This window comes from Urocampus carinirostris, chromosome 14 (assembly GCF_059441175.1).
Source record: "Urocampus carinirostris isolate Australia breed hairy pipefish chromosome 14, RoL_Ucar_1.0, whole genome shotgun sequence".
In the NCBI taxonomy this organism is placed as follows: domain Eukaryota; kingdom Metazoa; phylum Chordata; class Actinopteri; order Syngnathiformes; family Syngnathidae; genus Urocampus; species Urocampus carinirostris.
In genome coordinates, this window is record NC_142362.1 from 25,888,557 (window position 1) to 26,176,914 (window position 288,358).

The 288,358-nt window shown below is 38.4% G+C and overlaps 3 protein-coding genes and 1 pseudogene across 15 annotated transcripts; 3 read left to right on the plus strand and 1 right to left on the minus strand.

Moving 5' to 3' along the window:
• The first annotated feature begins 20,603 nt into the window (after nucleotides 1-20,603).
• Nucleotides 20,604-137,607, plus strand: clybl (citrate lyase beta like). 13 transcript variants are annotated; one of them, XM_088353389.1, is made up of 9 exons: nucleotides 20,604-20,695; nucleotides 63,434-63,632; nucleotides 80,719-80,907; nucleotides 86,623-86,724; nucleotides 87,432-87,525; nucleotides 90,513-90,680; nucleotides 102,700-102,824; nucleotides 105,054-105,187; nucleotides 137,276-137,607. In XM_088353389.1, the coding sequence occupies exons 1-8, from the start codon at nucleotides 20,652-20,654 to the stop codon at nucleotides 105,147-105,149; spliced, it is 1,017 nt and encodes a 338-aa protein (XP_088209515.1). In that variant the 5' UTR covers nucleotides 20,604-20,651; the 3' UTR covers nucleotides 105,150-105,187; nucleotides 137,276-137,607. The 13 variants fall into 13 exon arrangements, with proteins under 13 accessions (XP_088209515.1, XP_088209516.1, XP_088209519.1 ...); XM_088353390.1 differs by having other exon boundaries at nucleotides 137,279-137,607; XM_088353393.1 differs by having other exon boundaries at nucleotides 105,054-105,177; nucleotides 137,279-137,607.
• LOC148353052 (U2 spliceosomal RNA) lies at nucleotides 67,911-68,000 on the plus strand (annotated as a pseudogene).
• Nucleotides 127,121-132,924, minus strand: zic5 (Zic family zinc finger 5). The gene is made up of 2 exons (XM_088353385.1): nucleotides 131,861-132,924; nucleotides 127,121-130,241 (listed from the first exon to the last, which is right to left on the minus strand). Exons 1-2 carry the CDS (start codon nucleotides 132,861-132,863, stop codon nucleotides 129,775-129,777), a joined length of 1,470 nt encoding a protein of 489 aa, XP_088209511.1. The 5' UTR covers nucleotides 132,864-132,924; the 3' UTR covers nucleotides 127,121-129,774.
• A 2,981-nt stretch (nucleotides 137,608-140,588) lies between the features above and the next one.
• Nucleotides 140,589-145,458, plus strand: zic2a (zic family member 2 (odd-paired homolog, Drosophila), a). The gene is made up of 3 exons (XM_088353386.1): nucleotides 140,589-141,944; nucleotides 142,648-142,811; nucleotides 144,448-145,458. The coding sequence occupies exons 1-3, from the start codon at nucleotides 140,960-140,962 to the stop codon at nucleotides 144,643-144,645; spliced, it is 1,347 nt and encodes a 448-aa protein (XP_088209512.1). The 5' UTR covers nucleotides 140,589-140,959; the 3' UTR covers nucleotides 144,646-145,458.
• Nucleotides 145,459-288,358: the final 142,900 nt, after the last annotated feature.

The following is a 288,358-nucleotide window of genomic DNA, read 5'->3' on the forward strand; positions in this document are numbered from 1 at the left end:
ATCTGTGTACATTGTTACAAAGAATGACAATACAAAGGAAATTATTATTATTATTATTAATTATGGCTGTATTGTGATATTTTTCTACTTTTTACTTTTTACTATGCATCTAGCCAGAACATGTAAAACGACAATGGTCAATATCATATATTATATATAGTTTTTTTATTTTCTCTGACTCATTTTTGTATTGGATTTATGATTGTCAGACATAATTTAAGATTTGTAAATTAAATTATTTATAAATTTATTGTCCTTGTCATGATTTGTCAATTGCCCTCACCTGCGTCCCCCTTTCAGCCCCAGCTGCAACTCATTCCCGGATTTGTCCTCCTATTAAAGCACATCATTCTTGTTCACTGGTCAGTCCGTTAGTGAACCTCAGTGCATGCAAGGCAAGCACTTTTGAATCTGGCTTCGGTTTTGCACCTCGACCTGTTTCCTATATTAATCCCGATCCAAGCTCAGTTCTCCTGTCCCAGCTACCCGTATCCTGCCTGATTCAGTTTCCTGTGTCGGTCCCGATCCAAGCTCAGTTCTCCTGTCCCAGCTACCCGTATCCTGCCTGATTCAGTTTCCTGTGTCGGTCCCGATCCAAGCTCAGTTCTCCTGTCCCAGCTACCCGTATCCTGCCTGATTCAGTTTCCTGTGTCGGTCCCGATCCAAGCTCCGTTTTCCTGTCCCAGCTACCCGTATCCTGCCTGAATTCGTTTCCTGTCTCGATCACCAATCCCTGGCTTCCCGTTCGTCCTGGCTACCCTAGTTGTTCCGATCTCCAACTACGCTCCGTCTCCTGTCTCGGCTGCCCGTCTTGTTCCGATCTCCGACCACGCTTCATTCGCGAGAGCTGCCCGCTCCTTCTGCCCAGCGAGCACCAGATCCCTGTCATTTCCCCTGTCCTTGACTTCCCCGATCCATTAATAAAGCATTGTGTAAAACATTATGCATTTGGGTTCACTGCTTGATTCAGTCCTGTATGCCGTTGTTGTCATCTAAAAAAGGTTTTTTACTACTGAATGGGTGTAAAGATATGATTATAGTTTGGAACAATAACATTCTAGTTTCTATGGTTTTCCAAAACATAATCAAATGCTACCAAAAAAACAAAAATACAGGCAACCAAAAAAGAAACCCTAGCCATGTTTGTGAAATGGACTGGAATTTAGAAAAGGAGATGCAAATGAAATATGTTATGGAGGGGGAAATTGGGACCATCATTATAACCACTGTGGAAAAGATTGAAAATGGCTAGTGTACAATGACCACTGGTGCCTAGCCATAATTGTGTTGCTGTGATTACTGAACATTAGATGAGTAAGTTAAGTTTTCCCATCTGAGATTTGAAAAAAATATTTTTAACACATTTGGCAGCAGGAGTGTTTTTTTCTGCTGAGCTGACCCTCATAATCAATCTGGTCAATACAACATTTCAGTGGGTGAGAGAAATTTACAGTGTAGCCACTAATGTGATGGATTTAATCCGAAGTTTACAGGAGTTACAGAAAGTGTGAGCGAATAACTTAAACAACACTAGGCAGGTGTAAAAATTTGGGAAACACAAACATGCATCCATTTTTAATGTATACCCTTTATGAAAATATAACAGCCTCTTAACGCTTCCAATAGCTTACAAAGAGGGTCTGTTTTCTGGTTGATGTTATTTTTTTCTAAACGAAACATCATTGAGTAGTGTTTAGGGTTTTTGTCTTATTGAGGCATCCAGCCGCACTGCAACTTCAACTTTGTCATAGTTTCTGTAACATTGTTCGTAAGTATCTGCTGTTACTGAATGGAAACCATGCGACCTTCAAATTGAACATGATTCCCAGAGATTTCACTGGCCACACAACCTCACATCATAATGGAACCAAAACCCAATTTTACTGTGGGAAACAAGTTTTTGTCTTGGAATGTTGTGCTCTTTTACCACCCATGTTTATGCCCCAAAAACTTGATTTTACTTTCATCAGTACACAGCACCTTAATCCATTGGAGCTAGCTTGTACAGGTGCACTTTAGCATACCTCAAGCAGAATCGTGAGAATGTTTTGACCTAAGACAATGGTTACATGCAATTACCCAATTATGGGTCAGTTTCAACAACAAAAAAATATTTTAATATAAAATAACTCAGAATTTTGACCCAACAAATACAACCCAGATATCAGCAAAATAAATATGTTTTTATAATGTGTATTCATAATCACTAAATTATCAACTCTCATGGATGAATTAGGGTGTTACACAACTGACTTTGATCCGTATCGTTAGCATTCAGAATCCTAACCTAGACGGAACACACATATGTGGCCAGTTCAAAGCAATAATAAGATTGAGGCAATAAACTCTTATGCCCTGCCAGTGATCCAATATATAGGATAGTGGTATAATATAGTCTCAAAGCCATAAACAAAGCATAAGGAAGGGGTGTGGTGGTGGTTGTTTGAGGACAGATGCTAACACGGGATGTAGTACCGGCAAATTGAGGAAGTGGCTGATCGATAGAACACATCAGTATCTGGAAAAAAATGGACATAAAAACAGCACAGAGCTCATGGCAGCATGGGAACAGGCAAGAGGCAAGCAGGCAGGTATACATTTAAGGACATAAACAGATAGCGGGTTCGGTGTACAGGAACATCTGCACTAAGTAGGGACTGGAGGCCCTAGGGTCTAGATGGGAGGGAGACAACCCCCTATGTTAAAAAAGAACAAACATACTAAGATTGTGTGGCACTTACAAATCCAGACTGATAAATTGTGATGCCAACAAAGTTGATAAACAGTGCTATGAATAAGTATTTGCCCTGTGCCTGAGTTCTGCTTTTGCGTATTTATCAATCACAAATGTTTCAGATAATCACAACAATTTTTATATCACACAGACAACCCAAGAAAATGTAGAATGTTGGTTTGAAATGTTTATTCCATTTATTAGGACACAAACAAAAAATCAAAATAAATCTGGCCCCATGTGAAAAAGTAATTCCATACTGAACCTAATCGTGAGTTGGGCCACCTTTGGCAACAATAACAAAGATCAAATGTTTACATTTGTGCTAATGAGTCTTTTACAATGCTCATCTTCACAAAATTGTTTCAAATCTGCCATATTGAAGTATCTTCTAGCACTGACTGCCTGTTTAGGTCACACCAGAGAATCTCAATTGGATTTAAATCCAGACTTTGACTTGGCCACTTCAGAATCCTCTGTCACACACCAGAATTCAATACTCAACCACAGCATGTTGTCCTGGTCCTGAGGCAACAAAGCAGCCCCAGACCATCAGATTGCCACTGTCATGCTTCACTCGTGTTCTTTTTCTCAAATGCTGTGCCATTTTTACACCATATGTAACAGGACGCACGCCTTCCAAAAAGTTCAACTTTTAACTCATCACTCCACAAAAAATTCTACAAAAGTCTTGATGATAAACAAAATTCTTTTTAGCAAATGTGAGACAATTTTTTGGCTAGTGTCTGGTCAACCTTGTGGATGAGCCACTATTGCACTCTTGGAGTAATCTCAATCAGTCAACCACTTCCAGAAATGTTTGCCACTGTTCCCAGTTGTCTCAATTTGTGGATAATGGCTCTGATAGTTGTTTGCTACAGCCCAACAGCTATGGAAATAGCTTTTTTGACCTTTTCTGGACTGATAGATTTCAATCACTTTTCTTATAATTTCTTCTTTGGATCGTGGCTTGTCAAATGTATTCCTAAAATATAGTAGCCTAATTTTCTTTGTCTAACAGGTTCAATTTAAGTGATTTCTTAATCCAATACAGTTGGTGGCAATCAATTTGGGGTGTGGCCTGTGGAATTGAACCAGCTTTCCCAAAACTATGGTTAGTCACAGTTATTTTGTAATAGGGGGCAATTACTTTTTCACAGACGGAGAGAGAGGTTTTGCTTTTTTGTGTGTCTTAGGAAACGTAATCAACATTTCCAAACTTTCTTTTTTTTTCTTTGGGTTGTCCCTGTGTGATATCAATTAAAATTGGTTTGATAATCTGAAATTTTTGTGAGTGATACATGTGCAAAAAAGCTCAGAAATCAGGGAGGGGCTAAGTGCTTGTTCACAGCACTGCAGGGTTGGTGGACAAACATCAGAAAACAGCAGTTGTGATACATGTCTAAATTCCTAGTAATAGCAGCATCTTTAAGAAAGAACACAAAAAATTAGACAAATACACAGGTCTAAAGGAGTTAAAGAGAATGCGATCGGGGACCTAAAGGCAGTGACCCCCAAGCTGGGAGGATGGCTCTAGTAGATACCTGGAATAAGATCAGAAATAACTAACCAGAAGATTTTTTTTTGTCTACTTTTTGTCACCACCCCTATTATTATGTCACTCTGTATGGTGTATTTCTGTTGTTGCAGCTGTCTTTCTTTATGCAATAAACATAATTATGAAAACAAATTTACCTGGTTGGTGTGAAAGCGCTAGTAGTTTGATGCATTTGATTTGATTCAAAATTGTTTCCCTCATATATGTCTGTGCGTCACAGGTCTATTGTACTTTTTAGGGCTGAGGGAAAAATGTGCCTTCAACCATGATAATCGTTGTTGACAAATATTACCGTATAAATGAACAAATACTGTTTCGTCATTGGTAATGCGGTTTAATCTTTACAGTGTGATACACTAATCAGGTGTCAAGAGCTTTTATTTAACATATAATTTCCTCAGTCTTTTCTTATCTATTGCTTTTAACTGCATTAAAAATTCACAGGTCACTTGACTGGCATTTAGCACTCGTGTACAGGGTGCTGCAACACCGCGCTAACTAGTCACTTGTGACCACTTTTCACAGCGTTGGGAATGTGTTAAGCAAACTGGGATTTCATTGTGTCGTTTATGGTGTCGGTGGAATGCCTCAAGGGAGAAAGGCTAATAACTCTTCTGCCATTATGAATTATGAATGAACTTGCATCGTTTTGTGAAACAGTTGGATTGAACAATATCCAGCAGCAGGCTCGCATTTAATTATTAAATAACAGCACCACATTTTAAAGTCCATTTAACACAGTAATGCTGCATCCGTTATGATTTAGCCTAGAACATTCATAAAACTACTTAGGGGGTCTGGCTGTGGCACTGTGAGCACATGTGTCCTGAAGTGAACCTTGTGCGCACAGCTCAAAGGTCCAGAAGTTGTGATCCTGCTCCTAAAAAAAAATGGCATATTAGATACCTGCTTTCCCCCCCCAAACAAATAAATAAATTATATATATATATATATATATATATATATATATATATATATATATATATATATATATATATATATATATATATATATATATATATATATATAGATATATAGATATATATAGATATAGATATATATATATATATACATTAAAAGAAAAATGTACCATCAATACTTAATTCATTTTATGTCTGTAAAATTAAGTGAGAGATTAAATTGAACAGGGAAACAAAATCAACATAAAAAGTGTTTCCGGGTGCATTGAATATTCTCCCTGCTCAATTCCTCATAGGGTTACATTCACATACGTGAATTGTTTTTCCACCTAAATCTGTCACTCTCCTATTCATCTGTCTCTGTTTTGGTCATGATTGCTGGGTCAGTAGCTTTTGGCGGACCGGGTCATAGGGTGCAGACTGGTTCTGTCCACCAGCTTGGTGCCATGGGGGTTAATGCCTCCTGACACTCTTACCCCCATCAGTCCTGGCTGCATCATTCCAATAATGTATAAGTCATCCGGGGCCAGGGTTTTTCATCTGGAAATTTGCCTTTGAAAATTTGTTTCGAGTTTGAAAGAAATAAAAGACTGGGAAGCCGATGATGGTTGCACTTTTTCACTATTATTGTTGCAATTAACTTGTGAATTATTTTCCTAAATACTCATCCAATTGATTGATGAATAGTAATGAAAGTATATATGAGTCATTGAATCCCAACTTTTTGACACAGTTATTCGAATTGGAAATCCTAACAACTGCACTAATTTTACGACTTATTTCAACAAAACTCAAAAACCCCTTCAGACATCAAACAATGAAATACAAACATTACGTTTAAGTATTTTCAATTATGTTTCTTCAGATTACTTTATACTTCTCCTTACATTTTTAAAATAAATGCAGTGCCCCGACAAAGTATTACCCCCCTTCCAGATATCTGTGTTTTTTCCACATTTATCCCTTACAAACGTTTCAGAACATCAGACCAATTACAATCTTACACAGCGACAATCAAGAAAATACAAAATAATGTTTCGAAATCCCCGCGACCCTACTGAGGATAAGCGGTGCAGCTAATGAGATGAGATGAGACGTTTCGAAATGTGGATTCCATGTATTAAGGCACAAAGAAAAAAACATATCTGGGCCTCTGTGAAAAAGTAATTGTTCCCTGGCGTGTGGGGCCACCTCTGGCAGTGGTAACGGGAATCAAATGTTTACGATAGTTGGTAAGGAGTCTTTCACAACTCTTTGGGGGAGTTTTGGCAAAATTGTTTCAAATCTGCCATATTGGAGTGTTTTCTTTCATGAACTGCCCGTGTAAGGTCTCAACAGAGCATCTCAATCGAATTTAACCCTAGACTTTGACCTGGCCACTACAATTACTTTTTCACATAGGGCCACATAAGCCTAGGTTTTTATTTTACCTTGTAAAATGTAATCAACATTTCAAAACCAATTTTGTATTGTGTTTGTATTTCCCCCATAGCATTGTGAAAGACTCTTTACCAAGTAAGTAAACATTTGATTTCTGTCATTGATGCCAAAGGTGGCCCAACTAACTAGTATGTTCAGGGGGTAATTACTTTTCACATAAGGCCAGTTATATTAAGATTTTTTTTGTATCTTAATAAATAAAATAAACATTTCAAAACAGCATTTTACATTTGCTTGGGTTGTTTCTGTGTGGGGCAGCGCGGCAGATGAGTGGTTAGCATGTCCGCAGGACAGTTCAGAGGCCATCAATTAGAATCCAGCTACTAGCCTTCCTGTGCATGTTCTCCCTGTGATTGCGTGGGTTACTCCAGGCACTCCAGTTTCCACCTACATTAAAAAAAAAACGCATGTCTGGTTAATTGGCCGGTCCCAAGCAGTGAATCAAGTGAATTGTCCGTCTCAGTGTGCCCTGGGACTGGCTGGCAACCAGTTAAGGGTGTCCCCTGCCCACTGTCCCAAGAGACAGTAGCTGGGATGGGCTCCAGCATCCCCGCAAATCAAACGAGAATAAGCGTTGCAGATAATGGATGGATGGACGGATGGATGTCTTTGTGTGTTATTAAAATTGGTCTGATGATCTCAAAACTTTATGAGCAATAAATATGCACAAAAAACATGAATTAGAAAGGGGCAAGTAATTTTTTCACGGCACTGTAGTTACTTTCTAAACCCATTGCTTAAAACAAAAACATTTAGCATAGGATTGTATTTTTTCAACTTTGAAATTAAAAATAAAACAACTAATGATACCAATCACAATAGTGATTGTTTTAAATTGGTTGAATAATGGGTAGAAACATTGTAAATCCTTTATTTATTTTTTCCAGGATAGATTTGGAAAAACAGTACCAGAACCTGGGGAAAGAACCTCTTTTTATCATCCATAGGGCCCAAGGACCTAGTAATAAAAAAACACATTTGTTTTGATATACAATGCAATTACCTGGTATAAGTAATAACTACTAAAAATCTGGTAATAACCAGTATTTATTTTATAGTAAACAGTAAAAGAAGAACCAAGATTTATTTGGAAGTACACTGCAAAAAACAGGTGGGAATAACTTGTTTTTTCAACTGTACACAACTAGAATCATTTGGGAAAATATTACAAAAACCTGGTTGAAAAACTAGAATTCATTTGCAAGAGGAGTACAATAAAATGTTGGCGGAAGGAGAATTATTTTTCATACAATCTATAAGAACCAGGTAGATGTAACAATTTACCTGGTAGAAAAAACTGATTGATTTGCAAGTAGACCCTTGGAAGAACTGGTATTTGTTTAGACAAAGACTATAAGAACCTCGTAGATCAACCAGGATTCGTGTAAAGTATTCTACGAGAACATCGTGGAAGAATAATTGTTCTATTAGTCGTAGACCACAAGAACCTGGTAGAACAAAAATCTTTGTTTTTTTAGAGTGAACTGTACGAACCTGGAAGAACAAGATTTGTTAGGTTGTTGATTGACGTAATTCTTAAAGCATGACTTGTTTGGATGTATACAATGAAAAATTGTAAGAGAACCAATATTACTGAAAAGGTGGTTACTAGAACCTGGTAGAATAACCTGAACTTGTTAAGATGCAAACTAAAATAGTTGACATGGATGGGTATATCTAGACTGGCACACGTAAACCATCCCAAATGCTATATTGCTTGTGTTTACATTCTTCTATTCAGCATATAAATAGCATGCGCTGTGAAGATGGCTGCCAAAATTTAATCGATATTGTGTGTTCTCTTGCTGGTGCGCTGGTCTTTTTTGAGCGCACTGCACTTACTTTACACTCAACTGAATCGTTGCTTAACCTGCGCAGTGACCCTGCCACTTGTCATCTGTATCCTTGTACCCTAGATCTTCCACCACGCTACTCACTCCCCCTCCGGGGCAGGCGATTTTGCCTGGCATCAAACACCATCGTCGACTCAGGAAAGGAATCAGTAATCCTTATGTAGGAAAGTGTAAATCAAGAGGGCTGCTTACTCATCTGTTAAAAGCAGAGTGATCTCCAAAGTTGGTACGATAGGCTTTTTGACGGTGCCCTGCTGCTTTGTCAGTGCAGCACATGCTGGAGGCGCTGGCATTCCCTATTGCCTTCCAGGTCATTGGCCAGGCCCAGCAGGACATGAGTTTCTAGCCCATGACACGTCACTGATTCACAGCTGGATCCGTAACAAGGTATCATAGCAAATGAGTCGGTAAAACATCACTAGTCCGAAGAGCGTGAAAGTGTCATGATATCATTTCGAGTTTCTTGTATGAGGAGGCGAACAAGATCTCTAGATAGTGCCTTGTTATACCTCTTCCAAACATTCTGGAGCCCATTCACTTGGCCGCTGCCCCCCAACGGACCCCAGCCCCAAACTGGCGCCTGGGGGGGCGGTCAAGATAAGTCAAGCTAATGTAAGGAGGCAATAATTAAACATCTCGTGACGCTGGGCCAAGTGGCTCATAGGTGTTGCATTAGTTACATGAGGCCGCTGTGACATACTGTCCCATCCTTAAATGTACACGACCTCATCGTACGAGACTGGGGAGCGGTCGGGTCGCGTCACGTCTATGTTGTTTCGCTACATTGCGCTAATAGCCATGATCACACAGGATGTAATACAGCTGCTGTGCATGTGTGTAAACAGTATGTGTGTGAGTGTGTCTGCATGAGTGTGTCTTGCTTGGTGACTGTAAGGCAAGGGTTGGCTACCCAAAGTTTTGAAAGAGACATATCGGACCCAAAAAAAAAATTTTGTGCGGAGCCACAAAAAATTAAAAGCCTTATATCAGCCTTAGAATTAATGCAACACACGCTGTATGTATCTGGTATATTAGCCTACAATCAAAATGACTACGTTAGATGCAACAAATCCTGTGGAAAATGATGCACTGTGTGAATCGTCTGTTTTGGGATACCAACTTTATTACAATATTGATGAATTATAGTATGTTTGATAAAATTAAAGTAATGCCGTAAAGACACCCAGTTTTTGATGTAATTTTTATTATGGGGATTAAAAACAAACACTTATGATTATAAGGTGTCATTTGAAATATATACTGACAAATATCAGAAATGAAAAATAAAAACAGCTACTTAGTCACTAAAAAAGTGTCTATGTTCTCCCCAGTTTAAAGGATCTCCTCTCTTGAAATTAAAAGTGTAGTGTTGCATTGAGATGCTGCCTATTTAAAAGGGGCGGAACTAGCGCCATTCAGAAAGGGACTTGCCTGTGCTTCTTGGATAGTTGTCCTGCTGCATTATCCAAAACTGCTTGAATTTGAGGGCACAGACTAATGGCTGGACATTCTCCTTTCAGAAAATTCTGGTTGATACAGGATTTTTTTATTTTTTTCAACCACCGCGAGTTGTCCTAGTCCTGAGGCAGCAAAGCAGCCCCAGAACGTTACACGACCACCTCCACGCTTTACTGTTGACATCATGTTCTTTTTGTCAAATGCTATGCGATTCATACACCAGATGTAACGGGCTGCACATGTTCTGAAAAGTTCAATTTTTGACAGTCCTCAGAATGTTTGTCTAAAAGTCTTGAGGATAATGATGTTTTTGTCCTTTTGGGACTGACAGATTTGGATTACTTTTTCTCTAATTTCTTCTGGAATATCTTTGGATCTTGTCATGTTAATTGTGTTCTTGATATTTTGTAGCCTAGTCAAGTCACATGTCAAGTCACATTTATTTGTATAGCCCTTAATCACAAGATGTCTCAAAGGAATGAACAGGATTATTGGCTTGAAAAAAGCCCTATATAAATGCAGACCGATTACAATTACACCATCACCTGATCTTAAACCAACATGCAGGCAAGGAAAAACTCAAAACCTCAGCATAAGGAACAAGGAACCTTGAGAACCTTGTGACTAAGTTAAAAGTACTTTTATTTGCCAAAACTCCCCCAAAGAGTTGTGAAAGACTCATTACCAACTATGGTAAACATTTGATTCCCGTTACCACTGCCAGAGGTGGCCCCACACGCCAGGGAACAATTACTTTTTCACAGAGGCCCATAAGTGGTAATCCCCCTTCCAAGATGACCAGGGTGCAATAGATTTAGCAATGGGTTACAGTACACAAAACATAGTAGACATCAATAAAAGAAAACAATAGGAGAAAACAATTCACAGATTTGATTTAAATGGTTTCAACACAGGTGGTTGCAGTCAATTTTGGGTATGGCCTGTGGAATTGTACTTGGCTTTTCCAATCAAGATGGATGAAGATGAATGTAGATTAATTAATCAAATCAAATCAAATGTATTTGTAAAGCACTTTTCAGGCAAAAAAATTGCCACTCAAAGTGCTATATAAAAACATTTAGCATACAAGACAGTAAAATCACGGCTAAGTGTTGCAATAGCTGCAAGCTAGCAATACTCTTTTTGGGAAGACCGGTGAGCAGGGCTTTACAATAATGGGAACTAGATTATAAAAAACATGCATCAGTACCTCTGTGTTTGCCTTAGAGGGAAATGGGCAAACAATGGCTATATTCTGGAGATGATAAAAAACAATTTTAGTTATGTTTTTGATAGGTGGAATAAAATTGAGTTCAGAGTCGAACATAACGCACAAGTAAAATCTTTTAGTTTTCATAAAAGTTTCTCTCTCTGACCTTCAGGACCAAGAGTAATCCCTCTGTTTTATCCTGGTTAAACTGTAGGTAGTTTTGTGTCAGACAAAACCTAATATCTGCAATGCAATTGAAAAGGGTATCTATGGGACTTGTGCCATCCCTGGACACAGCACTGTAGAGCTGCGTGTCATCAGCGTAACTTTGGAAGTTGACTCCGTGTCACTTGATGACATCCGCAAGGGTAAGCATATACAGATTAAAAAGTACTGGGCCTAGAATTGAACATTCGGGAACCCCACATGTAATTGCATGGGTTCTGGAGGAACATGCATCCATACCTACAAAGAAATGTCGGTATGTGAGATAAGAACAAAGGCAGTTTAAAACAGTACCAGAGATGCCGACCACGTTTCTAAACCTGTATAATAAAATGTGGTAATCTACTGTGTCAAAGACCTAGCAGCACCAGAAGTATGTGTTTATTGAAATCCAAATTATGCCTGATATAATCTGAAATGGCAAGCTATCAACTATCTGTCTGTCTGTGAACGATTTTCAGGTTTTCATTCTTTAATACTTGGGGTGTGAAACCATTGAAGGATGATTAAAGTGAAAATATGTATGTTTTGAGTCAGTTCGAGTCAGTAGGATGTAGGATTATGATTTTACTTACAGTATATGCAAAGTAACTTGCTAGTACCCTAAATTTGCCATTTGCTAATGTATTTTTTGCTTGGGTAAAACATGAATCGATAGATTTTTGGATATCTATAGGTTTTGGTCATATTTGATCAAGTGGTTGTTCCGATTTAACAAAACAATTTTCTGTTTTAAATGTTTTTGTATGAAATATGCTTATGGCAAAAGCACACACTGAATTTCAGATTTTATTCATATGTTTTATCCAAATTTTGTTTGTGTCTTACAAATTTAAACTCATTGTTTTTAGGGGATGTGGAAACTGTCCTTAATTTAAGTGATATAACAATAAGATACTTCAATTGCTATACAGTAAAACATATGAAATTGTGGTGTCAGGTGCAAGTTGTATGACAGATGCCTTGCAGAATTGACGGACACCGTTTAAAAAGAATCACAATGGAGACCTTGGATCTAAATGTCACGGTTTCATAACGGATACACTGACATTTGTGTGAAGGGATTTAGCCATGAGTTAATACAGCCATCATTGATGTCCATCTTGCACTCTCGGCCTGTGAAGTCTATCATGCTATTTTTTCCCTTTTCTTTTTTTTCAGGTGCACTCACAGAAGTTTCTTTCAAAGACAAGAATTGAAAGCCAATTATTTTATCAGTGGAGAAGGCAAAAAAAAAAAACAGTTTGATATGTTGCTTTGTTTTATACGATGCTAATAACATGCCTCAGGAAAAAAACTAACTGGCTAAAAACCTCATTCAAATCAAAAGCATGTAAATCTAATCAATTATACTGTTTCTTTTATTATTTTTTCAATGAAAACGCATTTGGCAAAAGTCACAGTATAATGAGGAATTTAAATTGGAAACTAAAAAGCTTTTGTTTATGATTATAAATGTCAGGGTGAAGCGGCGTCTCGCCATCCGTGAATTTTTTTGATTTTTTATCCACTCGGCAACTGCAGCGTTGGAAAGTATTTTAATGAAGTCAAACCTCTAAATTTTGTCCAGAAAAAAAGGATTTCCCTTTGACATGATTATTTTATATTTTACTGCCTTTACAGGGGGTCATTAGGTGAATGCAACATATTAGAAACACGTCTTCAATGAGCTTTCATACTGCTTTGCTTTGTGCGTGCGTGGGTGGATGTGTGTACAGGTGGCAAAGGCTATTACTTGAGTCCAAAAAAGATGATTTTCTTCTCTCTTTTTATGAGGACAACACAAGACGAAAAACCTCCACCCCCGCCCTCCAAGTTGCCGTGGCGCAACCCAGTGTCGGCTGCTTTCTTGGGCTCAGGAGGTTGCTTGGGCGAGAGCAGAATGGAATCGAGTATCTTGCTGTGATCCAAAGAAAGTGTGCCAAATTCTATCAACACTGGATTAGCACACAACATTTGTGTCCGATCAGCGGAAGCAGAAGAAGAAGAAGAAGACGGTGAGGGGTGGGGCTAATAAAAAAGCTGTTTCCACAGAGAGCAAAAATGGAATTTTAGAAAAGGATGGCTCCTTTCATGTGAATGAATCCACGGATGTTGTCTGTTTGGTTTTGTTTAGCAGGATTGCAACACTTGTAAATACACCACATTTTTATAGGATAGAACCCGTGTTTTTGTTCCTTGTTTTAACAAAATTAAGGTTCAAATGTCACTTCAAAGCCTTTGCTACCACCATCCCTTGTCTGATATCATATTTTGATTGCGATTGGAAGAGGGGAAAAATATTTTTGTATATCTCGAGAATGTCTTGAATCTGATAACTTGGCAATACATTAGGAACAAATATAGTTTAGGCCTGTCTTTTTCAAATGATCAATGTCATTTAAAAAAAATATTTTTTGCTATTGCGTCCTCGTGTATTCCACTCAGTGAAAAAATTTAAAAAAGGACAAATTATATTTCTTTTTTTTGTCTATGAATAAACCTTCATCAAACTGGTTTTGCAATGCTCAGAAATCCAGCTAAGTTTTAAATTATGTCCCTTTTTCAAGCTCTTCAGTTCATTATATGCATTAAAAAACTCCAAATGCAGTACCGCCAATTAAGAATTTTTTTTTCCATTAAAATCTGATAAATATATCTTAATACATACAATAAATACATAATAAAAATAGCAATTTAAATAAAATGTAGCCAGCTATTTGAATGTTTGGGACACTGGGAACAAGAGTGGACCCAAATCAGACTATTTTCATCAGCAGTGCCTTTTTTAACCTCATATTTTCAACATTTTTGTCTTGCAGGCCGGGTGAAAAAGCCTGACGTGCCGCATATGGCTCACAGGCAGTAGTTTGCCAACCTGTGCTTCATATCCATTTCTAGAAGCTACCTGTTCGTCACTTGCTTGCAGTTAAAAATGGCATCACAGGGTTTCACTTCCAAACGTCTCCTTGACCAAAAAAGAAAACAAGTGGACTGTGATGGCATTGAAAGAGAACAATTTCTGCTGAATCAATTTCACTTTAGGTGTTGCCATTCAAAGTGCCAATTCCTCACTAAATATATGGTCACAATGGTGTTTTTCTCTACTCACCAATTTTTGAGAATATCACCAAATGCGAGTGCTCTAACCAGCACTCTCTAACATCTCTTGAAAAAGGCTGGTGCATTATACAACCTTAGGAATCTTTCACTGTGAGTTTTTTCTCAGCCATGTTTGCACAGGAGATGTGTGTTTTTTATGAAAAAAGTGTCCTACTTTGTGATAGAATTGTTTCCACCAAACTGACTTTTATTTCATGAGAATCAACATCGCACCAAAGGTAAAATATAGCAATTTGATCACGATAGTTTATTGGGGAATGGCTTAAATTCACTGGATATGTTGGCCATAAATATTGTGATTCCCTCCTTTTTTGAGAACAACATTAACTGAAAGGCCAAAAAACTGTATCATGAACGGAACTGCTTAGACTAAAAATGTCGAAAGAATAATTTAAAAGCATCCGTGTTAATATGTTTTTTCAATTCTGCCTAATTCGTAGCTTTAGTATCTCTATATTTAAGTCCCCTATACTTGTAAAAGTACAGTAATGTGACGGCACGCTCACTTTCAGCATCACTCCGATAGCTGTTTGGCCAATGTTGACATTTGGAGCAAACTCCCTGCTGACTTAATCTCGGCAGATATTGCGTGTCATTTTGTGCGGCACGCTCAAACCGAGGCTGATGGCAGAGCTGGTAATTCGCCACCGCTGCGAGGTGGGACTCCTGGGGGGTCCGGCGTCTCCTCTCTCTCTCTCCAGGTCACGCGCTTCATTCTGTCTATGTGCCTTCCCACCCCGCTGAGCCAGCCAGCGTAAACACAAACAGCAGTGACGCAAAGAAGTCTCCAACGTCAGACACGGAGCAGAGTGCCAAATAAGGCTGCTCATCATTGTGTCGATCATTGGCATTCTTACAAAATGGGTCAAATTACCTTTCAAAATCAGGTAAAGTCAAGTCACATTTATTGGCATAGTCCTTAATCATAAAATGTCTCAAATGACTCCACAGTCCACAATTAAAACCTCCCCTGATCTGAAACTGGCATGTGGGCAAGGGAAAACTCAAAAACGTCAGCGTGAGGAAAAAAGAAACCTTGAGAGAGGGCCACACAAGAGATAATCCCCCCTTCCAGAATGACCAGCCTGTCATAGATGTTGCATTGGGAAACAATACCAAAAATAAACATAGAGAAGTATGTACATTGTTGAAAAAGTACAAGACCGATGATAACATGCATCCGGGATAGCTACTGGTCCCAATTGGGCCTTCTCCCGTATTCTGCTACCAGGCAGCTGGAAAGGACAGGGAGAGAAAAGTATATGGTCAGCATCAATCATAAAATACAAACTTATTTTTTAGCTTAAGTCTATATTTAAACACTTTGATTGAGGTTTCAAAACTTATCTCACGGGAATAGCATTCCACAGCACCAGGGCCCGGATGAAGAATGCTCTCGAACCTGCAGATTTCCTCTTGGCTCTTGGGGTCACAAGTATTATTTGATGAACCTTTTTGTCTTTTTTGATCATTTGAAGAAACTTCTTGTCATTTATTTGAACTGTTATTGAAATTTGAAATGTATTATTGCTTGACTTCAAATTCTGACATGAAAACAGATTTAGATTGAGTCTAAAACCCAATCAGTGCGTATTAATTCAAATATTATGAATACGTATATGTTATCAACCAAAAATTAGAGTAGATGACTGGTCAAAAGACTGAAAAAAAAGAACAATGTTAGTAAATCAATATTAACCAAAATAAAGATTTTACATTCAACACTATAAACCAGAAAGGGTTATCTTACTGTATTTCACTGTAGTTTATGTTACAACGGTCTATTGTCTGGTCCAGTGTTTATCAAAATGCCGGTTTTTGTTTTGACTCTTGTGTTTCCTCTATTATTATTACCACTCACCAAAACTAGAACTAGAACAATATTTTTTCTTCCCACTATCTAACAGCATAGGTGCTAAGCCAAGAACATCATATTCATTTAGACAATATAATAAAATATGAAATGCAATATTTCAAATTTCAAGTCAAGTCATGTTTTTTGTATAGACTACGGGCTATTGTACAGGGAGTGCAGAATTATTAGGCAAATGAGTATTTTGACCACATCATCCTCTTTATGCATGTTGTCTTACTCCAAGCTGTATAGGCTCGAAAGCCTACTACCAATTAAGCATATCAGGTGATGTGCATCTCTGTAATGAGAAGGGGTGTGGTCTAATTACATCAACACCCTATATCAGGTGTGCATAATTATTAGGCAACTTCCTTTCCTTTGGCAAAATGGGTCAGAAGAGGGACTTGACAGGCTCTGAAAAGTCAAAAATAGTGAGATATCTTGCAGAGGGATGCAGCACTCTTAAAATTGCCAAGCTTCTGAAGCGTGATCATCGAACAATCAAGCGTTACATTCAAAATAGTCAACAGGGTCGCAAGAAGCTTGTAGAAAAACCAAGGCGCAAAATAACTGCCCGTGAACTGAGAAAAGTCAAGCGTACAGCTGCCAAGATGCCACTTGCCACCAGTTTTGCCATATTTCAGAGCTGCAACATCACTGGAGTGCCCAAAAGCACAAGGTGTGCAACACTCAGAGACATGGCCAAGGTAAGAAAGGCTGAAAAACGACCACCACTGAACAAGACACACAAGCTGAAACGTCAAGACTGGGCCAAGAAAAATCTCAAGACGGATTTTTCTAAAGTTTTATGGACTGATGAAATGAGAGTGAGTCTTGATGGGCCAGATGGATGGGCCCGTGGCTGGATCGGTAAAGGGCAGAGAGCTCCAGTCCGCCTCAGACGCCAGCAAGGTGGAGGTGGGGTACTGGTATGGGCTGGTATCATCAAAGATGAGCTTGTGGGGCCTTTTCGGGTTGAGGATGGACTCAAGCTCAACTCCCAGTCCTACTGCCAGTTTCTGGAAGACATCTTCTTCAAGCAGTGGTACAGGAAGAAGTCCGCATCCTTCAAGAAAAACATGATTTTCATGCAGGACAACGCTCCATCACACGCATCCAAGTACTCCACAGCGTGGCTGGCAAGAAAGGGTCTAAAAGAAGAAAAACTAATGACATGGCCTCCTTGTTCACCTGATCTGAACCCCATAGAGAACCTGTGGTCCCTCATCAAATGTGAGATTTACAAGGAGGGAAAACAGTACACCTCTCTGAACAGTGTCTGGTAGGCGGTTCTCTTCTTGGCTCCAGGGATCACAAGTAGATTTTTTTTTTTTACAAGCGAATGCTACGAGCAGAAACATAGGGGGGGACTTAAATCTGAAAGATATGAGGGAGCAAGTCCACACATAATTTTGTAAAATACCAACAGAACCTTAAAATCCCATTCTAAGCTGACACAGAGCCAATGCAGGTTAGCTAAAATCAGGGTATTATGACTCTCTTGTCTTAGTTAAAAGCTTTGCTGCAGCATTTTCTACCAGCTGCAGACGCTTGATGCTAGATATTTCCTAAGAGACCAATCCGTTTTTCCAGCCAATCTAGTAAGATATTATGGTGCACAGTGTCAGAGGGAGCACTAAGGTCCAGCAACAGCAACAGTGATGAAGCGTCAGAATCCATTGTCAAGAGAAGATCGTTGCTTACCTTAACCAGGGCTTTCTCAGTAGAATGATAAGCCCTGACTCCAGACTTCAAAAATTCAAAAACAGCATTCATTATTATTCATTCATTCATTAATTGAAGGATTCAGTCATTCATTGAATGATTCATTCATTCACTCACTCATTTAGTTAGTTATTGAATGATTCATTCATTCCTTCATTTATTCATTCATTCATTCATTCATTCAATGATTAATTTATTCATTCATTAAGCCAGTCATTCATTGAATTATTCATTCATTCATTCATTCAATAAGTGATTCATTCAATCATTCATTAAATGATTCATTGAATGATTAATAAATACATAAATAAATTGATTATTTCAGCCATTTATTGAACGATACATTAATTCATTCAGCCATTTATTGAATGATTCATTCATTCATTCATTCATTTGTTCATTTGTTTATTCTACAAAGCCACAGTGCAGAGCATTCTGGCATACAGGGTCATGGTGTGGTATGTTCGGAGGATGGCAATCAGACAGAAAAAACAAAGCGTAATCAACACAACACAAAAATGCATTGCCATTTTCCTTTCCAGTCTGGAGGACATTACCGGATTGTGATACCGCAAAAGAGCCAACAACAGAATATAAGGCTCTTGTCGCCGCGGCCACCACCTCCTTAGCCTGCTGCTCACTGCTAGGCGCTAAAGGTCATAAAGACTAACTGTCTCAAAAAGGATTTTTTTTTCCCCACAGGGCCATCACCACTCTAGACAGCTGGCAAAACTAATATACCCAGCACTGTATCTCGTCTGTTGCATTTAGAAATTGGTACTCATATCTTATCTATCAACTTATTTAGTATTTTTTTGTGCTAAACTTTATTGCACCACATTGAATTGCACTGTTGCGGGGGTGCTCAAACTCCAATTTTCACTTGACCTGGAAGCGGCGGCCCTAACAGTCAACTTTCCTTTTTTTATTTACAGTCACCATGTCGGATATGGGTTGGGGTAAAATTCTCACAGAAGGCCAAGGTCAAGCTGGCTACTGCCATCTTCTGGTAAAATGGTGATTTTTGTTGTTGTTGTACAAATGTATTATATATTTACCAGCTCAGTAGCCTAGATGGTAGGGCGCCCGCTTTGAGACTGGGAGGTCGCTGGTTCGCGCCTCTGCCGAGTCATACCTAAGACTTACTGTGTACATTGTTACAAAGAATGACAATACAAAGGAAATTATTATTATTATTATTATTATTATTATATTATACTGTAAACAATACTGGCGAGCCAAATTTTATTGAATTTATGACAGGCAGTAACATTTTGATCACTGGCCGTAACTGTCCCCTAGGCCGGACTTTAGATATGCCTGCTCTAGTGTTACAATGCACTATTTTTAACTGCATTATTATTACGACTTAGGCGGAGGAAACCCACGCAAGCACGGGGAGAACATACAAACTCCGCACAGGAAGTCCGGTAACTGGATTTGAACCCACACAGGAGGTTCCCAAGACCATAGAACTGTGCCGCACACGCGCTAACCACTGCGCCGCTGTGCTGCTCCCTACATTGTTATCAATGACCATAAAGAGTTCTAAATTCTAAATTGTTTTGTCACCATTTTTTTCATGGCAGAACCCTCATCTTAACCTGGACCAAACAGAGGTCTTCGCCATCAGTTCTGAAAGTCAGAGAGAGAAACTCTTACCAAACTACAGGACCTTCAGATAGTGTTAAAAATGTGTGCATCATTTTTACTCTTAGCCCAATTTTATTCCAACCATCAAATATCCAACTACACCTTGTTTTTTTTTCATTTTAAGAGTATAGGCAGAGTGCTCTCATTTCGCTCTCATTCAAACAGGGAGGTGATCTTGCATGCTTTCATAACTGTTTGTTTAGATGACTATAATGCCCTGCTCTCCGGTCTGCTCCCCTAGGGGAAAAAAATAAAAAAATAAAAAAATAAAAAAAACCTTGCGAAGACTTTACAACTTTGCACTGGTAGGATGTGTATCAACGGCTGACAATTCTGAGGCCGTCTTCTTGATATCAGTGTGGATAAGCCTTCCTCAGGTCCCTTTCCCAATATGGTTAGGGTGGCACAACACAACTAAAAGGCATAGTTTTAGGTATTTAAGTTAGAAGGTCTGGGAAAAAAACTACCAGAGAGACTCAAAGACACGGCTACCGATATACTGGCTAGCGTGGTGGCCAGTGGGGTGGCCAAAAAATGATAGAGGGCGCATGCCCTCTGGCCATTACCTTGTGGCGCCACTCTTTATTGTATTTTACCCAATGCGCATGTCTGTGTATGAGGTGTTTCAGGTTGTTGGAGGAAATAAAGGGTAACATGTTATAATTTTACTGTACACTGAATGTTTTATATAAAACTTTAAGTGTCAATACACATAACTAATATTCGATTTGATCTATTTAATGACGGACCTCCAGCACACAACGAACTTTCACTTCGCATGCCAGGTTTCCAAACACGTCACGGATAACAAGGCGATACCTCGTAAGTACCCGCCCCCTCTTCCCTTATGGCAAATCACACAGAACAAGACCTAACCAGCCAATTGGCGCCTTAAATCTGTATGACGCATGACTAAAGATGGCGGCGCCCGTCAAAAATACTGTCAAACGATTTTTGCAACAGTAAGTTCAATTTTATGCTCTTTGAGACATATTTTCGTTTGTTAACGTTATCAAATTGGGTCCTGTGTAGAGCTACTTAAACTGAAAGTGGTGAAGGTACTCATGTCTCTTAACACGAACTAGAGTTTTGCTCATAGGAATGAATTTACTCATTCGAAGGCTGTATTTGTCTGCTACTCTACTGTGTTCAAAGAGCAAGGTGAATTTCCTCCCAATTGAAGGTTGATAGAATTCCTAGGCCTCATTGTTCGATTTTCCTATGACTTTTATTTTTCCAGTACTCGGCTTATGCTAAAATTGAACTTGTCATATTGCCCTACATAGTGTTTCAGGGTTGTGAAGCTATTGTTATCACTTTGTTCGTGAATGTCATCACACAAGATGTCACTTCCTTTATTGGACAATATCATGTCACTTTTAGCTTCTCGGCAATGTGTGCATTGATCCTGAAAATCTGTCCCCCTATTTTACTAAGATTACTGGTGTTCAAACCAAAAAAAGTTGGGAAAGAGAAACGGATCTATTGACACTAACAAATATGTTATATAATGAAATTGTGAATATGTTTGATTGCTATTAAGATTTTCGAGAAGGGTTGTTCAAACCTCACATTGTGTTTGCTGTTAAACGTCATATTGAAATATAATATTGTGAATGTGCTTAATTGCTGTTGAGAATGTCATGATTGTTTTCTGTTATTAGTGTCAATAAATTTGTTCAAACCACATCATATTTTCTATTAAATATATGGCTGGAAAAATATATAAAGAACATGCCTATATATTAATACATATATTTAAAGCATTATTTATTTGTTTAGATTTTTTTGAATCAATGATGGGGGAAAATATATTTCACCATTCCAGTGTGTTCTATCTGTCCAGACTCGTCTGGAATAAGGTGTATGGTAAATATAGCTAGGATTACAGGTTTGAATAGTTGTGATTTTAAACATTCCACCCTCAAAACACAGGTAAAGGGCAGCATGCAACGGTGGAAGACTTTCTCAGTCTCTGACAGCGACAGGGCTGTGATAGAAAGCTTGCGTTCCAAATGATTGTTCATGCTGAACTCTGTGTTAAGTTTGTCTTTTTATGTCGAAAATGTACTGCTTTCCAATTTATCCAGGCAATAATAATATGCTGAGGGAGATCAAATGGATTTCTAAATGCGTTCTGTCAATCTGCATCCAGTTAAACCTTTTTATGATTGGTCGGACTTTTGCAATCTAATGATAATTCTCTTTGGTTCTTTATGCAGCACTCCAGATGACTTTGGGATTAATAACATGTACCTTGTTATACAAATATAATGCTTTGGTAAAAGTATTTTGTAAAACAATACACACACGGTAAAACGCTGCCCTACTTACGAACGATCATTTGTAAGTTTGATTTGTTTGTAAGTTGCTATAGTGCTATATTTTGTATGGAATGTATGTTTAAGGTTTGTATAAGTAACCTGTATTTTTGTACTAAACAATAAACATTTCAAGAAATAATATGCTCTATAAAGATAATTAAAGTTAAGTTTAACTTACTTTTGGAAGATGAGAGTTCCTCCTCTGTGGTAGAAAGTGGCCGATTAAATTATACAACCATTTTCTCAACAAAATCAAACTTACAGCAATGTCCAGATATTTTTCGACATCTCGAAAACATTTTATGTATTTACCGTTTTTCATCAGTTGAATGGTCGTAAGTAGGGAAGCGTCTGTACTTGTTGCAAAAAATATACAAAAGGCATTTAACTTTGAGTAAGTAGCTTAAATATGTCACCAAAAGAACAAGTACTCTTATTGAAAAAAAAAAAAAAAATCACATTGGAATTTTTTACACAGCAGTCTGTCCAAAGACTTGTGCAAGCAACATCTTGTAGTCAAATAAGTCCAAACTTCAGGAGTCCTGTTTGTATTTTCTCTTGCTGGGCACAACAGACACATTACTTTTACACCAAACATTTTGCTTTAAAGCAAAACATTTGTTGAGAGAGTCAATTTGTACTTGTAATGACGTGGATGCTATGCCATTGATTTTGACCGATCCTCTAGGTCAGGGGTAGGTAACCTACGGCTTGAAGGTCATAATGGGTATTTTCATGATTACATATGGCTTGGAGATAAATGAATACTCATGTAAACCTCATATATAGCATTCCAAATCAGATAAGCACAGGGTCGAGTCTAAAGCTTACATTGTTTTAGCACTGCACTTATATGTGAATGGTTTGGTCCGTTATATAAAAAGCATACTCTAGACTGCACTTACAGTCAAGGTGTCACACCAACATACCCTGTTTTGGCTGTATGTCGCTAAGGAATCCTTTTATATGGAAGCTCAGTAAACAACGTAGCTTCACTATTGATACACTTTATGATGAAAACCCACAGAAAAGCTGTAAACAGACTGAAATGCCAGTTAAGCACAAAGAGCAATTTGATTGGGCGACGGGTTAGGGGTGGGCAGAGCTATGCACCCAACAAACTTTTCTCTGCCCAGCGTTGTCCGCACCAAAGTTGCATATGTCAGAATTCTTGTATGCTTTGTTTTGTGACATTTTAAAAAAATGACTTTGCTTGACCCATGTTTTGAAACCATTGTTTATGAAAACAAACAAGGTCAATATGAGCCTTTACGATTTTATTTAATTGCAGGTGGGAGACGAGTTTAAAGAGGTATAATTGTTCGTATGGGACACAGGCCCTGGCACTATTCTGGCGAGTCTTTGTATGCATACTAGAAGTTAACAACTGCCATTTGTGTATGTTTATTTTACAGCTCCAGACGCTATGTGCATATTATGTGCAACTCGGAGCAGAGATTATATTATTTTACAGATGCCCCAATCTGATAGAAAAACATGTCCAGCGCCAATGGTCGAGAATTAATTCTATTGTCGACTAAATCTATGATTGAATTTTGTCGACAACTTCGACTTAACATTGCAGGCGTATGGGTAACAATTTTGGTGGGTTTTCAATCTCGATGTCCTTGCTTCAATGCAGCCACTTTCATTTAGTTCGTCTTTATACATAAAGAAAATCCTGCAGCTAAACTGTATTAACAAACACCATTCATTGGTTTGCTGGATGGATTTACTTTAGCGGCTGACAACACTAACAAATATTGAATTCTTAATAATTTAGCAGATAATGGTGACAGAGATCCTTATTGCTATCAATGTGGAAACAGTTAACTCTCGTGTTTTTGCATCAATGCCTAATGTTAAATCATGCACAATTTGCACCATTTAAATTTAACCCTATCCAGAAAGTTGAAGTATTTCCTAAAGTTTTAAATTTTTTTTCTTTTAGTAAAATCATGAAAATATTTAAATATTCTTAACACAATCCAAACGCTAGAAAATGATAGAATTGATGATCATCTGTCCCACCACTAAATTTGCACCAATATTTGTCGTCATCAATCACAGCAACAAACAAATTACACTTGGAGTGAGGAAAAAAAAATCAAGTTACTAATCCATTGTATTTCTGAAATGGTTGATTCTTAATTAATTCACGGTGTCTTGCGAAAGTATCATGCACATTTCTGCTATAACATTCCAATAAGTGCAGAGTCAAGTTTGGTGCGTGCAAAGCCAGGCGTAACGCTAGTAATAAGTGTATAAAGAGCACAGGCCCAACTATAGCTTGCAGTCAAGGTGTCATCTCAACAGACACAATTTTGGCTGTACACCGCTAAGGAATCCTTTTTATGGGAGTTCATTAAACATTCTATGTTCACTTTTGAGACATTTCATAATAAAAACCCACAGAAAAAACAATAAACACCCAATAAAACCAGCCAATCACACAGATCAATTTGATTGGATGAGTGGTAGGGGTAGGCAGAGCTATGCTCACAGCGTTGCACTCAGTTCTTTATGCCCAACACCGTCTGCACCAAAGGTAAATACGTCAGTATCCTCGTTTGCAGTATTTTGTGAAATACGTACAAAAACCAATCTGCTTGCAATCCGGTCTTTGTAAGCTTGTAGTGTTTTTTTCTCCCTTATTTAGATATTATTGCTTGCACAGTCCTCCAAGAGATGTGTACATGATGCGAAATCTTCTTGTGTACCATTCCTGCTTTGAACTTTTCTAAAACTTTATTCTGGATCTGCCTGATGTGTTCTTTTGTCTTCATTCACAGACCTGTGAGTCCATCACACAGCGTGTGCACTCTGTTTACCATTGTTAGTAATTTAGGTCAACATTGGATCATTCAGAAGTCATCAGATAACTTCTGAAGTCAGTTGGCTGAGCTGAGAGAACAGGGGCTAATATTTTTGCAAAACCCACTTTTCAGTTTTTTCTTATAAATATAAAATGTTGAAATAATTCGGGTTCCACTTTAAAATTGTGTTTCATAATGTTAATTCTTAGAAAATATTTTCATTTTTTTCCTTTTAAGTTTGAAGCCAGAAATGTGGCAATATCACAACATTCTTAGGGGAGGGTGGGTGCAATACTTTCGCTAGGCACTTTCTTAGATGTCAAAATGTATTCAATCTTCCCACTCCAAGTCACTGACATGACTTGTTTTGACCAGCTGAGATAGTGACATTGAGCAATAGTTGTTGGCGTTATCTCATGGTGTTGTTCTGTTAAAAAGCAAACCGTGAGTCGTACTTTAACGATTTAATAATTTGCAGCGTGAACGTAATGTCCACCCCTGTCCCCGTGTAATTTCGTTCCCGTTGTGCTCGGCTCTGCTTAGTTTTTTTTCCTAAAACCAAATTATAAACCCAAACATTTTTTTATCTGTCCAATTCATCATGGTTTGGAGCCAGGCAAAAATAAAAGTGCCTAACGCAAGATTTATATGTGATAATTTACAAACACAACTAGTATTGATATTTTAGTGCAGGTTTACATTTTAGTATATGTACAATTTTGAGGGCAGGGGGATTACATCTACATTTTTACTATTATTATTATTTTTACAGTATAGCTACAAGTCTTTGGGCTGCCCAGACAAGTCATGCCGTAGTTTGCATGCGTTCTGCTTTAGACTGCAAATTATTATGTGAATCAAGAGTCTTTGCTGGTTGTGCTGTCATGTAAATTGGAATCAATGCTGAAGTTACTAATCGGGAATAATGGGAGATTTCACCAGGGGCTGGATCACGTCAAGGTCGAGTTTTGGCTTGATGGATGAGAAAAATAATTTGAACATATGTCCGTCACTTGCACTATCTAACCATACTTGTGCATATACAGTGCATCCGGAAAGTATTCACAGCGCTTCACTTTTTCCACATTTTGTTATGTTACAGCCTCATTCCAAATTGTATTAATTGAATCTCTTATCTTAAAATTCTACACAAAATACTCCGTTATGACAATGTGAAAAAGTTTTTATTTTTTTTACTTTTTTGAATTTATTAAAAATACAAAACTAAGAAATCACCTTTACATAAGTATTCACAGCCTTTGCCATGAAGCTCAAAATTGAGCTCAGGTGCATCTTTTTTCCACTGATCATCCTTGAGATCTTTCTACAGCTTAATTCAAGTCCACCTGCAGTAAATTCAGTTGATTGGACATGATTTGGAAAGGCACACACCTGTCTATATAAGGTCCGACAGTTGAGTGTGCATGTCAGAGCACAAACACCAAGCATGAAGTCAAAAGAACTGTCTGTAGACCTATGAGACAGGATTGTCTTGAGACACAAATCTGGGGAAGGATACAGAAAAAATTCTGCTGCTTTGAAGGTCCCAATGAGTACAGTAGCCTCCATTATTTGTAAATGGAAGACATTTGGAACCACCAGGACTCTTCCTAGAGCTGGCCGGCCTTCTAAACTGAGCGATCGGGGAAGAAGGGCCTTAGTCAGGGAGGTGACCAAGAACCCGATGATCACCCTGTAAGAGCTCCAGCGTTCCTCTGTGGAGAGAGGAGAGCCTTCCAGAAGGACAACCATCTCTGCAGCAATCCACCAATCAGGCCTGTATGGTAGAGTGGCCAGAAGAAAGCCACTCCTTAGTAAAAGGAACATGGAAGCCCGTCTGGAATTTGCCAAAAAGCACCTGAATGACTCGCAGACCATGAAAAACAAAATTCTCTGGTCTGATGAGTCAAAGATTGAACTCTTTGGTGTGAATGCCAGGCGCCATGTTTGGAAGAAACCAGGCACCGCTCATCACCAGGCCAATACCGTCCCTACAGTGAAGCATGGTGGTGGCAACATCATGCTGTGGGGATGTTTTTCAGCAGCAGGAACTGGCAGACTAGTCAAGATATTATCCTGGATGAAAAACTGCTCCAGAGCGCTCTTGACCTCAGGCTGGGGCGAAGGTTCATTTTTCAGCAGGACAACGATTGGCTTCAGAACCACTCCGTGAATGTGCTGGAGTGGCCCAGCCAGAGTCCAGACTTGAATCTGATCGAACATCTCTGGAGAGATCTGAAAATGGCTGTGCACAAACGTCTCCCATCCAACCTGATTGAGCTTGAGACTTATTGCAAAGAAGAATGGGCAAAACTGCCTAAAGATAGGTGTGCTAAACTTGTGGGATCATATTCAAAAAGACTTGAGGCTGTATTTGCTGCCAAAGGTGGATCAACAAAGTATTAAGCAAAGGCTGTGAATACTTATGTAAAATTGATTTCTTAGTTTTCTATTTTTAATAAATTCAAAAAAAGTTAAAAAAAAAAACAAATTTTCACATTGTCATAATGGAGTATTTTGTGTAGAATTTTGATATAAGAGATTAAGTTAATACAATTTGGAATGAGGCTGTAACATAACAAAATGTGGAAAAAGTGAAGCGCTGTGAATACTTTCCGGATGCACTGTATTAGTCAGCTATTTGACCACATTCAGCACAAAAGAAAAGGTGAGTTTTTAACATCTGGGTCAATCCCCCTCTCCCTAATTTTAACTTGGACTGGCCTACCACCACTCTTATTTTCTGAAGCGGTAAAATGAACACAGAACAGCACAAATTGTATGAGTCAGGTTCGATGTAGGGCAGAAAGGTGCTAGGTGGAAGAAAATGAAACGCGTTAAAAGAAGATGTAGCCTAATGTGCGAAATTAACAGACATGTTAGAGCAGGGAATTGCGCCTCCAAGTATGATAGTTCGAGGTCCTAGTCTTAATATTAAAGTTAAAGGGACGGTGTATATTATTTTCCCACCAAAGGTCACTGTTCTGCCGTGCCACCGAAAACCATTTTTTAAAGCAGAAGAAGACGAAATATGGAAACTCAAAGTGACCAAATTGCACCTAAAGTGTCAACAGTCATCTGGAAGTCATCTGGAATCACTTAGTTTAAAAGCTAAAAATTAGGTTAGAAATCTCGGGGTAATAATGCACTCAGACCTAAACTTTAACAGCCACTTTAAATCCATAGCATCATCAACCTTTTACCATCTCAAAAACATTGCCAGAATCAAAGGTTTACTGTCTAAACCAGACTTAGAGAAACGTTTTCATGCATTTATCTCTAGCAGGTCAGACTACTGTAACGGCCTTCTGACAGGACTTTCTAAACGAGCTGTAGGACAGCTGCAGAACATCCAGAACGCTGCTGCTCGGGTCCTGACTAGAACCAGGAAGTACGACCATATTAGTCCTGTGCTCAGGTCTCTGCACTGGCTTCCTGTCGCTCAGAGAATAAACTTTAAAACAGCTCTGCTGGTGTATAAGTCTCTTTATGGTCTAGCACCAAAGTACATCTGTGACATGTTGGTCCCATATGAACCATCTCGGACCCTGAGAACCTCAGGGACAGGTCTTTTGCTGGTGCCCAGAGCCAGGACTAAACAGGGTGAAGCTGCGTTTCAGTTCCATGCAGCTAAACTCTGGAATAGTCTTCCTGATGACAGTCTTTAAGTCCAAGCTGAAAACAGCTCTGTTCAACTGTGCATACAACTGAAAGGGTTCTAGTCAAGTCAAATCACATTTATTTATATAGCCCCTAATCACAAAAATGTCTCAAAGGACTGCACAGGATTACAATTACAAAATTACACAGTTCTATCTGCACTCTTAACTTTTACTTTATTTTAATTCATGGATTTTATTATGTTTTATCTGTGGTTTTAATGCATTTTAAAAACCACATTTAAAATTTTCAATGTCTTCTATGCTTTAACTGTAATTGTGTTTTTTTTAACCTGTCTCTTTGCCATTTCTGTAAAGCACTTTGAATTGCCTTGTGTATGAATTGTGCTATACAAACAAACTTGCCTTGCCTAACTACTTTTGAAGGAAAATAAATAAGATATTAAGAAACAGAAAAAATAGGAAGAGAAAAATGAAAAAAAGAAAAAAGAAAAAAAAATGAAAATACAAGAGAAATTTGAATTATTTTCATTTTTGTCTTTGTCTCTTTTTATAATTTCCTTTTTTGTTTGCTTTTCCCCTCTTTTCTATTCTCATTTTAATTTTTGCATTTTTTTATCACGTCTTCTCTATTTTTTATTCATATTTCTTATTTCTGGGTAAAAATTTTAAGAAAAAGGGTGCGTTTTGCTCACTTTCAATCTCCATGGTTTGTACTCTTCCTTGGACTCATTTTTGGTTGCAGTACAAATTACTGCGACATCTAGTGGACAAAAAAAAACAGTCCCTTTAAGAACTGTGAAATATTTCGATCAGCGCTGTTCGAGGAAAACCCCATTTGGCCCAACCTCACTCGGATCCTAGCTTCAGCGGCACCAAACTCAAGTGAGTTTGAAACATTCGTGTTCGAGAGGCTAGAGACCAGGGAGACAGCGGCAGTGCGGCAGGATATTCCCCCTGACACAGGCAGCTGATTGTGTATATAAGAAGACTGATTTTGATTATTTTGCTCATCCTCAAAGACAATATCTGCAATTACTTTATCAATTACTATGCACGCCAGCCCACAATAGCTAAGGTGTTCTACAACAAGCAAGGCACCAATCACAAGTGGCAGACATACACAGTTAAAAAAAGTCCCTATATTGTTTCTTTCTGTTAATTATTTGCACCCGCTACAACCCCTGCAGAAAACTGTCTCATCTGTGTTTACCTGGTCTTCTCACAACATAAACTCACAGATGCCTGCCATGTCATTGCGCTGGCATATACACTTCTGTTGACCCTTTCCTGTACTCAGATTGCATGTTCGCAGAGCTACTCTGCTTCAAAATGTGTAAAACTGGGCGAAGAGGCTTTCATGCTTATGCATACTGGAAAGGAAATTCTTATGTCTACATACAATGAAATTGTCGTCAACAAAGTTGCAGAGACCAGTGCTTTGCTTAGGAGGATTTTGATGTTTTAAATAGCCTATTTAAAATGTGCGTAGTGAAGCGACGTCATTAGAGTTTATAAGAGTTTAATGTTAAGCATAACAATCCGTTGAGAACACATCCACATTAATTGTTGTTAATTGTTTTTATCCATACCAGAATCTCTACGTATTTTTTCATTGAATTATAATGGTAAAGTGTTTTCTGTTAACTTATAAACATGTACCTGAATTTCTTCCCCCAAAAATGCATCATAAGAGCTTGCTGCTGTTCCACTCATTCATATCCTTCCTCCACAGCTAAGTGGGCCAGCTTTGGGTATAAAACTCCCGGGCTGAAACGGGCCCACTCATTGGAATTACCACATTTCTGTACATTATTATGGTTATGTCTAAAATCTGTTTTTGAAGCTTGAATTGACCCTGCTTAATAATAACCTAACAAAATGCATCTTTCCCCTTGCGTTTAACACTTGGCGGAGGTTATTAAAATAATAGGTAGAGTTTACAGCCTCAACAAAGGGTCATGTCTTCCTAATTTGATTCGTTGTTACTCCAAGGGAAGTAGCGTCTACTAGGTTCAATGCTCAGATGGCAGCGACTGTAAAGAGGAATGTGGGCGCTTTTTTTTTTTTTTTTTTTTATGGACAGCCTAGAGCCGCCCTCGCTTTGCCTCAACATTGGCAGCTGACTGGTCTTTGTCACCGACACCCTCACGTCAAAGATGCAGTGGCATCCTGGGAGGAAGCATTGACTGCCACTATGAAGTCGACAAGTGATGAAAGTAGCCTGCAGCTTGTCAATTAAGAGAGCCAAGGCCTGGACCTTATAAGCTAATAGGCAGTTTCCCCTCTGGGGGCCTGCTAGGCTTTATTACAACACTTATAAAATGTTCAAGTGAAGTGCATCCCTATAATGTTCTTAGTTAAGTGACTCAAAGCAGTGGCTGCGCATGCTTGAATTCTTTAGATAGTGGCGTCTATCATAGAATAGAATGTGATTTTTTTTCTTTTTTTTTTTTTTTTAGTACTGTAATACTTTCAATACGATTGTAATCCAATCCTGTTTTTGAGGTAAACTTCAAGTATATTTTATAAGTGGTTATATCAATTTTCAATAAAATGGGAAAAATACAGAGATGCATCTAATTGCAAAATGTAATTTGTTCCAGGATTGTACAGATAAATGGATCAGAAATAATAAAATTAATAAAGCAAAATAAAAAAAATTAATAATAGCATGTTGAACTCTACACAAGGGGAGTATTCTTGAGCATAGTATATATCCTTTTCATTTTGGGAATGTTTATCATAGTCAAATATTCAACCAAAAAAAACAAATTTGTTGACAGTTTAAAAAGTGGGTTTACATTATTGATATATATATTTTTCTCTGATAAAAAAATATTTGCTACACATACAATGAAATGTATTGCTCTTTTTTGTATTATTGGTCCAAATGCAATATGATCTTTGGATAAGGTGATAGGAAAAGAGTATCTTACATATCTGCCGGTGTATAGCATATATTTATATGCATGTTTGTTTATTGTTAAGTTAATAGACAAACACCTGGATTTTTTTTTATAGTTTTATACTGCAGAATATTTTGTTCTGCATTTTTTTTTATTCGTCCAACACTTCAACATTTGAAAAAAAAGGTAATGTAATTTAAAATGTATTAAAAAAATCAATTTCATTGATTTATTGAAAAAATAATCAACCAATTCATCTACTTTGAAAATAATTCTTAGTTGCAGCCATAAATAAGATGATTTTAAGAATTTAATTGCAAGTTTATTATAAGCACTTACAATGAAGGAATTTGGCAGTTGCTAACATAACGGAGTTGATTGCATGGTGCAGGAGAAGTGACTGAGCACGAGAGACTGTTGATGAAATATAAGCTTTGCTGTAAACTTAAAATGAAAGTTACTGTAACTTTAAATGAACAGACACATAAACATTTTTCTCCAGCATATTTTTTTTCATTTTCTTTCTTTTGTTTTAATTAAGCGAAGCGCTGAATTCATGATCTGCACAGAGTGTATGCCAGTACTCTTCTTGATTTTCTCAAAGCCGTCATGGCTGGCCTTGAAGTCCATTCCGGCTGACCCAACATTTACTCCCCCTCTGCCGCTGCCTAAAACTGTAGGTCCTTGTAGATAAACGGCTACTTCTTAGAGTTAATTATCTCCATGACGGTATCTCTTACAAGCTCCATGTCGCGCATTATCAAGAACAGAGGTCTTTCCATCCCGTCATGAATATTTGTTCTCAATTTGGAAAGAATAATCATGTCCCTGGGTAGTTTTATATCTTTGGCATCCGTTTCAATATTGTACAAATCGTAGATTACCCTTTGTACTGCTTAGCTAGCTTACCCACACAAACACCACGCTCACGTTTGTCTACCATTTGCTGCTTTGTGTGAATACACATCATTCTCTTTTTTCCGCCTTACCGTAAGGAGATGTAATGCAATAAAATAAAAACACTACAGCGCAGGATCAGTTGTCTTATGACGGGGAATGCTCCCGCTGACTAGGACGAGCTGAATGTAGTTGTGAAGTGTGTTTAATCATAACCATCCGCTTTACTCAAAATCCTAAAACCTGGGGCACACTGCGTAGGGATTTTGGCATTGAAGCCTTTGGCTGCTCACCACCAACAGCGCCGTTCCCTTACACACCTGATGCTGTTTTCAGCTGCATGGTTTTTCTTTCTGCTCCGAATTGTTTACGTCACTTGTTTTTGGATCTTGGAACCATTGCAGATGATGATGATTACGAAGACTAGCAAATACTTACAACTTGCATAGAAAGAAAACGTGAATGAGACCTTAGTCCAGGGTTGTCAAACATGCGGCCCGGGGGCCGGATCAGGCCCGCTAAGGGATTGAATCCGGCCCGCGAGACGACGCTCAGAGAAGCGCAAGAGAAAAACGAGCTGCAGGTGGAAATAGGTCCACTTGATGTTGCCAAAGTCAGGTGCCTCTCACAAAGACACTTGTATTTCTTTCTCTCTCTCTCTCTCTCTCTCTCTCTCTCTGCCTCTCTCTCTTTCACGTTCTGCCTCTCTCTCTCTCTCTCTCTCTCTCTCTCTCTCTCTGCCTCTCTCTCTCTCTCTCTCTCTCTCTGCCTCTCTCTCTCTCTCTCTCTCTCTCTGCCTCTCTCTCTCTCTCTCTGCCTCTCTGCCTCTCTGTCTCTCTCTCTCTCTGTCTCTGTCTCTCTCTCTTTCACTTTCACTTTCTGTGTCTGTCTCTCTTTTTCTCTTTCCTTGTTTCTCTTTGTCTCTTTCTCTCTCTTTGTCTTTTTACTTTCTTTTGCTCTGTCTTCCTTTTCTCTCCTTCTCCCATTCTCCCTTTCTCTCTTTTGTTTTCTCTCCTTCTCTCTGGATATCTTTCTTTCTCCCTTTCTTTCCCTGTCTCATTAATTGTCTTTAGCTCTTGTTTCTCACGTTTCACATTCTCCCTCCTCTCTCTCTCTCGCTCTCTCTCTCTCTCTCTCTCTTTGTCCCACCCTCTCTCTCTTTCTCTCTCTTTGTCCCACCCTCTCTCTTTTTCTCTCCTTCGCCTTGTATTATTTTTTTTTCCCTTTTTCTTTCTCTCTGATATACTAGTCAGGCCCCCGAGAGAATGTTTGTTCTATCATGTGGCCCCCGGGTTGAAATGAGTTTGACACCCCTGCCTTAGTCGCATTATATCTGAGCCCTATAATTCTAGACCGTAGCGCCAGGTGAACTAAACTGGGGAGAGTAGAGCCGGATTGCAACACAGGTAGTCTTTCTGTCTTTGGAGGTTTTCTCTCTTACTGACCACATTATTTTTGCATTTTTTTTTTGTACCACCAGTATTAGAGGAAACTTCAATTTAGATGTATAAATTGACGACTTGATTTATGGGTGAAAAGTTAAACTATGGGCACCACGACGGCGCAATGGTTAGCGCGTGTGCGGCACAGTTCTGAGGTCATAAGATCAAACCTTCTGTGTGGAGTTTGCATGTTCTCCCCGTGCTTGTGTGGGATTCCTCCGGGCACCACAGTTTCCTCCCACATTCCAAAACGTGCATGTCAGGCTAATTGGCCGGTCCGAATTGTCCCTAGGAGTGAATGAGCGAGGGAGTTGTCTGTCTCTGTGTGCCCTGCGGTTGACTGGCAACCAGTTCGGGGTGTCCCCTGCCCACTGCCCGAAGATAGCTGGTATGGGCTCCAGCACCCCCGCGACCCTACCGAGGATAAGCGGTGAAGATCATGGATGGATGGATGAAAGTTAAACTTACGACGACTGTCAAACCTCCTATTTTGCCCCTTTTATGCATTGTATATGACAAAAACCTGGACTAATTTATTTATAGTGCATGTGTTGTGGCAAAGATGATCAAATGTTTTTAATCCTAGAGGCCACTTGACGCCAAAAGCAAAATTTCGATATAAATACTGTGGCATTGCACGGGTTTCGCCACCAGGTGTGCACAGGGCCTTAAGTAGAATGAACTTGGTTTTATTTTTGTTGTTGTATGATAATTTAATAAAAACAAATCAGCAGCTGATAACATGCCAGTCAATTATTCATAATTCCATTATGCCTTTTAAGTAAGTCGGTACAAAATAAATGATTTCATTTTGGTGGGAGGTTTATGTTGGTGTTGCTGTTTGTCTTTTAATCAAGACCTGTTTATGGCCATACCACCCTGAGAATCTCCAATCTCGAGAAGCTAAACAGCCTCGGGCCTGGTTATTGCTTGGATGGGAGACTGCCTGGGAATACCAGGTGCTGTAAATGGATCATTTGGAGAACTCTGTGCTGCAACAGCACTGACTGTACCTCCCAAAATTTCTTTCGGGAAACCAAATACATTGAATTACTAATATACATTATTAAGAGTTACACATTTTCAGTTTTTGGTTTCAGTATCAAGTTTTCATTTCGGTGCATCCATAATTACAACAAATTGTCCAAAATGTTCACTTAATATCCAGGTTTTTCAAAATATTAATATACTTTAACACAAGGGTGTCCAATCTTTTAGAAAGCAGGCCATATTTTGTAAGCTGAAAATGTGTGTGGGATGACTATTCAGCCTGACATTCTTTGTAAAATCAGTAACTGATCAGTGTTGGATGCATCCGTGCTTTCATTGCAGGCTAACAAAAAAGGTCAAACTTCTTTTGCTTGTAATTGTCTAATGATATCCAATGAAATGTTCAATTCACCGTACCAGTGTTACTAGCCAGGCAAATATTGGTAAACTCCCGCTTGAATCCAGGGCAAATTTTATCGACCATTTCAATGACATAGTCTATTATAAATTCCCCCTGTAAAAGGTTTGCACTGCTTTGCTATCAGCATCGCGACTTCAAAGCTGGCCTTTTTAGCATTTTCATTTGACCCGCAGGGTCTTGGGAAAAAGCTTCCAGTTGCTTTACCTTTTCAAGGCATTCATTTCCAGTTTGCTTTTTGTAATCTGCATGTTTTGTCTGGCAGTACCTCCTTATATTATTATATTCTTTGAAAATGGCCACGGTCTCATGGTAAATTAGTGAGACACAGTTTCAGATTTTGGTGTAAAAATGCTCCAATTTCCACTTGTTCTGGATAGGGTGGCCCTCACAGTCAACTTTCCTTTTTTTATTTACAGTCGCCATGACGGAAACAGGGCGGGCTAAAATTCTTACAGAAAGACAAGGGCAAAGTGGCCACCAAAGTGCTACTGCCAACGTCTTGTGATTTAATCATTTATTTTTTTAAAATGTTTATTTATATTTTCTTTTTTTTTTTTTTTTTTTCAATTTTTTGGGAAGAGATTTATTTTGAACTGCAATAAACGACTGGTGGGCCACATGTTCATTTTATGACAAAGGGCGCGGGCGAGTTAAAATTTGATCTTGGGCCCAAACGACCCCCCGGGCTGGATGTTGGACATGCCTGCTTAAATGGTCCCATTTGCATGGTAAAATGACAGTCAATTGTCATCATTACTAAGGTGGCAATGTGTGTCATTTTATCAATATTTTTCTTCTCAATAATGCCTTAGAATAATCCCAATACTCAAATCACATTTTTTACATTGAATTTATTTATGTAGAACAGGGGGAAATCCTCAATGAAAATCCCCACACTCATGTGGTGTCGGCTTTGCTCGGGCTGGCTTTGGCTTCCGGTAGAAAAATAAATGAGTGTTTGAATAAACACCCGCGTGTTGACACCTCATTTCCTCATTGATTGGCACTGGAAGCCGAGAGCTCGAAGTGTGTTTGTGGGCGTGTGGCCATAATCCAATCAGACAGGAAAACAACCAGTAAATCTGTATAACCAACGTCTTTTAGCTCTTTCTTCCTTTGCTTTATCTTTAAAAGTAAATGATCTTGTTGGTGTATTTATTTATAGTTTTATTCTAAATAATCTGTTTTTCAATCCGTTGATGTAATTTACTGAATAGGGTTACCTAGATTGTTTGTCCACCCGCTTTACCTATTTTGGGGGTAAGTTGTGTTCAGAGGCGCATGAGGTCATTATAATCCTCTTTAGTTTGAATTTGGAGTCTTAAGAAATGTATCACTGCCATCAACCCAAATATTCTTTTAACAAAAACAACTAGTCAAAACTCAGAAATCTGATAAACATAGCTTTTCTGAAAGAAGATCAAGAGAGCACTTAACTCAATTCCTGTGGGTGGCCATTTTACTATTTGTTGTTCCATCAGATTTGCTCAGTACTCCTCTAATCACCAATCACAGCTCACCTGTTCTCTTAAGCAAGCCATGATTGGTTGTTAGCTGAGCACAGTGATGTCAGTGAGATTGGCTTTTGTTGCTGAATTTATGTTCCACTTTCGATTGATATATTTTCTTATTTGAATTAATCGATACCTATGAACAGGGTTGGGCATAATTAACGTTTACACAGTTTTACCTGCTGCACATTACCCTGTACTGTCACCAGTTTCCACTAGTGCACAAAAATGACAGTTATTGTATATCCAACAACCCATGTCTGACTGCTCATTACTAAAATGGAATGATTTTATTGTGTGTGAGTGAAGACTGTATAAGCTTTTGTTTGGTAGTTTTAGTGTTTACAATGTCAGAAAATCAAATATTCTGCAAGCCCTGTAGCGCAATCACAATAGTCGAAACTAGCTGGATCTCTAGAGAGTTAACATGGTTGTAATTGATGTGTAGTCATTATTGTAACTTCTAGTGTTTAACGGTTTTGCAAATAACTCCAACAAGTAGAGTGCACTGAGCCTCATCTTTGCACCAAACACCAGTTGATGTTCTCTAAATGTGGGCTTAGACAAATGAATGAAACTAAACCAAAAAAGTTACTTTTTGAAAAAAATAACAAAACATCTTTATAATGCAGATTTTTATTCATGGTAATCTCTCTGGAATGTATTCCCCACTCTATTTTAGGCATGATCGAAAATAATTACTTTTACTAAAGACATTAAGGCACTTTTTTACGCGACGATTTTCAGGACTATGTATCAATAAATGACTGTATTACCTGTTGTTGACACAGCAAAGCTTGCCTTTGAAATGTGTAACACAGTGCATTAACTTAACACATGTTGCTATGCAAAAACAAACTCTGGCGACTGGTCTGGGGGGCCAGCTGTGTAAACGTGCAGGACGGAGGGGTGAGGCGGGTGAGCATTGAAGGAAAGAGGCCCCACACTGCACTTGTCCGGCGAAAGGTGGATCCATGCGGCCAACAGATGTATCTGTTAGCCTGTATACCCTAGCGGCAAAGAAAATAACCAAAGCAAGTGTCTCAGCTCCAGCACAGAAGCCTTTGATCAACAGAACATTTTCAACCGCCCAGGGGTAGAAAAGAAGACTTCTCGAGACCTCTGAGTGCACATCTGTATAAACAAATTCAGGGAGGAATGTGTGAACAATGCAACACATAAACTTTCTTCTTGGCTAATATGTGCTTTTCATTTTGGGCTCAGTATTGTACTAAGAGACATTCCGTTTTATTTTGTTTTGAAGATAATAAGTTGAGAATGTAATTTCTCTTTAGAGGTGTGGGGTGAAAAAGTCTGTTAGAAGTTTGAACTCGATATTAGGTGTCTAACAATCCAATATTGATATTGTCCTGTATTGATATTCATACAAATGGCAGTCCTGCTCTTTATTCAGCAGCTCCTGGATGATGCATGTTGAGCCATTATCTGCACCGCTTATCCTCAGTAGGGTCGCGGACACCCTGAACTGGTTGCCACCCAGTTGCAGGGCACACTGTGACAACTAACTTGCTCTATCAAACCTAGGTACAAGCCAACTAACCTGACATGCATGTTCTTGGGATGTAGGAGGGAACCGAAGTGCCCAGAGGAAACCCATGCAAGCATGGGGAGAACATGCAAACTCCCTCACAGGAAGGTTTGATCCCATGACCTCAGAACTGTGACGCGGACGCGTTATCCACTCATCCGCCGTACCGTCAGCGTCTCAGTGATCTTTAAAACTTGGTTATGTTTTGACCAAAATCGAGAAGTGTGGGACTTAACAGTCATGTTTTCTCTTGTAGGGTGTAACATCTCCCCAAAACAGTAAAGTGTGTGCAAGAATCAATTAGTGGAAGAAATGAGTGAAATACCTTTTTTGCCAGAAAGTTAAATGAACGAAAACAGATGACCAGCTATACTTATATTTAGCTGTTTTTAAGTATCCGGCAAGCATTAACATGATTTACATTTGTAGGCTTGTGCCCCACGTTAAATATATTTTCAGTGTTTTGGGGACAAATAAAAATGATCATTAGTAATTTTGTCGACACTAAGAATAATTTCGCTTTATATTTTTGGCACCTTTTTTGACATTAAACATCATACATTATGTTGTCACAGTAGGAACAAGTCTCATCTGCTCTTGTTTTCTTTCCTGAAACAAAATAGTTTATTTTATTTAGATATGTGTTACAAAATTAAACCCATAGGGAATTCGTAAAAAGTAAATGTATTAAAATGCCAAACAAAGAAGCAGGTGCATAAAATAACTGCTTTAAACAAACATTTTGGTCTACTGTGGCAACCTGGGGAATCAGGTAGGTTTTGCACTCAGAAAAAACATAGAGACAATTTGTAGGAACAAACAAAGAAAAGGCTGTAGAGGGAAAGTATACAGTTGGTGAGAGTTCAAATAAGTCTCCGAGCGCTCCGGGAATCCAAGGTTCTGCCTTGTCTTCATCCCAAACAAATGTCAGGTCCTTTTCTAACTTCCTAACAAAGTTTCGGCCAATGGCCGCTTATTCCAGGGGCTTGGAGGGACTGGCATTCTCCTTCACCAGCCTGGTGATCTTTACTTTTTGGGCAGCTGCTCTTAAACACAGCTCCCTGGGCATTTAGTGGACTGGCCTCAGGAGGGACCACTCCCAAGAGCTGATTGATTGCAGGGCATTTATTGGGAAGTAATGGTGGTTGACAACCTCGCCCAATAGAGAAGGATGTCTTGGCGCACTCAGTACAGCCTGCCTTGTAGGGTGGTGTTGCCACACTACAATGACATTCTATAAACTTGCTTAATGTAACAACTTGTTTGAGCTTTATTAAGGGACAGTGTCATGATATGATTGCTTCAAAATCCAAATGAACGGAACAGCTGACATCTATAACTTGCGTCTGGCAAATAAATTAATCCAGCTTTTGGTTGGACTGCACCTTGATTACTTGAAAGGGGGAAAACATGATAAGGAAATACACTGTATTGGATTTGACATACCGCATTTTCATGGCCATAGGGCGCACTATGCTACAAGGCATATTTTCCGTAGCTAGTGCTAGTTCTGTATTTAACACATTCACAGGGTGCATTGCACAATAGGGCGCTGATGCCTTCTGTTGCGGCCGCTGCACCATTAGACACATCTCCTACGACTGTTTAGTTTCCATGATCTTTCGCGAAGTGTAGAAATCAATACACCATATTGGACAAAAACACAGAAAGGATTCGATGATGGGAAAGTGAGGTTTTGGGATTAAATTTCTATTTGGGGGGAAAAATCTGTTTAGCCTCCAGTAGCGTAATAACTTTCGAATTTACAGATGCGCTACGCCGTAAACATAAGTACTTCTGCTAACGATGCATTGCCTGTGACGTCACTTGTCCTCTTCTGTGCAAGCGGGAAGCTTATGGTGTTTTATGCTTGGCTAAAACACCGTAAGGGAAAAATCGAAATAAAGTTCATTCTACTTGAAGTAGCGTCTATAAAGTGGCTGCATATGATGAAAACATAGCTTGTAGCTGCTGCACTTAATGTGTGATTCTCCCTTTTTATATTAGAACATATTTTAGGGGCATTTAGCTTTCAAGAAATAGGAATTTAAATAGTGACAATAATGGGATGGGGAAACTGATGACGATGACGGCGCAGCCTAATGCAACGCGTCACACCCTAATATTCTCCATAGTTAAGTAACGCTAAAATTAAATTCTACTGGCAAGTAGATTATTGTCGACCATTTATATTTGGGGCCAACCGAATTAATTTTACAAACATAGCACGTGTTTACAATTGAAAATGGCTAAACTCTTAGTTTGTTCTTTGTAGGAGTATTAATCTATGCACTCTTCATATTCACATCACTTGCTGTTTTCCATGTTTGTCTGGTTGTTGTTGTTTTTTGTTTATTGTTTCCAGATGGCAGACACAGACTTAATTTGTGGGGCTTTCAAGTTTCCCAGTGAGATTTTTACTGCTTTGGCTCAAGCGCTTATCCTGTTTCCTCTAGTTAGGCTTTATGATGGGCCTTTTTGTACTGGAAACAATTGTCAGTCCACACACCAGTACTGTGCGTCAATAACTATCATCTTGTACATCTATTTTTCAATTCAGTTTATCCTCCAAAGAGGGCTAACCGTTTCTTTACCGGAGGCAGCCAATGAGAAAATTCATTTTCGTCATCCCGTACTTTGAGGATTATCTGAAGAACCAGTCTTGGTGATGACTGTTTCGCTTTACTCTCTAGATCCTGCTGAGTCTCGTCTGGGCATCATTAAGCACTGTGACGTCATTGAGGCAGACTCTCACAGTAAACACGGGGGAGGACCAAGTGCATGTCTTCTCATAGGATGCGGTTTTTAACACGATGCTGTAATCAAAGTGTTGAGCTATATCCTACCCACCCCTTCTTAGTCTTAAATGGGTTTACTCTCCTGGCCAATGCTGATGGAGTGATAACAACCAGCCTTTTGAGTTGCCTAATCCCAACTTTTAAATCATTAAACTGATGTTTTTTCTGACCCTGGTTTACCTTATGATTTGTCTTTTTAACTGCAAACCGTACTATTATTGTATTCTGACCTCACTTTCCTTATTGTATATGCAGAATTGCCTTAACGAAATATTCCAAGACTTTGATCAACCTAACACATATACCGAGCTGAAATGCAAGGTATCCAACTGCTGTGTTCGTGTTATCAATGTGTTTTTTTTGTTGTCTTTTTTGTTTGCCTTGCAACTGTTGAGCCCCTGGCTGGTCAAGCTAATCTCATCAGAGTTTGGGCTCTACTACCGGGGTGAGTGAGAGGACAGCCTAGCATGACCCATATCTCTGTGCCAGGATGGCTACACAACTCTGTCGCGACTGTGCAGTCACATTAGTTTACTACGAGGACGGGGCCCTCTGCCAGGGTGTTTACTACAGAACTGTCTGGCACAACACGATAATGCCCGTGTTAATGCCCTCTAAGGGACACAGGCACTGGAATTAATAAGGGCCTGAACTTTCTCATCATAGGCACCTTCCATTAGCACAAATACAGAATTGCCATTTGTACAGTAATGATTCCCCTGTCCAGGTGTGTATTTATTTAAATTTTTTTGAGGGAACATCAGCCTCATCCAAAAAGACATTTGCTAGCAAAATAAACTGAAGTCAAACTACTTTGCTGCCATCAATAAGGGTTGGAGTATTATAACTGATCACTGTTCTTTCATTTATTGCATTGGTTACAAGGATAATAAAACGGTCACTTGTAATACTCCTCCATTGATAACACGACTTTTGAGTGTGCACACTTCTGTTTGAAAACTACGCCAATTGCAAACTGCATATATACTTTAACTGCTTTGAAGCAGGCTAAGTTAGCAAGGGGGGCTTTAGTTCCCTCAAGACAAGTTCAACTATACACAGTGATTTGAGTGAAAATTCATGCTCCTCTTCATAGTGTAGAAATCAACAGATCATGGTGGATATAAACAAGAAAAACATTCAATGGAGGAAAAGTGAGGTTTTGGATAAAATTAATATTTAGGGAGACAACTCTAATCAGCCTCCGGTAGCACAAACATTTAGAAATACCTAGATACGCTACAGCGTTAGCATCCGTGAGTACTTCCGTTAACGATGCATTGCTTGTGACATTAGGCGTCCTCATCCGTGTAAGCGTGACATGATGGCGTTCAAGGGAGATGCTTAAAAGTCACTTGAGATTGCATACAATTTGCATTTAATTGGAAATGTGAACAATCAAGAACATTGGATTTGACCCAAAAATCGGAATTGAGCATTAACCTCGACAGTAAGAACAACAGCCACGCCCAACACTTAACATCACACACAGGGTGCGTTGCACGATAGGGCGCGCCGGACAATTTGAAGAAAATCTGAGACTTTTATGTGCGCCTTATGGTCTTGAAAATACGGTACGTAAAAGCATCAATGTGAGGCGTATAGTATAATTTGCTGTATTGTTTTATTGTCTATTTATTTACATATGAACTTATTTTGAGTAGAAAACGAATATTTCAGACAATATTTGACTTCTTTTTTTTTATCACACCTTTCGTTGTGACAAAACTGGTGTGACCTAACCTCAACCATACCCAAGCTGCACTGGCCCTACCAATTGAATAGGTTTACCAATACTCAAATATTTGAGTTAGTTGAGTTTAGGACTTCAAAATAAAGGCACATTTTTAGAGATGTCCAAAATGCTATAACGTAATTCTGTGAAATAAGTATGTGTTGATGTTGTAACACATTTTTATTCCTCTAGAGTTGTTGGTAAGTCATATGTAGTTCCAAAGAGCTTTATTTCTAGCGATGGTGTTACCCAGGTCTTGTCTTGCATCTGTGAACAAAATGGAACATTAAACAAGTGAAGCTGTACAAATATACATGTATGTATGATGCTCTTATTTAGAACAATTTGATATTTTTAAAAAACATTTCTAGTCAATCTACTACCAATGCGTAGATATGGGACGATTTGGCAACTTTGGAAGATAATGCCTCGAGTTCTGAGGTTAGTCTTATTTGAAAATAATAAAATCAAATAAATGATGATGTAGAGAAAATGTATGTTATTTTAAAACCTATCAATTATTTTTTTATGAGAAATATTACTGTTATCAGATTGAATACAGGACTGGCTTGGATAATTTGAATATTGTGATAAAGTTCTTTATTTTCTGTAATGTAATAAAAAAGTCATAAACGCTGGATTCTTTGTCATCCAAATTGCACATTACACATCTTTTAATGTTTTAATATTGTTGATTATGGCATACACTCAAGTATCATGTTTCAGAATATTTGAATATCATGAAAAAGTATACTTTTTGGCTATTGAACTAATGAGCTATACTGAAATGATACAAGTTTTGCAATCTTTTTATTGACTTGTAATGAATCCGTAAGGTTTGATATTTTTGTTTAGTTTTTCAATTGCATTGCTGAAAAAGGGTTTTATCACAATATCCTTGTTTTCACAACATATTAATTCTTCTCTCCACATGCAACCTTGCATGGATATGAATTGGATTTTTGGTTTCACAATTACAATATAAATTTGGATCTATAGGAATTGGGTTTTCGGTTTCAAAATTACAGCTCTTAAAGGGACATCATGTAATATTTAGTGCCTCCTACTAGTTTATTCGTGAATAAAAAAGATATTGATTTGAATACTAAGCAAACATATATACACTATCATATCAATGTTTATTAAAAATCATTGGTCGAGAAATGTATTTTAGTTCTTGGCATCCCTGTCTCGAAGTCACCGCTATGTTTGTCTGCGGTCTCGCTTTATCCAAACGGAAAGAAAACTCACTATGTGTTTGGCAAACCTCCCGATTCGTCTGCAACATGGAAATACTTCCACCAAGAAATATTTTGGACCCTACCTCAAAGCATTGAGTCGGGGACCGGTAAGAGTATTTTGTGTTTGTGTTTTGAAGAAATATTATGCCACGTTTGTTTTTTCAACTCCTGTTTTTAGCATTGTTTTCTGACTGCTTCTCTAGCCATGTTATTAGCTTCTTGCTTCCCGAGAAATGGGACTCAGAGCCTTTATTGACTTATTTATACTCTGCTGGTAGAAATTGTTTGCGCTTTAGAAGAAAATATTATTCAAATTTATTCTGAATTGATTTTTCTTTGAAGTAGTTGTTCACGAAGCTAAACTATTTGAGCTAGTTGTTAGCTTTAGCCGAGGCATATGATCTGAATATTGCTTTTGTGTTACATGAGCACATTACCTTGGACAATATAATCTACTGTAAAATTCGGAGTCCAATCGAGACTTTTTCCCAAACCTTTCAACCCTGCGGCTTATTTAATAATGCGGCTAATTCATGCATTTTTTCTAACTGCTGCCAGGGGTGCCTGAGCAGTAAAGGTAGAAGTGAAACACACAGAATATATGTGTCGAGGAAGACTCAAGTTTTATGTTCGTGCATGCTTTGTGAATGAAAAAAAACTAGCATAAACGGACCTTCATCATGGAAAAGGTGTGAATCGAAAAGGGAGCGCTAACTACCATTTTGGGAATAATTTGTAATCTGTTTATTTGTAAACTACAATAATGTGGCAAAACAAATGGATTTCAGGAAGCAATGTCCAATGAAGCTGACATGTTTAAGGCGGACTCCTATTTGTCTCTTGACATTATCCTGTTTTAGAGTAAATATTTTACACAGTTGGATTCTATGGATTGTCATTGAAGTAACAAAGCCATTTTCGCGGACATTCAAAAACGTAGAAGAGGGCCTGGGACATACTGTTGAGTTACGCCGGCTATATAGTTTTCGGGTATCTTGTTTCAGACTAATCATGATGTTTATCTGATAAGTATATTCTTAAATGGTCATCGTCTCTTGAATCCCAAGAGTTTAAGCTTTCCAATGATGTGTGGCATGGCATGAGGCATTTCAATGACTGGTGACATCGTACAGTCGTCACATATTTGTTTATTAAAATTCCACCGGGCAACCGACTAGGCCAGGGGTGTCAAAGTCAAATGGACGGAGGGCCAAATAAAACATTTGGCTACAAGCCGAGGGCCGGACTGTCCAATCTTTACTGAAACCAAGATTTAACCTACTGAAAAGACAACAAATATATTACAATATGATTGGATAAATAAAGCAATATTTTCTTATGACTCTGTCAGTCATTTTTAATTTCAGCAGGCACAAAATACAAATGTCCTTTATATAAAAAACTCATAACATATCTCATAACAACAACTCATAACCATTTTCTATCATTCAATCATCTGAAATTATTAAAAAGAAATATTGCCTCGAAATACAATAAAATAAAGTGCAAAAATCTCTTGTTACTTAAAACCAATAGCAATCAACACACTGGACCTCATCTGTCCTGCTCAAATGTACATTGGCTTTCCTTTCTGTGCTTTCTCTGGGTTAGTGTGAAAAAAAGGAATTACTGATTAACAAATAATAACAATCAAAAGTCATTTTCTCTGCTAAATAGGAGACAATTTTATCAAAAGACTGTTGTCCACATCAAGATCTATTTTCCATGAAAAGCCGAAAAACAAGAAACACTCCCAGGACAGAGTCGGCAAACAAAAACAACATAGTCAACATAGACAATAAAGCTTTAAAATTCCCGAGGGGAACAACAAAAAACAAGACCTTCTTTATGTGCATATTTAACTTTTAAACTTGAACGGAGTAAACACTTCAAATGTGTAATTGCACAGGAAACATTACTGTATTATTACTGTATTTGCATACATTTATATACAGTACTGTATTACTACAACTCTACATTACTTGTTTGAGGCATGTGTTTTGTTTCATGATGCCGTCTAATATTATACTCTTTCATCACCGCCACACTTTCTCCACATAGCAGACACACAGGTTTTCCAGCTACCTCCGTGAACATGTACTCCAACTCCCACCTTGTTTGAAAGCCCCGGTTTTCAGTGTCCACCTTCCGTTTAGCCATTGTTGATGGGTATCTGTGGGCTAATTTTTGCTGTTATGCTAATCACTGCTGCTGATCGACTGCTGAATAAATCAAACCGCCTCCCGCTTTGCTCCCGCTCGGCGTGTCCCCGTTGCATTGTGGGAAATGTAGTATTCATGCGTACTGCGGGCTGCTGGCTTGCAGCGGCCTGCGGGCCGGATCTAATAATATATTGATATCGTCACGCGGACCAGGTAAAACCCTCTCGCGGGCCTAATGTGGCCCGCGGGCCTTGACTCTGACATATGTGGACTAGGCGTTAACACGTTAAATGGTTAAGGTACCGTATATAATTAGAACTCTTTCTGTGTACACATGCTGTGGGCACATGCGGTTTATTGTCAGTTGTGGCTTACGAATGTACAAACATGTTATTTCATTTAAAAATGTACCGCGTGCGGCTTATAATCAGGTGCACCTTATAGTCGAATTTTACAGTAGTCATTTATTTTTAACTTTGCATGACAATCGATCTCGTGTGTGGGAGAGTGGTGTATGTGGTGACATGGGCCGCGTTTTTTTTTTTTTTAAGATATGATAAAGATACATTTAAAAAAAAAAAGGACATCACATTATTGCAAGGAAAAAAAAAACCTTATGAGACTGCAGCTTTTTTCTATAACTTTTTGTACACAATCAGTTTATTTTTTTTATATTGATCAAAATTACCTGTAAAACCAGTCAATGCAGAATGTTTTTCATGAAATCATACTACTTGTCATTCACAGGATCGCCCGGAATCATGGAGTCATCACAATCCTTCCCAAGCCTTTGGTGCACAATATTAAACGCTTAAACAAATCTAATTTTTGTGGTTTGAAAACAAAATCATACTATACGAAATGTTTAGTCAAGAACAATTGATTTTAACTACGTCTTAATTCATATCTCGTGCCAAAAAATGCTACTCTTTGCGTGGGACTGATTAGCCTAAAGAACAATAAACTAGTAAGTAAAAACGTTTTAATTATCTAACACCTTTTTCTATGTAATTTAAATGTAATTGGTTGTTACCATTGATGTCACCATGTTGCTAAATGCAAATCTCTTTAAATTGACAAATTAATCACATTAATGTGATTTATTGCCTAGCCTTATTATCATGGTTCCACTGTTTTATGCTGCCTCGAGCCCTACATCATGAATTAAGAGTGTCCAAGTTGAATAATTACAAAATGTTCCACACAGTACTTTTTTTTTTTTTTTTTTTTTTTTTTTTTTTTTTTTTTTTTAACAAACCGTGCTTGCCTGCCAAACTCACCTTTTGAAGGTGAACTATTCAAAAACAACAACAAAAAAAAAGATTTGACATAGAATCTGTCTCTAACAAGTACATTTGACCACAAACACGTCTCTGTAGCTTTTTACTTCAATATTTGATGATGCAGTATTTCCTTTTGGATTTTGTGTTTGAGCCACAGCTGTCAAGGCTCCCAGTGCACCCCTGGCACAAAAAGAAAGAAAAGAACCTAAGGACACGCGCCACTGAACCCTCAAACATTAAATAGGAGCATTAGACACAGCTTGTTAAGGGCTGCTGGTGTTTGAGCTGTGGTTGTGGGTGCGTGTCTCATCCCATGATTAGACCAGATACACACTGCACACAACTGCATGAGTCCTCTTTATACCTTCGAAGGCATCAGATCTATTCTCCTTTTGTACTCCACTGACACTGCACTCTGATTTCAGTGTCTGGATGAAAATACCAGAAAATCTAAAGTTTACTTTTTTCTCATGTTGCATTTCTGTAATTATGCACTTTTGGCATTGCACCTCAGCAGGGTTGTTCCAAACATGAAATTAATTCACAGCTAAATTATGCGCTGCACGGCCTGAAAAGGGAAAGGAAAATCAAATATTTGCTTTAAAGCGCCAGAGCCTAAAGGCAAGCAGTGTTCATTAATGCAGTGGTCATTTCAATAAAGGCAAGAGACCTCATTTCATTGAGAGGAATATCAATGGGCATAAGAAATGGTCTAAAATTAAGCAGATGTAAAATAGTCATAGCTTAAAAATCATTTTATTGGTCGTGGTAGAATATTTTAAAATCATTTCACGCTGGGTGACATTTTTTGCCACAACACCGGAAATTTATAAAAACAACTGAGGAAACTGAGCAGAATAACACCAAAATAAAATTCATATTATGTATATTAAATGACGCAAATAGTGAAATATGCAGCCGATAAGAAGAACGTTTGGAGATAGCAAAAGACTTATACGAGACTGGTGAAAAGCGAAAGTGACGATGAGTCTGACTTCGGTTACGCAGAATCAAAAAAGGAAAACAAACTGTGGATCGTCTACCCTGACACCAAGGATGCAAATTTCATTGGATTAGTGATTTGGAGTGAAAATGATAGTTTGGCAAGCATGTTCTTTATGTTAGAGTTATCTGAATGACACTTAAAATCTTACGCCGTTACTAAAATTAACAGGCATGCCACTCATGTTACATTTGTATACCTTACAAACATATCTAGCCTGTTATCCTTTTATTCTAAATTGCCTTTCAAAAGGAAATGTATGTTTTTGGTGTTGGATTATATCAAATGCAAAATATAAAGGTGGAAAGAGAAGTTATGTCTTTGAATTTTGGACATTTGGATCAATGTGGTGTTTTGGAATCAAGATATAATCATTTTATTAATTGTGATTTCAAGATGAATACAAATCGCCTAACTAATGCTTCTTTTTTGTCTGTAGTTTCAAAGATACTCTTGTCCATCTCTTATTCCAACATCATCCTCCCCCTGCCACAGTTAAGGATTGTGGGACAAAAGGACTGTAGCACTTTTAGATTTATATAGCCCAAAATAGCAAAACAAATAGGAGTGTATTTTGAGAAATTTCCATGGCCAATGCAGTTTTTTCAATCATTTCTAAAAAAAAAACATTGTGTGTTCCAATCCAAACAGTAGGTATCATGTCCACGTCAATTGTGGCCCGTGTCAATCAGCAGACATTTCCAGAGGCACTATGCTAACACCCATAATACCGACATGGTCTGGAAATCTATTACTGAACCTAAATAGAATCGTCTTGATGATTTCCTGAACCTCATTTCTGCTTTGTACTATTTTGCTCTCATGACCCTTTCTGCCATGCCTTCAAGTTTTTGCGTCAGCTTTGCTTTCCTGATTTTTATTCTGAACAATGCCAACTTTGCAGACTTTAACATTTTTATTCATTTTCATACCATCAAGCTAGTGCTTGAACAAAAAAAAAAGTTTTTGTTATTCAAATCAGATCTTCAGTGTAGTTTTAGTTGGTCTTTTTGTGTCCTGTATTCCGTCAGTGTGACTGTTTAGTAATATGATTTCAGATGTCTATCAACCGCACATTTTAGTTTACTAGGATATGTTAGCTATTTTCAGTCTAAACTTGGGATTTGTTGGTGTCAATTCAAAAATGAGATCATGTGTTTCCATAGTCCACCCAGTAAAGGAAGGAAGAGGGACACTTGTGCTTTCCTACTGCTGCCCAATCCACACCCTTAACAGGGAGGGATAGGCCAAGGTAGGGCCCTGCTTGCTGGCGCTTTCTAGATTGTTTTTTTTTTTTTTTGGGCCATGTGTTTGAAGGTTGTAATACCAAAATAGGGAACAACAGCTTCCTTTCATACTACGTTTTGTTTTAGCTGTCAATGTCGTAACTTGTAAAGGTGTCACATTTGCCCTGTGTGACCAAAACCTTTTGACAATTTAGAATCTTGTTTGTTTCAATTCTAGTATATTTATTACCAAACACGTTTCAATTTTGCAAAATTATGTTTGTGTAGGGTTGGAAGTGGAATTTTAGTCCTGCAGGACCACACGGAACTTAAATGTTGGGGCCCCCACATTTAACAAATGCAGTTCATGTTTTGACTCAGTCTGTCTCTTTGGTAAAATAATAATATATATATTTTTTAATTTTTATTTACACATCCATTCTGTTGTACTCTGAGCAACACATTTTGATTTTTTTTTAATTTGTATGGATTTCAAACAGCAGCTACTGCATATTGAAATATCGGCACTATTTTCTTATTTTTTAATTTTTGTTATTTAGGTTAGTCTTTTTATTTTTCAAAAACATAATGGCACCAATTGAATTGAGTAAGATTTTTAGATATGATAACAATTTCAATGGAATTGGGCTTTTGTCTAGCTGCCTACGTCTTATGTGACTTTATTGTGGTGTGAAAACAGGTTGACCGGTTTTCCCCCATGTGGTTCCAATAGACGTGCACAACAGGAGCGCTGGACAGAGCTTGGACTGATCTGACAAATCTTCTGATTTGGTTTACTTTTTTTGTGAGCAACATGTTGTCTAATAGGCCTGTGTAGCCTTAATTTTGTTTAGGTCCAGGGCCAATGTAGGACATTCTGAAATTTTGGAACTGTCCTATAATATTGAGGGCAAGTGATGGAAGGTAGCAAAGGGTTAATTCTAACAGCATACCACAAAAATGTCGAGGCTTTCAGGCGCTTAGAATCTTTTTATGCGGGGTGCCAGGAGGGGCTATGAGGGGGGCTTTTGGCCTATATAATACTTTCATGGTTTTGGCAGTCAGATTTTCAAGAAACTTCCTGGTGTGTCGGGATCAATCAGGCCTAAGCCAGTCTTAATTAAAGACTCGGGCCGGGCAGAAGTCGAGTGCATGCGGCATCCCCGTTGGTCAAAAGAATGAAGTGTCTGTCATTACAACACTATAGGAAGCATCAACTCCATGAGTTAAATTCCTTTTAAAAATCTTCCTGGGAAGTAGTGACATTCCCCAAATTGACCATATCTTTAGGGGGTAGTCCAACGTTTTAGAATTAATTAAAAACATACAAATACCTCTTTTCCCATTCACAGCCTCTATTTGAATTGTAGGTGTTATTTTCATATGTGACCACTTGAGGGCACAGGCAACTTACAAGGAAGGGTGAGTATCCAGCAATGAGTTTGGGGGTGTCCATGTTTATATGATGGTGGTACATTTAATTAAGCAGACCATGATCCAAAAAACACCTCCCTGGTGACATATCATGGCCTGTAAGAGATAAAATAAGAGCAAACGAAAACAGAAAAATGACACAGATGTCCCTTTTTGTCCCTGCCCTGCTTTTCTCTAGTTATAGTTCCAAATCTGAACATCAGATGCTCTTGCCGAGCCTTTAGTAAGTTTCACTCGCCCAAAAGGATTGTTATGAACACCCATCTGCTTGATTTTTTTTTTCCCCCTCCGGGTCGAAGTATGGTGTATCCGGCATGTTTTTGTTAGGGGAGAAAGGAAAGATATCTGCTGGACTTATCACATCAGAGGCCAAATCTGCCAACAGTCTGATCTACCATCTGACCTACAGTTTCTGTCGTAGCCAATGAAGTCCGGGCAGGCCATGTTCCTTTTTTTGCATTGTTCCTCAAATGATTTTGATACTCGGTCTTTCGATCCAATCAACAAGGCCTCACATTTAGCTATTTGGATAAAGTCTAGTGTTGCTGACATTTTCAAACAAGTTCATTTATTCCTACCAAAACACAAATGCTTTGAATCTGACGTTGCAAAATCAAGGCCTCATTCACTCATTTAATACTATCCTGAAACATATTGTTCAAGATCCTACATATGTGTAAAATCATTATTACTACTTTACAAAAAAGGGTCACCTTAACATGCGGAATTGAGTACAATTGTATTTTTTTGAATACCTTTCGTTTGTGGTTATGCATTTTCTAAATACATAAAACAAGGGATTGCAAATTTTACTACTGGCCATACATTTCATAAACGGCCACCTAAATATTCTTTCTGAGGGTGTCTTATGTTCTAGTGCACAATTTTTTATACATAACAATTCTTTGATCTCAGTTACTATTTTATGTGTAAAGGACTTTACAATGTAGAGTGTGAGAATATTTAAATACGAATTCATTCAAGTATTAATGAATAAATGGCTGTTATTGTCACTATATACTAGTACAACAAGATTGGAGGGCTTATTTCAGTGCAAAGTAAGACAAATTAAAAAGGTGTAAAAATATGACGTAAAAAATTAAACCTTATATTATAAATCTGTGCATATTCTCAGTTCCAATAGTACAGAACAATAGCAAATATGCATTAAATTTATATGAAAGAAAAGACTGGACTTGCAGTGTAATTTTTATACATTAAGTTTGGATATTTTTATACTTAATTTCACCTTTTTTTCTCAAGGTCCAAACTCAACTGGAATTGGGATTTGAGTCTCCTGACTCATGGAATAACTTGCAGTGTTGAATTGAGCTGCGCTACATTGTTTGTCCTGCTTAAAATTTAAGGTTTTTCGAGGATAAAGGGAGGGTCAGATAGTCTTCTAGAGCAAACACCAACATGGTTTGGGATGACAAGTGTCGCACGAAAACCACACAGTCCTTCCTGCCGACCGGCTACCCCGCCTTTGCACACCACAGCAAACCCCCTCACCCTTCCAGCCCAGGGGCTGTGAACCTGCAAAGGCAGCGTAATGAAGCCATATAAGCCTGTTATTTGATGCTTTACGGCTTGTTTTATGAAGGTGAGTGGACATGCATCTCTCAGAACGGTTCCTGTCACTTTACAGACAGCATTAACAAGAGAAAAGGAGAGTCGGGGAGGAAGGATTGGCCTGCCTTCAGAATGGGCTGCGCCCTTTATGTCAGTTTTGCTTCGGCTTTGATGGGTAGCGGACTGGCTGCAGGCTATCAGCGCTACGTTTTATTTTATGTCTTTTCCCTTTTGTTAGTGGTTGGGGGTAGGGGAGTTTGACCTATGTACTTATTCCCACCTCCTCTTCACTAATCAATTACCACATTGATCCATTAATCAGACAGTGGGTTGGCCAGTGAAAGGCCCCATGGTATGTCTGAAGAACTGTGGGATAGGCCTTGGGCTACTATGGAAGTGTTTTTTTCACCTGTTGTTGCACTGTTCAGATTTTGGTTAAGTCTTCCCATTAAGACCTTACTGCATTTTTCAGTGTTTATCATCATAATTGTTCCCTTTAATTTTGTGGGGGAAAAGGAAAGCAACATTTGAATCCATATAACCTTTTTAAATAAATATTTTAAAGATTATCAGGGACAATGTGTCATATGTCACTTTTGGATGTCGCTGTATGGCGTAGTGCTACTGAAAACGAGCGCTGCAGAGCTCAAGGAAGAATCCAAACAACTGAGAATCAAAGTTACCAAATTGAACTATTTTCATAGTTTGGCCGGGGGTGCGACTTGTAATCTGTGACTTATCTGTGAAATTATTGACACATTATTATGCATACATATCATTTCGAATCTTATTTTCGCACTAAATCGCAGGAGGGCGCTCTAGGCCTGTGTTGATAATTTCAACCTTGCTGAAAAATGCCCCCTCACTTGATTAATTCAATCGTGCATATGTCACTAAAATGACTTTGTATCTCAATTTTTGTAAAATGTAATAGAACAGTAAAAAAACTAATAATTTGCACCTTGTATGGATCTGGCTTTTAGAGCAAGTTAAAAATGTTTACGTTGGCGAAATTACACCACCATTTCTTACTAATCTGTACACGGGCATTCAGAAGATAAGGCGTCATTTCGCCAAAGTAAATATTTTCAACTGTAAAAACAACCAAACAAAAATGGCTCCGAAAAAAATACGATTTTCTGCAGTGTACAAGCTGAAAACAGTGACAGATGCAGCTAAAAAGTAGAAAGCAGAGTTGTCGATGAGCTTGACGTAAGCGGCGTTGAATAAGAAGGCGGACGTGGTCTGCTTGTTTACTTTGACAGCAATACGGAGGTTGAAAATGTCATTGGATTTTGTGTTTTGGAGTGAAAATGATTGTTTGGGAAGAATGCTATTTATGCTATTTTTCTGAATTACTTAATATGTTACATCGTTACTGAAATTTACAGGCTTGCAATCATATAATTGTTTGTACACTGCACAAACTTATTCAGGCCGTTGTTCTTTTTTTATTTGAAATTGTCTTTTAGGATTACATATATGTTTTTGGTCCTGGGTTTTATCAAACACATATCCCCCTCAATGTGACTTGCACTCTGGTTATAGTTATGTATTTTCTGTCTTTCTCATTTTGCATTATTTGGCTGGTGCGACTAATACTATGGAGTGACTAATAGTCTGGAAAATACGTTAATTATGTTTCAAAATTAAGAGCAAATGTATTGTCAATGGCAAAGAAGAATCACAATTTAATGTTCCTAGGTTTTAGCCAGAAACTGTTGTCGTTTTACATTTTGAGCTGACCATGTAAAACCATATTATAATAAAAATGAAATGACATAAAATCAATAAATACTAATGCATTCAAACTTATCACCAATATTAACTCAAACAGAATATGAAAAAATAATGCAAGCCATGTTTGAATGAAATAATTAGTGCTCTTTTTTATAGTTTGATTCAAAGATTTTATGAATAAATTAGCATGTTTTGAAATAAAGACCTTTTTAAAACAGGACCAAACAATTCTCCACTCCTCAATTCTACGATCGTTGGTTCACTGACGTAGGAGTAATAAAACGGGATGATAATGAATATTTGGCTCCAAGGACGTTGTTTTGGGGTTGGCATTAGAACCAAAACATAACAAAATATAAGTCTCACATGTAATGGGGAAAGGCATCACCAATACATTTGTCCTAGGCGTCAGTGCTTTTGGAGTAAACGTGATTTAACCTATTCTGCGCTTCTTTGATCGATCGATCAATCTTTTATTTAAGTGATCAGATCATGTTTGGTGGGGACAAAACAATGAGTGCTCAATATTGGTGGTAACACATCAAATCCGTTCATACCAACTCTCCGAGCGTCTTATCAGCATTATGGGGGCGGAATTGTCTTGAAGTGACAGCTCAATTTATTTGGCCTCATGCTGCCAGCAGGTTTAACATAGCAAGCAATCCGGTCCTTCGTCTCCACCTCCATGGTCGCAATGAACGGCCACGGTATGCTACGTCAAACTACCCTTTCTCGGGAGGAGACTTGTTTCCCTTTTCCCCGTCTCTCTTTACCTGTCCCCTTTATATTTTCATGGGATTACTTGAGAGTGTGCTCCACTTCCTGCCTACACTATTCAATGATCGTACTCTGTGCTACATGCTATATGGAGGCACAATATAAACTCTGTAATTTTCTGTTATTGTATAAACTAGCCGTTTGTTTTTATATGAATCTTGGGTTGAAAGCCTTTTGGATATCAAGGCCATGGGAAAATGAAATGGTACACATTTTCTTTTCCAAAAACCAACACTGTCATTGAATTGTATTCTGTTTGTCCGACAGTCACCATGGCTTTTGGGGCCTAGCATAATTATTTGTGGGGCGCAAAAAGGATCTGACGGTCAACTGATTTTAAAGAATGAAACTCTGCAGGGCCGGAAGTCACGACACACTTAATTTAATTTTGGTGTATCTATAGCAAAGCCATTCCCGTGGTGTGCTTCTGCAATTGCCAAGTGATTTGACGGAACTGGGAATATTTTGAGAAAGAAGCTGAAAAGAGTCAAAGCTGTTGTGGATGTCCAATTGAACACCCCCCCTCCCCTTTTTTTTTTTGTATGACCAGGGTCCAGCCGCCACTCTGACAGTACTTGTGGGTTTAGTGAATTGAAAAGACACTTCTTGTGTGGATTTTTCAATTCTTCAATGTGTCATCAACCAGAGTGCTATTGTCCTAGCGCCCTTTCTTCGGACTCCTTCTGCTGAGACAAGTCGTGTCATCCCCTTGTGATCAGCACTTTTGTTGCTTTTGTTTTTGCTGCTACCTCAGAAGTCCATCTTGTCTTTTATACGGCTGCCTTTCATGCATAAGGGAACAGTTGTGGCCTGTTGTGGGGCTGTTCCACTGCATTTCCAACAGTGGGGTTTCCTTTCAATGTCTTCAAAGTAGCACAATGGGCCTCAGAGGGCCTGAATGGCCAATGCAGAGGGCACAATCCTACAGAGGCCGCTCATTTTGTTTGGCCAGAGTCAATAAAAATGCTAAGTTAAATTTAACCCCTTATGTCCTCATAAAATGGAATGACTTATTTGACCTCTTTCAAACCTCCTTCTCAATTGACTTTTAATGATAAATTCATTTAAAGGGTCAAAAAGTGTTTTACTCCCTCCCCTCTTTGCAAATTATTGTGTCTTTTTTGCTGCCCAATGTGAAATAATTGTGAACTGTGAAGTGTGTGGCTTTCTATTGCTGAAGCTGTGTATTGGTAACCGTTACTTTTTTCGATTTGGATTTTTCTTACCAACCAAGTTTTTGCCAACTTTTTTTGTTGAGATAATTTTTTTTTTTTTTTTGAAGATCATCTGTTTCCGTCCCATAGGTTTTTGTTTTGCTTATGTAAACCACTTTTAATTTGTGTAAAATAAAACACAAGATTTTCATGAATAAGTGACACCGTTTCCATTGGCCAGTCAGATCCCTCTACTTGTTTTGGTGCTTTTTACTTTTAAGTAAACCTTGATAATGATGCCCCCTCCCGTTTAAGGAGGAGCGGGATTAAACGTGTTTATAGGATAGGGATGAGAAAAGTCAACAGCAGTAGAGACATTTTCAAAAAAGCATTGTGTTGTGATTTGTGAGTTTTAAATAAAGATAGGGGTTTTGAAGACAGATTAAAGGTAGGGAAGTCATTAAATGCCGAAGATGACTACCATGACTTTGTCATTGCGTAGATTAGTCTTTTAAACCCAAGCTAATGAGACCCAAAGTAGGAAGAAGACATGGTGCAGGGGATAAGTTGTTGGAAATGGTTCAATACTTTGGATGATCAAAATTACATTTATTGCTGCTAAGATAAATAAAACCTGAAGGGAACACTCCATTCGTAGGGTTCGCCATGCGTTGATGGATCAAATTTGATATTCAGTATCTATATTGGGTCCCTGTGTTCAGTTGATAAAAATAAAAGAGGCATAGTGTTGGCTGATAAAAGTAGGCTTGCTGGTTTTTTAACGGCCTCTTTGGAACTGCTGCACCATGTTTCAGTTCCCTTCCGGACATGCAGGCTTGAAAATAAAGGTTTGTTTTGGTGTGTAAACAGCCATATATTAACAATCATTGCAATTTTGAACAGGTATTGTTTAAGTGAACAGAGTGATCAGGTAGATAAAACTGCAACGTTCTTATTTTCGAAATTACTTTTGACTACAACAAAATGACAGTTGAGAAGCATGCTGCAATAGCTGCAAACATATTGTTTCAAATTAATTTTACACTGACAAAAGTAGCTGATTTGTCAAAGAAAATACCCAGAGTGTAAAATTAAGTGCTTTAGATCAATGCCAAATCAAGAAAAAAAACAATCCACTTCTCAAATGTATTCAAAAGAAGGATTGTGCAGTTCAAACGAAAGGTTGCTGAATGTATGCACATAAAAAAACATCAGCAAAACCAAATTTTAATATTCCCTTTAATGCACAATTAGCTGCATTCTTAACGAAATCCAAAACGCTTCACTTCAGCATCTTTGTCTTCAAGATGATAAAATCCATATCCCATACACTCTCCACTGTATCTAAGTGTACACAAACTATATCGGTCTTTTTCTGTGGTGTGAAATTGTTGGTGTCAACTCGCATTTGCAGGGCATTATCACCTACAGTTATTATCTACTGTTAAGAAGTTTAAATTACCAGCATTTTTTTTTTTTCATGGCATTAAGGCAAAGGTCCGCAACCCACTTTTGGGTCCTGACCCACCGATTGAGAAACAATGCTTTAGATCAGGGGTGGCGAACACGTGGCTCTAGAAGAATGCGACTCTTTGCCTCATCATATATTCTATATACTGTGGCTCTTTGCCTTGTTTCATGTTTAGTTTTTTGTGTGTATTAAGGGTGGACACTTTCCTTGAAATCAACACAAGAACAATACTTGTATTGTAAGGAGAGGAGTGTGTTATGGGAATTAATATGTTTTTTATTGTGTGTGTTTGTGTGTGTCTGTCTGTCATGGCAGGTCAGTGCGTGGTGTGGCTCTTTGACTCTCACAGTTAAACATTTCGCCTCTTTGTGTCAAACTTGTTCGCCACCCGTGATTTAGATGAAAAAACAAAACTATAATGGTGGAGAAAATGCTCTCTTTTTGATAGATCGACATTTATTTACTTAATGAAACAATACTGTTAAAAGAAAATAACTCTGAAATTGTTTAATTGATGTTGAAAATGTCAGGAAAAAATGTTAAAACGTCATATCGTCACGTCATATTGTCAAATATAAAAAAAATGTGAATATGCTTGATGGCTGTGTTTTGCTGCTGTTGGTGTCGGTGGATTTGTTCAGACCGAGGACAATCGACTTTGGCCTGGACGGATCTATTGACACTAACAAAGATGTTATATAATAAAATTGTGAATATGTTTGATTTTCGAGAAGGTTTGTTCAAACCTCACTTTGTGTTTGCTGTTAAAAACGTAATATTGGAATATAATATTGTGAATGTGCTTAATTGCTGTTGAGATTGTCATGATTGTTTTCTGTTTTTAGTGTCAATAAATTTGTTCAAACCAAAAAAACTTGTTATTGACAAAATATTTTATATTTAAATGTAAACTGAGGCCCACCTTCAGAAAACTTCTGACATGGTTTAAAAATTGTATTCTTTTTTTTTAAACACACTATGTCCGCTGCATTGTGTGTCCTACTGAGAAGAATGCTGCTCTCATTCGTTCGAGTGTCAACATTTCGTACTTGTTGACATAAAACAAAGAATAAATTGATTACTTATTCCAGATCTTTTTTTCTATCTTTTCCACCACCTGTGGAAAATTTTCTACATCTGAAGGCTATTTCTACCCTTTAAATACAATGATTTCCTCTAGCCAAAATTACATGCAACATCCTCAGAACCAGTGACATTTATTTAGCATATACATTACTCAATGCTTATTGAGGGGGTCGGTGGGGGGATAGGGAACCCACATTTTTAAATTTGTACATTTACATTAAAACCCTGGCCTGCACATCCATGCGGGAAGTAATTGTGCAAATCTCAGATTGAGTGCAGGGCTGTTGTCATTCTCCAATTTTGAGTGCGGCCTCTTGTTATCTGAAATCATTCATGTGTTACAATGAATATTACCACCTGAATTAGGCCATTATACTGCCAGTTGGAGGCTTGTAGAGTTGCAGGAAGTGCTTATCATTGTGATAATGAAACAACTGCTACAGGATAGTTAATTCAACATTAGGGTAATACATAAAAAGTAAAAGCAATATAAAATCCCAAATTTGTTGGTGCATATTCAACACACCTTAGGATATCAAATCTCTCTTAATGTCATTATTCTGCTTCTGCCTCTGGAATACTGCTCTACTGCTTTGTTTGCCTACCACAATACTCCAAAATATACACGCCAATTTTTACCCTTGTAACAAAAAAAGAACCCCACATTTTTTCCCTTCTTGTCTTGCCTTGTTTTCAGTAACATTTGGTCCATGTCTGCCACTATGGTTGCTACCGCCGTTATTGCTAATAAGAACCAGAACCATATAAACCCACAATGGCACACTCATTTCTGAACTTAGACCAGTAAACACGGTGGCTGTGGTCATGTACAATACTTTACAGATGCTTGTATAACCACACAGCTTTATGTTAGCTTAACGTTTTGTGTAAATAAAATGACGGGAAGCACAATGCATTAATAATACAATCCCAAATGGAATACAGTGGGACCTCGTTACTTCACGGTTCCATGTTCGCGGGTTCAGAGCTTCGCGGGTCTAAAAAAAAAAAAAAAAAAAAATATTTATTTATTTATTTATGTTTTTTTAAGCATTTTTGAAGGGGCGTCGCTACATCACAGATTTGCACTTTTCGCGGGTGGTTTTGGTCCCCATAACCGTGTCTAAAAATAATAATAATAATAAAATAAAATAATTTAAAATATATATATCTATATATATATATATATATATATATATATATATATATATATATATATAATGTGTATTATTATATTTTTTTTCTAAGCATTTTTGAAGGGGCGTCACTACTTGCAGATTTTTACTTTTCGCAGGTGGTTTTGGTCCCCATTAACCGCAATAACCGAGGGGGTTAATGTAGTTGTACTGTCAGCCAGCTACTTTACATTGTATTCACAATGTATTCATATTGTGTTAGATTTTTTTAAAGGAAGACAATTATGCATTGTATAGGGCGGCATTAGCTCAGAAGGTAGCGCGCTCGTCTTGGGATCAAGAGATCGCAGGTTCTATTCACTAGTCCTCTGTGTTATATGTGTAAGTATCCTTGAGCAAGACACTGAATTCATAATGCCCCCAATAAGCAGGTAGGCACCTTGCATGGCTGACTCCCTATTGGTGTGTGAGTGTGTGTGTGAATGGGTAAGTGAAGCACATTGTAAAGTACTTTGGGAGGTCTTCATTGACTTGAAAAGCACTATTTAAATGCAGATCATTTACCATTTATGTTAAATTAACGTATGTATTCAAATTGTATTTATGTATGTTCACTATTGTATGTAATTCTTTCATTCATTAACAGTCATGTTCATTGATTCACTTACTTTAACGGTATGTGCAATTATCAGTATAACTTATTTAGCACTAGTTGGAAGACGTATAGATAAGCCTCTAAGTCAATGTTGTTTACTTACTGCAGAATACCGAAATTGATACCCCTTTTCATTTAAGTACGATTCTTTGTGCGCTTTATACAGCAGGCTTCTGTAGTATAGATTGTGTAATCGTAATTGGTCATTTTGCGGACTTTTTTATCCCATTTATAATACCCTACCATGCACGTCATTGTGAATTCTAACCAAAAACATGGATTGTTGTAAGCTATCCCATCAAGCTACAAGTAGCGAGGGTTCCGCGCGTCCTTAAATTCTTAAAAAGCATTGATTCCATTATTCTAAACATATGGCCTTAATTAGCATTATTATGTCTTAAATCCTATTTTTGAAAGTTGAAAATGTGAACACATCTATAAGATTTACATTTGTTTCAACCAAAAAAATTTAGTAACATTTATCATTTTTCTTTTTTGATAATTCACCGATATGCATTCTTGACAACATTATGTGACCACAATAACAGAACAATCAAAACGGTGATGTGATTTCAGTCAGGCTTTTCGGAGCAGACGTATGTTTAGGTCTACCCACAATACCCATAGCAACTTCGGAAAGAGACGTTTTTTTGACCATGGGAAAGTGTAAATTAAATGATAAGTGGCTCTACAACAAACGTTTTTTCGCCATGGTTAAAAGCTGTGTCAGGTAATGTTTTTGAGGCAAAATTCATTGTGTGCAAGAAATATTTGTGTTTTTGTTTTGTTTCACTTGTTTATATTGTGTATTTTTTTGTCCAATTGGTCCTGATTTTCATTCCAAAATGCATTCAAATGTCTTGAATATAACTTATAGCTGTAGGAACACTGTCGGGATTTGGCGTATGTTTTTCATCGTCTGCTGAAGTTCCTCGGTAAACGTTATGGTATTTTATCCTATCCAACATGATTGTATACTGTAATTCCACTCTTTGAAAAATACTATTCACAGTCTCGAAACGAACATCATATGAGCCAAAAATCATCCTAATTCTGTCAGGCTGCTATTACACAAGTCACAAGCAGATTAGAGCCTCTAGTGACTGCAGGGCACGTGGAAGCGTTGTTGATAGGATTAAGTTGCTGCTGAAGTGATTTTTATCTCCTTTTTATACAGCAGAAGCCAAATGAAGAAGAGAATAAGTCTTCCCTTTTTGTAAAGCCAGATAAAAGCTCTCCATCCTCCTTTTGTTGCCACTTCACAAAAGGACACTGACACAATCCACCAACAATATGATCCTTCTTAGTGAGATTTAGCCATTAGAGACACAGATTGCCGCTGTAAAGAAATATATATTTTGCCAAACATTACTGGTTTGGATAGATGAAAAACACACAGATTTAAATAAGTGGGAGTGTAATGGTGAACTTATTCGAAATGACGGATACCAATCCATTTACCGTATTTTCCGGACTCTAAGGTGCACCTAAAATTCGACATTGGCGACATCTGCTTGTCGGTCATGTCAAGTATTAGCAGTCAGCAATGATTTACCCTTAAATCAGGGTTCATACAGGTGCTTGAAATTTTAGAAAATGCTTGAATTTAATGTTGTGCTTTCAAAGATTAAAAGGTGCATACATTTCGGGTGAAAATTTTGAAAATAATAGAAATTGTTGCCATGTTTCTTAACAAGTCTGCTTAAAAATGACACACACTAATTTCTGGTGGCTTCACTTTGCGGTTGCATTTCTTCTTCCCTCGTGATTGACATCGGCAGATGACATTAAGTGCATTCTACATCTAAACAGGGCACTACGAAATGTGTGTTACCAAGGATTATTTATCAATAATGGACATTTTTTGGGGGTAATGCAAAAATCAAGGTAGTGTTTCCCAGTGGTAAAGTGTAATTAGAAGAACTTCCTGCGACTGAAAATGTAAGTGACATATTACCGTTGTATTTTAAGCAACACCTTTATAGGGATAAATGTGTCTCCAAAATCATTCACACAAGATCCACAAATATATTTGCGATTTGCTCAATATCTATATATATTAGTGGCTCCGCAAAATACACAATTATTACCAGATTCCTTTTTTTAAATACTTGAAACATTAGTAATTTATCCTTGAAAATCCCCAAAAGTACTTGAATTTTGGCCATGAAAAATGTGTAAAAACCCATTGAATTAACACTCAGATTTTGCTTGACAGACTAAATTTATATTCAAAATTAATTAAAGGTTCTTGTTGGTGGGCATAACATCATTCAATCTTTTTAATCACAGGGTATCATGTATTTTGGTCAAAACTGGCCTCCATTTCTGGACTCTGTTTCAACCAACACAACCTCCTTGCCTCCCCCCGACACTGAGCAGTGGGGCCACATTCGCATATGAGGGGATGAGTTTGTTCTGAACACAAGAAAAGTAAAGCCTAGGTCATTACATACATCCCCACCACTTCAATGACCAGCTGAAGGGCAAATAAGACTTGGCGAAAAAAACAAAACAAAACAAAAAAGGAAAAACTAACCGAAAACTTCTTCAGACTTTTACCACGGTCACCATGTTTACTGTTGAATTTATTTTGATTATGACAATGAATGCAAAAACAACCTTTAATTATTATTCAATGTCCTCAACCCTGCATTTCTGACGTATAAGGTCTTCTGCTTTATTCAACGATAATGAAAGCATACACAATGTGTGCTTATGTTATGCGTATACATTTCTTTTTAACAGGGAAGGTGTATGGCTCAGGTTGTGCACGTATGGATGGCGTCACCTCCACAACACTACAGGTGCTTCGCTGTCTTATGTACCCCGCCGAGCTGTCCTCTACTGCCCTGGCAATGATGAGCGAAAACTTAGAAAACTGGCCTCACTGAATTTAGACTGTGCCGTTCTGGACTGTGAGGATGGGGTGGCCCTCACTAAAAAGGTAGCGATCCAATCTTGCATGCAGGGGTTTGTACGGGTGCTTGAAATCCTTGAATATGCTTAAATTTGGATGTAGTGTTTTGAATGATTGGAAAGTGCTTGAATTTTGGGTGAATTGCTTGTAAATGTTGAAATTGTTGCCATTTTTCTCAACATGTCTACTTAAAATAAGACACCGGCTCTACCTGCTGGTGGCTTTATTTTGCCTCTGCATTTATTCTTCCCTCTTAACAGACATTAGTCTGTGTGCTATTATTCTATGAAGCGTCATCATCCCCTAAGGGTGGCGTCCAATAGGACAAGTGCCTGCTACACCTAAGCAGGGCATTATTAAATGTGTATTAGTGCAAGGATTATGTAGCAGTTATGGGCCATGCAAAAAATGAAGGCAGTGTTTCCCAATAGTAAATTGTAATTGGAAGAACTTCCTGCAACTGAAAATATAAGCTACATATTAACATCATTTTACCTAACGCCTATATGGGGAGAGATTTGTCTCAAATAAATAAATGAGCATCCATGATTAAAAATTGTATATGTAAATTGCTCATCTATTTCTAGATCTGCAAAATACATGATTTGCGGATTTAATTTCTTTATTGGTACTGGAGAAAATTAAAAAATGCCTTTGAGAGTCTTTAAAAAGTGCTTCAATTTGGCCATGACAATGTTTATGAACGCTGGACATAAGCATCCAAAACGCTACTTTATTTTCAGGACCATTAGGCTTAAACAGATTATTTCGTACACCCTATAAAACAAGTATTTTGTCATGTATTTTTTTGTATATAAGGCGCACTGGAATATAAGGCACATGAAATTAAAACTTCAATACGAGCAACCACATCTATTCGTGGAAAATTGGTAGAAATTAGTGCAAAAATGTCACTGATCAAAATTATGGTATGCGACAGGAATGTAACCTGGATGACGGCTGTAAAAGACATAATTACTAGGCCTGCAACTAACGATTATTTTAATAATCGATTAATCAATGAATAACATTAAAAACAAACCACATTATTAACTACCTCCTCTTAAATCAAATATTGAAATTTGGCTGACAAATGGGATCAGAGTGCACAAAATGTAATATTCTATAATATTAAACAATGAAAAAATCAAGTAACAAACAAAATGCTTACAAATGTACGCTATACACCTGCAGATATAACCTTTTTTTAAGTAATCATTAATGTTTAAGGGGCTGGGTAGGGTTACTTTAACTTGATTACTTTCAATTACTTTTGGATTACTCCAATACTAAATATGCTAATAAAAGACAGAAGAAACTAAATACGAATAAAATTACTAAATTTTGTGCAGGCTTGGGGAGTAACGGAATACAGGGAACGGCAAAAATGATGTTGGCAAGCTGTTTTGATTTATTTTCATTTTGTTTCTGTCGCATTTTATGTTAGTTTTGCCGGAGATCAAAGAGATCAAAGCCAGGAGAGAAAGCTTACCACGTGTTGAGTCATCATTTTATTGATATTTAGTTTCTTTTGTCTTTTATTAGCATATTTGGTATTGGAGTAATCCAAAAGTAATTGAAAATAATCCAGTTAAAGTAACCCTACCCAACCCTGGGGACATGAGCTTTTAGAACAATAAATCATTGCAAATCTAAAAACCCAATGACACGTATCAACATTAACGTTCCATGTGTTTGTCAAATAGAATAAAAACAAATTAGTGTAACTCTTTTAAAAAGGTCCAAATATAGGTATTTTGTTGTTTTAAGGGACATAAGCTTTTGGACAAAGAAATAGATGTACATGTAAAAACCCAGTAACATGATTTGCAACAATAACAAGTAAAACATAACCACTGTCACACTTGTTTACTCACTCTTCCTTTTTTAAGAACATTGCATTACAATGCAAAATTGAGAGCATGTCTTTGAGAATCATGTTGAGGATGCTCTCAGTGATGACAGCTGCTTGCTGTGGTGTGCATGATGTATCTTTCTCATCATGAAGCTTGTCATTGTTTGCTGTTTTGTGATGCAATGAGAACGTATAGTGTCAGTATTATTATAGCTCAATTTAGAAGGACACAATAGTCACTGAGACTTTGCCAGAAAAGTGAAACTTGATGCTTAAATTTAATAACACCATTGTGTGCAAGTTGAGCTTTTTCATAAAGCACAGTTAAACACTGTTTAAGATTATAAGTGTTATAATGGTGGGCACTTAAAAGCCTCGGTTTTACCCTAGTCTCTTTGGGCACATGTTTATGATAATATTGAACATTGAGCTGATTTGTGTGTGTGTGTGTGGTGCAAATAATTTGTTGTTCCCTTTTGTTAATTAGGGGGTAGTACTGTTTTTGTGCTGTGCCCAACTAAACTGCATTTATTTAACTGAAATAAAAAGTATCTCACTCACACACACACACACACACACAGTCATGAATAAGCTAACAAGTAAATGCTAGTATTACGCCAGCGACCAAAGACTAACGTTATGTTTTCTCACTTAATCATTCAGACTTTGTCAGAAAATTAAACATCCTGCTTAATCTTACCACCATTGTGTAAAGGAGAAGTTATTTTTATTTTTTTCGAAGTTCAATTAACCCCTTAACGTGCGGCGGGCTGTCGGCACGCTGTTAAACAGTTGTGTCTTTGAAATGTAAACAGTCACTGAAATAAGTTATGCCACATATCATTGAAAAGCGTAAATTCTTTAAAGTCAAAATATGATAACCATTTCAAGGTATACCCATCAGGGAAACATTACGATCAATACCCAAAGACTATGAAGCCGGGGTAACTCACCACTATGTCCCCCGGCCATCTTCAACGTCTCTGAATGTCCGCAAAAAATGGCTTCATTACGAGGACAATCCATAGAATCCTACCGTGTATTTTATTTTTATTCTAATGCTGACAGATGAATAGAATTCCGCCTTAAACATCCCTGCTTTATTTGACATTGCTTCTTGTAATCTGTTTGTTATCTCCGTTTGCAAATATCCCAATAAAATTTAATCACAATTATTCCCAATATGGTAGTTATCACTCCCCTTTTGATTGACACCTTATCCATGATGAGAGTCTGTTCATGCTAGTTGTATTCATGAACAAGCACAAAGTTACACTAAACTTGTCTCACTTTTACCTTTACTGCTCAGGCGCCCAAGGCGGTCATTAGAAAAATGCATGAATTAGCTGCGTCATTGCATAAGCTGCAGGGTTAAAATCTTGGGGAAAAAAGTTGCTGGTTATAGTCCGAAGTTTTACGTTATATATATATATATATATATATATATATGTATATATACATACATACACAGACGCGCCCTGCAACCAGCTGGCTACCGGTTCAGGGTGCCCCCTGCCCACTGCCCGAAGATGGCTGGGATGGGCTCCAGCGCCCCCCCGACCCTACTGAGGATAAGCGGTCCATATAACGGATGGATGGATGGATATACAGACGCTCGCCTACTTACAAACATTCGTTAGTTACGGACAAAGGTACATACGGACATTTTTTTGGGCATGTTGAAAAATATCCTGACATTGCTGTAAGTTAGATTTTGTATTATGTGCACCTTGTTTCAAATACAGGACATTACTGTAGTGCTTCTTTCCGTCACATGGCGCTGTGAGAGGTCACCCAGCATCCACTCCGAAGAAGAAATCTGGCTTCTACCTCCTGGTTTTTGTGTATACACACTGAACGCTAAGAACTTTGACGTTTTTATTGTTTAATATGTCGTGTATCCATTCAATATGGTTCGTGTAAAGCTTAAAGAAGAGGCATGTTGTTTCATTTGAAATGAAAGTAGAATATGTAAGGTTGATTCAGTTGAGAAAATGGTTGGATCTCTTTTTTTTTCGTCCACTTTTTACCCCGGAGGATGAAGTTGCCTAACTGTTCCAAAAGTAAGTTCAACTTAAATTTATTTTATAGTCAAGTCAAGTAATGTTTATTTGTTTATTTGTAGCTTTGTTTTTCAGTACTATGCTTTTTCATTCAGCCTGCTTTGTAATGTTATGGAGCATATTATTTTATAAAAAGTTCATTTTTCAGTTTCAAAACAATACAGGTTGCTTAATCCTTAAACATACTTATGTAAACCTTAAACATACAAAATATAGCACTCAAGCAACTTACAAACAAATTCAATTTACGAACGATTGTTCGTAAGTAGGGCAGCGTCTGTATATATAAAGTGCATCCGGAAAGTATTCACACCGCTTCACTTTTTCCACATTTTGTTATGTTACATCCTCATTGTAGAGATCTGCTTCCAATTTTTCAGCCTGATCTTTGATTTTTGCAATCCGGAGATGGAATAAGAGCTTGTTCTGTCCACTCCACGCATCGGCCCGGTATTGCAGTACCTCCGGAAACGGTGCATTTGCAATGATCGCAGCAAGGCTTTAGGGCTAGGACCTTAGCTTGGCCTTTTGGCTGAGAGTAAGTGTCCCGGCTCCTAGGCTTTGTAGCGTATTGTGAACTGACCGATAACGGATAATGGATAATGATTAACGAAGATAGATCAATGACCCTTAAAAACCCCAAAACCCCCTCATTCCAAATTGTATTAATTTAATCTCTTATCTCAAAATTCTACACAAAATACTCCATTATGACAATGTGAAAAAGTTTTTTGCAACTTTTTTTGAATTTATTAAAAATAGAAAACTAAGAAATTACATTTACATAAGTATTCTCAGCTTTTGCTTAATACTTTGTTGATCCCCCTTTGGCAGCAAATAAAGCCTCAAGTCTTTTTGAATATGATCCCACAAGTTTAGCACACCTATCTTTAGGCAGTTTGGCCCATTCTTCTTTGCAATAAGTCTCAAGCTCAATCAGGTTGGATGGGAGAGGTTTGTGCACAGCCATTTTCAGATCTCTCCAGAGATGTTCAATCGGATTCAAGTCTGGACTCTGGCTGGGCCACTCGAGGACATTCACGGAGTGGTTCTGAAGCCGATCTTTTGAGATCTTGGCCGTGTGCTTTGGGTCGTTGTCCTGCTGAAAAATGAACCTTTGCCCCAGCCTGAGGTCAAGAGCGCTCTGGAGCAGGTTTTCATCCAGGATATCTCTATATATTGCTGCATTCATTTTTCCTTCTATCCTGACTAGTCTGCCAGTTCCTGCTGCTGAAAAACATCCCCACAGCATGATGCTGCCACCACCATGCTTCACTGTAGGGATGGTATTGGCCTGGTAATGAGCGGTGCCTGGTTTCCTCCAAACGTGGCGCCTGGCATTCACACCAAAGAGTTCAATCTTTGTCTCATCAGACCAGATAATTTTGTTTTTCATGGTCTGAGAGTCATTCAGGTGCTTTTTGGCAAATTCCAGACGGGCTTCCATGTTCCTTTTACTAAGAAGTGGCTTTCGTCTGGCCTCTCTACCATACAGGCCTGATTGGTGGATTGCTGCAGAGATGGTTGTCCTTCTGGAAGGCTCTCCTCTCTCCACAGAGGAACGCTGGAGCTCTGACAGAGTGACCATCGGGTTCTTGGTCAGCTCCCTGACTAAGGCCCTTCTTCCCCGATCGCTCAATTTAGAAGGCCGGCCAGCTCTAGGAAGAGTCCTGGTGGTTCCAAATGTCTTCCATTTACAAATAATGGAGGCTACTGTACTCATTGGGACCTTCAAAGCAGCAGACATTTTTCTGTATCCTTCCCCAGATTTGTGTCTCAAGACAATCCTGTCTCACAGGTCTACAGACAGTTCTTTTGACTTCATGCTTGGTGTTTGTGCTCTGACATGCACACTCAACTGTGGGACCTTATATAGACAGATTTGTGCCTTTCCAAATCATGTCCAATCAACTGAATTTACTGCAGGTGGACTCCAATTAAGCTGTAGAAAGATCTCAAGGATGATCAGTTGAAAAAAGATGCACCTGAGCTCAATTTTGAGCTTCATGGCAAAGGCTGTGAATACTTATGTAAATGTGATTTCTTAGTTTTCTATTTTTAATAAATCCCAGCTATCTTCGGGCAGTGGGCAGGGGACACCCTGAACTGGTCGCCAGCTCATCGCAGGGCACACAGGGACAGAAAATTTGCTCGCTCATTCACACCCAGGGACAATTTGGACTGGTCAATTAACCTGAAATGCATGTTTTTGGAATGTGGGAGGAGTGCCCAGAGGAAACCCACACAAGCACGGGGAGAACATGCAAATTCCACACAGGAGGTTCGATATCACGACCTCAGAACTGTGCCGCACACGCGCTAACCACTGCGCCGCTGTGCTGCCCATATATATATATATATATATTAGTATAATATTACAGTATATGCACAATTCAAGGTTTGGCAATCAGTTTTCTTTTGACCTAGATCAGAGTTCTTCGGTCAACAGGTGCTTTCACATTGAGCCCCTCAAGGTAAACTACCTAAGTAAAATGTTTAAAACAAGCACATTTCTCCCTATTGTTGTGGCCTAAAGGCATAAGTGCCCCTCTCCCAAGCTTCTTTTAAAACAAGGTGACCACATCCCACTGGGCAAGCAGCGGGGAAGCAGCAGATGCAGCAGGTTAAAAGCATTCTCCTCCCGCCCACGCCACCTCCCCATTGGCCCCTCTGAACTGTCCATGAAATTGTGATTGGAGAGCGTAATAAAGTGTTGTCCAGAATACAAAAAGAAAAAAAAGTAAGCTTACAAAGGTTTTTAAGTCATGATAATAAAGATGATCTATTTGGCTCCAGGCAGTTCCTGTAGTTAGACAAAGACAATAAGATGACGGTCCACGTGACAGACAACTTAGAGCTGTGACCCTATGATGATGTCACAGCTTTGGTCCAATGGAATGCAGCCATTCGACTCTGGGAGGAAGATCCAGGTTCTGATTAACCAGATCCATCAAACGGTTGTCTTTACACATAATTGGCTACATTATTAGTTTAAGCTGAGAATTAAGAAAAACCAATATGAAATCAGTCTTATCACACAATAACTGTATTTTTAGCCACTAGTTTCATTCATTCATTCATTCAGACTTTATTATTCGGCCGGGCCAGGAGAATATTGTCAGCCATAACACCGGTCCGTGGTCGCAAACTTAGGGGAAAGTATGAGATTCTGAACTGAATGACAAGAAAGGCGTTGTGGGAATTATTTGCTTGTTTTCAACTGAGTGCAAATAACAGCATTGTGGAAAACAATTCAGTCTTTCTAAACAATATGGACACATGACCACACTTGTTTTAAATGTTTTTCACTTAGAATGCTTAGTTCGACCCGAGAAAAAGTGAAACAACGTTCTCTCTACTCTTACACTTTTCGTTCACGGATCCCTTAACGGCCTGGGTTGTGAGTGCAACAATGAAAACGCAACTCTGGACAGCTTACTCTACTGTTGATAGTTTCTGGCTGTTTTTGGGTTGTGGCAAAGTTGGCACCAGTCCATTTCTTAAAGGTACAGTGTGTAATATTTAGTGCCTCCTAGTGGTGCAAGAAACTTTAATTAAAAAACAAACAAACATTTGAATACTAGGCAAAAACACCTGAACTATTTGACTATTTTTTTTGCAAGGGTAGAGGAAGATTGATGTAGCCAGCACTTACAGGAGTCTGATTTCACTGATACAATGCAACGAAAAAATATTTGCCCTCATAATGATTTCTGTGTTTTTTGCACATTTATCATTCGTTTATTTTTCAGATTTTCAAATCAATTTTAAAATCACACAAAGACAACCCAAGGATGTACAAAATACAGTTTTGAAATATTGATTCCATTTTTTTAAGGCACAAAAAAAAACACTCTGGTCATTCAGAGGTGGACTGTGTTTCAGAACAGAGGGCACACTTTGATGGCCAGACATTCTCCTTCAGGATCTTGTGGTAAATGGTAAACACCAGAATTAATTATTTCATCTACCACAGCAAGTTGCCCTGGTCCTGAGGCAGTAAAGCAGCACACCATTACACATCCACTAGCATGCTTAACTGTTGACATCATGTTCTTTTTGTCAAATGCAGGGGCATTTTTATGCCAGATGTAACAGGCTGCACACATTCCACAAAGGTCAATGTTTGATTCATCTGTCCACAGAATGTTTCTTCAAAATTCTTAAGAATAATCAAGATTGTTTTTGGCTAATGTGAGACAACTCTCTTTGTTGTTTTATGACAGCAGTGTTTTTTTTTTTTTGCCTGGGAACTCTCCTATGAATGCCAGTGTCTTTGTTATAGTGCAGTCATGACCCCTAACCTTAACTGGGCTGCTTTGACACTTCAGGTCATTACATATGTTATGTTTGTGCTGATTTCCATCCCATACTGGGTTGATGCTTTGTTCAGATGATTGACCAGATCTGGGTTCATGTTGATCTCCTGGAAATCTGACACTTTCATCAGTAAAACTGAGGTTAGTTACCTTGTGTCCCCCAATGCTGACTGTACGTTCATGTTGGTTCAGAGCTTCAGTCATGATCTTCCCTAGGAATATGTTACAATTGGAGATTGGTTTGAAAACCATGCTCCAATGGTACCATTGATCTGTACTGCACTGTTGGCATTGGCATACTGCTGCTCAATAGTCTGAACTAGTTCTATGCCCTCGTTGTACTTCCACATGGAGGCCCATAAAGTGGCCTGCCATACTCTGTCAAATGCTTTCTTTAAATCCACATAGACATGATAGAGGTGTTTCTGGTGTTGTAACGTCTTGCATAGGATGTGCAGATTAAACATATGCTCCGTGGTGCTCTTCCCTTTCCTGAAACATGCCTGTTCTTTGGCTTGGATATTTTCAGTCTGTGGTTTTAGTCTGTTCAGTAGGACCTTTAGCATAATTTTACTTGCATGGAGGTGAGACTGATGGTTTTTTAGTTCTGCATAATTGGATATTTCCTTTCTTTAGTTGCATTATTTTTACTGAATTTCTCCATGCCGATGGCCACAGTACTTTTTTGCCAGATCTTGTTGCAAATCTTTGTCAATATGTTTATCGTTGGATGCATGTGTTGGCATAGACAATCCATGTCACTCCGCATGTTCGATTCCGACCAAGTATTTAGACGAGAAACAAGATGAAAAGAGCAGTTTTTTTTAGTTTTATTACAATGAAACAAAATAAGAAATAAACTGTATATTCTGGGCTTAAGATCAGGAAAAAGTCCTTTCTGAAACGAGCATCGAGAAAAATGGGTCACTGTGGTCTTGATAAAAATTAAGCTTAGCTGGAAAATTAAACTTAACCTAGCAAAGTAGGAAAGTCAAATTTTCATAAGAGACCTTGTGTTAATACCTGACCAAGCTTGATTTTGAAGGTTGAATGATAGGATTAGGACAGACCTAAGTGAAACACCATTTTTGACCCGAAATATTTAAATAACCTACAAAACAACCCAGAATTTGGGGTCTCGGTGTTACACTACAACTACAGTTTGTGATACTTTTTACAATGAATATTTACACTTTTTCTGTTTGACGATTGAATATTCATCTATGTGCAGAAACCAACAACATCTCAAATTGAACGCTACTACGTTTGTATAAGACTTTCACCTTAGAAACATGCTGAGTTCCTGTAATTGCTTGCCACTTTGCCTCATAAAATGTTCACCCCTGCCATCCTGGCAGACGCTGTATAGGATACGGGGATAAGAGACTGACCAAAGGGTCAAAGCCACAGAGCACTTGCTAACTGTCAGCAAGGACCCTGTAGGGGAGAGAAGGGAAGGAAGATAAGGCTGACTGCACCAACACTCTTACACATTTCATCATATCTGTTTGATCAGTGGGGTAGAGGGAGAGGGGGAAATGAACCCTGGAGCGGAACTGACGGCTACACCTGTCCCTTGCCCTCATCTTTTCCTCGCCATTTTTGCCCCCCTCCTGCAGCAGTCCCTATGCTGCAGTTTCCTTGGGTTAAGATGCTTCCCTCCTGGTCTCTCGGTTGCCCTGTGGTCCACAATTTCCTCCCTGGCGTGTGTGCCTCTGTCTCCTTTCCCCACATGGGTCCCCCTATCCTATGTCCCCTGCCCCCACCTCAGCCATCCATGCCTTCGAGATTCTCTCCTAATCCTCGGAAATTTGGAACTAATGAACTAACTGCTGAGCCACTGCTACGGAGCTTGCTCCCAAACTATACTGTACTTCACACTCGATTTCCCCTCCAGATGGCTTGGTGGCTTGACGGACGCAGTGGGAGAAGAGGGGCCAGCACTTCACTCATACTCTGGAGCCTACAGAAGCACATTTACCAGACAAGTACATTAGCCCTGCTTACCGAGACAGTTATCCAAAAGGATACTTTTATCATATATTTTCAGTTGCATGTTTTTGCGTAGACAATGCGTCACACTGCATGTTTAATATTCCAGCTGAGTATTTGGATGAAGAAACAAGCTGAAGATAGCTATTTTGAGTTTCATACATCAGGACAAACTTCTCTCTAAAACGAGCATTGAGAAAATGTCTCACCACTCTCTTATAGGGAATGGCCGTGGATGGGCAAAAAATTATCTTAGATAAAAAGTTAAACTTAACTAGACAAGGTAAGGAAGTAAAATTTTCACAATAGGCCTTTTGTTAAGACTGGCGCAGCTGGATATTGAAGGTTGCATGATAAGATTGGGGCTGACTTATCAGAACACCAATTTCGACCCAAAATGTTTCAAATAACCCACAAAACAACCCAGAATTTGAGTGTTCAGTGTTACACTAAAACTACAGTTTGTGAGTCATACTTTTTACACTGAATATTTATACTTTGGGGTGGCAGTAACTCAGGAGGTAAAGCGCTCTTCTTGTGATCAAGAGGTCACAGGTTTGATTCCCGGCTATATGTTAAAGTTTCCTTGGCCAAGACACTGAATGTTGAATGCCGCTGATAAGCAAGTAGTTGCCTTGCAGTGTGTGTGAATGGGTAATTGTCGAGCACATTGTAATGCAAAATGGAAGGTCTTGAGTGACTTGAAAAGCGCTGTATAAATGCAGACCATTTACACTTTTGTCCTTATAGGATTAAATAATAATGTATGTGCAGAAACCAACAAAATCTCATAATGTTTTAGTAAGTATTGGTTTGATATACTTGCAGTCTGGCTGATGTGTCCACCAATTCACTGAACTGTCTTTATGGAATTAACTCACTGTAATCTCCCCAACGCCTATTTGAATGCTAGACTTCTCTTATTGTCTTGGTTCATAGTCAACAGCGGTGACAACTCGCATACACAATGTGCCTCTCGACTTCTTATCATTTTCAAATATGCTCCTTGTGGTTTTTGGAAGCTGATGTAATTTTATTGGTGCGGCTTTTACAGGTTGCGATGAGTTTTGAATAGTATATGGTACCTTAACCCCTTAACGTCCCAACAGCTCGCCAGTGTGCCGCCAGACTTTTCACAAACAAATACTGTACGTGTTTGTACAATGTCACCAGTCACTGAAATTTGTAATGCCACGTTTCATTGGAAGAGATGACCATTTGAAAATATATCCTTTAGAAGAACATCGCGATCCGTCTGATACAAAATACCCGGAAACTATAAGGCCGGCGTAATGCACCAGTATGTCCCATGGGCCGTTATCAATTTTTTGGATTGTCCGCAAAATTGGCTTTGTTACATCAAGGACAATCCCTGGACTCCAACCATGTAAAATATTTACTCCAAAACACACGATAATGTTGACATGAATTGGAATTCTCCGTAAACATTTCTGCTTTATTGGACGTTGCTTCTTCTCATACGTTCCTTTTGCCACATTATTTCCTTTTACAAATAAACACTCGTAAATATAATCCCAATATCGTAGTTAAGCGGGATGGTTGAAAGCTTGGGGAAAAAAGTTATGGCTTGGAGTCCGTATTTTACAGTACTCACTTAGTGAGATTAGGCCAACTCAGGTTGGATTTACATGCAATGCCACTGCAATGTTTACTGGTAAGTGAGTTCTATCTCAGCGTACTTTGGGTAAAAACTGGGGTACATGCAAATAAAAACAGTGTCTCAAAACGATGTCAAATTTAGAGTGAGCTTAGGGAGAACGTATTTACCACACACAATGCAAAGGGTGTTTGAATCAGAATCCTCAAAGTGATGTAAAAGTGCTAACCTTGCTTCAAAACAAATCACTACAATTTATTCGGAACTTTAAACCTATAAAGAAAATATCACATTTTTGCTGCCTCTTGGTCATGGGGCTTAAAAATGACACTGATGCATAAGAATCAGCAAACTGATGGTTTTCTTTCCGCGGGTCTTCTTACAACCCAGTGAAGCAGAGAAAGACCTTGTCTCTTAGCAGCTGAGCGAAGATTAGATGGTGAGTGCATGACATTATTACGCGCTATTACCTTTTTGATGTTGGTAGTGCAGTCATGATATGAGCTATGGCCTATGCATGAACTGGTGTTCAACACCAGAGATTTTCAATTTTACATAAATTATGTGGCCAACTGTCAACTGCTCCGTGACCTCCGAGGTGTGCTTGGTGTGTTTATTCTTAAGATACTGAAAGATCTGCTCTGCCTTGAAGTGGTTTCCAATGACTAAACTCCTGAAAAGCTCATGGGACATCTTGATCTTAGCCAGTTTAAACATGAATACTGAATATTTTGTATTAAAGTAAGAATATCCCTCCATCTTTAAATGTGTACTTGACACAAAGGAGGCCCACGAGACTTAAGGTAAATTCTTAAATGGGTTTCTAAAATTTAGAAATGGGGAATTTGGCTTTTTTCAAGTAAATACATTATTGGCTTGATCATATTGTAAATATCCTTTCTTCAAAGTGTAATGTTTTCCATAATTTTGGTTAGTAGTTTTCTCATGTGTTATCACCTGCATTGTTTTTTTGGAGGGGGGGATAATATTCACTGATAGCAGAAATGAGCCACGACTCAAATTACTGCAAATTCCTATTTTCCAACTACTACACTGCTTACTGCATTTGTTTAACCGAGCAATTGTTTGATGCTGAGTAAACAATGTGAATCAGGGATGTCTTGTTGATGAGACGTAGACACTTCTCCAAGTGATCACGTTAATGGCTCGTGTGCCAAATATAAAAGGAATGAAATGAATCACTTTGATTGACCATGATTGAAGTGAGATGTGACTACTACCATGGGGGGTTTTTAATTAGTTCAAAATCCAGTTTCGGATATCCAACAATGTCATTTTATCAGATAAGGTAAACTGAAAATTATTTTTGAATGTACTGAAAGCAAATACTTGAATGACTGCCCTCCTAGTACTGTAACTTTTCTAGGGAGAATTGGAATGCAGTGTTTAAAACAAAAACTGAAACTTTAAGCCCTATGTCAGCAGAAGTATCAGCGAAGTATCTTGTCTGTATGACTTTGTGCCTGTAGATTGAAAAGGTATGAATGTCCATTTTAATAAAATGTTGACAATGTTTGAGCAAATACTGAAGACAGAACCTACATAGTTGTTTTGTCTAGAAGTGGATGCGTTTTTTAAATGTGATACTCATTCTAAACCACTCCATGTGGGAAGATGATCTATGATGAAGCTGTGATCTAGATGACCAGGTAATTGCTTGTTTGGAAATTAGTGCACCTGCCTTGCAACAAAAACAGCTTGCATGGGTGGACATGCAGGTGCAAAGCTAAGTCGTTCAGGTCAAGAATACAAATTGCCAGTCTAGAACAGTTACAAACTAAAGTGATTTATACATTTTCAATGGCCATAGACTGAGTGATTAATGGTTGAAATTGCAGTAGAGCATTGATTGTAATTAAAATTAAAGGTAGTATTCATAAGACAAGAAAATCACTCACCTTTAAAACTCTTGAGAAGCTGTAACGGGGGCTCACTGTTTCCATTAGCCATTGTAGGAGTTAATAGTTTGGTGTATTTGGGCACCAGTTATTTTTTTCTAACCTGACATGAAACAGACCACATTCTAATTTACTAAAGGGAATGTCTACACAACAGTATCTGGGATTGGACAATTAAAATGTTCAAAGCTGGGGCATACTTTGAGCTGATTGGACGGTACTCAAACATGTATATTATACGTAACTTTTTTTACGGCCCACAAAAGCAACATTGCCGATGTTTGACTTGCTAAGGCCAGCTGACATCATGGGTCCAGTTGTCGGTTTTACCTCGCTTTGTGGTTATTTCAAAAAGCAACTGCTAAGTCATTCTGCCACAACAGAATTAATCTGAGCGTTTAACATACAATATTTTCCATTCCTGTTCCTTTGCCTTGTTTTGTCCCCACCGGTACATGGGGCTGCATGGTTTGCCCGAATATCAAATCCAGCCCCTGAAAATGATCTGGTTTTATTGTCAGAAGAGCCTGACAGGAATCTGTGGGGTCGAATCAAGATCTAGACGTATACTTTGTGTTTTGTGAATTCATACATGCCGCAGAAATACATTTTGTTTTGCAAAGTTTTGTTGCCACAAGCCTGTTGTAAAATAGCCTCCAGGTAATGTAACCTTTTTATAAGGGACGTATCTAGTATGATAATGCAGTCCCTGATTTCCTGTATTTTTCCCTCACCGTACCCTAAAAAACTGGCTCACAAATAACTTTTGTTTGCTGTTATTTAGAAGAGCAAACTCCTGAGTTTTATGAAGAACAAACAATACAATTTTCAAATTAACATCAGCATCTTCACAAAAAGTGTTTTTCACCAATTGTACATTTTTAAGGTAATGTAAACACATTGATTTCAGAAATGCGAATAAAACTTGAATGAATTAACAGATAATGGGAAAAATATTAGTAACATATGATTGAAGATTTGGTGTACTCGTCAGTTGGCTAGACTATTGGTTACTTGGTATGCACAATGTTGTTCTGTTATATTTACTAGTTCCTACTTTTATGTAGGTCTGGAAAAACGAGACAATGTTTTGGTGATAACCTAAATAAATATACTAACACTTTCCTATATCATTTAATGATTATTCAACGAATCTTTATGACACTGGCATTTGCAAGAGTCAAAGGAACTTTGTGATGGTTGTTGATTTAACTTGTAATTGATAATTTTGATCTAAGGTTGTATCATGTGAATTGAAGGAAGATATAAGCTGAAAAGTGGAGTTCAATTTAAAAGTTTTTTAAGTTTGAGGCCTCCATTACTTTGCTGAACCTGTGGGAGAAGATTTTGCCAAGGGTTTATTAGTTGCAATCTGTTTAAGGATTCTTTAGGTATTAAAGAAATGAGCAGGTTGCAGGATTGTGTATTGTTCAACATAAATACAAGGCTTTGAATACTGGCTTCTTCTGTCAATGTCTGCTGAAAGCAGGAATTTCTGTTAAAGTGCAGAAAAAAATAAAATATCTTCCTTGCCAAACCTTACTTCCATGTTCATTTTCCGGTCGAATGTGATATCAACAACTCTGTGGCCATGCTGTGTCAAGTGTACACTGGACTCGGCAGGATTCCGAGTTTCAGGATGCACGTTAAGGAGCGGCTTGTTCTCTTCACGTTCAGAGGCCCTGCCTCCGCTGGCTGACTAGTTGCCTACCTGTCTTCCCTGCATGGCAGCTTCTAATGATGAAGATGATGGAGGGAATCAAAGAGGAGAGGGAGCTGATGTTGGGGAGAGCACTCCGTGGGGCACCAGGTGATATGGGGAGGGTGCTTTGAAGCAACTTGCCGGACGGCTGTCCATTAATGTAAAAATCCTTCTTTTCAAAGGGCTTTATTCAAGGCTTGAGTAGTTTCAACCTGTAGGGGTCAATGTGTCTTGTGGAATAATATTTCTTACTTTACAGACCAAAAAACGGTCTCTGAGCTGACCATATTATCTTACATTTTTATCTTCAGGAGCATGGTTTCCAAATATTACAAGAGGAATGCAGCCATGATCAGTTTCCAGTTCTTGAAAAAGAGATAAAAGATTATCTGTCTATTGACCTTTAATATTTTGGGCAGTTTGATTTGTAGATGGCGTGTGATTTGGTCCGGTGATCATTGGCTGACAGTAGCTCCCATGAATCAGTTGTTCACGGTTGCCACAAACAGCAGATTTCCTGGCAGGTTTATGGAATGTGAATTATGGACTTGTAAATAACCTTTTAGGTATTACATTACAAAGATGAAGCTGCGGCCATTGCTAGCTCATGTGTGTGACGGCAACAAAGAGCAGAGGTTCCGAGATCACTCTTTTATGGAGCAAATTGTACCACGATAATTTTTTTCCAAACATGTGTACTTTGATACAATGGTGTTCATATTTACTTCAATTCTACTTCATAATATACCATAAAAACAGATTTTCTCTGTCAGTTTCCCTTGCTGAATAAAAAGAGGCTCATAAGCACTCACATTTATTCTCATGCCCTTTAACCTAACTCTACAGAGATTCGTTTAGATGGCTCACCATATTTATTTTGTGTAGTTTCTCAATGATATAAGTGTCTGGCTTTTCTGAAGTGTCATTATTTCTAAAGTAGATTCCATGTTTCTAAAATACATTTCCGCAGACTGATAGTGAAAATGAAAAAAATATGAAGGACACGTTCCAAGAACAAGGAATCAATTGCAAGAGATTGACATTGTTGTAAGTAGCTGGAGGAAGTTATTTCTGACCAAAATGATTATGCTAACTTCTCTTTAATTACCAAAACTCTGTTGCCTATCAGGACTTTGATTTAGTGTTGAAGAGTGCTCTGAGGTACTCACTTAATTCATTTTTTCTTCTTAAAACCATACAATGAGCACCATTATTGAATGCTCAAAATGGCCCATCAATAGTTCCATTCTCTGATCAAACCTGACAACTTATAAGCTTCCGTTTCCGCAAGTTATTTAACCAGGACCATATTTCACCAAGGGAATGAACGTTCACTCACAGGATGCCATTTCCTCTATTCTGACACTCCTCTTTTTATTTTCAGGCATCTGTTTTGAATATAGTGGCATGTGTTTTGTTACTGGTTGAATTCGGAACTGCAGCCTCTCACTTTGATTTTGTTTTCCCTAAGTCTCTCATCCTCACCTCTCTTCCTTCACTGTTTTTGTACAGTGTTGGCTTTCAAAGAACAAAGCATTAAGTGTTTGATTGTTTAATGCTTGAGTGTGCAGTTGTTCATACTCAACATATGTTAACTGTCACAACACTACATTTCTAATGTGTTGTTCTCCCTCCCTTTTCATAGAGCGAGGCAAGAGAAAACATTCCCAAGATGTTGGCTGAACTGGACCTTGGCAGGACGGAAAAGTGTGTGAGGATAAATTCGGTGTCCAGTGGTTTAGCTGAGGCTGACCTTCAAGTTGTCCTCCAGGGTGAGGTTCTCCCACGTGCTCTTATGTTACCTAAAGTTGAGGACACTCAAGAAATTCATTGGGTAAGTTCTTAATTTGTTTCTTCATGGAGGTTTTATAGCTATACCCAAAGTACTCATATTTTTTAAGGTTCATCGTGCTGTTCGGTAAAATAATTTAAAACTACATCACTTTAAAACACTGCTTCAGATAAGTTGTGTACAGTGGCTGTAGTGGAAATTTACTCCCTGATATAATGAAAAAATAAAGTTAGATTGAAGTTTTTCTGCTTAATTTCTCTTTTGTAAAATAAATGTATTTTGTGTGTTTCACACCCCACCAAAAATATACTGTGTACTCTTTCCATGTATTTTTTTCTCTTTACATTTAAATAAATAGATCTTTTTTAAATGGATGTTTTTAAATGGGTGTTCTTAAAAGGATGTTTGTTGCAGCAACCAGAGGAAAAAAAGGTAAATATTGAAGATTATTAAAATACAAAACATAATTCTTTATATGAGCAAAATTATCTGCCAACAGAAGAAAAAAAAAAACACTTGGAAATATTATTTTTCTTGTTCACAGTTTTTTTTCTCTATTTTAAAACTTTTCACAACATACACAAACAATTATAATCTTTCCGGTCATATTCGTTCACATTTGATTTAATCTGTCTATATTTTTTTATGTATTACAAGGTTTGTAGCTTTCATAGTTCTAATCAACACAGACAATATATTATCGGCTGCTCTATCCCCAGTCTAGTCGACATTGCCTGGTTGCAATTTCGACTCCACTAACACTAACATTATAAAAGACCATTCCCATCCCGGCCACCACCTTTTTGAATGGTTGCCCTCTGGTAGGCGCTTCAGGTGCTTCCAAACAATGACACAGGCTCTGAGTCAGCGTTCCTCCCCAGGGCCATCACCACCCTAAACAAGCGCTCAAAACTGTGATAAACTATCTTGCAACTTATTAGTGTTGTTTTTTTTCTGTTTTGTTGTCATTGCCAAATAAAACTGCGCTGAAACCTATGGGATTCGAACCTGCAACCTCTTGATCCCAAGACGAGCACTCTACCTCCTGAGATTATCCCGCCGTTTACCATCAAACACAATTCAATTTAATTCAATACTAAACCATTAAGGTCACTGAGCTTCTTTACCTTTTTGTTAAACTTGATTTCTTGATTGTGTTTTGTATGTGCATAATAAATGTTGCTCAAATCCATTGGTCACTGTGGGTGGTTGGTGTGGAATCGGCAATATGATGAGCAATAATTTTAATGACCGATCGCAAGAAAAAAAACAATTACTGTGTGGTGTGTATGTGTGCCTTTAACTCCACATGTCAGACACACCTAACACTCATGCCACCTGAGGGATCTCCTATTTGCCTCCCCTAAAGATAATTAATTCATAATTAGGAATTAGGTCAGTTGTTTTTAAATTATTATTGCTAAACCAACAATTCTCGGAGTGATTATCATATTAATACTCACATAACCACATTCTGCAATATTACCTTGATGATGAGATGGGTTCATTTGACACGATCATATGTGACATATATCAACAAAACTCTCCAACTCAAAACTAAAGAAAGCAACTTCAAAAACAATTTCTCCCAAGGTCGTCTGGGACCATGAAACATAGTCGTATCCTTTTTACACAAACTCTTGCAGTAAGATAAAACCACGGGAATCTTCAAAGCAATGATAACATGCTTTTCCATTTCACAGTAAAAGTGGGAATAGATCCCTGTAGCAGAACCCTCCGATGGACTGTAGTGTTTTTATTGGCTGTCACTGAGAGGTGTGCAGATTTGCTTCATAAGCATTCATCTCAAAAGTGTGCCTTCACTCGCTCAAAACTAGTTTGTTACTGAAACATGTCACATATAAAAATCTAGACTTAAATTAAGTTTTTCTTTTCCCTCCCTAACAATGTCCTTTTGTTGTCACAGATTAAACATCTTTTTTTTCAAACCTGAATTATACCCTACCATAAATGTGCAACAGTGAAAAGTTAAAAATGTATATAATTTATAGTTGGAGGATCTTAAAGGATTTTTTTTTTCTCCCTAACAATGTCCTTTTGTTGTCACCGATAAAAATGTAATTCATCAAACTTAAAGTATACTCACTCAAAGTGCAACAACGAAACATTTAGGGTAAAACATATATGTAGGTTCCTCTCATTAGTCAAAGTGGAAAAAAATGATCTTGCAGGAATTTGATTGACTAAAATCCTGATTTTCAACAATAGAAATAATTAAAGCATAAAACAAAAAAAGGTTTGGATTATTCCATTGTATGCATCAAAGATCTTGCATTGGAAAGTTCACAGCTTAATGTTAATACAAACGTGTGGTTTTATTTAATAATTTTATTCAGGAGAATAGGGACGTTCAATACCAAAGAAATTTCAGCCTGATGGACACATTTTGTTTAGTCATTGATACCAATTCCGCATACTGACACTGATACCTTCCCCATGCAATGAACTTTAAAACACAATATATTTTCCTCAATATGAAATTTTCAATGGCAGTTTACCACCTCTTCAATGTTTATGCTCCTGATCGCTAAATTGACATTGGAAGGCAGCCAGCAATGGTATCAGTTTTCAATAACTTACAAAAGACAAGTATATCACCTAAACCAATACCTGGTATCTGTACTCACCCATCCATACAGGAGAGTAATAATACATTAAAGGAAATCATATTATTCATCACAGAAGAAAAAAATCATACCTTAGGCCCCATATGTATAAAAAACACACACACATTCATCTTAATATTGAATCAATTTAGCCAATCCAAGTGTTGATTTTTTTTAGAAACATTGGCCCACCTTCTATGTTTGTAAACAACTGCACTGAATTGTGGTGATGTTTACCAATAACCACTCAATAATATTGAATAATACATATATGAAATAAAACACGTCATATTTACTAGAGGCTAATAAGCATGTTGATGACATTCATGAGCAAATCTAGGACACACGTGGCAAATAAAAGACAATCTGGGACCATGATACATTTGATCCATTTTTTTTCCTCACAATTTTTTGTCGTATTTTCTTTATTATCCTTCCTGTGTTATTCCCTATTAATTTATTTCATAAAACAAATATTCATTTTTTTGTTGATACTTAAATTCTTGCCCCTGGCATCATCGATTCATTTGTTGTGTTTTGCCAACAACTTTAGAGTGAACAACAATTGATTGTTCGTGCATGTAAGGGGGAAAACAAGTGACTTGTTTATTGACATGCCTTTGTAATGAATGTGTTAATCCACAATCTGATGCACATGCACACACACACGCGCGCCTATGGACACTTCCTATCCTATCACCACAACTTTTCTTTCTTCTATTGTGGCCTTTTCAACTGTTTGAATGCGCATTGAGGCGTCTTGTGTTGCAAGCATGTGTCTGATTCTCTCCACTCTTGTAAGGCAGGCGCAGTAAATCCCCTCCTTCCCCATGTCTATCCCTCCTCCCCCTCCCTCACTTGTTTATTTTTCTCCTCTTTTTATTGATATTAGCCCAGGAGCCTCCAGACTGATTTGTCGCTAAAAGATGGACTCGCTTGTTTCCTTTTGTGTGGAAAATCTTTAGCAGGGGCCTACCTCCTCTCGGCCGCACACCCACATCCCCCTTTGTGACTGACGGGCCTTATTGGGCTGTAACAGGCGTAACCCCCACCTCCTCTCAAAGCAACCCTCTTTTTTTTTTGTCTGCAGGACAATTCTCACACAGATTCGGAGCCGTGCGGCATTCTTTGCCCCGCCACACTATTCGGTGTAGCCAAAAGAATGGCGCCCCCGTCCCGCTCCTCCGCCTCCCGTCACCTCCCCTTATCCCTTTTCTCCGCTTCCCCTCTGTGAAATGAACACTTCAGCAGGCAGGAAACATTTAATCTGGCCTCCTTTTGAAGCAAAATTAATTGAAACTTGTCCCACTATCGCTTCCTTTCTCTTGCTCTCTGCCGAATTATCAGAGAGCTTGCTTAGAACAGGAGCTATTCACCCCTTTTTTGGAAAAAAAAATCAGTTATTCTTGTTTTTTTCTCTCTACCCCAATTGAGTCCCAATTAACGGCCTTAGCTGCGAAAGCAATTGACATCTAATGGCTGCTGTATATAAGAGAAGAACAATGAAAGCACCTCTTATGGCATTTAAATCAGCCACTCCAAGTGCATAATAGCTCAAGACAAGAATACAGGGACGGAAACATGTAATCAAAGCTGCTTAGAGGCTCTTAAAATATGTTATTCCTCCCTGACAATGTCCGTTTGTTGTGTGCTATATCAGCATCATCACCCCTTCAATGGCCTGCCATCTATCTATCTTGTTTCTTGTGTCACAAAAATAGATTTATCTTGCACCCTCTTTTCCCACTCTGAGATGCCCCCTTACCCACATCTCCACCATCCGCCCCATGCTCGAGTAAGCCCCTAGCGTTCACGTTTCCAAGGCAACCAGGCTCCCACCGGGTTGTGACCTCAGATGATTACAGTACAAAGCCTGTTGGGGTCTTGGAAAGGGAAAAAAGACCCTTTTGAAGATGAAAAGTCTTTGATGGGTTTGTATTTATGCAAATCTCTTCAGATATGATTTATCCCGGCTGTGATTGAATGGAGACATGATTAAAATTGGCCCTATTTTGGAAATCCTTCAATGGAGCCTTCACTCTTTCAGACAAGCAAGTACGGATGTACGGTTTGGGTCACCTACCTGAGATTATCTCTGAAAAGGGCCAGGTGACAAAGTTTACTCCTCTGGTTTGTCGAGAAAGGGGCGGGGGACTGGCTTTGAATAGAAATATCTGATGAAGGAGGGGGGCTTTGTGTTTTTCCAGATGATAGATTTTGGAATTTGGGCTATCCCACCAGCAGCCCAAGGCTCGCCGTGAACTGGTCCGTTGGGGAGAAAATAGAACCCTTTGTTGTTCAAAAGAATTAAACTCCAGTTTTAAGATCTGCCTAGGTGAGCTCTATATAGGCAAGGGGAAAAAACGAGGCGCATTGTTGCTCCAGTGGCTCCTGCTATCAGTGTGTGTCTGTGTGTTTGCCTGTGTGTTTTTTAAATCTGGTTTCTTCTCACCTTGATGTGTATGCAAACAACCTGTGTATTTACATGAGCATGCAAAGTATCTGTCGCTGCTCAGAGCTTCAGAAGACTTCACACAAAAGGAAAGAAATATTCCCCGGTGATCATGTAAAATATTTTCATTTGGCTCGCTCCTTTGGCGTTTGAACCTTGGGCCGTGTTTCTTCGCATAATGGCTGCTGACTGAGGGGCGCAAGTTGCTATGTACCCACACGCAGATCAAAATGCTGCAACTTCCTTTGCATTTTTTTTATTCCATGACAGATGTTGAAGGCTGTCATATCGCTTACAAGTATCCAAACATTTCTTTTCAATTTTTTTTCAACTCTTGAATTAATTCTAACACAATAGCGCAGTGTGAGCTCTTTAGAGTGGGCTAATAATGCAATGCTAAGTGCACCTAGGGTGGCAGCTGCATGGTAAGGAGCAGCGACTTTACAGTCCCTAACAGCACAGCACATCTTTTAATTTATTCATTTAAACATATATTGCAAATAAATCATCAAACCGCAGGAAGGGGCTGTTCTTATCATTACTGCTAAATTTGTCATTGGAAGCCAAATAACTTATGTCTGCTGTACTAAACAAATTAATTTATTGTAATTGCAAAGTGCCGTGGTTTTTTTTTCTCTGTTCATGCAAACGGTGAGCTAATGAGTCTGGGTTCTTCAGTTGGTTGACAGGTTTCAGCGCAACTTGAAAGGGCGGCCGCTGACGGGACCCGTTCGTCTGGTGACCTTTGTGGAAACGGCTGTGGGCCTGCTCAACTGTAAGGTAAATTAAAAATGACTAATAGCCTATCCCCCAAGCCCCTCTCAAATCTCAATACACTGTCAGTAAAAAGATGTTTCTTTTTGTAGTATTTTTGTATTATTGTCTATTTTCTTTTATTCTAAAGGCAAAAATGTTCAAATCATTACAAATTGCTTATTTTATGATTGTCCATTGCTCCGGGCATATTTTTCTGTTTGAATATGATGTGCGATGAACGAATAGCATTTAATAACATTGATTAGAATGATTTTGCTTCTGGTTATGTCTTGAAAAGGTTTGTAGCTATCTGGATTCCACGTAACCACTGTACGAATTTAAGCTCTTCGTAGTTTTGTAAACAGAATTACATTTTAAATTGTAGATCTTTCACATAGTTTTCATGCTTCCCTTAAAATGTCTTCATTATGTGAAATGTTTTTTTCAAATTGGAAAAAAGGAGACGCCCTGCCATTTTTCTTTCATGTTTGTGCCCGCTGGCAACTTACTGAGTTGTCTAGTATTCAAATTTGCACCTATTAGCATATTTGATAAGAAGGAATGCACTTTTGTATGAGCATGTTTTTGTCTTGTTCCGTGTGAAGGCAATTCCCAAAACTAGACTGTTTGAAGTTGGAAGAGACAAGGGGTATAATTAGATTTTAAATTTCCGCCGCCGTTTTCGCACCCCCACTGTAGGCCTGTGACGCACCTGCTTTGCTTCCCTCCAGGCGGTATGCGAAGAAATCCATGTACTCGCGCCCAAGGCGGGCCTCCATCACGATGGCGTGGTGTTTGGTTCCGATGACTTCTGCGCCAGCATAGGTACCTATTACACCACTTCCCTGTGTTAATCACGGTTCCACGATTGAGCTTGTGTTGCAGTGGACACCTGGGGGAGTGATGATGGGATGTTACGCATGTAAATAAATGCCTGGTTTTCTAGGCGTGATGATGAAATGAAGAATTGTCTTTCTCTTCCGTTACTCATGAAGGTGTGATCTACTGATTATAGTTTCACTTTGAAAGCTGAAGTACTACCTCCCACTGGTGTAAAGAAATGTAATTTATATTTTAAAAGAATATTAACTGGAAACTCTTATAGAATGGATGTTAGATCAGTGGTCCCCAACATTTTCTGTACCACGAACCAGTTTAATGTCTGATAATATTCTCGCAGCTTGGCCCTTTACAAGATAGTAATAATAATAATAATAATTATGATCCTAAATCCATGGTGTAATGACTAGACCACTAGGGAAGTTATTTTATTCTATCTCATTATAACACTTGTTTTACTCTCGGTAGCACATTGTCGAATGCGTGTAGCCATGATCAAAAACATTTATTGACAACGTACTTCATAAACATGATACCAAAATAAAATATACGTAAACATAAAATAATCAAATGCCTTTTCCTTTGTCATATACATCCTTAATGGTCTAGGGGTTAAGATTCGGCACTCTCACTGCTCCCATATGGGTTCAATTCCCTTTGCATTCAATGTTGTGCAAAGGTGGTCAGCGATATTTTTCGACTGCTCAATAATCGTTCAAATGTTGGCCTGGAGAGTGTTGGGCACCACCATACTGTATTCACCCAAGACACACCACAGGTGTCCCTAACCCTTAGTGGTTTAGGGATTGATCCACCTACCGACTACCATGAAACTTCATGTATTACGCGCACCCAATCTTCAAGTTAATTTGTTGGGGAAAAAAACACATTTGCGTAATAAATGGTAGAAGCAAAATATTGTGTTTTTTTTTTTTAAATAAGGCAACTTTTATGTATATTCTTGCGGCCCAGTACCCGACAACCCACAAGCTGGTACCGGTCCGCAGCCAGGTGGTTGCTGACCTTTGGACTAGATAATGTATTCCTCATTATTATACCACCAGACAGCAATAATTCGGGATTATAGTTATTAGCTTTTAACTTTGTGGACCTACAATTATAACTAACTAACTAACAACTCTGTGAAAATATTTCACAGGTTTCAAAGTAAATTTGACCTTTGCATATATCATTCATCAAGGAATAGGCTAGGCAATATGATCAAAATAAGTAATTTATATCAATATATTTTAAACCCCCAAAATATGTTTTAAATGTTTTGGTTGTTGACAACTCAAGACTACAATGTAATAGACTGATTTTTAATAAATTATTTAGTAATTTATGTCAATTTATGAGTCACAGCATGTTCTTGCATATGAACAATTGTTTGTTATTGTGTATGAGTCACTTAATTTTCACAATTAAGCTAAGTTTCAACAACTATTGTTCAAGTATTACTGATTGGCCTAGTTTAGGGCAAACATAAAAATACACTTTATGCAGAAAATCAGAATATAAAGTCTGATGTTCTGAACAAAGTAGGGATGCTCATAATTGTATGCACTTTCTGCAGAAAATGAGCAAAATAAATATCTGTTTCAGCCGAAAGGAGAAAAAAAAAAACGAATCAAGAAAGGTCTCCGAAACAGCAATTATGACTTCACTAGTGAAAGCCAGACGTGACGTCATCACAAAATTATTGTTTTGGAAGTCTTTTTTTGAAGAAAAAAACAATGGTGCCAAAATCTGGTGCATGCTTAGCAAAAATACTTTGGTCCTGAATCCCAACTTTACAAGCTTCATAAAATTGTTGAAAATTGTGGACAACTTTAAGCCAAAGTCATGAATGTAACACTATGAACTGTAACATATTGCACAATCAAACGCAACAATGTCAAGCATGTTGACTTTCATAGGACAATAGTGTGTTGACACCTCAGTTTCTTATTATTGACATGTGAATACCCTTTTTCATTGCACCTGTTATTGAGCCAATATCCTTTAAACTAGTATTTCTAAACTGGTGGGTCATGGACACAATTCTGGTGGCTTGTGGGCCTTTGCCTTGGCACAATACTAATAAAAAAACCTGAGTCAGTTACACTCCTTAGCCGTAGAAAGCAATAATGCAAGGTGCCACCCGCCATGTCACACCACAGAAAAAGAATGGTAAAGTGTGTTTACACATGTTGAGCATGGCCAAACGCAGATACAGCAAATAATATGATGTAAGGATTTTATTGTAGTCAAGACAAATCTACTCAAGAGAAGCATTTTGATTTCCTTTAAAATACAGCTGATGAATTATTAAAGGGAATATCATGACTGAAATAGTTTTGCTTTTGCTGGTTATTTTGTCTTAAACATTAAAAATGTCTGGCTTAAACTACGCGATCCTTTCATTTAATACATTTGAGAAGTGGAAATTTTGTCTTGATTTTGGTCACAGTTTGTAATAAGGGTGTGGGATGCTGGGTCCTGAAGTCAGACAAGTTGAGATCCAGTGCTTCAAACAACCTTTAAGTCTAGTCAGTGTTCCGATGCTTGCTTTCCCCAAGATTTGTAATTTAAGCTATTTAAAGAGTTATTTACTTTTTACATATGTTGGTGATACCAATACCATTGCAAGTTGTTTATATAATATTGTATCTTTTACAAACTTATTGATTCAACAAATTACCATTGTTTGTCCTGATATGCAACTGCACTACAGTATTGTTTGTTTTGGAGTGTCAAAACCCGATGCCTGGATTCTCTTAAGGCAAAATGGATTTGTTTACTTTCCTCTGATGCATCTCTGCGTGAGAGCAACATTTTTTACAGACGATACTGTATATGTTCCAGACTTCCTCACTCATCAGCCCTCACTGGCCTCACTTCCTGTGCACCCCTCGGCTTCCTCTCACATTAGCCCGGCTCCTTTTCACGCGTTAACACGTGACCCGCATGCTGTGTGTGTTTACCCAAAGGCGCTACACGGACCAAGGATGCCAGGGAGCTGCTGTACGCCAGGCAGAAAGTGGTCACTATTGCCAAGGCTTTCGGGCTGCAGGCTATCGACCTGGTGTACATCGACTACAAAGATGTGGAGGGTTTGAGGCAGCAGGCCCGTGAGGGAGCCCTCATGGGTTTCACAGGTACAACTCCCCCTGTTGTAAGTTTTAATGTTTTTTTTTTTATGATAACGTTGAGGGATTTTAACTACGTATTTTCCACACTATAATGTGCACCTTAGTATGAGGCACACCCCCAGAAAATAGTCTTTTGTGATATTGTTTCAATAAGGCGAACAGGACTATAGAACGAATGACTGCACAAAAAGGTACTGTATTTGTGCATTGATTGATTTGTCGGGATATATCAATGATCACAATTGTATACCATTGGATGCAACAGAAATCGAACTTGGATCGCGGCGAGGTGCGCCAGACCATATTCACTAGTCCACTAGGAATGCAGACAACTCATGAAAAGGTATTATTTATTTATTTTTAGTCACCAAATTATTGATTATTATCGAGCCGGACCCCGATAATATTGCAAGCGGTATTGCATTGCCGACTCGCAAAGTCTTTAAAAAGTGCACATGGTTCTGAACTGAATGAAGGGTAAACACATTGTGGGAAGTAATTTGGTCTCCCTAAAATGTATAAATACATTCAAGGCTGCACACAATCAGAACAGAATGCACAGTTTGAGCGGAGAAAAAGTGAAACAACATTTTATACAGATTTTGAATAACTTTCTGTTCTGGTACTGTGACTAAAAAATGTGTGAAAATGAGATAAGACCTAACGCCTTTTCATGTGTAGTCTGATTCCTTTGTGGTTCTAGTTGATATGATCCAGCTCCCTCTTGCCATGATCCCGGTTCGATCCTCGTTGCTACCATGATGCAGTTATGATCAGCGATAAAGTGTATCAACTTAACAATAATTGCACCAATATGATAAAGCATTTTCAATTGTGTCCACATTTATTATTAAATTTTAAAAGCACTTCATAGTCCTGGAAAAAATGGTAAAAGTAAAAAAAAAAAAAGGTTAAAAGTGTTGAGTTGAACAACAAAATTGAATTGTTAGTTTAAAATCCCACCTGATGTATTTAATATGTTAACATAGTCATGATTGCATGAACTCACAGGCAAACCTGTTAGACCAAGATTGTAAAAACTGAAATATTGACTCTTTGACGTGACACTCATATCCAGGGGTAGACGGTTTGCCAGACTGGTTTCATCCCTTAGACTTGGTTGGATGTCATCATGGGTCTTCACTACTTTTGTCGGATGTTCAAATGAAAGACGGATGTGTAAGGCTTAATTTTTTGTGTGTTTTAAGTATTAAAATTGATTCAATTTGGCAGTGCGCATGGACACAGAAGCTCTCGGCCCTCTCATTCAGTGCTTTTTTGTGTACAGAAAGAGTTTTTGTTTGTCTTCGGAATCTATCCACGCATACATCTGCATTACACCTCTACATTCATCAAAAGCTTGTTGATTTTGGTTACTGACATCGACATAACTTCACAGACGAATTATCAAGACCACTGTGTTCTCCGTGGATTGTTAACGGGTCCGGGAAGCAACAGAGGTGGGATCGGGAGAGGAAGAAACAGCTACTGATGCGGCTACATAATAACTTTCACAACTATAAGCAGAGTTGACCCTGTATCTCACCAACGCCAGATCCATTACCAATGAATGAGTTGACCTGTAGCTACTAAACTATGTGGAAAACCGTCTATTGTATTTTAATTACCACAAAGACCTGATTCAACCCGATGCTAGCATGCAGCTAGCCAGCTGCTTGTTACATCGCTTCCTGCACTGAAAGGAGAAACTCTCAAATTTGGTTGTACTATTGGATAATGACAATAATAATGATCCATCCACCCATCCATCATCTGCACCGCTTATCCTCAGTTGGGTCGCGGGGGTGCCAGAGCTCATCCCAACTATCTTCAGGCAGTAGACACCCTGAATTGGTTGCCAGCCAGTCGCTGGGCACACAGAGACAGACAACTCACTCACTCATTCACACCTAGAGACAATTTGGACCGGCTAATTAACCTGACATGCATGGTTTTTTGAGAATCTGGGAGGAAACCGGAGTGCCCGGAGGAAATCCACACAAGCACTGGGAGAACTTTCAAACTCCACACAGGAAGGTTCGATCTCATGACCTCAAAACTGTGCCGCACATGCGCTAACTGCTGCGCTGCCATACTGCCCAATAATAATGATTCATTAATTAATTTATACTGTTATCTGGTGAGTGGAGACCAGAACAAGAACCTCACTTGCAATGCACCCTTTGGTGATAGTGGACTCGCTTTATAATCCATAAACGAAAATATTGCGCTGTTTCTCAGACAAAATTAGCCCCCAAGAAAGCCTCAATTGTCCATGAAAGCCTTGCCCAAAACAGTGCACCCTTATCCACTGAGTGGAGGGCAGAGAATGAAGGCAATGCAAATTTCTGATGATAGTGCGCCATTTGCTGGCTGAAACGAGTCCCAAAGATTGCATTGTTTATGCCCTAACCCCATAGACTACACGGTTTTTACCAGCAAGTATGGGTCTTGTTTGTGCATAAGTTAAAATTTGTTATTGTAACTTGGCCCGGGAAATTTAATGACAGCAAAATCAATCAACATCAATAAACGCACCGACTTACACCCAACCAGTATGACTGCCACAACTTGGGTTACTCGTATGTTGTAACATGATTAGGACCCATCAATAGGGCCGGTTCTATTCCGTTTAGTGTTTTCAGCAATCACTACCAGTTTAGCTCATATATTTGCTGACTAAGCCAATAGCTTTGCAGATGTGCAGCATCACCGAAACAGTTTTGGGCATTAGTGCCTTGTGCCGTTCAGTAGGCATTTGGGGCACAAATAAATGGAAACCAATTATGGTTATTTATCTCAAAATGGAAACAAGTTGGTTGCTCATTATCAAGCAAAATTGGTACTTTTTCTGTCTCCTGTATTTGTCTTTCTATTCTAAAACACATCTGAATAACAAAACACCAGATAGCTGGAGTCTTCTTCAATAAAAGTAAAGTTCTTAGCTGCTGTTGTTACTGAATTATGAAGCATTTGAAAAAAAGCTAATTTATAAAAATATTGTTTCTATTTAGCTGGATAGTATTTTTTGGCGTTATCATGGACTTGATCTCATGATAGATTTTGCCTTGTCTTAATTAAAATCTCCTCCACCTCGTTTACCAAAATGTTGCATATTAGAACCAATATAACTATGACTAGGAGGAAGCTTATTTTTGCTTAAAATATCTATTTTTTTCCCCTTGAAATATGACATAAACACAAAATGATCAGACATGTGAGAATGAGTGTTACAAACATGCATAAAAATGGAGAAGGGAGCATGGTAAATGGTGAAATGGTTTATAACAATTCTTTTAACATCTAGCACACCGTAATTTGGACATTCCTGTCGTACTAATGCTCCATACATAGCCTACATTTTCTTTTGTCTCGTTTCTAATTACAACCAATCAAACCACACAGTTGTTAAATGCTCTGACATTTCTATGCACGTGTTAGCATAAAATGCAGGTATGATTAAAGTGAGCCATCAAACCGAGAGCAGAGATGACAAATGGGGAACTCTGTGTTTGTAGCCAGGCAACCACCTGAGGTGGTGCAAGCACGTCCACCGCAGGCCTGTAGGACAGTTGACGCCAGGCATATTACAGATACAAACCATTGAACTGCATTACAATATATCACACTGAGAGCTCTTTATAGAAATATTTATTGGCCTCATTACTATTTTATAAACAGCTTCCAATGTGGTTGTAAAATAAACTGCAACCATGATAGTAATTATGTTGTAAGATTAATACCACCCTTGATATTTTAAATGAATCGGCTAGACTAATATACAGGGTTTATACAGGTGCTTGAAATGCCTGAAAATGCTTTAATTTCAATGTTGTATTTTCAAGGATTAAAAAGTGCTTGACTTTTGGTTGAAGTACTTGTAAATGCTTGAAATTGTTGCCTTATACTAAACAAGTGTGCCTAACGAAGATAGATAAATAGAAAATAAAGGTTTCTACTTGACGGATTTTCACGTTTCGCAAGGGGTTCTGCCCCTCATTATCCGCAATAACTGAGGGTAACACTGTTTTTATATACTATTTAATCACATTTGGTGACATGTCAAAGTTACGCCGGGCCCTTTTGAAATAGCAAATATACGGATGTTGCCCTCAGTAAAAATGAGTTTCTCACCCCTGTGTTAGTTTTCAAACATTGATTTCTTCTCTACAGATAATGCAGAACGTGAAAATGTGATTTGCACATGAAGCCAAAGCAAAGTTTGAAAGTGACTTGTCCCTAAACAGTAAGGCACAATGTCAAACATGCAGCCTACAGGATGTATGCAGCCTGCAGAGTACAGTATGTCACAAAAGTGAGTACACCCCTCACATTTCTGTAGAGATTTCATGATAGTGTTTAATTAAACTACACTGAAAAAAGATAGCTTTGATATAAAAAAAGATTTTTACAGCAGTGGAAATATATTTTTCCCCTCAAACAACTCAAACTATACCTATTAGTAGCTAAATCTCTGGTTACAAAAGTGTGTGAATCCTTAAGTAAAAGTTCCTGAAGTTCAATATTTTGTGTGGCTACCATGATCTTACGGAACCACTTTAATCCTCCTGGCCATGCATTTCAACAGAATCTCACAAATTGCTTTTCCACTCCTCCATGACAACATGACTGAGCTAGGGGAATATTCAAGATATTGTGCTTTTCTACCTTCCACTTGAGGATACCCCATAGATATTCTATTGGATTTAGATCTGTAGACATGCTTGGCCAGTCCATCCCCTTTACTCTTTAATCTTAGCCCCTTGAGAAACACCTTGGTTATCTTAGAAGTGTATTTAGGGTCATTGTCATACTGGAACATTGCCCCGCAACCTAGTTTCTGAAAGGGAGGAGATCATTCTCTTTTCCAGTATTCCAGAGTACATCCTTGAGTTTATGTTTCCTTGAATGAAATTCAACTCCCCAATTCTAGTTGCACTCAGACAGCTCCAAACCATGACATTCCCAACACCATGCTTCACTTGAGGCACGACGCGAACATATTTATACTCCTTACCTGGTTGCCGCCACATATGCTTTACACCATCTGAGCTAAAATTAATTCATCTTTGTCTCATCAGACCAGAGGTTATCTTTTCACTAAGCCATGGCCTTTGTTTACATAATTATTTTCATTGTGTCAGAGCGATGTTTTTTCAGTGATGTTCTACTAAACATTATAATGAAATCTGCAGAAATTTGAGCGGTGTGAGAGGTTAACTCTGTGATGTACGATTATTAAAAAAGCAGCGCTCAAGGTTGCCAAACAAACACTTAAATTAAATTGTCAAACATGCTGGTATTCAGGATTTCTCTCCTGATATTTATTCACTTGTAGAGGCAAAAAGAGGCCAAGGTTCAGGAGCCAGCAGCAGCAAGAAGACTGCAGGAGCTAAATAAGAAAGGGAGTAAAGATGTGATGGCACAATATCTGATTGCACAGATCATTAAAAATAAGATTTATCTATTTTCATGTTAAATACATTCCTGTGCAGTTTTTTTTCAGCTTCAGCAGGCCCAGCTTGGAAGTTGGTTATGATGTATTTGCTTGTTTTCTGTGAACACTCTTATTTTGTATTTATTTTTTTCAAAGCTGCATGACATTTGAGGGAAGCATATTTTTTGAATGTGGCTCCAACTTGTGTTCGTTTAATTTGGTGAGTTGGTTCGGATGTAAAGCTGCTTTTATTAAACTGTTAAAATTTACAGTTCGTTAACATTCCAATGCCTTGCATGAAAATGTTTTTTTTTCCTATTGTTTGTGAATAAATGTGTTTTGCTTTTTAAAATATCTCTTTTCATCCGTGATTATGATTTGTAGTCATAAGGCTACAATAATAATAATAATAAAGAATAATACTGAAAAAGAAAAGCTCAAAATTGTTGGGTTTAATTTATTTTACTGATCAGGCCTGCCTGAGAACAGAAAGCCTGGGTCCCGCACAGGGGCCAAATTGAGTTTTACGTTGCTGGAGTAAGATATTTCATTCAAAAGTTTGTACCTGAGCTGCAATTACTCTTGGAACCATCTTTGCCATCATTATCCCCTCCAAAGTCTTGTAATTGGTGAGGAATTGGATTTATGTGCTTGCCTTAAGGGTAGTCGTTATTTCATCTTGAGCGCCACATTTCACAACTTTATTTTTTGGCTATTTTATACCACCGAATGATCATCTTTTAAATAAAGAATCCTTCAGTCCCTGCCCTGCCCTGCCCTTCCAGTCACTTGCCTGAGAGAATTTTGCCAAATAGCCACTGTCCAATGAGTTGACAGCACCACACGGCGGGCCATGATTGGCCGGCGGGCATGCATGATGCATTTTAGGAGGAGGTCGGCCTGGTGGATAGCAGGGGTTTGTGTCTAGGGCTGGCTGGCAATGAGCTTTGAAATCGAAGGTAACTAAGTCTTCCTCCAAAGATGCCTCTACAAAACATGCTTCAACTTCCTCAGAAAAAATACACAGTAACTTAGCGAGTAACATTGACATGCATTTGATTTTTTTTTCCTTCATGGATTCACATGTTTCTAATTGTGTAAACACACTCCTCCATGTGTAATTCAACCCTTTCATGGGTAATGGGAGTCACATTTTTTTGAAACACAAGAAATAAGGTGGAAACAAGGATATTGTTTCAATAAAATGTTTACCATGCACTAATATTTTCCTTTCACAAACATGGTGCTGTTATTATTCGACTTACTCAATTATAACCATTTTTCAAGCACTATGTTGTTAATATATTTTCTGCCCTTTAACATGATAGTCTTTTACCTTTTTCTTCACTATAATGTCTTTATTACATATCTATCCTGGAGTGTCATGTCTTATCCCGTTGCATACAATGTTTACTATGTTGTTATCAATGACAATGAACACAATTGAATTCTATACAGACATTTTAAGTGAACAAAAATATCCTAACTCATAAGTGTCCGAACAACATATTGTTTTATTTAAGGTTATTGTAGAAATGTTATGTTATTATTAAATGTTACTTGAAATATTGTAAATAATTCTTCAGAATCTTTGTGAATAGTGTTATTGTATATGAAAACAATTGGGCAGAAGTTATATTCTTTGTTTATGCTGCTAGAATATAGTCAAAGAGCTGTGAATTATTCATGAGCGTTTGAACAACTGTGAAATCAAATTTTACTTTTTACCACTCAAAATGCTGTATAAAAACATTCGTTATACAATAAGACAATAAAAATACCTAATATACAGACACACACAATAGTTAATAAAAATGAAAATAACAAATAATAATAGAGATGAAATATGATTATGGCAAGGGAAAGACTAACCATGTAAGGCACCCGAGGGAGGCTCATCCACACTGGTAGGGATGGCAGCATACGGCCTCATTTTTACATTTACTTGACACAATAGTAAAATGTGATTAGATCTTATTAAGAAAAGTAGAGTTTCATAAACATTAGCATTTAATAAAAATCAACAAAATCATTTTACAAGAATTATATGTAATTGTGGCGTTTTGCCAAAAACATGGCATTTTTGGAGCTGTACCTTTTGTCACTGAATTGTATATGTTTATAACGCCAGATCGTGTTGCAGCAACATCAATTCATTGTTAAAAACCTAAATACATAAAAATATTTGAAAAGGGATAAATTAACACTCCTAGGTATAGGTGCATACACTCGTGATTTTGCTTGGTCGGTAAATGCAGTTCTAGTCTTGTAGGCAATGGCCATAAATATTATAAATATAAATATTATAAATATTATGGCCATTGCCTACTAGAAGGAAAAGAAAAACAAATGGTATGAGAAACATTGGTCATATAAGGTAGCTTTAATTAATTTGACCCTCAGGGAAGTTCACTTCCAACAACTGTACCAGGGGAAAATAACAGTGCATTCCAAATGATATAGGTAATAATAATAATAATAATAATAATAATAAATACAATAAAAAAGCAGATTGACAAACATACATCTCAGTGGGACAATGAGGGCAGACTGATTGGATCGGTCGGCGGGGCCTGTTGTTAAGAAGGATAATGGCAGAGGGGATCAGGCTTTTCCCAAGGTGGGCCCTCCTAAATTGTATTGTTTTTTTTCTGTGCCCCGACTGTAGCGAGATGAAGTATAGGTATTGGCATTCGGTTTTATCAGCGAGTTCCATTCCTCCAGCAATGGCATGCATTCAAACTCTCCATAAAACGTGTATGTATAGCTTAGATACCGAAAAAAATAATTTCAAATAAGAACATCTATTGTCCATACTATCATGATTAAAAGAAATAATGTTCAAAATTCAGCTTCCTGTCCTGTAATTCATTGTACACTGTTTCGAAACTCAAACATACCTTTTTTCTTTTTATGTAAAGTTTTTATTTTGCAAATGCAAATTTATTTTAAAAGGATTCTCACAGAAAAATGTGTTTCAATTGAGGAGAAAAAAAAGGAAATATTCTTTCAAGTTCATTTTAAAATAATGTTTTTAACTATTGTCATAACATATTGGTTTTTATTTTTTTGCAACGACCCAATATTCTGTAGTCGGTGATTCCTCAGCTAATCAACAAGTGTGTGTTTGTGGTTAGCACCATAGCTGAGGATGCATGCACACAAAAACACGCGACCGTCTCTAACATACTAGTCCTCACGTTAATGGTAACTTTAACTGACTGTTTTTAAAATAAATGTTTAATAGCGCACAAAGGCTTTGACAGGTTGCAGCCTAATTAACGTGGTCAGGAGACAGTCAACAGTTTGTAACTGCAGAGCGTGAGTGTACGTGCGCGTCTCTGCATACAGTACTAGTGTGTATTTGTGGGGGTTAACCGGGGTAACAGTGGCTTGAATGAAGGTAGTTGTCCGCCCTCCTCCCCCAATTTAGGCCATTCGCTCCTGTTTGGCTTGTCTCCTTCCTTTTTGGGGGGGAGTAGGATTTTGTGGTTCAGACGTTTTACAACCAGCAACTTATCAAGACACGTCTGATCTGCGAATCTACACAGGATTATGTCTGGGGCCTTTGCCATATTTAACTGGGAGTTGATTTTGTGGTGGGGAGGTGAGGTTATTTTAAATATACGGAGAGGATTGCGGACGTTTCAGCCCAGTTCCTGATCTTAGGAATGATTTCATTGTAGCGCTGACTTTCATCTAAACTCATTTGGTGTTTTGCCATTATTTATTACTATTAAGTTGGATAGAATGTTTACAAGGTGAGCTTGACAGTTTACCACATCATTTGTTTGATCATACAAAATGGTATGGTATAAATATTTGTGTAGTATGGCTATGGGTTTGCTTACATGTACATGTAAAAATAAATTCAACACTGCATAATTCCATTAAAAAATTAAAGTAAAGGAAAATTATATTGCCAAGATGAAAAATCATGTTGGCATAAAGTTGTTCTCATGTTATTTATCATTTTTACAATTCATTGTTTTAATAATATTAACTGATAAAATAATTAGGTTGCAGTACATTACAAATTATCGTTTTTATCTTTTATAAAATATCTTTACATGTTTCAGGTATGTTTTATTTAATTACTAGAAAAAGAGTTGCTACCAGAGTAAAAAAAAAACAAAACTAGAAATTAATCCTGGAATGTACTGTTTTGAGCGGTATTATTTCTTGTCCAATGGTCCCCCTCTCAATAAGTGAGAATTTTTCAAAACTTAAAAATATATTTAGGTACTGTGTATGGTAGGAAAGACTTTGACAATATTTTTAATGGGGTTTACTGTTTCAGTTTAAAACATTTGCAGAGTGGGTATATTTTGTTTTTTTAAATTCCACCCTAAACGAGTGAAAACATGTCTTAACAACTTTTTATTTTTTTATTTTTGTTACTGCTAAATGTTATTGCATGAAACTGTAAAAAACATATATTTTTGCGACTTATTTTGAGGATTTTTGTTGCTGATAAATAATATGGCACTTCTTATGCACTATTGTTACAATGCACAATTCTTGTCCATTCATACAAATTGCACTGTAACTTAGGCTGGTCTCTAAGCACTATGTTGTAAATATGTTTTTCCTATTTATCGTGGTAATCTTTAACTTATTTTTTTCTCTTTCGTGCTTTATGACATGTTTACCCTGGAGTGCCACAACTACACTTGTTACATTCAATGTTTTCTCAACATTGATATTTTATTGTCACTAAAGACAATTCAATTATTCAACTACCGGAAAAAAAAGCTCAGTTTTGGATTGTTAAGTGCTGTAATGATAAAGTTGAGATGACAGTCATGAATGAGCTTCTCTATGTGTAAATTGTTTCACCTGTCTCTTATTTTACAGTTTAGGTGTGCTGCCTGTGCACATCATTACTATCGTACCCTTTTGAGGGGCACACGCATTTGAAATTTCCAACAGCCGGTTGTCCTGTTCTCCTCCCTCATTGTTGTAATGGGCCATTATTTTCTCTGCTCAGCCTCCTTTTGCCTGCACGCAAATATTACAGCAAATGAACGGCTATGTGAAGACGATGAGCACAGTATGTGTAATATGTATCTTGGTGCCGCACGTTCACCAGAGGGAAATGATGTGTGAATTAATGTGACACCTGGTTGCACACAACTGTCTCCGTATAAACACACTCAAATAGATCACGATAAAGGTTATTTGACAGTAGGGAAAAAAACACACACACGAATACTCCAGCTTTCGATGTCAGTGTTTTCTGCTGCCTGTGTTGTTTTAAATGCAAGCGTGGTGCTTCTGTAAAGTGTTTTTCTGCAAGCGCGGGACGATGGGGTGCACCCATTAATGATGCACGCAGTCCTCCGGGGTCTGGGGCCGGCCCTCCTCAGACGCCTCAAATATAAACACACACAATTAACTTTTTTCCCGCCGGCCAAATTATTCTCTCCATGTGTTCTCACTATTTTCTGTATGTGAGTTTGAATGAGCTGTTTTTTTTTGTCTGCTTTATTTGGGTTTTTACTTTTTTACTATTCTGCTATCTTCTGTTTGTGTTGCTAACTCCTTTGAATGCCACATGAAGAAATCCTGAATTGCATTTACCAAGTAGACTAAAACCTGTTGTTTGTTGCACACTTTTTGGAACAAGTATATTTTTACTAGATGTTGCGGGCTGCTAAAAAAAATCTATTGTTTGGATACCCCCATTTTGTCTCATAAAATGGGTCATTCTGTTTTTATATATATTTTGTTTGAATTATTTTTTTTGTAGAATCGTTAGTAAAAATATGTAGAAACAGCTAATAGGTTAGCAGATCACTATAGGGGGATCTACCAGCTCAGTAGCCTAGATGGTAAGGCGCCCGCTTTGAGACTGGGACGTTCGGGTTCGCGCCCCGGCCGAGTCATTCCTAAGACTTAAAAAGTGGTCGGCGGCGCCCTCTATTGGCTGCGGCTGCATCGGCTCGCTACAACGGGTCAGGTGCAATCGACATTTCGTTCTGTGTACATTGTTACACAGAATGACAATACAAGGAAATTATTATTATTATTATTATTATTTGGCAGGGCGTGTGAGGGAGTTATTTTTAAGAATGATCGACCAATGTCAAGTTTGAAAATGCATTATTTGTGGTTTCAAGAAAATCGATTATTTCGGAGATTCCCTTAAGCCTGCTGCGGTTTTTAAAATAATTGGAGAATAATTAGTTTTCTATTTTTGGGGTCAAACTAGGTGGTAAATTTGAATGAATTTACATTTTTTACAGTGTTGATTTGATTAATCTATAAACATAGATTGCATTTCAAAAACATTGAGCTATCACCTCCAATAGTTTATTTTTATTTTTTGCATTGTTCAAATCTATATATACTACATCATTCAAATTCTAAAAGGCATCAAAATCATGCAATGGCATAATATAATAATTCTCAAAGTTAAAACAATTAATCCAGAGATTATTCAAATATCAGTCTAATTGTAGCAATTGTTTGTATATTGAAACCCAAATCAACATTGGTGTGTTTAGCATGTGCATGTATTAATGTAAATAACCACAAATGTGTGAAATTATTTAACACTGTTAAATTTAAATTGTGTGCGTTCAGGTAAGCAGGTCATCCATCCCGGGCAGGTGCAGGCTGTGCAGGAAGAATTCTCTCCCAGTCCGCAGAGGGTCCAATGGGCTAAAGATCTCATTGAAGCATTTGAACAGCATCAAAAAGAAGGAAAGGTAATTTTACATCCCCTATAATATGTTTGCTAAATGTATTTTTGTATTAATTTAATTGATTTAAATGCTAAGTCTAGCCATAAACAAGCCAATGGGCTTGCCTTGCACTTTTTTGTTTTAATTAGGAGTCCATTAAATCAGTGGAGCTGCAACCTCATTTAAAGCTCAGTTGAACTCTTAAACGCAGCAATTGAAACACTGTCTCCAAAGTCGTAACAGCGATTAAGCAAATGAAGCGTTTGTCAAAATGAAGCGCGACGCAAGTGCATGTCCCTGATACACATCCCTGTACCTCGCCATAATACAAACTTGGGTGACTCTGAGAGTACTGCATAGGAAGAGGAGGAGGGAAGGCAAGGGGGGTCCTCAGGCCAATTAAGTGTACAATATTATTGTTCCTAATTTAGTGCATGGTTGGATCCTATGTGTCCAGCTCGGTGGGCTATCTGCTGAGGTAATGCACAATCTGCCGACGACTCTCTCGCTTTTTTTTCTCTTTCCTTCCCCACTCCAGGGAATCATATAGGTTTGCAACATCTTTTTTCCATGTGGAAGAGGATAAGCTTGACGGAACAATTTTTCTTATGACAAAAAAGGCTTCCAGGTATTTATTGTGGTAGAGTATTTCATCAGGCATGACAATATCCCACTTTTAGGTGAAATTTAGAGTTTTTAAGTCTAAAAGGGGACTTATGTGAATTGTATAGAACTGAGGACGGAATGTTTTGACGTGAGGTGGGGTATTCACAGATTTCTCAGAGTAAATCAGGCGCCTGAGGTGATGCATTTGAAATCAAACCTGTGTAGTTTGAGCGGATTATGTAACACGCATTCGATTTTATCTCATTATCACACTATTCTTATTCACAGTACCAGAGACGAATCTTAGAAAGTGGAGAAATCAAAGTTGTCCTAATAGATATAAATAAACCCAAAAACAAGCATGATGAGGGAAACAAATCTGGCGTATCTGATGATGAATTGGACTTTGAAGGACATGAAATAAATAAAACGTTAATTGTATGTTGGTATTGTGTTCATAGTTGTCAATAAATTATCTGAAGCATGGCCGCATGTATTCAACAATGTTTTTCACTTTCAATGTGTAGTTAGAGCTGAGAAAATGGCCAACTAAATGTCATACCGATGTGTAATAAAAAAATAGGGGTGCACATTATACAAAAAATAAATTACGGTATTTCCTCTACACCCTTGTCACTTTTTTAAGCTCTGAACCATTTTCTTGCCTGATTTTATGTATTTGTTTATTTTTTTATGAAAAAAAAAAACAACTCACCAACACTGAGCAGAAAATATATCTTTAATGAGCAGTGTGTTTGGTTTTCATGTCATGGGTTTTATTCATTCAACATATCACTTGTCTAACGAAATGCTTTTTGATCCGATGGCGAGAAGGAAAGGTCCTAAGTAAACTGAAATTGAAAAACGAGCGTGCTCTTGTCAGGTTTTTTTTTTCTTAAGCATCCGGTCTGCGGTTAACAAGTGGCCTCTTTAAAACTTTTTTTTTGTGTTCATTTTTCTCACTCGAGCAATGCGAGATGATTTAAATGAAAGCTCATTGATGGTCTTGTATGGCTATAGTTTCCACAAGTGTGTGTTACATCCAAAAGTTTTTAAGTTGCCTTTAATCAAGCAATTTATCTTTAGATGTGGAAAACAAATTTTACAAAAAGAAAATGTCCCCTATGAGCCAAAGACCTGTATTTTTCAGAAAAGCATTTTGCATTAAAATATATATATTTTTTTTTTATTAGAAAGTGAGTTACAAACCTTGCATTCTGTGAGTAGTAAAATAATGTACAGGAACACATAAATTATGGCTGACAAACTTTTTTTTTTCCCCAATACATTAGAAGTGCACAAATTCTGCCACTATCAAACAAGTATCTCTTTTTTATAACTAAATCTGAGCTATTTTTAAAATGAAAAAAATCGTTTATAATAATTTTGTAACTAAAATAATAAATATAATCAGACTGTGCTGCTTCATAACAGGTAATTTGCCAATAGAGGACTGGCTGTGTTTGTGTTGAATAGAACTAAAACATTAACAGATGTCTGATCCTAACTTCCCATAAAATATATATTTTTTAGGCTTTTTATTTCAAAAACAATCAGGTTGGAATACTTGTTTGATGCAATTTATTTGTCAATTGAATGAATTTGAGATTTTTTTTTTTTTTTTTAATGTCTTTTTTGCCTTCTCAGGGTGCGTTCACATTCCACGGTAGCATGATTGATATGCCCTCTCTGAAGCAAGCTCAGAACATCATAACACTCGCCGCAGAAGTGCCGGGAAAATAATTCAGCCGTCGGCGCTGCTGTGTGCAGGGTTCGTACGGGTAATTGAAATCCTTTAAAATGTTTGAATTCATATGTGTTTACAAGGTTTGAAAAGTCCTTGAATTGTAGGTTGAATGCTTAAAATTGTTGTTTCTCAACAAGTGTGCTTAAAAATGATGCTGATGCCGCTCTCTGCTGGCTTCTGCTTTGCCATTGAGTTTTGTTTTCCCTCTTGATAAACTGCAGCTGGCATTAGTTTGTACTGCATTGCCTCATTGCCCCCTACAAGAGGAGAGTTGCATGCTACACCTAAACAGTGGATTAGTGCAATGATTTTGTTTTATTTAGTGACATGAAAAATAAGGTAGCGTTTTAGTAGTGGAAATTTGAATGGGAAGTACTTCCTACAACCTAAAATGTGTAAGCTACATGTTACTTTTATTTTTATCCAGCACCTATGTGGGGAGAGATTTCTCTCAAAAACAAAAATATGTAAATTACAGACATAATTGTGGATCTACAAAATACACGACTCACACTGTATTTTTCTTTTTATTGTACTGGAGGCAACGGCCCTTATAGAAGTGCTTGAATTTGGCCATGAAAAAGATATACACACCCTGTGTGTGGGGGGCAGCAGGGTCCCTCTGTGATTCGGGCCTGAAGAACTTTGCCTAACACCAAGAAGGAAATTCTTGTTTTGAGTTCAGTTCTCTTTTTTTAATGTTGGGAAAAAAAAGTATAACCCATGATACATTCAGCCAACCCGATCCCAGAGGGGCTCCTGGTTCAGGGGGTGCCATCACCCTGTCGTCATATGCCCACACATCCTCTTTCACCTGAGGTCACCCTGAAAGCACCTTGATGGTCCGAGCCGCTGGGCAAAAGGGTAAACAAACACTATTTTGATTGGCAGGAGATCCATTCAGCGCACCCCGCACTCCTTATTTTGGAACGGCTCTGAAATACGGAGCGACGTGAACTCGCCATTTAGCGTCTTTGTGTGGGTCCCCTAAGCAAAATTCATGCGGCTCCTTGCGCGGGCAGCCCGCGGGTTTAACTGTTGACAGATATAATAAAAGCTGCCTGATCTCCCATTGAAGGTGTGGCCACTTTACTCTGAGCGGGTGGTTTGTGTCCTGCTATCCTGCTACAATCCGTCTGCGTGGGCAAGCGTAGACCCGGAGCAGCGCTGTTGCCCCAGCACAGTCCATCCTAGCTTTTGTATTCTCCTGAGGATAATTGAGGGGGGGTGTCACGAGTGCCTCGTTGTGCCATTGGTGACCATGGCAATGAAAAGCTCCCTTTACACCCCATCTCATCCACTCCTCTTGCCCCAGCTTTCTTGCCACTCTATGATGCATTGTGTCTGCAGACGGGCCCGGTTGTGCGCCAGGACTGGACAACAACAACAACACACTCACACACAAAAAGTGTCCAAGCCAAAGTCCCCAGTAGTAAGCTGTCTGTCTGGCATTAGGCCACATGGTTCCTCTTACTCCCACTCCACTCCACTTTTTTCTTTTCTTTTTTTTTGGCTGTCGTCTTTTCACCAACGTTTGTGTTTGTTTGTTTTCACAACAGATGCAGAGGTCGGCAAACTAAACCACTGTTACTAGTTACAGATTTCATTAAATTAACCCATGCACGCATCACAGCTGAAGTACTTAAAATTTGTTTACTTACAAAATTTGATGTAAAACTGCGCAATATTGGCAATTTAATGTTTATGTAATTCATTTGCCATTCACAATAGATTTTATACACAATTTATTATTTCTGCCGAGTATTTCCGCTACAATTCTGGTACAAAGAATTTCCAGGTTCCTTAAAAGTGGGCTACATTGTATAGGTGAAATGAAATGAAATGAAATGATCGAAATGATCTGCATTTATATAGCGCTTTTCAAGTCAATGACTTCCCAAAGCGCTTTACATTGTGCTTCACATTTCCCAATAGCGGCCGTGATCTGTGCAGCCATGTAAGGCGCTAACCTGCTTATTGGGGGTAATTGTCTTACCCAAGGACACTTCGACATGTAACACGGACAAGCCGGGATTCGAACTGGGATCCCTTAATCCTAAAACGATCGCTCTACCTCCTGAGCTACTGCCGCCCCGTCCTGTCCTTATAAAAGTTGAAAGTTAAATATTTTCTCCATTGTGTGCGTGTTAACAATGCCCAACTGAGTTCAAAGTGACCCTATGATTTATTTTCCACAGTGCCTGTCTGTGTTTATGTTTTCTTTTAGCAAAGCTGCTCAGGGTGAAACACACTAGGTAGGAGAAATGGGTGGGGGGTCCTGGAGAGTGACGTTATGCTCGGCATTGCGGGTTTGTTTTTGGTTCTATTTGTTTTTGTAGCATGAGAATAGTAGAAAATAAGAAGAGGCCTGTCTCAAATACAGCCCACACCTCAAGAAAGATGAAAAAAAGTTTATTAGAGCACTTCTAAGAAATGCACATACTTGCACACGCATTATGAATAAGCTGACAAATTCGGCAATGATGGCAAACGCTAGGAGATAGCGGTTAAGTGTAAAAAAGTTGCAAACTCCGTCCAGCTCCTTTAAATTTAATCTAATCTTCCTGAAATGTCAATTTAGCACACTGTTAATCACAAATATATATATCACAAAGCACTAAAGGGCACGATTTTTGATCACCTCTAACACACACACACACACACACACACACACACATATATATGTGTGTGTATATATACGTGTATATGTGTGTGTGTATATATATATATATATGTGTGTGTGTGTGTATGTATATATATGTGTGTGTGTGTGTATGTATATATATGTGTATATGTGTGTGTGTGTGTATGTATATATGTGTATATGTGTGTGTATGTTCTCCACGTGCTTGCGTGGGTTTCCTCCGGGCACTCCGGTTTCCTCCCACATTCCAAAAACATGCATTTCAGGTGAATTGGCCGGTCCAAATTGTCCCTAGGTGTGACTGAGCAAGTGAGTTGTCTGTCTCCGTGTGCCCTGCGATTGGCTGGCAACCAGTCCAGGGTGTCCCCTGCCCACTGCCCGATGATTGCTGGGATGGGCTCCAGCATCCCCGCGACCCTACTGAGGATAAGCGGTGCAGCTGCTGCTGCTGCTGCTGATGATGATATATATATATATATATATATATAACTAAATATCTGACCACGTTCTTCCAGTTGAAGTCGCCCCAAACCCTGAAGCTAGTGCACTGTGTTTTCTAAATAGTTCACCTTTCGTCTCCCTTTATCAAGCCTCATTCTTTTTCATTCGTGTTTTTACGCTACGAAACCAAGACCGCACACAGAATTGTGCAGATGTGAAAGCCGTCCTCTTGCATCTGGGCACTGCGTAATTACGCACGGAATATCCCATCCCTCTCTGCCGCTTTATTTAAACACGTACTCGCAGTATCCCCTAGAGACAAACGAAGAGAGTAAATTACAATTAACGCGATTGGAAGCTTCCCCTGAATTGCGGCGAGAATCAATTAGTGTTTGCCGACGTGTTGCCTGAGATTGCTTTCATAAATGACGACGGGGCGGTGCCAACGAGTGCATGCGCGTATGCAAAACACCATCGGAGGAAAATTAAAACGACGCGTTTTACATATTTCTTCATTAATCTTAATGGGACCCGCGTGGCAGGCAAATGTGTGCGCTTTAATATTAATCCCCCCTCCCTGCCCAGGGATGCTCCCAAATAATTGCTTGATGTTTTAATAGCCTTCTAATGACAATATATGAGCAGCTAATTGTGGTTGAACGTCTTTCTCTGTGAGAGGGGTGCAGTTTACTATGCTGTTATCTAATCAATCAGGAATAACAAAAGTGCAATATTTTACCACTAGGTGTCTCTGTATGGTGTCTTGCAACCGGAAATGTTTGCTAAAAAGCACAAAGAAGAATACAAACTGCGTAGACTCAAGATGAGAAAAAAACATATATAAACATAAGGAAAATAAGTAGAAAGAATGCGCACATATTCGAGCAAAACTATTTTGTTTTACTATGTTCTAAAATGTTTTGCCATTTTTGGTGGAAAAAGAAATGATTAAATTATGTGTGAAATCAAGAGAAATATTTTTGAGGGTAGCCTCGGCATATATATATATATACACCCTGCGATTGGTTGACAACCAGTTTAGGGTGTTGCCTGCCCAGTGGCCGAGGATAGCTGGGATGGGCTCATGCACCCCTGCGACCTTACTGAGGATAAGCGGTGCAGATAATGGAGGTGTGTGTGTGTATATATATATATATATATATATATATATATATATATATATATATATATACACACAACAATTTGGGCATTCAAATGGGAGACACTAAACAAAAGTTGTTAATATATAATTATTGGCATTTATTACATTTGAAGTGAAATTAGTACCAATGCACATGAAAGCCTATCATATATTAATAAATATATATATTCTTAAAGAATAATACATCCAATGTATTATCCTCAAAGGTGGGTGCGTGATAGCTGAAATCATCTAAGAAGTGGATTTAAAGACTTAAATACTCCTGATATAAGTAAAATTAATAGGGCACATGAATATCTTGAATTATTGCGGAGTTGCATTCCAAAAAAATCATGATAGGCAAGATTTCTATAGTAAAAACCTTTATTTTGTACTATTCTTTTTTTACAATTGAGTACAATGGTACCTCTACTTATAAATGTCGTTTTTTTCTGGGAATACCTTCGTAACCTGAAAACTTTAAGTTGAGACACATTTTGTATGCAAATCCACTAATCCGTTTCAAGACCCGCAAAAGTACAGTACAACATTGTTTTAATACATTATGAATGAGTATCAGAACTTGAAACAGATACATGTCAGAATTAGATTACCACACAATAAACGTAAACAGGGGCACACAATTTAAAACAACAAATAATTAAGGAAATAATAAAAATATTAGTTTGCCGTTTGTCTCGCGTTTCTTGAAAGTGGATCCAATGATGTCTGCTTTTGTCCGCTACTGCCAATCTGTCGGAAATGCGCGAGGCAGATTGAGCGATAGCCTCAACTCTTTCCGGGTGATTCCTTTCCACAAACTCCGAGACATCACAGAATCTTTCTAAAATATCTTTAATTTGGGCCGATTGAGTGACGGCTGTGTCCTCCTCCCCCCTATCTTCGCTGAACCTACTCGTCTTCTCTGAACTTTGAACTTTGAACTGTGACAGTGACACGAAGGGCATGCTGGGGCACCTAAGTGCACTGGGTTGCCAAGCAGATTTGAGGCAGACCAGTTTGCAGCGCATACTGTACTGTATTTTTTATTTCGTAATTAGAGGCCATGTTTTCGCGTTCAGGCACTTTGTACACTGAAATTTTCGTTTGTAGAGACATTTGTAAATAGACCTACCACTGTACTCTATTTTACACTGAAACCTAATAGCAAATCAGTTTTGCTGGTTCAGACATTTGTTGATTTCATGAAAGTCCTGTATGAACGTTTTTATTTTTATTTTATTTTTTTCTTCAAATAACTAATGTACCGTCATAAAAACTAAGAGACTGTTTAACCAGTCGGAATGCAAGACACAATGTATGATGCAAATCTGTGAAGTAGCAAAACCATAAAACAGGAACCGAATTATAGTGGATTGTTATACTTGGCTCATCAATTACTTTGTATTACAAATTCTACATTTGAAACTCTTTATAATGTAAGAATGTGAAATCCATGCCCCGCCTCGTTTTCAACTTCTGGGATTCTGCCTGAGTATCTGGACGAAGAGACAGCTGAAGAAAGCATTTCTTTTGAGGAGTTTCTTCCCCACAGCCATTACCACCCTAAACAGACACCGCACAAAAAACTGAAAACTGTTGCAAAAAAACTACCTCACACGTATGTAAAATGGTACTCACGTACATGCTGTCTGCACTATGTTTGTTCACTGCTCAAACAGACACCGCACAAAAAAAAAAAACGAAAAAAAAAAAACCTGAAAACTCGTGCCAACACTACCTCATACGAATATAATGTTACTCATGTCTTGTTCTTGCACATGTTGACTGCACTACGTTTAATGCTCAAATTGCACAATGTCTGACCATTTCCTGTTTCATGCTGACTATTTTTGCACTATGATGACTTTGCACCAAATGCAATATTGCACAACCGTTACGATACCAACGTTATCACGACAACCCTGTATGTAACATCCCACATGCCGACATTTCTTGTGTAAATACCATGTAAATTATAACTATAGCCTTATCCCCCTTGTCTTATAACATTATCTTCTCTGTTCCTTTATCTTCTTGCTCATACCTCACTATGAATGTGTAAAACTGGAGTGTCATGCCCAATTTCGTTGTCACAATATGTTAGCCCATTTGTAACAATGACAATAAAGGTATATTCTATTCTATTCTATTCTATTTTTACAAAGAAACCAAATAAGAGTAATCAGAATATTATGGGCATGGAGAGTCAGGAGAAAGTCCGCCTTAGAGAAGCATTGAGTATGTCCTACCACTGTTGTATAGGAAAGGGGCATGGATTAACAAAAATGGAACTTAACTGAAATGGGATTTTTCAGTCAAAGTAAGGGAGCAACATCTTCACAAAGAACCTTTAAGACTGGACCCAGCTGGATTTTGAAGATTGTATAAGGCAGACTCATCAAACCAATCAGAACACCACTTGGAAACACTGCTGATAAAGTACTGAATGAAATATACATTAAAACTTCAATTTATCACAAGAAGTGAATACTATTTACAACAACTCAATGAATAATGTGATTATCAAAATAATGTTGTAAAGATTATATAAAAAAAACTAATATGGCTGTAAGACTGCAATAGTGACAACTAATTCACTGACAGTTTAATGATTTAACAATAACTTGAACATTTCAATTAAGTATCCCCTGAGCTTCAGCTAAGAAAATATAACAATTTTAGGTTTGCTGGGCAGACCCAATCAAATGCAAGGACGAACCACACATGGTCCACGCGCCTTACCTTGCCCACCCTTGTTAAGTGTCTCTTCCTTTTGCTAAGTTTTTTTTGGTGTATCAGAGAAGGACCGAGTGTCTGGCGACGTGTCGGTTACGCTCGGGACTTGAACATGACACTCTGTTAATCCAATTAAAAAGACGATAACCCTGCACTTGGGTATTCTTCTCTTCTTTCTTCGCACAAGTCGCTGACAAGCGCTCTTGTGCTCCGGCGTGAAAGGAGAGTCAAGAGCCCTCTCTCTTAATCCCGGCCACGAACCACCAGTGAAAGAAAAGCCCTCATTGGTCCTCCAGCTTTGTATGGATCATGCCCCCAACACCCCCTTCTCTTTTTTCAGGGGTGCTCATCACAGTGCACAGTTAATTTGGCTCTTCAGCTTAATAGGAGGAGGGGTAAGGTTTATTCAAAGGTGGTGACAGTTATTAGTTTGAAAGAGGAACACTAAATAATCACTTTGCATTCAGCGTCCGCTTGAGTAGCTCAAACAAGTGAGTCAAGTTTTGAACAAAAGCAGAGGGATGATTTTTTGGGGTTGGATTTCCTTTCGTTGCTGAATTTTTAATTGAAAAACAAACTAAGTTCTACTGTATGCATTGAATCGATAGCCCGAATGCATTCAGGCTACTGGAGGTGTCGCAAAGTGACAGTAATAGACATTAATCCTTTCTTTATGAGAAAGTGGACATGGGGGTTTAAGAGTGTCTCCAGTGAACGGAGGGGTTGGGGTTAATGAAGTGCCACTTGCCCTTTGGGGTCGCAGTCACACTGTGCAGCGAGGCAAGTTTCACTTTCTATTTGTTTTGAATACTTGCTCAGTAGGCACAGGAAAAAGTGACTTTGCACTACACACTGCCTTGCAAAAGAATTAGTTTCCAAGAACTTTTTGACGCATTGCCCCATTTCAGACTTCGAACTCAAAGCTAAAAAGAAGTTAAAACAATTCTAAGATTTAACAACATGTGAGAAACAATCGTTAAGTGAAACCAAATTATTTCTGCATTTTATATTTACAATGAAAAAACTGAAAAGTAGGTGTCGCTAAATTACTGGCCTCCTTTTTGTTCAGCTCAGCCAACTGACTCTAGAAGTGCCCTGATGACTTGTAAATGACTTAAAAAGAAAAACAGAGTGTACCTGTGTGTCATTAAGTGTGAGTTTAAATGCACCTGCTGTGTGATGCGCTCGGGGGTCTATGAAAGGAGACTGACGACATTACCAAGACCAAATAACACATTTGGCATGTCCGAGATAAAGTTGTAGGAAAGTTCAAAGCAAGAATGGGATACAAGGATATTTAAATGGTCTGCATTTATATAGCGCTTTTCAAGACCTACCAAAGCGCTTTACACTTACCCATTCACACACACACTCACACACCAATAGGAAGTCACCCATGCAAGGCGCCTACCTGCTTATTGGAGACATTAGGGATTCAGTGTCTTGCCCAAGGACACTTGGACATATATCACGGAAGAGCCGGGAATCGAACCTGCGACCTCTTGATCCCAAGGCGAGCGCTCTACCTCCTGAGCTACATGTACACATCTCCTGGAGCACTCTGCGGGCAAAACTATCAAAATGGAGGGAACATAAAACCACTGCAGATCCACCAAGATCTGACCGTCCCACTAAACCTTTGGCCCAAACAAGGAGAAAACTAATCAGAGAAGCAACCAAGGGGCCCATTTTTACGTTCAATGACCTACAGGCATAAATAGCTAAAGTGTGACAATATGTGCATAAGAACACTATTAGTCGTACATACATCCACCCTTTATAGAAGGATGGCAAGAGGAAAGCCATTTCCGAAAGATTACCTTAAAAAGGCCCATTCGGCATTTTTGCAAATTCAGATGGGAGACACAGATAACATGCAGAACAATATGCTCTGACCAGGTCAGACCAAGATTAAACTTTTGGGGCTAAATGCCAAGTGTTACGTTGGGCATAAAAGTAACACTGGTCATCTCCCTGAATACACCAACCCCACTTTCAAACATGCTCTGGGGTTGCGCTCCAAACAGTATTTTTTCAGTATTTTTGCAACGTCTACTTTTTAATATTTCAATTTTCAGCAAAATATTTCAAGTTGAATGCATTTGATTTATTTTCGCAATTGTGTCTCACAAGTTGATAATTCTTAGAAAATATTTGTTTTTAAATCTGTAAATTTTGACACCTTAAATATCTCAGTATGTCAAAACGTTCTCTGGGAGGGCCGTAATTTCGCAAGACTCTCGACCATCACGCACAATTTTAATGGAATATGATTGAAAGCATTCATTAGCTTCCTCAGCGACTCGACATGGACAGAAGTTGCATGGTTTACATCAGGAGTGTCAAACTCTAATTTACAGTGGGACAACATTTTAAATTGAACAAAGTAGCAAATCGAGGTTGAACAAATAAACCTTTTGATAAGAAACCAAAATGTTTTGATTTTGCAACGAATATTGAATAAGTACGGCTTATATGCCGTGTTTTCACGACATTGGGGCGCACCAGGTTGCAGTCTCAGTAGCTGGTTCTATTTCGGTATTCAACCCTACAGAGGTCCCACCTGAACATGTGACGCTGGTGTCCTCTGCTTGCATGAAATATTTTCCCTTGTGCATACATACTGCAAATGTTCTGTGCTTTATTGTTCTATTACATCCCCCCCAAAATTATGTACAAAGACGTTTTAAGTAACTTTCACGCAAAGGGGGACATTTCATGCATGGGGGATGAGGGGTATTTTTCAGCACAACACACATCGGCATTCAACTGTGCGCATTTGAGAAATACAGCGGTAGCAAAACTGAGTTTGGTTGTGGTTTATTTGAGTATTGATAACAAAGTAAAACACATGAATAAAAATGTTTTTTATAGCTTCCTCCACTTGCCAACCTTCGATTCATTCACATTCATTTATTTTGCTCTCCACTTGAAACAGATACTTTTGGTTTCCATGGATACAAAAAGCGAGAGAAGCCTCCTCATCTGACTCAGATAGAGCACCTTCATCATCTGTTCGCTGTTATCAGTGTAAAGCGTCCTGCCCTTCTAAGATAATCAATCGCTTGACGATTCTTAAAAATGTCTGATGGTGATGTCATATACATGCAATGAATATTATAAGTAGATTTATAATAAACTTAATTTTAAATTGTTGTTCTGTTATATATTTTGATTATTAATCCTTAATACTTTGCGACAAATCTTGTTTTTTGCGATTAGTCGTCTTATTGTGTCTCAAGTTGCTAAAAATGGGACAGGCAACTTTTCAGAGTTGTATGCCCTAGTGTCGGTAACTTTTTGTCATGAGTTTCAGACACTGCTTATATGTATATGTATATATGTGTGTGTGTACTTGTTGCCGCCACCGCCTATCTTGTGTCATCATTGCAGCATCGTACATGCATGTACTTGCAACAATTTCATGATGCAAGTACATGCATTTCTTAGACACGTTCGAATAAACTTCTTTTTTTTTTATCTTCCTTGGGGCTTGGGTTCGTGTTTGGCTTGTACTTGAAGAAGGCCTCTTATTAATTTCACCATTTTCAGGCTACACCAACAAATGACCACGAAAACCCCCCGCTGAGATGAGCATGAAGTTACCCTCTAGCAATCCCCATTCCTCGTACTTACTGTGTCCTGAACAGCTTTGCTAAAAGAAAGATAAAAGCAGACGCCAAGAAAAAAATCATGAGGGCTATTTGAACGCAGTTGGGCATTGTTATCACATACTTAATTGAGAAAATATTTAACTCCCACATTTTATAAGGACACTTCAAACGATACACCACACTTTTAAGGAACCTTGAAATTCTCGTCCATACCAGGATTTTAGCAGAATGGCTATGGGGAAAGACACCTCAAATGACGCACCCCGCCTTAACGAATATAAACAGAACAAAAACAAAAATAAGCAGCAACATCAAATTTGCTGAACTGACAATTCTAATCATAAAGCCTCTTTCCGCATTGCTTTTTACTACATATTTTATGCATATTCCAGCAGAGTTTCTGAATATAGAGGGAAGCCGGTCAGTTGTCTGATTTTTAGCTTGGTCACACCCATAACGACTTGCTGTTCCACACTGCTTCTTTTGAATCATCGTGAAGAATTGAGGTGGCCCTGCAAGGTTTCTAGCTTCAGAGGTACGGAGATGATGACCGCTGCTTGTGATGCACTTCTACTCCGCCGTGCTCACGGAAGCAATTTCAGCTGTCAGATTAGCAATCAGCAGCTCTGATGTGGCGATTGTTCAGGATCTCTGCGTGAAAGAGCCTTGAGACTGAGTGTGGTATTTGGTGTTGATCCAAAGTGGGGAATAGTTGAGACTGGAGTGCCATTCTGCTTGTCACAAAGATGGATCTGACATGATATCTTCTGTGTAGGTTGCTGTCATTTATGACCAAATATGTCCGCAAAAGGCCGAGGGGTGGCCATCCCTTGCTCAACAGTCCTAATGACCTCATTAGTCTTGTGATTGGAATCGTCCAGAGCAAAGTGTCCTCTGGGACATATTAAAGGTGTCAGAGAAGAGCTCTCCTCAGACTTGAACGATTTGTTTTTAGCCAAAAAGACCAATTAAAACAAGTAAGTAGACCAGAGACGCTATTTTGTGGACACTATAGGTCATCTTGCCATTCAATCATTTTGGTCCTAAGCCTCTTCTGGGGCCTCATCGAGTCTCTTTGAAGCTGCAGGTCAAACGCAGACCCCCATATCTCAATCTCATTGCCTATCCAGCCATTTGTGCTTCCTTCCTGGCTTATCCCAGGCAGGCTGCCAACATCAAGACGGCACATTTTCTTCTGACCAAGATGGCTCGTATCAGTCATTTCCAAAGCCCAAACGTCTGTGATGTTTTGGATCCACCGGAGTCCAAGGGAGGTCCCTGCCTCTGCATGGTCGAGGGGTCATGCAATTCTTTCACACTGAGGATTTTTTTAAATATATTTTTTTGCCGGCGCATTGGCTTATCACGGTGGATTAGAGCTCCGACAGTGAGGCTCAAGTTGGTCCGCGGTGGACTTCCAATGAGATAATAGGCGGAGCAGTTTTATCTTAGCTCCTCCTTTCTATGATCATGGACATCATCTTCTGTCATGTCCAAACACTAACCTTATCCAGAAGGAAAAAGATGCATTCAAGGCCTCCCTCTGACGGTAGCTCAGCTCGTAATCTGTGACCTGAGAATGGTGAAAATATAGGGATGGTTGCTTGTAAAAAAGCAATGGTTAAAAATAAAGCCTTTTATAATGATTTAGCAATTTCACTGATGCCTTTGTTTGATTTAATAAGAGTACTAGGTTTTTGTTTCACTGCAAATTGTTTTCCTCATCTATAAAATAATTGTTAAATACTGTGATCTCTCATTCATTGCGAGGGTTAGGTTCCAAAATGAACCCTTGATAAGCAAAATATGTGCAGTAGAAGGCCCAAGCATTCGTCTACGGAATAAAAGTACTGCATACTGTAAACCAAGGCTCTCCAAAGTGGTGCCTGCCCACTCTAGGTATCCCCGTAAGCAGACCAGAGTAGCCCGCAGACAGGCTCTGAAAATAGCTCATCAGTAATATATCAGATTTCTTGTGAATTTGATTTGTAAATGATCATTTTTAGTGGTTGTTTTTACCTCTAATAATTACAGCCTGGTAATAACATAGTGACAAGCTAACAATTTAGAAACATGTATCAAAGTGGTAGCCCTTCTTGCTAATCAGTAAAAAAAGTCCTCAGCTTCGAGGTTGGTGATGCCTGGTCTGAAGTCTTGTCTTAGCACATTTTTATACATATTATTATCTTAATCCGAGTATGTTTAATGATAACGTTAAGGATATGTCAAAATAGCCACCAAAGTGTTAAACTCCGACCTGACATTATTACCGTATTGTTTTAACTTTATGACACACTTGCCAGATATTCAAAAGTGCACCTTATAACCCGATTATAGACCATATTGTACCCGCATTAAAGACTGGAAAAACAGTAAATACAGTTGGAAATACATAACTGCTATGATATGTTTCTAAATACAGTAACCTTTTATGAATGATTAAGAATTGTTTTAATAGTCACACTAGATTTCTGGATATTCATCTTCTATGAAACATGTAAACATTTACATTTTTTTTTAGTGTAGTTTTATTTGTATGGGCCTCATTACCTGGTGCGCCTTCTATATGAAACAAAAAGCTAATTGAATATTTTGAGGGTGCGCCTTATCATGTGCAGCTTATAGTCCGGAAAATACAGTCACTTTTTCTCTTTTTAAAATACCAAATTGCCTTTGCTTTAAAACTGTTTTACACCAATAACTGTCTAAACTGCTTAGTTGTATTTTTTTCTTTGCTTAAAAGATGCTGGTGCAATTTTTATATTTTCACTTTGAAATATATTGAGGTATTTATTACCTTGTATTATATTGGAGAAACATTTTATGATAATAGTCGAGTCACATTTACTTAAAAAGCTGTTAATTTACAGGGAGCCTCAAAGGGCTGCACAGGCCTCAATTGAAGTCGACACAACATACCTATACTCAGATCTCAAACATACCCTCGTATGCAAGGAAAAACTCCCAAAATCCAGCATTAGGAAACTGAAGAAACCTTGAGAAGAAGCCATTTATGAAGTCGGTCCCATTCATCACCATCCATCCGTCATATGCACCGCTTATCCTCAATAGGGTCACGGGGGTGCTGGAGCCCATCCGAGTCATCTTCAGGCAGTGGGCAGGAGACACTGGTTGCCAGCCAATCACAGGGCACACTGGGACAGACAACTTACATGTTCATTCATAGAAATCCCATGCAGGCACGGGGAAAACATGCAAACTGCACCCGGGGAGGCTGCAGTAACTGGACTTGAACCCTGAACTATGCACCGTAGGGCTGCGCACTAACAACACAAACCACCCCCCTTTCATTGCATCGATGACGATTATTGACAAACTCATTTAGGTATATGTAACATTTCAAGGGGTAACTGTATCCAGCTTCACTAAACGAACCACAGCATAAAAGGTTAGTTTGTGTGAACAAGTTTATTTTATTTACCTAATACGCGCCCAAGAAGACACCTAAACAACATTCAGTAAAAAAAAAAAAACATTGATTTGAGTAATAATACACAAACTTTAATACCAATGATAGTATTTATAAATATTCATAGGTTGTGGAATGTTTGTTTTTTTCCACAGCGAAATCCTATCTAGTAGTCGCCGCATGTTTTTCTGGCATATTACTGCTACGCTGTGCTTTTTTGGTATTGGTTTTCATTCGCATTAGACAATAAAGTCCCATCCCAAGGCCAAATATTACATAATGTACCTGTTGGGTATTGTTTTCGTGGGAAGAACTTCCTGCAACTGAATATGTAAGCTACATATGAATGTCATGTTTACCCAACACATAGAGTATGTCACAAAAGTGAGTATACCACTCGGATTTCTTCAGAGATTCACTGTAATGGTTAATTGAACAACACTGAAGAAACATTGTGTAAAGCTAATATAGCAGTGTAAATTTGTTTTTCCCCTCAAAAAACTCAAAATATAGCCATTAGTGGCTAAACCCTTGGTAACAAAAGTGAATGCACCCTTAAGTGAAAGTTGTCTTCAGACAACAGGATATTTTTCCAGTAAGCCATGGCCTTTATTTACATACTTATTTTCATTGTGTAAAAGGGATGTTTCTTCAGTGGTGATTTATTAAAATAATAAAATACCTGCGGAATTGTGAGGGGTGGATTCACTTTTGTGACATACTGTATATGGGGAGGGATTAATTTAAAAAAAATGTACACACATTTGTTCAGATCCACAAACGTGTTTGCGATTTTGTTAAGATCTAAAAATTATGTATTGATAAATTGACACGCAACATTAAAATTGCATGTGTAAATCGCCGATATATTTGTGCAAAATATATGATTTTCACTGGATTTCCTCTTTTATTAGGACTGGAGAAATTAAAAAAAATGGTTTTGAAAGTTCTTAAAAGCGCGTAAATGTGGCCATGAAAAAGATGTAAAGCACCACCACAGGACATCGGTCACACTGCACCTATTAAGCTGCTCCTCGTTCTGTCCACTCTCATCCCTGGGCACAAATCATGAGTGTCCATCCCGTAAGAAGTCCATCTGCTTCTTTGCTTATGCCCCCCGCCCCTTTTCCATCCCTCTCCACCTGTCCGTGTCCCTCTTTCCAAGTATGCTGAAGCCTACATCCTGCATTTAGTGGCTTTTAGGCGAAGATGGTCATTTAGCAAGAAGGCCACCGGGCTGAGCTTGCTCACGCCTATCTGCGCTTTTCTATCGACTATGCGGCCGGAGGCAAATGCTGCAGAAGGAGCGGCTAGCGGGAAGCGACTCGTCCGTGGACGACCTTGCTCTCCGTTCACCTAACGACTTGGAGCGGCTCCCAGTCCACGGGATGGGGTCTTTTGGACTGGCACCAAGTCCTCTACCCCCGCAGATGTTATGTTAGCCAGCCACCAGATATGATGTATTGTCTTGATGTAGATAATAGTGCAAGGCCGCCAAATCACGGTTTTTTTCCCATGACTTCTTGCACAATTTATTTACTCATTTAATATCATAACATCTGTATGCATTTTCAGAAGCATTGTCCCTGAGTGCCAAAACATAAAAATGTTTTTCTTGTTTTGATATTAAAAAAAAACTTATAAAGGGTTTGGCGTTGCTCATCAATAAGTATCAACCGCTGGGAATAATATCAGTATGATAAATTACTATTAGATGGCAGGAGTGGTTACAATTCGAGCTTGGTCCACAAATCAAGAAGGCCCAACTTCCTAGTGTTTCTTCCTGTATCTGGCGAATGCGGGTGTGTTAGCATACTGAAGCAGTGTGGTGAGAGTCAAGAGACATCGGCAAATAGTAATAAATAATTAAAACTTCAACAAAGTGTATTCAATTTTAAAAAAAAAAAAAGAATCCCATAATTATCATCCGGTCTGAGAGGGATGACGTTTCGTACATGTCTGAGGGAACGCAGTCGCCAAGGGAACGCAAACGCCATGGTGACCGGGACTGTGTCAAAGTTATTGCAGAGTAATTGGATCACTCATGCATAGTGTATGCATCAGTAATGTAAGTGTTCTTCCAATAATATGTTTTTTTTTTTGCAAAGAAAGTTCCATTATCTTTTTGGAAAGCATAGTTTAGATATTGGAAGTATCACAAACAAAAAAAGAGACGGGTAGATGGCTAAAAAAATGCTGGTGTTTCGAGTAATTTTAATTACAGATAGTACAAATATTTTGTGGTAATAACAGATTATCACATTTTGTGCATTTGTTTATTGATTATTTTGGATTTAATCACACCCTGCAGTTATATAATTGCATATGATTTTATTGCAGGTCGATACTGTGTATTTTTTCTTAAGTTTAAACTTCATCATACACTCAAAATAAGGAGGGAAGCCATATATCGGTTTCGAACTTGCAAGGAAAACAGAGACAACCGCCTTCAGATAAGAAAATTCTATAGATCAGCCCTAAGGGTCGGAGATGTTCTTTTTAATGTTGATGTCTCTGCTGCAGTATCGCTAGCCGGCAATCTCCCCTGAACTGGGCAGGGAGCAGCCAATAAGCTTCTAGCTGTGTTGATTACTATCCTTATGTTTTTTTTCTGCGCTTGTCATTGTATTCTGACCGTTTTTGTATGGCGGCCAGATGAGGCCAGCGAGCCGTAGTTTGCTCACCTCTGCCACTTATGATAGCACATATTGAATTCAAACTTAGTTTTTATTTTGGATGGTCTTACCACGAAGGTTTCCCTCACACAGAAACAAAAACTATTTTCTTCCTTCCTGAATTTGAAATCTTACTGCCTACCCCCCGAAAAAATCCTGATGTGTTCACTGAGTAATTGATTTAATGAAGAAAGGTCTGGAAGGGTCCAGGTCAGTCCGGTGACCCCCCCTTAGAGTGCATATTGTCACATGTCTCAACTCCTTTTGCGGCCTCTAAGGTAAGTGGACGCTGCAGCTGCTCGGGACCGGCGCGCTCACCTTTTATTTGGGCCCCCGAACGCAACACAGAATCGGAAAGAAAAAGGCATGTTGCGGAAGAGATGCGTGCCTCCTTTAGTGGTGGTCAGCCAGCTGGCAACAATGCACATTAGAAAAGGTCATTTATATTTTCGAACTTCACTTCCGCGCATAAAAGTGAAGGAAATGTTCTTATTAATAAACCCGTAGACTATCAACTTTATGAATCACATGTTTTAATAAGTTGGAAAAGCTGGGCACGAAAATGAGGAGTAAAATGAGTCTTGGTAGTTTGTATTATAATCTGTGCTTATTAGCACTTGTTTTTGGTTGCACCACAGTGTAGAGAGGCAGCTAGTGGTTCAATATTACACAGTGTGATAAAAAGTGTCCCGATGGCAGGAGTGCCAACATGTAAAAAATATTGTTTTCCAGAAAGCCTCTATTAAATAACTTATATTATTGTTTTCCTTTTTTTCCTGCTTCTTTTTCTTTCGTTCTTTTTCCCCATTTTTCTATTTTTTTTTTACTTTCTTTTGAAGAAGAGAGTTCAATCATTTTTAGTTTCCAGTTTTTGTATTTTTCATTGTGCTTTTTAGCACTTATTTTTGGTTCCACTATATCAGGATTACTAAACATAAGGACTGGGCGCCACATCCGGCCCGTTGGATTATTTATTCCGGCCTGCCGTAACTTTCTGAGTATGTCAGAAAATCGTTTTAGCTCATTTATATCAAAGTTGTGATTTTTTTATTGATGAATACAAACCAAGTGTTTGTTCCCTCCGCTATAGCGCAGTAAAGGTGTAAAAGAGCTAATGACCAGTTTTGTTTCATGTTAAAGACAATATTGTGCAGTATTTTGTCAGCTTCAGTTGGCCCAGACTAGTAGTTTGATTTGGTATTATTGCCTGTTCAGTTCTAAGACTCGTTTTTAGTATTTATTTTTTATTTATTTCAAAGCAGTATGAGAATTGAAGCAAACATTTTTTTTTCATTCATAGCCCCCACTAGAGTTCATGTTTATGGTTAGTTGGTTCCAATATAAAGCTGCATTTACTCAAACACATTTTAACACATTGAAGGCCAAACGTGGAAATCATTTGTTTCCATTGTTTGTGAAAAAATGTGTTGTGCTGATTAAAAGAATCCCTTATCGTCTGTGATTATGATTGGTAGGGTAGGCTACAATTGTAGGCTGAATGATAAAGCATAGTACCAACCATAGCTGATACTTTTAAACTGATCCGGCCCACATGAGAACAAAAAGTCTATATTCCGCCCTTGAGCCAAACTAACTTTCACATGCCTGCACTACATGACTTCAAGTAATCAAATAATACACACTGTCCTTTTGAAAATGAGGTACCTTTTTGTATTGTATCCCGTTACAGTTTTTCTCAATTGCTTTAGTACGTTCCTTAGATCAGACTTGAAATTCTTAAAACTTTGTCATTTCTCAAAACACTTTGAACAAGGAGCATGGATTACATGCAAAAGACATTTTTTGTGCAAAGTTCTTTTACCGCTCAAGATGAAATTCCTGTGTCAATAAATAGTTCAGTGTTGTCAAATCCTTGTTTCATTGTGTACAAATAGACAGATGGATTGATTAGACATGTTCTCAATGCATCAGTTACTCTGGTAGAATATGTTAATACTCAAGATGGTTTATGTATCTTTTGAAAATAAATCTAGATAACACCTTTGTGGATGGCATATTGATTGAACAGATTACACTTATTTTTTACACTTTTTTGACAGACCATCAAATACAAGAATCAAAAGATTGCATAGAATATAAAAGCAATAACAAAAAAGAGCAACATTTTGAATGTGAACGTACAAGTGTCATGACTTAACCTTTAAACTAAAGTGATGCCTGGGTTGCCTTTTCCTGGAAGGGGAATTACCTCAAGGTTTCTTCATTTTTCTCATGTTGAGGTTTTTGAATTGTTCCTTGCCCTCATGTACGTTTTAGATCGGGGGGTGGTGTGATAATAGTCAGTTGTTTACAATAATATGTGGTCTCTGCAGCCCTTTGAGACTCTTTGTGATTAAAGGCTATACAAATAAACATGACTTGACTTGACTTGACTCCTTCCCCGTGGCTGCTGACCAAATCCACTTCCTTGTCCTTCCATTGCCAGACATCGCAAGGTTAGGGTTTGCTCTAGTTTTACTGTTCTGTATATATTTGCCAGTCAATAGTACATCAGACACACCTTTGACCTATCTCAGTGACCCAGTCCATCATTGGTTGATCTGAAGGTTACCTTTGTATTCATCGGTGAAAGAACGATTCACCTGGGATCAAGTTACCTAACCAAGACTGACTGAGAAAGTCATGAAAATGATTAGAAATGATCACACAGCGTGACAATATTATAATAATTTTCAGCCATTGAACAATGAACTAATTACCAAATGTTGCGGTTGGTGAGACGATTCAATAGTGACCCAGATGCAGATGATACTGTAGGAAACAGCAGAAAATTGTACCAAACCATTTGCATGGATGTACAAAAAACATCTGCAACTTGTTCAAAATAATGAGTAGCTGCTTTCTGGATGTGTGCTACTGATACAGCCTTGAGAGGACTGGACAAGAACTTTTGAGGATTTCTAGTCTGAGCAGAGAAACTTACTAAAATTGCAAAAAAACTCAGATTAGTGGAGAAGGCTTTTCTATTCTTGACTACATGGCTGCCTCCCGCCTCTATAGCGGCAACCTTGCAAGGTGCCCCTGCAGAGGGCGCAGGTGCAACAGCCCCCCCAACACCCACCCCACGTTTTTTAAGGTGACAACTTCAAAGGAAAATCTGCCCACAATTCAATTAGTGTTTTTGGTGTGTGCAAGTGTCAGTGATATTGTCATTTCACCCCATTTCTGTTTTTATGGTTTTTTCCTGTTCTTTTTTTTCTCTTTGTCCTCCCGTTGGCGTCTGCAAGTCTGCATGGGCCGGTTACTGATTTGCAGGCGGCGTGTTAAGGTGGCCCGTGTAAGTACATTTCCACGGGCGTCCCACGAAAGGAGAACAAATCGCTGACAAAGGAGCGCCTTTTCCCATTCAGACGCGTCGTTAGGACAACCCCAAAAGTATTCCCTGGATAATAAGTTCCACTTCAAAGCTTTTCCCATTCGAGGGTGACCGCCGCCTCCATGCATTTCCCCCCCTCTCCCTTTATTTTATAAACTCCCTCCTCACGCAAATGTAAGAGCGACTTTTTTTTTATTTTTTGATTGAGAAAGACGAAGGAGAAGCTTTTAGACTGCGAAAATGTTTTGAAGATTTGAAGCACCCTTTTATTTTTTTCGACACTGGGGTTGCAAAGAAAATGTCATTGGCATTTTTTAAAATTAATGACACTAAAGACAATGTTGAATCTCTGAACTAAACTCCTTCCTCACGCAATATAAGAGCGACTTTTTGTTGATTTTGGGGGGAATGAGAAAGACGAACGAAAAACTTTTAGGCTGAAAAAAATATTTTCAAGATAATAGTTGTCGTGGGCTATAATGTTAAAATTAGGGATTATAATTAATCTCCCAGGTTTTTTAAACCTCATCTTTCTGCGAAGCATGCATGCGTGATTTTAGAAAAATACTGTAGTTTTTAATACATATAGTTGACTGCAATTGCATTGGGACAGTACTAATTAAACGTATTGATATAAACATTTACAATGAGAGAAAAAAAAACCCACCCCTCCCCCCCAAAGAAAATAATACAATATAATACAATGTAATTATTGTTAAATGTAATGTCCATGCAACATGTGAAAATAAAAAAGTGCCACCTTGATGGTGCATGAACATGTACAATATAAAATAACAATTAAGGTAATAAGTTAAGGGTATGAGTGTAAAAATAATTAATAATAAACATCTTGTTGTCTTTGGGTTAAAACGTCCTGCCACTGTGTTGTTAAAACCCCTAAGCAAATATCCCTAGACTGTATTTTATTCAACTTTAAATGTTGTGACATTTACTGAATGGTCGCATTAGTACAAAAAAAATGTTTTTATCCACATTTCCATGTAAACTGAATAAAAAGTACAAAGATTGTCCCTAAAATGCGGACAACACGAAGGTTGAATAATAAAACTAAAATAAAGAACCAAAGCATAAAATGTCTTGCTTGCTGAGTAGTTATTATTCATCATCATTATAATTTTTATGGAAAGGGAAAAATGTAAAAAAAAATGAGGAGAAATGAAAAATATAATTTGTTTAAAAAATGATTACACTATTTTGGGGGATATTTATTTTTACAAAGAAAAAACGCTAAGCAAAAAAATTGATATAGTCAATACACTCTGATCATTTTCCATTTTTTTCAGTTGTGTTTACATTAATATATTTCAATGAAAATGCAGAATACCACACCCAGGCAATCAATGTTATTATTTGATAGCATTCTTTTGTCAAATTAGCTACAATTTCACAAACAACAGGCGAAAATGATGCAGTTAAATAATATTCTATATTTTTGAATTGTTTTTGTATATTATGTGGGCTTCATGTATTTATGTTTATTTTTACACATTACATGTCCATCACGCATAACTTATTTATTTTTACGGCTTGTTTCCTCTGTGGACCTTTAATTTAACGTGACGTGAATTTGCAAGCCTTTAAGGGATGCATTTTTTTTTTTTTTTGCATGGCTTCCTATGTTTTGAGTCGCGCGTGGGCCCTTCCACGCATGCAGAGGCCTCTCCATAGAGGGCCACATTGGGCCTTTGTCATTTTCAATGCGTCATTTTGGATTCATTTTTTTTTGCTTTTTAAAACATTTTGTTTTGTTCTTTGCGAGGTTTTGCAACACACGAAGGAGTAAAGTGATGATATTTTTTGATTCGAATGAAAAAAAAATCACTTCCCTCTCAAAATAAAACCAGAAAAGAAACAATCCGCGCTGCAGTGATTGGACACAAGTATCGCCATTCAGTCCTTATTTATTTTATGAACGTGATTTTTTTTTAATACTGTCAATTATTTTTTACAGTCAGTTCCTCATTTTTTTCAAATATCCATCATCTACGAATGGTACCAAAATCTCAACGAAAGAGACACATCACTGACATTTAATAATAGTATTAATAATAATAATAGTAATAATAATAATATTCATAATCATAAAAATAATAATAACATCAAAGGCATGCGAAAAAGGTCTCTTAAGAACTTTCACATTATACAGTATATTCAAGTCAGTCATTTTAGGACAAGAAAATGAATTCAATTAAAAAAAATCTGCAAATTAAAAATTGAAAAATATATACTAAAAGATACAAAAATATCAGCAGGGTACTACCACAAAAACTGGTAATATTATTATCATCATTTCTTTGGTGCTTCTGAAATTCCAGTACAACATTGAAAACAGCAAATAAATATACAAAAATAAGCCGAGAGAGTGAATAAAAACTACAACGTTCACAAATATGAGGACACGCGAATATTTACAAATCCAACCAAGCCTGACAGTGTATTTTTAAAGGTCTTCTGGATTTTTTCAGGGTTTTTTTCGCATAAAATATAGACTTAAATACCTCTTAAATATTACAAAAACACACAATAAAACCACCCTTGAGACTTTTTTTCAAACATGTACCCTTTCTTTTAGTAGACAACAGTTCATAAAATTGCAAAGAGTTACGAGACAATACCGAATATATTTTAATACCACATTTAAAACAGTGGACAGCAACCACCGGGTCGCGGGCCGGTACCGGGCCGTGGGTCGTCTGGTACCGGGCTAAACGGAAAGAAAGAAAAAATGCCATATATTTTGCTTAAACTGTATATAATGCTTATTAGTTTTATCAACATAAGAAATGAAAGTTTGAGTGCTGTTATACGTGAGGTTTTACAGTAGTATATTACCGTAATTGGGCAATGATGGCTCAGTCAAAAATATCACTGACCAAATTTGTACAATATTGGATGTGATGGGAATTGAACCCCAAAAGAGACGATGATAGTGCTGGATCCTAACCACTAGACCACTATAGAGGTAGATAGACAAAGAAAATCCTTTCGATTTTATCTCATCATTACTGTATTTTTACGGTACCATGTTGTTGAAGAGGTCGGGCCATGATTAAAATTATTTGTTGACTATCAACACAATACCATAATAAAAAAGATGGTGTTTTTTATATAATGTCCTTCAAATTCTGACTCATCATTAGATACACCAAAGTGTTTTTTTCCTTCATCGTGCTTTATTGCCTTTGTTGATATAAATTAGGAAGGTACCACAACTAAAAGAAGTGTGTTAATGAGATAAAACCTAATGCATTTTCCTATGTCATCAACATGCCTATAATTTACAATATTTATTGAATGTCCTTTAAGGTCTGGTTCATTTTCAGACACAATAGAGCGTTGATTCCCTCGTCATTCTTTATTACGCTATTTTTTTATCTTTCAGGATAGTACTCTGACTAAAGGTATTGTGATAATGATATTAAACCTAATGCATTTTTTCATGTCTTCTACATGACTATAATTTACAATATATATATATATATATATATATATATATATATATATATATATATATATTCACTGTCCTTTAAAGCCAAATACATTATCAAACACACTAAAGTGTTGATTCCCTCATCATGGTTTTATAATTGTATTTATATTTTACAGCAAGGTACCCTGACTAAAGGTATTGTGATAATGAGATGAAACCTAAGGCATTTTTCCATGTCATCTACATGACAATAATTTACAATGTATATATTCAATGTCCTTTAAAGCCTTAAACATTATCAAACACACTAAAGATTTTATTCCCTCGTCATGCTTTAATAATTTTATTTATATTTTTCAAGAATTTATTGTGATGATGTAATGTGATGAGATAAAACCTAATACATTTTCTATATCATCTACATGACTATAATATACAATGTATATATTTGATGTCCTTTAAAATAATTTTCATTATCAGACACACTAAAGCGTTGATTCCCTCGTCATGCTTTATTACGTGTATCTCTATCTTTCAGGAAGGTACTGTGACTAAAGGTATTGACATAATGAAATAAAATAGAATGCATTTTCCTATGTCATCTACTAAAATGTATGTATTTAATGTCTGTCATGGCCCCACCTCTTCGGCAACGTGGTAATGTAAAAATAGTGTAATGATGAGATAGAATCGAATGCCTTTTCCTGTGTCATTTACAACTCTGGTGGTCCTGTAGTTGAGATTCTACATTCTCACCACTGTGATATTTATCGACGGATCAGTCATTGCTCAAATGAACTTTGTGTATTCGTCACACCCAAACTTTGAATTCTTTGGTGGGTGCTCTCACCCCACAATCCGGGTTCGATTCCCCTCATGATAATCTTTGACACAATTTGTGTGACCATTAATGCTTAAGTTGAGCTGCAAATCGTGAAACTCTTTTGTTTACTGATTTTTATAGGGGTGCGTTGCACATGAATGTAGTATATTATAAGCACAATTGTTTGGAAAAAAACTATGCCAAGACACTTGTCGATGAGAATATTGCTGAAATTTGCTAAACTGAAAAATGTCCAATCTGATTGAGTGCTTGCAGAAAAGCCACGCCCCCCACCCCGTTTGTCTTCCCTACCCGAAGGGCGTCAATCATAGCATGGTCCTGGGATCCGAGTTTCTAAAGCAGTCCTCCCCTTCGGATTCCGAGGTGGGCATGTCGCTGGAGGGCGAGTGCAGGTCGTGGCGGTGGGGGAGCCGCTGGTGGGGCCCCCCGGCCGCGCTGCCCTGACAAACGTACCACTCGTTCAAGTTAGTCAGCTGAGGGGACAAACTGGCCGAGCGGTTCCTCTGCGGCGGGGAGAGTTGTTCGCCTAGCTGTTCGGAACTGGCGGTCGAGGGGATGTAGGTGGTCGGGTTCCCTGTGGGCGGGGGGCTTTTGCAGTGCACCTTCATGTGCTTGCGCAAAGAACTGGGATGCGTGTAGGACTTGTCACATCCGCGTACTTTGCAGTAGTAGGGTTTGTCGGACGTGTGCACGTGAGAATGCTTCTTCCGGTCGCTGCTGTTGGCGAACTTCCGGTCGCAGCCTTCGAACTCGCACTTGAAGGGCTTCTCACCTTGAGCACAACACAGATCACAGATTTTTTTTTTCCGGTTTTGACATCTTGAACGCATGAACAACTTCCATTACTGCCCCCCCCTTCCCTGTCACATGCATGTTTTACAGTGTGAACATGTGTAACATGCCTTGAGGCCCATGGGGGGCGGGGGTGTTGTTTTATAGCTTAGGAACACATGCAACACGTACTTTATATCGCGCATGCGCATTGCCGCTTTGCAGGCAATGCTTTATAGCAATGTTTCTCAACTCGTGGGTCGGGACCCAAACGTGAGCCGCGGACCCGTTTTCAGTGGGTCTCAGGCCTTTGCTTAAGCGGAAAATGCTTAGAAAAAAAAATTATAATTAAGGGTCATTTAACTCCTTTATAGTAGATCATGTGAATTCCCTGCGATCGCGGGTAAACACACTCAGTTTTATACCAGAGAAACAAAATAAGGTTCTTCACATATGTTGAGCATAGCCAAGCGGAGATACATATGAGAATATGCGAGATATGGATTTTATTATCTTGATGACAAAGCCACTAAAGTGAATTATGTTGGATTTAATTAAAAATTCAGCTAACTGAGCATTAAAGGAATACCTTTTTTTTTTTTCAAATGCTTTTATGTATACTGAAAAATCCTTTTATTTAATACATTTGACAAGTATTTTTTTGGGGGGGGATCACAACTTGTATCTATACATGTATATGTAGGGTGGGATGGGGGTTCCTGAACTCAGACCAGTGCAGGCTGTACTAAATGTTTTTCAAGCGTAAAACAGATTTAAGGTTTCAATAATAAGATGCCTGTGTAATGCCACTTTACAGCCAATAAGATTTCATAATACTTTACCAAGTCAATTTGGAGGTTTTGAGCTGATTAATGGCTTTTTTTTTTTTGTTTTCATGTAGATAAAAATGTGTCTAGATACTTACAAGTATGTGTGCAGACAACGATCACTTGATATTGGTGGGCACACGTCCCCTCCGTCCACGCCAAAACTACGACCTTGTCATTGTATATTGCGCATGTGCAACGCAACGCTTCAGTCAATAGGACTTTATAGTACTTTATTAAGCGCATTTTTAGGTGTTAAACTGATATAGGGATTTGGTTTTTGTGTCGATATTAAAACATGTCGATGTGCTTTACCTATTCTGGCAAGTGCGAAGTTTTGGCATGGGTGCAGAGCGCGTGTGCCGATCAATAATATCATGCGAACATTGGTTTGTCCTCAACAATATTATATGATAACTTAAACAATTAAATTTAATTCACTCATCTTGTTGTCATTAAAATCAAGGTGGTGAAGCATTGTAACGAGATTAGACATGGCACTGAAGGGAAGACATGTAATACAGACTTTAAAGTTAAAAATAAGATAAAAGAAGGCAGGGATAAATATTCCAAATAAGTAGTGCTTAGACCTAAGTTATAATGAAAGAAGAGATCATTGTAACAGTGTAATGCAATGAAAACGCAAGACCAAACCTACGCCCTGGTATGTTGTGATAAATGATCTCATTTTTTATATTCAATATCGCACCGAACATCATTTTCGTTACACTTTTCCCGTCGTTAGAGTAGAGCAAAAGTTTGGTTTCGGTGCGCCTCAATACGCGTGACTGACCTGTGTGCGTCCTCTTGTGGATCTTCAAGTTCTCGGAGCGCGCAAAGACTTTTCCGCAGCCGGGGAACGGACACGGGAAGGGTTTCTCTCCGGTGTGCACTCGGATGTGGTTTATGAGTTTATACTTGGCCTTGAACGCCTTCCCCTCCCTGGGGCATTCCTCCCAGAAGCAAACGTGCGAGCTCTGTTCGGGCCCGCCGACGTGCTCCACGGTGACATGGTTTACCAATTCGTGCATGGTGCTGTAGGTTTTGGAGCAGGGTTTCTTGGGACTCTGCAGCTCCGGTTCGATCCACTTGCAGATGAGTTCTTGTTTAATGGGCTGGCGCATGTAGCGCAAGAAGGCCCCCGTGGGCACGTTGTTGTAACTGTAGTCCTGTCTGAAGTGGTCCGACCTGGGGTATAGTTCCCCGGGCAAGCTCAGGCGCATTTGGCCGTTGAGATGGTGAGCGTGCGGGTGCGCGTGCGGGTGCGAGGCCGGTGACGCTTGCTCGTGGAGCCCGGAGAAGAGGGAGTGCGCTCCGCTTTCCACGTGGTTGTACGCACCTGTTGGGGAGATGAAGACGCCGTGGTGGGGGTGGGGGGAGGTCTGGTCACTGAGAGCGTGCATGGCTGAGGCTGACAGCTCTCTCCTGAGGATCAAGTCGGTCCTGCTGCTGGAGAAGCCCCCGTGGGGGTGATGGTGGTGGTGGAAGCCCACGGAGCTCTGCGCCTGGGCAAAGGAGGCTGCGGTGGCCGTCTGCGCTTCGTGATGGCTGGGCATGTGCTGCGAGGGACTGAGCTTGAGCGCGCTGCTCTGCGCCATGTGCTCCGGTCCGAATGGAGTGAGTGCCACGCCGGGGTCGTTGGCCATCTCCCCGGGGTGGAGGTGGGCATGGTGGGAGAGAGGGTGATGCCCCCCGAGCCCCGGGAAACCTGTCATGTTGTGATGAGGGAGGACTTGACCGGCGGTCAAATCTGCTAATCTTAACGCGGGGTTCCTCTTGCTCAAAGGGGCTTCCATGACTACTCCATGCGCGCGCCCTCATGCACCACGCATGGAAATATGGATATGAGAGGCTCGAGAAGTTCTTTTGTCCGGTGTGGAACTCTGCTCGTTTTTACCCCCTCTTCGCTTAGTCTTAGTGAAGGGTCGTTTGCAAACGAAACGGCTTTAAGAGCCGGGTGTTTGATGTAAGTGACGGGAGCACGCTCCAGGTCAATACGATGCCGGCTCCCTTTCGAAACGCGCTCTCTCTAGCTTTCTCTTAGTAACATTCACTTCATTTCTTTCTCTCTTTCTTTCTTTCTTTCTTTCTTTCTTTCTTTCTTTCTTTCTTTCTTTCTTTCTTTCTTTCTTTCTTTCTTTCTTTCTTTCTTTCTTTCTTTCTATCTTTCTTTCTTTCTTTTTTTCTTTCCTTCTTTCTTTACTTTATTTATTTTACTTCATTTCACCACATTTAACTTCATTTTACTTTATTTCACTTTATTTCACTTTTTCTCTCTTTCTCTTTCATTCTCTCTCTTTCCCCTTCTTCTCCTCTCTCTCATTCACTCTTTTGCTCTCTCATTCATTCTCTTTGTTTTTCTGTCTCTCTTTGATTCCTTTCCGCTCTCTCTCTTTTTTTCGTTTTTTTCGTTCTCTCTCTATTTCTCACTTAGTCCTTTACTTCTCCCCCTCATTTACTCTCTTTCGATTGCTCATCCTTATTCTGTTTCCTTTGTCTTTCTCTCTACTTCTTCCTTGTCCTTACTTTACACTATTTTTCTCTCAGTCACTGACTATCTCTCTCATACTCTGTTTCATGTTCTTTCACTGTTTCCACTTTTTTCACTTATTTTAGTTTATTTCACTTTATTTCACTTGCCTTCTCTTTATTTCACTTTCTTTCACCTTTTCACTTCCTTTAAGTATCTTTCACTCACCTTTACTCCTTTAACTTGTTTTTAATCCTTCAACATATATATATATATATATATATATATATATATATATATATATATATATATATATATATATATATATATATAGATATATATATATATATATATACATATATATATATATATATATATATATATATATATATATATATATATATATATATATATATATATATATATATATATATATATATATATATATATATATATATATAAACATGTAATGAAAACCCTCCATGGGAAAAAGTAAGACAAAAGTCTGTCTGAATAAATAATTATATATATAATATATATATATATATATATATATATATATATATATATATATATATATATATATATATATATATATATATATATATATATATATATATATATATATATATATATATATATATATATATATATATATGGGGCAGCATTAGCTCAGGAGGTAGAGTGCTCGTCTTGAGATCGCAGGTTCGATTCCAGGCTCCTCGGTGTTATATCTCGAAGTGTCCTTGGTGTGGGAGTGTGTGTGAATGGTTAAGAGTGAAGCACATTGTCAAGCCCTTTGGGAGGTCTTCATTGACTTGAAAAGCTCGAAGGCACTTGTCAATATGAGTGGCACCTTCTCTGTGTTGTTCACCTACTATAAAGAGTTTGAAAGTCCAAATTAAGTAAAAGTTCACCGTCTATTGAATCACCAAAGGCTAGAATGATATTGCAGCAAAATACATTTTCAAAAACAAAACATTTGGTGCACAATGTTTTATTTTCTTTGTTAATAAAGCATTTAAAACCAAAACAAAATTAGGAAGAACCGTTCGGGAGCCGAACGCACCAGCTCTTTTCGCAAGCCAAGCCAAAAAAGCCAATTCTCTAAAAAGAGCCGAAATTCCCATGACTAGAATGCACAACAGTTGGAGCACGCAGTGGGGGGACCCGCTTTAGAAATGCCACCGCGGGTATTGGACGGATTTGGGTGAGTGGCAGCCCGGCGGACGAGGCGATTGGCTGACGTTCAACGGAGGGGCCCAGCGGGGGGCCACCCTGCACCCCCCTTCTGCCCCACCCCACTTCTCCTCCTCCTCACGCTGCACTACAAAAAAGTTTGGAGTCGCAAACTTGCGGATTGCACGAGAGACTCTGGAACGCTTTTACATGAAGCTCGGCGATCACCATTTAGTTCTTTAGACTCAACTCTCTTGTGTTGCTAATGTTATTGCACTGCTTCTCATTGCACTATTGTAACCATGCACTCATTTTTAATTGCACTATTGTTATATCACGGGACAGTATCTAAGCACTAGGTTGTAAATATCCGTGCTTATTTATTCAGACAGACTTTTGTCTTACTTTCTCCCATGAAATGTTTATCCTGGAGTGCCATGTCTAATCTCGTTGCATACGATAATTTACCTCGTTAATGCCCATGATAATTAGGACTATTCTATTCCATTCTATTCTATTCGAAAATAACATTGGAATTTCTCTTTTGACGCCGTACGTCCTTCCCACCCATTTTAAACCCTCCGTCCGAACCTGAACAAGAACACTCACAAATGATGTGCAAATATTAATTCACTAATTTTCCGAAATATCATTCTGAAAAAGAAATACTGTTTTTCTCTATTGCACAGTCGTTTAGATCTAAATTCGTATTACAGTCTTTTCGGTGTGCCTGTTTCACCCACCATCATGCAAACGTGCACATGCACTAGTTTGCTTGCGTGCGAGTGCAATTGAGTTGAAGGATTTTACACACATTAAACACACATGGGTATACACAAACACCCCCACGCGCAGGTTTACACTTTGATTTGTGCAGGTTTGACAGTCAGTCACTCAAACGTCTTGCCTGGTGTCGGTTTCGTGGAGAGAATTTAACAGGAAGTGAAGGAAATTTTCTCTGACAGAAAACTGTGACGTCGAATACGAATTTCGCTCAATCCCGCTACTCTTACGTATTATTTTTTTTAATTCTGTTATGATCTGAATTATGAACTTAAGTTGGATGAATGCGTGGGTGTGTGCAAAACGCATTTGTTCACGTTTACATAATACATAATGTATTATTTTTGTTTGTTTAATTGATTGCAACTGTTTTTACCACTGTCTTTGGTACAAATTTAATATAGGTCACCATGGGTTGCTATAACATAATTCATTTCTATTAAAAAAAACAGCAATGTGTTTACCCACAACTGAAGGTCAATTGAACACTCCTATGGTGTTGTTTTGAATATAGACTGAACAACACTCTTTAAAGTGTTAAATACAGAGGTAATGCAACACTATAACATAAATCTTACATCCTAGAACACATTTATGATTGAAATCACAATTTGAGAGTCGAAATCAAGCCCTCAAAAGAAAGCCTAGATTGTTTTACAGGTGTTTTTTCTTGTTGTAAGCTGAATTTGATATAAGAATAGAATAGAATGGAATATAATAGAATAGAACAGTCTTTGTTGAATGTGATAAGAAAGAGATTAGACATGGTACTCACAAATAAATAGCATATATATATATATATATATATATATATATATATATATATATATATATATATATATATATATATATATATATATATATATATATATATATATATATATATATATATATATATATATATATATATATATATATATATATATATATATATATATATATATTATATGTGTGTGTGAAAGCTGATCTAGTTGCTTTGTGTTTTTTTTGAAGATAGGTGTTCAAGGCTCAGTATATCACACTCTCTGCCCTTTTATGAATTAATAATTGTATTAAAATGATATAAATGCAGCTTGATTTGCCATTATCAGTTATTTAAAGGAAATATCTATACATGTGAAAAAAAATACATATAAAAGTTCGGGTTATTTTCATTTGGGTTCATTATCTTTATGGTCCCTGGTGGTTTATTTTAGAGATAAACTGCTTTATTTCTTCATTTTATGTTAAAAATAGATCTCTTATAATTTATTTGGAGGGAATAGTTTTTTTCAGCCCGCTTAAAAGACACATATTGGACATGAGTCTTTTTATCATGACAGCGACAATATTCAAAATTTCATAGCAACCTGGTGTCGGAATGTAGTGGGGATATTCTGCCCCCCTAAACTAAAAAAAATAAACAAGAAAAGTGTCTTTGTGACAAGCGGGCTCATTTTGCAACGAGGGCGGCATATGTGGTCTTAAAGGGGTCAGAGGTCAAACATCCATGAAACCACAAGGTCACGCTGAGCCCACCAGTCACCTTCCCATTGTGGCAACATATTGATATTGTCACATAGTGTTAGAAGACCCTTGGGGCCTTTCGTGAACAGTGTGGGGGGGAGGAGGCATCATAGTTTGAGGTGCTCCTTCTTAATGTGTGAAATATAATAATCAAACCTGTTGGAATGCGAAGCCAAAAAGTAACTCTTGGAATTTTCTCCTACCTCTTTCGCCATTAATTTTCTTTTCTTTTTTTGCCCCCTCCTCCTCGACCCTTTCATCCCACCCAAGCAGGGAAAGAAAAGAGGTCCTCCAAAGGCTCGGCGGACCTGACTTTGAACTTGGATCAGCTCCTCCGTTTCCCACCGCACCGCCTGAAACAGGCTCCAGAAGGAAAAGGACTACTGCTCAAATGCCGAAGCAGCACAATAGGAGGAACGCTGCAGAAAATTTTCAATTTGAGGCAAGGGGCCGAGCGGCTGCAGGCAAGCGAAAATGCAAGCGGGCTGTCTTTCTTGAACTTTCGGAGTGACGAGAATATGGGGAAGTTGAAGGTTGCCAATTTTTTGGAAGAGCGGGAGATGCAATGAGATACCCGAGCCACACTTTGCGCACCCTGTCTGTGAGTTTCTTTCAATCTTGTTTGACTGTGCTTTTCTATTTTAAGGTTTGCCTAAAAACACACTGTGTGTTATTCATTGCGTCCTTTAAAATGAAACACCTAATTTGCTTAACAACAACAACATCTGTTTCAAAAATTAGTAATAATATATGAACTATCATGTAGGCATGTGATTTTATAATACTTGGTGGTACTGGTACCCCCCCCCCAAAAAAAAAAAAAAAACTCGTGAAAGGCTGGGCAAAGAAAAATGCTGCAGTTTTGTTAATTTGAGTCTCCGTATAGTTTGCATTGCCCCATGTGCTTTATAGCCCCGTTTTCGGTTACACTCCATAATACAGCAACATCTTGCGTTTAGATATTATATACTATCCCTTTAAGATGTATAAGAAATATTTTATCCATTTTAATGTATGGGTTGCAGTTGGTAGGGATCAAGATGAAAAAATAAAGGAGAACTAACAACTGTTAGTAGCCTAAGTAGATGCATTGTTTTTTAATTATGAATTATTTTAAAAACAAATTGAATGCTATATGGGTTTGCACTAATACTATCTACATGAGAGCATAACCAACATGGCTAATTAGGTACTAGTTGGACATATGGTAGGAATTTTACAAGTGTGTGTGTGTGTGTGCAGGGGGAGGGGGGCATTCTTTATTACAATCAAATAAAATAAATAATCACATCACAGTTATTGCAAATATTTCACAATATTAAGTTTGCAGTCAGTACATCACAACTGTGGAGAAAAGTAATTTATTTTTATTTAGTACGCCGTGTTGTCCTACTGCATTGTTGTTCGCATTTTTCTGGTAAAATAATATATCTTTAGATGTAGAACAATACTAAATCCGAATTTAAGATACATCTGAAATCAATGTATTGAAACCATATGAAAACCTCCAGTTGTTTTCAAACTTTGGGATCTTAGTGTCGCAAATAATATGTTACATTTGCAGAAATATGGAGTGAAAACATGTTGAAATAATAGGAAATACCTCCTGAGTTTAAGTCATTTTGAGGAATTAGTATCAGTACCCTCATACATTAAAATCTAAATTATTGTTTGTCCTGAATTTATATGTAATTTATTGTAGCCAGGGGCGATTTTAGGTTCAGAGCTTTAGGGGGGCTGATCACCCAGAGTGTCAAGCTGGTTAAAATAAATACATATTTATTTTCATTTAAATAATTCATAAAATAATAAACAATCTACCTGTGTGTTCTCAAAATGCTTATCAATTCATAACTTTTGAAAATAGTAAATGGTTTATTGGTAATCCATCAAAATGTATTTATGATGTGGGAAACTGATGAGGAGAAAATACATAATCATTGGGAGCTAGGAATCAAATGGACCGAACCATTTCAAGGCAGTGGGATATTTCCGACGCTGCGTCGTTCACAAGTTTGCTCTATTTGACTTATTTTATCATGTTTGAGCCTCGCGTGTATTCTATGAAGGAAATGAGAGTTTAAAATAATCTAATATTCAGGGGGGCTTGGCTTGAATTTGGGGGTGTTTGAGCACCCTCAAAAGCGGGCTGGATACGCCCATGGTTATAGATATTCAAAACATGACATTTATTGTTCTTTATACTGTAAAATATAAAAAAAACATCATTACTACAAAACATATAATTGACATTCTGCAAAAAAGTGTATTCAATTTGTAACAAATGTGTAATAAACATGTAGCTAGATGTTCTCCAAATACTTTATGTTTTGACAATTTAAAGAAATTGCATTTCAACATGGGATCATAAAAGTAATTTTATTATTGTTTTTAATGCAATGTGTTTTAATATTTGACTAAAAATGAGGGTGTTTTTTTACCCCTTTGATTGATAAGACATTGCCATGGCAAATGTTAATTTGTTGTTTTTGTGTTCAATAGCATAGTGTAGTTATAGATACGTCATCATTGAAATTAGAAATGTGTAATACATGTAACAAATGCGTAATAAACGCTAAGCTGGATTGTTTTTAATCCAATACAGTACTATTTGTATGAAAAACTCAAAAATTACCTTCCATCATTGGATTTAAATAGGCAATATTATTACTGTGTCTTAGTATTTGACTAGAAAACTAGAGGATCCCCCCCCCCCCGTTTTTAATAGGCATTTGTAACATGACTTGTCAGTGTGTTGTTATCATTGTGATACAAAATGTGTTATAAACGTGTAACAAATGTGTAATAAACAGACTTTCTGCACATATTAATCGTTTTGATGACTTCAAATTTGCGTTTATACGTTGGGTTTTAACATCGTTTTATTTTTAAATGCAAATATTCTACCAAAGATAAAGGGTGTTAACTGTCTTAATATTTTTGATTGTTTTGGTCCCCCTTTTCAAAACTCCAAGCACAATCGGATGTACAGAATGTAATCAGGGAGCACATTTTGTAATAAGCTACAGTAAAATAGGTGGTTTAATCATCCATACCCCAGAAAATCGACCCCCTTATCAATAATTGCAATTCCTCTTAATAAGTAAAAATAAACTTTTAAAAAACAACACTGCACCTATACTTGCAATAAGGCCGACTATGTAGAAAAAAACAAAGATAATTTGTATTAACAGGTTTATTTTGACACAATTATTCTACCATCTTTCTTTCCCCACTTGCAGTGAATTTAGTGATGCTTATTATAGGTAGAAGTATAATTTATATACATCATATTTTTCTCCGTACAAAACGGCGTACGTGTTTTGAAATTATCAGAAAACGTATAAAATAAGGGCAAAATGCACAAGTTGACAGATATAAAACTGTATTAAATCCATTCAGTGAAAAACACCAACATGCCGATGCAAAAGGTACAAAAACACGAACGTCATGTATCTCTCTCTCTCTCTCTCTCTCCCTCTCTTTCTCTCTCTCTCGCGCTCTCTCTCTCTCTTTCGTTCCCTTTCTCTCCCTCTTTGGAGGAAAAAAAAGTAGGCGGTAATGATTAGCGGAACGACGCCGCGTTACCTGCCATTGGAGGGCCACCTGGGATTGATGAGGCGCAGGGGCCAATGAGGATGCGAGGAGCCTGTCAAGTGGCCCCAGTTAAAGGGGGCGGTAGAGGAGGAAGGGCCAGTCCGCGGAGGAGCTTTTGGGATCCTCCGAGAGCGAGCGAGAAGCACAGCCAGAAAAAGAGCGAGAAATATTTAGTTATCGTTCAAACCACTTTTGGACAAATTTGGACGTTTGGATCTGTGATTTAAACTTAAAAGCCAAGTGAGTGTTCCGTCCGTTCGTGCGTCAATCCGCGATGCAGTTTTCCACGCTGAGTGCGTGACACTCTCACTTTTACGCAAACCCGAACATCTGAACCCGTGCGTAATTTGGTGTAGTATGTTGCTGGACACGGGCCACCAGTTCCCGGGTTTAGGCTCCTTCGCCCGTCACCATCCGGCGGCTGGAGACATGCAAGAACGCGATCAGTTGAGTCTGACCCAGAACTCGTTCGTGGACTCGGCAGCCCACATGGGTGCATTTAAACTAAACCATGAATTGTCCCCACCGGGCCAAAGCTCCGCTTTCAGCAGCCAAGCACCGGGCTACCCGTCCGCAGCCACCTTGGGCGCACACGCCGTCACGTCCTACGCTGGTTCTCCGTTCAACTCCCCCCGGGACTTTTTGTTTCGCAGCCGCGGCTTCGGTGATGGCTCCCCGGCCGGGGGCCACCAGCATGCGCTTTTCGGCCCTGCAGCAGGCTCCCTGCACCCGACGCACCACCATGCAGAGACACCGCAGGGTCACCTTCTTTTTCCTGGCATCCACGAGCAGCATGGTTCCCACACCTCCGGACAAATGCGTTTGGGCCTCGCCGGGGAGGTGTTCGGAAGATCCGAACAGTACCACCAAGTCTCCAGTCCGAGGGCCGACGCATATGCAGCGGCTGCGCAACTGCATAACCAGTATGGTTCCGTTAACGTGAACATGGCCGCGCACCATCACCATCATCACCACCATCACCACCCGGGTGCATTTTTCCGCTACATGCGCCAACAGTGCATCAAACAAGAACTCATCTGCAAGTGGATCGAACCCGAACAGATGAGCAACCCAAAAAAGTGCTGCAACAAAACGTTCAGCACAATGCATGAGCTTGTTACGCACGTTTCGGTCGAACACGTCGGCGGGCCCGAACAGACCAACCATATCTGCTTCTGGGAGGAATGCCCCCGAGAGAGCAAACCCTTCAAGGCCAAGTACAAGCTAGTAAACCACATAAGGGTGCACACGGGAGAGAAACCCTTTCCGTGCCCTTTCCCCGGCTGCGGGAAAGTCTTCGCGCGCTCCGAAAACCTCAAGATCCACAAGCGCACGCATACAGGTAAACGCGCGCAATTCGCAAGAATTGTCGTTTTTTTCAATTTGTTTATATTCGAAATAACATGTGAACAAATAATGTATAATTATACCAATCGAATTTTATTCGTGGCATTGTATTCTTCCTGCATTTCCTTTACATTTTCGAATTATTTTTGACAATCCTGTAGTCGCGTCTTTTAACTTTACTCGTTCCTCAGATTATTTTTGCGCAGCGCAGAAATTGCTACAGAACAAATTAACACAATTGCAAGTGAGCTTTTTGAAAGTTGTAGTTTGTTCGAAATTAGGGAAAAAGAACTATTGAGTGGGTGTGTGCGTGGGGGTTGTTGTGTAAGTGTGTTAATGTGCGAGACAGGCCGTTCGCAGCCTTTTCACATGTGCACCTTATCTAGTGGGGAGATGCGTGATGGGTTGCCGTGAAAAAGACCAGGTGCTAATTAGATTTTTATTGTCTCCCCAAAGCAAATGGTTCGCCTTCTGTGGGCCTTCTGACGATAGTCCCCCCTCTCCCTCTAAGCAACCCCCCACCTAAATCAATATGCGCATTATTTAGGCAAAGTGTGCTAACCCCCATTCGGCTTTGCATATGCAGGAAGAATGCTGTATTTTTGTGGTTGGTGCGGAGTTGTTTTTCTTTTCTCCGCCTGAGGCGTTTTCCCGCTCGTTATGTTCATGCTGATACACATACATATTTCTTCAAATAGGAGAGAAGCCTTTCCAGTGCGAGTTTGAAGGATGCGATAGGAGGTTTGCAAACAGCAGCGACCGAAAGAAGCACATGCATGTGCACACTTCGGACAAGCCCTACCTGTGCAAGATGTGCGACAAATCTTACACGCATCCCAGCTCTTTACGAAAACACATGAAGGTAGGAATTGTGCAGTTACAAAGTAATAAACCAGATGAATTAGAATCTTGTAAAATGCTGTTGAAGACTTATTTTTATTTGGATTCATGGTTGGCATTCTCCTGTGAAGCAGACATTATCTAGTAGTAGCAAAATGTATAAAATGTAAACAATTTGAACAAAAACAATATTATTTTTCATGTGTTATATATTTTTCTTAAAAATTAAAATATATGCAACACCTAGTGAAAATTACTATCCCAATTCTTGATATGTAATGCATGTCATAGATGTGTAATAAGAGATGTCTAAATGTTAATTGCAGATGCACCAAAAAATACAATACATCAAAATAAATACAATATAATATACAATAAACAATACAAAAGCTAAAGATGTAAAAAAAACACTTCCAAGATAAAGATAAACCCTCAGGTATGAATTAAAACATTTATCATATACATTCTGCAAATAATTAACAGTACATTTTGGCCATGATTTAAAGTTATGATTTAATAGAAATGTTATGAGTTCAGCAATTTGAATAAGCACACTCGTTAGATAAAACGTCACATTTGAAATAAAACATTTGTCAGTTACACTGTCCAAATAATAAATCTTTAGTACATAGTGCCCCGAATATAAAGCTATTGATTTAATAGAAACACAATGTAAATACAGCAGTTTGCTATATGTGTTTATTTGAATTAAACATGAAATAAGAACCATCCTACAAGATAAAATATTAGGTCGGATTTAAAACTGCCTAAATAATTAATTTTAAGGACATAGTTATTCAAGTTATTCATTTCATAGAAACAATTTCTAAATACAACTGATTGTTATATTCATTTAATGTCTATTAGACATGTAATAAACACCAAATGTTAAAATACACTCTCCAATCTGAACTAAAACATTTGACATTTACATTGTTGAAAATAATAAATCAACAGTATAGTACCCACGACTTAAAACTAGGGATTTTATAAAAGCAAATTGTAAATACAGCCAATAGTGTAATTAATGTGCATTAATCATGTAATTGGCACCATACCTAGATTAAGGTAAATTCCCAGATCTAAATTGAAACATCTGCAATTTACATAATTCCAAATAATAAATCATCACTCCACATGGTCCTTCTTTTCAAGGTATTGCTTTCATTGAAACAAATTGTAGATACAAACGATTGTTATAGGTAATTAATGCCTATGAACCTTTTCATACGAACTCTGTGAAGATTAACATAAACTCTTGGATCTGAATTAAAATATTTGTGATTTATATTGTTGAAACAATCAATAACACATAGTAACACAGGAGGTAAAGCTATTGATTCGATAGGATCTCTTGAATTTCAAAATATATAGAATATATATGTTTGTCAAAAAATATGATTAAAGAGAACTTATTTCTAAGGTGTGATAATTGCCATGTAAATGAAATAATGAGCTTCATAAAATCATATGCAAGTGTTGCAAAATGTCAAAATAAAAATCAGGAATATCCATTGCACAGAACAGTTGAAACAAAACACAATGCAGAGTTTCCTTGTCCCCATGTGTTCCAGTGCCTGGAATAAACATGTAATAACATGTAATAAAAGTTTATCAAACACTCGTTTTGATTTTTCATCTCCTCGCTATACTCGCAGGTGCACGAGTCGTCCCCACCGGCGTCAGATTCCTCACCAGCGGCCAGTTCAGGTTACGAGTCGTCCACCCCACCGGGTTTGGTATCACCGGTGACCGAGACCCAAAGTAACAACACCACAATGTCCCCAGCCTCCGTGGTTCACAGCAACAACGGCCACAACAACCTCTCGTCCAATTTCAGTGAATGGTATGTGTAGCCCCCACCCCAAAATAATCAAGACGCACATACTCATTTCACAGCACTGGACTATCCCCCTTTGAGGAGATGGAAACCCATCATTGTTAGTTTTCTGATCTTCTCTCCCCTCCACGTGTAATCTAGCTCCATTTTGTAAATAGTGGCTGACTTTGGTTGTGCTAGATTTGTCTTTTTGGGTGTCTTGATGTTTCTTCGACGGTAGCTAACTGGACTCTTTGTGCACATGACCCAATCACCAATCCTAATCCATCCGTGATCCTAAACAGGCAAATCGATTGTACTATATAACGTTCCAAGGTCTGCAAACTGAAAAGTGTGCCAAAGTTGACCTCACAGACACGTCACATTTATCATGCTTGTGAATGTACATTTTTTTTGTTCTTTATTTTCAAACTAAAAGTTTCCCCAGGCTTAACCTGTGCCGTTTCTTTTCCGTTTCTGTTTTTTTGTGCTCTGCAAATTGTGACAAGCTAACATGTTACGTGTGGACAACAAAATGAACTCCATTCATGATTTTGTGTGACTGTAAATAGCCGACTGCCATATTTATCCGTTTGTAATTAAATTATGCTATTTACTTGCTACAGATGACACAGTATTTATAATTAAAAAAAGAATGTTTCTTTTAGGTTTTGGACTATAAATATGTACAATTGAAGAGCTTAAAAACTCTCCGGCGCAGTCATTTTTTGTCGTGTTTTTTGTTTCGGGAAAAAATGTTTTAAACAAGTGTTTTCATCCTGACTGTGATAAAACATTTGACTCCATATCGATATGATAATAAAAAAAAAGTGTTGCAAGTGGTAACTTATCTTCCTTCTGTGTCATTTTTATGTGTTGTGAGTCTTGTGCAAATATTTAACTGGACATTTCGATCCAAATTAGTTATCCGAGATGGTATAACACGTCGCAAACTACAAGATGTTACCCCTTCTTCTATCACACTTAATTGATTTTTAAATACAGACTAAAACATGGGATTTTTTAAAATTTCAAACAAGCATTTTTTTTCTAACCATATTTGACTTATGGTGTATGACCTTCAAAATTTGCGAAGTTTAGACTTTAGCCATAAACTTGTTGCTTGCATACAAGGAATTCCCTGTTGACTGCGTGACCCATTTTAGACTGGAACCTGCTAGGGGGCAACCAGTTGCTTCATGCCCAATGCAATCAAATTAAGGTATTTTCAAGAGATCGATTGACATTTTTATTTATTCTTTTCATCAAATACAAGGTTAAAATAAATTCAAAATTCACAACTGATAAATAAGTTAAGTCATGTTTATTTGTGACGCCCTTAATCACAGAGAGTCTCAAAGGGCTGCACAGACCACATACTTGCAAACTACAGACTATTATTACACCATCCCCTGATCTGAAACCTATATGATGGCAAGGAAAAACTCAACCTTGAGAAGGGGACCGCACATGAGGTAATCCCCCTTCCAAGATGACCAGGCTACAATGGATGTTGTAAAAACAATTAATACACGAATATCAACAACATGAAATATAGGTCATTCATAAGCTACAGCAGTGTTTTTCAACCAGTGTGCCGGGGCACACTAATGTACTGTGAGACCTTGTCTAGTGTGCCGCTGGAATTTGCCCAATTGTATCTTTCCGAAAAAATCAGGCCATTATTCAGTATTTTTGCTATCTTCAGACGAGGAATTGTAATAGTCATCCATATCAGTAGGTGGCAGTTGATTTGTATATACTTTTTATATACTAATTATCTGCTCATGTGCTAGCAGAGTACATTTAATAACTAAATTTGTTTAACAAAGCGGTTTAAAATTGCACTGTAAACATAAAAATATAAATAAAGCACATCATTCTTTTTTATTTTAAGTGTTATTTTCTTATTTTTATATATCCATTATCTGCTTATGAGGTAGTACAGTGAAATATTTGACATAACTTCATTTTCAAACATTTTTGACAGACGGTGTGCCTTGGAACTTTTTTTATAAATATTATTGTACTTTGGTTCAAAAAGGGTTGAAAGACACTGAGCTACAGAATAGAATAGAATAAAATAAAATAGAAGTGTTTTAAGCCTACTCAATAAACAATACAGAGGGAAGAAAAACGGCTGATGAGAATGTTATTTTGGTTCTGTCCCCTTTACAGTAAAAACACAGTTTTCCATGATTCAAATCTTAAAACCAATTATAACGAGGTATTACACATAAAATGAATCACATCTTATTATCATTTAAGCAACATCACCACCTGGTTTTCAATTTATTTTTACACATACCATATTTCATTGGTTCTCGACTGGTTGGACTTCAGGACCAGCCATTCCACTCTAATGCCAAGCTGCAACAGAAATCAAGAAAAAACATTCGACTTCTCAAATGTATCTAATTAAAGAGTTTAAAGCAGAGATAGATGAACGTATTCTTATTTTTTCATAAAAAAACAAATAATAAGCAAAACCAAAACAACTTCCAGTACCGTACTCACATATAAGCCTACATTTATTATAAGCCTATGCTTCATATAAGCTACACCCTAAAACTGCTCTAAAATAGCTGCATACTACAGTATAATACATTCAAAATATTAAAAAAGCGTGCACCTAAACATCGATTATTATTGAATTATGTACTTGAGAAATATAAATTTTCCCTGCCTTGCCATATTTCATTTTATTACTTATATTGTTTTTTTATTTATTTTTTGACCACTGTCTGTGTATTAGGAGTTCCGGGTTGTCGGGTGGGGGAAAATGAGGGGATGTATTGACTTATTCTACACAGAATGTTTTTACACTGCACTTTGAGTGGTAATTCATTGGCTTAAATGTGTTTTGAAATAAATTTGATTTGATAACACACTAGTGAAAAGTCACGAATATAACATTTTTAAACATTTACTGTACCTTCTAGCAGAATCGTACGCCATTTTCATATTTTAAAATCGTTTTGTTCTCCAACTCGTTTCCTTCCCCTTATCACAAAGATTCTTAGGACCCATTATTATTGGCAGTAAAATGAAATAAAACCAACAAAATCACAATGTAATAAGATGTGGTCCCTCTCAAAGATGCCGATTGACTGAACAGGAAACGCTCAAGCAGTGCATTATCTCCCTTTACTGATAAGGAGTGTAATTGACTCTCAGTTTTTTTCTTCTTGAAATTATTTTGCCATGGTGAAGGCCAAGAGATTCATTGAAAACAGGTCCGCGACCTACTTTTGGGTCTTACCATTTGAGAAACACTTTAGATGAAACTTACACTTGTCCATGTTTCTGAAATTAGAGCAATGTCAAATTTCTGTTTAAATCTATTTGAGAATTTTTAGGGGGGGGCAGTTTTTCTTCTCGGTTCAGGACCTTGTTTTTAGAATAATATATGGTGGGAATGAGATAAGACGGAACAGTGTGAAAAGTTTCCTTCTCGTTTGAGATACAGAAGTCAGGTGATGACTGATCAAAGTGTGGTGACGTAAGCAGCAGAGTAAATGCTTTTATGAAAAAAAAAATGGGTTTATTACTTGTTCATAACCTATTTATTACACATTTATTACACTTTTATTACATCTATTACACGCTGTAGTATGTTTACAATCAAATAAATTATAAATCATATGAAAGTAATATGTTTTTATCACATGTTTCTTACCTCTTTATTACATGTTTATTATGTTGATTGCACCGTATTATGTCTACTATCAAAACTACTTATAGCAGGGATGTTAAACTCGGTTTGGCTCTGGGGCCAGATCCAAACTTTCTGGTCTCAGGCAGGTCTGATCAGTAAAAGAATGTAAACTTAACAATTTTAGTTTACAATAGTTTTTCCAGTGTTATGCTTTATCATTCAGTCTACTTTGGAAGCTTATCTTACATTTAACATTATGGATGACAAGGGAAGTGTCGTAGAGTGAATGTGGTTTACTTCTACAATAGTGGGTTAAGCCCTAGAAGTTAGAGTATTAATGTATCCCGCCTGGCATCTGTGTGCATTATTTGCCATCTAAGGCACCCATGAAGTTTAACACAGGAAGCATAACACATTTATTCACAAACAATGTTTTTTATGTCTAGCATTAAATGCAGTAACTTGACTATTATTACAGTTGATTGGATGCAATTTTACACCTAAACCAATTCACCATGCTATACTAATTCACTCAAGTGGGTGGTATGAAAAAAAAATTGTTAACCTTGGGTGTTATTCTGGTTTGAAATGAATACAAAATACATAGAAACAGTGCGATGGCAATAAGTTTAGACTACATCATATCAAAATACGAGGCTGACATGCATAAGCTGAGAGTGTATCTTTTACTGCCCTCTAGAGGCCAGATGTAGTAAGTTGTGCAAGATTTTAAAAATCATAACTTTGGATGGAAATCACGTTGAGACTGTTCCTTTTTGGACATTATGATATATTTATGACAGGCTGGAATAAAATATACACAATTCTGTTTTTTTAGCATATTTTCTTTTTTTTTTGTTGCCTTTTTTATTTTTCTTGTTTTATCTTTTATATGCATTCTTTCTTTAAACCCTTTCCCTCTGAGTGTTTGTATTTCTCATATTTTTATTATTTAAGGCCTTGGTTTTTTTCTTCTTATTTTTTAATTCTGTTTTCTTTCTTTCTTTGCATTTTATGCTTACCGTCTTTTTTCTTACATATTTGTTCTTTTGTATGAATTGTTTTGCCCCTGTTTTTTCTCTTTTTCATCTCATTTTATATTTTTTCTTTCTTTTTTCCATTTTTCATCTGTCTTTTATATTTAGTTCTTTATTCACTTTTCTTTCTCATTATTGTCTTTCTCCCTTGTTTCCTCCATATTTCGCTTTTTCCCCTTTTCATTCTTTCTGCTTTTCTTTCATTTTCTATTTTCTATCATTTACTTCCTTTACTTTGTTTTATTTCATTTTTTTATCCTCCACCAACGCTGCAAAAAACGCTAAAAAGGAAAAACGGTGCAATCTGTTCCCTTTTCATCTTTCTAATTTGTATTTTTCCTTGTGCTTTTTGCCACTCTTTTTCTGTTTCACTACAAGATACAGCGAAATTTGGCTGTTCATTATCACAAACTGTCCCCTATAAATTGGATTTTGGTGCAAAAAAGAAAGATAATAAATATAGTGCGTAGGGGATGTTGACAGTCACGCAAAGAAGATGACTTCTTGGATTTCTATATAATACGCAAGTGGCCCAGTGACCTCCGAGGAGGAAGGAGCGCACGATCAGTAGGGAGGAAAGCGGGGAAAGGTCATTGGCGCAGTGGGTCCACATGCCGCTCGGTTCCTGTTCGACTCCTGCTGGGCTCATATCGATCAGCGCTCCAAGTCAAAAAGATGCTGCTGCTGCTGCTGCTTCTTCTCATTTCTTGTCTCCGTTTAGAAATACTTACGGACACCCCGCCATAAACGCCAGTTTTAAGATTAAAACGCAGGATTTACAGCGTGGATGAAAGACATCAGTTTGCGTGTGCGCATTTAATTACGAAAGAGTTGCGCTGTCGCAAAATGTAAACCTTTTTTTCACAAAGGTGATGATTAAGTTCATGTTGAGTTAGACTACTAGTTAGTTTTGACTTTTTACGAGACTCAGGTTTGCTTCTGAGTGCCCGTGTTCTGGAACGCTGCACACACATCGGACTCGCCTATTACATTAATTATGCAATTGAATTGTCTTTATTGCAATGTATATCAACGTTGTGAAAAACTGTATGCAAGGAGATTAGCCATGGCACTCCAAGGTACATATGTAATAAAGACTTTAAAGATAAAAATGATAAAAGACAATCATGATATAAGGCAGAAAAATAGTGTTTAGAGACTGGCCTTAAAATGAGAAACCATGTTTGTGAATGTAAAAAAAATTGTGTACAGTAGCAACAAAAAACTCAAGTACGAAGGTGTATATTTTCACAATTTTGTGCAATAACATTTAGCAGGAAAAAAAAATGCCGGATATGTTTTCATAATTTTGTGTGCTCACTTAGGGTGGTGATGGCCCCGAGGAAGAAGCTGTATATGAGCCTGTTCACCACAGGGCTACATGTTAAAGAGGTGGTAGAAGGGTAGGGAAGTGTCTTTTATAAAGTCGATGGCTCTGCTTCGGTAGTACAACCACTATTTAATAATTATGTAATTATTTAATAATAAACATTTATTGTTAGGGGTTTTTATATTGCACCACCGCAAAAGAGATTATATAGGATGTTACAGGGTCACCAATACTTAATGAGTTCTTTTTTCTCCCCTTAAAAAAGAAAAATCAAACACATTTTCAATTTTAAACAACAACAAAAAATCTTGGGTCGAGGCTGTAGTAGTTTAGTCTAGTGCTGCTTTATATTGAAGCAAAACTAAGTCTTTGTGCACGGATAAACCACTCCATTGATCAGATTAGATTTCCCTTTTGAGAAAGGATTTCCACACCCCGGTTTCAAACAAGCTGGTTGGTAGGAATAACGCTCATGCTGCATCAGTTTTACTGATATAACATTTTCAGTACAAAAACCGCGTACATGCATGGTTTTACTAGTTTCAATTTGAAAAAGTAAGTCAATTTCTGACTTTGGAATACTGAAAAACCTCTTTTTTGGGGGTTGGAATGAAATATAATTCACTTGGCATGGAAGTACAATTGCCTTAACGGTACACTTTGAGATATTTGACCACTAGGTGTTGCTCTATTGTGTGATGCAACCAAAAACTAGTGTTACAAAGCATCATAAACAAATGTAAACTAAACATTTGGCGCACGTTTATTTTATTTTATTGATTTTTTAATATTCCAGAGACGCATTGTGTTCTGTGCGTAACAATCAGGTGCAAAATAAAAAAAAATGCTTTTTAATGTCAAAATGTTGACATGCGTGTATCATTTCATTTAAATTAATCAATTTGTACATTCACATAATAATAAGTATCTCCAGCTTTTTTCTATTTTTAATCTGCAAAGGAAAATGCATAGGATGCCTGTTCGTTATTTTAACTATTATTCCTCTCATGCATTGAATATACAGATGCTCCCCCACGTATGACCATTCTACTTACGTAAAACGGTAGATATGAAAAAAAATGTTGGGATTTCGAAAAATATCCGGACATTGCTGTGAGTTGGATTTTGTATTGCGTGCACCTTTTTCAGAGTACAGGACATTACTGTCATGATTCTTCCCGCCGCTACCGGCGTGTAGCGCTGTGAGAAGTCACCCAGAATCCACCCCAAAGAAGAAATCTGCTTCCTCTTCTGTTCTTGTGTAAACATTCTATACTCTTTATGCCAGTAATATCTCCAACGCGCTAAGAACTTTGACATTTGTATGGTTTAATATCTCGTGCATCCATTCAATATTGTTGGTGTAAAGTGTAAAAAAGAGGTGAGCTGTTTCACTTGAAATGAAAGTGGAATAAGAAGGATTCATGCGGTTGAGAAAATGGTTGGAACACTTTTTTGGCCACTTTTTATCACAGAGGAGGACCTCTTGAAGTGCATCTTCCAAAAGTAAGTTAAACTCAACTTTATTTATCTGTATAGAGCATATTGTTTTATTAAATGTTTATTTTTTTAATACAAAACAATACAGGCTACTTCTACAAACCTTAAACATACTTATATAAACCTTACACATACAAAATATAGCACTAAAGCAAATTATCAACAAATTCAACATACAACGGTCGTCCGTAACTTATCTCGTTCGTAAGTAGGGCAGTGTCTGTATGCATTGTAAGGCTTTTTTTGTAATATTTGCCTGTTTACATTGCAAGTTCAATATTCAATTATGTCTTTCATCCTTATTTTGAGTATCAACTAAACTATTAGCCATCAATGTATTGTTTATTGCAGTAAGTTTACCTGTAAAAAAATACAAAAAAAAAGAAAGAGAATGCAACTGACACTTCAGAGTATATGTTGACGTGTGTAGTAAAAAATGTTTTCGTTTTAAACTGCAGGTTACATATTTTCTTTTCTTTTTTCCAAAAATGAATAAATGAGTCCCCAGTCAACATTGACAAGCTGAGCTCATTGTGTTACGACTTGATTAGTAATAATAATGAGTAGTCAAGGCAACACCACAGGCAACACTAAATTGGGGAAGGGGTGGGGAGAAACCCTAACTTAAAAATATAATTCTTCTGACTTTTGATTTATTTACAACGCAGTCACAATGCAGTGAAATGACTATTGACTGCCAAGCTATTTAAAACCTTCAAATCCAGGGTTTATATTTGACTTCATGGTTTTAACGCGAATATAAAATCCTCTTCAGATATGATCTAAATTTGGCACAAAAATGCAACTAACACATTTAAACATATTTAAGTTGCATTTGTACAAGTGCAATGATCTTACAGTAATCTCCTGGGAGCCGAGCTCTTGTTTGGGCTGCGTTGATAAAGTCCCTCTGCTATTTGGGATTACCCTGTAAGCTTCATCATGCATGTTGAAGTCAATGCAAATCTACATACATGCATACATGTTTAATACAGGTTTATTATTTAGTGGTAACACATTTGTTAAATACATTTCTTTAAATATTTACATTAAAATATATAATTTAGAATGCATATTTTAACTGTTTGGCCCTGTATTATTTTTTTCTTTGTGTCTGTTTGTATGACCTGTTTAAAGGGACAGTGCGAATTATTAAGTGCTGTCTAGGGGATAAAACATTTGCGGTTGAAGAAAAAAATGTTGATTTTAATAATAAGAAAAATACAAGAACTATTATTAAAAAATGCATTTAAAAATACTTGTAGGTTGAGTCAATAGCATTTATTTTACCTAACATGAGCCTTATCTGAAGGGACAAGACATAATTGTTGGCCATCTTGCTGCTACAGGAACCTGAAAACCTCGAAAAGGCTGGGCAAAAAAATGAGAAGTCAAGCGGTGCGTGTTGGTCACCTTGAGTTTCCATAGTTTGTATTCTTTCTTGTGCTTTTTAGCACTTGTTTTCATTTGCATTACACCCTTTAGTGGAATTTAGTGGTCAAATAAGACGTATTGTCCCATTAAATATAGAGTGAAATTGAATTAGTTTTATTCCAATTCAATTTTAGAAAGTGGTGGCAACATAATATGATCAACGTGAAAAACTAAAAACACATGTTTTACAGACACAGACGAGCAGTGTTGGGATTGACATTTTTGTGACACAATTCCTTGTCTTGGTAAAAGGTAAACTAACACGTTATTGATGAAATGTTGTAACTCAACGGTTGTTACAACTTGGTGAAATGCCGCTACTTGTTTAATTCAGATAATGAAATACAACGTCCTCTTATTGCTAACTGTTCTTCCTTCTCTCACAATCTAAACCTTCAATCCGCCAGCAATGGTGAAGAAGGGCCGTCGTATTTCTATTTACCTACAAACTACAACTAAACTCAGTTACAGTGGCACTGTCTCAAGCACAGAGAACTCTGAGTTTCTCCTCATGAAGATATTCTCCCAACCACATATGCTCGCATCCAAGCTATATTTTCAACGATAAAATAAAATACTAAAATCACAGGGTCAGTTTATATGCACACATTTGGTTGTGTGTCACCAGTAACAAGTGATAGGAAATGTGTGGGGAGGGGGCGTGGCTTATACAGGAACAACTTAACTATTGGGGCAAACATGACCACAGAAATTACGGTGAAAGTGTGCTAAGTTTCAAATACTACTCACTGTCCCTCAAATCACTGGCTCTCAACTGGCTTGATTTCAGGATGAATATTACTTCAAGTACCCTACGGTGCCGTAAAAAAGTATTTTCCCCCTTACTGATTTTTCAGTTTTTTTTTGCATATTTATCCCTCACAAAGGTTTCAGATCATCAAACCAACATTATTATCACACAGAAACAACCAAAGATATACACAATGCAGTCTTGAAATGTAGATTCCATTTATTAAGGCACCAAAAAAGTTAAGCCCATATGGCCGTATGTGAAAAATTAAATCACAAAGTAACTCTGACTAACTACAGTTTTGGGAAAAGCTAGGCTCAATTCCAAAGGCCACACCCAAAATTGGTTGTGTTGAATTAACGAAAAACTTTGATTGAATCTGTTTGACAAAGTAAAGTGGGTTAGAAAAGTTCAAGTATGCAACTGACATACCAAAATCAAGAGAAATTACGGAAGAAATGACAACGTGATTGGAATCTATCAGTCCGGAAAAGGCCACAGCGTCATTTCTAAGGCTGTAAGGCTTCAGTGAACCCCTGTCAGAGCCATTATTTGCTAATGGAAAAAACTCAACAGTGACAAACCTTCCCAGAACGACAGCTCTGACTGACAGAAGGGTTAGAAGAGCAGGTCATTATTGCCATCTACTGTTAAGGAGTCTAATTGAGCCTCCATTGTTTTCTTCTTTTCAGCGTTAGTTTGCCAATGAAAATACCCACGGCCTTAAATGATTGAAGACTAATGTGCATCCCAATTTGTGAGACAGGAGCTCAGGATGGTTTACGTTTTCCAGTATGTTATATTACATTTTTAGAGCATAAATCACTTAACAGATGCCCTTTATTTTCTTTTAAAATACTTTATGTTCACTATGACATGACAGCAATATAAAAGGGTTTGATTTTTGTTGTTGTTTTCCGTCCAACCCATTGTGCGCCTGTTTTCATTTGGTGTGTGGACTCTCCCGTACGACTTCCCGGCCTTCCTGTGCAAAAGCCGCCATCCTCCTTTGTCCGCCTTTCATCCCGAGATGAGCCGGCGCCTTTTTTGAACACGGCGGCGCTGCTGCAGAGCCGGAATGGCTGTCATTTCTCCTGGCACACAGGAGAAACAAACAAACCCACACACCATGACGCACGCCCCGCGCATACCCCACAACCCCCATTGCCACCCCTCCTACTTTACTCCTGAAAGGAAGTACCTCCGATTTGTTGACATGGTTGAGAGGGTTACTTTAAATATGTAATCCGTTACATTTACTGGTTACCTGTTAAAAAATGTAATTAGTGACATAATCCGAATACCATACTATTGCATGTATCTTGATTACTTTCGATTACATTTGGAAGACTCCAATAACAAATATGCTAAAAAAAACGTTTTTTTTTTTTAAATAAACGTAATACAAATAAAAGTACTAGATTATATTTAAGATAAATGAACAATGTAACCTTCAAAAAGAATAAAAAAACAAGGTCAGGTGGTTGCTTGTAGTCCTATAAAAAGTGCTCTCATTTTAACTATGTATTATAAATTATTAAGCAAGCATAAAACGTTTTCATTCACATGCTAGACAAGATATGCTCTGTTTTAACTCACATTAGGAAAACATTAAGAACCAAATATTGTTTTAAACATACATAAGTGTTCACTTTCTAAATTTACAAACTCTGGGATGTCTTGCGCCCAATTTAAAGTTTTACTTGAAGGGGGGAATGCTAAACCTCTTGACGATATTCCGATTTACGAGGCTATGTAAAACATTTTCACAACATAACAAAAAAGTGATCGTATAGTGGTTTTAATCACCATTTTACTGCAAAACACAAAAAAAGAAATAGTCCATCACTATTACTGAATGAAGCTTAACGCAAGCAACTGTTCTGCCCTTAAGAAACTAAAAGCTTATGCCGTTTCAACAAAATGAGTGCTACATTGAAGGGGAACTAAATACTGACAAAAAGAAAATTAATTTTTACATGCAACGTAAGTTATGAGTTTGCCGTCTGTACAATCTGAGCCAAACATGGACTTTACTACAATGCACATGCAAGTAGTTTGTAAACTTGATCTCTTTCTGTCTCTCTCGTGTCAGTGATTGAAATGTAGACACCATTTTCTTATGTATATGCAAATATAGTTATTGTAATCCTGCAAAGTAATCTTTATTTTCTTTAAATGTACTTCAAATTTGATAATGCCTTTTTTTCAGTAACAGCAACAAAATGTAATTACATTTTTTGTAACCTATTTACGTAACGACCAGAACAGAATCAGGATGCAAATGGGTAACTTTAAGTTTTATGGATAGAAAGAGGAGGGGCAGCGCCCGCCTTCCGGTGCTCGCTGGACGCGGGGAGCAAGCTGCTCGCACAATCGGATCGTGATCCGAATACAGAAGTGGATCTTCCGGAGCAGGGATGGCGAGGACGGAAAAACAGGTCGATAACCGGGACAGGAGAGAAAAAACATGGCCGGAATCAAAAACGGGTCGTAAGCCGGGACGTGAGAGCAAACGAAGTCGAGGTCCAAAAACAGGTCGTAGCCGGAAACAAACAGGGAGATCAGGAACGGACGGGGGGAAAAAACGGGTGCAAAAAGTGGGACCGACGGGAGTCAGAGTCAATGTGCTTGCCTTGTAGAAACAGAAGTTTGCTGACGGACTGACAACAGGCGAGTGAAAGGACTGGGCTTGAAAATGACAGGGAACCAATCAGGTAGCCCGCAGCGGCTGGCGTCAAACCAGCGGGCACAGGTGATCCAAATTAGTCATCATGACAGTTCATTGTTTTATGTATTCCGTTACTGTTTGTTGAGCAGAAACATTCATCTAGCTTTTATTGAACTGCACTTCAAAAAAATGTTAAAAGTTGCTGAGTGGATCAAGTTTTCATCTTGATCTTTAGAATGTATTCAATGCCCAAAACTTGAAAACTTTTATTATTTTATACTACTTAAACAGAGATTATAGAGTGGTTCAATTAAATCAGGTTTGTCAAATATACGGCACCGGGGATTTAATCCAGCCAGCCATAAATTTATCAATGTACATATAAAAAAAATCAGTAGGTTTCGAGGTCAAGTTATGATTTTATTAGATAAATGCAAACCAAACGCTCTCTCAGACCTCTAGGGGCAGTGCTATGTTTGTAAAGAGTGATGAGTTGGTTCAGGTGTAAAACTGCATTAATTCAACTGTTATGGATGAATGAATGAATTATTGAATGGATAAATGAATGAATGAATGATAATAGTGCTTTTCAAGTCACAGAAGACCTCCCAAAGCACTTCACAAGCTGCTTCACACTTACTCATCCACACACAATCACAAACCGATGCAAGGAGACTACCTGCCCTTTGGGAGCATTAGGGATTCTGTGTCTTGCCCAAAGACACTTCGACATATAACGCGGAGAGGCCGGGAATTGAACCTGCTTGATCCCAAGACTTGCACTTTACCTCCTGAGCTACTGCCGCCCCAATTGTTATAATTAATTAATAATTTTCCTCCACTGTTTGTAAAAAATTGAATACATGCCATGCTTTTGACATTAGAAAGGGTTACATTTTAGCACATACTCCTTTTTACACACGAAACACAATCTGACTCGAGAATGTTTAAAGCAATGTTAAAAATGGCTGTTTAAAATCAAAAGTTGCAAATTTTTACCAAAACAGAAATCTGTTGGTACAGTCACGCACAAAGATCTTGCTTCAAATAGAGCACCCGTAGACTAAAATACTAAGGTAACATGTTTTGTTGTTGTTCATATTTGAATTAGATTTTTTTTTTAAAAAAACAGTGGCGTTTTAAATGGGTTAAAAGGGGTAGTCAAATGCATAAAGTGAGTTGGCAGGTATGTGAATGTGTTGTGCATACAAAAGATCCCTTGTCATCCGTGATTATAATACGAAAGGAAGGCTATTAGCGTAGGCCAAATGATGAAAAACTATGGTAAGCTTTTACACCAGAAAACAGAAAGTCTGATTCCGGCCCCAGAGCCAAACTAAGTTTTAGATCCCTGCATTAAATGTAATTTTGTGACCTGAGAAGAACAAGAGCTAGGTGGCTTCGTGAAAAGTGGTGTGCTTGATTTGAGTTGTTCTTTAAAAAAGTTGAGTGTTAAATATTTTCTCTATTACGTATGAGTTAACAAACCCAACTCAAGTCAAAAAGCCCTAAAGTGCTTTTTTTCCTCTGCGCCTATCTGCTTTATATTACTTTTAGCAAAGCTGTTTGGGGAGGAACACTTGAGGTAGTCAAATCAACAAACAACAAAGTTGTTTTAAAGTAGGCACCTTGACAAATTGTATATTACATTAAGTGGTTTTGGCCAACATCTTGATTCCCCCTATCTTTCAGGAGCTGGCTCCCTTCAAATGCCTCTCTTTTCTGTTTTTTCCCTCTCTCTCTCTCTCTCTCTCTCTCTCTCTCTCTCTCTCTCTCTCTCTCGCTCTCTCTCTCTCTCTCTCTCTCTCTCTCTCTCTCTCTCTCTCTCTCTCTCTCTCTCTCTCTCTCTCTCTCTCTCTCTCTCCCTCTTTCTTTCTCCTTCATTCTCTCTCTTTTTCTCTCTCTTTCTCCCTTTGTTTCTCTTTCTTTTTCTCTCTATCTCACAATCTCTCTCTCTCACAATATCTCTTTTTTATCTTTTCTCTTTCTTTTCCTGCCTTTCTATGTTTCTCTTTCTCTCTTTCTTACTCTATGTTTTCCTCCCTCCATCTCTCTTTCTCTCTCTCACCTTTTCTCTCTCACCTTCCCAATCTTTTCTTTCTTTCCCTCCTTTATCTCTATCTTTCTCTCACTTTTTCTCTCTTTCTCTTGAAGGGGCTTGGAACTGGTAAATATGATTAAGCGTCATATGCGTTGTTTGCTTAGTATGAACATTTTGAAAGTTTAAATATTGTAAAAATTCATTGGATATTGAAACAAAAAGGCTGTTAAAATATAGTAGCATAATACATTTTCCAATTTCAAAACATTTCTGTATAATGTTTCTTTATTTTCGGTAATATGTCAGTAAAAACAAAAACATCCAAAGTACTCTTCGGGAGTCAAACGAGCCGGCTCTTTTAAGTGAGCTGAGCCAAAAGAACCGTTTCTGTAAAGAGAGCCCACAATCCCACTACAGTCTTCGGCTAGCAAAAGATGCAAATGTAGCTGCTATTTTAGGATGGCAAAACTTTTACTTTGAATGAAATTACTAACACTTAAGAGAAAAGTGATTTGTTTTATAGTGAAATGAGAGGACGGACCCACAGAATGTGTTGGGGTTTTTGCGAGGTGCCAGACAGGCAGAAAATAACAGAAACACAAACTTCCTCCACTTCTATTCAGCCCCACACTCTGCCAAGGAAATTTTCAATTTCCTCAACACCTGTAAACATGCTGTTTTTACCTCTCCGCCTTTCATCTTCAAACACGCCAGACACACGCCCTGAGGGACTCCGTGAAGGACGGCGATTGGGTGGTGTTGACTTTTTTTTTTTTTTTATAGGGAAAGCTTGCAGGTAATGGAACAAACCTTGTGGCCATTTTGCATCACAGAGTTTCAGGGAGGCAGGCTAAACGGGGGTTGGTGGGAAAGTTTTGTTGTGAAAGCCCACCTTGAAGGAGACAAAAGCAAGAACCTCCGCGCTAAATTCAAGAGCTTGCTCAATTTAAGGGCCACAACAAAGCAATAAAAAACCTTTGGTGACAAAATAAAACAATATGCTTCAGGGTTGACACACCGAGTACTTTGGTTATATTGCACAAACAATTTCTGCAAACCATGTTTTCTCTTTTATAGGAAACAACATAATTATAGTCTTTTTTGGTGGAAAACATGTACACGCTAGTAATTTTGCACCAAACGAACAACCCACCCTAAACCGCCAGATGTTGTCGGGTTATGTACAACCGAAAACGAGTGCTAAAAAGCAAAAGGTAGAATAAAAATTACGGAGATTAAAAGTGACCAAAACGCACTGTTTATGTTTCTTTTTTGGTTGTGTTTTGGTTCTCCGGTACATGAAGCCTAAAGGGACACTGTGTAATATTTGATTACTCGATGTTGCTGTATTCTGCAGGGCAACCTAAAATGAGTGCTTCATAGCACACGAAAGTATACAAACTACAGAGACTCAAGGTGACCAAAACTACACAATTTTTCTTCCAATTAATTTATTAAGCAAGTGCAAGGTTTGTGGGTCTTTGGGTCGTCGTAGCAACAAGGTGCGGGACATTATTTCAGGTTCCCTTTAGGTTAGATTCAAGCTACAAGTAATTTAGAATATGCATTTTTGTGTCTGTTTAAAGTCTGTGCAATGCTCCTTTCGAATAAAAAACATCAGTAAATAGGTACTACTCCATTATGAATAAAAAAGGACATTCAATGAAAAAAAAAATACTGGATTGCTTGACTTGTTGTTACCTTTTAAAATTGTAAGACCAATTTTATTGTCTGGGGCTGAGGTGTGCGCCCATTTGGAATAATTGGTCTCACTATCGCCTTCTGCCGTGAGGCAAGATAATTGCGCGCTTCACTCTAACAATACTTAACATACTAATTGTATTCATTATTGTTTTCATTATAATGTGAGAACGCGGTGATGTTGAAAATGAAAATCCTAATATTTTGAAGTTAATGAGAAATAACATTAACACTGAATAAGTAAATCAATTTAATGATGTTATTCTTTTATATTTCCATGATGGTGAGGCCTTTCTTGAATTCACGTCACCGCCAGGAATATGGTGCTTTATTTAGTGCAACAATCTCCTCTCCTAAAAACATTGTCAAATGTATTCATACACCCAAGCCAGATATTGAATTGTCTTTATTTTCATTGATAACAATATAGGTAACATTAGACAAAGAGATTAGACATGGCACTCCACGGTTAGCACGTAATAAAGACTTGAAAGACAAAAATAAGATTAAAAATTGTTATTTTGTCTGAGATAAGACATTGTATGTTGAGTTTATTCTCAATCATTTCATTTCATTTCATTTCATTTCAACTGGCAGTGCCAGGACAAACATCCAAAATACATTCGAATAAGTGTTTTATTCTCAAAATGTTTTTATATACTCATTCATTCGACCGGGCCCAGTTAAAACAGGAATTTGGATGTCTACGGCCATCAATGGTGGTCAATGAGTTTAGAAATATGTGATCATTCATGCAAATAAGGCGAGCAAGAAAATTCAATGCATTTGTGCTGATTTCATCGAAAACGTCACATGACAAGCCCGGATGGGATATTCAACGTCTCGGAGACATGGTGGTCGGGTTGACCTAATGAGATCCAAATGAAAGCAAACTGGGGATCAAACGTGGCACCGTCCCCGCCACGTCCGACTCTCGCTGCCCGAGTCATTATCAGCATGCTCTCAAACGCGTTTTGGCTGTCTGCTGCTCTCCGGAAGGTTCCCCTCACCTCAGGAGACAAACAAACGCCAAGTGTGGTCTTTGTCACATGCAAATGAGCACTACCCAACTTTCATTTTCTTCCTTTGTCCCTTTGCTTGCTTTTGCAAAGAGTTATTACAGCTTAATAATTAGCGCTAGCCTCTCTTTTTGCCACATGAGTAAAACTCATGACCGGCAAGCTAAATACCACATTGTTTCAAGAGTTTAAAATGAAAACAAGTCTGAGCATCTAAAAAACAAATGGGTCAAGAGAACAAAAACTACATTTCCCACAATGCCCGCTAAATACAAAACCTGCAAGGTGACGGCACAGCGCCATTACACCGCAGCGTTTATATATCAATGCCAATGAGAAGTGAGAAGAAAATCATGCCAAAAATGCCCAAGAAGAAAAAAGTAGTCCGCACTACAGACATTGCCTGACCTACGGACAAATTAGGTTCCGGAGGATCGTTCGTAACTTGAATATGTTGGTAAGTTTCTTCAGTGCTATATTTTGTATGTTTATGGTTTATATAAGTATGTTTAAGGCTTGTATGAGTAACCTGGATTGTTTTGTACAAAAAAATAAACATTTCATAAAATAAAATGCTCTATAAAAAATAATAGTGAAGTTTTACTTATTTTGGAAGATGGTCTTCAAGAGTTAGGTGACTTCCCCCTCTTGGTAGAAAGTGGCCGAAAAAAAAGTAATCCAATCGTTTTCTCAACCGCTTCAAGCTTTCTTATTCCACTTTCATATAAAAAGAAACAGCTTGTTTCTTCCTTACATTTTTCACCAACCATATTGAATGGATGGACGAGATATCAAAACAATTGAATTTGTCAAAGTTCTTTAGTGACACAGTACACGTAGTTATCATTACACACGAACCAGGAAGTAGAAGCCGGATTCATTCTTCGATGTGGATGCTGGGTGACATCGCACAGCGCCACATGGCGGAAAGAAGCACTACAGTAATGTCTTCTACTTGGAAAAATGGGCACACAATATGAAATCTAACTTACAGCAATGTCCGGATATTTTTTGACATCCCGAAAAAAATTATTGTATCTGCCGGAATCTGTAAGTCAAATGTTCGTAAATCGTGGAGCGTCTGTATAAGGCGCACTGGATTATGAGACAAACCTCCCCAAATTTGTTTTTCAACATATATTTTTCATACATACGGCGCACCAGACTATAAGGCGCATTTGTTTGAGACTACAGTAAAAGCTACCGTGTTTATTCGTGTATAACCATAGTGCTCTTTATACACTTTGGGTATGAGATTGATCAGTCTAGGTGTTGCTGAAAAAAAACGCAAAAATATTTATTGCAACTGGAATTTAACCTTGTTGCAGCAGTAAGAGTGTCCACACATAACTCCTAGACCACCAGTAATACAGATGACACATGAAAAGGCATTCAGTTTTATCTCATAGTTATCCTATCTTTAGGGTGCCAGTAGAACTGATTTACACAATGCATTATGTTCTGCATTCTGATAAACCCTCTCTCCACTTCTTCCCCTTTGCGTCAATAACATTGTGGTCTAATATCTATAAGTTCATAAAAGAGCTTGTACAGTATTTTGTTAAAAGACTTTCTCTTTTCTCCATTCCATGGCATTCGCTGGTGAGGAACAGGAGACCTTGTCTAACCTAGAAGAATGCAAAGCAATATGCACTTACTGGCACTGTGAGTAAAAAGAGTGATAATGAGAGGATTTAATGTCTGCAATTTTGGTTCAAGATCAATGCACAAAACCTTGTGTAGTAACGCACATATATAATTATTGTACGAATTTCCAAACATATTTACCGTATGCTATATCATGGCACACCTGTACCGGTTGCACTTTCAAACTTCAATTTGTGTTTTTTAAAAGAGACAGAAAATATAATAGATGCAGATGGAGAACTATATCATGAATGATAGGAGAGAAAACACTTGTTTGTGCATTAAGGAGAAAGACTGGTCTTTTATGTTCGGCAGCGGTTCTCAAAGTGTACAATCTACGTTGACATTTTGACACTTAACATGGTACTGAGTACAACAAAGCTCGGGTTCAAGCACAGCAAGCAAATGCAAACTGCCATTACAACAAAAATGGTTTACAAAATCCACAGCTAAAAACGATGCATCAGTGAATCTTAGCTTTACTGTGGTTGAAGAAATCCCCAAAGCTTCTAAAACCTGTGAGTAAAAAAAACTCCATAGAATGTCATTTGATGAATTAAATCGAGAAGCATAGTCAAACTCCGTGCAATTTAACAATGATGCTTGTATTTTGTTTTGTGTTTGTTTTTTTACAACACTATCAAAGGATGGTAGAAAGGGGATCCATTTTTGTTCAAGAACAGGCTGCACCTGCATCACCTTTTCAAGTACAGTGGAACCTCGGTTTTCGAACGCCTCTCAGTTCGAACAAATCGGTTCTCGACCCAAAATTTCGAGAAATTCTTGCTTCGCTTTTTGTTCAAAAAATCGGAGTTCAAACGTCGGTACGCTAGGGGCGACGCTGAGCGGCGTACGAGAGTAGATTGCCCCCACCCCTCGTGAAGAACTGTTGTCACGGCAACGCGCACTCCTTTTCTGTTTTCGTTTTTCAAAAGCGGTGAAGGGAGTGTTTTAACCCCTAATTATGCCTCGGAAGAAGGTTGGTGCAAGCAGCAGAATTGCTACAGGTGAAAAAGAGGAGTAGGGGGTACAACTATTGCATTTAAGAAAGAAATAATAGCAAAATATGAAGAAGGTGTGTGAGTTTCCCTTCTTTCAGGAATACAGCATGGCTTCTGCCGACTGGTAAGAAATCCTATTCATAATTATTTTCTTTATCCTTTAACCGCTCACCACTTGTTGTGGAGACCCGGGTGCTAAATGACGTGTAAACGACCTGATTTTTTTATTTTACACGTTCATGTTAGCGTAATCTTTCGTACGGAAGATTACGCTAACACGAACGTACGATTAGCCTGGGTTAGCTTTACGTTAAATATTCAGGATAAACATTCAGGTGTTGGAATGGATTAAAACATTTTTACATTACTTTTAATGGGAAAAAACGGCTTCGGTGATCGTACAAATCGGTTTTCGTACAAAGAAATGGAACAGATTATGGTCGAGAACCGAGGTTTCACTGTACCTAAAAAATGACCAATCCAGTTGTGAACTCAGTCAATCCTTTTTTTATGTTTAGTTAATAACATAAAATTTCATTGTCTAATTTCCTTCAATGCAACTGTGATGTTTGTGATTTGAATAAGTAATGCATTTTCCTGACTGTAAGGCGCACCTAAAAACCCCAAAGGTTTGCCAGAAACGTGAAAGTGTGCCTTATAACCTGATGTGCCCTAATGTATATACTGTACCACAAAGTACGGATAAGATTGAAAATGCATAGAGTACCAGGTGTGCATTCCTACACACAGTTTTAAATTATTTGAACAATGATCGATCGCTGGCCAAAATCGCGATGCACTATATGCAACAGTACTCAAACCCGAGTCGCTGACTCCAGTGATATGGATGAAACACGGAAAGGCATTGGACCATAAATCAGTATTTTTACTCACAGTGCCAAAAAGCACTGATTTGCACAGCGCATTCTGACAGTTTAAACAGTCCCTCCACTTCTTCACCTGTGCGTCAATAATGTTGCGAAAGACAGACACAGAAAAAATAAAGTCTTTCGACAAAATGCCTTTACGCACGTATACTGTACATATTAAACCGAGAGTTTACTGATGCACAGGTGAAAGAGCGGAGAGACTGTTTAACCTACCAGAATGAAGAACAAATTGCATTAAGCAAAAAAACAAATATTTCTGACATCATGGAATAGTGTAAGAATGTGATAAGCTCTAATACCTTTTCCTATATCACCACCGGTTGTCTAGTGGTAAAGCTTCAATGCTTTTATTCAGGGATACTTATAGACTGGTTAATCATTGCACTTCTATATGCCATAAATGTATAAAGAGCCTGACGTTTATGCATGGAATAAACACGGTAGTTCAAAGTGTAGTCTCAATTTCATGTTTCTTGTTTGGTGCGCCTGATGCTTATGAAAAAAAAATGCATATGAGAAAATAAGGTAATATGAACAGAGCTATTTTAAATCAAAGCCCATTATTTATTCTACTTTCAATTAGATTTTAGTTGCATTAACAAGTTAAATCAGATTCTTTCAAGACAGCCATTATTCTTACGTGACCCTTGGTGAAAATGAGTTTAACGACCATGCTTTAGGCTAATGCTCTGATCCCAAACCAGGCAACGTTATCCTGGCTTGTGTCTTTTCGAGTAACTAATGTGATTGACTTTTGGCCGCGTTTTCAGAGTCACCTCGAGAGCCAAGGGATCTTTCTGGTCAGTAAGCGTATTGACATCCAGTCAGTTAGCACTTGGCACATCAATGCGCTGTTCACTCGTGTCATGTCGGGTTCACATTTATGTTGCATTGATTGGACAAAGGTGTTGGCTTGCAATCTAATAGATTGACGTCTTTTTCGCTGGCTATGACAACTTCAGCCTTGGTTTTATAAAATATGCTGGTGAATAACAGGAAAAGTACAATCTGATTTAAAATTCAACTTGATTTTGCACCACCTGGTGAAAAATGCAAATTAAACCATCCATTGAGTTTGGAAAGAGCAAAGATTGCAGAGTCTCAGAACTGCAGGCTCAAGGACAGCTTCCTCCATCAGGCTGTAATGACTCTGAGCTCTCTCCCTGCCCACACCCCTCTGCCTTCTGAGATTCAATGTAAGACTGATCTACTTAGATTCTGGCTATACTTTGCATATTTTCTATCCCAAACCTATATTTATATGCGCTTTTTTTCATTTTTGACCCTGCTGCTACTTGTCACTTGTATTGTGCCTTATTTATTATATGTTTGCACATAGCATATTTGACAATAAAGTTGAAGCTGAAGTTGTAGTTAAAAGATGGGGGAAATTATGTTTGAAACAAACCAGAATTCAAAAGTTGAATGAAAAGAATTGGGAGGTATTACAAAAGAAACCCAGAGACTATTCTGTTGAAAGAAATTCAAAACAATTATTTTTCCAAGCTTATATAAAGTTCATTTTGTAAATTTTTGTCAACCATTTGTTATGGCATTTCAAAATAAAATAAAAACAAAAGAATGTGGTCCATGTTACAAAGAATAATCCACCAAAATGGGTCATTTTTCTTAAAGGTGGTGTCCGGAACTTGACATTTTGCTACTCTCTGCCGCCATCTTCTGGTTCGAGGTCATATTTGCAGCCTCAGTCAGCTCATTCATCAAGTACAAATGAACTCTCTTCAAACTTTTTTAAACTTTTTCCATCTTTTTGGGGGTTTGGGTTGGCTTTTGGACTGTATTTGAAACAGCCCTTTCCTTAAGTTTACGATTTTCAGGCTACACTAACAAAAAAAAAAAAACTGGAATGGGCATTAAATCACTTATGCCTACTAAAAAAAGATTGAAATAATTTGAGTCATGGAATTGTCGCTTATTACATTTCAAATAATGTATTACATATTTTCTTATTTTATCCATACACATTTAATATATTTAGGCGTACATTGAAAATATATTGTAAGCATTTAATTCCACTAATTGGGACACTTTTTTAATGCTGCACTTCTCATCGATCGCCACCTTTTGAGGTAGGTGGATTGTTGCGACCGGGTCATTTAGTAAGTAGCTTGCATGCAGAAGAAAAGTGAGTTCCCCTACTTTGAAACATGGTAGGAAACAGATAAAACCATGTGAGGAAAACTACATCATATTGTCCAACTAATGAGTATGACCGCCCGCAGCAAAGAGAAGCAATGAATAATAATAACAATAATAACAACAACAGTAATAACAATAATAATGATGATAATAATAATAATAATAATAATAATAATAATAATAATAATAAAAAAAGTGAGATATTTTGTTTTTGAAGAGACCTCATGTTTTTAACTCGAGATGCAAATACCAATTCTAGCTTCTTTCTGGTCTCCTCTGTGGCGTCTTTCAAGTGAATTTGCACATTGCTGCTTTTCGCTGTTTCTGTTAATTAAGCATCTTATCACACTAATTAACACTAATGTGGAATCCGTGCAACTTTACCCGTGGTGCTAGCCCCCGCTTAGCAAGTGCGATGCTACTTGCGTCGCTAGTAAGCGTCACGCTGCTGCACAAAATGAGGTCATCATAAGCTCAAGACGTATGCTAGATATGACGTTTTTGTAACATGATTAACTCATTCAATGAAGGACGTTTCTCTTAAATGGGAAGGGCCGATGCTAGCCAAATTTTGCCATAACACAACTTCAAAAAATCTTAAAAACTAATTTTTCTTCAAAAAAGTATGTTTCTAGCTTTTTTAATTGTTTACATTGCTAAGTTTGTTGAAATAAAACTCGTTTCCAATAACATTTCTGAGGAAAAACGCTTTTTGCGAATGGATGCATTTCAAGCAGAGCTTTCACTTTTATTTTTTTGCATTCGTGATATCTTCATTATCTAAATAATGTTTTCCATAAACACAATTGCAATTTGCTTGCAAAATTGAACTGAACTTATGCATGGACGATGCATACACTTTGCAAGAACTTTTAAGTGCTCAATGTTTCCGATAACATGAACACACGATTTAGGTCACCATGACAATCGCGTTCTTGCTTGACACGTCATCACTCTCTGCAGTGACAATGACAAACGGACTTTGTTTTCTTTTTTAGAAAGAAAAAAGCTCTGTTGAAGTGTCTGTCTGTTGTTATCCATATATTCACTTTTTTCACCACACTGCCTTAGTACTAGGAAGTGGGGCATCGTTGATGTGTGGACAAAGATCTGATCAAAGCGATCTAATGGTGATTTGTCATGCTTGAAATTATTCCCAGAGGCTATGATTAGTATATAAAAAGAAATGAAAATCCTAATCTTCTGCTACTTACTTAAATAGATGAATTTTACAGGTACTTGTCGGCTCACTGTTATCACTATACTTTTAACATTCTTGTTCGGCAGGCCCTATTTTGCTCAACCCTGCTTCACAACGGACTACTATACTTTGTCTGTCACGGTTGCCATTGCTCCCAATTGGCGCCGACCGTGTGGCGCCAGCTGCGGCTCGTTGACAGATTGGCTTTCTGTCTATTTAAGCTCAGTGCTCTCACTCTTCCTCGCAGTCCGTCAACGAACCTCTGCCTGCAAGATGTGGGTTTTTACTCGGTCCTATTTCCTGTTGGTATTTCCTGTCTGGTATGGTTCCCGTTTATTTTGTCCTGTTTAATATCGGTTTCCAGTTTCGTTCCCCCTCTAGTTTGTCCTGTTTAATTTCGATACCCTGTTTTGATATCAATCCTGTCCGTCCCGTTGTTTAATAACGATTTCCAGTTTCGTTCTCGACCAGTTTGTCCTGTCCTGTCCGTTATCGACCCCATCTGTCCGATATATGCTCAGGCAATTAGTATCGAGCTCGTCGGCCTCTGGCTACCTATCATTCCACACCAGACTGCTGCCTAACGTGCACGACTCCCCATTTGCGGTAAAATAAAAAGGCTTGTGTGAGAAACGTCACGCATTTGGGTCCTGATCCAGTTCTGGTTCTTGACATTGTCATAATACTCGAATATTTTGAGATGGAATATTTTAGTTTCTGCCATTTTCAGCAATATCAAATCAATAGGTCTTGTAATATTTCAGTTGATTTCTAATGAATGCAGAATGGATGACTTTTTAAAAAAAAATTGCATCAAAGAAAAGCAAAGACTCCATCATAATATTTAAATGATGTGCACTACTTTTTACTTAATTTAATGTATTTGTTTTATTTTGCAGTTCAACAACAGTATCATCAAACAAAATACTAAAGATATTTCCCTAAGCTTTCTCTTGATTGGATAACTACTACTAAAAAAGAAAACACAAAATAATTTGCTGCCACCTAATGATATGGATGAATGTTATAGTTATTCAACTGATCACTGGAAGTAGGGGAGATATTAAACAGTGGCATGCTTTTTTTGCAAGTTTAAAATCAAACAATTTCCTGCGGGATACTAGACAAGGTCTCATGGCATACTAGTGTGGGCTCAGCGAAAAAACAATGTTGTAGAGTTTTTTTTTCTCTTTTTGCAAGTCACCATTACTCATGTTCCCCTTTTCCAACTCAAAAATTACCAATGCTCAACACCGAATCGCAAACTTGATATGAATAATTCTCATGGTTATTTTTGGGGGAATCTGACTAACCCCCCTCCTTGAGATGAGCATTGGTTTACAAAATATCACATAATATTCCAAAATGCGAAATTAGCCGCTACTAGCCCTCATTTTTTTCACTTTGACGAAGAACTCAGGTAAGACAGCAGGACACGGACTTGACATCATGTGACGGCTCGTGATGTGTTTTTGCACGCCAGTAAACAATGTCAGTGTATCACGCCTGCATCAGCGTGCTGTCAGTGTGATGAATATGTTTTGGAAGGATTCACATTCATTTTGCCACTTATGAATATAAACATGAATCCCCACTCTACCCCCCCCCCCCACCCCCCACTCACCTAAAAAGGTTCTTTTTAAGCTCCTGAGTCTGACATCTCGTCCTTTTTTTTTTTGCTCCGCTCTTGCGCAAAGGAGGCGTTGATGGGGTACAAGCATGGCGGAACCCGGGAGTTCCAGGGGTGTTGCTTCAGTTTACTTCCCACCTTCAGTCTCCCGAGCAGGGAAGGGGGGTGACGCTTCGTTTGCCTTCCCTGTGGGGGTTTAAGAAACATGCTTGACAAATAAATCAGTTGTTTTGTTGAAATGCGCTTACAACATGAAGAAGCCGTTTTTTTGCCTGCTGCTAAGAGTGCTAATGCTAAATTCAAAGTCTTGTTGGCTGCCTTTCTTTGCAGTCATTTTACTTTTACCCCACTTTTCTTTGTAACTATGGAGACAAATTCCTCGTTTTTTTTGTGAAACAAAGCCAAAACATAAATATCAAAGACTGCTGCTTATCTTATGCATTCATATTTTTACTCAGCTGTATCCACGTCTAATTATTATGAAGGCAAATCCCTTGTGTTTTTAGTGACTGTATTTTAAAGGATAGTGTTTTCTTTAGTGTCTCTTGGAGGAAAAAATGTAATTCAATAATTAATGTATACTTTCAAAATACTTGGAGGTCGCAAAATGTACCTTCATTTACTTTAGCCTCATCTAGAGGGAGCTAACCACCATCTTGCTTCTAGCAGCGCCCAAAAAGCAAATATGCTACAAAACTTTGGGCCAAACAGTCAAAATAATAATAGTGCTTTATGGTCACTTTAAGTCTTTCTAGTTTGCATTTTCCCCTATGCTTTTAAGCAATCATTATTTTCTTGCACCTTTTATACACTATTGATAAGTTTAAAGTAAACTATACACTCAAAATAAGGAGAGAAGATATTAATGGCTTTTGAACTTGTAAGGAGAACAGGGGAGAGAACCGACCGTAGTTAAAAAAAAATCCAACCCGTTTTTGTCTGGTGAGTCAAAACAATGAACAGAAAAACAGAATAAACTTATCAACCATACAGTGACGTCTACTGGTCAAATAATACACATTGTCCCTTTAACACATCATCATAAATTACTTTATTATTTTGAAACCACTTTATTCTGTTAAAAGCTGTCATTTTCCATAAGATATACAATGTTTAGCTGCATACAAATCTATATTATTCGGTTTTCTTTTCCACCGCTGACTCTAGTTCTCATCATTTAACAGTATTTTATGGAGTCCTGTATTTTTGGCAGTAAAATGTCAATCAGTCATACTGTCAGAGCCTGAACAGACGGTGGACCCAGATGCCTAACGTTTTCACACAAGCTTTATTTTATAGAAATTGGGAAGTCATGCGCGTGAACACAAACACCAGTGATTCGGCGATCGCGAGGCGGAAGAAGTGAGACAGAGAAGTCGGGTAGGGGAAAAAAGGAAGTCAGAGGCAGACGAGATTGAAACCGGATGGGACATACTGGATCGATACCAGATACAGGATACACGAGACGATACCGGACAGGACGGGACGGACAGGATTGATACCAGATACTGGATACTGGATACAACAGCGAGATACCGGACAGGACGGGACAGACAGGATCAATACCGGATACTGATTACACGAGCAAGATACCGGACAGGACGGGACAGATGGGATCGATACCAGATACTGGATACTGGAGCAAGAAAGCGGACAGGACGGGACAGACGGGATCGATACCGGATACTGGATACACGAGCAGCATACCGGACAGGACAGGACAGACAGGATCGATACCGGATACTGGATACTGGAGCAAGATACCGGACAGGGCGGGACAGACGAGATCGATACGGATACTGGATACACAAGCAGGATACCGGAGAGAGTCAAAATACACGTCTTGCAAGTGCAGACGTTCGTTGACCGGCTGAGAAGGAGTGACTGCACTGAGTTTCAACAGGATGGGAGTCAATCAGGCAATGAGCAACAGCTGGCGCCAAACGAACGGGCCCAAGTGAGGGCAATTGTGACACATACAAAATCCAGACTCCGCTCACCAAGCCGAACCCACTTCTCATTATTATTATTATTACTATTATTATTTATTTTTAGTATTTGACAGTATAAGCATCAATTACAGTATTTTTCATTGAAGGCGTCAGATTTACAAATGAATTACTCAATGTCTGATTGGTAAAACGTGAATGGAATTTACTCTATATAAAGCGTGTTATAGTCTCGCCTTAACTTATTGAAAAAAAAAATATTTATGTCCTGTTTTTTTGAATAAAGCCTCAATAGATAGGTAGTCTTTCATTATGACACTATGCAACAGAGAAAAATGGCTTGATGGCTTGACTTGCTGTTATCTTGCTAATACTATCACTAATTCTATTGTTTTGGGCTGCAATGTGTGTCAAATCATTATCCTTGGTTTCACTACCGCCCTCTACGAGGAGGCAGTAGAATTGCTTGTCTCACTCATTAATGTATAGGCATTAAATCATTATGAAAAAAAGTGAATGCAATTTCATATTTCCATGATGACAGGTGACTCTCTGTCATTGAAATGTACAAGAAGAAAATGGATGTAAATCGTTTGCATTACACTGTAATCCACATATACGGAATGTCAAATCACTTTTGGTGTTTCATGTTTAGTTGCAGGCTAATGATGAATACAATTAATTAGGTATTTTTTGGGAGGTGGGATAAGCAAATCAAGCTCCAGCTCCAAATACCTTCCCCCACCTTCTTCTCCACATCCACCATTTATCGGACCGGGTGCCCGGAAGATGGAGAGATGGTATTAAACTGCAGATCCTTTGGGGAGCCCTGGGTCCTAATCAGGTGTCTGAGGTGCCCCCGGGTAAGAGCGGTGAGCGAGCAGCGTTTATGGCATGTTAGCACACGTCTAAGGGTGGAGTGGACATACAGACAGATGAGTTCATCAGTGGGAAGGATTACGGAGCTCCCATGCTGATCGGTAACTACCACCCGGCCCTCGGCGTGTCCTTGTGCGCAGTGGCCGCTCATTAACGTTGGAGTAATGGTTGATCCGCAAACGGGCTTCGTTAAAGAAGCCTTTAAGCAGCTATGAGTGAGACATAACGACCTCGACTGAGAAGCTCGTGTTTTCGTTGGCGTTACTGTCAATCAATATGGATTTTAATGACTATCCTTGCATGGATTTTCACAGCATTTTACAATACATATTGATGTCTTATCCTGGGTTAACATCCTCTTTTACGAAATGGGAAATTCGGTTGGTGTAAATGTGAGGTTATATGTGTATATTTGTTGTGAAATAAACCATCTATTCAATGAATGACTGATTGACATTCTTATTTTTTTTTCTGCTGATCACAAGATGCAAGGTTAAATCAAGTCAAGTCATGTTTATTTGTATAGCCCTTAATCACAAAGAGTGTCAAAGGGCTGCACAGACCACAAGTTATTGTAAACCACAGGTTATGATAAATTCGAAATGAAAGAGCTTTGATAAACATTGGAAAAACTGAAGGAAAACAAGGGCTGATGGGAGAAAGCCAAAGCTTATTTTGGTCCTGTCCCCTTGACAATCTACTCTTTTCACGTTAATCAAATTATCTAATCTTATTTTTATAACTAGGGATTATATGTAGCATAAAGAACATCTCATCATCATACAAGATAAACAATCATGATCACTTCGTAACAAATCAAAACCAACCATGTACAGTATATAATATGGATTCCAATAAATTGATGTCATTTTTTGTTCTTTTCATTAACTCTTTGGCTTCCCTCGCCTCGGCTTCTCTTTCTCCTTTTGGATTAGGTCCCATTTTTGTCTTGAATTAGTTTCAATCAGAAGAGCCAAGATAACACAAACGTAAAAAAATAAAGACGTCATTATTGATCCTATGAAACCAGTCCAACTGATCTAACAGTCAGTAGTTTCCATTTTGACATTGAGGATCTCGAACTTGTTGTCAAACTTGTTGTAGATATCTGATTTCAGCTTGATCAATGCGTTTAAATGGGACCTCAGTTGTGCCAGTCCAATCTCTGAGCAGGTGGTCAGACATTTTTCTCAGCTTTTTTAGCATACTCCACATACTCACGCCAACCTATGTTGCTCTGATGAGCATGGTAATCAACAGAAATGAAGGTCAATATCCTGGGAGAATATATTCTACCAATTGCACTGAATGCCCACATTAAGAATTCCATTTTGGCAACACTTCTCGTTAGAGGCATGAGATTGCAATGTGAAGATGAGTCCATGGAAGTCTGTCATTTTGACTTTTGTAGTTCATTGGCCGAATGTATCAATTAAGAACAATTTAGATTTTCTTTTTAGTCACTCATCTGTTTCTATAAAATGTATGTGGAACTGCTGTCGGTTACATATTTTTAGTTTTTCATTTTGATTAGTAATTAATATTCTGTTGTCCTAGATGATAACATATAATTCTTCAATTTATATGTAGTCAAGATTGCGTACGTTTTCCGGCTTTATTAATTTTCTTATTTAGTGATCACATTATCATTTAAATAATTGCATTATTCATTTAGTTGTTACAAACCTACTTTATGTTTATCTAAATTTTTGAATAAGGTATTTACATTCTGTATTCATTTGATGTTTTGAGGTATCCGTTCAGTAGTTGGACTTTTTTCCCAGCAGTGGTGATCTAATAAATCTGCCACAATCTTATCATACCACCTGCAAAATCCAATAATATCCACTTTTAAAAAAGGTCTTCTTTGAAGATGTAACTTCCTTACTTTGACTGGAAAATCCCATTTCAGTTAAGTTTCATTTTTGTCAACTTTTCTTTTAAATACAGTGGTCCGCCATTTTTCAATGTGTGTTTAGATGTGACTTTGTCTTGTTCACAAGTCCAGAATACTCAGTTGTATTTCTCTTTGTGTTTCTTTGTAACAGAGTCCTTAATTGAAATGTTCTTTGCAGCTATTTATTCTTTGTCCAAGTTCTCCAGCAGAATCCCAGAAGTGGAATTGAGCTTGCGGCGGGACACGAACTGTCTTAGGGGCCGGTCAAACAGCCGTTTGCGGCTGAATCACGGCTAAAATTTAGCGGTTTTTTTTTGCCCTTGGTTGCCCGCGATGTAAAATGCACAAAATTGGCCAACCCGCTGTTCATCGGTGGTATGCCCGCAAAACAGACGCCGGCGACTGTTCCGCTTCCTCATCGCGTCATTTCTGCGCCATTTTCTCGTGTGGACCACGGGTATAAAAGCTCCCGAGCCGGTATTGTGCCCAAATCCGACTCCTACGCAACACCCCCACCCCCCACCCCATCGCGTGAACGCACATTCTGCTGCGATCGCTTTTGACTTTTTCATCCGTGTTAACAAACGCATTTTGTAGAATACGATCGCACTTTACTGTTTAAATAAACGCAGTATATAGACTAGGATCTCCCAATTGTTATAATTAGCTCGCTTTATAGTTTTAATAAGCGTTTTATATAGAATACGATCGCTTTCGTTGGAAGCGCAGCAGAATGCACGTTCACGCGAGGGGGGAGGATTTACCGTTCGATTACGTTCACAACAAAAACAAAGACGGAATGGTTTAAGTTGTATTACATTTCCAACAAATGCAAGACGAAGTGGTTTTGGTTATATGTTCGCCATTACATTCCCTAAAAGTGAGATAAAACGAGGTAAAAGTGGTTGTAGTAGCGAGGGGATGCAAATCTCGGCAGGGATGCATTTCTCGAATAACACCGGGCTGTAGAAATCCTAACCGCCCAAGACACAGTACCGTGAAGATCAAGATTTCAAGCTATGGCATCATTTTTATTTTATTATCTTGAAAAGAAATGTCAAGAAATAAAAACCCCCAAATGTAAACCCCCCCCAAAAAAAACACAAAGAAAAAATGAAGAAATTTAGTGTATGTATTTAGTTAGTTAAAAAAAAGAAAGATTCTCGTCTTTTGTCCATGTGTGTATGCATCGCACAAAGGAAGAAACGTTTGAATACCTCTAATTAAGAAATGTAATCCCTTACAAATGAATACTGCTTAATTGCTATTTTTAGATCGCTCCATAGCTAGCTAATAGCAGGCACGCATATACTGGACTGTCTCAGAAAATTAGAATATTGTGATAAAGTTCTTTATTTTCTGTAATGCAATTAAAAAAACAAAAATGTCATACATTCTGGATTCATTACACATCAACTGAACTATTTCAAGCCTTTTATTATTTTAATATTGCTGAATTTGGCTTACATCTTAAGAAAACTCAAAAATCCCATCTCAAAATATTAGAATATCATGAAAAAGTATACAAGTAGGCTATTCAACTAGTCACCTGAATCATCTAATTAACTCGAAACACCTTGCGAGGGTTTCCTGAGCCTTAAAAACACTCAGCTTGGTTCAGTAAACTATATCACAAGTGTGGGGAAGACTGCTGATCTGACTGTTGTCCAGAGGACCATCATTGATACCCTCCATCAGGAGGTTAAGACACAAAAAGAAATTTCTCAAAGAGCAGGCTGTTCACAGAGTGCAGTTTCAAAGCATATCCACAAAAAGTCTGTTGGAAGGAAAAAATGTGGCCGGAAACGCTGCACAACCAAGAGAGATGACCGCAGCCTTAACAAAATTGTGAAGAAGAGCCGCTTCCAGAATTTGAGGGAGCTTCAAAGACAGTGGGCTGAAGCTGGAGTCCAGGTATCAAAAGCCACAGTTCACAGACGTGTCCGGGAAATGGGCTACAATAGCCGTATTCCCATGGTCAAGCCACTTCTGAACTCAAGACAACGGAAGAAGCGTCTGACTTGGGCTTTGGAGAAGAAGCACTGGACAGTTGCAGAGTGGTCCAAAGTCCTCTTTTCAGACAAAAGCAAGTTTTGCATTTCATTTGGAAGTCAAGGCGCCAGAGTCTGGAGAAAGGCTGGAGAAGAGCAAAATCCAAGTTGCTTGAAATCCAGTGTGAAGTTCCCACAGTCAGCAACGGTTTGGGGAGCCATGTCAGCTGCTGGTGTTGGTCCACTGTGTTTCATCAAGTCCAGAGTAAATGCAACTGTGTACCAAGAGATTTTAGAGCACTACATGCTTCCATCTGCTGAAAAGCTCTATGGAGATGAGTATTTCATTTTCCAGCATGATCTGGCACCTGCCCACAGTGCCAAAACCACCAGTAACTGGTGCACTGACCATGGCATCACTGTCCTTGATTGGCCTGCTAATTCCCCTGACCTGAACCCCATCGAGAATTTGTGGGGTATAGTTAAGAAGAAGATGAAAGACACCAGACCTACAAATGCAAATGAGCTGAAGGCCGCTATCGAAGCATCCTGGGCATCAATAACACCTCAGCAATGCCACAGGCTGATTGCCTCCATGCCACGCTGGATTGATGCAGTAATCCGTGCAAAAGGATTCCCAACCAAGTACTGAGTGCATCAATGGACATTTTCAAATGTTTGATTTAGTTTTGCTGTTATAAAATTATTTTTTTACTTGGTCTGAGGAAGTATTCTAATATTTTGAGATAGGATTTTTGAGTTTTTTTCAGCTGTAAGCCAAAATCAGCAATATTCAAATAATAAAAGGCTTGAAATAGTTCAGTTGATGTGTAATGAATCCAGAATGTATGACATTTTTGTTTTTTTAATTGCATTACAGAAAATAAAGAACTTTATCACAATATTCTAATTTTCTGAGACAGTCCAGTATACAAGCAATGTGAATACTAATTGTTTTCTTCCTGTGCATTCGTAAATAATGTGGCTTTAAAAATAAACTCCATGAAAACCGTCAAATATGTAAGCCATGCTGATAGCTCGCTTTATCTAGCATACCATAGGCTTCTTTCACCCTCCTAGCAGCTGCGCCAAATACAATTAGGGACATTGATATTATACTGTAGATACTGAGCATGTCCTTAGATCGGATAAATTCTATTGTCTTTATTTTTACTGACTCTATCTTCATGATAATGTGTAGTGCAAGGTATTCTAGTTGACTCGTTGACATTGGTAAACAATACATACATTTTTGTTACATTATGCTTTTTTGGGTTTGACTCTCTTGACTTTCATTAATTCGCTTTTTAGTAGAAGTATATATGATGAAGATTCAATATCTGAGTCAGATCAGAAGGCTTCTCCTGCTACTGGTGTCCATGGAACCAGTATTTATTTTTAATGTGGGGAGTGGAACCATACCAGCCAAAACAATCCTGGAGAGGGATGGGTGCCACCAGGCTGTACTTGCCCAAGACACACCACAGGAAGTAGTGCCCCTATGATATTAGCGTTTACGAGATTTGTGAACCATGAAACTTGTGTCTTTTTAAATATTTGAGTTTTTTACATTATATTATTGACACTATTAGCACTTTATGACTTTATTTTTGAAATATCCTGCATTGGAACATAATTATATTTCTCATGTCGACATTGTAATATTTGCATTTCAGTTACATTATTGCATTTTGGTTTGACTCTCTTGACTTTAGTTGTAAAACAATTGACACATAAAAGTTTTTATTCATTTTTTTTACATTGTTATAATTTGCATTGTACTCATTTAATTAAAAAAATAAATAAAAATAAAATGGTTCCTAAAGTCTTTGTGCAGTGTTTATCTTGAAGTGGAACTAACACAAGGGGATCAATTATTCAATGATCATAACATTTTGTCAGAACCTGAACAGACTGTAGACCTAAACGCGTAACGTTTTCACATCAAGCTTTATTTATGGAAGTGGGGCAGTCATGCGTGGGAACACAAACGCCAGCGATTTGGCGATCACTGGGCAGAAAAAGCGGGGCAGAGAAGTCAGGTACGGGAAAATAGGAAGCCAGGGGCAGACGAGCAGGATACCGAACAGGACGGGACGGATGGGATAAATACCGGATGTAGGATACAGGTGAGGACTGGACGGGCGGGATCGATACAGGATATATGAGCAGGGTTCAACTGAGGACGGGACAGGACGGGATCGATACCGGATACCTGATACACGAGCAAGATACCGGACAGGACGGGACAGAGTCAAAATGCTTGCCTGGCAAGTGCAGAGGATTGTTAACGGACTGACAAGGAGTGAATGAGAGCACTGAGTTTAAATAGGAGGGGAGCAATCAGGCAATGAGCAACAGCTGGCGCCAAACGAGTGGGCACAGGTGAGAGCAATGGGTAATCGTGACACATTTGCAAGCAAAAACTAAATGTATCATATTTATCATTGATACTACGCTGTATTGGATTAGATTGGTACCAAAATTCTCAATATCGTACATCCTTACTGGTTATTACTTATACACTTCATTATGTCACATGAAAACATGAATTGTTAATTTGATTTTTACAAGATATTGTCAAATACAAATATTTCATGACAAATATGGTGGCCCTTGAGGTACAAAGAGAAAAACATGCATATCTACACTATATGTATAGGATTATTTGACGAGGCCAGCCACGGCATCTTTACTGGGTAATGTTAAAACTCGACTTTGCCATATGACTTTGCCAAACAAACCCCCTCCCCACCAAAGCGCCCCTTTAACCTCTCGGGCGGCAAATCTCCAATGTTTGGCTCGGCTTCCGATGTCCGTTTGAAAGCGTTTCACAGCTTTGTGGGCCAAGCGTGACCCTGCTTTGTCAGAGGAAAATGCACTGTAAGCTTGTGGACACGTCAAGACGCAGTATGGGGTCCTTACATGTGCCGTAATCCCAGCCGTGACCTTTGAACCTTCTATGGCTCATCGGCCTGACGTGGAACACAGAAAAACAAATTGGGACCTTGAAAACCATACGGCTCTTCTTGTTTGCCCTCTAAATCATCTTTTGGTGTGTTTTTTACAATGCCTCCTTTTTGAAAATATTTGTTTGTGTTTTGCATCATGTATGTTGTTTTTTATTGTTCCAGAAGTCAACTTTTCCAATATAATACTATTGATTTTCTGTTTGTGTATTTTGCTGCGGTGTATGTTTTCACACTTGTGACATGAATTGTTGTGCATTTATACCTGGACTTAGAGTATTTTCCGGACTATGAGGTTCACCGGGTTATAAGGTGCACCTCCAAAAGATAGTCTTTTGTGATACATTTTATTATATATGGCATATTGAATTAAAACTACAGTAAGAGCTTGTGTTGCATTCAAAATAGATAAAAATATTTAAATTATAACCATTTATTACCTAGACCATAAATTAATATAATGACATCTTGTTTCACCACTAAAATTAATTTAATCAACAAACAATAGACAAAAGGGCCCTCAAAGACCACTGTCTCTCAAAGGCAGAACAGTTAGCGTGCGCAATATCATTTGACAACAATTCAAAGGAGAGTACGTCATTTTTAACAAAACGTTACTATAAACGTGGGTGTTCGAAGCTTAGCGTCTGAGCTGCAGTCCAATGTTTACGCTTCTCTTTTATTTCCTTTTAGCAAAAATTAACAGGTTGGCAACAAAAGGGCGCTTGAAGAGGATCTACAGAGCAGAAGTAGATGGAAGGAGACCAAGAGGAAGGCTGCGATTGACGTGTATGGATGGTGTTATGAGTGCCCTGTGGGAAAGAGGTCTAAATCTAATGGAAGCTAGAGCTCTTGATGGTGATGGAAATGAGTGGAGAGGTGTTGTAAAAGGATAGCGGGATGTTTGGACGCGTTCTAAGGGATGGGCAGGGCACCTGTATGATGTGGCAGGGGTAAACCAGTGAAAGCTGTCGGGCCCTGCTGTTGAACAAATTAGTTTGTTGTGTCACCCTGACCTGAGTGACATGGCCGCTTTCTTGTGTCCAGTTTCATCTGCAGGGACGGAAGATAGATAGATAGATAGATAGATAGATAGATAGATAGATAGATAGACAGACAGACAGACAGACAGACAGACAGACAGACAGACAGGCAGACAGACAGACAGACAGACAGACAGACAGACAGATAGATAGATAGATAGATAGATAGATAGATAGATAGATAGATAGATAGATAGATAGATAGATAGATAGATAGATAGATAGATAGATAGATAGATAGATAGATAGATAGATAGATAGATAGATAGATAGATAGATAGATAGATAGATAGATAGATAGATAGATAGATAGATAGATTTACAAATGTTTCAACACTAGTGAATAATAGGTTTAAGGTGCCTTGCAAAATAATTGGACACCCAAAAACCTTTTGACTTTAATTTTGATATAACTGCTCGCAAAGTGCTCTGAGAGATGTGTAAATGTTGTAACATGTTTTTGTATTCTATTCCTGGTTTTAACTTTCCCCCTTCATCTTGGACCTGCCTGGTGTGTTCTTTAGTCTTTATAAGGTTGTCTGTTTACCAGTGGCTGCTTTTACAGAACTCTCAGCCTATCACAGAGAACTTGCATATTAACCGAGACTTAATGCCACTCGGTCTGTTATTGTTAGTCATTTAGGTCGACATTGGATCGTTCAGAAGTCATCCGGGAACCTCTTGAGTCAGTTGGCTGAGCTAAAAGAACATGTGGGCAATATTTTTCTAACACTTATTTTTCTTTTCTATTTTTTTGTGAATAAAATAGAAAATGTTGAAATAATTTGGGTTCAGTTCATGATTGTGTCTCACATGTTATTAATTTTTAGGAATATTTTTTTATTTTTTTTTGGCTTTAAGTTGAAGCCTGAAATGTGGCAGTATAACAAAAACTACTTGTGGGGCCATTACTTTAGCTAGGCACTGTATAACGTAATATTAGGTCACCCAAACTATATTTGTAAAGATTAAACGTTTAAGTAAAAACAACACTTCATTTCAAACCATTATGTGGCCTTAAAAGGATTAAGGTCTCCATCATCACTTTATGAATTTAATTTCACTCCTTGCCTGCATATAGCTCTCACCGCCCTCTTACTTTTACTAATAAAGCTATGTTCCCCGCTGATGGAAAATTGTTGGTTTACCTGGAGCGCCGGGAGGGAATGGGGGCTTGGCAATCAGTCCTCTGGAAAAGTGGTGCCAGGTTAACCTGCTGTGATAGTGGCCCCCAGGGAGAGGGCCCCACCTCTGCGCCAATATCAGGCATGCCCCGCGTCACAATGGCACCGCTGCCAGCCTACTCACTTTGAAAGCTTGAAAAAAATCGCCTTGTTGTTTGTTTGAATTTGCGCTTCTGGCTGGGCAAAGCAAGCAGTGCATTGTTTGATAGCAATTGGCAAACAATAGGGTAAAATCAACACTGTATGCCTTTCCCCGCATATTGTGAATAGTGTATTCATGAACGCTAGAAAAATATACTGATGGATCATCAACTACGACATTTTATGACTTTAAATCAGAGCAGGGCTTAATTGGGTTAAGAAATTGGCCTGTACAGTTTTTCTGAATTATGGGTATATTCACCCAGACATTTTTATATCTTTTAATTAAATTGCTTTGTAAAGGCTTGATGCGGCTGAGAAAATGGTTGGATCGCTTTTTTTCTGCCATTTTTTACCACGGAGGAGGAAGGAGTCTAACTCGTGAAGGCCATCTTCCAAAAGTAAGTTAAACATCACTTAATTTATCTTTATAGAGCATATTAGTTTATTAAATGTTTATTTTTCAGTATAAAACAATACAGGTTACTGATACAAGCCTGAAACATACCTGCACAAACCTTAAACATGCATTCATACAAAATACAGCAACTTACGAACACATTCAACTTACGAACAAGATACGTTCCGGACGATCGTAGGGGAACATCTGTATTTTTGTAGTGTTTGCAGTACAACTGTAGTTGTATTTTGCAGTATTTCTGTAGTAAAATTTTTGTAGTATTTCCACAGTAGTATTTTTGTAGTATGTATGCAGTATGTTCAAAGAGTTACAGTCATTGTATTTGTTTAGTATTTCTGTAGTAGTATTTCTGTACTATAGTTTTGCTGAAGTTGTAGAGTGGATTCTTATGGTGTTTCGTTAGCATTTAAAATAATGTGATTTTAAAAGAAATATTAGGTGTTCAGTTTTTTTGTTATTACGTTTAGTAAGATGATTGCTGTTGTATTTCTGTAGTATGTTTGTACAATTAATGTAATTGTATTTTTTCTTTTCAGAATAAAAGTAAAATAATATGTTAGGTCCCTATTTTTAAATGCTAAACTTAATCGATAGTTTTGTAGTAATTTTGCAGTATTTCTGTAGTATTTTTTTGTAGGATTTTTGTAGAATGTCTGTCGTTGTATTTTTGTTGTATTTCTGTAATATTTTTGGAGTACCACTGTTAATGTATTTTGTAGCATTTCTGTAGTAGCAAGATATGTTTGGTCCGTTTTCAAAGTTTAAGATAAGAATTGTGTTGATTTTGTTGTAATTTTGCAGTATTTCCATCTTTAGTTGTATTTTTGGTGTACCAGTGTAGTTGCATTTCTGTAGTAGTTTTTTTTTTTAAGTCTTTTTGTATTACAATATCTGAAAGCAGGATACACTGTATTAGATCCCTGTTTTCAAGCACTAAAACATTTTTGGGTAATTTTGTTGTATTTCTCTGGCAACATTTTAGTACCAGACACTCAAAAGGACAATGAGTACAAAGGTGGAACTCCCCCAATCATTATCAGTAGTACTTATGTAATTATGCATATAGTCAATTGTCGTTCGGGGGGCTGGTTAAAAAAGCCTGCTGGGCTGAATGTGGCCCATGGGCCATAGTTTGCTTGCCCCTGCTTTAAATCCTAAAAAAAAATCAGTCTACCACTGAGCAAGAGAAGAAAGCTGCACTTAAGGAAGAATGCATATGTAGTATGAATTGATTAAAAAGTTCATTGCAGAATCTGTATTCTATAGCAATACCAGAAAAACACAAAAGAGCCTTTCGAGAGTCATTCCTGTGAGCGAATGCTTAATGGGCCACTTACATGACGGACGTTCTTGCATTAAAATGCACAGTTTTCTACGACCTTTAGCATGAATACCGCGTTTCTTTCAGCAATTGTAATCCAGGAGTGCCTCCGGTGTTTCCTAACGTCGGTGGCAATTCTGATGCTGATGCATTCTGAATCGACGATACTGTAAGAGCTTTGGAATTGGACAATTTCCAGCTCGTTGGATTTAGATTCATGGCTTATTTACATTACAATGTCCAGCCATCGTTGGGATTGCCATGCAAATTTATCTTAGTAGTAGTAGTAGTAGTAGTAGTAGTAGTAGTAGTAGTAGTAGTAATCGTACAAGAGTGGGGGTTGCCCGTTGCAGCTATTGTTCACGGCTACTCAAAAAACAACACAATACCGTGTTGTTGTTTCTTCATGCTTCACTGTTACGATTTCCTTTTCCATTGCAGCATTTTTATTGCATTAGATGCAAAAGAGAGGACTGTGTAGAGCAGCGGTGGGTAAATATTTAGCTTTGTGAGCCGCATTGCGTTAAAGACTGTGGTCAGGGAGCCGATTGTGGAGACAGGATTTTTTTCAGTTATGAATTGATATACATGCCGATATCAGCATGTTATATTATTTTATTTGTGCTTTTAAGTAGTCTAGTTACATCAAATTGGTTTTGAAACACTCACAAATAAAGCAATGATAATACTGTATATTAGCTCCCTGTTTTAAGCTATACATTTTGTATTGAATTTTGTAATGTCACTGGAGTTGTAGTTTCTTAGTATTTCTGTAGTATTCCGGTAGTCTGATTTTTATAGTATTTCTTTAGTCAAGTCAAGTCAAGTCATTTATTTTTGTATAGCCCTAAATCACGAAGAGTCTCAAAGGGCTTCACAGATTGTTACACTATATTACACTTTAGTATTTTTGTAATATTACTGTAGTGTTTTTGTGCGGTATTTCTATAGTAAAATGTTTGTAGTATATCTTTAGTATTTTTGTAGTACTACTGCAGTTTTATTTCAGTAGCATTTTTGCCATAATTTTTCTGTTGTTTTATTTTCCTGTTTTCGTCTCAATATACAGTGCATCCGGAAAGTATTCACAGCGCTCCACTTTTTCCACATTTTGTTCTGTTACAGCCTCATTCCAAATTGTATTAATTCAATCTCTTATCTCAAAATTCTACACAATATACTCCATTATGACAATGCGAAAAATGTTTTTTTTTTTAACTTTTTTTGAATTTATTAAAAATAGAAAACTAAGAAATCACATTTACATAAGTATTCACAGCCTTTGCTTAATACTTTGTTGATCCACCTTTGGCAGCAAATACAGCCTCAAGTCTTTTTGAATATGATCCCACAAGTTTAGCACACCTATCTTTAGGCAGTTTTGCCCATTCTTCTTTGCAAAAAGGCTCAAGCTCAATCAGGTTGGATGGGAGACGTTTGTGCACAGCCATTTTCAGATCTCTCCAGAGATGTTCGATCGGATTCAAGCCTGGACTCTGGCTGGGCCACTCCAGGACATTCACGGAGTGGTTCTGAAGTCAATCTTTATAGATCTTGGCTGTGTGCTTTGGGTCGTTGTCCTGCTGAAAAATGAACCTTCGCCCCAGTCTGAGGTCAAGAGGGCTCTGGAGCAGGTTTTCATCCAAGATATCTCTATATATTGCTGCATTCATTTTTCCTTCTATCCTGACTAGTCTGCCAGTTCCTGCTGCTGAAAAACATCCCCACAGCATGATGCTGCCACCACCATGCTTCACTGTAGGGATGGTATTGGGCTGGTGATGAGCGGTGCCTGGTTTCCTCCAAACATGGCGCCTGGCATTCACACCAAAGAGTTCAATCTTTGTCTCATCAGACCAGAGAATTTTGTTTCTCATGGTCTGATAGTCATTCAGGTGCTTTTTGGCAAATTCCAGACGGGCTTCCATGTTCCTTTTACTAAGAAGTGGCTTTCCTCTGGCCACTCTACCATACAGGCCTGATTGGTGGATTGCTGCAGAGATGGTTGTCCTTCTGGAAGGCTCTCCTCTCTCCACTGAGGAACACTAGAGCTCTGACAGAGTGACCATCGGGTTCTTGGTCACATCCCTGACTAAGGCCCTTCTTCCCCGATCGCTCAGTTTAGAAGGCCGGCCAGCTCTAGGAAGAGTCCTGGTTGTTCCAAATGTCATTTACGAATAATGGAGGCCATTGTGCTCATTGGGACCTTCAAAGCAGCAGAATTTTTTCTGTATCCTTCCCCAGATTTGTGCCTCAAGACAATCCTGTCTCGCAGGTCTACAGACAGTTCTTTTGACTTCATGCTTGGTGTTTGTGCTCTGACATGCACACTCAACTGTGGGACCTTATATAGACAGTTGTGTGCCTTTCCAAATCATGTCCAATCAACTGAACTTACTGCAGGTGGACTCCAATTCAGCTGTAGAAAGATCTCAAGGATGATCAGTGGAAAAAAGATGCACCTGAGCTCAATTTTAAGCTTCATGGCAAAGGCTGTGAATACTTATGTAAATGTGATTTCTTAGTTTTCTAGTTTTAATAAATTCAAAAAAAGTTGAAAAAAAACTTTTTCACATTGTCATAATGGAGTATTTTGTGTAGAATTTTGAGACAAGAGATTAAATTAATTCAATTTTGAATGAGTCTGTAGCATAACAAAATGTGGAAAAAGTGAAGCGCTGTGAATACTTTCCGGATGCACTGTATATATTTTTACCATAGAGGTGTTTTGGTAGTATTTCTTTACAATAGTATGGTACAATGTCTTGTCATGATTACCCAAGTTGAGTCACCTGGGGTAATCATGTGGCGCGCTGGAATGTGCTTCCTGATTGGTCAATGCTCCCCTTTTAAACGCGTTACGCGGAGAACTCCTTGTCGGAGGATTCCTTCTGTACCCCGTAAGACTCTCCCGATTACCTGTGCCTTGTTTACCTGATTCTGTCTGCCTGCCTACCTGCTTCCGTCCGACGCTACGATCTTCTCTTCATTCCTGGTAAACTCGACCTGCTTCCGTCCCACGCTACGCCACGACGTTGCTGCTGACGTTCGACGGTCACCGTGTTTCCCGCTAACCCTGACGCTTCCACAAATAAAAGACTTGTAACGAACGCTCTGGGGTCCCCTGCTCTGTTCTGGTAATCCTCGTGACATGTCTAGTATTTTGTAATATTTCTCAAGTTGAATTTTTGCAGCATTTCTGTAGTAATTGTAGTTCTACAGTAATGTTATTTTAGGTGTTTTCTTGTGGTATCACTTTTCTTTATAAAATGAAAGTAAATAAATATGTTTAGGTCCCTGTTTTAAGTATTTATTCAATTTTTAGTTTTATAGTGTATTTTTTAGGATTTCTGTAGCAGTATTGTTATAGTAGACACACATGGATGATGGGGACAAAGTTAGCACTTTTTTGTTAGTAGTACTTTATTTATTTATTTTATAGTCATTATATTTTTCCAAGTTTTGGACCTGGATCAAAAAGCTTGCCGGCTAGCATGTCTTTCCTTTAGTAGAGTCATGAACACTGACCTTAACTGGGGCTGCTTTGCTGCCTCGGGACCAGAACAACTTGCTATGGTAAACATTATTATGAATTATGGTGTTTACAAGAAGATCCGGAATGAGAGCGTCCGGCCATCAGTTAACGTCCTCAATCTCAAGTGATTTTGGCTCATGTAGCAGGACAACGATCCAAAACACATCAAGTCCAATTCTGCTAGACTAAAAAAAACTAAAACTAAATGAAGGTTCTGTAGGGGCCAAATCAAAGTCCTGATTTAAATCTAATCAATCTGCTTTGGTGTGACCTTAAACCTGCAGTTTACATTAGAAAACCGACCAATATGGTATACTTGAAACATTTTTGCAAAGAAAAGTGGGCCATTATGAGGGCGTTATGAAAGACACATTACCAATTATCGTAAACATTTGATTTCTGTTATCACTTCTAAACGAGGCCCAACTCGCTATCAGGTACAGGGAGAAATTACTTTTTCCACATAGGTCCGGATAGGTTCAAGCCTTAATAAATGTAATCAAAATTTTAAAACTGCATTTTAGTATTTCTTTGGGTTTTCAATGTGTGATATTAAAATTGGTTTTGTGACCCAAAACCGTTGTGAGTGATAAAAATGCAAAAAACACACACATCACAAAGGAGTTAAATATTTTTCCACTTTACTGTATAACTTGCCAATGTATAGAAAAAGGGGAGTCATATCTCATTTCTGGATTTGGAAATATGTTGCTGCAAAATGTCATTAGGGTAGATTTTTGTGGAACTATGGTTCTGATGCACTCACAACATAGGCCAGTCTCAAAGTGATACCTTGTAAATATGTTGCCTATTTATCTCATCATTCTTAAGATTTTATTTTTCTCTTTTAAGTCTTGTTATAAACCATGTCCAATATGTCTTTATCAATGACAATAAAGGCAATTACCATTCTTTTCATCTGTTGTTATGATAATTTTGTGAGATACTAAGCAATTAGTACAGTCATCCATTCATTTTCCAAGTGTTCTCATATACTGTAGCGCTTTTTCACAATGTAGAATTGAGGAAAGTATTCGGCGGATTTACTGAAGGACATTTTTGATCATGCAAATCTCTTATAACATATGATTTTAATCTTTAATGTGTCACTTTTCTTCATCCTATCTGATGAGTTATTACATGTCCAAATCCTGTACCTCAGATTACCTTTACTTCAAAAGTATTTTTTTGGTTTTAAGAAAGTCAAACCTTAGCTGAGCCTACAGACTCTTCCAATTTGCCACTTTGGATGAATTAATGTTTTTCTTTTCCTTCTCTTTAGGCCCCTCAGCTCTAATTTATCCGTGCGCCTGACCCGGCAATGTGTGTTGGATATTCATTGCATCCCGTTAAGTCAATACATTTAATTATGCCAATCTTCCCAGGGTGCCAGTACAGTGCTGCTTGTGAATGTTGCATCTTCAATCTGCATGAATAAACAATATCATAAGAAGGAGCTGGAATGACCGAGACAAGCGTTCTGGCTGTTTCCAATGAAATTCTATTGGAATCACAGTGAAATAGACAGCACAAAGTAGACAAAACAAACTTTGGTAATTGGGAGAGACATTGGGTTTCATGTCATTTTTAGATGCACCTGTTTTCACATTCATCATTGATTTAGAGGTTATTTTTTTCTTCAATTTCGCGTCTTTTCTGTCATGTTTAACATCTTAATCATTTGTGATGTTCACTTCATGGACGTTGCAAATTAAATTATGAGCCACTTCTAATTATAAGCTAATTTGTGACAGTAATTTCCCTTCAGGGGGCCTTTTCAAACTGAGGTGAAAATGAGTCAAGTTTTGCTACTTGCGGATCTCTTTTTTTTTAACTTTGTCGCGTGTATGAACGCATTTCCTTTTGTTTTATCATTATTATCATTATTCTAGAAAGAACAATAGCTTTCCCTTCAATGAAAAACTGTGACATAAAAATGAAGGTGTTCCATATGGATGTCAACCCCTAAGCTGTCAAGTTATTTATCCTGTGCAATGCAGCAGGGACAATAAGGTGACTTCTGTATCTTATAATGGCCTTGTACAATAAAACAGCGTAATAAATAGAGCTGGTTGTAATATTTTAATATGCCCCCCCCACTTGTAATTGGTTTAAGTTACTCACTACTTCTTCCAAAAAGTAACCGAATTAGTAACTGAGTTACTCTATAGTAAAAGTAAATAGTTAGCAGTGAAAGTAACAATTTCGGTTACTCCAAAAAGAAGTGGTATGCCGAATAGTTTGAAAGTTACTGTGCAGTATTTGAGTCAGTTAATAGAGAACAACAGACAGGTACAGTGGTACCTCTACTTACAAATGTCTCGAAATATCAAATTTCAGGTAATGAAGTACGTGAACGAAAAAATATTGCCTCTAGCTGCAAAAGTGTTTCAGAAGATCAAGTCAAGAATACAGTACAGTACCTGCTGCCTCTAGCCCGAATGTAAACAAAACTGGCTATCGCTTAAAATCTGCTTGGCAACCCAGTGCACATGCGTGCCCCCAGCATGCTCTCCGTGTTCAGAGACAATGACGTTAGGGTTTCCAGCAAGAAAGTGAGGAGAAGGACGCAGCCTGGTTCAATCAGCCCAATTTTAAAACATTTCAGCAAAATTAAGTCTTGGAATTTTTGGAAATGAATTACCCAGGAAAAGTCTTGACTATTGCTATATCTGCCTCGCGCATTTCCGTCGGATTGTGAAAAGCCAACAAAAGCAGATCCGTTTTTCAATAAATGCGAGGCAAAAAGGTAAATGAATAGTTTTATTATTTCCTTGTTTTTTTACATTATATACCGCTTGTTTTATGTTGTTGTGCGGCTATCTAAACTTAATAAGTATTTGTTTCATGTTCTGATCCTTTATTTTGTTTTTTGAAAAGGAATCATAGGAGCTTTTGCAGGGCTTCCCACCGATTAACACATCAACATTCAAAATGCAGCTCTACTTATAAATAAAAATCAATTCACAATCAGCAGAACACAATATAAAGTGAGTTTAATCAATGAAGTCTATCACACAGGGTCTTTTGTAGAGTTAGGAATTCCGACTCTTTTGAAAAACGGCATTTTTGGCTTGGATCACCAAAAGAGAATGTTCTTTCGGCTCCCAATTAGCTCTACAGGTTGTTTTTGTTGTGTAATCCGTATATTACCATTTATTGTGTTTTATTGTGAATTACATAAAAGGGGAATAAAGCATAGTTAACAAATTAACGTTAACAATAAAAAACAAGGGAAACAAATTAAAATATGTATAAATCTTTTGAGAAAAAGGATAAAATACAAAGCAACTTTAACCTTTTTTCTATTAAACAAATTGAAAGTCAACAGCAATCCCTGAAAAAATGCATTTTGACGAATTACAAGAGAAGAATATCATCTCGAAGGGAACCGGCTATCAATTGGTGGGTAGCCGGCTGTCAATTTGTGTGTAGCTGTCTCCCACTTTCAAGAGACGGCTCAAAGAGCCGCTTAGTTCGAGAATGACGGAAGTCGGTTGCCGCATTCACCAATTCACCTTTTCTTTTGGTGCATTAGCATACAATATATTGGTTATTGCTATCTAACTATATGGTAGTCGCTATTTTGATTGGTGACGTGGTTCGAAAATACATGACATGAATAACTCAGAAGAGAGCGAAAAAACGTGCAGATAAAAGTAGCGTCAGGTGTGCCAACGGGCACACACCGCTGTTGGCGATCCGTAGCCAAACTGACACACCACTTTTGAACGTCAGTAACAATAACGCCGTTGTTAAGGCTGAAAAAATAATTAGTTTGATTACCCCGTTCCATAAAATAATATGTATTTTACTATTTTATTATTTTATTTTACTTTTGTTGCTATTATTTTTTAATTATTTCTTGGTTACAAAAGCTGATGCAGCTTAAAGGGTGTGTATATCAAAGAAATGCATTTTGTGACAATGATTTAATAGTCAAAACAATGAACAACAGTGCACAATAATAGTCAAAATAACCAGCATCCTGTCAAATCTCCTTTGCAGGTGTCCAATAATCAAACCAAGTAAATATATCATTACTACGTTCTCAAGCTTTACTGATTTAAACTATCCTGCTATATTTTTCTTCCTAGGAGCAAATAGATTTAATTGCACACTTTCGATGCGACTCGTACTTTAAGACGCGTTTAAGTTTCCTGGTTGTGTGCATTAACCTTTGCAGTGATATTTAATTAAAGGTCCACACCTTCACCACCCTCCACCCACCTTCCATTCTCTTAGCAGAGTCTAACTATAGGAATAGCGTATGTCCGCGACAATTAGTATGACCTTAAGAACGCCAACAGCTTGCTTCTTTCCTGTCCTCCTCCCTGACCCCAGTGGGCCCCAGCCCCGGTCGCTCGCCCGCTCAGTGGGGTCCAAATGATTTTTTCGCACCCGAGGGGACCTGCATCAAGACACAAGGAGAGGTCATTGGTTCCTAAAGGAAGGGTTCCAAATCATCATTACGCCATTCACTTGTACGAGACGCTTTGAAAATTGTAGCCAGCAGCACTTAGTCAACTTTTGAGACACATGCTGCTTTAAAAAAAAGTCATTCGGTCTTCAATCATAAAACTTTTCTTGCTGTTTTTTTGTTCATTAAGATAATTCCCTGGCAAATGAATTACACGTTTCTTAGCATTTTGGGGGGGGATTTATTTTCCAGTGTAGTAATCCCTTGCAACTTCACTCTTCGGTTATCACTTGTTTACTGCTTCAAGGATTTGAAATTGTATAGTCTTTGTTGGCATTGAAATCAACGTACCGTGCATTGTGTTCTGCACTGGGGGGCAATTTAGGGAGGGTTTTGTGTGTGAGGTGGCATGGCTCTGTGCGCGACTGGGATAGGCTGGTCTATGCTGTCAGTCAATGGGTCCACCTAAAACAAACTGCAACAGCTTGCAATTAGCATTTTGTTACATGATCACCAGCAGGTGCTGATTGGATTTTTACCTGGTCCAGGTAGGGACTAAGGCTGCATCAGGAGAGAATGCAATAGCGGTGCTGGAGGTCCGGCCTACTGCTACGGCTAGGCTATGTATCAACTCTCACAAGTCACCCCTACCGAGCATGTATCTCACCAACGCCCTATTCGTTATCCATGAAACGGATTACCTAAAGAAACAACTTGTGGTAAGCGGCTACATTCAGGACAATTGCATTTTAATCATCGCAGAGACTTAGCTCAATTCGAGGCTACTCAATATTTGCGTGCAGCTCTCAATATCGCTTTATTACACTGAAAGGAGAAGCCCTCTGATTTTGTTTCCATAATGACAATAAAAAGCATTCATTTAACTGTAATTTGGTGTTTTGTCTATAGTTGTTATTTTGTTACAGTTGTATACTCTCAGTCGGTAAGGCCATCATTTTGAGGTAAGTTTGACCCTTGGGGGCTTTAATGAAGCGGTGTACTTCCTGGATTTTTACTTTTTCGGGTCCCCATAAAACAAGATAACCCAGGGATAACTCTATACTGGCTTATTTTAATTTAAACATTATTACATTATATGTTCATATTTATATCTGTACATTCAAACTGTGCGGGTCAGATGTATCAACATTTTGTTCTGTATACATGTGTACAAGAATGATAATAAAGTCTATCTGAATCTGAATCTGAATCTGAATGTTCTCTGAATAATCAAAACTTACCATTGAAATTATATTTATATAAAGTTAGGTATTTGAATAATTAAATACCACAAATTCTGGCAGCTACTTTTTTATCGATTGGCTTTTTTTTTCGTGGCAGGAAAATCATTTTTACCAGCAAGACCAATAAAACAGACGGTTCACGAGGTCCAATGAAATTGTATGATTACCATAAAATTTGGACTATAAACAACTTTTTTCAAGTTTTCAACCCTGTACCTTATGCAATGATGCGGCTAATTTTTGCATTTTTTTTAATGGGCGGCAGAGTGAGACAGGTGGAATATACAAGTCGAGGAAGATGCAAGTTTAATGTAACTTCACGTTTTGTGCATGAATTAAACTAGCATGAACAACCCCTCATCACGGAAAAGCTAACTACTATAGCGGGAATAATTTTATGAGTCTGTTAATATGTAAACGGAAATCATGTGGCGAGATGAACGGATTACAAGAAGCAACTTCCAACATGGCAAAAATTGTTTATCGCGGATTCCTATTTATCTGTCGGTATCGTGTGTTTTGGAATAAATATTTTACACGTTAGTATTCTATGGATTGTTTATGTTGATATGAAGCCATTTTCACCGACATTCAAAGAAGTTGAAGATGGCTAGGGGACGTAACAGTGGGTTATGCCAGCATTATAGTTTGCGGGTATCTTCTTTTTGACTGATTGTGATGTTTCTTTTATGAGTATAATTTGAAAATGTCATCATATCTTGAATTCCAAGAGTTTAAGCTTTCCAGTGAAATCAAAAGTCCGGCGGCCCACTGGCGAGGTACCGTATATTGGCTTATAATAGGGCGCACCTTATAGTCCAAATTCTATGGTAATCACAACTTTTGTCATAGTAGATCAGTCACATATACTAACCCTCATCAACATGGAAAATACTAGGAGAAAAGTGCATGATGCGGTTTTGAGTTAAAAGCATGAAATCGAGCTGCTGCTCCTAAACTTGGCATAAATTATCCATGGGAGAAACATGTTTGATGATTCTGGCGCTCGTTTGCCAAATTTCTCGAGTGTGCAGGGGATAGAAGAAAACAGTGTTCTGTTGTTTCCACATTGCATGCACTCTTAATACAAAATACTGTGGTGACATCTGGAAACATTTGTGACACCTTTCTAGACGAGAATTAGTTGATGTTTTTGCCAAAATGTATCCATTTTTTAAAAAAAAGTAAGATGAAAGCAGATAGAAGCAATGAAAAATAAACCACAAGGGCTCTTTGAACTCAGTTAAGCATTGTCTACACATAATTCATGGAGAAAATATTTAACTTTCACTTCTTGAAGGACGCGTAAAACGAGGTAATTATATTTTTTGCTTATCTTCACTGTCAGTTGAAAAAGGGTAGATCCAATGCATGTTGTAAAAATATATCACTTCCAGAACAAAGTGGCAACCGTTAAGGAGGAATTTGATCATTGTTGTCTTCTATGTGAGTGAAACCCTACAGCGTAATGTCTCGATTATTATTTCAGTGTGTAACACCGCTGATAGCTATTATTGACCAGATAAATATCAACCATTGAGTCACAAGCCCGCAGAAGATTAGCTTCTCTCATGCACACCCATGCATGTACCAGTGCATGCATGTGTCTGAGCACACACCAGAAACGATGGCGACAGACCCCATGGAGGTGCCAATACCCCTACGGTTTCCTGCCACCAAATGTCCCTTTTTGCTGATATGTTGGCATGCTGATTACTCTTGAAGTGGCCGTTAATAGCTTGAATCAGACGTTAGGACAATGAATAATTGTAACTCTTTGAATTACAAAGTTCATATCACCTTGCTAATGAAGATATTTATTACCAGACATGTTGTCTTTGAACAAAATCAGACTCAGTAGTGGTGGAACGACGATTCTGTGATGGTATAAATGCGATAGATAGATAGATAGATAGATAGATAGATAGATAGATAGATAGATAGATAGATAGATAGATAGATAGATGGATAGATAGATAGATAGATAGATAGATAGATAGATAGATAGATAGATAGATAGATAGATAGATAGATAGATAGATAGATAGATAGATAGATAGATAGATAGATAGATAGATAGATAGATAGATAGATAGATAGATAGATAGATAGATAGATAGATAGATAGATAGATAGATTATTCGGTAATATGCAATGTAGGGGGTGTGGTTTAATGTGGGGCTTTACTCTGCCGCTTGGAATTAAAGAGCCTCATGGCATGAGGAAGAAAAGATCTCTTCAGTCTGTCCGTGGTACAAGACAGTGACAGCAGTCTGTCGCTTGAAGCTGCTCTTCTGTCTGGATATAATGCTGTTTAGTGGATAGGATAAATATGCAATCTTGTTATTGTGCACTGTTGTTCATTGTTTTGACTATTATAAGCTGTTTACGTCATCGTCATTATTAGCCAATCGTGTTGCTGTTCTTTGCTTTACACACCTCTCAGGGTGGATCTGATTTTGTAACCTACAAGAGTTAATAAAAAGAAATGGCTCATCCTTGCAAATGTATATTGGTGTCTTATCTCCTTAATTTGAGTGTCTACTAAACTTTAAATTCATCAGTGAGCACCGAGCCACAAAAGAGCCGCCATTGCCCCTGCCTACCATTTTGTCCCCGATCAAAGACAAGACTAAAGCTATTTTCTAAAATAGCGTAAACAGACATGACAATAATAGTAATGATACTGGAGTGGAAGTGATTAGCGGATCAAATCCAAACCTTTTTACAGATGTACCTCTATCTGGATACCCAAAATACGTAACTAAAAAACAAATATAATAATAATCGTATTCTGTGCCCCATTTTTTTTTAACTTCAAAAGATGTCGGTGAATCATTCCATTTACAAAAGTAATTTACCAAAGAGTGGACGGACTGTATTCAGCATGGTAGCAGACATAACTTGAACAACAACTCGACTCCTGTTTAAATCTCCATCCTTCCATCCATCCATTATCTGCGCCGCTTATCCTCAGTAGGGTCGCGGGGGTGCTGGAGCCCATCCCGGCTATCTTCTGGCAGCGGGTAGGGGAAACCCTAAACTGGTTGCCAGCCAGTCACAGGGCACACATAGACTACGCACTGATTCATTCACACCTAAGGACAATTTGGACTGGCCGATTAAGCTGCCATGCATGTTTTTGTAATACGGGAGAAAAACCAGAGTGCCCGGAGGAAACTCATGCAAGCACGGGGAGAACATGCAAACTCCACAAGGGGAGGCTGCAGTAGCTGAACCTGAACCCTCAACCTCTGAACCGTGGGGCTGCACGCAAACCACCGAGCTGCCGTGCCGCCCTCCGTTGAAATATGAAAGTGAGATATTCAATTAATTCAGGTTTTGAACAGAAATTGAGAGGCATACACATACAATTTGTAAGGAAAATGCTAGGAGGGAATTACTTACTTATACAAGTGAAATCATTATTAAACGCACAATTTCACTATGCACAAGTATTAGGTGCTATTGCATTCCTTCACTTTGGTTCCTGTGTATCTGTATCCTCTCTATCTTTCTACCTCTCTTTTTCTCCCCTCAATGTCTCTACTTTTTTTAGCCATTCACCTCTTGGTTCAAATAACCTCACAGTTGCACTCACTTGTCCTGATTTCCCTTCAATCACAACTCTCCCTCCTCACTATTTAAACACTTTTTCTCCTTGGTTCTGTGCTAGTTTGCTGCCTTCCTTGTCAAGTCTTAAGGCCTTTTGTTACAGCCTTCTGTTACTCCAGTGCACCGAGCCCTTGCCTTCCTTTCGGTCCGCGACAGTTGCCTCACTCCCTGACTTCCCATGTACCTAATCCTGTCCGAATAAAGACCACCACTATTGCGCTAATCTGGGTTTCTGCACTGGGTTTCAGCACCACACCAAGTGAGTTATTGACAGGTAGTGTAGTTTAAAACAAAACAAGTCAAGCTAGGTCAAGTCACACATTTATTTGTATAACCCTGAATCACAAAAACGTCTCAAAGGACTGCACATGATTACAATTACACCATCGCCTGATCTTAAACCAACGTGCAGGCAAGGAAAAACTAAAAACCTCAGCGTGAGGAAAGAAGAAACCTTGAGAAGGGGCCTCACAAGTGGTAACCCCCCTTCCAGGATGACCAGGGTGGAATAGATTTAGCATTGAGTCACAGTAAAAAAATAGTAAACATCAATAAAAGAGAACACTAGGTAACATTTTGAAACAAAACAACAACAATAAAACATTTTCCACCATTCTTGATCTCATTAGCGTATGCATTAAAGTAAAAAAAAATAACCCAAATAAAGAAAAACCTTTTGAAAAGGGTACCTTTTTGAGCGAGGGCAAAGATGCAGAATCTTGGGCACATTGAGTACCTATCTATGTACACCATTGTCCAATGAGATACAGCAGGATGGAAAATTTACTCAGTGGCTAAGTAGGTAGCACTAATCCAATGTCGTGAGAGTTAAGTGGAGGGGAACAAGCTGAATATTCACACTCATTTGGCCGGCACCTGGGGGGACCTGCACTCAATCATAACGCCATTCATATGCATCGCATTATGTGCTCAGTCGGATGAAAACTTTGACACCTTGTCTTTAATTGAATTAAAGGCTCCTTGTTTCCATTTATAATGCAGCGAGGGTGAACAGGTATATGCTGTTGGGCCTCTCTGCTGATAAAGGATTGCATGGCACAGCAACTCACCCCTTGTTGTGCTATAGGTTTATTGTTGGGTGTCAGGTTGGAAAAAGCGAGGGGGATTGAATGTTAGGTGAATGTGAGTGTGTTCTCGACTTTAGCCACCTCCCACTAGAAGGATATGGCTTTGGTATATAGATATGGATTAGAGGTAAGATCCGGCCTAAAGAAATTCAGCCAGACCCGACCCGAGTCGGAGGTATATAAACCTGTACGCACTCGAACCCGACAGATTAACTCGATTTGATAAACTTGCTTGAAATAAAAATGAAGTGTTGATTTGCACCGGCGACGTGCACGAAAGTGAAAGTCAAACTGATTGAATTCGCACCGAAAAGAAAATCATATTTTGCAGATTACAAGCTGCAAATAGCCAAAATTTGGCCAAAAAGCAGAAAGGAAATTTGTAAAGCTTGTGAGCTATTGGCAAGAAGAAGAAATTATGTCTGACGTGGGGAAGGTGGAAGGAAGAAGCCATTCGTCTTTTACCTGCACACCGAGGATGAAAATATTTTGTGATTCGGTGATTTGGAGTGAAACTGATAGTTTAGTTTCTTTATTTAAATAATTAATTGAGTAAAAGTAAGTGCATGCTGTGTAGATCATCCACGATGATAAAAAATAAAATAAAAAAAACAACTAAAGAGTGAAGCCGGACCAGCCCGACTTAATAATTAACATTTTATCCCGAACCCGGGTCCGGTTTAGGCCGGGGCCCAAGATCTTACCTCTAACATAGATGGATAAATTGTTTCAGGATCACACACCCTCGAGAACACACGTGTATTGCATTCCCCAACATCCATCCATCCATTATCTGCACCACTTATCCTCAGTAGGGTCGTGGGGGTGCTGGAGCCCACCCCAGCCATCTTCGGGCAGTGGGCAGGGGAACTCTATCGGTCATTCACACCTAAGGACAATTTGGACCGGCCAATTAACCTTACATGCATGTTTTTGGAATGTGGGAGGAAACCGGAGTGCCCAGAGGAAACCCACACAAGCACGGGGAGAACATGCAAACTCCGCACAGGAAGGTTGTTGGCTGGATTTAACCCATGACCTCAATAATTCACTTGGTGTGGTGCTGCCCATTCCCCAACATATTATGTTTTATTGATGGAAAATGAAAAATAATCAAATACATGATTTTTAACACATTTAAACAAGCAGTATGGAAGCATATCTTCAGAATAAACACCTGAGGTATTACCTGAGGGGTAACAGATTATAGGGAAGGGAAAAAAATCAAACATGATCTATTCATCTTTGCATAAAGTCCAGCCTGGCTTGCTTTAAAGGAACTCGGAAAAGTCGGCGAGGTGATGAAAGTGAACAAGTGACTTCTTTCATATGGATTCATCTTACAGACCTTCTTATTGACAGTGCTGCCCTAGATTGACACCATCTCTTTAAAAAGTGTCGCTTACATCTCTAGCTCCACTTTGTTCAAAAGAATCCTTTTAATCCCTTATCATGACTAAATCGCTGTACTTGCTATCATCACTGTGCATTGAGTTATTGTAAGGGCCTGGAAGGGGGAAAAAAGCCCTAAATTAGATTTCAGTCTAAATTGGACAAATTATTAGGATAAGTCCATGTACAAAGGAAATGGCTACATTTTCCAAAGCAACAGGTTAATACTTCAACGGCGTGACTCCTGGGGTAATAGCCTCTCAAGGTGTCAAGCCCCGGAGACCCCCTGGGGCCCCAGTTTGAATTCAGTATTTATTTACAGCTGTGACATCACAAGTTCTGCTAGCAACGATTAACAGGTTAAAATGGAAAAAGAATGTGTAAGAAAAAATGTTATATAAACAATTAGAAAAAACAAAAAGACCGAAATCAAGACTAAAACATAGAGTGAAGCTAAAAGTCATGTTTTTGGGTCTTTTTTTTAATTTCCGTGATGAGGATTACAACAATCTGAGTACTAAAAGGATATTTTTCAAAGTTTAAACTAATGGGATTCTAGATATTTCGAAATTTACTAATCACAGAAACATCGCAGACAGTCCGATTTGAGATACCCGAAAACTATAAAGCCGGTAGTGCTTAAAAATAACGTGCGCTGATAGTTAGCTGATGACACAATTCTGTGCAAACATGGTCTTGTTACATTCCCAACAGTCCAGTGAATCCAACCATGAAAACTATTACTGCAAAACACACGATAATGCTGACGGATAAAAAAAAAAATCCGCCCAAAAACATTTCTGCATTGTTTGACAATCTGTGTCATAATCCGTTTGTTTCGCTCAATAGTACCCTTATAAAAGTAAAAAGAGTAACCAGATATGATATCCAATATGGCCCTTAGACTCTGACCTGACGCCACTCTAGACTTTTTTCATGGTCCTCAGCCTGCAATAGCCTATGAAGGCCTGTATTGAGAAAACGGACATGACCTGGAGCGCTTAAACATCTTCAGCCTGTCGTGACCGATTCAAATGTTGACATTGTTTAACTAATGAAATTCCCAACATAAATATATGCATATGTACAATGCGTATTTAAATCAGACCAGAAAATAATGGTGTGTTATGCAACTTGGGATCCATTTCCATGCTTGATTATAATGCACCAGTGCGCAAAATAATAGAAATCTGGAATCTGGAAAAGAGAAGTTCAACATTTACAACTCTTTCACAATGTTTAAAACTTGGCCAAAGTAAAACACAGAGTCAGAAAGGTTTGAGAGCTTTAAAACAGTTGTTTACTAATGGCCACTTTTGGAAAGCCTTTCAATACCTTTAGAAAATGTGTAAAAAACATTGTTTAGTTTTTTAAATTGTGATCAAATTTGAAGTGGGACCAGGCAAGACTTCATGCTGTTGTGTTTTCCAGATAAGATGCCCATGCTACACTCTTATGGAGGAATGTGATTGCAAATATAAAGGTACTATTTCAATAAAATTACCATTACTATTTCAATAGAATAAAAATTTACTATTTTCGTGTGTTCCAACTTAGATTACTCAATGTTAGTTGCAATTGCAATGATTATTTGAGTTTGGGCCAAAACCTCAGTGTGTTACCTTCCAAAAAGGACCGAAACCATCTGAATTCCTGAAAAGGTTAAAGAACAACATGCAATTTACTTTGGGTACTTCTTAAATTGGGATTTTAGGTGAATTTTACAGGATTGCCAAGGGGTTAACAAACCCATTGGTGTCTTTTTCAATTTGACCGCAAGAGTCATACAACACCTGCATGTTGTTATTGTATGTAATGATTGGTAAAGTCAATTTTAACAGCAACCTGGTGATCTCTTTTGGCATACGTTGAATTCACTTATTCACAGTGTTTACTGTAGCCACGTTTTAACTTTTGCCTCCTCAAGCCTCATCCACAGTGTTTAATAACGAAAGGTAAATACAATTTACTATGACAACATGCACTATATACCAATGACCCCAGCCAGTGTCTCAGAGCATTATCACTTAAGCGATGTGAAATTTCAGATTAAAATATGGGCACGTATAACAGTCTGATACTTTCAAGCACTCATTGATATCAATATGAACATAAAATGAAAAATGGTAATTACGTTTCCTTTTTCACCGGAAAATAATTTAACTCTTCCATTACGGCATCTCAATCGCCTCTTTCATGTAAATGTTAACTCTAGTGTTTTGCAGGTTATGTCCAACAAAGCTAGTTGAGGACCCGTATAGCGTCTATTTCCCAAGCTACAGCCTTGAATGTGCCTTGCTTGGTTGTGCCTCCCCAGTTTTCTTTCTACTCTGAGCCTGTTTTTTCTGTTCTTTGAACTGAGTAGTTCACACTGTTGGATGACATATTCAGTTGTTTGGCAATTCTTTGCAATATATAGGATTCATTTCTTACAACAAGAATATACTGTCAGGTTTCAGATGAAAACTTTTTTTTCCGGCCATTTTTAAAGTTTAACCACACTTACACTTACAAATAAGATGCTTGAGATTCTGGACTGTTCCAAAATAAGGTCAATTCTTAGTGTTTGTGTTTTTATATTTTCTAAACGTTGATGGCTGAGAGAAACACAATTGCAATTCTCTGTTTTTGCTGCAGAATTGACAATAAAGCTGACTTTGACTTTGAACCAGCGAAACTATTTTTCAGCTGTGCTAACATAATTGCACAAGCTTTTCTAATGATATATTAGCATTCTATTGCAATTGGCAAACAATCAAAACACTGGTGTGCTGTTTGCTAGACATGGGACTCTTTACACATATGTATATATTGCATTAAAAACTAAACATTTTCAGCTAGAATTGTAACTTATCACCACCTGATTCTTGACCAAAAAAAAAACGTTTTTATCTGCATGTTTGAAGCTTGAAATGTGTCGAAAGGTTTAAGCTCCATGTTAGGTTGACAAGGACTAGCTGTTGAATTAAGTAATGCTAACTAGAAATTTAAGTTGGATTGTTATTCGGAATGCACAATAATTATTGGGTTATGACGTCACAGGTATCGGATCTATAGAAAAACAAAACTAAAGAGTTACTTGCCATAGTATTAGATGAGCCGACAGTACTAAGTAAAAATACTTTAAGAATTCATGTTCTAAATTTATTTTGATATTCTATAGAAGTAGAAGCACAACTTGGTCGTTTGTCCTCTGTACCCTTTTCATTATGCGCGTAAGGCATCAGAGTTATACTGTTAATCATGAGTTTTTGTTTAGGGTTAAGGGATCCGATAGCTTGGAATTGTGTTTCAATTCATAAATAATTTGAATATAGATACAAAAATATATTGAAATGCAAAGTCTTTTGTAGGACAAAGAATCTTTTTTGACAAAAAACATAAAAGCTACAAGGGACGCAATGTATATTACACGATGTGATTGTCATTTGGGCAGCACAGCGGAGCAGTGGTTAGCGCGTGCGCGGCACAGTTCTGAGGTCATGAGATCGAACCTTGACTCTGTGGGGTTTGCATGTTCTCCCGTGCTTCCGTGGGTTTCTTCCGGGCACTCCAGTTTCCTCACATATTCCAAAAACCTACATTTCAGGATAATTGTCCGGTCCAAATTGTCCCTAGGTGTGAATAGGCGAGTGAGTTGTCTGTCTCTGTGTGCCCTGCGACTGGCTGGCAACCTGTTCAGGGTGTTTTCTGTCCACTGCCCGAGAATAGCTAAGATGCAATCCAGCACCCCCGCGACCCTACTGAGGATAATCAGTGCAGAATTGATGGATTAATGGATGATAGTCATTTGATTCTTGTTATTTGTCACACGGGGTTGCCTGTCGATGCTGAAATTCTAGTAATTTCTGAAGAGCGGGATGACCCTTTAACCCAAAAAATAACAGCGACCAGATGATGATGAAAGTGTTGTCTCTGAGTCGGATCAGAAAGCTTCTACTGCTACCAGTATGGAAACCAGTTCTATCTGTTTCAGGTGGGGGAAATAAAGAATAACCTGGAGAGGGATGGTCACCACCAGGATGTACTAGTCCAAGACACACCCCACGAAGTGGTGACCGGACGACCCTGGGGGTTAAGGGATCCCTGACTCATTAGGTCTTTACCTGCTGATTTATCATCCGAGAAAACAAACTAAAAATAGGTGTTTATCCGTGGATTTGTATAGATTCATATTTAACGTGAGAATGAGAATTTGAATTTTGAATTTATGTTTTTTTCTCAAGAGTTACTTGGTGCTTAGTCCAGGGATTGAAATGATCACACACCTGTACAGCATGCACACCCTGCCTGCATTTTTTCATATCCAAACCTAAGCACACACATTCCCCGCAGAGACACCCCACCAATCCTTACCTACTTCTCCCCACTGTCATGTGTGTCTCGTTTTTTTTAGATACTTCTCATGTGACACTTGATGCATGAGAGGAAGCCAAGCCCCCAAACAACCCCCTACCCCCTCAAAATAAAAATAAAACCTAAATCCTTAAAAACATGCAGCCCGCCACCATGCAACTCCCCCGTTCAAACACAATCAGGTCTCATCCCACAAATTTCCAACCGGCAAAGTAATGATCACCTTCACAGCGGACCCATTGCTTGTGGTGAAGGGGCTGCCTTTGGCCGCCATCTTTTCTGAAGGCAGCGCGTTTCCTGCCAGTTTACAAAAGCACGGAGGTGAGCATGCAGTGAGGAACAATGGCTCCTCCTCCGTGGGTTTTTCTGTGGCCTATGGAGGAAGCTTTATCTTTTGGATTGTAATGTAATGAGTGGGCTCCTGCAACAAAAGGCCTGACAGCTCTCGCACCTCTGTGGCTCTCTGGGACCCCGCCATTGTTATTAGAGTCACCAGGAGTGTTGGTGGAGAGGCATAATCTACCTTTCCGAGCTTTATAGTTCCCTGCCACCTCCAACCACTGTTGACAGAGTGGCAGAAATATAAAAAACAAACTTTCGCAATTGAGATTTTAGTATAACCAGTGGCAAGGAAAGAAAAAAACTGCATCCTGAGAGTTTCTTTTTAAAATGTTCATTTATGTTGACATGATTCAGTCCAGTCAGCAATTTGTACCGCTCGCATTAGCACCAAACAAACTTTTAATGTTCATCGATGTACCCCCCAGTGAAATATTTATTTTAAAGGTGTGGTTTTTCGTTTGAGTTGTACTTAAAAACTTGAAAGTTAAATATTTTCTCTATTAAGTATGTCTTAAGAGTACCCAACTGAGATCAAAGAGCTTCATCATTTTTTTTCACTGAGCTTATCTGCTTTTATCTTACTTTTATCAGAACTGTTCGGGGTTTAACATATTGGGTTCGAGGAATAGGGACGGAGGGAGTGCAGGAGAGCGACGTCATCCCCGTGCCCATCTGACAGTAGGACACTATTTTTTGCAGCGTTTGTAGAGGGAAATGTACTTTACCTCCTGGAATGCCTTGAAGTATTACTAACCTAATTTGAGAACCACTTTAAAGTAGGCTTTTTACCTTTTTTTGAATTATCACTTTTCGAAAAAGACTGAAATTCTCGCACGATAATTTTCAGGTATTAGGAACTTTTCAGAATTAATTTCTCACGATCTTGGTCTTAGTTTTAGACTAAATATGCTAACTTCTGTTCCATTGGCAAGACAGTGTCCTCTCGCACAACAGTGCATAATGTCATGGAAATCTCTGTCTACGCTCATAAAGTGTAGAAATGTGCCCTCAAAGAACCACAACATGCACATACACACAAAGTTAAACAGGACTTGGAGTCAGAGTTGTACTAAGAAGAAACGGAGTGATTACAATGACCAATCAGCTCGTTTAAAGACAAATCACTGAACACCGATAATCTATGACTCCTGATTTGCTAACAAAACTTTATAAACATGCAGAAGTGGGTAGAATAGCCAAAGATTTTACTCAAGTAAAACTACTGTTACTTCAGAACAATAGTACTCAAGTAATGGTGGTAGAGCGTGGTGGAGTTCTTTGTCAAGATAAAATGCGCCTTAGCGGAGACAGACAAGCACGTACTTACGTGGAGGGGATTTATTAAGTAACAAAGTCATGACTTCAGTGTTGCCTAATGTAGCGGAGTAAAAGTATGTTTTTTTCTTCACATATTTACTCAAGTAGAAGTATAGGGATTTAAAAATACTCCTAGAATTACAAAATTTAACTTATTCAAGTAAACGTAACAGGGTAAATGTACTCCGTTACTACCCACCTCTGTAAACATGTAATGCATTTTACTCACTTTGACTGATCAGTTGATTGATGAAGTCAAATCCATACAGTGCTTTCTGTAGACATCATTCCTGGAAATGTATAACATTTTGCAGTAGGTATGATTTTATCTGTTATTGTGTCGCTGGGAAAAAAATGCATCCTCAATTTAATTACCCAGCTCAAAGCCATTCTCCGGTTGTAGACCATGTTCGTACCAATGAGTTGACGGATTCAAATCGTTTTGTTTAAAAGACACATCTTCGCCCACCCTAGGAGTGACCAGGTCAAAATACACTATTAGATAAGACCATTAAAACATGGATTCAATTGAATTGAGGTGTTTTAGAAATTTTAATAAATTCTCATAGATTCAAATAGAGTCTCGACAAAATTCTAACCGCGATTTGCAATTCACACTTTCTTAAATTATTGTTAGTCCGATCATTTTTTCTTTCTTAATTTAGCAAGCTGGCTGCCAACATCCCCATTTTAGACTATCAGATGTAGAGGTGTTTACAGTCGTCCTGGAAGGGGGATTACCTTATATGCAATTCCTTCTCAAGGTTTTTTTATTTTCCTCATGTTGAGGTTTTTGAGTTTTTCCTTGCCCTCATGTAAGTTTTAGGGGATGGTGTCATAATAGTCTGTGGTTTGCAATAATCTGTGGTCTGTGCAGCCCTTTAAGACTCCTTGTGATTAAGGGCTATACAAATAAACATGACTTGACTTGACTACAGTCACTTGTCTGCCTCAATACCTGTCTGGAAAGGACATAGTGTCAAAAATTTGTTTTTACTCTTTGTAAAATTCGATGGCAGACCATGCATTTGGTTTAAAGCCGTCTACAGCTAAATAAAATTCACTGCTATAATACATTCATAATATCAAAGAGGTCTGAATTGAAATTTATTAACAGAACAGCCCCTTCATCAGATTCCTTTTATCAGGTCTATTTAACCCATTTTCGGGTTGGTAATTTCTATATGTCATATTTTATGTGTTTATAATACAGTATGTCCATCAAAATAAGATGAGGCTAGATTCAAGATATTTGAAAAATTAAAGGATATGTCAACCTCATTTTCTGTCTTTACAATAACAAGCATTATGGCTTGAGGGGCGAGGTTGTTGGGGTTGTGGTTTGCTAAAAAAGCGGCAGGTGGTCACCAAGGAGCGCTAAAGACACACATAAAGCTCCAGAACCACTTGTACACAAAATCAGATGTTTATCAATGTTATTGGTCTTTATTGGGTGTAACTTGACACGAAACCTAGATAAAGACACTTGCAGAGGCCAAAAGTACAACTGTGTTTTAGAGCCTATAAGTCACATTCAAACAAACACAAACACATGCACACACGCAAACACACAATCACACAAATCAGGATTTATATAGTAGCTTATTATAGATTCACCCTACCCTTCCCTACGCATCGGAATTCAACATTCAAGTTGATTCAGCATTCCTTGAACTTTATTTTGTACACCACACGAGGCAGCCATTTTCCCACTTTCTGTCGCCATAAAATGACTTTACGCTTGCTTAAGAGTTCAAGTAACGACCAGTAAAGAAGACATTAGATAAAACATAAACGGTTTTACCTAAAATTGAGCTACTATGACATTGTGTTCAATGGGAATCGTGTGGCTATATGGCCACCCTGAGAATATTCCTTCCCAAAGCAACATTGTGTATTATTTAGTGCCTCCTAGTGGTAGAAAATGTAACCCATTGAAAATGACATTTATTTGAAAAAAACACCCATCCAAATGTAATTTTTGTCAATAATTGTAGATCAAGAAATGTCTATTTATTTTATACAACATAATAATAATAATAATTTCCTTGTATTGTCATTCTGTGTAACAATGTACACAGAACGAAATGTCGATTGCACCTGACCCGTTGTAGCGAGCCGATGCAGCCGCAGCCAACAGAGGGCGCCGCCGACCACTTTTTAAGTCTTAGGAATGACTCGGCCGGGGAGCGAACCACCGACCTCCCAGTCTCAAAGCGGGCGCCTTACCATCTAGGCTACTGAGCTGGTATGAGAATCACCAAGGAGAAGCTGATATAAATGTCCGCCATCATGCTGCTAAAGGGTACCCCAAAAAATAAAAAAAACCTTGATAAAGGCTGGGCAAATAATCCAAAAGGAAAGTGTTGAGGTTTGGTCACTTTGGGTCTCCATAGTTTTTATTCCAAATTGTTTTTGGTTGCACTACTGAATGCAGTGACATCTACAGATCAAATAAGGCACACTGTCACTTTAAATTCAAAACATTTTTAGATTTTAAAAGTAATTAAACAAAAGCAAACTTAATTATACATTACTTCTATTCAATAATTTATCAAAATGATATAGTATAATCTTTTCATATAATGCATCTCTTATACAAGCAAAATCAAATACATTTTTGAGCCCCCGTAGTTTTTTTTTCTTCCTTGTGACTACACAATACAGTGACATCCAATCGTCAAATATTTTACGGTGTCCCTATAATTCCAATTCCACACTGCAATGTTATTTTTACCACGATGCGACTACACGACTTCCCCACAAAATGAAACATTGAAAAAAATACATTTGAATTGTATGGTTATAGTTATAATATAAACTAAAAAGCCATCAGTACTCAACCCAATTCTTATAGTGATAGATTTCTATTTCTAGATTTTGATATTGCTAACCAAATGGGCATTATGGTCCATGAGGCAGGAATCCAAGTCTACCTGAAACAGTACTGACGCAAATGTGATTGCCTATTAATGACGAATTGCAAAAGTGCTGCTATTTCCCGGAAACAGACCGGCCCTCTGGTGACAATGACTGTCAGAGAAGGGTGGCTGCCAATGCTATAAATCTGTGGTGGGCAAACAGCAGGCCGTATGCTGCCCGTCAGGCTTTTTCATCTGGCCTGCATAATACAAATTGTTAAAATCTTATAATATGTAAAAAATTGGCAAACTTAAAAACAAGACCAAAAACAGTGTGTTGATTGAGTGCCACTCTTGTCCTCATTGAAATAGCGGCTTTATTTTTTCGTGAGTTGCTATTTTTATCACCCATCCATCCATTATCGGTACCGCTTATCCTTAGTAGCGTCGCGGTTGTGCTGGAGCCCATCCCAGCTGTCTTCGGGCAGTGGGCAGGGGACACCCTGAACTGGTTGCCAGCCAGTCGCAGGGCACACAGGGACAGACGAATCGCACGCTCATTCACACCTAGGGACAATTTGGACTGGCCAACTAACCTGACATGCATGTTCTTGGAATGTGCCCGGAGGAGACCCACACAAGCACGAGGAGAACGTGCAAACTCCACACAGGAGGTTCGATTTCATGACCTCAGAACTGTGCCGCACATGCGCTAACCACTGCGCCGCCATGCTGCCCTATTTTTTTATCATGTATTTGTTTTATTTGTCAAGATATTTATTTAACCTAATGAAAAAAGGAAACTTCAGAGCTACCATGTTCTATTTTGAATATTTCTATACATTATCAAAAGCATAATGTATTTCTTTGTTTCAATGATGAGCTGTTGAAAAACCACCTGATTAAATTGCTTATGTATGGATATATATATATATATATATATATATATATATATATATATATATATATATATATATATATATATATATATATATATATATATATATATATATATATATATATATATATATATATATATATATTTATGGAGTGAGAGAGAGAGAGAGAGAGAGAGAGTGAGAAAGAGAGAGAGAAAGAGAGAGAGTGAGCTAAGACAAAAGCCATAAAATAGAGATACTTATTTTTGAAATGGTAAAAAAAATGGATAGGCCTATATTTATCTTTCATGATAAGTTGATAATTTTTTTTAATATTTCACACCTGCAAAGGAGATTGCAAAGAATGCTATTTCATTATTTTGACTATTATACCTCGCTAGTGTTAGTTATTTTGACTGTTTACTGTTTACATCCTTGTCACTATCAGCCAATAATATGACTTTTCTTTGGTCAGGGTGGATCAGCTTTTTGTAATCTAGGAGAGAAAAAAAGGACTCAGGGGAGGACGTTTTAGAACAGGTTGGAACTTTTTGTTTGTAGATTTGGTGCTTTCTTGTTTTTGCAAGTTCAAAATCCATTGATGTTTTCTCTCCTTATCTTGAGTGTCTACTAAACTATAAACTTAACACCTCATGTGTAAGCATCGGATTCAAGAATATCAGAAGATGCAAAAAAAATGTATTTTTCCCCTCTCTGCCCTTTTGTGTTTCAACCCAACTCTAAAAGTATGCCCAATACTGCTATAAATGGACCTTTTCACTCATCCTGCACTGCCTCAATTGTGAGTGTACATTTAGGATTCCATGTAGAATAAGTGTTTATCTTCCATGACGTGAAATTTTGACTGCCCGGAAAATATGTCACCATTGAATCAGCATGCTAATTTTCAGCATCAAACTGTAATTCAACCGAAAAGCCTTTCAAATGTTTCCCTCGGTGTGATGAATGTCATCCAAAATCCTTGCCTGTTATTTCTATTATTGTGCTGGGGTGTTGCACTAAACAGACCCCCCACACACACAAGCTGCCAGGCCTGCAGAAAATCCGCAATGGACAGCTGCACATATTTGATGAATTTGGAGTAGCTTTTGATTTAGCTCATCTGTTTCTGAAGACTTACTTATTCATAGTCCACTAGCTTTCCCTCCCTTGCATCCGTTCGAATCAATATTGCAGGACCCAGTTGTGAGTGTGGGCAAGGGCGCTCTTTAAAGTGCCAATTGGTCCAACCATCTGCGGCCTCCTCGCTTGTGTTGCTCGAATCCCGCCCTTAGTAACAAGCCGCGGCGCGCCAATCTGTGCTGTGATTCGGCGGACGGGGCCCTGCCCGCACTCCGGCTGGGAAGGAGCAGTATCAAAACTATTCTGTGTTTCCATGGCAATACAGACCTCAATAAGTTCCTCGCTTGTGTGTTTCCAGGCATTTGTAGAAAGGAAGGGCGACACGAATTCTCCAGTGTGATCCTACTCATTTGTTTAAAGATTGTTTTTTGACTTACACACTGTATAGGAAGAAAAATGTACTGTATTTTCCGAACTATAAGGCGAACCTAAAAACCCCAAATTGGGGTTGAAAGTGCGCCTTATAACCCGGTCCGCCTTATGCAGCGTAGAATACAGTGGAATTGTGAATGTGTTAGATAGATAGATAGATACTTTATTAATACCCGTAGGGAAATTCACACTTCCAGCAGTCTCCTTTGTTGTTTATTAACAGATTAACAGGATGCCCTCGGGGTGCTTTGTTGTAGTTTAGCCACAGCAGAGTGGATGACGTCACACGCTAGTCCAAAAGTTTGACGTCCCTGCAGCAGATTGAAATCTTTGTGCCCAGGGATACACCAGCTCATGTTAGCGAGTCCGCCTCCTCTCCGCTTCCCGCAGGCTTTCATGTCTCTGTCTAACAGCACTGAAGCCAGGTAGCTCCGGATAGCTCCGGTAGCTCCGGGTACCTCCAGGTACCTCCAGGTAGCTCTGGGTAGCTTCAGGTAGCTCCGAGTAGCTCCGGGTGGCTCCACGTTAGCGTCCGGGGATGCTAGACGTGAGCCACATTTCAGTAAAACACAGCAAACTGCACTCCCTGTGCGCTTTGATGTTTTTCACCAGCACAGCCAGTTGGTCGGTCTTATTTAGTAGAGGGTTCACATTTACCATGATTACGGACGGTACTGAAGACTTGTAACGCTGCTAGCCGCTTAGCTAGCTCCGGCTTTCCATTCACAATAGGGGCCCCTCATCACGCCGGCACGAGAATTCTTCAGGGCAAGGAGTTGATTCCTCGAATAAACGCATTTTTGTGCGTTAAAACCCATAACGATAGGGTAGAAGGTATTACAAAGTGTAGTTGTCAAACGGGACGAAAAACCCAGAGATAGAAGCAGGCACTTCGCAAAAAGTGCAAAATAACACGGAGCTGCTGGAAAGGCTGCCGTTACTACATGCTACGAGCGTTAAAGAATGTTAGAGTATGATGCAAACAAAAAAGTTGTCCTGAAAGATATAAAAACATGCAAAGTCCAATTCATCATCAGATACACCAAAGAGTTGTTTCACTTTTCATGCTTTTTGCATTTACAGACGCTGCCCTACTTACGAACGAGATTTGAGTTGAAGTTAAAATGTTTTGTAAGTTGCTTCAGTGCTATATTTTGTAAGTTTAAGGTTCATACGAGTATGTTTAAGGCTTGTACAAGTAACCTGAATTGTTTTGTACTAAAAAAATCAACATATCATAAAATAATATTCTCCTTAAAGATAAATAAAGTTAAGTTTTACTTACTTTTGGAAGAAGCGTTTCAAGAGGTCCTCTTCCGTGGTAAAAAGTGGCCAAAAAAGCGTTCTGACCATTTTCTCAACCGCATTAAGCTTTCTTATTCCACTTTCATTTCAAAAGAACTGCCTCGCCTCTTCTTTACATTTTACACCAACCATCTTGAATGGATGTACGAGAAAGTAAACACTAAACGCATTAAACTTATGAACGTGCTGGAGATTCAGTTTACGTAGCACTGTACTGTAGGTTTATACACAAACTAGGAAGTAGAAGCGGGATTTCTTCTTTGGGGTGGTTGCTGGGTGACCTCTCAAAGCGCCACCATACGCCCGTAGCGGCGGAAAGAAGCACTACAGTAATTCCTGCACTCGGAAAAAGGTGCACACAATACAAAACATAATTCACACCAATGTCCGGATAATTTTTGACATCCCGAAATTTGTTTTCGAATCTCCTGGTTTCCGTAAGTCGAATGGTCGTGAGTAGGGGAGCGTCTGTATTTATATCTTTCAGGTTGACTTTCTGTTTCCTATATTCTCCAACATTGGTTTGAGGCACTGTAATAATATTGTGATAATGACATCAAACCAAATGCCTCTTTGTATTTCATCTTTATCACTTGTGTTCTAGTGGTCAGGTTTCGCCACTCTCACCATTGCGAATGGGGTTGTATTTCCATTAAATTCAATGTTTTGCAATTTGGGTCAGCAATCTTTTTGGAATGATCAATTATTGCAGTAATATATAATGTACGTGTTTAAAATGTGTAAATGTAGCTTTTACTGTGGTTTGCAATCCATGCACCGTAGTTTCCTGCGTTTAGGTCTACAGCTAAATCACAACATAAAAGCCCGACAATGAAATGACGGGAAGCACCCCTGCCTCGGATGTGGGGAGAGTCCCTGGCAACTTCGGCTCCCTGCCGTGGATGCCAGGAGAGTCCAGGGTCGATTCGACTCCCTGCGCAGGCTGCAAAGAGAGTCCCCGGCTGCAGGGAAAGTTGCCGGCCATATCGAAACCCTAGCCTGGCTTCATTGAGAGTTCCCAGCCGCTTCGGCTCCTCTCCCTGGCTGCGAGAGAACCCCTGGCTGCTTCGGCTACCTGTTCCAGCAGAGGCTATCAGCCAACCTGTTGCTGCAGCCTATGTATTTTTTGTCTTTTTTAAGTAATCCTACTTTTGAGGGGTCTGGGCCGCCTCCGTCCACCAGAGGGCGTCTAATCTGTTTGTGGTTGGAACAGGTGTGTCCAACCACCCCAAACCTGTTCCTAATTAGCCTGACCATTCATAATGACAGTTTCATTTTTCACCATTAACCCTCACCATCACTGTTTAAAGTTTTCATCCTAACTTGTGAGGTTTGTTTTTTTCTAGTTTTGACCGTTTTATATTTGTTTTTGACCATTTGTTTTTTACTTTGTTGAGTAATCAAATATCATTTTTGAGCACCTTGCCATGCTACGTACGTTGTCGCAAAATCATAATATATATTAGTAGTAGCCATGCTAACATGAGAAATATATCAGAAACACCAAGCGTAGCTGTATAGTTTACAGAAACCAGACAATGTAAAGGCTATTTTTAAAATGGTCTTCATAAATCCCGACACATTACACAAATGTTGTCAGGTTGAGGTTGGTTTAGGACACTGGGAAGCAAAGGTTTCCTAAAGGTTCACGTAATAGCAGACAAACTCCAAAAATATGGAAGAACTGGGGGTATCGCATGAAACAAAGATTAGGGATTGAGCCGGTATATGTTTCTTATTGTTGCTGAATTTAGCTTCAAGTCAGTTACATGTAAGATGGTTAAATTAAATTTGGCATGTTCATTATGGTGATTTACTCTCCATTCAGTTCAGGCCAGCAAACAGGCTGACTCCGAAGATAGATTTGGTATGTTTGCTATCAAATTGTGTGAACAACTAATAAATGGGTTTCATAGCATCTCTATGGTGTTTTTGATATGTTGCATTGTTTTAATTGTCTTGCATTACAAATTTTACATATAGGCTATTTTGTCATTTCAGTAAACTCTGTTACCTGTATAATTGCAATAGTCATTTTATAGTCTTTTGTGTAACACGCCTCCTCAAATGACACAAAAAATAAATAAACAAATACATAAAAGGAAAGATAAAACATAGGAAATATTAATTGTGGAATATAATGTAAATACATGGACATACAATCATCAATGAATGATTACAGAAATAAATAATACATTGAAAATATTTAAAAAAAGTGAAAATAAAGACATAAAAAAAACTGAAATGTGCTAAAATTCACTTTGAGTGTCTGCAGTTTGTATTCTTCCCCATTCTTTGTAGCACTCGAATTATGTTGCTCTTAACAATTGAGTGACACCTAGTGGTCAAATAATACACATTGTCCCTTTAGGCCTCTTTCTCATAAAGAAGTTGACCAAAACTGTTTTAAACATCAGTCGTAACAGACAGTTGGACTGCATTGGACTGAATGTATTTCTTAGTTGTTCTGACAGCCTAGACGTCTATTGCAACCTAGCTCAAATGGATCTTTGACATGTATAGCAGTTTATGGCAGCATAGATCTCTGCTGATATTGCAGTCCTACCGTTGTGTTTCATTTACTACCAAATCATCTTTGAAGCAAGTAGCAGTTTATGGCTGCATAACTAAGAAGGATCTTTGTCTATGGCAGCCCAGCTAAAATGGATCTTTGACATTCGTAGCAGCCCATGTCAGCTATGCAAATCTTTGATGTCTAGGTTCACGAAATACTTAAAAGGTTTTTATCGTCTGATGTTCCCCACCATTTTTATCATTTACTTCCAGCCTAGTTAAAATGGCTCTTTGACATTCTGTGTATTATTTGCGCTCATGTAGGTTTTAGATCAGGGGATGGTGTCATAATAGTCTGTGGTTTGCAATAATATGTGGTCTGTGCAGCCCTTTGAGACTGTTTGTGATTAAGGGCTATTCAAATAAACATGACTTGACTTTTGTGTTTTTTTTTCATAGAAAGTGGAGCTGTATCAATACTATCTTAGACTTTATCTGTGCAGCCCTTAGCCCAAAGTTGCACAACAAGCTAAGATGCCGTCTCGTCAGGCACATCAACACAAGCATGGGCGTTCACACTAACATGCACATCTTCAATGAGTGGTAAATGAACCCACGCTGAGTGCACACGTAAGACATTATATAGAGCATCTGTAATAGACTCACTGGGTTCTTTTTAAGTAACTTGGCCTTGACAATTTGAATGTGTGTTATACTTCATCAGATAGTTATTATACATTGTATATGTGCTGTGGCAGTGTGTTATGTATTACAGGAGACATGTCACACAGATGTACAGAACTGCACAACTTGATCAGATGCAACCCCCCCAAAAAAAAAAAATCAATTGAAGTTAATAATACTCACATGAACCCCCTGCTCTCAGAGGGAATGTCTATGTGTGTGTGAGAGATGTGAGCGATGTCTCAGTTATCTTCGCCATGTCTAAGTCGAACATTTGAGGAGAAGCACAGGGTTTTATTTCATGTAATTGGACAATTAATATGATTCTTTGTGTCATCTCTCAAAGAGTCTGTGATGTGTTCAATGTCTTTGAGTCTTGTGTGTCCGGCACTCTTGTTTTTGTGCCTCTAATGTAAATGAGTTGGACTTGAAACGTGCTGAGGTTCTTTTAGGTGAGCTGTACTGTGCTAGCCAATTAGATCCTCCAAAAAAGTAGAATTACTGCTTGAGGTCTTTTATTTCCATCTAAGAATATTCATTAATCCACCACCTTTGGACTTGTCATTGTAAGATGTGAAAAATGTGTTCTGGATGGAGATAAAATAAAACCTTTGCTGTTATTTCCTCTATAAAGGAGCCTTGTCACGACGGATGATCCTAAAACAAAAAGCTCAGGTTTTGATTATCAGGGTAAGTTACATCTGCTTGTTTAATTCTCTCAAAGGTGTGGCCACTAAAAAAGAACAAGAAAATACTTAAATTTAACTCCCAAAACAATAGGTACAACTGGACAACAAAATTAATTCTAAAAAAAGGCCGGTATTAAACAAACGGGCATACCTCTTTAATTGGAATTGTCTTTTTGTCTTCGATGACAATATTGTGAAATTGTATTTACAATGTAAACAGAATCGGATTTTGAATGTGTCACCACAGGGCTGATTTTCAAAATCAACATGCAGTAACAAATGTTTATAGAAACATGGGGGACAATGAAAAAACTCACCCAAAAACTAGAAGAATAAACAAATCCAGAGACACACTGAAAACGTATTTACTATGAATGTAATTATGAGTATTCTAGTGCCCATGTGTTTGCGTGGTACCCCAATTTAACAGCAAGTGAACTCCTCTAGGAATAGAGTGCTGAGTCAAGATTCGCACCGAAGCTCAAATTTAATCCAAAACAGAGTAAAACTGAAACATACAATTTTTGAATTTTTTTCTTGCCCTCATGCAGGTTTTAGAACAGGGGATGGTGTAATAATAGTCTGTAGTTGGCAATAGTCTGTGGTCTGTGCAGCCCTTGTGATTAAGGGCTGTACAAATAAATATGACTTGACTTAAAAATACTATTTATATCATTAGTGATGCAGTGTGCCGCTGATGTCACACAAAGTATATTTTGCAGCAATCAAAGTGTAAATAATATAAATGTGCACGTTTTATTGGTATTATTTATCCTTCTGTTTTTGCTATATTTAACTTTGCAAGCTGTGCTATTTTGTTTGCTGTGAAGTGATAATCTTCCCTATGGGTGCCTGGCATGTGGTAAGTGCAAATGTATTCCTCTGTCTAAATATACCCAAGTGGAATTATTTTTCTTCTTCCTTTGAGACTTGCAACACAGTGACAGTATTGTGATTGGTGCAGTCGGCATTATATTTAATGAAGTTATGTTATCAATGCTTTTTCAAGTCAGCCCATTGATGATTTTATTTAAAAAATCTACTTCACACTATTTCTTATTAGCCGAATGTACTTTTTATTTGTCATTAAGGAATTGTTGAACCATCAATGAGTAGAAATAGCTAATAGGTGGTCATATTTGAGTTTATAATTACATTTTTACAAAGGAGGATTAAGACAGGGGGCATATAATCTGCCGGACAGAACACTTATTTAAAATGAGAGTTCTTACTATTTTTTTTTCAGAATTCAAACAACTATCATATTAGAGGGGATTCTGATTTTGAAGACAGAATGTGTATTATTTAAAATACATAAACTATAATACAAATGTGCATTTTCTAAAATACTCGTAGGTCAAGAAACTTGCATTCGTTTTATTGCATGAGCATCAAATAGAGCTGATTTTTAGTCATTCTGCTGCTATGGTTACCCCCCCAAAAAATGAAATGAAATTTATATAGCGCTTTTTAAGTCAAGACTTCCCAAAGCGCTTTACAGTGTGCTTCACATTTCCCAATAGCGGCCGTGCAGCCATGTAAGGCGCTAACCTGCTTATTGGGGGTATTAGGGGTTCAGTGTCCTACCCAAGGACACTTCGACATGTAACACAGAGGAGCCGGGATTCTAACTGTGATCTCTTGATCCCAAGATGAGCGCTCTACCTCCTGAGCCACTGCCGCCCCAAAAAAAAAAAAAAAAACAAGAAAACATTTTCACGTTCGGTCAAATTGAGTCTCCGTAGTTTGACATCTTCCTTGTGCTTTTTGCAAGAAATAATACAGCAACATTTATTGGTCAAATAATACACTGACCCATTATGGAGTTCTGTCTATTAAATGAGAATCCTGGCCCTTTTTCTCCAATATTTATGATTTAGTCTGAATTCTACCTTTTGAATGAAGATTGTGACTTTAAAGATTTTTGTCCTTAAAATTCTGACTAATGTGACAGTTCTCACGTTTGAGTCACTTTTAAAGACAAAATTGATGAATACATGTATTCATTATAACAGAGGGACTGCTGTCATTTGATGACACTTACAATTAATTTACTTGGTACTTGATAATCAGAGTTTGGGCAGCATATACAGTGGCTAGGAAAAGGGATTGGTCTAACCCCGGACTTTTGTGGGACTTCACATGGGATCTTTGTTTGTTTACTCACAAATACTAATTGGGACCTATTTATTCCTGACGAAGTTTAACACAATTTCCCCATGCATTTTCCCAGCTATGCCAAGATGATTATTGGGAAGGAGGCAACCCAGATGTATGATGTTGTTTTGCTTGGTAAAAATGTGCGATTTTAAATTAAAATCATGTTCTGCATCATTTTAATGAAAGCGATCCGCTTGTTAACTGCTAACGAGCATGTGTTTGTGTGTGTGTGTGCTTATCAGCTTGTCATCAGTGCTTCACTTCCAGATCGCGGCAGACCCTCACTTTAGATGTCGGCCCGATAAGCATTTCTATGCATGCATGCGCCGGTCAAATCGTACTACGGAGGAGGGAGAGTTTTCTTCCCTTTGCCACCCCCATCCCTGAAATGGAGATGTTATTACATTAGCAGCTAAAAGGGTTTATTCACAGTTAGTGCAGTTTAGGCATGCAAATGAGGGATTTTCAGTGGTGCTGTGTTGCCTCGAGGTATGGCAAAGAAAGCACAGGAGATTTGCAAGGATTAGTTCCACAGGTTCCTTTTATTATGGAAAAGAGGCGCAGCCAATGAAAAGAGGGGGAAAAGGTGAGTGGAGTAGCGAAAAAGGGGCCCAGAGGCGGGATGTTTTTATCATCTTATTCACATATCTTCACTTTAGGTGTCCTGACAGTTAGTGAACAGCACAAACAGACAAATGTCAGTTTTTGGCAAAAGCTACATTGTTATTCCTCGCTACTTTGCAAATCATACTTCCGTGCAGGTCGTGAAATATCCGTTTTGAAAAAAAATGTCACGCAATTTTCCGTCACACCAGAGAAAAATGGCTGCCACCAGTGGAAGGTGCACACAGTAGACAAACCACAAATCTAGGATTCACTCCGGACACAATTCCCAGAATTCCCAGAATCCACATCTTTGATTAGCTTGGAAATCAAAGAAAAGCAACATGATCGGCTAATATCCACCATATGCAAAAATAGTCAATATAAAAAAATGGCATACTGTACAATCTCCTTTGCAGGTGTCCAGTATTAAATACAGAATGAACTTATCAGACAGAAAACTGGGCAAAATCACTTACCATGTGCTTAATTGTGGTAAATGTACTTATTTGTAAGGATTATTTTAATTATTTTGTTTGAGAAACAAAAAAAATAATTCAAAATATAAAAATAATAATAATGAGCAAACTTTTCTACAAATGTGGTATCATTTTTCTCAAAGGGTACATAAACCAACATCGTACTGCCATGTCCGTGATTCTAAAAACATGTGACGCATTCGTCCATTTGCATTTACACTTTGCCACATTGTAGGTGTTATTATCTTATTATCCTAACGGTTCGCAATAAAAACATTGTCAAAATAAGACTGCTCCCCGTGACTTCAGGTTCACGTACGTCAAGGAACCGTTTCACATGAGGGTTGGTAATGTAATAAAAATACTTCCATTAGATTTTCGTCAAGACATATTTTCAGACAGATCTGAAAAATGTTTTGGCAACACTCAAAAAGGGAGAGAATACATCAGATGATTTTGAACTTGCAAGGAGAACGAGCACAAGAGCCCAAACACAAATAAGAAATACCAACCTGTTCTAAAAACCTTTCCCCGAGCCAAGTCAAATCAGGTCATGTTTATTTGTATAGCCCTTAAACACAAAAGGTCTCCAAGGGCTGCACAGACCACAGACTATTGCAGACTACAGACTATTATTACACCATCCCCTGATCTAAAATCTACATGAAGGCAAGGAAAAACACCTCTGCAAGAGGAAAACGAAAAAAACTTGTGAGGGGGTGAGGTAATCTTCCTTCCAGGATAACCAGACTGCAATGGTTGTTGCAATACAAATGCATTATCAACATGAAACATAGCTTATTCATAAACTATAGAATATACATGGGTTTTAAGCCCTTCCTTTTACATCTACCAGCCTTCCTGTGCGGAGTTTGCATGTTCCCCCCGTGCTTGTGTGGGTTTCCTCCAGGCACTCCGGTGTCCTGCCACATTCCAACACCATGCATGTCAGGCTAATTAGCCGGTCCAAATTGTACTTAGGTATGAATGAGCGAGTGAGTTGTCGGTCCCTGTGTGCCCTGTCACTGTCTGGCAACCAGTTCAGGGTTCCCCCTGCCCATTGCCAGAAAACAGCTGGGATGGGCTCCAGCACCCCCGTGACCCTGTTGAGGATAAGTGGTGCAGATAATGAATGGATATATATCTATATATGTATCTATATGTGTATCATATTGGTAATTGCTCAAATTTTGAATTCTATGTTACTTTTTAAATTCAATGTACATATATGGGCACTATATGGGGCTGCTTTTAATTTAATTGACTCAAAAATACATTATATTCTGTTCTATTCTAAAGCAGTTGTGACCTAAAGGATATGGATATCAAAGAACAGCAACATGATAGTGACAAAGCTGTAAAAATTTCACAATAGTCAAAACAACAGTGCGCAATAATAGTCCAAATGCCAAATTGACATCCTATGCAATCTCTTTTGTGCAAATCTGAGTGTAATGTAAACCATACCAACTCACCAAAGCAATGATAATGATGGTTATGATGATCCCCCTCAAAGGGACGGGCCACCAACGCCGCAATTCGACAAGCTCGGCTGCTGAAGTTAAAACCTTCATCATCCCGGCACGAGGTGCGAGGTGTCACCTTCAGCAGACCCGGCGAGCTGCGGGAGACGCCGTAAACAGACGTGGAAAGGACAAGAGAAGATCTGTGGGATATGAGGTTTGAGAGATGGAGGCTTTAAATACGGATATGGAGCGAATAGATGGTGTGGGGAGAGAGTCAAGGTCATTGTCGCTGGAGAAGGCATTGGCGCAAGGTGGTCGGTCGGTGGGGCATTTACACGGACGCATACATACTCAGAAGACAAATGGCAAATTACTCAAGCCCGTGCAGCGGGGACGACAACGATGGCAAAAATGAAAGATTTGAATGGAAACGGTCTTCGTGTGAATCAGTCTCGAGTTTTCCAACAGCCTTTGACCTTCATAATGGAAGTTCCAGAAAGGAAACCATTCCTCTGATCATCAAATTCATCCATCCATCCATCCATCCATCCATCCATCCATCCATTACCTACACCGCTTATCCTCAGTAGGGTCGCGGGGGTGCTGGAGCCCATCCCAGCTATCTGCGGGCAGTGGGCAGGGGAAACCCTGAACTGTTAATTGAATATAATTTTCTTTTTTGTGATTGTGAAACATAGGATGCAGGTTAAAAACAAAAATAAAATACTAGCTGGAAGTTATAACACTGCAATGATTAAATATGAAAAAGAGTACTGCATCGTTTAAGGTGCCCAAAAACGTTTTTTCTACGTTGCGTTAAAAATGCTCAACTAAGGTCCAAAGCACACTTTTGCTTTATTTTCCACCGCCCCTATTTCTTACATTTAGAAAGCTGTTTGCCGCCAAACACATGAGGTTGTTTTATACAGATATACTGTAAATACTACTACAGAAACACTACAAAAATACTACAAACTACTACAGTAATACTCCAAAATTACCACTATGGAGATACTAAAAGTAATTCAGTATTTAAAAATGATTTTAACAATACAGAAATATTATTACAAGAATACTGCAGAACTACTACAAAAAAAATTAAAAAGAAGTACTACATACATAATACAGAAACACTAAATAAGTTTTACGACCGAAATACTAGGAAAATACATGCACATCAATACTACTAAAAATCAACAAAATAAGAAAAGTACTGCTATTGAAATACCAGAAACATATTTCTCCAGTAACACTCTAATACAAAAATCATACTACAGAAGTACTATTAAATACAATGACTGTGGTACTACAAAAAAACTACAAAAGCCCAACTACAGTAATATCACACAACTAAAAAGCAAATTTACTGTTTAAAAAAAAATCGTATATATTTATTTTTACTTTTAGTTTCAAAGTATATTTGATCACATCAATCTTACTAGAACAAATATAAAAATAAATATAACACGTATTTGCCTGAATGTATATATTTTCATGTATGAAAAAATGGATATGACTCCAGGACCGGGCTCTTGGACATATTTACTCACTTAATGTGGCCCGAGATTCAAAATATTTTTCCACCTCTCTGCTATTTAATACACACTGTCACTGCAGAAAAATGGTTGACAGGCCACAAATGCCCCGCATATAAGTATGTAGCATGGCAACCATTCCTGATTCCATCACACAATGTGATGTAATTGAAATCCAGCCAGGATGGACCAGGTAGGCCAACTGAGCCTGTTTCATATGTGTGCATTATAAATGTAGGTATATATATATATATATATCTATTTTGGTTATTTTTTCAACTTTCAAACACGTGATATTTTCCCCTGATCAATTTCAAGCATGACAACAGTTACTGCATATGTTGTCTTACATATTTGCAGTGGCATGCACAATTATACACTACGTGGTGCAAGAGCTGCCCTCACACATAAACTGCTTTCAACAATTGAACAGGATACCATTAACCATTGGTCCGATTTGTTTTTGTTTACAAATAAAGTGAAACACATTGTGGTAAGTTAAAATGTTTGCAGCTCTAACAAAAGTTTGTTTTAGACAAAATTTGTAAAGCAAATCATTTTTTTAGCATTAAATCCCCAAAATAAATCATATTATTTGAGCCATTTTAAACTCGATTTGTAAAAAGTTTGCAAATTTGTTAAGAGAACTTTAAATCTATAGATCCAGTGCTAAGAGCTAGCCAACATTGACCTTCCATTTTGTTAAAATTGTTTTTATTTTTTGTGGGGATCTTGCTTGTATTTAGAAAATCCTGAAGCTTCAACAATCTCTACCGTCCTGCACATACGTCAACTGTTAGATGACTTTGGGACATATGCACACACTTACATATGCACACATGTACATACGCGCACACGTGCACACACAAAGTCCTTGCATGCATAGGCAGTCATTTGTGACCAGTAAATAGAGACACAATTGCTCAAATTTAACCTGTTCCATCCAACATTGTTCCTGCATCTAAATGTTCAGACTGGTCATTTTTGAAACGTGTAATTTTGTGTGAAATGGAAGTCTGTTGCAGCAATGGAGTGCGTAAAATATTTTAGGCAAAATTAAGTCAAAAAACTATTTCAATGGGTTGAAAGGAAGTAATGTAATGTAAATGTAGACCCATTCATATATGTTTTCACTCCAACAACATAGAATCACAATTACATGTTTTAGTTGTAGTTGATAACAATAAGTTTGTTTATGTGGTTGGACGTAGTTCTCCAGGTTGAAATCGAGATGAAAAAAAAAATGCTAGAATATTGTTTTATCGTCCAAAATTTGATTAATCTTTTCAAAATTACTTGTTGAACTATATACAAAACATGACACACTTACTTATGCTTGATTTTCACTTTAAATTAAAGTAACATTGCTACCTCTAGTAAACATTTACTGAAATAATCTTGCTGTTTTAGAAAAATACATACCAACGAACACAGGCAAAACAAAGCTGAAAACAGGAACACACACATTGAAACTCACTCCCTGGCCCATTGTGATGACCGTATACTCCCATTCAAGTCTACAGTGGAGCTGCTCCCCCTGCTGCCACTCTAGGAAAACTGCCTTTTGAAGCCCCTCACACCTCTTTCAACCTTCTTGGGCCTTATCTGAGTGAAAGTGAATCTGTGAGTGCATACCTGTCAAGATCAGCCAATTGCCCTCCTTATTAATGATTGCAATTCCCCTTAATAATAAACCTTTCAAACAAAGTGTGGCACCTATTTACTCACAGCAATTAGGACAATGTAGAATACAAACAAAGATTATTTCTGTAAACAGTTCTATTTTATTTTCCAAACGAGCAACACAAAAAAATCTTGCAGCATCTCTCTTAGTTAATTCCTCACTGGCTATAAATGTAGTGTTGCTTATTCCCACACACATGTGTCAAGGCCAAATTTTTAAAGACTTCCTAAACCAATTTCCCAATTTCTCCAGTCGGATTAAAATAATAAATAATAGATTATTATATTCTTGATGATAATCATCCATCCATCCATTATCTGCACCGCTTATCCTCAGTAGGATCACAGGGGTGCTGGAGGCCATCCCAGCTATCTTCGGGCAGTGGGCAGGGGACGCCCTGAACTGGTTGCCAGCCAGTCGCAGGGCACACATAGACAGACAACTCTCTCGCTCATTCACACCTAGGGACAATTTGGACAAGCCAATTAACCTGACATGCATGTTTTTGGAATGTGGGAAGAAACCAAGTTGCCCAGAGGAAGCTTGGCGAGAACATGCAAACTCCACACAAGAGGTTCAACCTCATGACCTCAGAACTGTGCCTCACACGCGCTAACCACTGCCCTGCCGTGCTGCCCTGAAAAAAAATCATTATTGCTAAAATGTCATCATTATTATTATTTATCCCACCAACAACAATGCATACCTGCTAACACTACTGCTTGATACTTTAGTATACCGCTTTTCTCTCCTGAAAAAGTTCACTATTTTGGTAAAGCATGTAGAAAATATTTAGCAAAAAATATATATTTTAGCTAGTCATCTCCCTGAATTACTTTTCATATTCTACAGGATCGAGCTGACTGGCCCTTTACGAAGAGCTGGCTCTATTTGTTTGCATAATTTATAGCATGCTGTGCGTGGATTTGTTCCCTTTTTTGGCCAGTGTTTGTATTTTCAGTTTACTAGCCATCGTTTGAAGAAAAAAAAGCCTCCCGATATTTTGGCCTGATGAACCTGTTCTCATTAGTGCGATTCGTAGGGGGCGATGAAACTTCACATTACAACACCGTACAAACTAATAAAAGCTGCCGTTAATCACAAGGCAACGTAAAGCGACAAGGGGAGGCGCGTCTGCAACTTTTTAAAGCAGACTTGTTTTATGTTTCTTCATTGAATGCGTATATTGAGTCAGACCGCCAAGAAACATGGCAACCATTCAAAGCCTTTACAAGCACTTCACTCAAAATTCAAGCAATTTCCTAATGTTGAAAACCCAATATTAAAATTCAAAAATTGTGAAAGATCTCAAGATGCCAATGATTATTTATTGTTCAATTACAAAATATTTTAGACAGGGTACAGTATATGAGGGATGTCAAACTCAGTTTGGCCCGAGGGCTGGATCCAGACTTTTTATCCTCAGCTGGGCTAGATCAGTAAAACATATCAAACTCTAATATTGAGCTGTTTATCATTTCGATGCTTTATCATTCAGCCTACATTTGTCGCCAAGCCTACAAATAATTATCACATATGATAAGGGATCTTCTCTAAGGACAACACATTTATTGACAATGAGAAAAAAAAACTATGTTTGGTATTCAATTTGTTGGTTTTTGGTTTGTTTATTTTAACAGCTGAGAAAATGAAGCATTACATCCGGACCAACTCAACACAAACATCACAAAAAAAACAAAAACTATAAAATACAGGGAATACAAGTCGACTGGTATGTGAGTGGGTGTCTGGGTGTAACTTGCAGCTGCGTCATCCTCCTGCCATAAATATAGATGTGAGCTCTCATTTTCATTATAAATATTCAATATATTGCACATCAGCAACCAATTTTGTAATTTTTCGGAACAAATCGAAACATTTATGATAACGCTGACTCAAAACAATTACTCCAGAGTGTACTTGCAGCTAGAATGCATGTTTTGTCCGCTGGGTGATGAGATTCATAAATGCATTCCCTAATCTGTGTGTCTGAAAACAACAGGTTTATGTTTTCATTTCCTTCACACGCCGCAACACATTCCACATTGAGGCAAAGTCAACAATATGTTGCAACCATATGGAAACATTTTTTTCCATACCATTACATAAAAAATAAAAAAAATAAACAGATCTTTAAAAATGAAATATTCCATCTGTTCTCACCCAGTGTCAAGAGAATGTGCTGGCTTCAAAACATTTTTCATCAAAGTCGGTTAAGATTTACAGAAAACGCGATATATATAAAACAAGATACATTCAAACTTCGATTAATCTAAAAAATTCAGTTAAATATATTAACAAAGTCATGTAATTTGTCTGATTGAAATCAATTTGCTTAATACGAAACCTGAGAGCACTACTCTTAGCGCCTCTGATCCAAATGAAAGAGATTATTAAAAGGACCAGTTTTTGCGCGTATAACTGAAGGTGGAGTGGGACGTTTTCTGTGTCCCAAAAAGAAAATATAATAAAACCTTAACTGAGTTCAAATAGCCTTTATATATATATTATTTTTCCCACTGTGCCTATTTGCTTTCATCTTGCTTTTAGCACCACTGTTCTGGAATTTGAAACACAATAATAAGTAGAAAAAAAAAAGGGGGGGGGGGGGGGGTCAGAGAGTGATTTCATGCTCGTCCATGTTTTCTTTTGTTAGAGTAGCCTAGAAATATAAGAAAAGACCTGTTTCAAATACAGTCCAACTAAAATGCCTCAACAAAACAAAAATAAGAAGAGTTTATTACCACTTGAGGAAAAAGGCTGACCGACGCTGCGATCATGACTTCAAGCGAGGATATGGCAGCAGAGTTTAGCCAAATTTCAAGTAACTGACATAAATGTTTTATTATATTATTTTTATACCTTATTATTTACCGTATGTTTTGTAATTGTTTTGAACATCTTAATGTGATTTCAATTTGAAGGGGCACAGTGTAGTTTATGACCACTAATGTGTAGTGCAGCTCAAATATTGAAAATCCTAAAATGATGCATAGTCTAGTGAACCCAATTGTACTACTGAAAGGCTAACAAATATATTCCAATGCAATCAAATATTGGAATAAAGCAATATTTTCACTAAACTACAATAAAAATCTGATAAAAATAATGTACAGTAAAACAAATACACAACTATTTCTGGTGTATGACACGATAATGAATAAAAATAATCTCGGGCCAAAAAAACCCTTCTCAGGATACGGATGTGGCCCACGGGCCTTGATTTTCACATAGGTGGTGTAGTGCAACTGAAATTGAATGCTGCTAATTTCAAGGAAGATTACAAACTACGGAGACTCAAAGTGACCAAACTGCACCATTAGGAAATTGGGTTGTTCTTTATGATTAGGAGGTGTTAAGTAACATACAATGTGCCTTTAACTACAACTTCTTTCTTTTCTTTAACTTTTATTTTTAATGTGTTAATATGTGTGGCAAGGCAGCTGAGACAGTTCTGAGGTCATGGATTCAAATCCAGCTACCAGCCTTCCTGTGCGAAGTTTACATGTTCTCCCTGTGTGTCGGTTTACTCCAGCCACTCCAGTTTCCTCCCACAATCCAAAAGCATGTGTGGCAGGTTAATTCGCTGGTCCAAACTGTCCCTCGGTGTGAATGAGCGAGTGAGTTGTCTTTCTCTTTGTAGCCTACGACTAGCTGGCAACCAGTTCAGGGTGTCCTCTGCCCACCGGCCGAAAATTGCTGGGATCGGCTCTCGCACCCCGTGATCCTACTGGGGATAAATCGTGGGGATGATGGATGGTGTTCATATGTTCAACCACATAAAATATTATATGGCCTGTTGTTGATTCCACTTTTGTGCTACATGATTATGTTTTCGATGCCAAACAGTGGCAAGCACTGCCATCTCCGGGCTAGACGGCCAGGCATTAAAGGTTTCGCCCCCAGCTGCTGGGTCCATTGAGTTGAACCGAGAAAAAAATATACAGATAACGGTTGACCCGAGCTGATGCTGCACATTCTGGCATGCAGCCCTACATATCCAAAGCGATGTTGCCCTGTCTTTTTTATACTAAAAATTTCAACGATGGATGATCGACAGTACATTTGTCCTTTGTAGTACTATACATTTGCAACAAGTTGGATAACATAAGTTGCAGCGTGGTCCGCTGTCATTGACTTCATGGTAAGTTATTTTGATCTGACACCTGTAAAAGTGAGTGCATAAGATATTAGTTCATTATTTGGACAATTATTCCTCATTATTGTTCGTTCTTTTGACTATTATGTTCTGCTTATATCATTCACTATTGGCCAAGAACGTTGCTGTTCTTTGATTTCCACATCCTAGATTGCTTTTCTTAATATGACAGATTTAACATAAGGAAGTGAGAAGGGAGATCTTTTACAAAATATTTGAAAATTAGTATCCTGATATATTTTTTTGGTACAGTTCTCTCATTTTCTCCTTGCTAGTTCAACTACCAAACTATAGACTTCACCAGAAGGCATCACGTAGCATTAGATAAAAAGAAACGAGAAGTTGACATTTGTAACGTTTAAAACTTAGTAGACGTTCAAAATGAGGAGAGAAGACATTAATGAATTTTGGACTTTCAATGGGGACAGGGAGAGAAGTATTTAGTTAAGAAACTTGAACCTTTTCGAAAAGTTTATTAAGTCTGCTAGGTTGAAAATACAGATTCACCCTAAAGGTTATGGAAATCAAAGATCACCATCATGACTGGCTGATCATGACAATGATGTCATAGTCATTACAACGAACAACAGTGTGCAATAATAGTCAAACTAACAAAATGGCATCCTTTGAAATCCCCTTTACAGGTGTGCAATATCAAAAACAAAATAATCTTATCAAAATCTCCACCAAAATTCCAGCTGGAATACAGCTGGTCAATGTGCATCACGACATAACATTGAACGTGTACTATTGTTGCATCAGAACATCGATCTTAGTAATTGGCCAAGTATAAACAAATTTTGCTTCAGTCATAACAAATAGTGGAAGAAAACAGAAAGCGTTACATTTGGCTATTAAGTGCACGGAATGTCTTCAATGGAAAACACGAGGCATGTGGACAAAAGAATTGACAGTGTATTTTTTTCCACTGGGCTAAGAGATCACATTGATTAGGTGTTAATTTGGTAGAACACACACTCCCAGGACAATCCCCCCTTACTCCCAAGACAGCCCCCTGACCGCCTTCCCCATCCCCCACCCTACCCACAAAAGTGTTGCAGAGAGCGTTAAGGTGGCCTGTGTGGTCAGAGGCAGCTGATAGGAGTAAATAATTCAACTCAGCAGGCCCGTTGTTTGTGTTTACATTTTGTATGTGTGTGTGTGTGCAGATGTTGCTCACTCGTTTCAGCAACTTCGCAGGGACTCTGAGTAAACACAATGCATCACAGTCTTTCACAGACGGCCATCACCTATTTTTTTTTTCATTGATTTAGTTGATTGAATAATTGTTTTGGTCTTCTGTTGACGATAGACAATCCATTAACTGATAATTAAGTACCGTATTTTCTGCACTATAAGGCTCACCTAAAAGCCTTTATTTTTTTCAAAAGCTGACCAAGCGCCTTATAATACAGTGGACCTTATATATGGATCAATATTAAGTCGCAAAGTCTTGCAACTAAGGCAAGCAGCCGCTGACTAGATTTTCCCCCGAAGGCGAAGTAGTCCGCGGTGTATGCTGGGATTTATATACCGGCGTTTCATTTCCTAACCAATATGTCAATCATCATTTGAATCAGTCACTATTGGCTAAAGTTATTCGGAGGTAAAGGGGGCGGATCCTTTTTATCATTTACAGGCTCGCATAGGCAAGAGTGGCAAAACAAAGCTTGCAATTGGCCGAAAAAGATGAATGTGAATCACACGTTGGGTTGCACTACGGCATAGAGAAAACATTTTTTTACTATTTTGTATTTGTAAATATTTTACTCTCCTGGTTTTGCTACACTCACGGTTGTAATAAGACCATGGTTGCGTATCATTATTGAACGTAATGGCTGCAAGAGAACTTAGGTGAGCTATGCGGCTTTATATCTTCCCGGTATCTTGTTTTAGAACGATCTTGATGTTTATGTGACGAGTCTATTTTTAAACTAAATTCAATTCAAAGTGTTTATTGTCATATGTACAGTAAAGAACCCCGTTTCCCTTCACAATAAAATTCTTACTTTGCCAGCAAAAAATAAAATGGAAACTAAGAAATGTTTGGCATTTCTTGAATCCCAAGACTTTAACCTTCCGAATGATATTTGGAACGATGCATTTAAGTGATTGGTGACATCGTACAGACACTGTTTCCGTACATGTCTGAGACACGTATTTGCTTCTTTGCAAGCTTTCGGAATGTTAAGGGGGTAATCAGTTGGACTGAACTATCTGACTGTTTTGACGACGTTCCTATTGTAGCGCCTTATAATCCGGTGCGCCTTATGTATGGAAAATATAGGACCAAAAAATATTTTTTGGGGGGTGCGCCCTATAACCCGGTGCTCCTTATAGTGCGGAAAATACGGTAATAAAGATAATATAGCTGGAAAACTCTAATAGTGAGAACATATTCAGTCACATGTTTGAATAATCTAACACTCATGCCGTCGTTAGCTTTGTCCACCTAATCTCTGATATGACGTATTTTTGTAACAAAATTGATTTTCTTAAAAGAAAGTTCTTGATGCAACATTTTGCATTTGTGTGTAATTGTTTTTTTGAATATTAAGTATTTGCAGGATTATTTTCAAGTAAGAAAGCAGAAAAATGCTACAGGGCTGCTTCAAGCAACGTGAGCCTGGCTCGAGGCAAGACGTGTCTTTTCCACACACAGAACGTCGCGTGTGATAGATCATATTATATATATCATATCATATATCATTACAAACAAACTCACCTGGTCCGTGAACACTGCATCACTGGTTAAGAGGGCACAGCAGCGCCTGTACTTCCTGCGGAGGATGAGGAGAGCCCACCTGCCCCCACCCTCCCTCATCACATTCTACAGGGGCACCATAGAGAGTATCCTGACCAGCTGTATCTCTGTGTGGTGTGGAGGCTGAAGCGCTACCGACTGGGGTAGTGTGAGGAGGGTAACAAGGACAGCAGAGAAAATAATCGGGACTACACTTCCCTCCATTCAGGACATTGGCCAGAAGCGCTGCCTATCCCATGCTAAGAACATTATCGGGGACCCCTCTCACCCCCATCATGGACTGTTCACTCTGCTAGCCTCTGGGAAGAGGTACTGCAGTGTGCGGTGCAGGACCACCAGGTTCCGCAGTAGTCTAGTCCCCCTGGCCATTAGACTGTTAAATGGTCAATCGAACATATAGTTAACCTAAATCTTAACGGCTGCTAATCTGACTTTTTGCACTACTGGCAGTTCTTTATAGCTTGCCACTCCTTGCACATTTGCTCTCGGCACTATTGTACTTACAGCGTTATTGTTACAGTGTTAATGTTACTGTTTACCTGACTTGTTAACCTGAATGCCCATTTTGCACATCTGGTTAGCTACTCCTCTTGCACTATCGGCACTATGGTATGGTAAAATACTATACGTAGCCATAATACAATACAACTTTTACTTATATCTGTACATTCGAGGAAACTGTGCGGGTCAGATGTATCGACATTTCGTTCTGTATACACGTGTACTAGAATGACAATAAAGTAGATCTGAATCTGAATCTGAATCTGAATATATGTATTGAGAATGGACAAAAGCAGAGTTCGCAATTACACTCTGGCTATTCATAGTTTATAGTTTTTAAAAAACAAAACAATATTTTTGCCGTTGAGTTAGGGACCCCCTCCTCAATCCCATTAGAAGCGTTCTGACAAGTTTTCCATGTTGTGAAAGTATCCTAAATGTCTTCTAACATGCTTAGAGCAGATTATTATTATTATTTACCGTCCTTAGTGTCATTGAAGCGGTCCATTTACATTCGCAGTATGTTGAGTTTATTATTTAGTACACACTCAAAATAAGGAAAGAAGATGTCAAGAGATTTTGGACTTGCAAGGAGAAAAGGGGAGAGCCCGAATATCATTTAAGAAATTCCAACTGGTTCTTTCCCCTGAGCCCTTTCTTCTCTTTAGACCTAGTCTGTTAGAAAAGCAGATCTGCTCTAAGTGATATAGATATCAAAGAACAGCAACACGGTTGGCTGAAAGGAACTGTAGCCAATGGTAGGCAGTAAGCAGAAGCCACAACTGGGAAGTTAAAAAAGATCTGATTGAAGCGTATCATGTCATATCTTGGTGATTTCTCATACTGAAATCATTTACTAGAGACTTAAACTCAGCACCAAACCCTTTATAGTTTTTTAAATCAAACATATTTTTACGTTTGGCTCTACGGGACAATGCTTCTGAAAACGAATGTATTTATTATGACATTGAATCAGGTAAAGTCACACAATAAATCATTTATTTCATAGTATTGTCTGTAGAACAACCAAATCAAATACATTTTCAAAATATGTATCCTGGGAAACAATTTAAAACGTGGCAAATTAACAAAAAAAATATCTGTGTGAAATCTCACCTGAGTTTGAAAATTAAAATGCAGTCTCCTTATAGCGAAAAGTCAGCGGGACTATAACAACTTTGTCTCCCCCACTGATATTTGAATCCGATCAAATTAGCGCTTTCCAAAGAAACTGGAGTGCGGAATTAAAAATCTTGTGTTCCCGCCTGGGTTGAAGTGCGAGGATATTTTGGCGGGAGAGGTGATGGCGATGGGGGGAATTCTGATGATTGCTAGCCTCGGAGGAAAGCGCTATTCCCGTGCTCCCAACTCTCAGGGAGAATTAATTAGGACGCAGAGCAGTCAGACATGCATGGCTAGCTCCAAAGCTGTATTAACATTAATCACAGGTGAAATGTATATCATTCACACTCACCTCCCGGATGATGAGCTGCTGCTCCCGAGAAGTCAAACGTAATGATCCATTATGAAATAATTTACGAGACAGGTAGGCCTAGGAACCCGCTCAGACTCTATAAAAGACAGATTTTTGAAGTGTTTTTGAAATTCATATATTTGCAATGCAATTGCATCCAGCAGTGATGTATAGACAAATTAATTAAGCATATGGATTGGGCAACGCTGTGTGGATTTTTAATTAGCGTATGCTTCAGTGTGTTAAACATGCCTGCGCTCCCTTTGAGTGGAACCAGGCGGAACCGAGCAAGTCGGCGCAAGGTGGCTCGCGTTATGTTCAACACGGGATTAACACCCTTCATAACCAGTCGAATGGTACTCCGAATTTCCATTAATGCTAACCCTCAAATGTAGTTGGGGTTCCCCAGCTTTGATCTTTTCCCTGGATATCAATTAGACAAGAGTTGCATTCATAAAGACTTAGATCTATGAAACCTCACAAAAGTGAGTCATTTTGCACCCAGATTGAAGATTTTAACACAAATAGTGGTTACACGAAACTAAATTGCTGCAGTATACAAAGATACAGGGTGTTCCAAAAGTCACTGGCACATTTAGCCGTAGTATATCTCGGAAACTATTTAGGATATATTATCACATCCGGAAAATTCGGAAAGCTGGTAATTTAATTTTTTACTTGGACTATTCATAGATGTTCAATGTGTGCACCATTTGTCACATGACACACATCAAGCCCAACGCGTCCCAGCATTGCATCGTCAATGGTTGCAACAGCTTCTGTTATTGGTGCCTTCAGATCATCTTGGACTAGGGGGCACAGAGACTGATTCTTTCACAAATCCTCACAAAAAGTTTCTGGTGTAGAATAAAACAACACAATCTATCTTTTAAGGGCAACGTTTTGGCATAGATGGGGGACATGACACTACCAATATATTGAAAAAATACCAATGTCCCCACCAATGCCTAGGCCAAACATTCTCGCTTAATATTTGTGCAGAATAATTGTTCAGCAACACTGTCCACCATTGTTCTGTCCACCAATGAATTATACTCGTTTTTAAGAGCTTGTAAACTGATACTACACACACATTTTTGCGTTTGATTATTATCTTTATTATTGTTCACATATAAGTCGATACATCAAAAAAAGATGGGTACATACTCAAAAAATATGTGAAATATGATATACAGACTACAGTTGATTAGGAAATTACAGTATAAAAATCTGTATTTCATTGTGACGGACAAATAGATGGACCATTTTCTCCAAATGGATATCGTAGATTAAATGATTGACCTGAATATTGTAAATAAATTACTATTCCCATGGAGTATCGTTCTCTCTGTTGTCCACGTGCAAATTCATTGTAACAGTAAAACTAGAAAAGTCAACAGATGAGATTTGAAAGAAAACGTCCAGAGTAATGGAGGTAGGATTATGACTTCCTTTTGTCATTGGCTGTGGCAGCAGTTGTCATTTCTTCATTTCACCGTTTGACGATGAATAACATTTCACAATTATTTGCTTCCTTCATTACTCCAGACATAAAGCACTCAAAAACTTCGGACTCATTTCATTTTTTTAGAATCAAGTGTCCTTTTGTTAAACTTTTGTAAACAGTGTTTTTTAGCAAATGTTTTTCATAGCATTCAAAGCTTTGATCAGTTGCTCTGATGATTTTGCATTTAATCATAGTCATAGGTTTTGATTTTGTAGGTTTGAATGAGCGAGCTGTCTGTCCCTGTGTACCCTGCGATTGGCTGGCAACCAGTTCAGGGTGTCCCCTGCCCACTGCCCGATGATTGCTGGGATGGGCTCCAGCACCCCTGCGACCCTACTGAGGATATGCGGTGCGGCTAATAAGATGAGATGAGAGATGTCATTAACAAACTGCAGTCTCAAAGGGCTGCACAGACCACAGAGTATTACAAACTACTGACTATTATTACACTACCCCCTCATCTAAAACCAACATGAGGGCAAGGAAAAACTAAAAAACCTTAACATGAGGAAAATGAAGAAGCCTTGAGAAGGGACCACACAAGGCGTAATCCCCCTTTCAGGATGACCAAGCTGCAATGGATGTTGCCATAACAAATAATACACAGATATTATCAATGTGAAATGTAGGTTATTAAAAGCTATACAATAGAAGTGTGTTTAAAGCCTTGAATTAAACACCGAGGCCCGAATGGATAACCCTCCCCAAAAAATTATCTCAATTGGAAAGTGCAGGTGCCAACAAATTTGGTCAATTTGACTCATTCTTAAAGGTAGAGAAAATTAACTTCTGTAGATATATAGTTATAGCAGTTGTAGCCCACGAGGACCTGCAAGTCCTTTTCTGCTGGCCTAAAAATACTTCAATCATGTGATGTTACTTATATTTTGTCCATCAACACTTGTTAACCAAGACTGATGCTGTTTTTGTGCTTTGACAAAATAAAGACACACAGTATAGTAAACATAAAAGACAGTAGTTGCAGCCCTTCGAGACTCTTTGTTATTAAGGGCTATACAAATAAACATGACTTGACTTAGTTCCAAATTGACTGCCAGCTTCATGCACTGCTTCAAGAAATGTGCTCTAATTTCCAAGCATTTAAGCAATCTCATGTCAGGATTACTTGTCGCAAGGCTCAGACATCTGCCCATGGGCCTGCAATATTTTACGTACAACCGTCCCTGCAGCACAACAACGCTGTGACATTACTGTTGGATCAGCCAATAAAATTTCAAATTGGTTCAAATGTGGATACTGAGTGGCCAAGAAAAACGTGATCACTTTTACAAACAGTAGGTGGTATTTCACCAAAACGATCGTGCCGTTGCACAAGCAAATACGGTATATTCATTGTGTCCACTGCTTCCGTCAAACTGAAATTTTCCTCGATTCATTATCTGCACCGCTTATCCTAAGTAGGGTCGTGGGGGTGCTGGAGCCCATCCCAGCCTTCTTCGGGCAGTGGGCAGGGGACACCCTAAACTGGTTGCCAGCCAGTCGCAGGGTACACAGACAACTCAAACGCTCATTCACGCCTACAGATAATTTGGATCAGCCAATTTACCTGACATGCGTGTTTTTGGAATGTGGGAGGAAACCAGAGTTTCCGTAGGAAACCAACACAAGCACGGGGAGAACATGCAAACTCCACACAAGAATGTATGATCTCATGACCTCAGAACTGTGCCATCGAGGCGCTAACAACTCAGTTGCTTTGCCTCCCCTGAAATCATCACCCGTTAAAAAAAAGGAAAAATAAAATTATATGTATATATATATATATATATATATATATATATATATATATATATATATATATATATATATATATATATATATATATATATATATGACAGAAATACAACAGGGTAAGATCAACTTTCAGCATTAGCTTTGATGGTGATGGAAAATAACTTTTTGATGGAACTAAAATGCACTGATAATCTGTTGAAATTATCTTGGAAAAATACAGAATAATGGATTTTGTGTTCAAATAAAAGTTATTGTGACTTAAGTTTGGCTAAATTCCTAAATAATATTGCATTTTTTTGAAGTTACTGTTGATGCCTTTAATGTGTCACAGCTGTAGTTGCAATAAAGGTTTCCCAGCTATAAAATACTTAGAGGGTTGGATTGATAAAGATAAGTTAAAAAAGAAGAAGAAAAACATAAAAAGAAACGGGAAAAGAGTAAAAAAGAAGATGATAGAAGCTCAGAAAAAAAAGAAAGCAAAATAATTGTATTTTTAGTGGTCCCCAAAATCAGTGTATCATAATAATATTATGATAATGTAACATTACCATTCATTCATTCATTCATTATCTTCACCACTTATCCGCAGTAGGGTCGCGGGAGTGCTGGAGCCCATCCCAGCTATCTTCGGGCAGTGGGCAGGGGACACCCTGAACTGGTTACCATCTAATCATTGGGCACACAGAGAAGGACAACTCACTCGCTCTTGTACACCTAGTAACAATTCGGACTGGAGAATGAACTTGCCATGCATGTTTTTGGAATGTGGGAGAAAACCGGAGTGCCCGGGGGAAACCCACACAAGCACGGGAAGAACATGCAAACTCCACAAGGTTTGATCTCATGACCTCAGAACTGTGCCACACACGCGCTAACCACTGTGTCGCCGTGCTGCCCATGTAACATTATCATGTAAAAAAATAAAACAAAAATAATAATTAAAAAGAAACTAGACTATAGTCAAATTAATATGTTCACTCTACTACAAGATGTCACTGTGTAATGTAACTCCTTTAAACTTTTAACGTTTTTATACTAAGCCACCTTAATGTCAACTTTAACGCAGAAGCTCTGAAAAACACAACACAAAATATTAATTAATACAATTGGCTATTCAGTGCAACAACAGATAAACTATGTAATACAAGAATGAATTATACATTTGTTGTGTAAATCACAGTCAATAAAAAAGACAGGAAACAATATCATATTTACAGACCTACAAAAAAATTTTTAAAGGACACATTTAAAAATAAATCCATAAGAAAAAAACATATGTTCCTAGCTTTTACCAATGTTTAATAAGTTTCTTGAAAAAAACGTATTTCCAAACAAGAGAAACTGATTTTTTTGAGAAAGGATGCATTTCTGGCAGAACTTTCACTTCACTTCGGTGCTTTTTTTTTTTTGTTGCATTTTTGATACTTCAAATATCTAAACAATGCTTTCCATAGACGCAAGGACACTTTGCTGGCAAAAGAAAATTGTATTGCAAAAACACTGAATTTGTGCACTAACGATGAATGAATTTTGCAGGAAGTTTTCAGTCCTGATGTGTCCTTTGCGGGATGAAGCGATTTCTGTCACTCGGGCCACCCACACACTCTCAATCACTGGATAGAGGAAGCAAAGCAACACGAAGAAGTGTTGGCTCCTCGATGTGTGGACAGAAATATGGTCAACACCATGTCACTCAATGAGTTAAATTGACTGAACTGAAGTCTAATATAAGTTTCTTTAGCATGCAGCCTGAGAATAACATCAAGTCCAGAATCTTAACAATTAGCCGTTCCTCCCTTTTCATTATTTGTCCTCTTTAAGCACAAAGCATCTACTGTCTAATTTCAAGCTAAGTGGGTTTTTGAGAGGCGCTCTCATAAAACGCTTCGCCTCCTCGCAGTAGCTGGTCGGCGCTCCGGTTCGAGCCTTTCTCGGCCCCCCACCGGGTGTATTGATAAGCAGCGCTGAACCCTGCGGTCAGTGTTTAATTGCATTATTTGGAGTCCTCTAGCCATCCTGCTCTCCTTTCCTTGATGGAGGAAAGAACAAGTGTTTACTTATAAAGTGGGAGAAGATCAAAAAGGAAGCAGGGAGAAAGAGTTAGTAGTATTACGTATAATATTGATGGATAAATGGAAGTTTTAGAGGCTAATAATCCTACTAAATGTAAATTGTGTTATCACGAGTTATTACGAGTGAAGGAGCAGTTGATGCATAACCTCATTGTTTGATCCCCATAGCTATTGACTGTTCTACATTGAAAAAAGTCCTATGTAAAGCATTGTTCAAGTTCATTCGAGACTATAACTTCATCTTTGTTGAAGTATTTTTTCATGTTTTTCACTTTGTGTAGCTGAAAGAAACAATGTTGACAAACTGACACGCATGTTAGTAAATCCAAATGTTTCCTGCTGCCAACAAGGAATGTGTTGTCGCCATGGTGACCGAAAGACAACACTTTCGACACCCAAGTTTTATTTGTGGGGATTTTTATGAAAGGTATAGATTCCCCTCAGATCAGGGGTGGGCAAAACATGGGCTGCGGGCTTTTTAATCCGGCCCAGCAAGTCAAAATGCTCAAAATATCACTTTAATCTATGGAAATGACTAAAAATACTGCTAAAACTGTCTTGTCCGCAGTATTCCTTTGTGTATCTTATCCCCCAAAGAGAAATATATTTTTCATAAAGCATGAATGTGTACTTTGCTTAAGATCAACAGTCATATAGATTGCTAGATTTTTCTATACATGCTGTATTTAATCACGTGTATTTTTTAAATTCCATGCCAAAGAAAACCCACATTTGAGTTAGTCTTGGTGCATTTGGAATTTTTCATTGTCTCATTTCCATTATAGTTAGTGCTTAAAAAGGGAGATAATATATTAATCTAATGTCTCATTTATGTATTGCTGAAGTATTGGTTGATACAAAAATAGAAAATCAATATTTTTTTCCACCTGGCTTACCCTCCCGCCATATTTTTCACCTAATGTAGCTGGTGACTCAAAGAGATTGCCCACCCTTGTCTTAAATGCAACAACTGAAGTGAAACAACTGTTAAATAGTTGTTGGGAGTTGAAGCTTGCTTGCTTTGTATACTTATAATAAAGATTTCGGTTTGTTTGACTATATCTTCAAGTTTTAAGATGTTTGTTTTTTTTTTATACCAAATGTATTATTTATATTCCCCCAAGTCTTCATACAACAACTAAAAAAAGCAAAATTACATCATATAAAGGTTTTTTTGGTACAATATATGTCTGCATCTTCTTATCACTGCAATGTAATTTGCTGTTTTGGGTTGTAAACTACTTATATGGGATGGCCAGCTAATATCATGGTTAATAATCACTCAGAGAAACTTCCTTTTTTAACATGTTCTATTTGAACATTGTCTTACTTAATTTGTATTTCAATGTATTTTTGTTTTTCCCAAATAACATAACTTTTGTTTAGGATACAGTTAAAAGTGTTTTTTTGTTGTTTTTTTTCTGTAAGGTTCTGCCGTCATTCCTGCCTGCAATTCTTCTAAATGTGTACCCTGGGCCTTTTCTAGCACGATAGTACGTTATGGTTTCAGTACTGAGAAAATAACAAAGACAATTTTTTGTCCGATCTGTGATTTTAGGAAAAGGTAGATTTCGGAATTATAAGCAAGGCTACAAATAGCTTTAAAAAGCAATGATTCCCAAATATGTCAGAAACAATTTACTTCTAAACTGTCCCAATCATCCAATGTTCTATAATTGCTAAAAAAAAGGATTAAACAAGTGTCCTTCCCTCACGCTGATGTTTTTGTGGATCGGAAAGTTGCATTGTCCACTCCATTCCATCATGCCCTTCTCTTTTTCTCTTCCTTCACTGCACAGACATGCATAGGTCAGAGGGAAGAGCATCCCTCTATTCATGAGCGACCAGCTGCAATCTCTCTCTCTCACCTGCTACCTCATCATAAATAGTATGACACAGCCTTTTTGTATTCTTATTTTTTTGTTCTTCGGACTTCATCCATCTAGATTGTGCAATGGTGTGGAAGAAGAGCCCTTTCCATGCCACCAATCCTTTCTTTTGATAGAGCTGGGGTGGAAAAGAATGACGTTGTTGGAGCACGTTGCGCTCAAGCTGCAAGGTTGTTTGGGATGCAGAGCGTAGCCGCACTTCCTGGCAACCCAACATTTTCGGACAGGATATTGCGGGTAATTACATCATCATCACGCCCAGTTGACCATGTGTTCACATGTGTGTCTGTTGGAGAGTTTTAATGAGCTCTCATTGATTCTTCTCAGAACACTTCATTGACCTGTGGATTAATGCATCTAATTGTATTGAATGCTTTTACAATATAGATATGTTTAAGTTGATTTACAACTCATTCTAAAGACTCTACATCGACAGATTAAAAAAAATGTTCAAAATTGTCTAAATTGGCTGATTGATGTCTAGAAATCCTCAACAACACCAGTCTTTTAGAGACTACATACGAGTATCTTATAGGATCCATTGTACAAAATAATTTATTGTACAAGGTAAACTGTCAGGTTCTGTGTTTTGGCATTTCATAGTAAAATTCCCACTGCACGATTGAAAATTACTCACCAAAAGCGTATCACTGACGAACTTTTGTTCTGTCTTCCAACATTTGCAGAATAATAATATGGTTTTATATGAGTAGTGGCAGCAGAAAGCTATTTACTTTAAACGTTTAGATGAGTGTAGCTTTAAAAATGAATGATGTCGTTTTTTTTCTTAAATTTTCAAGTAAATACAAAAAATATGACCTAAAACGAGAATAATTATCTGCTCAGGAGGTACTACATATACCAAGTACTGTTTGAAGTAGTCATTGAGCTTACACTGCAAATACATTTTGCTCCATTGGAAAATATGTTTCTCATTTTATGTGTTAGCTTACTAAAAAAAAGTTAAGATGGTAAAACTACAGAAAAAGTTGAAAATAGAGTTAAGAGTAAATGATATATTTGAAATGGTGGCATCTCTAAACAACTTAAAAGTCAAATTGTTAAACCAAAAAACAATAACTTTTATTTGTATTCTTACTCAGCTTGCATAGCTGGCCCTAAATAAATTTACCTTTAAGACAAGGAAGAAAAACGAGGATCTTGTCTAATGCAGCATCTCTTGGAAGAGTGGGGAAGCAGGTGTTTAAACTGTGAGCAAAATTGCTCATTTGGAGAAACCTTAAAAAGTTATCGTGAATGAATTTGGCCATAATTTGCTCAAATGTTGCGAACACATTATAGGCCTATATATAAAGATCTTAAAGACTGCTGATACCCTTATTTGACCTAGCAATTAGTGGGTTTTAGCTAACCTAGTGATCCAAGTCGTCTTTAGAGTGATTCATTAGTGGAACAAATTTTTTCCTAGAATAGGTGTCCATATGTCTGTGACATTTATGGCAACATTTGGAAATTGTTTATCTATAATTTAAAATTAAAAATACATTTGCAGTATTACTAATTGGCACAAGCGTACTCTTATCAAGATTCAATTTTGTAGTCTGATAGTGATCCAAATTTTCTTCCTTCAGCAGTCGGGGGGATACTCCATCTGGACCAGCTGCCTTGCTGGTTCGCAGCCTCCTCAGCTCTCCACACACCTGGGCTGCAGTTATCTTGAGTGGGGGGATGTCGTCTGCGCTAGTGTCCAGAGGGGGAGGGACAGCTGCAGTACTCTGGGGTGAGGACGAGTTGGGGTGGTCAAACCTCTTAAAAAAGTTGTTTAACTGGTTGACCCTCCCCACATCTACGTCCACGGCCACACCCTGCTTGGTGCTGCAGCCGGTGATGGTCTTCATCCCTTCCCACACCTCCTTCATGCTGTTGTTCTGCAGCTTTTTCTCCAACTTCCTCCTGTACTGCTCCTTTGCTTCCCGGAGCTGGACTCTGAGCTCCCTCTTTACTCGTTTTAGCTCCTGCTTGAATAGATTCAAGTTGCGCTGCCAGAACATTTGCCAACATTTTGTAGTCTATGTTTAATAGGCCACTTGGCCGATATGACGCACACTACAGAGGGGCTGTATCTTTTTTTTAAATTTTAAAATAAGACAAACAGCGGCTTGTGTCTTGTGTTGGTGATTGTGGGAGGGTAATCTTGATAAAAGACTCGTTAAACATATACATCAGCTTGTTAGCTATTTCAGGGATATTTTTTATTTTTATTATTATTTTTTTTCATAAAATAAAGTTGAATAGCCATCAGTTCCTGGACTACGTCCTGAATTAAGGGACTGAACGACCCCAGAAACCGTGATTCGCCTTTCCAATTCGTCTCTTGTATTCCTGTCAATTTGAGGGATAAGGAGTTCACAAAAAAGGCATCAAATAGTGCATATTCCACACACTTTCGGAGGTGTAAGGGAATTGATAGTAGTTTATAAAGGCAGTATTAATGGCCGAGGACTTTGAATAGGTTCTGGAAACAGTATGAATTTGCTTTATGTGGTTTGATGTTAACTGCTTACACTGTTTATGAACCAGTATTTTACCTGTTTTTCCCCCTTTTTTCAAAGTAAGTGTTCCCAGATCTGATATAAAGGTTGGTGATCTGATCGGTTAGGTGGGAATGAAACTCTGTAACAGTAATCACTCCTCATCAGTTTTATGTGTCGGTGCGTATACATCGTCCCATTGCCCAATATGGCGCGTTAATACAAATGTTCTTTCTTCAGTTTATTTTCGAAAGAGACAAACTAATTTATACCAGCCCTAATAAAAGCTTTGACTGTTTCCCAAAGAGTAGATGCAGGGATCAGTGGGGTCTCATTTGTACTTAAAAAAAGGTCAACCTAATCGGAGAGAAAATTCCCCAAATGTCTACCTGGCTCAGTAGTTGGTCATTCAACCCACAGGGTGGCCTAATGGCCTCGGCTTGTTGAAGTTTCAACTCCAAGACAAGAGGCGTGTGATCTGATATAACGATAGGGTTGTAGGAACACTTAGTGAAGGTGTGAGGGAGCTTGTCATCTATTAAGAAATAATATTTACACTACGTGAATATGTGTAATGGACAGCGGAGAAAAGAGAAAATGCCCCACTCAGATCGATTGAGAACTCTCCAGGGGTCCGATATAGATAATTTAGTCATCCATGTTTTTATTATCTCAGCTGCAGAGGGTATGACTGTAGCTTTCTTGGAAGACCTATCTTGTACGGCGTCAAGCCAACAGTTGAAATCACCCCCAACATTAAAAAAAAATGTGATGAGATATAATGTCAAAATTTAATTAGAAAATCTGGGATACTGGAAAAAAATAACCTGAAGATATGTCCATTTCCTGGGGTGGGGTCATCAATGTTGAGAAGCAGCACCTTCATTTTGAAAAGCCTAAATCTGAAAATTACATATCTCCCTTTGTGGCATGTGAAGTTAACTGACTTATGGATTAAAACAGTTACTCCTCTTGATCTGCATGAAAAATTGGTGTGAAAGACCTGACTTACCCACCTGGTTCCAAGCAGTGCATGTTGAGATACGTAGAGATGAGTTTCTTGCAGAAAGAAAATGTAAGCGTTTTACTGGTGGAGATGATGGAGCTGTTTGCTGCGTTAAACAGATTATTCATGCGTCTGCAGTCCCAGGTGAGGAAGTTAAGGTTGTTCCCTCCCCTCAAACAGGCCGGGCCCTGACCAATCATATTATGACAAGACAAAAATAAATAAAGTACAGGGACTCGTATTGGTATTTATGAACTTATATTAAAACTTAGCTTCTGTTGAAAAGTGTTATTGCACCATTTTTATTGCACTATTGTTCTTATGCATTTACAACAGAGGCTAGTTTCCAAGCACTGCTGTGTTAATAATATTTGCTTATTTATCCTAAAATGATTTATCTAATTTTCATTTGAAGTATTTATTACATATTTGACATGCGGTGGCTTGTCTAACTTAATTGTAAACAATATTCACTATATTGTTATGATTGACAAAAAACACAAACTTAATTCTAATTATAAATTGTTCATATAAGGAAAAATATCAATGCTCAATATAATACCAGCAAAAACTTTGTATTTGAGATGGGTAATGATTTCTGTCCAGCCACTGAAAAGGACACGTTTTCGTCAAGATCCTTTCATGAACCTTATCGATGTTGCCTTTACCCAATGGAAAGAATGGCAAAAATGAAAGTATTTCAGTGTTTGATACAAAATGAAAGCCAAAAGAAGCACGCCAAGCTCTGTTAAGTCAAAGTGTTGCGCAATGGTCCAAAGTGTGTAGCAGAAGCGTGAATTGATCTCTCTGAGAGGCTTTTTCAATGCATGTTTGTGAGTAAGGTACGGGAGGGGGTTGGGGGGTCATGTCCGAGTTCAGTGTGCCAGAGGTCTTGCGAGCCGGCACTCTTTGATTGGGCTCCCTCGCGGCTCTGAGAATTTCCTCTCCGGTTTCCCAGTGTTGAGCCCATGCTGGGCAAGGAGAACCGCAGCCAGGAAAATTTATGTTGATGTCAGCAAAGAAAACAGCGGCAAAGCCTCGGTGCACGTCTCACAATATTTGCCGAACAGCGGTTTGTCCGTCCTTCTCTCGCCGCTGTCGTCTTTCCCCGCCAAATGTTTCACTTCGTACCTTTTTCAGATATCATCCGTTCGTGTTAGCGGGCGGTTTCACACTACCCGTGACTTGTTGACTCTGTTGACGGGAGCGCCAGTGACCACAGCTCTGCTCGCAGGGGGGCATGTTGTGATCCCGCAACCTCTGGTAATGAGCGCTCGGTTGAACGCCGAATGTTCTTGGACCAAAAAGACGAGTGGGACGTGTTTTCATGCTGGCCTCAATTTTAGGTACGCTTGTATTTTCCTCAGGCATTCTAGAGATTCCCTTAATATCTGTTTCCTTCTCAGTCCTACCAGTCATCTGCAGTGTTAAGACTAACTTGTTAAAACAGATCGTATTCCTGGAATGGAATTACAGTAATCCCTAGCTACTTCGTGCTTTGTTATTGCTCGTTAACTTCTTCGCAGATTTTGAATTAAATTTTCCTTATTGTCATCGATATCAACGTATTGTGCATTGTGTTCTGAGCAGACAGCACAGAGTAAATGCTATCACAAAGGGAACCTTCCCAACCTTGTATGTGCGTGTGTGTTGGGCGTGACTCTGTGTGTGCCACTATGAGGCTGTGTATGCTGTCGTTTAAACAACAGGGCAGGAGCACAAATGAATGTGGCCACCAAAACAAACTGCCTAGGTTGAAACAACTCTTTACATTGAAAAGAAATGCAATTAAATTGAAGAAAGTCATAAGAGTGCAAAGGAAATGGTGATCATCAACAGGTGCTCTGTGGATTGTTATCGGGTCACGGAAGGGACTGAGGCGGTGTCGGAAGAGAAGGCACTAGCATGGCTGCAGGTCAGGCCTACTGCCACGGCTAAGCTACAAATTGATCGTCATTGCAGTGCTTGCATCTTACAAAAGCCAGATCCATTACCCATGAGACGGATGACGTGGAACAACAACTCGTGGGAAACTGCTACATTCGGGATGGTTGTATTTTAATCATTGTGGACATCTGGTCAATTTGAGAACCTGATGCCAACGTGTACTTTGCCAGTCACTTTCTAAATCGCTTTCTCACAGTGAGAGGAGAATCCCTTCTATTACAATGTACTTTTATTTAATGACAATAAATACCTTTAATTCAACTTGTTATTTTGTTACACTTCTATACTCTCAGTCAGTAAAGACGTCATCCCAAGGTAACTTTCACCCTCAGGATCTTTTTGTGAAGGTGCTGTGGTTCTTGGAGGATTTTAATTTTTCATTGAATTATCTAAACACTGGAAAGTATTATTTTTTTTTTCTCAGAAACACACCCAACACGGTTCTTAGACCAAAAGACCCATGAGATGCATACATAGTGTAGATTCACTTGTGTTTTCCTCTGACATTCTGGTGATTCCTCTCACGTTCCTTTTTTGCTCTGCGTCTACCTGTCATCTCATTGGTTGGCATGCCAGTCTCCTGCCATCGTCGCTATGGCGATGCAAGTGTCCTCCCGTTCTCCATCACCATGGCAATGGGAGTGTCCCCAGCAACCATCAGCATGGGTTAAGCCTCTTAACCGGGATCTCCATGGCAATGAGCGCCCGCTGGACGGCAGGGCAGAGGAAGATGGTGATATTATGAAGGCAGTGTTTCCCTTCATCTTCTCTTTTTTACGGTCGGCATTTGTCCGTGTTGCGCTGTGTTTTGCGCAAAGCTGCAACTAACAACGATTTTAATAGTTGACCTGTCACCCACGATTGAAAAGATTAGTGGAATAATCTAATGGTTTTTAACTTTTTCTTAAATTTAGCATGAAGTTGATTTAATTACCGTATTTTCACGGCCCTAAGGCGCGCATGAAAGTCTCAGATTTTCTCCTAAGTGTGCGGCCTTCTCTGTTTTCCAGTGCCCCTGGTGTGTGGACGTAGCTGAGGACAACATGAGGAGGAAGTATGGGCCTAACCACTAAAGGTTGAAGTGTGGGTGTGTATACAAGCTAGGTTTACGCTACAGAGCTTAATGCTCAATTCTGTTTTTTTGCGTGAAATCGGATGCTTTTGTGAGATAGTTCACATCCATCCATTTTCTGCGCCGCTTATCCTCACTAAGGTCGTAGGGGAGCTGGAGCCCATCCCAGCTATATTCGGGCAGTGGGTAGGGGACACCCTGAACTGGTTACCATCCAGTCGTTGGGGGCACAGATATGGACAACTCACTCGCTCATGTACACCTAGGAACAATTCGGACTGGGGAATTAACTTGCCATGCATGTTTTTTTGAACGTGGAAGAAAATCGGAGTTCCCGGAGGAAACCCACGCAGGCACAGGGACAACATGCAAACTCCACACAGTGAGGTTGCGGGAGCTGGAATAGAACCCTGGACCTTCGCACTGTGGAGCTGTGCGGTAACCACCCAACCGCCGTGCCGAGATAGTTCACATTTCCAGCTAAATGTGTCTGGTATGCGATCTCCTATGACGTTTATGCATTTCCTGTGTGAACGTAAAAGTGTCCGGCTTGTGCTCATTGTTTGCGGAAGTATTCATGAATGCTAATGCCGTAGCGTATCTAGCAATTTGAAAGTTATTGTACCACCAGAGGCTGAAAAGAGTTGTCCCCCAAATATTTTAATCCAAAACCTCACTTTCCCTCCATTGAATGCTTTACATGTTTTCGTCAGCGAGAGATTAGAAAAATAAGGAATCGTTGGTTTGCAAGTGAAGGAAGCTGAAAAATGAACCCCGACAAATTTGAATCTCTGTGTTTTACTTCAATCAATACTTAAATAAACCACAGCCAAACTCAGTTTTGCTCACCCCTTATTTTTCAAGTAAACACAGTTGTATGCTTGTCTGTGTTGTTTTAAGGCAGTGTTGTTCCCAAACTGACTACCCTGCAAAATCTGACACCCCTTCACATGAACAAGCATTACGCTTCAGACAGAATTTGTGTCGTGACTGCAGTCTGTAAAATGTTTAAAACAAACAAAACGTAGTATATAATACATTAATAAGACATGCATACACCACCAACACTGCAGCACTCAAAAGAATAGTTCACGTGAAGGGGGAGTCAGATTTTAAAGTGGGGTCGGCTTTAGGCACAACCGCAACAGAGGGCACCCGTGCCCTATTGTGTGGTATGCCCTGTGTATGCGTTATGTACAGAAATAGAACCAGCTACAGAGACTGTGCCTTTTAACACAATTTGCCCTATGAGCGTGAATGTACGGTATGTGAAAAAAGATAATAAACACAAGAAAACTGGGTACAATGAAATAATACTGCCAAATTCCATTTAACAACTGGAAGTGGCATTTAAGCGCGAGATGACGAACTGCTGCGCTAAAATTCTGACGAAGACATGGTTAATCTTATCTATCCCGGCTGACGCTCAAGGAAACTGTGCGAGTCAGATGCATCGACATTTCGTTCTGTATACACGTGTACACGAATGACAATAAAGTAAATCTGAATCTGAATCTGAATTGTACGAAAATAAAATACAAATAAAAATGAGATCCAATTCCTTTTCCAATTCCAATTCGGCACAGTGCTCGGAGACATAAATCCATTTTCAGACTTCTGTTCATTTTTAGGGACTGGTGAATACATGATCAATTGAAATTGATTAAACATTTTTTATCCCATTAAACCAAGAAAACAGGCTCATTGGCAGCAGTAACAGAGTAAATAAAGCATATAGGTTGTGCTTTTTTTGAAGTATATTCCGCCGTCAACTGCAAAGTCTTCAACAAAAGTACTGAACTACTCTCAGCCGTTTGAAATCAAGTAGTTTTAACAACCGAGGTATGTCATTTTTAATGTCATAACAACTGATGTTTGTTCTTCAGTCTGCATGCATTTAATTTCAAATGTGTTTGTCATGTATTCGTGTAGAGTTGCCACTCTGCTGGAAAAACGTGTCTGGGGACAATAGGCGACAATGTAATTCATTGTCGACAATTAGTATTATTGTTTTTTTCTCAACAACGTCAACCTAATCGTTGCAGCTCTAGTTCTGTATACGGTGGGTAGGTGCTGCCATGTTGCCGCCACCTCTAAGTGGGCCCTGCAGGAGGCCTCAGCGCCCGGCTGCCGAAGACTCAACAGATCGCATCAACGTGGAATGGATGCTTGCACACACACGAACATGCTGAGCTAATTGTGCATATTAACATACTGTACACACTGGGTGCTTTGACTTTTATTGTGGTTGGTGTTTATACAGTATACTGTAAATGCACAGGAGTATTTATTTACTGCTATTTACTATTTGGTACTGCTGGTAAGGACGACACGCCGCTCCAAGGTATGAGATGTTAATAAAATGTGTCAAGATGTCTGGAACCTGTTCCCTCTTGATAACGCAACGTACAGCTCAAGTGCGGCTAATTAGCGAGCCCATCTGTTCACTTGGGCAAACTTGTTGGGATTTAGCGATGAAACTGTAAAAAGACGTGCCCGCTTCTGCTCTTCGCAGCAGATGACAAGTGTGAGAAAGACCAGATTCAGTCCCCCTTTCCGCCAGCCATTTTGTTTGCTCTGTTTTCATTCAGCTACCTTCAATAATTTTTATTTATAACTAGGATTGTGGTCTCTAAACAAATGTATGTAATATTAACATGGTTGTGTACACATGTTGAATTCAATTTTCCAAAACACAAACACTATTTCCATCATCCACTTGTATATACAAATATTTAAAGTTTTGTAAATGTGGTTGTGGGAGGCGACACTAATTCAGAACAGGAAAGGCAAAATATTTGCTTATTGGTGCTCCAAAAAATTCAAAATGAATAACAAGAAGCTCTTAACTTTGAAAAGATTTAATTGTATACCCTTCGCCAGGGTTGGGTAGGGTTTCTTTAACTTGATTACTTTCTATTACTTTTAGATTACTCCAATACCAAATATGCTAATAAAAGACAAAATAAACTAAATATGAATAAAATTATGACTCACAACACGTGGTAAGCTTTCTCTCCTGGCTTTGATCTCTTTGATCTACAAAATGAAAATAAATCCAAACAGCTTGCCAACATCATTTTTGCCATTCCATGTATTCCGTTACTCCCCAAACCTGCACAAAATTTTGTAATTTTATTCATATTTATTTTCTTTTGTCTTTTATTAGCATATTTGGTATTGGAGTAATCCAAAAGTAATTGAAAGTAATCAAGTTAAAGTAACCCTACCCAACCCTGCCCTTCGCAGTCCCTTGCAAAAGTATAGGCCCTCCAAGAACTTTTCGACATATCTGGATTTTTCAGGCATCAAACTCATAGATAAAAAAATAAACTTAAACCATTTAACATGTGATACACAATCTTGAAAATAAACCACATTTATCATGTCAATTGTGACTCTGATGTGGCATCTTGCAAACGCCAAACGGGCCTTTATTGGCATTCTTTTAGAATGTTTTTTTTTTCTTGCCACTCTTCCATAGAGGGCAGATTTTTGCAGAGTATGTCTAATAGCTGTCTTATGCAAGGATTATCCTACCTCAGCTTTGTATGCATGCAGTTCTTCCAATGTGATCACCGGCCTTTTGGTTGCTTCTCGGATTAGCTTTCTACTTGTTTGGAGCAAAGATTTAGAGGGATGGAAGTCTGGGTAAGTACAGTATGCATTGGTTCCTGCTGTGAACGTTCCCATAATCGTATCCCGGACTTGTCTTGTGTGTTCTTTGGCATTCGTTATATTGTCTGTTCTCCAGCGTCTGCTTTCACAGACAACTGAACCCATAACATAGCAGGGGCATCGGAATTGAGACTTAAAGTACTCTGTCATTGAGTTTGACATTGGCTTATTGAGAAGTCATCAAGGAACTTTAGGAGTCATTTAGGTTAGCTGAGGGGACAAGAGGCCAATATTTTTGCAACACCTACTTTTCTGTTTTTCCCTGTATATATAATACATTTCTTCTGTAAATACCATGTAAATTATAACTATAGCCTTATCCCCCTTGTCTTATAACATTATCTTCTCTGTTCCTTTATCTTCTTGCTCATACCTCACTATGAATGTGTAAAACTGGAGTGTCATGCCTAATTTCGTTGTCACAATATGTTAGCCCATTTGTAACAATGACAATAATCGTTTCTTGTACATGATTCAATTGTTTGTTTGTTTGTACATGATTCAAATTGAATCGTTTCTCCGGCGCCGTCACGAATGGCAGCCACTCCAGCAGCTCCCGTGTTATTTTCGATTGTTCTCAGTTATTTTCGATTGTTCTCAGCTTAGGGATGCTGCTGGAAAAGTGAATTTCCCTTCGGGGATGAATAAAGTATCTATCTATCTATCTATCTATCTATCTATCTATCTATCTATCTATCTATCTATCTATCTATCTATCTATCTATCTATCTATCTATCTATCTATCTATCTATCTATCTATCTATCTATCTATCTATCTATCTAAAGGTATATTCTATTCTATTCTATTCTAATAATTTGGTTCCACTTCACAATTGTGTCTCACGTTGTTGATTCAAAGCTTTTGTTTTCATTTATTTAGCGAGTTGAAAGCCTGTAATGTGGCAACATGACTGAAAGTTATTGGGGGGCAATTATTTCGCATGGTACGATACCAAATGTTTTCACACACCCAGATGGCATTTAGGGTCTTCAAAATGGCAACTTAGACAGTTGGTGCTCTGTGTACTTATTGGTTCCTACATGATGCTGTGGGGAGACATCTCGGTTGTCTTCCTCCCACTTCTGTCTGCCACTTCCACAAACTATTTGATTCTTTCTAAATAGCCCTCCTAAATCCCACCCTGCATCCTGTGTGCTCCGTTGCTGTTTTCTCTGGGGGCACTTTAGTGATTCTCTAACTTGTTATGCTAATCAAAGCTCTCTTCTTGGTCTGTGCAGCACGAGCAAGGATTTATTGCCTCTTTGCTTAGAGGGGGAAAGAACAGAAAGAGAACTTGCGGTAATTAATCCCGTTAACCAATGATAATTGGGCACGAAAAAAGAAAAGGCAGCCAGTGGGAGGAGTTGTAGTTAAGCTTGCATCCTGTGTTTTATTTTAAATTTAATGTTTCCTCTTGTTTAAAGTTCCTCCCAGGATTCCTGCTAATCTGCTTGCCAGCTCGCTACTGTTGGGACGGGGCCTATCGTGGGGGCGCTTGTATCCAATCAAGCCGTCACAGTTAGCAACAAAGCTAATCTGCAAACAAAAAAAATAGATTAAGTGGCGGGAGTGGATAAAATAAAACCTTTCAGAATTGGGATAAAAGAAAGGAATTGTTTTTTGTTGGTTTTAAGGGACGTTTAGAAATTAGCATCGCCCTTTATCAATCAAGTCATCTAATGTATATTTAGGTGTGCAAAATTAGATGAATTAATTAAAACAATTTTACAGTGATTGTGGAAAAAAAACTAAAGGAATATCTTTGTTTACATGCTAGTTTGACCTTTACTGTTGTAGTGTCATCGCTATTGCACTAAGCTTGATTCCTGCTCTGGATGGTGAAATTTGCAAAAGTACAACACAATGCATTAATACCATGTGCCAATAAGTTCATGAAGACGAAATAGTTGTTTATTCATCATATAAACACTTTTTTATGTTAATCTTTCAACATGGATGAGGATGGATTGGACATGTAACAGACCTGTCAGCCATTGCCTGTTCATGTTGAGCTGGCGAAACTGAAACTGACCCGAGAAACCGAAAATAATATTTTTTTGCTCCACTTTTTAACTCAAAGCTCAAATAAAAACAAACTATTAATGTAGACTATTTCCTAATGTTTTTAGCATTGTCTTACATTTTAAACACAGTAACTAAAAGAAAAAGTGTAAGGGCAACAGAATCATTGAAATAAGAAAATAGTAACCCCAAAAAGCTTGTCAAAAGAGGTATCTAAAAAAAAAAATCTGATGCTTGTCGGTCACGGGTAGCAGAACGCGGAAGTGGCACTTCCGTGTCGAGCGAAGGCAATGTCCAGAGCGAGAAAAAACAGGTCGATGGCCGGGACGGAGTAGCAAAAACATAAACTGGTCCACAAAAGAGGTCCGCAACGGGAATCAGACGGAAAACAGGGCAGGATGGAGTTAGGAGTCACTAAAGCTTGCCTAGCGTGTAGCGGAGGTTCGCAGACGATCTGACGGATGTTGACAGGAAGGCGGGGGTTTAAAAAGAGTACAAAAACCAATCTGGATCTACGGCTGTTGGCGCCAACGGAGCCGACTCAGGTGCCCCGCATCAGTAATCATGACAGTTCAATGTACTTAAGGTACGTCTTGGATTGGGATTTTGGACCGATTTTACAGGAACAGTAAGGGATCACCATGTTTTTATAACAACTAATATTATTGAAACTAAGCATCTTCTGTCTTTGTTAATTGAGTATTTTGAAAGTTTCTATGGGTTTTATTTCCTTCTACTTGGCTCCAAACAAAACAAAAACGAAGTTGTAAGTGCATCAATGGGCTATTTTTCTAATCTTTTTGTGAACAATGTACCCTACATTGCAATAAATGACAATAAAGACAATTGTTTCTAAGATTCAATTTTAATAAGGTTAAACAAAAAGCGATGCTGATAACCTGTCAGGGCTTTTATTCCTGCAGGGCATATAATATACTATTCCAGTGCTTAAAAACTACTAAAAGTAGGAGCGTATTTAATTTAATTTGCTTAGTGAACTAACAAATGTATAAAGACATTATTAAATTGCAATAAATAATTGAAATCTCGTCTAATTATTTTGTGATATTTCCTGCTTCTCAAGATCTTGCAAGTGTATTTTAAAGCTAAGAGCTATAAAAGAGCTAACATTATCATACAGTATTTACCCCGAATTGCTTTAACTTTGACTTATAGGCTTCCATCTCCCTGTTTTGTATTAATGTGATTTCCCAACAACAAACATTTTCCACTTTTTACCGTGGAGTTCCCATGCGCGTTACGTTTTATGATCAGCTGCAATAACAGCCAAGGGTAACTGGCTCCATGCTCACAAATCGCTCTTTAGATCCCTTGGGAGAAGCACTCATCTGTTTTTGCCAGTACCATGCCGCGAGGGTAACCGGAATAGGGTGATCTTAATTTCATCAGCTTTTAAGGAATTTACAAGCTCGAGCAAGACCTCCTAGAAGTTATTTTTGGGTTACAACAAAAAGAAAACAAAGCATTTTTTAATTAATAATTTCGATTCTTATTTGACAGTTTTCTTTAAACAGTTGTTAGTGTGCTTAGTTGTATTGTAGTCATTTTAATTTTTAAGTCCAAAACAGAAAGGTTGAACAGTACCATTCTTTAGTCAATTAAGGCCTTGCTTTTGATTGATAATATGCTGCAATTTGCAGCCTGTCAAATAAATCAATGATTAAAAAACCTTTCACAATGTAGACGTTTTGCATCATGAAAAGTAAACCAATGGTTCACCGCTGAGTTTGTTTGATATCTGATACACAGATAAAAAAAAAAGATATCCCCATGCATTTTCCAACCCAATGTATTGTACCATTGATTTCAAGTACTGTTCTAATTTTATATCGAATTTCTACACCATATTATATTGTATTATTATATATTAATATTACCGGTAATATTATATTATTATATATTATGGTCTTAGGTGTTTAATTACTATACAGTAAGCTATTGCTTAATTATATAATTTTGTCAATATTTGTGAATAGTCAATGCAACTAGAAGTTGTTGTTTGTTTGTTAGTTGGAATGGGCAAATCGGGATTCATTCATTCATTCATCATCTGCACCGCTTATCCTCAGTAAGGTCGCGGGCAAGACGGGAGTGTTCAAACAAAAAACACGTTTTTTTTTTTGTTTGTTTTTTTTTAATCCGACATCATTTCAGGTTTCAACACCACTCAATCAAGAACAGACATTCCCCTTTGCAACGTTACCTTGTGAGGGATGCAATTGCAGACCCAGCCAAATACTCTTCCGTGCACAAATATATTTTTGCTGTTTTAATTTTGTGTGAAGATAACATAAATTGATCTGTGTACATAATGGTAATTCACTTGGTTACGGTTGCACTCCAGTTGGAAAAAATATACAATATGAAGACTAATAAATAGAAAAATATAAAGTGTTCACCTCTGAAATAAAACCTATACACAAGACATAATGCACTTACAAATAACAAGTCACAATAACACTGAAATACCTTACATTTTCACAAAGTTCTGGAAGTTAAGTGTAAAGTGTAAATAAAGTAAACGGTGCAATGAAAAAATATGTAACAGTACGTAAATAAAATAAAAGTACTTCTTCTGCAAATACAACTTTTTCTTCATAAACCGTTTTAGAACCATAAAGAGAGTGAAGAACAGTTAAAAAAATCATCTTTCCTAGAAAATAATGAGTTAATACAACATCCTAACAAACATTATATGCATTCATAACCACATGTTTCTATTTTAATTTGATGTTTTGTCCCTTTTGTGTGATTACATTACACCCCTTCAAATATTGTTTTTCCCCCTATTTAATACGTTTTTGGATCATTCTAAATCAAAAATTATGTGACACCTACATTTTTTTATTTATTCAAGAGTTTGGATGGGAAATATACCAATTTGATGCAAATTTGACCACAATAGGGAATGTGTTGCCCATGCATGGTGATAACGTCAAGGCACAGTACCATGCGGTACGACTGTAATGGAAAAGTCGACTTGGAAAACTACTTAGTACCAGTGGCGAGGCGAGGCGAGGTGAGGAGAGCTGGAACCATGTAGTGGAAAAGCGCCAAAAGAGGTGCTAAGGAAGGCTTTATCGGTCTCAATGTTAACTACCACACGTCACAGAAAACGTATTTGCTTCCAAAGTACGGAAGCAAGAGCATGGCCAACGGTTGGGCAACAGGACTGGGTGCGAGGCAGTGGCTGACATAACCTCTTGAAGCTCATTAACTTTATTTTCCTAAAAAAAAGGATCTACCACTACCACTTTGACTGATCTTTGATGAAATGTCTGTCAGGCCTACAGTATATAAAGACTGTACCACCAAATGAAAGACTAGACCGGTTCAACAAAAAAAACAGTTATGTCTCATTTATTCTGTTTTTTTTTGGGTGATCCAATAAATCCAACAATTGGCTGTAAAATAAGAAGAAAACAAGGTATTTGTGAAAAGATGTATCTCTTGCAAGAAGACATTACCCTTCATGATTTCCAGGGAGTCTAATGAAAAGATCAATAATCCTTGGATCCTTTCAAAAGGATTAAGAGGATACCTCCTCATCGGATATCAAGTTATGGCAGAGCAAAATATTTCGTTATGCACAGTTCATTCCGGGATAAGGGTCACCAATTTCCAGTGGAGAAAGACAAGTGTGGTCTGGTTGTACTCAGCGGTGTTATTACCGATCTCTGACTTTTTTACTATACTGTCACATATTTTACTTTCTATTTCACGTTTCTAATGTTTTTGTTCTGCAATTTTTATTTGTATTATTATTATTCCAGTGTCGTGGGGCCCACACTGTTAAAGTGTGGTTAGATGGGGAAAATCCTTTCCAGAGGCCATCTGGTGCCGTCCCTATCAGTGTGCAGCAGCCTTTCTCAGGTCCCTTTCCCCACATGGTAAGCCTGTGCCTTGCCATAATAGTATTTTATTTGTAATCATGTTTTTTATTTTTACATTGTGTCTGTGTATTTGATTGTTGGATCCTTTTGTACCCTGAATGCATTCATACAGCGCTTTAAGTGGCAATTTATTGATTGAAAATTGCTCTAAGATACACATTTTTATTTGATTTTGGTATTATTGCTTGTATCTACAGTACTTCTTATTTTGGCTCATTTAGATTTTCTCTGAAGTTCAAGCGAATGGCCAGCGTTATTCTGTACAGTGTCAGACTTCCTTGATTTTCATTGTAGAGATGGCCTTTTCTAATCATGGATGGTACAAAGACAAGCAATGCTCAGAGGACCTATGACGGTGATGTGCCATTAATGGCACTCAAAGAGTAATGTTTCAAAATTGTCGTGATTTGAATAATTTGTTTTTCCATTCTGGCTACACATATATTCACTGATGCCTATCTATTTTTCTGTTTTGCTTTTTGCCTCATCAGCTCCCCCTATCACCCGCTGAAACTTCCTTGTGTCTGCCTGCACCATATGGTTGCGTATCAAATAGTGTCAAACATTTTGCCCTTGCAAGTTTTTGCAATTTGCAGTTTAGCAAATGTGAGACCTGTTGAAAGCAGGAGTGATAATGGAGACCGGCCACCCCCTGTTGTTTGTGTCCCACCGTAACTCCCTTCAATTAATACTTCAGCAGGAGCTTCCGTGTAATATCAGTTGTATTTCCACGTTTTGGTATGAATGGGGAATCAGGAATGTCACGTTCCTGCCCTCAGGATTTTGTGGCTTATAGGTCTACTGGATCACTGACCCCTCGCCTGCATCTTGGACAATGATTCTCTCCTTGCTACATGACTTCCCGCATACTGAACCCTGTCAGAATAAAGACCTGCGTTACTACAATAATCGGGGTTTCTGCAATGAGCTTACGCACCATCCTGAGTGGGTCCTTGACAAGGACAGGAGGTGAGAGACTATGAAACCCTGGGAGTGGTTTGCAGCCCTGACAGGGGACTCAATTGATTGGCGGTTGGGAAGGTGATTCTCAGTTGATGAACATGCTAAGCTAGTCTATCATTGTCAGGGAGCACAATCAAACCGGCACCAGCAGGATGGACGATGACAGCTATAATTACCCATAGCCATTATAATCGTTTTCGCCACGGATGGCGGGCAAAGCCCTCTCTCCCGGTCAGTGCTTGATCATATTTAAGCTGTCAATTGTCAGGTAGACAAGGCCTGGCCAAACCCTAAGATGAGCACCGTCTGCGGGGGTTCCTATGATTTTTTTTTTTAATCATCGGAACAGACCCTAAAAATACAGAGACGATGCGTGTGTGTTTGCAGAACATGAGCGGAGGCGGACTTTTTGATTGCAACACACAGGATGCATCTTTGTGGTTATCTATAGAAGCTCTTTGTAACGCCGTAAAACAGCAAACATCATCATTGTCTTGACCCAGACTCTTTGCTTTTATCTCGCCTACATTTATTTATTTAGAAAATCAAGTAAAGTGAGTTTTACCTAGATTTTGATTGGTTACTTACGGTTGTAGGTTGTAAGGGTTTAAAAATATTAGATTAAAAAAAAACAATACATTCTCTTCCCTATCACCAGAACTTTGCTGCTCCTACTGGCTAGATAATTATGATTAGTGTTGGGTGGGACCCATGTTTAAGCTAACAACTGGATTTTAGTCTTGTTTTGAAGATATTCAGGGTTTATAGAGGTGCTTGAAACCCTTAAAAATGCTTGCGTTTTATTTGTTGTGTTTCGAAGGGTTGAAAAGGGCTTGAATTTAGGGTGAATTGCTTGTAAATGCTTGCAATTGTTATGTTTTTCAACAAGTCTGCTTAAAAATGATGTCAAGACTTCTCTCAGGTGGTTTTGCTTTTCTATTGCATTTCTTCCTTGTAATTAACAGCAGCTGGCATTAGTTTTAACACCATTGTCCTCTGAATTATCATCATCCCCTACGGGTTATTCCTAGAGGACAGGTACACCTCAATAGGACCCCATGAAATATGTGTTTGTGCAAGGATAACATATAATTTATGGACATTATAACTGGCCATGCAAAATATTAAGGTAGCGTCTCCTTACAGTAAATTGTAATGGTTAGAACATCCTGTAACTGTAAATATAAACAAAAAAGTCATTTATAGTACATTTTCACCCAACACCTATAACGGGAGAGATTTGCCTGACAAACATGGCAACTATGACCAGGTAAAGATTCCGTGATGTAAGATAAATACAAATGTGGCCACCTATGAATATTTATATAAATTAACATTGCTATGATAGTCCATGTATGTTTGCTTATTATTCAAATCATTGTTTGTTTTGGAGTTTTATTACTGAAGGAAGTTTATTTTACCACTAGAAGGCGCTAAATATTACACACTGTCCCCTTAAAGGGTGTGGTAAAAAAAAAAAATCATTGGCCCCTTTTGGCAATGATGAAAAAAGAGCATATTTGTCGAATTAACAAACTGACATCCTAAGCAATATCCTTTGCAGGTGTAACAGAATGAATGTATCAGGTAACAACATATTTTGTTGAAAAGTATGTTAGAAAAAAAGTATTTAAACATTTTATAAAGCTCAATAGTTTCATGGCATAATGTACTCTTGGCCTTAACGGTATTGACATATAATTTTGTTTGTATCCTGTAAAACTATTTAGGTAAAGAAGAAAGGCAGGTAGTGGCTGATAATGTCAGGATGGTAATTAGCGCAAAGAGGCTTAAAAAGAAGCGTTCCGCAGGGAGACGCCCCCTGGTGTGGGGAGATGGCGCACAGCAGGATCGCACTTAATTAACTAATTGAATATCAGTTTGCCACTTAGCTATAAATTAAAACATCGACAAACATGGACCGGCATTATGACATTCATTTAAGGGCACACACTTTAATAGTAGAGTGATTGGCACTGATTAGATTTGATTTTAAATAAATGATTCATTTTCATTAAGCTCTTATGTAACACGAGGCAGGTTTTTCTCATTCGAAAATTAGATCAGAGCACACTAGATGCAAAATTGTTTAATAACATATTAATTAAACTAGCCAGGCGAGACGTAAGGCCCACGGGCCCGATCCCGCCCATTGAATGATTTATTGTGGGCCGCCATAAACTTCTGAGTATTCAAAAAAAGAGTTTCTTAGTCAATCCTATCAAAGTATATAATGTATCTAAATAAATGCAAAACACACATTCCCGCTGATAGAGGGAAGTGTGGAGTTTGTAAAGCTTGGTGAGTTGGTTCAGGTGTAAAAACTGCATTCAGTCAATTGTTAAAATAAACCAGTTAACACATTAAATGGCCAACATGAAAATCTATTTTCGTCATTGTTTGTAAAAAATGTGTTTTTGTTATAATATGTGGAGTAGGTTATTAATGTAGGCTGAATGATAAGGTATATTATTGAAAAACAAAGCAAAAAATGTAAAGTTGACATTCTTTTACTCAGAAGAAAAAGTCTGAATCCAGCCCCAGAACCAAACTGAGTTTGACATTCCTGAGTTAAATTGTTGTGGCAATATTTACTCTGCAATTCAGAAAAAAAAGAACTAAAATAAAGACAAATACACAGTGGTGGGGTGTCAGGGCCTGCAAGACCTTTTCTGCTGGGCTACAAAATATCTGAATCATTTGATGTTAATCCTTTTTTGTTTATAAATACTTATTAAATAAATCCAGCTCATTGGTCTGCTTCATTGTATTGCTGTTCCATTTGTTGCACTGCTTCTTGATGTGTGCTTTCATATTCAAACATTCAAATAATTACATTTCTGCAATTACTTTTTTTTAGATGGATGGATAGATACTTTATTCATCCCTATAGGGAAATTCACACTTCCAGCAGTATCCCTGTGTTGAAAACAAAACAATAATAAAGGGAAAGGAATATTGCTTGTTACCAGGGACAGGGACTGAAATCCACCCAAAAGCCTTCACAATCAGCTCTGCATACCCCGAGACATAAAATAAGTGACGATACAGCTGTTGGTTTAGCAAATCAGATTCCGAGTTGATGACCCAACGCATGCTAGCGGCCCCTGGGAAACATCACCAGTTTCACAAACGATGATTGGCTAGGAGGCGGTAACTAAATGTCACACCGAAAGCATGAAAAACAACATCCCCCTGTCCACTGCTTCAGTCGAGTTTTTTAACCCTAAATTTAATAAGAATTTGCCAGAAATACGACAGGACAGGCTTGACCTTCTGCATTAGCTTTGATGGCAATAGAAAAGAACATCTTGATGGATCTGAAATGCACAAAGAATCTGTACAAGAGAGTAATTGAAATCTTCTTGAGGAAAGAAAGGATGGTGGATTTTGTGCACTGACAAAAATGATTATTATTAGGTAAAATGTGGCTATATTCCTAAAAATGATTGTAATTTTAGGAGATTATTATTGTGTTTTATAAGTGTCAAAGCTGTAGCTGCAATAAATATGTTATAACCATAAAATAGTATTTGAGGATTGGATTGATTCAGACATAGCACTAAAGAAGGCCTAGGTGTGAAATGCATTGCAAAAAGAGTACACACGGGAAACTGGCTTCGATTAGCCACTAATCCAAGGTTGTTAACCCGGTTGTAGTTTCGATATGAAAATCTAAAACGATTCGGACACACATTAGGTGGAAGTGTTTGCATGTTGAGCCATGAGATGACATGGATGATTTGCACAAACTTTGTGCTAATTTCACGCTACCACGTAACTAGCTGCTGGTGCTGATATCTTATTCTTGAAAAAAAAAAATACAATACAACAAATACTCAGATATGCTCGAGGAAACTGGAGGTTCTCATCAGTATATAAAATGTATGTATGCATTAGTTAGTTTTTTAACATTTTACTTTGGTTTTCCATACCTATCTGTGCCGTAAAGACAATCTAAGGTACTCCAAAGAGGATAATCATGGCATATGAGTTTGCGGAGTCTACCTAGGTACAGGACATTTTTCCTGAGTCCCACCACGCAGGTTCTGCCAGATTAGTCCTAAAATTGGATTGTCAATCCTCGTATCTAGCCCAAATCTAACCTGCCATACTTTACGGACTGCAGAGAGTATCTGAATCAAAGCCTCATCAGCAAATTTTGCAAAGAAACTCTACTTTTGTTTTTGCAATGATGAACTCATTCACCTCCATTTTTTACATTTTTAAAAAAGCAGCAGGGAAAAATAACTCATTGTGCCTTAATTGAGACATTTGTTTTTAGACTGTTTCTACAGCGGTCAATTGCACTCAACTAGCACAGCAGTCCAAAATAATTGAATTGGCATTAACATGTATGCAACCTGACAGAAATCATTTTACAAAAATGATTAAAATATTTCTGGTGTAGTGTTGGCTGATTGAATATTGTATTGTGGCGGCAGCTGACTAATTGTTGGGCGTATTTTTCCTAATAGGTCGAAAACTGCCGTCATATTGGGCTGTGATCTATCTGATACCTTTCAGCTCAATAAGTATCATATGATAGTAGAAATACTTGGCCTCATCTCTATAACTCTGTCATGTGCGCAAGGAATGAAAGAGTTTAAGATCAGTCGCATTGCACAATAAAGTGTAAAGGCTGTTGTGATTATACAGGCCTCTGAATTTTAATCAGTACAGTACATTTAGTTTTGTTGTAAATGTATTTTCGAGGCACTCCTGTGTATATGTTAATGACATTTTAAATAATATTGACTGCAGGGCTAGTTCATTGAATTTCTTCACTTTGACATCGAGAGCACTCAGCAGAAATTGCGACTCTTTGTTTTAATTAAACAGTCGGAAACAGATCCAAGATTCCAAGATACCGGTAACAACTTTTGGAAAGAGTAATGTCAGACATACGGCTCGTAGGCCAGATCTGGCCCGTTGGATGATTTAATCTGGGCCACCGTAAATTTTTGAGTGTGTAAAAAAAGAAAGCTCTAAGTCAGTTCGATCAAAAGTGATGTTTTTGTCTTTAAATAAATACAAATCAAATGCTCCTTTCCGCCACTAAAGGGGATTAAGGTGTAAAAGAGCTGTCGTCCAGTCTGGTTTCATGTTAAAGACAATATTTTGCAGTGCCGTATTTTCTCAGTTTTAGGAGGCCCACCAGAGTGGTTTTGACACGTTATCTGCTAAAACCCTTATTTTGTATTTCTTTTTATTTACTTCATAGCAGTATGACAATTGAGGAAAGCATATTTCTTATCAATACATTTCGTTTGAGTTTGTTTTTGCTTGAAATGTTTGTAGTGAGTTATTTCTGATGTAAATTTGCTATTACTAAACTGTAAAAACATATCTTTTTATCAAATTAAATGCAAACATGAAAAGCATGTTTTCCATTGTTTGTGAATATATGTGTTGTGCTTGGAAAATATCCCTTTCTCATTTTTTCAATGACCCAGCCCATTGGAGAACATAAAGTCCAGATCTGGCCCACGAACCAAACTGATTTTGACATGCCTGGTTTAAAATGTAGGAAAAAAATTAAGTGTAAACGATTGCCTGCTTGGTATATGTTCCTGCTTCTTAATTGTTACCTTAATGAGGGAGTATAAGGCAAAAGGTAAGAAATGGATACGGATAGATACAAATAAGTTGAATAGTAGTTTGAAGATTCTTGTGGTCGAGTTGAAATATAACCACTATCATAGACTGGGAATCCCATTAATCTCGACCTTCTTGATTCACGATAAAATACCACATGTTTAGTTGTCTCTTTCAAAGATTAAGTGAAAATGGAGACTACATTTACAGTAAGCGTCGCATTAGGATTGACAAAATGTTGAGTATGTGTGTGTCAAGCATCGCACAATGTAGTTCTCCGTGCCAGCTGTCTGGCGACACTTGCTTTTTGCGTACGTATCAGCGTGAGGCATCACTACTCACAGGAGGAGGCCACTCACTACTGAGCTTCGTTCGGTGGAGCGCCGCTTTCCCACCTGTACTTGCAACATCCGCGCACTAGCAAACAAATAAGTCGGCGAGAAACGAACCCCACGGGCGCAGTTGGTCAGCTCTCCCCCGGAAACCATTGTCGATTTTATGAGCCCACGCTGAGGGGAGATACTTTGGATTATGTATTATCGTGTTTAGTTTCCACGTGTTTCATTTTAACCTGCAAACGGGAGGGAATCACATATTTTGAAATAGATGCACCTTCACATACGATTTAATTCCTGTTGTGATCAAGATCAAAATTCTTATTACTTGTCAAGCTTGAGTTATCTTTGCAGCCTCTTTCATGTGCCTTGGGTTGAGCATGATTGTACCTGCATTCTATAGATGTAATCGGATTAACTCATATTTTTTTAATCTTTCTCTGGGTTTGGGTTAGCATTTGGTTTGTACCTAAAAAAAGCCTTTTCTTACTTTCACCTGTTCATGCTACACTAACCTCTAAAGTTGTGGAAGAGCATGAAGTTAGGGCAGAAATGAATGACTAATAGTAAAATGTTTAAAACTGAATTACAAGGTTTAGAATTCTATTTACCTAATTTTCCGCACTTTTAGGCGCACCGGATTTCACAGTGCACCTCCCAAAAATAGTCTTTTGCGATATATTTTTCATATATATGGCATACTGGACTATAAATATATTTCTTAGTAAGTATGGCTGCATGTTTCTCAAGAACACATGAAGTTAAATGTGGGGATTCCAAAGGTTCAATTTTATATATGCTTCTTCTTAGCGATGTCATCAAGAGACATTGGGTCAAATTCCATAATTATGCAGACAACACACAGCTTGACATTGCCCTATCTCAAAAAGTCCCACAGATACCCTTTTCAAATTGTATGTTATGTTTTAAGTAATGGATGACAGAGTACTTCCTACAGCCCAGGCAGGAGAAAACAGAAGTCTGTCATTGGTCCTGAAAGAGAAACCTTTACCATAAATACAAGATTTTAGGCCTTGGGGTTGTGTTAAAAATGAGGGCGTTATTTTTTACTCTGAGTTCAACTTTATCTCACATATCAAAAAAATAAAACTGGAATTGGGTTTTATCATGTGAAGAATATAGCAAGAGTCCACCCATGTATCTCTCCTTGTTATTGCTATGCCCTACTCTCTGGTCTTCCCTAAAAGAACGTTGTCAGCTTACTTCCAGCTGGGTTGTGGTTCACTATTTATTTTGTCGACCATAAAATAGCATCATGATTTCTTGTTTCACCATTAAAATTCATTTACAAGAGTGCATTTGAAGACCACTCTACATGTTTCTCAAAGGCAGAACAGTTAATTTACACAGCAAAATTGAATTGTAACTATGGATTACTAATTTTATTCACTGTATTTTCCGGGATATAAGGCACACTGAATAATAAGGCACTTTCCAGTTTCTGGCCCAAAAATGGAAAATATCTTAACTTAAATATTTGATGCAGAAGACATCTCGGCATGTGGTTATGCAATCAGTACACATATCATTTGCATAATCATCATAACGAATACAATGGGAAAAATAATACAATGAAAATATAACTTCTTCAAGCTAGGTAGCACAAGGAAAAGCTTTACAAGTGTAGCACTGCAGAATAAATGTCTTTTCAGGCTCCACGACACGCCCACACCAGCAAATGCAGACAAAATAGGCATGTGTGGGTCAGGACAACAAAGTGACTTTTGGCTTGTTGATTCCTAATTAAGAATGCCAAAGAGGATTAGACTTCAAACAGCTCACAATTTTATGCATTCCCCCTGCAATTGTGTTCTGAATTTAACACGCTCTCATTTGCATTTTCTTCTTCTGTTTCCCCTGCTCCCAGAACTTTATCACATTTTTTTCCCAAGTCTAAAACATAGCCCAGGAAATACACTAAAACCCCCCGCCAAATAAACCCCTTTTCTGTTTGATCAAGCAGTGTTCCCTAGGCCTGTTTGATCTCTGACCATGTGAGGGCTTCACGTGTGCATAATGTTTTTGAACCAGCAGGCAGTTGCAGGCTAAAGCGGTTAGAGAGTGTCATCGTAGCCCACACATCCACCCAACTTCTTGTGCACAGATGGAGACATGACGAACCCTTGGCAAAGGTCAGCGCTAAATTATGCATTTATGAATACCTGCGTCAATTAGAATTGTTTACCATGTTAACTGTTCATAAATGGAGGAGTATTTACAATGTAAACCAGGCATGTCAATTTTGGGCCTGCGAGACGGATCTGCCCTGACAAATGATTTATTCGAGCCCGCCATAAATGAATAGATATGTCAAGAAAAGAAGCAAATCGCTACGTTATTCTTTCAAAAGGAATTAAAAAATAATAAATTAATTACAACTAAATGCTCTATCCAGGCCCCGAGAGGGCAGTGGTGAGTTTGCAGAGCATAGAGCAGGGGTCGGGAACCTATGGCTCGCGAGCCATATATGGCTCTTTCTACGAGTATCTGTGGCTCAGAGACAGATTTGATTGCATGCAAAATTTCTCCATCTTGTCCAAAACGTGGTTTGTCTGTCCTATTACGTTACACGCAAAGCCAAACCAAAACTCATTGAGAGGTGATTACTTCGCAGTATATATATGGCACGTTTTTCACTACAACTTACAGTCAAGGTGTCACACAAAAAAATGAGGAAAAAAAAAACTCGTTTTAGCTGTACAACGCTAAAGAATCCTTTATATAAAAGTTCACTATGTAATCTGTGTTCAGTGTTCGGATACCTTATGATGAATCCACAGAACTGTAAATACGCCAAAACACCGGAAGAGAACTTAGTCATTTGATTGGGTGAGTGGGAGGGATGGGTGGAGCTATGCAAAAAGTACAAGCACTCCCTCCCATCTCTCGCCAAAGGTAAGCACATAAGGCTCCCTATTCTCAGAATGTTGTGACGTTTTTACAAAATAAATGCTTGCATCTGGTTTTGAAACCAACATGTATGATAAAAAAGGGTCAAAAGGAGTTTAACCGATCTTGAGTAATTGCAAGAAAGAGACAAGTTTAAAGTGGTATGTTTGTTGATTTTGGGACAGGGGCTCTGGCATTATTCTCTTTTCATAATTTTTATCAAATCATCAAAAATAAATGTGCTGAAGACTAAGCTTTTGTCTGGGGCGCCGGTTTAGCAATTTAGTAAATTTGTCTCATAATATATGGTGTGGCTCTTTCCCAAAATAAAATTAATATTTTTTGCTTTTATGGCTCTTTGAGTCAAAAAGGTTCCCGACCCCTGGCATAGAGAGTAGGTTCGGGTGTAAAACTGCATTCACTCAACTGTTAAAATAAGCTAGTTAACACATTGAAAGCCTAACATGAAAATATTTTCCTATTTTTTTTTTTTGTGAATAAATGTGTTTTGAATAGAACATATCCATTGACATTGGTTATTTCAATATAATAATAATAATAATAATATGTAGGGTAGGTAACAAATGTAGGCGGAATGATAATACTTGGATAAAAAGCTAAACATTTTGAGTTGACATTTTATCAGGCAAAGCCTTTAAAAAAAAGCCGATTAAAGAAAAAATGTTTTATTATTATGGCATCACTCACATTTTAATTTACACTAACCTCTGTGTTAATGTTTTATTTCAGGATAATGTCCTTTTACTATTTATTGCACAAGAATATCCGTCACCATTATTTTTTAACAGTGTATAATTTATAATAGCATGTAACTTTCAAAGAGTCAAAAAGCAGGACAATTCTATGACCCTGGCTTTGGATTTAGCTTTTATGTCATGCATTTAAGATTTTTAATTATGTCTTTCTTTGTCCTGCACCATGCACAAATTGTGCTTCCCTCCGAGAGTTGAAAGGGCTGCGTGAGATGTGTGATGTTCACAGAGGAGGCGCTTTTTTTCTTTTTCTTTTTTTTTTGGCCACCTTCCAGCTCATTGTGGGCCAGTCTGGACAGTCTGTGTGCTATGGCGGCTTCAACAAAAGACAGATGACAAGCGTAAGTACCCACAAACATCTCCCCACCTTGTCAAATGCATTAGCTTGGTAAAAGCTGTATTTGAATTATGCAAGCTATTGGATTCTTTATCATTATTTGCATATTTTTTTATTTGCGAAATATGCCATCATTAAACTGTATTTGCAACGTCTGTCTATTATGTTTTTGTTCAGATCCAAATGTCAACATTAGCGGTACTAAAAACAAAAGGTATCACAATACAAACTGTATGATAATCTCAACATTTGAAGAAAAAGACAATGCCTAATCCCAAAAGCTGTGTAATTGTATCAGAGGTGAATTTAAAGGACTGAAGCGATATTAAAGTATAAGATAATATGCACAACCAACTACTGTTATTACACAGTTTAGCCTCAGATACATCAAACAATGTTTTCACAGCTGTATGTTGTAAATTTTTTAAATGGTCATTCGAACTTCCAAGTATTACTGTGACTGAACGGGGGCACAGTGAATGTTTACACAATGTCCTACTGGATTCCCATTTCTTATGACCTTGTGACAGTGATCAGCACCGCAATGCCATCAAAGTGTTGCAATATTATTTTACATTTGATAGTTTCATTCCAGGCGCAGCATGGCAGCGCAGTGGTTAGTGCGTATGCGGCACTTTTCTGAGGTTATGAGATCGAATCTTCCTGTGTGGAGTTTGCATTTTCTCCCCGTGCTTGCGTGGGTTTCTTCTGGGCACTCAGGGTTTTTGTCCCTAGGTGTGAATGAGCAAGAGAGTTGTCTGTCTCTGTGTTCCCTGTGACGGGCTGGCAACCTGTCCAAATGTGCCTTAGCATACCTCATGCAGACTGATGACATTAAAATTGAGTTGTTTGGACAAAACAAGGTGGCATAGGGCAAGGACACATGCTTCCAAGACAAACGCTTTCTACTAACAGTAACATTGGTAGAATGTTACTGTTGGTGGTTAGCGTAGAGCCTCACGGTGCTCTACGCTAACCACCCAGCCTATGTAATCACAGTCACACCCACCCAACTTGATACTGGAAATCATGTTAAAGTTGAAGGTCGTATGTATCCCATTTAGCATCAGTAACAGAATTGAAATTGCACCTGGACTGGATACTCCAACAAGACAAATATGATAATCACTGGCCAAATTCTACTAAGGTGTTCAAGCAGAGGAACAAGTTCTGGAACATGCATTTGAATTACCAAACCTGAAAATTATTGATATATGTGGTGTGGGCTGTTAATGGTTGGGAACCATCAAACTTTACTGAGCTGCCTTCTTTAGTTTAAGTAGTTTCTTTTAAACTTAATTTCACTTATCAAATATTACCGTCTTGTCTGCTATATGATGTACTTAATTGAAATTGCTAACTCGCACAACCAATTAATTAAAAAGGCAAATCTTGAAAATGACAAGGGTTAACCATGACTTTTTCATACAATTATATATATATATATATATATATATATATATATATATATATATATATATATATATCTCATCTCATCTCATTAGCCGTACCGCTTATCCTCATTAGGGTCGCGGGGGGGCTGGAGCCCATCCCAGCCATCTCCGGGCAATGGGCAGGGGACACCCTGAACTGGTTGCCAGCCAATCACAGGGCACACAGGGACAGACAACTCATTCGCTCATTCACACCTAGGGACAATTTGGACCGGCCAATCCACCTGAAATGCATGTTTTTGGAATGTGGGAGGAAACCGGAGTGCCCGGAGGAAACCCACGCAAGCACGGGGAGAACATACAAACTCCGCACAGGAAGTCTGGAGCTGGATTTGAACCCACGACAGGTTCCCATGACATGAACTGTGCCGCACAAGCGCTAACCACTGCGCCGCCGTGCTGCCCTATATAGATATATATATATATATATATATATATATATATATATATATATATATATATATATATATATATATATATATATATATATATATATATATGTGGTGCAGATAATGGATATATATATATATATATATCCATTATCTGCATATATATATATATATATATATATATATATATATATATATATATATATATATATATATATATATATATATATATATATATATATATATATATATATATATATATATATATATATATATCCATTATCTGCACCACTTATCCTCAGTAGGGTCGCCGGGATGCTGGAGCCTATCCCAGCTGTCTTCTGGCAGTGGGTTATCTCTCTCTCTCTGTGGGGCGGCAGTAGCTCAGGAGGTAGCGCGCTTGTCTTGGGATGAAGGGTTCCCAGTTCGAATCCCGGCTCGTCCGTGTTACATGTCGAAGTGTCCTTGGGTAAGACACCGAACCCCTAATACCCCCAAAAAGCAGGTTAGCACCTTACATGGCTGCAAGGCCGCTATTGGGAAATGTGGAGCACATTGTAAAGCGCTTTGGGAAGTCATTGACCTGAAAAGCGCTATATAAATGCAGATCATTTCATTTCATTTCATTTCTCTCTCTCTCTCTCTCTCTCTATATATATATATATATATATATATATATATATATATATATATATATATATATATATATATATATATATTCTTTTTTTTAATGTATATATACATGTATAGATGGTCTATTTTTGGTATTATTTAGAATATTAATACATATTATTTTCTTTGTATGTGTTTTTATAATTATTTAAGTGTAATAAGAAAAAATAAATACCGGGATATTATCATTTCTTTTTATTTATTTTGAAATATTTAAATGGACCTGCACTGGCCTATCCACAAAGAGCAAGATTTTAAAACGGGTGTTTTCACAGTATATTCAAACACTTTGTTAAAAGTGTATGTCTGACGAATATATGATAAATATTTTTTGTAAAATAATTTTAATGAAAAAAAATCCCAAAAACATGGTCATTTGGCAAAAAACATATTAACAAACAACTACTTGATATGGTTTTTCGTTTTAATTAGGTTCAGTGATAAGAAAACTTCTTGTTGTTTAGTGACATCATTTCAAAAGTGCACACAAGCCAACCCTGTGATTAGAATAGGCATGATGTGAATTTTCCAGGTTTTTATCTCATCTCATCCCATCTCATTAGCTGCACCGCTTATCCTTAGTAGGATCGCGGGGGTGCTGGAGCCCATCCCAGCAATCATCGGGCAGTGGGCAGGGGACACCCTGAACTGGTTGCCAGCCAATCGCAGGGCACACGAGGACAGAGTGAAAATAATCGATCCTTCAATACTGTAATGACCATGAGCAGACATGTCTGAATTGATATTTTTGTGGCAGTGTGACTAGATATTAAATTGCCATAACGCCTTCAGATGTCCCATCACCAGGGAAACCGAATGTTGCTGGTTACACACTGATATGTTTTTTTCTCGTTTTAATATTAAACAAATGCAAAGGAGATTTCAAAGGATGTAAGTTCCTTATTTTGACTATTATTGTCTAATGCTGTTCATCGTTTTGACCATTTTATCATTGTTGCTATCATGTTGCTGTTCTTTGATTTCATCACTCCCTAGTTCTGATCTGTTTTTTCTGAACCTTGAAGATTTAATAAAAAGAGGGGGCTCAAAGGAGGACAATAGGATGGAAAGGAATTTGTTTTTTGAAAGGCTTATTTCCTGGTCTTCGTTGCAGGGACATGATACTAACGACAAGTCTGAAAGTCCAGGGTAGGGCTGGACCGATCCAATGCCAAACACGTTTTAAAATGATGGATATGGTCAAATGAACCTAATTGAACCTACTAAAAATGCAACAAATAGTACCAACACTTTCAGATAAACAAGTCAGTTTCTGGCCTTGTCAGTAATGTCCAATTCTCAACAGGCAAAAAAAGATACATTTTCTATTTTGTATACAAATCCCAACCACATGAAAATTACATCAAACACAGACACACAAAGACTCAGAATTTATATCCACTGCACAAAGATAAAACAAATTAAAAATGGAATAACACTGTGGCAAAATTTAACAAAAGTACTCTTAAACAAAAATACGTTTTGTCAAAATAAGGTTTGTTTAAATGGATGTTCCCCGACTGAGAAAAAACACAAAAAGCAACAAAAACTCTGGAGAATTAGTGCTAGGATTTTTGCTTTTGAATAATTCTGATACAGTCACATAGCGTCTATTCTCACCCTGCCGACCATGACATTCTGATGTGTGTGTTCAATGCAAAACACACAAAGGGAAGAACTGTATCGTGAGGGCACCCTTCACAGGGGTGTGCTAGAGTGCCAGAGGGCTAATATGTCTCTGATGTTAGCATTGTTTCAGGCGTTGTCCCAGCGCATGTAGGGGATTGTTGCTCACTTAGGCCTGGGCTCTCTCCTTGCATTATTAAGCAGAACAGACAGCGGGCTGCCGAGCATAGGGAGCTGAAAGGCAGAAAACAGCAAGCCAGAAAGAGATCGAAAGAAAAAGGAAGATATTTTTTCCTGAGCAATGTTTATTTGTTTTTGCTTTCATATGATCCCTTCTTTTCAAGCCCCCTTATGGGTCACCAGCTGTCAGACAAGCGGGGCAGGGTGCTGCCTCCCCTTTCTTATGCCGCCCTCCCTCAGTTTCTCATCGTTTGGCTACGCATCCCAGGTAAGTGAAGCGGAGCCACACAGATGTTGATCTCCTCCCCCTTTGACTCTGGACTTAAGTCTCTGAGGTTTCACCGAAGTGGGAGTTAAAGCCTCTTGATTAAGTTTCTTTTTTTAAGAGGGTGGTGATGTGTTTGGCGCAGGCAGGTGAGCTAGTTCTCCACCACCTCCTCCAACAATCCGGTTATCTGTGTCTATTACAGAAGGCTGGCTGAAAGCTAGGATAAATCCTCCCCTCCTTGCAGACATGTTCGGGGGGCCCTATCAGTCGTCGACAGAACTTTGAGCCCTGATGAGAAAGCAGGTGCAGGGAAATTGAATTAGCTTTTGTGTGTGGGTCTTCATTGATTTCTATTAGAGTTAGCCTGGAGGTAACTTCTACAAGACCAGATGCAGGAACATAAGACCTTCTTTGGCCTGGCCTGGTTTCACTTTGGAAGGGGGACTTCAACAGTACATGAGTCAAACACAGTATATCATAAAATTATCTTATTGTAAAGAACCAACTTAAATCTTATGAATATGAGCTTTCTAAATAAATTTTTATGGCTATACAGTTTCTAGATTCGAAGATGATCTTTGCAATTTTCATTCTTATCTAAGAGTGACTCAGACTCACCAAAAACAGTCAAATTACCCCAAATATCTGGAGTAAATTTGAATCTTTGTTTTCTAAGAGATTAGACATAGCACACCAGGATAAACACAGGAGTAGACAAGACTAGAACAGAACCAAGGATACAGACTGTTTACATAGTGATGAAGGAGTGTTGTGATAGGAGGGAAATTTGAGATAAGTGACTGTAGCTGTGAGGATCAAATTTGAATTGTAAATCAGTGACAAAATAAGGTAAGGTCGAGAGGGATAGAGGAGAGGAGTCAGAGATGGAGAGAGAGAGGAGAGAGTGAAAGACAGGTAATATGGGAGCATGATTGTTGCAGTCCCTTTAATTATCAATATATTAAATTGGAAAGAAAGCACAACAATATCAGGGAATTTCTTCCAATATTCTAAAACCAACTAAAGTATGATTTAATATCCAGTATTTATAAGTTATTTAAATCCAAACAGAGAGATTTACATCACATAGGTGTCAAAAACGTCTAGGCATCAGCCACATAGTCCATCTGTCAAACAAAACGGTGTGCAACACCATCAGCGGAGCCATTGGCCCCAACAAATACCTGTTAACTGTGCTCAGACAAAAACTGCAGTGGCATGTTCACGTCACAAGATCATCAGGACTGGCTAAGATTATCTTCCAGAATAAAGTCCAAGGGGGAGAAGGAGAGGGGGGGCAAAAAAATAACTGGGCCAATAACATCAAGGAAGGGACTTGTGCAAACTCTACCATGACACCAATACAGGCCTGTAACCGTCAGCTGTGGAGAAAGTTGTCCAGAGTTGAATCCTCTGTGGTGTCCAGATGACCCAGGAAGTTAACCCTGGAGAACTCAAGAACCCTTTTCTTCTAAGGAAAATTATGACCTGTTGGTTCTCCAGAGTTAACCGTTAGGGTGTAGAAAATGCAAACATTTCAGCACGCTACACTTGTTTTGCTTTAAGATCAGGCGATGTTGTAGTTGTAATCCTAATTAAGGGATAAACAAATAACTGTGACTTGACTTGATTTGACTCGACTTGATTATGAATTTAGTTCTTGATAAACTGTCAACCAAATAGAATAGAATAGAATATACCTTTATTGTCATTGTTACAAATGGGCTAACATATTGTGACAACGAAATTGGGCATGACACTCCAGTTTTACACATTCATAGTGAGGTATGAGCAAGAAGATAAAGGAACAGAGAAGATAATGTTATAAGACAAAGGGGATAAGGCTATAGTTATAATTTACATGGTATTTACACAAGAAATGTCGGCATGTGGGATGTTACATACAGGGTTGTCGTGATAACGTTGGTATCGTAACGGTTGAGCAATATTGCATTTGGTGCAAAGTCATCATAGTGCAAAAATAGTCAGCATGAAACAGGAAATGGTCAGACATTGTGCAATTTGAGCATTAAACGTAGTGCAGTCGACATGTGCAAGAACAAGACATGAGTAACATTATATTCGTATGAGGTAGTGTTGGCACGAGTTTTCAGGGTTTTTTTTGTGCGGTGTCTGTTTGAGCAGTGAACAAACATAGTGCAGACAGCATGTACGTGAGTACCATTTTACATACGTGTGAGGTAGTTTTTTGCAACAGTTTTCAGTTTTTTGTGCGGTGTCTGTTTAGGGTGGTAATGGCTGTGGGGAAGAAACTGTCTCTGAGTCTGTTCGTTTTTGCTTTGTGTGACCTGTAGCGCTTGCCGGAAGGCAGCAGGTCGAAGAGATGGTGGCCGGGGTGAGAAAAGTCCTTGATGATGTTTTCTGCTCTGCTGAGGTAGCGAGAGCAGGCAATGTCCTCCAGACTGGGCAGAGAGCAGCCGACGATTCTCTGGGCTGTTTTGATGATCCTCTGGAGCTTTTTTCTGTCTGCTGCTGTGCACCCAGCATACCACACCGTAATGCAGTATGTTAGGATGCTCTCCACTGTGGCTTTGTAGAAGGACACCTGCAGCTGCTGTTTTAGGTTATTTTTCCTGAGCAATCTCAGGAAGTGCAGTCGCTGCTGGGCCTTCCCTACCACCGCTCTGGTGTTTGCAGACCAGGAGAGGTCGTCGGAGATGTGCACGCCCAGGAATTTAAACGAGTGGACTCTCTCTACACAGTCTCCTTTTATGATGAGTGGTGCTGGATTCCTGCCATTCCATCTGAAATCCAGAATCAGTTCTTTTGTTTTTGTGGTGTTCAATATGAGGTGGTTTTCCAAACACCACGTTGAAAGTGACTCAACCTCATCCCTGTATGCCGCCTCGTCCCCTTCAGAGATGAGGCCGATCAAGGTGGTATCGTCAGCGAACTTAATGATAGTGTTTGTGGGGTGGGTCGGTGAGCAGTCGGAGCTGTAGAGGGTGAAAAGCAGGGGGCTCAGTGCACAACCTTGGGGGGAACCAGTGTTCAGTGTTAGGGTGGGAGAGACGTGGGTACCGAGTTTCACCGACTGTGGGCGGTTGGAGAGGAAGTCCATTATCCAGTGGCAGATGGAGGGAGAGAGTCCTAGGTGTGCAAGTTTCTCCACCAGGATCTCCGGGATAATGGTGTTAAAGGCAGAGCTGAAGTCCAGGAAGAGCATTCTGACGTAGCTCCCCCGGTGATCCAGGTGTTTCAGCACGGTGTGAAGTGCTGTGTTTATGGCGTCGTCAGTGGAGCGGTTTGCCCTGTAGGCAAACTGGTGGGGGTCCAGTGTGAGTGGCAGGGAGTTTTTGATGTGCCGGGACACTAACCTCTCGAAGCACTTCATGACCACAGGCGTAAGAGCTACAGGCCTGTAGTCGTTGAGGCTTTCCACTGCTGACTTTTTGGGGATGGGAATGATGGTGGAGGTTTTGAGGCAAGGTGGGACGGTCGCCTGTGACAGGGACCGGTTGAAGATGGTGGTGAAGACCCCAGCCAGCGGATTGGAACAGTCCCTGAGTACCCTCCCTGGTACTCCATCCGGGCCAGTTGCCTTCCTGGGGTTTATGGTATTCAGCGCACGCCTAACTTCGTGCTCCTGAAATGTGAGGGAGTTGCTGCTGGTTGTTGGTGGGTGTGATGTGGCTGTTTGTGGCCTACCAGCTTCAAAGCGACCGAAGAACTGATTAAGGTCCTCAGCTAGTGAAGCCTCAGCCTCAACAGTTGCCAGGTTGTGGCCTCTGTAGTTGGTGATGTGTTGGAGGCCCTGCCACATCCTCCTCGGGTAGTGGAATAAATAGTGGAATATAGTAGTGCATTTTAGTAATTACTTGCAAACTTGCTTATTTGATAGGGTTTAAAAAAAAGCATAAAAGTACATAAGATACCATCCAGTGCCCAAGATGAGTCAAATGGATTACAATTGAAGTGAGAAGTCTGTAAATGTGACAACTCTTTTAGCTGCCAGATGATGGATGAGGTGTGTGATGCACACACTTCCTGTTTCTCTGAGCGCAGAAGCCTGGATGAAAGCTCCGTTGTGCCTTTTCAAACCGGGAAGAAGAACAATAGGTTGTCTGAAGAAAGAAGTTCCCCTGACCCTGAGCACCCTGACTTTCGACACCCACACAAGTACACACCACACCCTTCCCATCCCTCCACCCTTGCCTGATTGCTTTGACTTGACTTCTCTCAATGGCAAACACATCAAATAGTATATGACATGGTACCGGCAGAGAACTGTGGAAATATTTAATTAGATTGGATAATATTATAAAATATTGTGAAATTTAGGTTGAATGATAAAGCATAATACTGAAAAACAAAGCTTGGATTTGGAGTAGACATTTTTTTATTAATTTAGCCTGCCTAAGAAAAGAACGTCAGGATCTAGTCCCAGAGCCGAACTAAAATTGACATCCATGGTCTATATGAAACATGTGCCAACATTAAACTTTCTTTTTAAAGTCGGTGCCTCCAAATATTGTCTTGTGGGCTGAGCCTGTCGCGCTGGCAGTGATTTTAAAAACCCCTGATCAAATGACACTAAATGAAGGCCTGAGATTTTTTTTTCTATGATATCGCTTTATTTTACTAAAAGTGCCTTTATCAGTGAAATATCATTTGACCTAACTATAAAACTATATTTCATAGCTTGTTCTTCTTTTTATTTGTTTCTTTGTAATCATTATCATTTAATTGATCAAACCGTGAGACAGCGCCCATTTGGGTCAATTTTGTACCATTTTTGAAAGTCAAGAGACAGTAGTGAGTGAAGCAGGAAAACAAAAAAAATACAGTCATCAATCATCTGTGCTGCTTTCCTGGGGGACGCCACATGTAGCAGATGAGGCAGGTGGCTGTCATGAACATCCCAGATGATCTCCACGTCTGTAGATTTGACCTCCCCCCCTTTCACTGCTTTAACTGAAAATGTTGGTTCTCCGCACTACCTTAAATGTTCTTAAGACAGAGTTCCTGAGTTCTGTTGGCGCCACTCCAACTGGTTGCCAGCTAGTCGCAGGGCACACAGGGACAGACAACTCACTCGTTCATTCATTCCTAGGGACAGTTTGGACCGGCCAATTAACCTGAAATGCATGTCTTTGGAATGTGGGAGGATACCGGAGTGCCCCGTGGAAACCCATGTAGGCACTGCAAGAACATGCAAATTCCGCACGGGGAGGCCCCGGTAACTGGAATTTAACCCTTGCACCGTGAGGCTCTACGCTAACCACCCAGCCTATGTAATCACAGTCACACCCACCCAACACACAAAGCCCTCTCTAACCTGCTCCTGTGCTCCTGTGATAGCATTTTCAGTTTGCTATCTGCTGAACAGAAAGTACAAGATGTTGATATCAATGCCAATAAAGACGATTCAATTTAAAAGCAAGTTTTTAAACCAGCAATAACCAAAGCGTGAAGTAGCAAGGTGTCTCTATACTCAAAACCCATGACTGAAAGCTTACATCGTACTTATTGTTAAAAGACAAAATAGAAATCTGGTATTCTCATTTTCTATTTCACAACTGCTTTAATTGTTTCTTAGAAGTGTTTACTTTTTTAATACTAAGCTCTTTGCATGAAAGGTATTTGGGTGGAATATTTCAATTTGACAGATGCACAAACAACAGTAGAGCAGAATAGAGAGTCACAAGTCACATCGGTCGCAGCAGGCGTGCAGTGACCTCAAGCAAGTGTGCAGATTTATCTCAACCAGTACGGCACCTGTATCAAGTAAACTGATGAACTTTGACCCACTTCCACTCCCTTGGTGTCACTGTTCGTAGTATTCCATGTCATCTTTTATTCTTGGGGTAAAAGTAAAACGTAAATTCAACAAGGCATAAAATGAAATAATTGGAGCTTGTGTCCTCTCTCATTTATTCCAATAGAACACCCGTCACAGTCACCACCTGTGCTCGTTTTTAATCGCTACAATAATCTTATCTAAAATAAAAACAGCACACATCTATAGACTTGAAATTCAGAAAGAGCATAGCTAACCTTATTAGCACAGCGCATCACCTTCACTTTTTTTATATTCACCTCATTTCACTCCTTGACGTATAAATAGGTTTTCCGAAGCATTCTCCCTGAGTGCAAAACATAAAACATATTTTTTTTTTTGTTTTATTTAAAAAAATATAGATTAAGGGATTGGCTCCTCAGTAAATATCAAGCCTCTGGAAATGTTTTCAGAGGGATAAATCAGGTTTTTATCAGATATTTGTTCACACATCGAGGAAGCGCCTCCTTGCCCCCTACTTTTGATTACTGTATCCAGTGATTAAGAGTGTTTGGGCCGACTTAAATTGGGTGTAGTGAAGTAGTGTGGTGAGAAAAGCGGAGCTATAGATAAGTAAAGACAAACGCTTCAACAAAGCTTTATTCTTTCTAAAAAATAAAGATGGCAATCTCCCTTCGTCATCGTCTAGGTAGGCAGAGAGGGCTAAAATTTTGTGTAGGTCTGCAGGAATTTGATGACATTGGTGAAATTGTCTAAGCACGTCACCGGAAACATTGGACGCAGAAAAGCAAAGTAATTGCATTGTTAATACATATTAACATGAATAAAATTATCCATCCATTAGCCATTGCACTGCTTATCCTCAGTAGTGTCGCGGGGGTGCTGGAGCCCATCCCAGCCATCTTCGGGCAGTGGGCAGGGGACTACCTGAACTGGTTGGCAGCTAGTCGCAAGATCCATTCATCCATTCATCCATCCACTATCTACACCGATTATTCTCAGTAGGGTCCCGGGGATGCTGGAGCCATTCCTAGCCATCGGGCAGTGGGCAGGGGACACCTGGTTGCCAGCCAGTCACAGGGTACACAAAGACAGACAATTCACTCGCTCATTCATACCTAGGGACAATTTGGACCAGCCAATTAAACTGACATGCAAGTTTTTGGGAATGTGGAAGAAAACCGGAGTGCCCAGGGAAAACCCTCGCAGGCACAGGGAGAACATGACAACTCCACAAGGGGAAGCTATGGTAGCTAGACTTGAACCCTGAAACTCTGCACTGAGGGGCTATTCGCTAACCACCCAGCTGCCGTGCCGCCCATGAATCAAATGAATGAAATAACGTTTTAAAATACAGTAAAGAATATAGTGATGACTGAAATTCTTAGTGAAACATCATTCAGAAACAGAGCTGGGATTGGCCGCAGCTGAATTAGCGCAGTTCGGAACAATTTCCCAACGACGCTTCTAAAAGCCTTGGCAGACTTCATCAGCGTTATCATAATTCTTTAGCTCTAGGTGATTTGACGGCTGCTGGGCCCTGCTCGGCAAATCGCATTTGCGATGCCGCCAGACGAGAGCCATTGATTTTTTTCCCCCCCTGTTTCCCCCCTCCAGCTTTGCTCAATTCGTTTAGGGTTCATTCATTTTTGGTCATTTTCCTCTATCGCGAGCTTTCTCTTATTCTTCCTTTTTCTACCATGAGTTTATTTCATTTAGGATGTGGACACTACTTGATTATGAAATAGTTCTATTTCATTATTGATAACCTGTTGAGAGTGTTACTGAAAAACAGTACCATATTACTATAAATCTCACTTGTGGTGAGATTTATACTCCGGTGAGACTCAAAGCACGTTTCTACTACAAGATTTCAGCTCGCATGGCCTTGCCTCACCTGGTTTTCCTTTATGAAAAAGTCCCTGGTTATTGGTACCTGGCGCCACCGTTTTTGGTACCATCTCTGTCAAAGTTCCAAAACATGGTCCTGGAACTCGACGCGATGTCAGTCACTGCCGACTACTGATTGGTCAGCAATGTCAGTCACTGCAGACCACTGATTGGTCAAAAAGCTTTGTTCCCAAGAGCTGCATTCAAAACAAAGCAGGTTTTTTGTGTCAGGGTATTACTTGAACGAAAAACAATTTTTTCGAGTTATGGCTTTATTTATATATTAATTTTTTTGCATTGTAAGCACAAAAATACAAAATACAAAATATTTTACCAGACAATATAAAATCTTAATATTGTACTGCTCAGGGCCAACGAGGACATATTTTTGGAAAGCTTTCTCGACTGTTCGACGATCCCTGGCTTTTCTTTAACATTTTATTTCACGAATTATCACAGGCATGGTATTGCACAGGAAAGAGTGCTTAATCCTATGGTGGCGGTGATGCTAATTTATATTAGGAATGAGAGGGCGAGTGCACACGTGCAGGTGTGTAATCAGCGCTTTGCCCGCTATGATTGGGCCTCCATGTGCCATTAGAGAAGCTCTGTGCAGTCTGATGGAACCTATTGATGTCTGAGTACACAGGCCCTGCTCAATTAGTCCATGACACCCACTGCTTTGGTCTCTATAGGATGCCCCCCACTCTCCTTTGCATATGCCGCACTATTTCATAGCAAGGCTTCCCCTTTTAATCTAAACGAAAGGAAGAAAAACAAACCCTATGCATGTCACCAAGGGGATTGGAGTGGGGTTCGGTTGTACGGTGAGGTTTCAGTTTTTTGTTTTTTTAACACACTAATCCGGGACGTCTTTGCCTGGGCATGGCCTTCTTTTTTTTGAGTATGTCATTGATTTGGAGTCGAGCTCCACACACTCTTTTGCCCTTCACTCTGTGTTCGAATCAATCGTGTCTGACTCTGCCAGAAAGAAAAAAAAAACAATTTGTGAGTGGGGATTTTCGTTTTCTTTTTCATCTACGCTGCATCTGGGAATCTTCCTTCATCTATTCTACACACGGTAAAATATGACTCGTTCGAGAAGGTTGTATCTGTATGCACTTTAGCATCCACACACCTTGTCCTGTTTTTTTGTTTCGTGTATTCACAGTGATTGATTTTTTTTGGTTGAGGTTATAAAAGTATGTCCATGAAGAAGTAGCTGCACCATCTTGGATTTGCATTTGAAATAAGAATGGCCTTGAACCGTAACTTGAGGTACACCTGCACAGGATTAGGAATCCTACAACCTACAAATATGGCAATTGAGTGAGTGATTTCTGAAATATGCTTTTTAACCCAAAGTTCTATTCATCATGTTAAACATTTATTGTTTTAATTCACTTTTTCTATTTTCTCTATGTTTTCACTTTTGCTCAAATAGGTTACTGATGATGCCTGAATAATACTGGCTTCTTTTGTTTAACGTTCATATTATGGGGATTTTTATATCAAGAAAAATTATTTTGTTCCTGTTGAAAATCAATCATTACCAAAGGGTCCATAAGAAAGCATAGCTCTATTTATCTAATCATGTTTTAGCTTTTAGTAGCTTTTCAATTAGGTTCACCAAGACGATCTGCGCCATATTTTAGAATGTCCAATATTCGATCAGTCAGGCCCTCGGCGAGCAGCCATTTTTTAAAAATATTCCTCCTTGTCCAACTTTAAAAGCAATGCTCAATTAAAATTAAATCATATACACATTACACATGGAAAGATTTGTGATATTTTGAAAGGGTGTTACACAATTGAAAGAGTAACATTTGAGAACATTTCCCCCCAAAAATCCGTGTCGTAATTTTTATGATCAGTCCAAAAATGCCTCTCCAAATTTCCCTTCTTGGGAGTAGCAATGCTTGACTGGCAGGTAGGCAAACACATTTTGAGGATGAAATAAGGAATACAAGTCCTTATCCCACTCAATACGGAAATGGTAAGTTTTTTTAGGTTCTTACTTGGTCTGTCTCACCTACTATTTTTTATAACCTTATTGTATTTAGAAAAAATAGATTGGAGGCTAATTCTAGAAACTCCATAGCATAGACTGGTAATTCGAACGCTGTCCGTGCATGAGTAATGGCCCATGCGTCCGAAATGAGTAAATATCAGACTTTTACAGTGAGGAGGTGATAGACTGACGTTTATTTTGTTAATGTTATGCCTTTTTCCATCAGCCCTTTTATTTTTTCTCTATTCCATAAAGTTGTTTATTTTAAATTAATTGTAACCTAGCATTGAGGATGAACAGTGGTAAACAAATAGAATTTTAAATCAAGCAATCAATAGTCAGTCATTTCTCGGTTATTGACGTTATTGGGCGGTGCAACCACCCGCGAAACGTGAGAATCCGTAAAGTAGAAACATTTTATTTATGAATGAGGTTATTTATTTATCTTTTACTAAAAAACAAAGACAATTTACAGGCTTAAGTATTTGTCTAGAAAATAAACGTTCTGTACTTTATAAATGTGGTTTGTTTTTGATTTTTTGAAATAACTTCTTTACAGTCAAATTATAATAAGCTGTTTTTTGCACAACTGTGTGAATTAAAGACCCAATCCACTTCATTTCACACAAGACTTATTTTCGTTGCACTATTGTTACAACGCACTATTCTTTGCAATATTATTATTTTTATGACAACTTAGGCCAGTTATTATATGCAGTATGTAGCAATTATTAATTTTGTTGGCCTATTCATCCTGATAGTATTTTATCTATTTTCTTTTCAAAGACTTTATATTTCATGTATTTCCCGCAAGTGCAATGTTTAATGTTGTTGTATACAATATTTCACAACGTTGATATCAATGACAATAAAGACAATTGTAATTCCAATTCTTTTTAGCCACCATTATGTTGCAAATCCCTTCCAGTTCTGTCCTACAGGAATCAACATTTTTGCAAAAAGCGCCCCGGAACTACTACAGGGCGCCAAACACCCGTATGTGGCTATTCAGCAGATGTAGCGTGGGCAGAGATCCAACTTTGTTGTAGATAGAAAGCCTCTTCCTTTGTTTAGCCGATCAGAATGCAGAGCCCAATGCACGACGAAACCAGTGATAACTGAAGCGCAAATGATAAAAATGATAATAATAATAATAATAATTACTATGTATTTCTATACCTACATATATATATATTTTCCTCTTTTTTTCCAAACTTTACTATCCTGCGAGCGAAAGTTTTTCACTTATACTGCAATGATCACTGATGATCATCATCCTATTCTTGTTTCGCCTTTTCCTAGATAACTGCCATACAAGTGTCCTCTCAGCAACACTTGACTCGATCTTTATAGGCGTCGCTCCATCTTCTACTTTTACAATTGAGCCGAGCTGCTGTTGGTGCCGCGAGTACGCATCTGTGACAAAATACACTTAATTGTAAAGCGGGCTGTTATTTCAACGTGCAAAGAAAATACAACAATAGTCAAGAGGGAGAAAGTGAGGGCAGTTATCTGGGCAGGTGGACGGATGGTGGACAAATGGGAGAGGGCATCTGATGTGTGGCGGCCCCCCTGCCGTGCCAGCTTGAATAGGGCCCGCACAGATGTCAAAAGGAGAGCTCTCTCAGTCGCAAAATACACCTCTCTGCCTGCACCCTGACAATAGGGTGTCCCCTGTTGGCAAGCGGGTAAATATTGTGGATTGGGGTTGCTGCGACACGCTGCACCTTGGAGGCTTAAATGAAAATCGATGCAGGTGTGAAAACCTCCAAAATGCAAGAACATTTTTTATCACATGAAGAAAGTACATCAAGTACTTATTTGGTATACAGCATTGATTGTAATAAATTAAGTAAAAATAAGTAAGCCGCTGTATGATTCAACAAGTAAAACCAGGGGTCTCTCTCTTTTTCCTGTGAGGGCCACAAAACTTTTTTTGCTTCTCTAATGAGTGGCCGAGGTCATGGACCCAAAAGTGGGTGACGGACCTGTTTTCAGAGGGTCGTGGGTTTACCTTGGTGAAATAACGCAAAAAATAATAAAATATCCACGTTCAATTACACTCCTTGACAGTAGATGCCTTTTTTTCCCAATTCATCAATCGTCATCGTTCTGTGCCTGCAGTGATTCCCTTTCTCTAAGAGAAGCATTGCCCTTTTTTCCAATCGCTCACCCGATCCCAGGTGTTCTTAATAATAATTAGCCACTCCCTACAGAAAAATACTCTGGTCTCCCACTCTATGTTGCTTAGTTGTCTGAGTACTCCTCTCTAGGTATTTCCTTCGCCTAGATGTCAAGCTTCTCTTCCCAAGACTTTCTTCTCCAGGTTTCTTTCCTCAGGACATTCCTCTAATATTCTTGTCAAGACTTTCACCCCCAAAGAAACCTTCCTCAAGTTTCCCTCCCAAGATTCCCGAGTTCGGCAGTCCCTGTCCAGCTTTCCCTTCTCAGTAGAGTCTAATTATTTTATTGGATAAACGCTCCCTGTTGGGGTTTGTTCCCATCCCTATTTTTTCTTCTCCTTTTGCCTGCATTTGGGTCTATCTGACATAACATGACATCAATGGATGAAATAAATTATCGTAATGTGTTCTGTGACACCTTAAGACTAATTGTTTAAATTTCAAGTTTTGCAGGTTGTAAGAAATGTTGAGAATGCTTGAAAATGTGATATTTTGGAAGAACTGCACACAAAAACAAAACCTAAATAAGCAAGATTGGTCCTAATCAGAATCCAGAAAAGCCATTTTTTGAAGGTCTTCGCTGCCTTGGTCGACCAAGCAGAACTGCTATCACTCAGTAATGAGTCCCCAAGCCGGTGGACGAGGCCTTTGGTAAACACACATGCACACACACACTGGAGTGTCAGAGTGGTCGATAAACAACGATCAAATGTTAGCTTAAATCCTTCGAAAACATGCCCGGAATCAAGCTGTTTGGGGATTTTCAGCATCATCGTAAATGTGATTCAAGTACTTTTTTTCCCCTTGCAGTCGTGTCATGGGAGGGAAAAGCAAGCGTATGATTAGGCCTTGGCATGTTTGGGTGAAGCACACGTCTATACCTTCGCAGCACTGTTATCGCTGCTTCTCTTTTGGGGATTTCATGGTAGGAGGCCTTCGCCACAGAGGACAAAAGCAACGGAAATGGATTATGATTATAAAGGCAAGGTGGAGGCTTGGCGGCAAGCCGACAATGTGCGGCATTAACATGGCCAATGCACTCACCAGGAGGCCCCGAGTCCTTTCCTCCCTAAACTCTATGATTGGGTGGTGCCATCGTTGTGTGTATTCGCTAACAGTCTCATTTGGAAAAGCCTAAAAAAAGGGTTGCTATTTTTATCTTTGTAATTTAAAGTGGGAATATGTAGTCATTTTAGCTTGAAATAACAGCTTTAAACTTGTATCAATGGTACACTAGCTTGTAATGAGGACATAGTGTATGTTCTGCTGTTACCATGGCAACCTAAACCACCTATTTTGTCTTGTTTTTCGGTAAAACTGTGATGATGTGCTAGCGCTGGTGCTATTAGCACTAGCGCAAAGATGACATGCTATCACAAGTGAGGCATTTGTTTGGCTAAGTCCGGCATGCAAAAAACAGACATGTAAAACTTGTACTCATGGTGCCAGAAACAAATATTCAAGAATAGAGACAACAGAAAGTCTATCTGAAATATATTATAAAATGCAAAGAAGCACAAAGAGGGAAACAACTCTTTGTTGTATCTGATGATAAATCGGACTTTGTTTTTCTTTCTCATCGCCGGGTCCCGCGTTCAGTTATTGTTGCATACAATTTCTGGCAATTTTGGTCACCGTTGTTATTTGATTGATCCATCATTTTACAAATATGGTAGTATACCTTAAAACTTTGTGTAGTAATGTGCACGTATAGATACTGCATATATGCATTTTTTTTATCCACATCTTTTGTGATATAAAAGTTGCAATAGGTTATAAGGCGCACTTTAAAACTTCAGGCCAATTTAGGGTTTTTGGGTCCACGGTATTGTCTGGAAAATATGGTAAATCATTTTGATGATATACCTAAAAATTCTACATTGATTCATAAGATATACAGATTTATAATTAAATAATACATTTTATTAACGGTTTTGAGTATAATACACAAAACTGCTGAGTTGTAACATTCTTGCTTAGAAATGGATGCGATTCACAAGTAATGTCCTTTTATCATTTTCCTAGTTAAATAAGTCCCTTAACCCTGAATAATTCATGTGCGCTGAATCAAAAAAGAGAACTCGTCCCCCACAAGTGACACTTGATACAACATCTAAGGCTCGACTCTGTCAATGTTTGCCAGAAACGCATCGCATAAACGTTGCTGACAGACCCCTCAAACAGCATCCTTAAAGGATTTCATTCGGTGCCATACTTCCCAGATCTTTATATAAATGTGTATTTGATATTACTCAATGCCATGAGGTATAAATACGTTTTTAGAGGCATTGTCCCTGGGTGCCAAAGCGTACATATATGTTTTTTGTGTTTATTTTAAAAATCAATTATAAAGGGGTTGGTGCTACTCATGGCTTCACACATCGAGGAAGCCCAGCTTTCAAGAGTTGCTTCCTGTATCTGACCAATGAGTGTGTATAGGCATCCTCATATGGCAAGTAAGCGTAGTGAAGCAGCGTAGTGAGAGTCGCGAGATATGGACAAAAAGTAATAGGCAGTCAACTCTTTCAAAGAGCTTATTCCTTTCAAAAAAGACAAAGTCCCATCGCCATCATCTTGTCAGAGAGGGATGACGGTTTGCGCTCGTCCGCAATCGCCAAGGTGACCGAAATCCTGTGACCATTTCACCTGAAAACATTTGAGGCTCAAAAGTTCGTGTAAAGTTCATTCATTGTTCATGCATCAGTTAAGTGTTCTTGAAATAAAATGTTATTTTGCAAGCAAATTGCCGTTGTGTTTATGGAAATTGTTGTTTATTTATTGAAGGTCCCCGTGACCCTAGTGAGGATAAGCAGTGCAGAAAATGGATGGATGGATGGATGGATGGATTGATGGATATTTAAGGTGTCACAAATGCAAAAAAGTGAAGGTTCTACTTGAAATTAATCTTTTTTTAAAAAGAGCTGTTTTTCCAAGAACTTTTGTTGGAAACACGTATTTTCAAGAAACAGCAATGTTCAAAAGTAGAAACATTCCAATTTTTCAACCAATAGATTGTTTTTGTTATGTCCAATGCCTTGATAGCCACGAAACAAAACGTTCTGTAGGCCTTCAGCAATGAGTCAAAATTTCAAAAATTAGCTGGCTGAGGGTCTCCCAATTTGAAAAACGTTTGGCATTGAATGAGTTAAAACGATAAAGCAGCATCACATTTAATTATAACTTCTTTGTTCTCCCAATGGTCATTGTTTTTGGTGCAATTGAACATGGTTTTTCTTCCGAATTATAACTATCATTAAAACGGCGTCCCCCTATTCCGCCCTGCCGTTGTTTTAAGTGCACCATCTGTCTAAACATCTCTCAGGGTTTTTCCCCTCCATTTTTTCTGATCATTTCCTCGCCTTATTCATGAACCCTAGGAGTCCAGCTTTGTAGTAGTGCTCAATTTGGAGCAGCTTTACCCCACACTGAATGTATCTCTATCCCAAACCTTCTACCCGCCCCCTTCCCGACCTGCTCAGAAATGACCCGAGATCTCAGTCCCGAACGTCTCTCCACTCCACCCATCGGACCCCCTCGGCCTTCTCCTTTATTGCGAATTTGTATGCTGGCGGCGACCCCGCAGCTACAAAGCGCCGTGCATTATTTTTGATCATTCCTCGGGCCCCCCGTGAAGCCGGTTATGAGGAAAGATCCCCTAATGACCACCACTATTAACGCTGTTTCATGTGCAAAGTCTCAGTTGGTCTCTGAACGCAACACGGGCGGCAGATACCGGCGACTTGAACGATAAGACCTCGGTGATGAACCTCTTTGATTGGCATTGATGAGTTGTGGCTGCTCAATGTGGCGGTCAGTCTGAGAATGGTATGGTGCTCGGTGAGTGGTTTGTCAAGTCTTTGTGTTTCTCACCTGGTGGGTCTTGACCCCAAAATGGGTCGAGGACCCGTTTTCACAAGGTTCGTAGACCTTTTTCATGGCCAAATTCAAGCACTTTCTGAAGACTTTCAAAGCCAAATTTCCAAATGTGAGCGAACCTCACAATCATATTCTTCGGGTTGGTGAACAGAGTTATACGGGGTGAAAAGCTATCTGGACTCAATTGCACACAATAACTGCATACTGCTTTATGCAGAGAGTTTCATGTTCAAACTAAAAATAAGAAACATTTCAAAAAATGCAAAAAAAAATGTCATGTCTCGCCCAAATAAATTATTCTTCTGTTGGTACATTTACAATTCTAAAGCTTTACTCAACAACTTTCATTTTGTGTTGGTTATGGCAGCATTGCATAGACACACATGTTTTTGTTATCAAATACAGAGATACCTTAGTTTTCATGGTTAATGGGGACCAGAACCACCCAGGAAGAGCAAAAATCCATGAAGTAGCGTCACACCTCCACAAAAGCCCCCAGGGTTAAACTTACCTGTAGTTAACGTCATTACCAACTGGAAATATGTGAATGTAACAAAATGCATTTTTAGATCCACAAATAATAACACGCAAAACACAAAACATAATGGTTGAATGAATGGTTTTATTGTCATTATACAAAAGTAAAACAAAATTGGAAGGCTTTCCCTAGAGAGCGTCTGACTAAGTGTGCGCAAGCATTGGGTGTTCTCCAATGGAGACAGATGATTAAAATAAGACCATCCTGAATGTAGCGGTTTCCCACAAGGTGTGGCTCTAGGTCGCCCATTTCATGGCTAATAGACCTAGCGTTGGAAAGATACAGGGTCCTCAGAGGTGGCCTCGGAGAGTTGTTACTCTAGCCGTAGCTGTAGGCCGGAACAGCAGTACTGCTATTGCCTTCTGCCAGACGCTGCCCGAGTCACTCCTGGAACCCGGTAATGGTGGCTCTTCTGACTAGCCTCAGAGTTTACCGTATTTGATGAATTCATTTTAAATGCAACGAGCCGACAAAAGCTAGCAATTGATATGCTTCCCAGTTTGTTTACGGAGACAGCGCCCGCCGGCTGTTTGACTGACACGATACACCAGCCTATCATGGCTGTGCACAGAGACACCCCCCTA

Coding starts and splice junctions, on each gene's coding strand:
- clybl (XM_088353389.1), top strand. CDS start 20,652: ATGGCGGCGCCCGTCAAAAATACTGTCAAACGATTTTTGCAACA. Junction 63,633..80,718: donor GGGTGGCCCTCACTAAAAAG/GTAGCGATCCAA, acceptor CCCTTTTCATAG/AGCGAGGCAAGAGAAAACAT. Junction 90,681..102,699: donor AGCCCTCATGGGTTTCACAG/GTACAACTCCCC, acceptor GTGTGCGTTCAG/GTAAGCAGGTCATCCATCCC.
- zic5 (XM_088353385.1), bottom strand. CDS start 132,863: ATGGAAGCCCCTTTGAGCAAGAGGAACCCCGCGTTAAGATTAGCAGAT. Junction 130,242..131,860: donor CCACAAGAGGACGCACACAG/GTCAGTCACGCG, acceptor GTTGTGCTCAAG/GTGAGAAGCCCTTCAAGTGC.
- zic2a (XM_088353386.1), top strand. CDS start 140,960: ATGTTGCTGGACACGGGCCACCAGTTCCCGGGTTTAGGCTCCTTCGCC. Junction 141,945..142,647: donor CCACAAGCGCACGCATACAG/GTAAACGCGCGC, acceptor TTCTTCAAATAG/GAGAGAAGCCTTTCCAGTGC. Junction 142,812..144,447: donor CTTTACGAAAACACATGAAG/GTAGGAATTGTG, acceptor CTATACTCGCAG/GTGCACGAGTCGTCCCCACC.